Source organism: Phodopus roborovskii, unplaced genomic scaffold, assembly GCF_943737965.1.
Source record: "Phodopus roborovskii unplaced genomic scaffold, PHOROB, whole genome shotgun sequence".
In the NCBI taxonomy this organism is placed as follows: domain Eukaryota; kingdom Metazoa; phylum Chordata; class Mammalia; order Rodentia; family Cricetidae; genus Phodopus; species Phodopus roborovskii.
In genome coordinates, this window is record NW_026126480.1 from 16,333,150 (window position 1) to 16,618,363 (window position 285,214).

Here is a 285,214-nt window from a genome sequence, read left to right on the forward strand (position 1 = left end):
CTTTATCATGCCCTGGCTTGTTCAAAGCAAGTACTCCAAGGTTGTCTTTGAATATACTCTCAATTTATTTGTAGTATATGTAAATGCTTTAACTTTTTGTTATGGACATTTTCACATATGTGCAAAAATAGAGCAGAATAATGAAACTTCCTATGCCCATTATTCAAAAGTCCATTGTAATCTGACACGTACCTATAACATACAAACCATGTTGGTTCCCAAGCAAAAGGATCCCAAAATGAAATCTGGTTTAGCTGTACCCCAGCTGGAAGAGGTGGCACCTCACCCGAGTTCTTGAGAAATGAGCAAGGGTTATGCTCAAGATATGCTCAAGATGTGGTATCTTCATACATTCAATCACTCTCAACAAATAATTATAATGTATGGGACACTGTCCTTGGTGCTAAGGACACCCAAAGGAACACAGTAAGAGTTCTTGGTTTCATACAGCTTCAGAGTTAACAAAAAGACACCAAGCAAGTAGTTGAAAACATGATGTCTTCAAGAAAATGCACAGGGCACTTTGTGTAGGACTAGTCTGGACTGGGAGATTTGGAAGACTCACACAGGAAGTAGAATTTAAGAGCAAGAACAGGATGAAGGAAGTAGAGATTAGGCAGAAGAGAAAATTTTCAAAGTCACAGGAGTACAGGAAGAGTGTGGGTGCTGCTGTAGTTAAAGATCTCCATCCAAACTCACGTTGAGTCAAGAGGACTATAAGTTCAAAGCCATCTTGAGTTATATATAGTAAAGTCCTACCTCAACCCATCCTATACATCCTGCCCCCACAAGTCATGAGGATTCTGCTTTCATAGATGAATTTATCCATTCATGGGCTAATGCAGTAAAGGGTTGTGTGGAGAATAAGTCTGGTATAAAATCCATCTTCTCTCTCTCTCTCTCTCTCTCTCTCTCTCTCTCTGTGTGTGTGTGTGTGTGTGTGTGTGTGTGTCTGTCTGTCTGTCTCTTTGTGTGTGTCTGTCTGCGTGTCTATCTGCCTCTCTCTCTTCTCTTCTCTTCCTCTTTCTTTTTCTCCAAGATGGGGTTTCCCTGTGTAGTCTTGGCTGCCCTGAAACTCACTCTGTAGACCAGGATGGCTTTGAACTCAGACATCCTCCTGGCTCTGCTATGATTAAAGATGATGCTACCACAGCCCAGCTGGGCTGTATCTCTTTTATGCATTCCCCTCTCCTTACCATACGATGCCCTGTGCCATCTTGGAACCCTGAAAGTCCTAACATCAAGTTGAACATCACCGAATGTTCACCTTGATCTTGGACATCCAAGACGCTAGGACTATAAACTGAACAAATCTTTATCATCTGTGCATTACCCATCTGTGGCATTTAGTTAGAACTACAGACAACAGACTAAGGCAAGTGTTGTGGTACAGAAGAATGGCAAAAGAAATGGAACAATGCCAAACCAAGTTAGGTCTTGTGTGGGTAGTTGGGGATTCCATGCTTTTTTAAGGGCAGCAGAAAGTCATCAGAGCTAAAAATGAGAGAATTGCAGATGTGATCATCTGGATGTTGAGGAAAAATAGACAGAAGGTCAACTTGGAAGGGTGGAGGCCAAATAGGAAGCAATTAAGGGTGGCCTAGGAGGGAGGTGATGACTAAGGACCATACCAATGGGATTGTGGATGGAGAAAATTGCATAGGTTTTATAAATTCAGGAGGTAAAATTTACAGAAATCAATGATCAATTAATTTGTTAGGCATAGAATTGGGGGAGTGGCTTTTAGATTTTTGCTTTGACCAATGAAAAACATCAGAAATACCACTCACCTGAAATGGCTCACCAAAAAATTTCTCTCCAAGTCTCACTGAACAGGAAGCTGAGATATTCATGGAAATATGCACAGATAATCACAGAGACATGGACAGCCTGATGAGAATGAGGAGTATACATTACTTACTTGTCTGTTGCTATGATAAAACACCATGACCAAGGCAACTTGATTTATTTGGGGCTTATTTAGGGCTTGTAGTTCCAGATGGATAGAAGCCCATCACCATCACAGCAGGGAGCATGGCAGCAGGTGAGCAAGGCATGGTGCTGGCACAGTAGCTAAGAACTTACACCTTACCCAAGGCAGAGAACTAACAGGGATGTGGCAAGTCTTTTAAGATCTCAAAGCCTGTCCCTAATGACTCACCTCCTCCAATAAAGCCGCATTCCCTAATCTTTCCTAAGCAGTTCCATGAACTAGAGACCAAGTTAGTGTTCAACCTTATGACCTAGTGGGCCATTCTCATTCAAACCTCCATAGTCTAATTAGCTAGAGTACAAGAGAGGGAAAAAAAGAAGAAGAAGAAAAGATGTGTCCTCTATGCAGGCAGCGTTCCTGAATTCCATACATTCTCCTGGGTTTATAAAATGTCTTGACCATCACAGAATCAGTATATGTCCTGCACTCTTCCTTTCTCTGATTTTTCTGTCCTTTTATGATCTCTATGCCATAAGATCAATCCTTGCCCTATGAAATACTGTGGATGCTGTATGGTCCTGACCAATGTGTAGAAATCTATTGTAGTTATTACAATGGAACTACAATGAAAGTTTGATTGCAAGCAAATCTATTTAGAGTCACTTTATCTGCAGCCCAGACTGGCCTAGAACTCGGTATGTAGCTAGGCTGGTCTTAGCCTATTAAGCCTAGTGGGTTCCTCTTGAAATGCTGATATGATAGATACATGCTATTATACTCAATGAATAATGGAGTTATGCTATTAAATTGGATAGATCAGCCAATTAGCATTGCTTGGCAATTTTTATCCATATTACACTTTCAGGGAGAAAAACAATCCTTAACTACACATGAGTATTGAGGGTTTTACCGCACTTTTACTCATTTTGTGTGCATGTATATATGAGTGCTCATGCATGCTGTAGTGCACATGTGTAATTCAGAAGACAATGTGCAGGAGGAGTTGGTTCTCTCCTTCTACTGTATGGGTTTCAGGAATGGGGCTTGAGTCACCAGGTTTACACCAAGCCTTTACCAGCTGACCATCTCACCAGCCCAAATATCATTTTGCACTATATATTTTCTTGTACTTAAAGTAATAAACCCCAATACTTCTGGGTGGTGGCTTTTATTTAGAAAATCTATAGAAAGCTGGGCAGGGTTGGTTCATGTCTTTAATCCCAGCACTTGGGAGGCAGCAGCAGGCAGATCTCTGAGTTGGAGGCTAGTCTGGTCTACAGAGTAAGTTCCAGGACAGCCAAAGGCTACACACACACACACACAGAGAGAGAGAAAGAGAGAGAGAGAGAGAGAGAAACATGTCTAGAACTCCCACCCCCCAAAAATAAAGAAAACAAAATCTATAGAATAACATATTCTCCTGTATGACATGAGGTAGAATTCAGAAATCAGAGTCCAGGCCTGGCAAGCACTTCTTCAAGACACTTCAGTAACAATATCCTAACCATCAACAGCACTAAGGGTCACTAAGATCTCAAATGCCCGAGATCTGAACCCTAGAAATGTCAGAGCTTTGGGAGCCAGCAAAGAAAAAGGCAAGCCAGAAAGGAAACTGAGAAGAAACTTGAGAGTAAGAGAGGAACTGACAGAAATTAACATCATGGAAAAGATCCAAGGGAAGGAGTTCAAGGACTATTAAATGGTAATAGCATCAACTGCTGCAAAGATTTCCAATAAGGTCAAAGCAAAATCAGCATTCTTTGAATTCAGCATGGTGAAGGACGTGAACCCCCATGATCCATCTCAGCAGAAAACTGAGGTGCCCAGTGTGATGAACTGAACAAACAGGAAGTAGATAAGTAAGTGAAGGACCTCCATGTGAGAAGCTTGGAAGAAACATGAGGTAGGAGCTGGAAGATGATTTGAGTTTAGAGTTTAGTTTGGGGCCAGGTATGGTGGCACACACATTTAATCCCAGTACTCTGAAGGAAGAAGCAAGCAGATCTCTGTGGGTTCGAGGCCAGTTTGGTCTACAAAGAGTTCCAGAGCAACTAGGGCTACATAGAGAATCCTACCTCAAAAGGAAGAGTCTGATTTGGGACACTGAAGATGACTCAGTTAGTAAGTGTGCTGGCTGCTCATGGAGAGAACCCAGCACACCCACATCATAGCTCACAGCCGTCTGTAACTCCAGTTCCTCTCCTCATCTCTGAGGGCACTGCACACACATGGTACAGGCACACATTTGGCCATAACACTTCTAAAATAAATCTTTTTTCAATTAAAAGATTCTAGTTTTGTGTCATGGAGAATCCTCAAAAAACAAAAGCAGAGCTCTTGGAAGACAGACACAGGAGGATCTTAAGTTTGAGGCCATGCAGACTGGGCTCCATACCCAAATCCTGTTTCAATTATTTTTTATTTTAAAATTTCATTTTACATTCCAACCACAGTTCTCCCTCCCACACTTTCTCCTGCCTGCCCCTTACCTCCTACCACCCCCAACCTCTGTCACCTTTACCCCAGTCCATTCCTCCTCACAGGTAAGGGCTCCCAGGAGGAGTCAACATAGTCTGGCACAATAGGTTGGGGCAGGGGCAGGCCCCATTCATCATGCATTAAGACTGAGCATGGCATCTCACCATGAGGAGTGGGCTCCAACATACTAGCTCATGTACCAGGTTTGTATTGTGGTTCTACTGCCTAGGGCCTCTCAACTAGTCCAAACTTCACAACTATCTCTTAAGTACAGAGGACCTAGTTTGGTCACCTGGAATCTCTCCACAGCTGTCAGTCTAGAGTTCGTGAGTTTCCATGAGCTTGGTTCAGGTGTCTGTAGATTTCTCTATCATGGTGTTGACCTCCCTTGCTTATATATTCCCTCTTCCCTCTCTTTGACTGGACTCCTGGAGCTTGGTCTGGTTCTTGGTTGTGGATCTTTATGTTTGGTTCCATCAATTACTGGATGAGGGCTCTATGATGATAGTTGGGGTAGTCACCAGTCTGATTACAGGGGTAGGCCAGTTCAGGTATCCTCTCCACTATTGCTAGGAGTCTTAGCTGAGGTTCTCCCTGTGGATTCTTGGGAGTTACCCTAGCACCAGGTTTCTCCTGAAGCCCACAGTGGCTCTCTCTATTAAGATATCTTTCGTATCTTTTGTTGCTCTTCAACTGCATCCCTATCCCACTTGACCATCTCATTCCCTCATGTTCCCATTCCCCCTCCTCTCTCCTTTATATGGCTCAGTAGTTAAGAGCACTTGTTGCTTTTGCAGAAGACCGGACTTTGGGTCCCAGAATCTATATCAGGCAGCTCATGAGCACCTGTAATTCTAGCTCCAGGGGATCCTACTCACCTGGCCTCTGTGCATAACCACACATACATGCATGTACACAGACACATATACTTTGTTTGTGACAGTTTTTTTATGTAGCCCTGGCTGTCCTGGAACTTGTAGACCAGGCTAGCCTTGAACTTAGAAGTCCACCTTGCCTCTACCTCCCGAGTGTAAGGATTAAAGGTATGTATCACTCCATCTTGCTCACATTCTAAAAAAAAGATTTATTTACTTTTATTTATGTGTATATGGGGAAGAGTAAGGCCAGAAGGGAGCTTTGTGTGTATGTCCTGGAGCTGGAGTTACAAGTGGCTGTGAGCAGCCCGGCATGAGCTCTGGGTTTGGAACTGGGGTCCTCTGGGAAAGCATTGCATGCTCCTAACTCCTGACCCACATGGATATAAAACACTAAACTAAAACTAGAAATTGCATGTAACCCATAAATCCCACTCCTGAGTGTGTGTGTGTGTGTGTGTGTGTGTGTGTGTGTGTGTGTGTGTGTGTTCTACTATTGGTACATTTTCTACCACCTCTAACCTCAGTTATGCAACCCTATCTCAGAAAGTTATAAAAAGTTATGCTTTAGAAACTTACCCTTCCCGCTCTTTACTTATATAGAGTCTTAGTCCTATAACCTGCTTCATGGTGGACTCCAAACTCAGAACTACACTTGCATAGTGTATGTAGGGTAAAAAGTCTGAGCTCACATCAGGTTAAAAAACCCAATCCCCTAGGCTCAAAATCCCACCAATCCCTGGGTTGCCTCCAGCTCAGGACTAGAAATCCCACCAATCCCCACCCTGGAAAACTCTTCTCCCCGCCCCTCAAGAATCCCTACATAAAGCCTTCCTGCTGCCTAGTTCTTTGCTGCTTCTCACTCCAGCAGAGTGTCTTTCCCACTAAATCTGTGTGGGGTTTGTCATGTGGTGTGACTATGGTATTCCTTGGCTCCCAACTGCCAGGATACCTTTTGCCTCAGAAATGCAACACTTATAGTGATCAATTCAGAGATGGGCACATGACTATAGAAGAACATGGAAATCAGATCCAGGAATTTTCCTGGAACTATTAAACACAGTGTAAGCTTGACAGGCATCTTGTGGCATCTTCCTAATCTGGGGGGGGGGGGGAAAGCAGGGTTCAGGACAGAAAGATCTAATAACATCAACATAACATCTGTATTGACCTTGGCTTGAAGTCAAAGTGTGCTTGCCTAATTTTTGGCCACATAAATCAACATATTTTTTTCTTTGCTGCTATGACTACAAGTTTTTCTGTTTGTTTATTTGCTTGGTTTGTTTTTTTTTTTTTTTTTTTTTTTTTTTTTTTTTTTTTACAATTTAAGAGTTGTGATGATATAATTACGGCAGATTTCACCTGTTGGTTCTCATCCACCCCCACTTCTCTGTAATATCCCCTTTACCACCTAAGCCCAGGATCTGAAAACTACCACTCTCGAAGTTCTTTGTTGGCTTGGTCCCTGTTAAGTCTGAAGGTTGAAGAAAGCGAAAACTCTCCCTCTTTTTCTGTACACATCTCAGCTGTGGTCCCTAAATATCAGGAATAAGGATGGATCGAAAAGCATCAGCAACACAAGCCAGTCCAAATGTGTCTGCCCCACTTTCTGTATCTTTAGACAATACCTCTTCTCTGTTTTGCTCCTCTAAAGCACTATTGGCAGATAATATCCAAGTGTTTGGATAATGTTGTTACCCCACAGAGGCATCTCCAAACCTCAACTTTATAACAACTTTTTTGCTTTCATTTTTTTGTTTACTTGGAATGTCCAGAGTGGTTTCTGTAGAAGCATTGAACAATGATTGATACAACACACACTCCTAGTTTGCACATGCATGCAGGGCTTACGTACACACATAGCTCAGAGAGTGTCAGTGTGGTGGTACATTGCTATAATCCCAGCACTTGGGAGGCAAAAGCAGGAGAAAAGGGAGTTCAAAGTTACCCTCAGCTGCAAAGAGAGTTTAAGGCCAGCCTGGACTATATAAGAGCCTATCTCCAAAAGCTAAACAAACACAAAACACTCAGAGAGGCTAAGTTCCTCAAAGAGAGTTAAGAAGCTTAGCTGGAGTTTGAAGTCAAGCATGTCAAACTCCAAAATTCTCTTTCTCTGGCCTCTAGCTAGATTTTGTTACTTCCGTCTCTTTTCATAGATAACAATGACAGTAAAGCAGAGAAGTATTGTTATGAAAGTAGTTCAAAGATCAATCTTGGTGTTCACTCTTGGAAGAAAAACATGGCTTTCAGGGAAGAGAAAACAGTGAAAAAGTAAAAAAGCAGACACATGGGTGGGAATCTGGTGTGTGGAAGCAGGGTAAACATAGGATATTCTCATGCATGATGTGATGGGTTGAATAGATGTGGCCCCCATAGACTGTGTTTGAATGCTTGGCCCATAGGGAGCAGTACTATTAGGAGGTAGGTATGGCCTTGTTGGAGGAAGTATCTTACTTGGAGGCAGGCTTTGAGGTCTTATATGCTCAAGCTATGCCCAGTGTGGTACAGTCTCCATCTGCTGCCTATGGCTCAAGATGAAGAACTCTCAGCTCCTCTGTGTCTGTCTGCCCACAGCCATGCTTCCCACCATGACAATGAACTAAATTCTGAAACTGTGAGCCAGTCCTAATTATTTTCTTTTAGAGGAGGAGGAAAGATTGTGAGAGCCAAAAGGGCCAAGGACACCACAAAGAACACACACACACACACACAGAGACAGAGAGAGAGAGAGAGAGAGAGAGAGAGAGAGAGAGAGAGAACATGTACCTTAATAATATCAGAAAAGGACACTGAGGACATTCAGAGAATCTTCAGGTCATGTTTTGAAACCCTATACTCTACAAAATTCAAAAATTTAGGGGAAACCCTATACTCTAGATCAAAACTAACCAAAATGCAAAGAGAGAGAGAGAGAGAGAGAGAGCTAACCTGGGCTCATAGGGCCTCACAAAGACTAAACCACCAACACCAAATGGTGAACTTGCATGGGACTGACCTAGGCACTCTGCACATATGTTACAATTGTGTAGCTTAGCCCTCTTGTAGTACTCCTAACAGTGAGAGCAGGGGCTGTCTCTGACTCTGTTACCTGCTTTTGGGACCTTTTCCTCCTACTGGGTTACCTCATCCAGCATCAATAGAAGAGGAGGTGACTAGTTTTACTGCAACTTGGTATGCCATGGCTGGCTGATATCCATGGGAGGCCTGCCCTTTTCTGAAGAGAAAGGAAGAGGAGTGGATTGGGGGAGGAGGAAGAGGGGAAGTTGGGGAGAGGGACTGGGAGGAGAGGAGGGAGGGGAAACTGTGATAGTGCTGGAAACACTGATTCATTAATAAAAATTTAAAAATGTTTTTCTTTATAATGGTTGCTGTGGCCTTGGTGTCTCTTCGCAGCAATAAAACCCTAAGATACCTGGGATACTGGAATTGAAGGAATTTCTTCACAGGTGAAACAGTTGTGAGTAATGAAGAACAGTTTGACCACAGGGCAGCTGAAGTAGGGGAAACATTTGTGAGCAAAACTTTTTGCAACTTAGAGGACACAGTCAGGAGGGATGGCCATAAAAATGGTGGCGAGAGCCTGGAGAGATGACACAGGGTTTAAAGCGCTTGCTCCACAAACATGAAAACCTGAGTTGTCGTCACCAGATGCCCATGCAAATGCTGGCTGGGCAGCCTCCTGTCATTCTAGCCCCAAGAGAGCAAGGCTAACTGTTAACAGTGAACACTGGGTTTGACTAAGAGAGCCTGCCTCACTTGGGAGCAGGAAGAGTGGTCCAGAAGGAATCGTGCACATGCACCTATACACACGTCCACACATACACGCTAGGCAAGCATTTTGCCACCGAGTGTGTGGTAGTTTGAATGTAATTGGTCCCCAATTGGGAGCCGCACTATTAGGAGGTGTGGCTTGTTGAAGTAGGTGCAGCCTTGTTGGAGGAAGTGTGTCACTGTGGGAGTGGACTTTGAGGTCTCTTTTTGTTCAAACTTCCTTCAATGTGACTGTCAGTTGACTCCCTGTTGCCTCAGCTACAGCTACAGCTACAGCATTCTGTCTGGCTACATGTCACCATACTCTCTTCCATGACAATAATGGATTGAACCTCTGAAACTATAAGCAAGCCACCCCAATTAAATGTTTTCTTTATAAAAGTCGTCATGGCCATGGTGTCTCTTCACAGCAATAAAAACCCTAAGACAGAGTTATATCACAAACTCTCTTTTTATATTTTATTTTGAAAAAGGTCTTGGTATGTTGCCCAGACTGGCCTTAAACTCATTCTTAAACTGGCAGAATCATTGACTCGGTGACGCTTCTGCTACCCAATCTCTCCAGTAACTGGGATCACAGGCCTGTGCCACCAGGAACAACACTATATCCATTTGGAAGAAGTCATACAGAATATGATATAGAAAATTAGTTTGGGGCTAGAGGGATGGCTCAGCAATTAGGTGATGGGGGATGTCCTTCTGTATATATGCATCTCTTATTGGTTGGTGAATAAAACACTGTTTGGCCAGTGAGGCAGGACTAGAAGATGAGGAGAATTCTGGGAAAGGTAGGTAGAAAGAGTCGCCAGGTAAGGACCAGGAAGAAAGAACACACCAGCACACCAGGTGTTCTCCGGTAAGATAAGACCACATGGAAATACATAGATTAATAGAAATGAGTTAATAATTAAGACAGAGTCAGACAATAAGAAGCCCAACTTGTCGGTCAACAGATATATATATATATATATACATATATATATATATATATATATCTGTGTGTGTGTGTGTGTGTGTGTGTGTGTGTGTGTGTAGTTTTTTTCTTTACATATCAATCCCAGTTCCTTCTCCCTTCTTCCCTCCCTCCCATGACCAACCCTCCTCCCATCCCATCCTCCCCCACTCCACCGGGAGAGTGATGCCTTCCAGGAGGGATCATCAAAATCTGTCAAGTCATTTGGAGTAGGGACTAGGCCCTCCCTCCTGCCTCTAGACTAAGGGAGTATCCCTCCATGGGGAATGTGCTCCCAAAGTCCTTTTGTGCACCAGGGATACATACTGGTTTCACTGTCAGAGGTCCCTTAGACTGCACAAGCCTTCTAACTGAGACCCACGTTCAGGGGGTCTGAGGCAGTAAATTGTTGGTTTCCCAGCTATCAGTCTGGGGGTCCATGAGCTCCCTCTTGTTCAGGTCAGCTGTCCCTGTGGGTTTCTGTAGCCTGGTCTTGATCCCTTTGCTCATCACTCCTCCCTCTTTGTAACTGGAGTCCAGGAGTTTGGCTCAGTATTTAGCTGTGGGTGTCTGTTTCTGTTTCCATCAGCTAATAGATGAAGGCTCTCTGGTGGCATATAAGGTAGTCATCAATCTCATTATAAGGGAAAGGCATTTAAGGTAGCCTTTCCACTGTTACTCAGATTGTTAGTTGGGGGTCATCATTGTAGGTCTCTGGACATTTCTCTAGTTTTCTAATTAATGTAAGACTTTTTATGTTTATTTGGAACTAAAGGGCAGCAGGACCTGGTAGGGCAAGAAAACCTTCAGTAACAATTAGGAGTACTAGTTTTTCTTCCAGAGGACTCAGGTTCAATTCTCAGTATCCCCATGGCAGATCATAACTGTCTAGTAACCTTAGTTACTAGAATTAGATGCCCACTCTGCACTCTACCAGCACTATGCATGCACACAGTACACAGGCATACACACAGGGAAAACACTCAAAGGCATAAAAAAAAATACCGCCACCCACACAGAGCTTAAGGCTATTCTTTGAGCCTAAATTTTAGGCCCTAAAACAAACCAATCTCCAATCTCAGCTGACTTTAGAAGGAAAAGGGAATCTCAGCTGTTAAAACTCTATAAATGGGTAAATGTAATGAGTTCTAAAACTTTGGTTTGCATAAATACAGCCACTCTGAACCTCTTAGAAGAGAAAATGGGAGGTACCCTTGAACAATTGGTACAGGAGACCGCTTTCTGAACATAACACCAGTAGCACAGACACTGAGATTAACAATTAATAAATGGGACCTCCTCAAACTTAGAAGCTTCTGTAAGGCAAAGAACACAGTCAACAAGACAAAATGGCAGCCCACAGAATGGGAAAAGATTTTTACCAATCCCACATCTGATAGAGGGCTGAATATACAAAGAACTCAAGAAGCTAGTTACCAAAACACCAAATAATCCAATTAAAAAGTGGGGTACAGAACTAAATACAGAATTCTCAATAGAGGAATCTAGAATGGCTAAAAGACACTTAAGAAAGTGCTCAACATCCTTAGCCATCAGGGAAATGCAACTCAAAACAACTCTGAGATACCATCTTACTCCTGTCAGAATGGCTAAAATCAAAAACACCAATGACAGTTTATGCTGGAGAGGATGTAGAGAAAGGGGAACACTCCTCCACTGCTGTTGGGAGTACAAACTTGTACAGCCACTTTGGAAATCAGTATGGCAGTTCCTCAAGAAATTGGGAATCAGTCTACCTCAAGACACAGCGATTCCACTCTTACGCATATACCCAAAGGATGCACATTCATACAACAAGGACATCTGTCCAACTGAGTTCATAGCTGCATTATTTGTAATAGCCAGAACCTGGAAGCAACCTAGATGTCCCTCAACTGAATAATGGATAAAGAAAATGTGGTACATTTATACAATGAAGTATTATTCAGTGGAAAAAAACAATGAAATCTTGAAATTCACAGGCAAATGAATAGAACTAGAAGAAACCATCCTGAGTGAGGTAATCCAGTCATGAAATGAAAACATGGTATGTACTCACTCATATATGGATATTAGACATAGAGCAAAGGATTACCAGCCTATAATCCACACCTCCAGTGAAGCTAGGAAACAAAGAGGACCCTAAGAGAGCCATACATGGTCCCTGAGAAAGGGAAAGGGACAAGATCTCCTGAGCAAATTTGGAACACAGAAAAAGGGGAGAGGGAGTTAGGAGAAAGAGAAGGGGAGAAGGGGGGGAAGAAAACATAGGGGACCAGGAAGATTGAGTTGGGGGAAGAACAGAGGCCCCGCCCCAAATGATGTGACAGACTTTGATGACCTCCCATAGACAGCCTCACCCTTTCTATGGAGCAGAAGAGGGATGGGAATTGTTGTCGTGGGGGGGGGATGGAGAATGGGAGGGAGAGGGAACTGAGACTGATACATACATAAGATTGTTTCTAATGTTAAAAAAAGTTCAAGGACACACACACACCAAACAAAAAAAATCCTTTGGTTTCCTTCTGAGCAGAAAACAACCAAGCATTGTAACTTCTATATAGGAGGCATCTGCTGGTCTCTAGGGAGCAAACACCATGGAGGGTAAAAAGGAAGCCAGACCACCCCCTACCAGCAGACTGTACAAGGCTCCAGGCCCCAGAAAAATCCCCCAGAGACTGGTTCTATTATGCATGCCACTGTTCCAGCTTTCAGAGCCATTCCTTCTGTCTCCAACCTGCCACTGCCACACACCTAGTGCTCTTGTTTCCCATTTTGCCTTCATTCCACTTGTGCTTAACTCAAGGCAATAAAATCTTCACTGCTGATTTCTACCAGAACCATTCAGAAGAATTTATAGTTTGAGCCACCCACCCACCCACAAAAGACATTCCACAGCAACTCTAGCCAATCCACTTTGAATAGCATAGTTGCCCCAAGACCTATGGCTCCTTATGTAGAGCCAGTTGTACTCAATTTTCAGGTTAGGTCATAATCTTAGCTCTCTTACATGCTGTGCACATTCAACAGTTTCTCTTCCTATACTGGTCTTTTTTTTTTTTTTTTCTCAGTATGTGTAGACAGACTGGAATAAATCATGTTCTGGGTTGGGAATGTGTCTCAGTTGGTAGAGTGCTTGTCTAGCAGTCACAAAGTACTAGGTTTGATCTCCAGCATGGCATAAACTTGGCATGGTAGTGCATGCCTATTGCGGTTTAATAAGGATCAGGAACAAATAGGTCAAATAGATGTTTATTCAGGGAGAAATAACTTACAACCTAGACAGATGAACACCAGCAAGTTCCACCCGATGCTCTCCTCTCCATATCCCACCATCAAGCCAGCAAGAGAGTGTTCCCCAGCTCCTCCCCAGACCTAGTTCCACAGGTCACTTCCGCCCCTGGCTCCACCCCCTATGGGTGTGGTCAGTGTCACAGAAGGAGACAAAGTGAATATCCCACTATAATTCCCCTTTTAGTCTAAAGAAAAGATTTAGGCTTGATACAAAACTATATACAAAACAGTGAATAACAAGTGTGCTCTAAGAAAAGGAAAATCGAAAACAAAACGACCTACATACTTAGTCCTAGGGTAAAGGCATAACGGAGTTCACAATAGAGTTGTCCTAAGCTGGAAAACTTAAGTCTAGTACCTAATATATCTAACTAGGAAGAGAGAATAATAGTTGTGATAGCTTAATCTTCAACTTCATCAAGACCTGAGAAGGAAAATAACGATACTAGGGTAGATAGGAAGTGCGGATGGGCAACTTCCAAAAGGTGCAGCGAGGACAGAAACAGCAAGCTACCTGGACAGTCACCCAAGGTCCCACAGCAACATTGGTACACCCAGTTTTGGCTAAGGCCAAGAGTACTTGACAGACCACAACAACAGCAGAGAGGTAGAAAGGCTGTCTTACCCTGACTTGGCAAGGTTCAGCAGTTTTCTATATTTGTCTCCTACAAGCACATAGGACTGCATCTCCAAATCAGTGGTCAAGGTGGGGGCAGTTCTTTGCCCAAGAGGCCATTAGCTGAGGCGAGAATGGACTCCAGCAGGAGCAACAACAGTGTCCAACATATTTTTGGGAAAGTGCACGGTGCTGTCAGGAGCAACAGTGTCTCATGTCAATGGAGTAAAAAAGAGACCAGATGCTGGCCCCACTCCCAGGTAAGATGAGACCATGTGGAAATACTTAGATTAATAGAAATGGGTTAATACTTAAGACAGAGCTAGCCGATATGAAACAAGTACCTGGCCAACAGCATTATATCAAATACAGAGTCTCGGTGTGTTAATTGGGGCTGCCACCGCAGTGGGTCGCAGTGGGTCCAGGCTGGCGGGGAAAACCTTACTCCTTACACATGCCTGTAACCCCAGTACCAGAAAGGTCAAGACAGTAGGATTAGAGAAGTTCAAGGACATCCTCAGCGAAATGGGGAGTTTGAAGCCAGCCTAAGCCACATGAGACCAAAGAAGAAGATAAGAAGAAGGATGGGAGGGGAGGAGGATCAGAGGAATCAGAAGAAATAAAAGGAAAAGCAAACAAAAAAAGGCCCGTGGTTTGGATTAGAAGTCATCTATGTGGAAGCAGATGCAGAAATCCACATCTAACCAATGGGCCAAGCTCCTGGAGTGCAATCAAAGTGACAGAGGAGGAACAATATGAACAAAGGAGTCAAGACCATGATGGGGAAACCCACAGACTCAGCTGACCCGAGCTGGTGAGAGATCACTGACTCACATCTGACAAATGGGGAACCTGCATAAGACCCAACTAGACTCCCTTAATATGGGTGATAATGGTGTGACTGGGACAATATATGAGGCCACTGACAGCAGGTCCAAGACCTAACACTAATGCACAAACTGACTCAATGGAGACCATTCTATATGGAGAGATGCCTTGCCCAGCTTAGACACTGGGGTGTGAGGGTGGAGAGGTGCCTTGGTCCTGCCTCAACTAGATGATGGGACAGACTTAGTAGACTTCCTAGGGGAGGCCTCACCCTCTCTGAGGAGCATATGGGAGGAGGGTGGAGTGGAGAGAGTGGGTGGAAAGGAGGGAGGGGGAACTGGGATTGGAATGTAAGAAATTAAAAAAAAAAAAAGGAAGAAAGTGCATCTATGTATTGCCCTTGCTTCTCACAGCCTTGTTTGAACTTTTGAGTCTCAAAAGAGTAGTTGCTTGCATGAGAGACATGGCTCAGTTTTTAAGAGCTCATAGTGCTCTTAACTAGAATCCATGTTTGATTCCCCAGCACCCATGTTGGGTATCTCATAGCTGCCTATAACTCCAGCTCCAGGGGCTCCAATCCCTCTCACCTCTGTGGGCACTTGCACTCACATGCACATACCAATATGCTTTCAAAAAGACTGTATCACAATCAACATCCCACGATTCATGTGAAGAAGCCATCTGGTTTTATTAGGATGAAAATGGAGAAGTGGCTGGGCTGGGCTGGGCTGAGCTCGGCTAATTCCCATCAGCTTCTTACTGACTGCAGCCAAGGAGACTGTTTACTTTCTGGGGCTGAGAGACCATCTTGGCAGCATTCAGTTTGCCTATACTGCTGTAGCAATACAAATTGGGTCCATGGATAAGGTACAAGCTGGGACCACTGGAAGAACATGAGTTGGGACCAAGGGACTTTTCCAAACACACAGCCCCATCAATTTTTTCATGAGGCCAAGAAAGCTCTGTCCATGTCGCCTGAGCACCTGACTTCAGGTCCAGCCACCATAGCCGCCGTCCTGGAAAGAAGACAACAAACTGAACATAGCTTCTAAAACATGAGAATCTCAACTTTTCTCATCCCCTCCTGGTCATCTATGTTTCGAATAGTTAGCAGAACCAGACACCCCTTAGTACCCATAGTTCCTCACCTACTGTGACATAGAGCTTGGAGGAACCAGGGCAGGTAAAGGCTGAATCCACAGTCTCAAGGCTGATCCCAGGAGGGCTCCCAATTTCCTTCTCCAGCCGCTTTGGATAACCACTTACTAGGGTATTGCCTCCCTTTGTCAGGAAGACATATACTTGAGTGCCCTAGGGGACAAAGGAGAGTAATCAATATAGACCTGTACAGTCTTGTCCCAATTTCCATCTTAAGCCTTTCTCCCAAAACATACCTGGATGAGATAGACTTTGTCATCCCAGGAAAAGGCAGCATCTACTGTTGAAGGCCCCTGGGGCCAATGATGAGCAATGGGCCAGCTATGCCACCCATCACGGCTGGAGTCCAGACGCCAGTAGTGGGAGCCTGTGGGATATTAGAGGTAGTGCTAGTGCTGGTGGTAAAAGGTAACAAGCAATGAATACAGGTTTGAGTCATGAGAGGAAGTGTATGCAGAGGCCAAGAAGGAACAGGGAGAGTGAGAGGACAGCCATGTTGGGGACTGTGGCTCCATTGGGGCTGGAACTCCATAGAGAGACAATCCTGGAGAACAGCAAACCAGACTTCAGCAAATGTGTGTGGTATTTGTGAGTAAGGCATATGCACATGTGAACAGAAGGGGATACGTGCACTCAACATCATCCTGTCCAAAGGTCACAGGAGGACCTGCTCTGTCAGTCATTCTCCACCTTCTCCTCTTGTAAACAAGATCTCTCACTTACTCTAGAGGTAGGCTGGCAGCCAGAAAATCCCAATGGTCCTTCTGTGGCTGCTCCCCAACAGTATAGGTACAAGTGCACACCCTCATTTACATGGCCTTTTACATGGATACTGGGGAATCCAAACTCACTTGAGCAGCTAGCAAGCTAACTCACTGATCCATCTCTCCAACCTCTTTCATTATGTACACAGCATTGTCTTCATGGATCCCTGTAGGCCAGAAGAAGGTACCAGATCTCATTACAGATGGTTGTGAGCCATCATGTGATTTCTGGGAATTGAACTCAGGACCTGTGGAAGATCAGCTAGTGTTCTTAACCACTTAGCCACCTCTCCAAAATCTTTTATTTCATAGTAACTTACTAAAAGAATTGACTCCCACTTACTTCCCTTTCCCTCATTGCTCTCTAATGATGTTTGTGTTTCTATCCTCCATTGAAATTTTTCCTATCAAGGTCAGTCAGCACTGTCCTCCAAATCTAATGGTTAATTCCTATCTCCCGGCTTTCAGCAGCAATTGACTGCTCACCACTCCCTTTTCTTTACAGACAGGGTCTCGGTTCTTATGTAGGCTCTGGATCTGTGAGTGGCATTCATGAATTTCTGATCCTCTGCTTCCACCTGCCATGCCCAGTTTACATGGCACTAGGGATCCAGTCCAGAGCTTTGCGCATGTGAAGCAAACACTACCAACTGAGCTACACTCCTAACCATTCCTCCCTCATTAAGCCTTCCAAAAAAGAAAATCTTGGCTCCTATAGTTCCAGACTCATCCATCATGCTGCTTATCTTTTTGACTATCCTTTTTGGCCTTCTATCTAAGAAATTAGAGTTCCTATTTTGTCCTCTTTTCTTCTCTAAATGCCTTTACCCCCCTTCATGGTCTCACAAATACCATCTGTGTGCTAGGACACCCATAAATTCTATTCCATTCAGACTGACATCTCCTTTGAACTTTAGGCTCAAATTTAATTGTCCACCTGATACATTCGTTTGGTCCTGTTTGGTACCCCAAACCTAGGCTGTTCCAATCAATCTCTGCTCCCAACACACACACACACACACACACACACACACACACACACACACACACACACTTAGTCTGTGGTTGCCCCCAATGATCCCACACACTGACCATAGATGCATACTTTCCTGACACTTCTTCCTATGACGTGTTCTCAGCTCAACTCTGTATTGTCACAACATGTATGTCTCATTGAAGTTATATGTTTTCATTAAGGTGTGCATTCATGCTGAGAGGCTACACTTTCCATGTAGTTATATATTTCTCAATAGAACATGTAATCACAACAGATTGTATTTGCTCAGAAGTTAGGAATTAAAAAGATATTTACTTTTCTGTGCCCTTGCCATTTATGCCATTTTTGCTACATATATCTCAGGTTGAACGTAATGTGGTTGTTCCCTCCCCATTTTGGAGATGTCTGCAGTGTAGAGAGTGCCCCATCACTACCTACCTAAGGAGTTGTATGCCCCAAAATATCATGAGGTGGCTTTTATCAACTGATGACACGGGGTCAAGGGAGGAGTCTCTTCATCGGACATTTAAAGCAAAAAAAAAAAAAAAAAAAAAAAATCTTGAAGCTACATTCTAAGAGTCTTGAGTATGAAAGGGTCCATCCCTAAGTGATACTGAGTCCAGAGGCTGGGAAGTAAGAACTAAACACCTTAGAAGGATGGGGTTCCTGAAATAAATTAAGGGGAAGGCAGAGTACTGAGAAAGCCATGTGTGAGAACAAATGGCACAAGGAGGCACAGAGACACAGGGAGATCCAGAGAGCAAGTAAGAGCCAGGAGTCTCAGAGAGACATGCAAGAGCAAGGGACACAAGCAGGTGTGAACACACAGAGAGGTTCAGAGAGCAAGTGCCAATCAGAGAACTCAGCAGGGCAAGGGGAACACGAGAGATTACTGGGGATATAGGGTCCCCCAGAATACGTAGACAGGGGAGTAGATGACACTGAGAATCAGACAGGTAGAACATGTAGAAGGAAGGCCTGGACGATGAAAGATAGGGTTGAAAATATGCATCTGAGGAGATGGGAGTGCTAACGGGAGGTGAGGTGCAAAGGGACAAAATACGGGACATGGTGATGAAGACACCAGAGAAGACACAAGAGTCAGGAGGGTAGAGATGGGGAGTTTGGGGTAGTCTCTCACCACTGAAGGCATAGGTGGCTCCACGGTGGTCAGACATCAAAGCAGTCAAGCCGGGATCTGGGCTACAGCGTGAATGCATAGGATGGGTGCTATTCCTGTGGCCAGTTGCATTTCTGTGTCTTCCATGGCCTGGAAGATAAATAGGTGGTGGGAACAGAGATGGAGGGAGTCTGGGTTTAGAGTAGGTTCTGCTGATGAAAAGATAGCCATGGTTAGTAGGAACATGGGTTTCTCCTGTTTGAGGGCAATGGAAGGAGCTACGCCTAAGATGTTAGAGTACAGAGTCAAGGTGGGAAGTGGCTCAGCGAGCTCAGCCAGCATGGATAAATTCTAGTAGGTCCCAAAGGCTGGGGCTTTCTCACCTCTGCCAGGGCAGGACATGAAGTAGTCACGGGCATCCAAGGGGTATCTGGGAGGCACCTCTCCTGTGACTGGGTTGAAGCGCAGGAACTGGTTGCCCTGGAAGCAGTAGTATCGTTCAAGCCACCTCAAGGCTGCAGTGCAATTCCCAACAGCTGGCCAAGAACGCTCCTTTTTGGTTTTTGTAGCAAAGTCCCAGAACCACTTGCGGTTACCTATGACCAAGGAATCAAACGACATTGAGGCTGGGTTTTGCGCACCTTGAGCTTGTACTGGGGCCCAGAATTGGTGGGATACAGAGGGTGGCTCCATGGAGCAAACGAGCACAGCAGGGAGGCAGCTGAATAGAGTGATCATACATCAAAAGCCAGCAGCAAGGTGTACATGATCAATCCAGTAACAGGAAGAGTTGGGGGAAGTCAGAGAGAAGAAACAAACTGAAATCTGAGGCAGGACTTAGAAAGTTGACAAGGAAGGAAGCTGAAGGCAAATTTGGTATTCAGGGAATAGTGTGGAGTTTCTGGAGACAAGGCCAGGGAATGGCAGAAGTCAAAGTGAGAAGGTCAATAGGGGTTTGTCATGGTGAGATGTGTACATAAGGCCAAGGAGCATAGGTCTGTCCCAGTGTCATTAGGAATGAAGGAGAAATGTAAGCCCATTTACCTTCATCAGAATGACTTCTACCTTACTCCACTTGACCTCTAGCCTGCAACTGGCTTTCCCAATCTCTTTCCTTATAGAGACAATAGTGGCTCTTCCGCCAGCACCATGAACACCCTGAGAACCATGAATCCAGCTGTGTTCTCAGATCCCCATGAGGACACACCTTGGAAGAAGAGTATGCCTTCACTCTGGCATTCTCCATGGTGACATTCCACAGCTGCATCCAGTGGGTATGGGATTCCAGGAAATTCTTCTTGGAGCAACTTTGGATATCCGTTTTCCTTCTTTGCAGGAGGGTATACCCAGACTTTGTCTCCCTGCATTTAAAAGCACTCTCTTAGGAACTGTTCACCTGCAGATACATTGCATGTACATGCACTTTTGCTTTGTTGCACTTACTCAGCGTCTCCTTACAGCTTCCTGCACTTTCAGTCCATTAATGGAGTACACCATGTTGCTCCTTGTACTCTCAGCCAACACAGTCACCACACTACAATGCATTCACATCTGGTTATGTATAACCAGACACTCCTGTGGCACACTTAATTACAGTACTCTTAGTTTGGCAAGCACATCTACACATAAGTATCTTCTAATCACTTGTTATTCATATATCATTTGCTCATTTATTTATAGATTCATTCAAAAAACATACACTGAATAACTACTACAGAATGAGCCATCATGAGAAGCACTGAGCATCCAGGGATAACAAGATCCCTTGAAAGCAATTGCTACATCCCAGCCATTCAGCCACCAAGGTGAAAAGCATGCAAAAAGCATATGGATAAAATAGGGGGAAAGGTTGCTTTGTAAGGAAGATGTTAAATGTATTTGAGAGGATGCTGAGTTTGGTTTATCTGAGAAATAGCTAAGTCAAAGATTTTTCAATAGGAAAGTGAAAAGAGATTTCCAAAGCTCAGGAGAGTGATACAGATCTGATATCGAGAGCACCAAGCACTCAGAGCCATGGAAGTTGTTGAAATCACACGGAGAGTACTTGGAAAGGCTAAGAGTGGATCCCCAAGCAACAAACATTTTGGGACTGGCTGTGCTGACTAATTTTATGTTACCTTCACACAAGCTAGAGTTATCTCAAAGGACTGCTTCAATAAGATCTGGCTGTAGGACATTTTCTTAATTGTACATATTGGCAAGGTCCTGCCATAGTTTGAATGTGACCTTTAAGGTTATATGTTCATTCCCATACAATAGTGCTGGAATGTTAGTTCCTCAGAGCCTAGCCTCACAAATGGCTTAATGTCATTATTGGCTCAATATGACAATGGGAGCAGGTTAGTTATCCTAAGATATAATCTGCTATAAAAAGCAGATTTAGACCCTCTGGCTCTCTCATGCCTTCTTTCTTTTACCTTGGTGCCATTTTTTTATAGGCTGTGATGCTGTATGAATCTCCTTGCTAGATACCAGCACTATGCCCTTGGGCTTCCCAAACTCCAGATCCATAAGCCAAGTAAAATACTATTCATTGAAATTATCTAGCATCTGATATTCTATTGCAGCAGCAGAAAATGGACCAAGTCAGGATCCATGCCAAGGACACTTGAGGGAGGAGGGACTCTAATGTTGGTTCTAGCCCTTTCCAGGCCAGCTCTTCCCCTGACCAAGCAGTACCTTGATGAGGAAGACATTGTCAGACCCATGGCGGAATGCAGCATCCACTGAGCTGGTGGAATTCTTCCATCTCTCTGAGATTGTTTCTCGGATCCCTTGGTGACCCTTCCACACAAACTCCCCTGAAAAGCCAACATTTCTGAGGTTATCCAGAACAAACATTTAGTTGACTGAGATAGCTATTTATACCCTCAGAAAATCCCTGAGCCCTCTTCACAGTTAAAGACTTTCTGAAGGGTCCGTGCCTGGAGGCCCAAATATTCCAACCTTTGTCTCTTTCATTAGTTTGGTTTTTAGACAGAGTCATCTATGTAGTCTGGGCTGGTCTTGAACTTATTATTTTCCTGCCTTGGATTTCTTAGTGCTGGGAAATACATATATATTACTAGCATGTACCAATATGCATAGCTTTCTCCTACCTTTAAAGAACAGCATGGTCCCCTTGTGATCCAGGGTGGCAGCATCAAAGCTCCAGTCATCTGAGCATCGCTCTGGGTTGAAAAAAAAAATATCAGTAAGATGATAAAATGCAGAGACAGAGAAGACAAAGACTCAGGGAATTGGGGCCTCACCGATTACATCGGAGTCTGGTTTGGTCCCACTTTCACCTTCAGCAACATTCCCATGAGCACTAGAGAAAACACAAATAGATATCTGGGTCCACTGGGTCCTCTTCCTCTTCCTTAGCTCATGACCTAGGTCTGGAAACTGGCCCCATCACACTCAAGCCCAGATCACAATCCTCTATTCCTAAGTCCAGCTTTACTCACGAAGGAAGCGGGTTGGCAACAGCCAGGGACCAGCACAGGCCCAGCAACACCAGGGTTACTGGTGCTACCACCATCCTAGCCATGCTGAGCTGGAAAGGCAACAGGACAGCACTCAGCATGAGGCTGAACTTATACAGAATTGGTAACAGCACCACCCCCATTTCCAACCCTATTGAGAAATATTGATGTCATATTTGCAGATGGCATCACAGCAAATAAGGTCAAAGTCTAAAAAGAAACCCAAATCCAAGACTCTCTCTTCCCGGCAGTAGCCCCCACCCCCTTCAACAAATTTCCAGCTATGACTAGCCCATATCCACTGGGATGCTCTGGAATACTGACAGGTGTAGGTGCTCATAAATCAGAATAGGGTGGGAAGTTACCTTTCTGAGGCTGAGTTTATCTCTACAATGGGAGAGGAGAGAAGATGGAGGAAATGAACCTTTTCTGCGTACTGAGTCCAACTTAACCAAAGCCTATGTTCAACCACTGCTTATTACCCTGCACATACAAATGAGCTTCCTAAGAAATACTCAAAAGAACCTTTTTCAAGCATCAGTCATGGGGGCCTCTTCTAGGGACACCCCAAACCCCAACTGGTTTGGAGATATTATCTCACTACTGCCAAATATTGTCTCATTATTTCCAAACCCTGTCCCAAACCCAACCCCTAGCAAGAAAAAAAAAAAAAAGTTTCTTCTGAGAGAAGGTCTGACGGTATCAGGGCCCAAAGGGTGTATATTTCCCTGTAGCCTCTCTTGATAATTCCAACTTTGGGGGGGGGGAGAAATACTTATTTACCTATCACAGAACCTACTGAACTGTAACTAGGATTGCACAATCGTTACAACTGATTTTGACTTAAATGTAACCTTCTCCATACATGCTTTCTTGACTAACTTTCCTGATCTCTCAGCTTCTGATTTCCTTTATGTCACCTAGCAAAACTTTAATTATTTTCCAGCTACCTATTGATTGCTTTTTGTTGGTTTTGGTTCTTAAGCAATCCTGGGTTTTCCCATACACCAGGCAAGCATTTTGCCATTCCCAGCCCTGTTCTTGTTCTGTATTCACTTTGCTGACCTTCTTTTCCTCTTACCATTATATTTCCAAAAATTTTCCCTCTTCTGAAGCAAGTGGACATTATTAATGGGGGTATCTGCATTATGGGTACACACAGAATTCTAGGGGTCACATTTGCTTGTCACTGCCCTTTCTCTCCCTGATGTTTTGGTCCCACATCCTTCTCCTTCCTGAGATATCATCTGCCATTCCCAGTACATCCTATTCTCACCACTCCCTGGGACCTTCAAAGCCTGCCTCAGCTACACCCAAGACTTGCTTCCAGCTCAGTAATGAATTGTAGGTAGCAACAGCTATGCTTTAGCCTGAGTCTCCCAGACCTCTGTTCCTTAGTGATCCTTCTTGGGTGGTCTTATGGTGCTTACATCCCTCTATCAAACCTTGGCAGAAGCCTGAGCTAACTGTCTCCTTTATTTAGTGCTGAGATGAGACTGCAGGCCATGCTCATGCTGAGCACGTGCCCTGCTACTGAGCTGCTCCTATTGCCCCAGGATCTCTTTTCTATTCTGCAAAACTTCCTCCAACCAGAACATCAGAGCTCTGGGAACTCAGGGACATGAGACCCCTGCCATCACATACACTGTCTTCTCCTGACTAACAATGAACATGTGCTATTAGTGTCACTCCTTCCTCATGGGTCAGTGGGCAAAGCTAGATTCCCAAAGGAAAAAAGACACAGCTCCTACAACTGAGGCCTGACACCCACCTTCTCCCATCTCAAGGCATCTCTGGCTGGATCTGCACTGGTAGCTGACTCTCTTCCTCACAGCCTCTGATACTTTATATAGCCTTTACTAACTTGTAGGCCAGTCTGTCTGCTTAGCAGAGTCCTCTAAACAGAAACAGCACAAATACTAGGTGCCCATTTTACAGCGTTGCCTCTTCCCAAACAGTTCTGGGGCCCATTACACCGTCCCTGGATCCATCACCTGCTTCAGAAAAATGCTTATGGTCCTTTAATATTGTTGTCTCCTAACTCATCTACCATTCATCTGGTGGCTTAAATGCCAGAACCTCCAGGGACTGACTAGACACCACCCACAGTGTTTCACAAGCAGACAGCACAGATGAAGTCCAACTTCCAGATAAAAACTGTGAGGTAGAGGATTACATCCACTTGCCAACTCTGGGCTGCGGATTTGCTGGTGGCGGTCACAGGTCATAAGATACAAGCTAACTCTCCTCAAGCACTCAACACTGCACAGACATTGTTTTTATTCCTCTCATCAGACGAGGCCACCTCTGCTTGTCCTCAGTCCATCCAGCCCTCTTTCTGCCTGGACCAAGAAGTTTGCTTGTAGTTATGCACAGGCGCCCCCTGGAGACCACGGACACCAGTACACTCATATCTTCAAGCACAGGTCAGAGGCTGGGAAGATTTCCCTCCTGCTCACTGGCTTTCCAGACTTGCCCTATCACTCCTCCTAACCCCTTGTTGTGTGGGCTTAGGGGCATGCACATTCTCTTCTCTGCCCCTTTCCTGTCCTCTGTAACCCTCCAGTATTCAGAGGGGGCGTAGAGACCTCAGTCTCCAGTTTGATTTCCGGGGAATTTCAAGTTCTGAAAAATACAATCATTTCCCTTTTGGTGAGTTGTCTTTTCAATTTTCCCAACCAACAGCTTTTTTACTTCCTCCAGGAAAGACTGAACATAGGCCAGCTAATGCTTTAGTAGCTAGGACATCCTCTGGCATTCGTTGTAAGGCTCTATATTTAAGCTGAACATTGACCTCATTATTCCTTGGGATAGCTTCATCCAACCTGCCTTGAAACTAATCTGACTTCAGTCATTCCTCCTGGGATGACTGAGTACTGGGTGTGCCAGGCCTGATGCTTTCACAATGCACCCCAGAGCAGAGACTAGATTCTCCCACTCCTGGGATTAGAAAGTTTAGGAATAAATCTTAAGGCACCCAAAAAGAGCTCACTCTCCCAAATGACCTCTCCAACAAAAACACTTTCTTTTGCTTTATAATGGATCTTCTGGATAGTCAGTCCATTCCTTTTTGTTTTTTATTTACATGTGTTTGCCTACCTGTCTTGTATTTGTACTGTGTGCAGGTGTCTGAGGAGGTCAGAGACAGTGTTGGAACCCTGGAACTGTAGTTACAGACAGTTATTATCCTCTGGATATAGGTGCTGGGAACCACACTCTGGTCTTCTGAGACATCTTTTCTACCCCTAAACAGCCTATTCTTATTTCCCTATGAGTAGAAAAGAATTCATTCATATCTACTAGGTACCTATATCTGCTGTTATATAAGCACTTATTGAAATTTCACTTAATTAAATGTTTTATTTTGTTCCTGTGGTTTGCATGTATTTATCCTCTTCAAATCCATGCACTGAAAGTTTACTCCTCAATGAGGCAGAGATGGGAGGTGGCACACATGCGGAAGGTTTTAGGATAAGGAACTCATAAAAACAGCACATAAAAAGGTTCTCTCTCTCTCTCTCTCTCTCTCTCTCTCTCTCTCTCTCTCTCTCTCTCTCTCTCTCTCTCTCTACGAGGCACCAAATCTACCAGCACCTTAATCTTGAACTTTCTGGCTTCAGACCTGTGAGAAATACATTTCTTTTAAATTAAATCCTCCTCCTCAGGTGTTTTGTGTTAGCTGTACAAATGGTTGAGGCAGAACTGTTTGTCTTGTTTTATGATTGAGGAAACCAACATTAGGTATCTTAGCCAAATCACATTGTTAGCAGCTGATGGAGCATGATTTAAACTATGGCTTCCTGATTCCAAGGTATGCTCCTAAGTTTATGGAGGGTCATGGCAGTAAATATTTAGCAGTTATTCTCTAGGGGGAGAAAGCCTTGATTTGTAACATTTGCTGGCTTCTGTGGTATAAATCCTATCACGGTCGATCAAGCTACCAAATGTTTGAAATATGGAATCGGGAGAGACATGTCATAATGGAATTCTATGTGGTCTCCTACCCCACAGATGTAAAGAAATCCAGGCCACAAGTAACAATACAGTGGTACAATGAGCAGCAAGTAATGCTTTTGAGTATTCTTCAGTGTTTACTTTTACAAAGATTTAATTTTAAAGTCATAGGTCAACTTTATTTTTCTTTAAAGGGACAGTATATAGCCCATGCTGGCCTTACACCCACGATCCTCTCACTACAGCTTCGTGAGTACTGAGCTCAAAGGGTTGTTTTGTTTTAATGGTTTTTCAAGACAGGTTCTCTCCGTATAGCCCTGGCTGGCCTGCCTTCCAAGGGCTGGGACTGAAGGTGTGTGCCACCACAACCAGCAGCTTGCAGGTTTATGATGACAGATCCTGGAGAAACTTACCTGTCCAACAGCACAGAAACAATACATAAACTTTTGCTAATACACATTTTTTAAAACCCTATATGCACACTTTAAACAAACCAGATGCCTTGAGAAATAGCTGGGCATGGTGGTGCATGATGTTAATTCCAGCACGAAAGAGGTAGAGGCAAGAGGATCTTTGTGGGTTCAAGGCCAGCCTGGTCTATGTAGGGAGCCATGATGCTGGCTACAGTTTAATAATTGCTGGCTTTTAGCAACCAGGCCTCAAATTTCCTGATAGTTTTTGTGAGGCAGGCACAAAGGAGCTACAGAATCCACTAGCCACCATACAATTTAATTGTGCCAAGAACATAATTATTCTTTTGTATTGGAGAATCCAATATGGAGTCTGGCACACATTAGGCAAGCATTCTACAACTGAGCTATGCAACACCAACCCCAAGACACAGCATTATCTGCCTTTTCCCCTACTGCTGAATCTTCAGCACATGGAACAATGCCTAAAATACTGTATTACATAAATATTAAATCCTGTGAATTTTGCTTTCTAATTATACATAAAATCTGTATATTTCTGCCCCCTTACTAGTACAAGCACTGTTTTTCCATCTGCCCACTGACAGCTTCTTCACTTCTGTTCCTCTGTACTCAGTCTGCTCCTCTATACTGGGTTTCATTTATCAAGGTGCTGTCCAGGATACCTGAGGTTACCTGTTCTTGCTTAAAAGACTTACTATATATTCCAGCTTTGACATACCTCACCCAACCCCACCCATCCCACACCTTTTTTTTTTTTTTTTTTTTTTTTTTTTAAGGTAGGCTGGCCTGGAATTTGCTATGTGGACTAGACAGACTCTCAACTGCTTCTGCCTCCCAAGTGCAAGGATTAAAGGCATGTGCCACCATGCCTGTCTCTTTTCCCATTCTTGAATCCTTAAAAATAAGGAACCTTTTCTTTTACAGCACACCTCACACATCAGAATTTTTGTTGCTGTTTTAAAACAGATCTGGCTATAAGGGCTGGTATCACTGCATAGCCCAGGCTAGCCTCAAATTTAAAGCTATCTGCCTACCTTAACCTCCTACATGCTGAGAACTCAGGCTTGTAAAGACAAGACTATACCTTGTTTTTGTCTTTTGGGACAGAGTCTATGTCCTGGAACTCCCTATGTAGACCAGGCTGGCCTGGAACTTATGAAGATCCTCCTGCCTCTTTGCCTCTTGAGTGCTGAAATTAAATGTATAGACCACATGCCCAGCTATTTCTCCAGTTTTTTTATTTTTTAAAGGTGCAAACAGGGTACTTAAAAACACATACCAGCAAAAGTTTATGTGCTTATTTCATGCTGATGGACAGGTAGGTTATCTGGAATCTGTTTTCTACTTTAAAAGCTGGTCTAAACATTTGGTACACATACTTTTTGTGTTTGTCCAATTTTCCCCTAGGCTACTACATCCCTGGAATTGGAAGGCAACAGGAGCAGTTTAGAGATGTTAATCACTTTCTTTTCCACTGATATGCCTCTTCCCACTTGACTCTCCACTCACCAATTCATTGGCCATCTCACCCATCCCTATTGTTTTGCTGAACCCAAATTTGGCCTTCATTAAGTGATCCAGCTCAGGTCTAACTTTCAAATGGATTCTTTTCCTCTCTCCTTTCCTCTGCTTCCTTTACTTAGCATGGCTAATCCTTGTGCATTCTTTGCTTCTTCAGCAGGCTACTGATTAAAAGAGGCTTTCCCAGTTTTTCCTGTTTAACACTATTTCTGTCCTTGTACTTTATTTTTTCTTTTCACACTTGAACTCAAGTTGTCATTACACATTTAGTTCTTTTGTCACAACATGTCTCCTTTCCCACTAAAGTGTTAACTGCGCTAAGGGCAGGGACCATTTCTGTCTTGTCTTCCCAGGGTCCACTGCTCTTTCTGACCAAATGTCTGGAGTAGTAAGTGTCCAGTAAATCTTTAATGGATGAGTGAGCCGGTGGTGCACACCTGGCCATAGAGCAATGGTTCCCAACTTGTGGGTCACAATCCCTTTGGGGTTGCATATCAGATATTTATATTACAATTCATAACAGCAGGAAAATTAGTTATGAAGTAACAACAAATAATTTCATGGCTGGGGGGGGGGTCACCAAAAATGAGGAACTGTATTAAAGCCTCTCAACTTTAGGAAGGTTGAGAGCCACTGCCATCGAGGATCACTGAACAAGCAGGACTTGAGTTCATGCAGGACAAAATAACTTTCTGGTTTGTTCTGACAGTGTTGGTAGTGATGCCCCATGTATGTAAAGATTATTTGAGTCACACCAATTGAATCATGGCATGACTTCCACCTACCTGAACTTCAGACAAGAACTAAATAGGAAATACCCAATGTGGACGGACCTAGGAGGAAATAAGTGGCTTCATTTTGAGATATCTCTTGAATAGCTTAGGAAGACTGCCTAATCTAGAAACGAGCTTTGAGAGAGCTGTTCTCTGACTGGAGGAAGAACTATTTAGCACTTCTCATCCAGGGAAGGTCACCCTTATTGTCATTTTGTTTCCCTCTTTTGCATTTAGGCATTCCAAAGAGAGATTGAAAATAGGAACTTAGAGCTTCCATTCTGCATCACAGCTGTGCTTTGCTCGGAATGGAGGGAAGAAGTAGGTTCCACAGATACTAAGCCTACTGCCTCTCTTGGTCAGTGCATGGACTGAGGCAGCTCTGCTCATAGTCAAAGCCAGATGTGTAGTTGGTGAGAACACTGTACTACAGCTTTCAGGAAATCTGTGTCCCTCCACCTGCCTACCAGGTATCAACCAACAGTGACAGAAAGGACCAAAGAGGTAAGTATAACCAAAGCTTCTATGTAATCCAAGTAGTACATCCTTGACCTCTGCAAAGATTTCATGATGTTCACAGTGCCTCCCATCAGAGGCCTAGGAATTATGCTACACTGGACAAATCTCTCTCTCATAACCTTTTCTGACCAACATTCCCAGGTTCACTAGTCCTCAAATCTGGTGTACCTTCTCTGCCTGTCATCATGCTAAGGGCAAGGAGCACAGGATAAAGAAGACAGTATCATTCACTGTTTAAGAGAATGACAGCTACAGATACAACTCTACTCTTCAGTCAACAATGTGACCTATTTCTCTGAGCTTCAATCTCTACTATAGAATGAGAAATTGTAGTCCCTACCTCCCAGGTCACGAAAAACTGTTTTAATTATCTCTGTGATTAGCAGTCCTACCATGAGAGACTAGAGCTCTGGAATGCAACGTGAAAACCTCAATTCCATTGTGGAGAGAGGGCAGCAGCCTTGAAATGCAGAGCTAGAAAGGGTTAGGGGCTTTGCCTTCACATGACTAAAACTGTTCTCCTCGAAGCCTTGCCTGTATGCTGAATAAGAGTCATCCTTTCTTATTTTGTAGCCCCAGAAAGGGGGAAAAGCAACTATATTTACAGGCATGCAGGGTTACAGGGCTTAGGGATGAGGAACTGGCAAGTGGCTCAGAGTCCCAGGAATGATTCACTCTTGCTCTCCTCTCCTGCAGTGTAAAATAAAATAAAATAAAATAAAATAAAATAAAAAAGCGAACCTGGATGGAACTAGACTCAATGGGTTCTAAAAAAGAAGGGAACGCGAAGACCAAAGGACATGTTGAGGGACTCCACATGATCAAGATACATTGTATATATGTGTGAGATTGTCAAAGAATAAGTAAAAAATATTCTTTAGGGCCTGGAGAGATGACTTGGCAGTCAAGAGTCCCCTTCATTCTTGCAGAGGACCTAGGTTCAGTTCCTAGCACCTACATGATAGCTGATAACCATCTCTAATTCCAGATCTAGGGGGATCTAACACTCTCTTCTGGCTTCCACAGACACAGCATTCATATAGTACACAGACATATAAACCCAATGTCCATATAAATAAAATTAAATATTTAAAACAAAACAATTAAAAATATTAAAACATCCACCATTTGTTGTAGAGATTGAGTCCTTTGCCTGTCTGCTTGACCACTTTTTAATCCAAAGTAGATACCAGCACCCCAACCCTTCAGAGACCTACCCCACAAGAACCTAGCAAAAACACCTTGGCGAACACATTTATTTAATATGGAGTGGGGTATTGCTGTCTCTGTCAGTGTGTATGGGGTGGTAGGGAGACAACCAGAGGGACTTCTGTTTTGAAGTAAGAGGCTATTCTGGCCCCAGACTAGGGGGCACAGAGCAGACTGAGGGTGTAAGGGGGGGGCGGTGTGTAAAGGGGATAGGGTGAAGCTCTGCAGACATCCTTGGGACCAGTTCAGGCCCACCCAGTCACCAAAGCAAGAACCGAATAAATAAAGTGCAACCGTGGGGTTGGGGAGGAAGGGAAGGGCACTGGGCACACCCACGCCCACAGCCCACATTCAGTGCTGCTGGGTCTGGCCCACCTCTTAGCCAGACCCTCTTGTCCAATCACCCCTATGTCCGTCCCTCCATGAGCCAAGTAGGGCCCTTGTGCAGCTACTGGAGGTAGCGATAGGCCTTAAAGCAGTGGTTGCCAGCATCAGCTACTACCACGTGGCCATCCGAGGTCAATGCCAAGCCCTGTGGGCCATACAGTGGCTCTGCAGATGTGTTGATATAGGACAGGAAGGAGCCAGAGCTGTCGAATACCTGGGAAAGAAGTGGAGAATGGAAGCAGAAGTACAGTCAGGCAGAGAAGAGGCTCAGCAGGAAGTCTCACTCAAGTCATCCCTAGGCCCTACTCACCTGGATTCGGCTGTTGCCCCAGTCGGCCACAATGATGTTCCCATTGGAATCCACAGCTACTCCCGTGGGGGCATTGAACTGTCCATTGCCCTCGCCATGCGATCCAAATTTGAAGAGGAACTCTCCATCAGCACTGTACACCTGGTGGGGGAAGGGGCTAGGGACTGGGGACCTGACCTCAGGCAGAGGGCAAGGCCTTGGATGGTGGGGTCAAGCTCCAAGGGGAATTCCCAGATATGCAGTTTAGCTCAGAAATTCTTTTCAGGGATCATACATAGTATCCCACTGCCCGTCAGATATTACAGCACGGATGCTTCGCTGGGAGGGTGGTACTTCCCATTTCTCTATCTCAATACTGCTGCTACCCTGCTGCTAGGGATCATTCTTGACTTCATCTTCTCAGCTTGATAGCAAACAAATGAGCACATCCCTGATACTGTCTGTATATTGCTGTACCTGTGTCAGGGTCCAGGCTCTCATCATTTCTCATCTAGATCACTGCCTCTAGCATTTCCCTAGTCATTGTGACCTTCCCCTAACCTGCATTTCCTCAAGCACTCCTCACAGCTCTTAAAAAGAGAGACAGCCACTTCACTGAGTACACAGGTCTCATCCTCACCTTGCACCAGCATACCTAGTCTGAACTACCCATAGTTTCCATAAATGGTGCTGACTCCTATGGTCTTTTTTCTGTGTCTTTGTTTGTTTGTTTTTTAACTAGTATATCATGTATCCCAGGTGGTCTTTGAATTCACCATGTAGACAAGGATGACCCTGAACTCCTGATCTTTTTGTCTTCACCTCCAAGTGCTGGGATTACAAATGTGTATCCCCTCCTTCTCTATTTTGTGGTTAAGCCCCCTGGTGCTGCAGGTCTTCCTCTGTCCCTCCCACAGTTCCCTGAACCTACCCTAGAATCTATCACTTCAGATTGTAAAGTCCTGACTGTCTCTTCTTCCCTGACAGACCCTAACCAAGAAGACAGGGAATGTGTTTGCTTTACTCAGCACTGAATCCCCAGCTTCTAGCATAGTATCTGGGACAAGGTAGCCATGCCATAAATGTTTATTGGTTCAATGAAGGATTTCAAGGGGACTTGGGATAAGGAGTAAAGGGAGAAGGAGTTTTTTGAAGAGGGTCACAGTGATCATGGAGGGAGAAAGGAGGGAGGGATGGAGGGATGGAGGGAGGGCACTGACCTTCACTGAATGGTTATGGAAATCCGTTACTACAATCTCATTCTTGTTGTTCACAGCCACAAAGTGGGGCCCTGAAAATACAAAGTTGGTCTAAAGTATTACACTGAGGCACTCAGTCAGGAGAAGGGTAGAATCTCTGGGTGGAGTGAGGCACCCTGCCTCCGGGAAGAAGGAACTAGATATTAGGAAAGGGGACTGAGTCAAGATATACAAGGGTCTTTACAACAGGAGACCCTGGGAAATACTATGGAACTAGAGTGCTGCAGCCTGGGTCTTGGGGTTGTTCTCTCATACCTGCAAAGTGGCGGTCAGTGGCCCCACGACCTCCAAAACGCCCAACCAGCTTGCCATTGGGCTGGAAGGTGAAGACACAGCAAGATTTGTTGTCTACAACAATGATATGTCCATTCCGGTCCACAGCCACTCCTTTGGGTCCCATAAGGCGGCCAGCTCCAATCTTGGTCTGTAGGAAGGGCATACCACAAGGAATTTGATCCTGACTGTATAGTAGAGAGTAATGCCCTGTTCTGGTATCAAAGACTGGTGAGTGGAGCAGCTCATCAGGGGTTCAGAGTACAGCAACAGCAAGCTTCTTACCTTGAACTTGCCCTCAGGGGAGAAGATGCTGACCCAACGGTTGTCATAGTCTGCCACAATAATGTCTCCATTGGTGTCCACTGCCACACCCGTGGGACGCTGTAGTTGCCCAGGTGAGCGCCCACGGACCCCAAATCGGAACTTGAACTGGCCCTCATTGGAGAAAACCTGGAGTAGAGGAGCAAGGGAGGGAGCAGGGAGGAGGGAAAACACTGTGGGTACAGAGGAAGAGGGAGCTGGGTCCTAGCAAGATCCCACTTATTCAGGCATTCAACAGCCAGTTGCTGACACCATGCCACATGTACACAGGAATCACCTGATAGATACCTTAGAGGACTTGCAGTAGGGATGTGAAGGAGAGTGTGAAAACACAAAAGGGACCAAGGGTATGGTGGGAAAAGGCACCAAGAGAAGGAGATATGTGAGCTAACAGCCAATAAAGATGTCAATTAAGAACTAGCAAGAACAATTTTTGAACGGTACGGAGCTAGCAGGAACCCTGTTTGAGGACCTCACCAGTGTGGCTGGAGTAGTCAATAGTAATTATGTTTTACCCTGGCTATAATGAGGAGCCACTGAAAATTTATGGCCAGCGAAGTGACAGATGTGTTTTTACAAAAGTATTCTAACAGGACAGAGTCAGGACTGGAAGCTAGCCAACCAGGTAGAAGCTGTAGCAGGCAGGAATCCAGATGAGAAACAACGATGGTCTGGAACTAAAAAAAAAACCAATCCAGAAGGAAGCAGATGGATTCAAGAGAGATACAGTAGGAAAACCCAACAGAATTTCACAGCCAAGTAGAAAGGGGTAGATGAGAAGGGGAAATTTGATAGGATCATTCCCTTTGGTTTATGGGCTGATAGCAACCTTTCTTCTGGACAGATGATTTTTTTTTAAAGGTTCTTATTTTATGTGTATGGGTGCTTTGCCTTCACACATCTCTGTCTACCAGTGCCTGGAGTTCATGGAAGCCAAAAGAGGGCATTAGATCACCTGAAATTGGAGAAACTGACAGTTGTGAACTGTCCTGTAGATGCTGGGAATCGAACCCTGGTCCTCTGGAAGAGCAGGCCCTGCTCTTAACAGCTGTCATTTGTCTAGTGCTCTTAACCACTAAGCTCACTCTCCAGTGCCCCAGAATGAGTCTTTCGAACTCCCCTTCTCCTAGTCCTCCACCTTAGCCTCTTAAGGTGCTAAGATCTCTCCATCCTAAAGCGTCTCTTTTAATCTTCTTTTCCTCTTAAATCATACCTTCTAACTTAACAGCTCCATTACTCGTTGCATAATTCTCATATACTCCATTTTGTTACAGTCTCTGGGGACACAGAATGGATCAGAGCCAAGAAGCTACCACAGAAAGCTCAAGTTCTGTGCCTTGGGCTTGATACTCAGGGCCACCCAGGGATAGGTCTCCCAGACCTACCACAGCTCATCACCTTCTTTTGAAATGGCCTAGCAAGCCCTCACCTGGTCAGTCAGCATAGCACGTGTCATTGTGCACTGGTCCTATGCAATACCAAAACTGTCAGCAGGAGAAAAGAAGTATCACAGGATAAGAAATGGAAGTGAGGGGGGCTGGAAGGAACAGCTACATCAGCCATCTCCCATTGTGGTAGCTTCAATTCAGACTCAACAACGGGGAGGTTTTGGAAAGCCTCATTCTTCCCATCCTTTCTCACACCCCCTATCAGAAGTGACCAACTCCTATTTATCTTTAGAGTTCCAAAATTTCCAGGTTACTTCTTCAGAGTCTCCCCTTTCTTCAAATCAGTACACACATGTAAAGCTAGGGCTTTATGAGATATATTTTATAGATTTCTTTATAACTGTCACTTTGTGGCTGAACATCTGAGGCTGATCCACGCTTTCTGAGGATGCAAGGAAGGCCTGTTTGGAGTTGGTGCTGCATTAGTTTTGTCTGCCGCTGCGTTTTCAGTTGTGTAGAGCTTCTGGTATCTAGGATGCACTCAACCAACAAAAGAATCCCCCAGTTCAATCTCAGGCCTAAACTCAATGGAAAGATCCATTTGGATACCACACAGCAAACTCAAAACTCAATAGGGATAAAAGTGAACTCATCAGCCAGGCAGTGGTGGCACACACCTTTAATTCCAACACTCAGGAGGCAGAGACAGGTGGATTTCTATGAGTTCAATGGTATACAGAACACGTTCCAGGATAGGCTCCAAATCGAACCGGACCTGCTTCTTAATGAGACCATCATTGACCCAGTCCACTGAGTCCCTCCATTCTCCACCCCATCATGCCTTTCTTCCATGACATCTGGTACTCAGTAAAAGCTGCTACGTTGTTTCCTTCACAGTACTAGAGTTTGCTGAACTCTCATTTTGGCCACTATATTATCTCTCTCCTATACCATGGTACATTAAGTAGATCTCTGACTTCAAGGATCTCAACAGAAAATAACAACAAAAAAGATAAAACATCAAATAAAAACTACAAACCAACCCAGAAAAGGAAGAATATGAAGACTGCCACAACAAAGAGCTGAGGGAATACAGAGAAAAAGGTGATCAGCACACTGCCAGAAGGGAGAATGTGTCCAGAAAGAGCTAACAAATTTTTGGACTGAGGCAATGACACAGTGTAGACACTTACAACTTAAATTGTTCATTCAAAAACACAAAGCATTTTCTTGTTGCTGGGCATGTGTGCTCTGTCCATAAAGTTCCACCCTGCACTACAGGACAAGCTCACAAGGATCTCCAAGCTTCATGAGCAAAATAGGGGAGTCACACCTTACAGATGTGAGCTCATCCCGCATCAGTCCTGAGGCATCCAGAGTAAGAGCAAGTAAAGCACTCATCTTTGGAATCCAAGAACAGGCTTCCCGCAGCTGTGACATGAAGTAGAGAGAAGCAAGGACTGTCACAGAGTAGCAGGTGTTTGGAAGAGGGGACTATGCCAGGCCTCTCTCACAACCCCTCACTGGAGGGTCAAGCAGCACCAGGTGTTCCTAAATCTCAACCTTTGTGCTAGAAAGCATTTCTGGCCTAAAGGAAAGAAAGGAGAAGGTAGTGGAAGGTGATGTTGAGCAGAAATCCAGCTAAGTACCCCTCATCATTTAGGCTGGTCCCACATCCCTTCCTGGGCTTCTCCGTTCCTCTACCTTAAGAAAAGAGTGAGCTAGCAGGCCTGAGAATCCAGCTGCAAGGGTTCCTGCAAGGTGGAGTGGGGTCAGGGAGTTGCTGAGAGTAACAAGAAAGGCAGAACTGGATTCATGACAAAGCTATTCAGGCAGGGCCAAGAAATTTAAAGGTACAGGTGTTTTAAAGTAAGGATCTTCAGGTAAAGGTATAGCTGCACAGCAATACATTTCTAAGAACTAAGGTGCACAGTAGCTAATCTCACAGGGTAAAATCAAATTTCCATGGATTCATTTCAAAACCATTTACAATCTGACCTCGGCCACCCCAAGTTCCTAACAGCGAGCTTCTTGCAGCCAGGATGGGATGCAAACCACCCGCTCCATCTTTCCCATCTCCTTGCCTTTGTTTACAGTCTATACCTGAACAATGGTATTTTTAACAACAGCTGAGTGTTAGGTATCGTACATTACATCATTTAATACTCCCAACAATCCTGAGAAATGCTTTTCCTAATTTTACACATGACTTAACTACAGTGCCAAGGGGTCACATGACTTGCTAATACAGGCAGAGGCAGGATTCAAGCCAAGGTGTCTGGTTTCAGAGCCCAAGCATTCAATCACTACACTATCTACCACACTCACACCTACTGTGCTAGGATCCTTGCTTTCTGCAAGGAATATGGAGAAGGGAAGCCATGTTTCAGTTGCCATATATCAGAGACTAAGAACATTGAGTATGACTGATGCCTGAATTAGCTGTGTGAGGTACAAGTTGGAAAGCAGGTAAAGAACCACTTGAGGTTGTGTGCCACCCTGTAGCTGGTGAAAGGCACTCCTTTTTAATTCTCTAGCCAACTAGATGGCTGCATTCTTCAGGCAGATAATGTACCCTGGAGCCAGGTTGGAATGCTAGAAGATAGCAGGGAAGGGCAGACCTGCAACCTGACTGCTAAAATAAAGTAGACCAGCCAGCAGATGGCTCAAGAAAAAGAAGAAGGAGCCAATCTAGGAGCTCAGACGGCCTTAGCAAGGCCTGGGAAGGAAAGACAATAAGCACAACCACCCTGGCTCTGACTGAAGGTTCTGGGTGGGCGAGAGGAGCTCGGATTCACTGCTCTTTAAAGATGGCTGTAAATGTGGGTTTCATCTTTAAGAGGTGACCTGAAGGCTGTGGTGTGTGGATCTTTTCTGGTACCAAAGGAGCTAGGTAAAGAGGCTTACCTGAATACACTGGTTGTTGCTGTCTGCTACCACTATGCGGCCACTACTTGCGGCAGACACGCCTTGCAAGTTGGTGAATTCACCCTTCTCCCTTCCACGGCTGCCTGTGGGTAAGAGATGAGAAGAAAAACACAAATTGACTGAGATCAGTCTGAACTCCCTCTCACCACTCCTCACTGAGCCTCTTGCCTGAGACAGCTCCCACCACCTTTCCCTAGACCCCCATCAGGCACTCCCCTCAACCTTCGTCCAACCCTGCCCCTAGCCTTCATTTGGCTCTGTGCTAAGCCTTCCTACCAACACGAAAGACGAGTTCATCCTCAATTGGGTTGTCCTTCCGTTTTCCACCAGTGCTGTACATGGAACTGGGCCTACGCACTGCTTTCTGGCGCACATGGCTGCCAGGACCACCGGGAGACTTGACCCGGCGCTTCACATCATCTGGGGAAGGTGGCAGGTCCCCGGGTCGCAGGGCACGCACGCGGAAGGGGCTGCCACGAACCGGCTGTCCATAGAGTAGCACTGAGAGGAGCAGGTCGCCTTCTGAGCGTGCAGTGTACACCAGCTCATATGTGCCGTTCTTGTGGTCCACCACTGGCACTGCAAGGCGTGCGCCGTCAGGGCCAGTGATCTCTGCACACAGCTCTGCACTGCCTGTGCGCACCAGTCGCCCATCTTTGTCTTTGGTGGTGACAGTGAGTGAGGCAGGCTGGCCTACTAGTGCCTGGCGCAGGCCCTCGCCTGTGGCCACTGTCTCATGGGCAGTGGCACTGGTGGTGAGCAACGCACCCAGGTTGAGCACCGATCTCCGCAAGCCATCTACTTCCAGGACCAGTTCCAGCTGTGCATTCTCATGCGGCCTCTCTGGGAAGGCCTGGGCCGCCAGTGCCGCCAGCCTCTCTCGCATGTGCTTTCTCACTAGCAGTACCTCAGGGGCAGAGCCCAGCCTCAGTGCCTGCTCCGCGAAGCTGCAGCTACTGCCAATGTGCTCCTGACCCTGGCGCAGCGTGTCTAACTGTGTCTGCAACACCTGTTGAAAAAGAGGAGATGGAGTGGGTAGGCAGATTGGCAGAAATGGAGCTGCTGTGGTTGCTGATGAGCTTGTAGTATCACGGCAGGAAAGAAATACACAGAGATGCATGTGGACAGGGAGGCAGATGACCACAGCGTGACAGACCATGCTGCCAGGCAGAACAGAGGCCAGGGGAAAGGAAGCCATATATGGACAATGGAGACAGTAAGAGTGTCTCATCACAGACCACGGGTGGCAAGGGTGGCCTGACGCACCTTTTGCTTGGCCCCGCAAATGCTCTCCAAGTCGCTGACCAGAGCCTGCTTGCGCTGCTGCAGGGCTTGCTCCAGGTCCTCAAAGGCTGCACTTATCTGGGCCAGGGCCTCTGCCTTGCGCTCTTGCAGCTGCTGGCTGATGCCGCCAACTAAGGCAATGGCTGCAGAGAGCTGTGGCAATCTGAGGAAGTGAAACATCTCATACCAGGATTGCTGGAGAGTGTCCTTGCCAAATCAGTCCTTCTCAAAGACAGTCTCACTCCTGCCCTCTGGGAGATGCCTCTTTTGACCTTCTAGAGCCTTCTATCGTTGCCCTTCCCAGGTCCTTTCTTTCCCCTCCCCAGCGCCTCTGCCCTGCCCCTTGCTGAGGTAGCAGTCCCCATCCCCTGAAGACGCCTACCGGCCACGCACAGCCTCGAGCTGGCGCTGCAGGGCTGCCTTGTGCTGCTCCACCACATCGCGCAGCAGCACTGTGCCATGTTCTCGGTGCTCCCCTGCACGGCACTCACCACACATGGCAGTCTCACAGGCCTCACAGTAAAACTCCATCGTCTGGCGGTACAAGGGCTCCTATGAGGCAACAGCCAGACACTACACTTCTTTGTCCCCTCCCCTTTGGCTCTCTTTACCCCTGTAGAACACCTCACCCTCGGCCACCCTACCCTCAACAACTCTCCTTCTCCTCCCACCCCAAGTCCTGGCCTCAATGGGCCTCGCTTGGGCCCACCTTGCCTTCATGGTTGGGGCAGGAGAGAGGGCGGCCAGCCACTGCACTGAGGGGGTGGGGGTCTTCGGGGTCATGGGCCCCATCAGGCGCCTGCTGCATGGCCTCCATGAGGCTGCTGATGAAGAAGTTGTTTTGTAGGGCCGACACACCCTGTTCTGGGAGGATGGATGTCTGCCGGCACACTGGACAGGACAGTGTCAGGCTCTGAGCAGGGATGTAGTTCTGGAGGCATCTGGCCAAGGAGAAGGGAGAGTCAAAGCGGGGGAGGGGGGGACGGACGGGACAAGCACCCCATAGGTGCCTAACCCCCTTTCCACAGTTGTGCCATTAATATTTCATTTAGAAACTTCTTTGTGTGCAGTGCACATACACACAGGCCTCATCGACCAGCAGATGTAAAAAGGCCTCTGAGGACTGAACAGAAATACATCCCTGGTCTGTCTAAGAACAGACAAGTCTACATTCCTCCGCTTGAACAAACACAGGCTCACCTTTCACAGGTGTTTACCAAACCTCCTCAAGAAAATATGTAACAAGCCCTCATCCTGCTACTCTTTAACTCATTAAATATTTACTGACTGCTTACTCTTGCCAAATTTATGCCGAGCTCTGGGGATAAAAAAATGAAACACAGTGCCAGCCTTTAAAATAGTTCTAGTCTTCAGAGGGGAAAACAAAGACACAGAATTAGAATGTAAATATTAAGGACACTTGTCCTTGAGTTAGTGTGCCTTGGTTCAACTCCCTCCACTGTATGACGCAGATGAGTGACTTTCACAAGCTAAGGTCTCTTCCCTTATAAGATGGAGACAGTACAGAGTTCAGCTACATGAGGACTAAGCGTAAAAGGCCCTTACAGGTAAGGAGGATTAAATGTAAAGCATCTGGCTCACTAAAGCGTGAAGCACAAAGAGCATAGTAGATGTGGTCGTGAGGAAATGCATGTGGCTCAGGTGGGTGGAGAGGAGGTCAGGAGGAGCTATGGAGGTGATGGAAAGGAAATCTGTGTGGAGAAGCAGTTGCTGGGCCAAGCAGAGAAAGGTGGAGGGAGAGGAAGAAGGGCATAGAAAGCACTTTAGCATGATGGGGACAGCAAGAAATGACAAGAGAAAGGAGGAGCCTAGCAGAAGATCACAGCAGCAGCACCAGCAGCAGCTACATGACAGTAGAAGTACATGTGCTGGATGCCATGCTTTATACTTTATATGAAGAGGTGCATAAAGGGTTAAGTGGTCAGAGTAACAGAGCCAGTGAGCATTGGAGCCTGGTTTAAATGCAAAGCAAGCCTGTGCTCAACCAACATACTCACACTATTCCAGGGAGGAGGTGAGACAGTCCTGGATTCATGGTAAGGGTGGGAACAAATTTATACTGGAGAAACACGGCCAGGTGTGCCTGCACATGCCTATCATTCCAGCACTATGGAGATTGAGTAAGAGGACTGCCTCAATTTCAGGGCCAGCCTGGGCTTTGCAATGAGGCCCACCAGAGGGTGGTGGTAGATTAGATTTAGGGAGTAAGAGGGGGAGGGGGGAGGAGAGAGAGAAGCTGAAGATGGTGAGTAGGTATGGGGAATGAGGGTGATCATTCTTAACTGGCTCCTGGCCTCCTAGCTTAGGCATCTGAAAGAATGATGGTGACATATAGCACAGTGAAAAATACAGGGAACAGCACTGGGGAGATGGGGGTTAAGAGACAGACATGAGGGAACATCAACATTCAGACAGCCTTGGCAGCCGAGGGTGAGATCAGAGAAGATGTGGACAGTGCTGAGAGAGGGGGGCAGAGAATTCAGCAAAGATGAACAAGAGGAGCAGAGGCAATGGACAAAGAGGCTGGAAGAGTAACAGTGTCTGGAGGGAATGAGTCACTAGGGTGGGAAGTGGCTGAGAAGTGCAAAGTGCCCACTACATTTGGCACATGAGGAGACTTTTCTCTGTGGCGGTGACCATGATGGCAAGAGCAGCGGGAGAAGTCTGACTGATACTACTTGAAGAGGGGCAGGGAGGCTGGGTAGTTGACTGAGAGAGGGTCGAAGGACTCTGGTGCTGCAGGGAGACAAGAAAATAGTTTCTCTGTGCTAATAAGGGGTACTTTAATTTTGCCATCTACCCAAAGTACGACTGAGCCACATCCCCAGCCTACTATTATGGGAATTTTGAGCTTATTTCCAAGCTGAAAACTTAGCAGTAGAGATGGAGGGTTGGGAGACACAAAGAAGTCACTAAGACAAAGTCTTAAGGAAGGAGAGGCTTGGTTGGCCTAAAGGGGAGGCATGGGCCCCATTCTTTGGTGGAGGGAAGGACACAAAAAGGTGGCTTTAGAGGAGAACAGGGACAAAGTCAGAATAAGGGTTCCTGACTTGCCTGAGGCAGGCTCAACCACAGAGCGAAGAAGGGAGGAGTGAGGGATGATGGTGGCCGGGATTAGTCACCAGAGGGAGGGAGAGAAGGACGATTGCTAGAAACAGACACCAGATTGAAGGCAGCTGTGCTTAGAGATCATCAATCTGTGGAAGAAAGGTACCCACATAGAAACTGTCCTGTATCCCAGGCTCCTCTTTTGCTCTTGTCTATACCTTTTGTTCTTAATTAAGATGTAACAAACATTGTACGTCAGGTATGCTCTTAAGTGCTTTGCAAATATTAACTGGTTTCTCTGTGACCTACTTCTCCCTGAAGTCCCTCCCAGTAGAGTGGTTTTTGTTTCATGCTCCACATTCCTTAGGGCCAGAAGGTGGGGTTGGGTCCTCCCTTTTCCCAACTGGAACACTCCATGTGTGTCTGCAGCTACTTTGAAGCTCTTCCCTTCTGCATTGTCTTGCTACTGTCTGCACTGACCTAAGAGCTGTTTCTCCATTTATAGAAGCCCTTTTCCTGATTCGACCCTTTATCACCCTCTCACCCCTCACGATCTGCCACTCTCGGTGGCTCTGACATCTACCAGACGACCCACCTCATGGTTTCCTCATCCTTATTTCCTTACCACTAAAGAACCTTTCCTTCACTTCACCTCATCTGTCCATTCCCATGCTCCCACAACCCACCCACATCTCATCAACTGTCACTTCTTTGACTCTGAGATCTGTCCCAATCTGTCCCTGATGACTCTCATCCCACTATTCTAGCTCTATCCCCACAATGCACCTTGTTAAGTGATAGACAACTCCTTCCTGTTTGTTAATAATTTCCACATGGTCGTCTCTTCTCTTGCTCCTTTAAAATCTGCTCTATGGAATTTCAAAGCTCACAACTAGTGAGCTTTGAAAAAATCTAATTGGTGTGTGTATGTGTGTGTGTGTGTATGCAGAGGACCTATATGTTACAATTAGATTGTTTTAAGCTCACTAGCTGTAGAAGAGGAGATACCTAGTCTCACTGCAACTTGATATATATATATATATATATATATACCAGGGCTGGCTGACAGCCATGGGAGTGGAGGCTTGCCTGGCTCTGAAGAGAAGCAGAGAGGAGGAGTGGGGGAGATAGAGGGAAGAACTGGGAAGAGAGGAGGGGAAACTTTCCTTGGGATGTAAAAACAAAAAACAAAAAACAAAAACAAAGAAAAACAATCAGTCAAACAAACGAATAAATCTAATTAATTAAGCCAGACGTGATGTCACATACCTGAAATCACAATACTTGGGAGGCTGAGGAAAGAGGGTCACCCACACAATGCCAGCCTGGGATCCACAGAGACTCTGATTTGACCTTCTCCTAGCTCCTGCCTCACTCACCAGCACACACTGGATTCTTCTCCAGGTTTTTTACTACTTATTTCTTTTTTTTATTATTATTTTGTATTTTTTTTCCTCTTTGAGACAGAGTCTCACTACAAAGCCCCAATAGCCTCCAACATGATGAGAATTAAAGGTGTATTTCATCACACCCAGATCACAGAAGCTGCTGGCTAACCAACCTAACCAAACAATGAGCTTCCAGTTCAATGAAAGACCCTGTTTCAATACAATAAGGCAGACAACAGTAAAGGAAGACACCTGGAATCTTCCTCCAGTGTCTACATGAATGTACATGGATTTATACACCCGAAAAAATGCACCAACTCACACAACACACACACCAATCAAAGAAAAAAATATATCTTAAGTAAATCAATACATGTAAATCAAGTAGAAAGTTCATGGCCACTGAACTGACTTCCCCCAAGAATGCTCAGGGACCTGAGCCTACAGCAGAGTGCAGAGGCATTCAGTTACAGCTCTGACCCAACACTGAAATTCTATGTCATGGGCCTATCAAAACACAAGGGTGTGAGCCAAGTGGGCCAGGGACAGTTAGATGATCAGCTGTAGGGCCGAGGATGGATAGAAAAGAAAGTCAAAAGTGGCAGAGCAGTAGCATGGTGACAGGGGCTAGAAGAAGAAAGCTGGAGGTTATAGTCATGGAAGCACTATTGTCCAGGTGACGGATAACAAGGCTAAAATGATGGTTAGGAGAGTGTTAGTCAGACAAAGTAGCTGATGCCCAGGGGCAACATTAGGAACTAAGACATAAATGGACAGTGAGGTCCACAGGCTAATGAAGAATTTGAATGGGCAGGAAGGCTAAGACCTTTGCTCACTGATAAAGAGAGAAGATAATAATGCTGGAATCTCAAAGAGCAGGGCTGTCAGGGAAACAGGATCAAATTTAGTGGAAATGGGATAGATGGAAGGTTTGGAGAGACTATGGTGAGAAGATCTGGGGACTAGGACATCGAAGATGCAGCCATGAGAAATGAAGCCAGAGAGAAAATGCTGCCAAAATACAATGTGATCATGAAGAAACCACACAAAAGCTCTGAGTGCTTGTCAGGTAAGACGAATTTCCTAATGGGCATACCGAGGCCACCTCCCTATCCAGTTTCATCCCAGACAACTTCTAATCACTAACTCTGCTCCAGCTACACAGGGCCTCTCATAGACCCCCTCATCCAACACATTCTCCAGGCCACATGGCCTTGTTGAGCTTTCCATTCTGCCTAGCCTGCTCTTGAATTTCCTACCAACCTTCTGTTCATCCCCGGGATGCACAGGATTCTCCAAACTAATGGGTCACCAAGATCACGCGGTTTAATACTGTATATGCAGAACCTACTATGAGTGTTATTCATGGGTCTAACAATCCAGCTCTATGATTACTTGGTTGCTGCCTTCCTCACTTTACTACAAACCCTTTAATCATAAAGATCATGTCTGTAGAAATGGGTATGGTGGCCCATGCCTTCAATCTCAGCACTTGAGAGGTTAGATGGATGTCTGTGAGTCCTGCTCCACATAGTGAAGTCCAGGCTATCAAGAGCTATACAATGTGAACTTGTCTCAATAAGTAACTAAGATAAAATCCTGTCTGGTGTTTTTTTTTTCTTCTTCTCAGTGAATATTCAATGATTTGTGTCGGATCTGGCACAGCAGTTATCCAGTAGGAAATATTAGCAGAATGAAGGCACAATAAATAGAAAACAAGAAGCTGAGAAGGGTTGCCTTTCACTTAGTGCCTCAAAACAGGCAGGGAAGAACAAACCTAACTTCAAATGTCCATCCTTCCATCAGCCACAAACTATACTGGTTCCAGTTCTCGCTAAGAGTCTCAGTACTTTCTGATTTCTCCCCTGGCTGCTTTGTGATCTGAGAAGACCTGACAAAGCCTGATTCTACACAACAGTCTGGCCTAGTATTCAGAGATCCTGGTTCTCTCATAGCTTATTACAACCAAGCCCTTATCTCCTGCAGGATGGGATTCACTTGGCCTTCCCTCCCATGCATGCACATTCCTTTTATTTGTAACATGCATTTCTCTTGGGGGGCAAGGGGTGCTGCAGGATTGTTGTCCCTCTCTGGTAGCTTCCCTCACCTTTCACAGAAGGTATGTAGGCAAGGCAGAACTTTGGGGCACCGGTACCGATCCAGGCAGATACTGCATACCAGAAACTGCTTGTCCATTGGCTGCACCTCCGGGCCAGGACTGTCCTCCCTCTTTGCCATGGTGACCACGGATGGTTCCAGCAACTTACACCAGCCTGTGTACAGAGAAATAGTCAGCAGCAGAGAGGCCAGCAGCCCCTCTCCCCACCCGATCTCCTGTAGAGAAATGTGCCCCTTTCTTCCTTGCCAGGGACAAGACAAGGTGGTGGCTGGAAGAGCAGGGTGAAGCACGTAGGCGAGTGACTCCTCAGCATGGCACTATTTCAGAGCATAGTCTTAGGGTTATACCAGATTTTAAAGTCCCTCTTTTACCATCTTACCTGGATTGTTCTTCATTTGTAAAAATGCAAATACAAAATCCCGTCTCAAATGCTTGTTTTAAAGTCTAAGAGGGTACAAGTCAAGTGCACAGTACAGGGACAGCTTTTCACCAACACCCCAACTCTTTTCTGCTTAACGCCTTCAATCAGCCTCCAAGAGTGATTCTAGGTAGCTTCTCTGCCCACACTCTGACCCACCACTTGGCACAACTGCCTGGGGTTGCATTCTTTGCCACACCAATCAGTATTAAGGTTAGGATGACTCCTAGGCACTCCTTTTTCTCATACCCCAAGCGTTTGCTCCCATCTTAGGCTGTCTTGGGCTCTCTACTGGAATGCAGTGACTGGTGTTCTACTTGCCTAGCCAGTGCCTTCCCATCCATCACTGTTTCTAACCAGAGTGAGTTTTCTGAATACAGACTTGACCCTACCATTCATTACTCCTTTGGAATTCCTTCAATGGCTCTGCACCGTCCACAGAATAAAGTCTTTAAACTGGCCCCAAAGGCTTAGCAACATCTTGTCCATACCTCCCCTCAACCTCTCCCTCACAATTTATGATCTGTCATAATGGTTTCAATTCCTAGAAAACTACAAGTTCTCGTTGTTTCTGTAGTGACACATTCAGTTCACTTCTGCCTGAGAAAACTCTTACTCCCTTGTCTAGTTTTCATGTAAATGTCACTTCCTTTGGGAAGAATCCACTGGGATTTCCCAAAGTCTGGGCTGGGTGCTACCTGTGTCTGTCCCTCAATTCCTTGTATTTCCTCCATCCTAGACCTTACCCTGTAATTTTGTTACTTCTCTGCTTCTTTCATATGTAGTATTCTTAAAAGCAGGCAACTATCTTACTTCCCATTTCTAGGACTTAGCAAAGACTCTGACATTAAGAAGGAGCTCTCTTTACTGAGTTTGATGATTAATTTGAAGTATTTATTTACTAAGTGCCTAATATGCACAGACATTGGAAGTGTTTGAGCAAAGGTTGGGAAGTGACAGCGGATAGTTAAAAAGTATTATAAGTAGCTGGGTTGGTGGCACACACCTTTAATCTTAGCACTTGTGGAGGCAAAGGCAGGTAGGTCTCTGTGAGTTTAAGGCCACAGTGAGTTCCAGGATAGCCAGAACAATGTAGAGACACCATGTCTTTAAAACAAATAAGAAGAAAGTATTAAAGTACAAGTAAATTCATCACTGCCTATAGGTGGCACAGAGTACTATGAAGAAAAAGAATGTGAAGATAAACTAAACTTTTTACTGAGTGATCACAAAAGGCTCTGCAAGTAGCAAAGTAGGGGGACTGGTAGGAACAATGGGAAACCTGGGGAGGGACCTCAAGCAAAAGTAAATGCACATTCTTGGGAGAAGGCTCATACTTAAATGGGCCATGTACTTAAAGCAAAGTGAATAACAGCAAGAATATTAGGAATATAAAAATAAGAGGCAGTTTACAAATAAATGAAAACAAACTGGAACACTTCTACACTTCTAGTATGATGACAACTGCAGAGAAACAGAAGCTGGAGTGGAGTGAGGAGGACTAGTTGGGAAGCTACCCCAGTTCTTCAGGTAAGTGTATAGAATGGAGGCAGAAAGACTGACTATGTGAGTAAGGTGTATGAGGTTGAATTAGGAGTGTCATGGACTGGATACCAGGGAAAAAATGGGGCATTGATAACAATTCCCCAGCTTCTCAACCAAGCAAAAAGAAGACCATGAACAGACAGAAAAGGTAATATGAGGGTGTCTGGGGCATGCCATTCTAGGCACACTAAGTTTGACCTATATGCATGATGTCCAGGTGGAGCTGTTAAGTGAGAAACAGAATATAGGAGCTCAAGAGAGAAGTCTGGGCTTGCTATTGATTTGGAATCATCAGCATATGAATGACCCTTAAAGCGATAAGAATGGATGACAGAGTACCTTGGGATAGGAAGTGGAGAACAAGTGGGATAGGGGAGTGGAGTAAAATAGGTTAAAAACTAGACATGTTCACTAGGTTTGGCTGTAGTGGAGTGCTCAGGGCAGAAGCCAGGCCACAGTGATAAGCGAATGAGTGAAGTTAACAAAGCAGATGCAGACAATCCATGACAGAAATTTACCCATGAAGAAGCTGAAAAACAGGGAGTGAGACCAGATCACCACTGCTGGGTCCAGCTAGGTGCACCATGGGCATCTTAAAAACAATGAATGAATGACAGCCCAGAGGCCTCTTCAGGTTTGGGGAGGGATAGGAGAAGGGTTAGAGTGCATTTGTCCTGAGTGCATGTGCTGGTGGGTATAGGAAGGGAAAGGAAGGACTCTCTCCTGATATGGGCCCTGGCATGTTGGGGGACTTAATACTAGGGCATCATAAGAGGAAGGGAGAGCAGCTATGCAGCTGACAGGAGAGGGAGGATAAAGGCAAACTGAAGCTTCAAACTGTAAATAGGAAGGCTGGGAGGCAGAGTACTAGTGGCGGGCTGAGCCTGGCTGGGGCAGCTGGACATTAGGCTCCACCCCTCTCTAAACCCAGGGGATCTCCCAGCCTGCCACACAGAGGCGGGAACTGAGCTACATCCAAGGACCAACAGCCCCTCCCTCCCTTCCTCTTCCTGTTTCAGTTTCCCACCCAGATTCACCGGGCATCACATCTGTTGTGGCCATTCCCCAGCCTCAAACTAGGGTTGGATAGATTGATTTCCTGGGGCCTTCCTGCTCCTGGGTGACCTCTCTGTTCTAGACATAGACCTCCAACAGGCCCAGGCTCAAGTGGGCTATTTATCACTTGGAGGATAGCTAGATTGCACCCTCCTTTCTTGGGCATCTTTGTCCCATATCCCACCCATATCCTTTATGGCTCGGTCCTAAAGGCACTTCATCCCTCATTCAGCATTCACTGGACACCTCTGCAAGGAAGGATACAAAGACAGATGGACACAGCTGAGCTTTCATGGAACCCACAATCAAATAAAAAGATTACTGCAATGCAATGTGGTGACGAACATGAATAGGGAAGCACAATTGTCCTAGGAGCACAAAGTAAGTTCCTTGGACCTGTGGCAGGGATGGGTCCAGAGGAACAGAAATTGAGGATGGGTAAGTTATTGAGCACCCTAGATGCTGCATCACTCACTGTGACAGGAGAGGCCTGACAAATGAGATGCAGAGCTAAGCAGGGACTACACCATACAATGCTTTGTTGCCCGTATTAAGGACTTTGGACTTTACCCCCTTCCCTGCTAGGGGATTAAGGCTTTATCCAAAGTGCAAAGGAAAAGTTTGGTGGTGCTTGCAGGGAGGCAGAGATTAAGCCCAGAATGACAAAGTAGTTTTTTGGGTTTTTTTTTTTTTTTTTTTTTTTTTTTTTTTTTTTTTTTTGGTAACTGGCTGGCATTATATGAAGAGACAGGGTAGAAGAAAGGATCAGGAATGGTCGCTAGTTTTCTAGCTTGGAAACTAGAAGAGTTTGGATAGCAGGGTGATAAGTCAAGTGGTTTAACACAATGACTCCAAGGTGCCCATGGGACACACAGTTCAAGTGCAACAATACAGCTGTCAGTTGGAAAGGCAACTTGAAAGGGAAGACACGGATTTAGATTTCTTTGGTATAGGGATATTCCTGAAGCCACAATGAAGTAGACGACACCTGGGTAGAGTGAGCCACTAGGAATGGCAACATTTAAGATAAAGGCTCAGAATATAAAGTCTGCAAAGAAGAATGGTAAGGTATAAGAGACAGGAATGGCAGAAAGGAAGCAAGCTGTCTGAAGGTCAAAGGAGAAGAGAGCCTTTCCACCAAGGCAGCAGCGATCCCCACTGAAATGCCAGAGGCCCCATCTTGTAACCCCCCCAAAGAAGCTGCTCTAGCTTCAAGTGGTGTACTCTCTGGGAGCTGGAGAAGAGCTAAGAAGCTAATTTTGAACAAAGACAGCTAGTGCTGAATAAATGGGACCCTTGACATAGAGGGGGGAAATGTGTTTCAAAGCTTTTCAGGAGTTCCAGATTCTCAAACAATATCCAGCTTTCCTCATGACATTTTTCTCCAATCACACCAGATTCCCGATGTACAGGGCTTATACAGCTGTGAACCGGAAGTGACCACAGGCATTGTTGAGGTGTGTATGGGTGGAGGGAGTTGGCTGGGCTCACTTGCTAAAATGACTCACTCCTGCTCATTAGCCTCCAGGTATATTTGATCATTTGAGGCTCAGAAAAATAACAAATGTCTGTAGGCTGTAGCCTTTGGGCTTTCTCCAAAATAAAAGTGACAATGGATAAGGGAAAGCCCTTAAACCTAGGCAACCCCTTCTCTTCCCAGGGAAGGAAAGTGATGAAATTTAAATTACAATTACCTCTGACAGAGTAGGTACACGGATCATTCAATCAAATGTCCCTGAGCACACTCTAGGCACCCTTCACCTAGGAACTGGAGACACAGAGTTGGATCAAGTGGCTCCTAACCTTTTCCCTGTGGGAAACTGACATGCACACATATAATGACAATGTGATAAGAACCATAATACTGACAAGTTCAAACTGCTAGGGTGGGAAGTAACTAACTTGGTGGAGAATGAAATAGGCTTCCAGAGGAAGGGATGTTTGAGCTGGATCTTGAGAGACAAACATGAGTTTGATAGGTGCCTTGGGAAAACTGAATAAAAGAAAGGAATATGAGGATGGTGGGGGGATCGGGAGGACTGGAAAAAGAGGGGATGGGGATTTGTATGTAAAATAAGATTGCTTTAATTTAAATAAAGATTAATTTTGTTTTATGACCCAGTGATCTAAGTACCCCACTCACTGCACTGGCTGCCCCTACCACCCATTCCTTAAAGGTTTAGGTCTGTGAGTTTTGTTTTGGGGGTCTCTTCTCTGTTTATGTAATCTGTCTGGGTAATCTCATTATTTCCTACAGTCTTAATTCTCATGCATTTCTAACCCCCAAAGCCTCGTGTGGAAAGACTCCCTTGAATCCCAGACCTGTATATCTAATTGCAATTTTGGACATCTATGCTTGAATGATGAACAGAGTAGTGCCAAACTGAATTCATTTCCTCTTGACTTTTCTTCCTGTTGTGTTTCTCCTCTCCATAAAAGGTACCACCATTCACCAGGCCTTATCAGTCAGAACCCTAGAAATCTTAACCCTGACTTTTCTCTATACTTGTGCTTACATTTACACACACGTTAACAATAATAACTAAAGAAAAGGAAGCTATCAATTTGAGAGGATGGCATGGGAGGATTTAGAAGGGTAACTCGGAGGGGTTGAAGGGAGGAAAAGGATGGGGCAAAGTGATGTAATTCTACTTTAATTTAATTTGTTTTTTTTTTTTTTTTTTTTTTTTTTTATTTTCAAGACAGGGTTTCTCAGTGTAGCCCAGGATGTCTTGGATTGGATTAGACCAGGTTGGCCTTGAACTCAGAAATTCACCTGCCTCTTTCAACTGAGTACTGGGATTAAAGGCGTGTGTGCCACCACAATTTCTAAAGCCATGAAATTTAGGATCTAGTCCTGTCACTAACTATATTACACAAGATAAGTCTAAGCAACTTCTTACCCCATACCCATATTTGTAAAATGGGAAGGAGAGGGTTTTCTTGTTCTCAAAATCTGAGATTCCAAAGGCTTCCTTTCACATTAAAGACGCCTACAGACTGCAATGTGCCCCACAATTAAATCTCATCTCAAACTAGCTTGATGATTTGATTGCTAATTTCCATCACAAAGCTAAGCATGATAGAGGGTGCTCACAGGCTGGCCCTCCCCTTGCTTTCCTGAGTTTAAGTTATCCATGGCATTCACTCTCAGCACTCTACTGTACAGCAGTCAGGTTTTCTGAACATAGGTGCTACTATCCCAACCATGATCCTTTTCTCTCAAGTTCTATTAGCAGAAATGCTACTGTCCCCTAAGTAGCTGAGTTGGTAACTACCATATAGAAAGTCCTCAATAGATGCTGATGACAGGATAGTTATGTTTAAACTCTGTAGGTCCCTTTTAGCAAAAGAAGCAAAACCAAAAGCAGTAACAAGACAAAGGAACAAAGTTCCAAGGAGAAAGACTCCATTTAGCACAAGGTGGCTTTCCCACAGCATAGGATAGTAAAGTGCTCTCTCACTGGCGGCATCCAAGCCAAGAGAGACAGGGCACCTGTCAGGCCTGCAGCTTTCATTCCCATTCTGCAGCAAACCAGATCCCTGCTTAGGAGATAGGCACAGTGTGGCTGGAGAGACCTGTAAAGATATCTGCACCCACCCTGAAACCTCAGATATATTTTCCCTCTGGGGCAAGTCCTGGTTTTTTGCGGTCCACATTGGACTCCCACACCAGAAACATGCACAGGGCCTGCTTTTAGTCATATTGACCTCCCTGGGGTGCAACCTGCCCTTCCAACCTGCAACCATCTGTCCCTGCAGGTTTGTGGCCCAGGTTCTGAAACCAAGTCCAGGAGGAAGGTGGTGGGAACTAGGGAGGGGCCTGGAGTCCTCCAGGAGGGGCCCAGGCTGAGGAAGAACTAGAGGGGTCCTTTCCTACAAGAAACAGCCTCTGCAGGAAGCTTCCTGTCCAGCAAGCAGTGCCCGCTGCGGAGGAAGGATGTCCTCCATCCTGGCTAGTGGGTTTCTTGGTGCCCAAGGAGGAAGGAGAAGGGAGAAGGGGTGGGCGTCTGCACTAGGGAGAAAGGAAACCTTCCGACAAGCCGGGCCACAAGATCCCAGAGTGTCAATCAGCAACCCCACCCACCCCCCACCACCATCGGCCGCAGCATTCGGTACCCTCCGCCAACACGCACAGGCTCCCAAAAACCGCGCTCCAAAAGGAACCATCACCCATTCACCCGCGCCTCCCCCCACCGCACCGCCCGCAAACATGGACCTCACGTGAGCAGCCACAGCCCAAAGAATCCCCCCGCTGCTCTCGCAGACACCGACACGCCTCACGTGGACAGAGACTGGAACAGCTTTTGAAAAGCATCCGCGCCCCCACCCACAGACGCTCGGACCGACACACCGCCGCTAGCACCCGGACTCGGACCCCAACATACAGGGGAACCAAACGCACCCTGGGGGCCCGCTCGGCGCACTCACGGCGTGGGAGCAGGATGGAAGGGCAAGACCCGGACTGCAGCCACTCGGAGCAGCCCACGGCGCTGCCCCCGCTGCCAGCGCCCGTCCGCCCGGCCCTGCCCGCGGCGCCGCCCCACGTCCCGCGCCTCCGCCTGTCCCCGCGCCGGCGCCGCCGCCGGACCCGTCGCACAGGCCGGAGGGAGGGGCCGGGGCGGGGCTGCGGACCGGTCGGGGGAGGGGGCGACTCGGAGCTGAATGCCCGCCCCAACCACGCCCCCGTCTCACAGGTCACGCCCACCATCCCCTCCACCCCTGTGGCTCTGGGCGCTGCCACGGCGGTGCGGATAGGAGCTGATGAGCTGATCCCGGATCTAAAATCCGAGATCCTCGCCCGCTGCCTCCAGCTCCCAAGGCCTCAGGGCGAGGGCAATAGCTGTGAGGTACTGGCACTTGGTCCCTTCAATAAAAAGCAGCTAGAATCAAGTGAATTCAGTACTCCGAGACCCCATCCCAGCTGCTTCTAGTCGCACCTTTTCTGGCTTTCCTGGGTGCTCCTGTTAAATCTGCTGGTTAGGTCTCCGCTGGGCAAGAGGGAGCGGGACCACCTGTACCTCGGCTCAGAACTCAGAGAAGGGGTTTGTGTGCTAACTGGCAGACTTAATTCGGTTCTAGGTGCCTCAGGAGCCCCCTCATGAGGAATTTGGTTTAGACCATCCAGCGACTCCGTCCTCACACCAAAGACCCAGAGCAATTCTCAGAATCATGGCAATATAGAAAAACGGCCTTGGTAGACTATAAGAAAAATTGTACAGTAACAGGGACTGAGTGTTTATTACGTGCCAGACAGAGCTAATCACTTTACATACATTATCTCATTTAATACGCATAACCGTAATAGGAAGCTGCTTTTATTAGCTGCTTTACAACGGCAAGAGTGGAGCATTCGTTCCCCAGGCATTACTCTTAATCAGCTAGAAAATGGTGGAACCAGGTTTGGGCTCTGCTTTCAGGTTCTGTCTCCAACCATTTGGTGATTCAGTGCCCTTATAACTCCCCAGTGACCCACGAAGTATGGGCTAATATGAGGACCAGCACCTCTAATACTCAAGGCAGACAGCTGACTACATATATGTTAACCAAAACCCAGGAATCCTGGCTGAGGATTGCAGTATTAATGACCCAAGAGCCAAGCCAGATTGGATTACAACCTGTGCCAGGAGAACCTGCTGACTGGGTTGGCCTCTTCCTCCACCCTCCAGAAGTGAGAAAATGCTGAAAAGATCTGCAGTTGTCTTTGGGTTGACAAATAGCACTTGGGCCCTGACTAAAGTGTTGCTGGGAGTTTCTCGTGACTTCTCACAGAAAGTTCAGGTTTGACTTCAACAGGAGCAGTGTGGGTTACAGCAGGAGTAGTGAAACTGCCTTTATCTCTGCAAGTGGTTACTCTGCTTGTGAAGGAGCTCAGGCAGCGTTCGTGCTTAGAGAGCCAAGCTAGGGCCACTAGGCTACCCAATAGTCCAGAAAGACTATTTTTCTCAACCCTAGGTTTTTCCCCGGTTGTCAAGTCTCTGACTGTGAGGTTTCTTAGTTCCCTTTCTCCAAAGATTAAAAGTCCTACCTCTTGCCACACCCACTTAATTTTTCATTCCAGACTGAATTCTTACTCAGACTTCATGTACATTGGCCTTTCTGCCTAGTTTATTAGCTACTTTTTAGATCTCAATTTTAAAACTGGCATCACCATCCCTAACCCAGTCTAAGCTAGATGCCCCTTATCAGGTGCTCTCATTGCATACTGTATCCCAGCATTTCTCATTGTATTGTAGTTGCCTGGTTACTGGTCTCTATCCCCCACTTGGCCTTAAGCACTGTGAGCAGGGACCAGGTTTTATTCACTGATGTTTCCCCAGGGCCCAACACGGTGGCTGGCAAATAAAAGCACCCAGTAAACATCAGCTTTCTGATTGAATGCATGAAGGTTAGCCAGCCCAACCCCCTCTGGACCCTATGCTCTTCAAACACATAGCTATCTTGGTGCTAACTGGGAGGAGAAAATAGAGCTTTGGCTCTAACTAGGATTGAAGGGGATCAGACCTTCAGCAGCTTCTTAAACTTTGTCACAGCTCTTGAATTCACAGGAATTGAATGCATTACTGGGTATTTCTTACCAATCCACCCTCCTCTAGTCCCCCACAAATTGACCTCACTGGGCCTGCTTTTATGAAAGGTTTATTCCTAGTGCTAGAACCCAGTCTTCCTGGGCTCTAAGCACAATTCAACTGGGTGGGTGGACGAGGGGAGGGCCCATTCAGATGCAGGGCCATAAATGGGGCTCCCCATTTTCCCCACCCCTTTGGTCCCAGTCCCCTTCTCTGCAATGGACACACATCGAGGAGGGACAAAGGGTATTGGAGGCAACACTATTGGCCCAGGGGAGTCCAGGAAGAGCTGCCATTGGCTGACAGAACCTTTGGGGGTCCTGTCTTTGGTCAGGGACACATCCCAAGAGCTGGGGATAGGCCTGAGGAGTGATGCCATTGGCCAGGGAGTGTTTTGTCATAGCCTTTGGCTGTGGAGTGAAAGGAAACTATCTGGGAATGAAGCCCAGTGGCCAGGAAGATAAAGGACAGGGCAGCAGCTTCTGGGCCTACAGGCCCTTTTCAGACCACAGCAGTATGGGCAAAACTGGTGTCAGACCCCAGCCAGGAAAGGGGAGCCCAAGCCCGAAAGTAAGTGGCAAAGGACATCACATGTCCAATCTCATCCACCCTGGGGCTGCCCTGCCCAGTGTCCTTCTTGTAAGCCAAGTTGGGCTGGGAGGCGCTCATTGCTCCTCTAGCCAGGAAGGTTTCTCAGCTCCTGGAGGCCGCAGCTTGATGTTGAACTGCTGCAGGGTCTGCTCCAGCTGTTTCTGGTTCCCAGCAAAGTAGGCGGACACCGCGTTGTGGAAGAGCAGCAGCTGTTTGTGCATCACCTTGATCTGGGGGCCCAGCAGGGTCAGCTAAGGCTGGCCTCAGGCACCCTCCCTTCTTGAGGGGCTGAGCCTAAGCCCAGGCATTGACCAGGGCATATGGACTCTGTTCTGATAGTGCTTTGGGGGGTGGGGACTTTCCAAGAAGTCAAACAAGAAGGGGCACCATGAAGAGACCTGACTTGTTTGCAGTGTCTAAGGTTCTGACACCCCAGCTAAGGGGGCAATTTTTTTCTGTTATGTTCCTGGGACTAGTGGCCAGGTCCTTAACAACAACAACAACACAACAACAACAACAAAAAAGGGCCAGTCAGTGATCAGGAAGGTGACCTGAAAGTGCTCAGGTACCAAGGGGCTATGGGAACCCAGTCCCTAGCCTGGCTGCATCTCCCCACCCAACAATCAGGAGGGTCTGAAGGGAAGGGCACCGTCAGATGGGAAGGTGATTTAGGACCAAGGGAGTAGGGTAGCACCTTGTTTTCTTCCAGGAACTTGAGCTTGATGGCCACATCTCCCCGAAGCTTCTCATATTTGTCCCGATGGGTCTGGAAAGTGGCCTGGGCACTCTCAAGTCGACCACGTGTCCCTGCATCCCGGGGGCCTAGGCTCAGCTCCTCTAAGTCTGTCCGATAGGCATCATACTCCAGCCTGGGGAGGGGGTGATAAAGGCTGGTGTCCACCTCTTCATCCACACATGTAACTCTTTTGCTTCCTGAACTTGTATGCCCCTAAATGTTCAAATTTTCACCCATGCCAGCCAACTTCCCAAACCTTGAGCCCTTTCAGTGCCCACACCTGGCAGCCTCATACTGTTTGACAGTCATGAGTGTGTCTTCCATGGTCTTGGTGACCAGTGTGTTGATGCTAGAGACAAAGAAGTTCACAGCCCCTAGTAGCGTCTCCCCATTCTTGCACAGCAGCTTCTGCGTCTCTGCATTATAGCCAAATTCCTCCTAAGGGCAGAAGGGAGGCACAGGCCTTGAGTAACAGTCCTTACCTGAATGGAGCCACAGAGCCCTTCATTTCCCTCTGTCCCAAAGAAGAAACAGCCATCAAAACTAAAACAACCAGACCGCCTCTAGCAAGGCTCTTTTAGTCACATAGTTAGTAGGGTCGCCTTGGGGATGCCTAGGGTAGGAATGTGGGAGTAGAGTCTCAGGTAAGTTTACAAGACAGGAACAGGGAAAGCTAGTGCAGCAGGCAGGGGAGGGACTCTGATTAGGCCAAGCACCAAAGGCATTCTTGATGATATGGAGAAGGGTTACTTGTGAGGCACCAGTGCGCCCTCTCCCACAACCCCTCCAACTTTTGGACCTCTGTACAAACCCTTAGGCTGCCTCCATAGGTGAGTGATGCTGGGGGCAGGGCTGGGCACACCCCAGAGGGGTTCTCCCTGGGGGCTGCAGGAGGGAGGGAGGGAGGCTGAGGAATGCCTGCCTGAAAGGGCCAGGGCCCAGTACCCCCACCCTCTGTGTTTTGGCTGAGGCACCTGAAGCTCTGGGGACTTCTGGCTGAGGTCAGCAAAGGCATCCCCTAGTGCATGCTGGGTCTGCAACAGGCTGTAGAGGTGGGCTGTCAGTGCCCGGCCCAGCTGCAGGACACTTTCATACTTGCGCTTCGTCTCACGCAGCAACTCAATCTGCAGCTCTAGCTCCAGATCCACAGTCCGGGAGCCTCGGCCAAATCTCTCTGATAACAGCTGCTTTGTGCACTAATTGGGAAGTGGGTGGGAGGTCAGAAATCTAAACTCCACCCCAACTCCAACAAGTAACTACTCCACACCCCCATTCTCTTAGCCATAGCAAAAGACTATGTATTAAGACCTGGGAAAAAGGAAAAGGTACCCATGAAGAGTTTCTGGGAAGCGGCACTTGAATCTTACCTTATACGTGTTGATGCCCCATTTCTTGACGATGTCAAACTTCTCTCCAGCGATGCCCCGGGCCACCTCATCACCAGGGCCAGAAGGTGAGGTGCTGTGAGATGGATGGCGGCCAGACCCTAAAGAACCAAGTTCTCTGACACCAGTTTCTCTCAAATACAATCAGATACTTCTGTGACGTCACTTACTTCCCTCCCAGCACATGAAATGACTGCACTCTTCTGTTCATTAGGGCTAACAAGGACTTAGGTCCCGAAAACTAAAGCAAATCAATGTGCACATTTAGTATTCCTGGGGTCAGTTAGGAGTGTTGTTGGTAGACAGGGAAAGAAGAAACAGAAGCAAACATGATGAGTGGGACTGGCAGGGTCAAAGTTGGTGGGCATAGAAAATAGGGAAGTTGGTTTGTATTTCCAAGTAGAATTCCAGTCAGTATAAGATTCTAAAAACTCTGAGAAGCTTCACAAAGTTGTATATCGGCCTTAAGCTCCAGAGTTCTTGTGATTTAAAGGTCTTAACTTAGCTCAGGTGGTGGCACCAGGAAAGAAAAGATAAATGAGATAGCTAGACACTAAATGGCAAGTGGGAAGCAGATGATCAACTCTGAGAGCTGACCTGGGATTGGATAGTCTATGGATTTCACACTAGAAGTTCTAAAGTTCTCCAAACCACAATTCAAGCTTTCCTGTGTCCTATGTGCCTCCAAACTGTCCTAGTCTCCCTCCCACTCAAGCCTCCTGTCTCTTATCATTCATACCTGTGGGGATGAGTCCATCACCAGAGCCCCCATAGCCACCAGACACAATGCTAGTTTCATTGAGGTTGGGTCCAGATACCATCACCTGCTGGAGGTCCTATAGGTCAGAGAAGAGGGGGCACTTCAGGAACATGGGGATGGCTAAAATATTTTGGGGATGGAGACAGTACATAGTAAAATCTGTATAGAATCATAATGAAGATTTGAAAAGTATAAAGCGGGCTAACTAAATGAAGGCTATTGGGATAGGGAAAGAGAAACATTTAAGAGTCAGGATTGCTAATTTGAAACAATTAGAAGAATCAAACAGAAGCACCTGCTCCAGCCCATCGTCTTCAGGAAGCTGCCCAGCTTCACCATTTCCATGGATTGGGATCTCCATTGTGGCTGCCTTCCCTAGGATCCCGTCCGTCATGGCTAGGGAAGGGACTTGAGTCAAGGTCTCCACCCCAGCGCGCTGTAAAGCCCAACACAGACAATTCTGGACACTGGCCAGCAGTCCAGAACAAGGAGGCCTTCCCTGTGTTCTCAGAGGTTTCAGAGGTTGTCTGTTAAGACTAGGGTGTCCCTGAGATGAGCACTTACTTCTTTCCTTTAGATGTATTCTTCCAAGTACATTATTTCTACAGATGCATGCATAGCAAAGCCTTGGGTGTCTTTTCACGACCCTCAACCTCACCTTTAGTAACCTTTCATACATTCAGTCACTCAACAAACATTTAGTGAGTGCCTATATGTGTGAGATACTGAGGCTATGGGATTACAGTAGTGAGGGCCAGAGGGAATGTCTGTGCTCTCTGAGAACTTGACCCTGCATAGGGATGTTTACCTGAAGGCAAAACCTTTCCTAGACTCAGATCCTCATTGCTACTCAAGCATGCTCTTCGATCACTGGTCTTTCACATCCTTTGATGTTCCTTCCCCTCTTCCTTCAAATGGTCTCTCCTTTCTCCATCTCATGCACCTGCCTCCCTCAGGCCCTCCCCACCAGGCCTTAGTTGAAGCAGTTGGTGGGTTCCTGGTGTGAGGTAAAAGTCTCTCTTCCCCAGAACACAGGTAGTCCCTTCCAAAGTCAGTTTATGCCTTCCAGATGTGAGAGGTCCCCTCCACCACCCCCCCACACACCTGGGCATCAGGTGTGTCCTCTTCCTTGCCAAGGGCTCAGGGCATCTTGCCCTTAGCACAGGTTAGTGCATTCAACTTCCTTTCGTACAAGTATGTGCTTCTCACCTGGGCCGGGCCACTCTTCCCCTCAGGGCGCGAGGCCCGGACCGCGCGGGGACCTCGGATTCCAGTTCCCGTCGCGATCTTAGCAGCAGGTCAGAGATTCGGCGGAAGTGACGTGCTCTCCGGGCAGACGAAGCCGGCCACGTCGCAGAGAAAAAGGGCGGAGGTGACGTTGGCAGACATGGGTAGGGCGATACTGGAACCACGCCTTCAAGCTCTTAGTGACTAGCGAGAATTTACTTCCGGGGCGACTCCGTGTCCTCGGGGCGGAAGTGACGTGAGCCACGGGCCCCGGGAGTGATGGAGCAGCAGCAGCAGCAACTAAGAAACGTGAGTAAGAGCTAAGTTGTTCTCGGGGCTAAACCTGCGGTTTGTTTCCTGGGGTGCATGCAAGAGCCCCCAGTGGGGAAGGCAGGCTGCGCTGCACGCCGGGAAGCCTCGGCGGTGGTGAAGTCTTGATTCGCTTTTCTCTTAGTTGCGAGATTTCTTGTTGGTCTATAATCGGATGACAGAACTGTGCTTCCAGCGCTGTGTGCCCAGCCTGCACCACCGAGCTCTGGACTCTGAGGAGGTGGGAACTGTGGGGGCCCCAGAGTTGACAATAACGTGACATGACACCCCTCCTCCCCGTTTGCACCTCGATCTTCCATGACCTCACCTCTAGGCCGGGGACCCGAAGAGAGGGAGGGCTTGACAAGGACCCCTTTTGGTCTCTGCTTACCTCCGACTTCCTTCCAGGAGGCCTGTCTACACAGCTGTGCTGGGAAGCTCATCCATTCTAACCACCGCCTCATGGCTGCTTACGTGCACCTCATGCCCGCCCTTGTCCAGCGCCGCATCGCAGACTATGAAGCTGCCTCGGCCGTGCCTAGTGTACCTGCAGAGCAGCCCAAAGACTCGCCATCAGGCAGCTAGCCATCGCCTGCCCCAGGAGAGAAGGTGCTTGGATGAGTTCCTCTATGAACCTTCTTGGGCTTGTCGAAATTTTTACAGGAAGATTGAGCCTGAAAGCTGGACACCATTGCTCCTTTTTGTTGGAGCCAATAAACCGGGTTTTTACCTGGCTGATTTTCTGGGCAGGAACTTATGTCCATTTATTGAAACCAACCTTTATTCTGCCATTTAGTGCCCATCTTCTACCCTCAGCCCTGACAGTTGAGAAATTGCCTTCTGTTCGTAGTAGGGCAAACTCAGCATTCCCAGATCCCAGCAAAAACCTAGGTAGTTTTAAGGTTGGTAATAGCAACGGGAAATTGGTTCCAAAAGGAGAGCTCTCAGTGGCTGCCCTTGAGTCTAACTTAAGTGCCTGGATATATATTGGATCATAGCTAGTTTTCTTCTGAGCTGTAATACAGGAAGAATTGTGCTAGATCTAGGGGAAGAATGCAATATCAAACAACAAAAGGAGGAAGAACAGTACCACAATTGGCTTTAGCCACCAATTCTTAGGAGATCAATGACAGTAAAACAAAGACAAGCCTGTAAGAATACAGGGATTGTCTAGGATTTCAGTCATTTCCCCAGTTTACCATCTTAATATTTCCTGTCTTTGTGAAATCAGCAATAAATATTTTAAGCAGAGAAGGGTTTTCTTATCTTCAGGGCAAGGCAGGAGGACTATGTTAGTCAAATCTAAAGAAGAGAAATCTAAGGGAGGGGTAGATGGTGGTAAGGAGTGATTAAATATAATCTGTGTGACCCTTGATGCTTCCTTAGTGTTTCACTGCATGTCAGAATCTTCTAATTCCAGCTCTCTACCTTCCATCCACTGTTACAGTTCTCACTGTGTAACTGTAACTGATGCCAGCTTCTCTGTTCTTGTTTCATTACTGCCCCTGCATTTTCCATGATGCCATCTCCAGTATGGGGACAGGGAAGGAAGGAGGATATGGGATGTGCCACCATGTGGGGCTTCAAGGATAATGACAAGATGCAGGGCAAGCAACAGCATGGTGTCTGCATTTGTTATTGTTAAACTCAAAAGCTTGTGCATGCCAGGTAGAAACTCTTTAACAACGTAAACTACCCAGTGCCTCTTTGCTGCTTTCCTTAATCTCATCCCATTCCTTAAGTTCGGCAACGGGTGGCTAGCTTTTATTTTTTACAGAGGAATTAAAGTTTAAGTTCCCAGCCAAAATCAACCATTCACCAAGCAGGTTTTTCCCCCACCTACAGGTCAGAAATATGCATTTCATTTTTGAGATGGAGGAGTCTCAAAACTGACATGGAAATCATTATAACTAAAGATGACCTTGAACTCCTGAACTTCCTGCCTCTACTGTCCAAGTGCTGGCCAGCCAAAAAAATTGAAATAGTCAATTGAGAATTGAGTTTGAAGGCAATCTGTGCTATATATATCAAGACCCTGTTAATAAAATGCAGCTAGGACAGTAAGCCCCATATTCTTTTTACTACAGCAGGCTGCTTCTCAAAATCATGTCTATTGAGTATGTTGTGTAAACTTATTTATTCATTTTATTGCAAACTTAGGAGGTATTATTTCCATTTAACAGCTAAAGAAGAACATGGAATGTACTCGAGTCTGTCTTATACACAGTTCTTTGAAAAAAGATTCTAGTGTGTCACTGCTTTTCTCTTTTTGTTTTTTTTCATTTTAGGTGATTTTGCCATGGGTTCCATTGGCCTTAAATTTATGATCCTCCTGTCTTAGCCTCCCAGGTACTGGGATTGCAGACATGGGCTACAACTGGTTGCTAGCTAATTCTTTAGGAAGATAAAAATTGCTGACGAGGAGCTTCCCTATAGAGTGACCTCATGTCTGCTGACAAAATTCACTCTTTGATGAGTATAAATGTAAGGAAAGCAGCATGTGTACTTCTTCATTCCCAGAGACAGGAAGGTGGAGACCCTGGATATTGTGTTGCTGATGGGAGAGTTCTTCTGCATCAGTGTATGTATCCTTTCAATAAACACGTACTGTGAATTGTCTTGTGTTTCCTTTCTTCCCGTGTCACATGGTTAGTAATTGGCAGGAAAAGACTAGGAAACAGATCTGTCTGAAGCCCACTCTCTTTTAACTACCTGACTTTTCTTTAAGATGGTCTCACTATGCAGTCTCACACCTTGAATTCAAATCCTTCTGGCCTTTACTTCCTAAGTGCTAGGATCACATGTGTGCTCCTGACACTCAATCTATATAAACTATCATCTTTGAATAGTCTGCCTTCAGAGCAAAACAAATGTGCATCAATCTGACCTGTCAGTCCTTTTCTCCCTTTAGTCTCCTCTCCAGTTTCTTTCCTTCAGAAGAAAACTCATTCCTACTGTCCCACATTCTATAGTTGGCTGGTCTTTTCCAGGTCTTACCATAAAGTGATAGCCATTGGCATAGTGGGAGCAGGGCAGTATTCTGAGGCACAACATATAAGAATAGTTTGGGGCTTCTTTTTTCCCCGGGGGAGAGGGTCAGGGGTTTGTAGGAGGTCAAATTCAGGGTTTTCTACATGCTAACAAAGGGCTTTACTGTTGACCTATATGTGCAGCCCAGAGGCTTTTGACATAATCTTACCACATCACAAACATTGGAGGCAGAGGTGGTGGTCCTGTCATTGTGACTAGAATTTCACTGTCTGTCCCTTGGTCCAACCGAATGGCTTTAAAGCTGTTCATCCATGTAGTCGTCTACCTGCTTTACTATTCTCATCAGCTCTTCCTTCCCTCTAAATAGCTCCTGTACTCCCTATCACCAGTTAATGCTTTGATTTTTACACAGTCCATCAGTAGTTTAGATCAGTTAATTTCTTGATCCAATATCTAATGGCTTCATTCTGTCTTGGCTATCTATCCATTTAGCTGGGTTTTGATATTGTCATCATTCTAAACCACTCAATCTTGAGAATGCTATTACTAAATCAAGTGGCAAAACACAATTTCTTGAGTTCACTGACCATATTCCTGCTTGGTTTAGTAAGTCACTGTCCCTAGTCTCATTAGATTTTATTGTAGCTTTAATATTTTTTTCCCTCACTAACACTTGCAATTGTAGCCTTTTGCCAATAATTTAGAGTTTGAGAATTTTTGTTGTTGCTTATTTTGGGGGTTTGTTGTCATTGTTAGGAAATGCTGTCAACTATATTGCCTAGGCTTGTCTTGGACTCCAGACATGTAAATTCACTCAAGATAGAAAACTGACCACAGACCCAACCTAAGGCTACCACCATAGTCCAACTTGTTGAACTAAAGATTTATTGGGATTACTTATAGGAGTAGGCATAAGGGGTTACTTGCAGGACCAGAAATGACTCCAGACAGCACATCACTGGAAGCCCAGCCCAGTATGGCTGACAGCTCACAAAAGCTAGAACCTGGGGCAAACTGCATGCTTTACAGGCAGGTCACCAGATTGAGAGTGTGTGTTCCAGGCAGCTTATCTTGTCTGAGTGTTTCTCAGCAGTCCTTTGCTGTGTATGTATGCTTGGAGAGGGAGGGGCCTAGTGCATCTGGTTAAGCTCAGGAACCTTTAAAGCTTTTGAGTTGTTTACTTACTGAATTTGAAAGACATTCCCTGCAGGATGGAATATTCCACCTCTCTTCTTAAGAAACTTTTCTTCAAGATGTAGTATTTGGCCTGGGAAGAAATTACTTCACAACATCATATATTGCATGGGAAATAAGATTCCAGGACACAATATGGGCCGATGGTGTTTATTTGGGGAGAAATTACTTACACCAGAAACAGATGACCACAGCAGGTTCCTGCTCCAAGGATGCCCCTGGTTGCTCTCTGTCCCCAGCCAGGAATTAAAAGAGCCAACTGGGGTCTGGGACCACAGACCTAGCACCCACTGGTCACGTCCACACCTGTCCCCAAGCCCCAACGGGCAGGGTGATATCTCACTGTAATCATGCTAGCTTCTGGAATGCTAGGATTACAGGCTCAAGCTGCCATGGCCATCTGAACATGTTTTTTTCATCCCAAACTCACTAAATGGCATCTTGTAACACTGTGTGATCAGTCATCACCCGAAAGCCCATCTACAGCAGTTTACTCTTTCGGTTTCTGGGTCTTCTAATTCTATGTATACATTTCCTAAACACTTCACCCCCTTTTATCAGCAGCTTAATTTAACTTTCATCAGTACATGATCCAGATGACCAGTGCTGTCTCCTAACAGCCTTTTGCTGGAGTCCAGATCCCTTTTGATTAATTGGAACCCCTCTCAGTTAATGATAGCAAAGAGACAATAACAGCAGCTTCCCAAGTTTTTATTTCTTAAAAAAAAAAAAAAACCTAGGTAAAAGCTGGTATGGTGGCTTCACAATCGTCTGAGACCTGGGCTGCTTCACATTTTTCTGATGGTTGTGTCTGGGATATCCCCCTCATTCTTGTGACCTAAGGTGGAGCTTTCTTCAACACATAAACCTTTTAAGGAACAGAATGGATCAGAGTTTGTTAGTAAAGGGTATGCCTTCTTCCCTGGAAGTTGATGTGAAAAGTTTCTCATGTGGCCAGATCTTATTATAAGGGAGGTTGGAACTGTAATCTTTATTACCAGTCATTTGCCCAACTAAAGATTAGGGGTTCTGTTTCTAAGGAAGAAGGACTTGGCTTTAGAAAGACTTAGCAAGTCATTTCCCAAACTAGTCAGCTATGATACAAAATATAAATAACTATACTCATTTGCTTATTGGCTTTTGTGACACCATACTCAGCATCACAACTGGGGCTTTGTCTGAACAGGTTCATGACCTCTCTGGACTCATCTTTAAGCGTTTTTCTTTGGTTTGGTTTAGTTTTGTTTTTTGCTTGCCATAAAAAGGACATTTTATTGGTGGTTCTTGAACACATTTTTTCTGATTCTCAACTCTGTCTTTGCATTTTTGGGTAGACTTCACACTCACTGTGTATTCACATAAGACTATGATGTTATCTGAAGATAAAAAATGAGAGAGAGAGGTACAGTAGTTGTTCCAATATCTAATGGCTTCTATTCTGTCTTAGCTATCTATCCATTTAGCTGTGTTTTGATATTGTCATCATTCTAAACCACTCAATCTTGAGAATGCTATTACTAAATCAAGTGGCAAAACACAATTTCTTGAGTTCACTGACCATATTCCTGCTTGGTTTAGTAAGTCACTGTCCCTTGGAATTTAACTTGTAAAGGTCAGTGTAGGAAAAATGGGCACAACCATGGTGTGTGTTGACATGGAAAATAACACAAGTACAAATTTACCTGTTTGTGGAATCAAGTTCTCAAAGTGATTTTTTTTTTTTTTTTTTTTTTTTTTTTTTGCATTTATCTTTATTTTTATGATGGACTAGATGCCAGGTAGTCTGAGCTTAGCTGTAAACAAGCCTTATTTGGAAGTGCTTGATGGATCTGGTGTGCTTCCTCCTTCTGTGACCTATCTGGGATCGCCAGGTGGCATGAGCTGATTGGGCAGTGAGCGCACATTTAAGGGCTTGCTGGGGCTGGGAGAGGCAAAAGCTGATGTACAAGGTTCCTTGTACTGCTTGAAGAAGAGTCGTGGTCGTGTTTCCTTGCTGGTTGAGGTAGACGCGACATTGGGAGTCAGATCTCCTGGAGCTGGAAGTTATAGGCAGTTGTGAGCTACCTGATATGGGTGCTGGGAACTGAACTCTGGTCCTCTGAAAGAGCAGCAAGCGCTCTTCACCATGAAGCCATCTCGCCAGCTTCCTGAAGAAGTGATTTAAAAAAATTTAAATTATGTTTACATTTATTTCATGTGAATGCATATATGTGAACACATGAGCCATGACATGTTATGTAGAGGTCAAAATTCCCCTTAAAACGCAGCATTAATCTCTGTCTCAGCTTGCTTCATGGTGGGCTGTCCTTACACCCATATGTATGAACCAAATTCAATTTCCATTATCCCCCCCCCCACACACACACACACTGGAGAGCCCTCTAAAAAACAAACAAACAAACAAACAAAAACCAGGATGTGAGTTCTAGGTCAGCCTGGTCTATAGAGTGAGTTCCAGGATAGCCAGGGTTGTTATACAGAAAAATCGGGGGGTAGTAAAGTTATTTGAGTATAAAACAAAACTGTGATGAGTGAGTATAGGGGTTTGAAATATTCTTATGCAGAAAAGGGGATTAACTGATTTGACAAACATAATTAGACTTACAGACAATATTGAGGGCTCAGCAGTGTCAGTTGTTTTTCACTCTGCCCTTTGGAGGCTCATCACACAGCTCCCAAGGACAGGGAGGCGTATTCTTTCTTATATAAAAAAAGCCTGGCTTTCGCTTGGCTCATTTCAAGACAGGTTTTCTTAAATTATCCCATCGCCTTTTGCCTCTGGGCTCTTACCTTTTACTATTCCTGTATATCTTTTCTTTCCTTTTTATTCTACATCTGGCTGTCTGGGTGGCTGACCCCTGGCATCCTCCTCTCCTCCTCTTCTCATTCCTCCCTAGCTATTGGTCATTCAACTCTTTATTAGACCAATCAAGTGTTTAGGCAATTGAAGTAACACAGCTTCAGAGTTAAAGAAATGCAACAAAAGAATGCAACATATCTTTGAATCATTAAGCAAATATTCCACAGCTTAAACAAATGTAGCACATCTTAAATTAATATTCCACAACATAGCAGGAATTACTGAACAGAATTCTCATTTTCTGCCTGTCTGGAAAACTTATTTTAAAGCCTAAACTTCCTGACCTTCTGCAACTTGGGGATTCCTCACAAGAAGAGTTGATTGTTTATGGTTGTAGGTTTTGTTTTGTTTTGTTTTAACTCTTTGCTTTTTGGGGGCTTAACACCCATCTCCCAAATAAAACACAAAGACTTATTCTTACTTATGAATGCCCAGCCTTAGTTTGGCTTGTTTCTATTCAGCTTTTATTAAATTATCCCATCTATCTTTTGCTCTGGGCTTTTACCTTTCTTTGTTCTAGATGTCTTTCTTCCTTCTCTGTCTGGCTATCTTGCTGGGTGGCTGGCTCTGGCACCCTCCTCTTCTTTTGTTGCTCTTCCCTCTTTATTTTTTTAATTTATCCTCTCTGCCTGTCAGCCCCACCTATTTCTATCTCTTGCCTACCTGTTGGGCATTCAGCTCTTCATTAGGCCAATCAGGTATTTGAGGCAGGAAAAGTAACACAGCTTCACAGAATTAAACAAATGCAACATAAAGACTACAGCATATCTTTGCATCAATAAACAAATATTCCAAAGCATAAACAAATGTAACATAGCTTTAATATTTTACAACATATGCCCATATTCTCTCACTAAACCCTATTATGTCTCATTTGTGTCAATTATACCAAGTATTTATTTTCTATGAGACTCTATATATTTTACATACATAACATCATTTAATCTCAAAAGAAGTATACACTATTTTCTTCATTTAAAAAAAAATGAAACCAAGTGGTAAAATCAGTGTTTCAATTTAGGCAGTCTGATCCCAGAACCATTCTTAGTCATTGATTAATATTGTTATATATTGATGCATTTTCCCATAAATATTTTATAACCATCTACTCATGTTACCTACCACTGAGGACTGGGGATAAGCTAAGGGGCAATAGAACAATTAGAATCTTTGCCACTATAGAGCTTATATGGGTAAATAGATAATAAGTAAATGAGTATATGACATAGCAATCAACATATGGAGAAAGATAATTCAGGGTAAAGAGGATAAGGACATGGTAGAGTGCTGACCTCTATTGGGAAGTTAAAGAACTCTTTACAAGAGGATATTTGAGCAGAGACTTGAAATAAAGTCTAAAGAAGACGTGAAACATGTTCACTCTTCTGTACTTACACTAGTGAGATGAGCCAACAAGGCCACAGCTTCTAATCCTTTCCAAACAACTCCATCAAGGGACCAAACGTCCAGATATATGACCTGTGGGGGCCATTCTCATTCAAATCACCACAAACACTGACAACAAAGATTAGATTGCTTTTATCCAGGTTTGGCTGATTGAATGAGTGACATGTGCAACTACCAGGTTATTAAAAAGAGGCGTGCTTTTTTTCTCTTCATCACACTAGTAGGAATGGGCTTTGGCAGATGTGGTGATGAAATCTCTTGGACATGGAAGGCTAACACTATTTCCATAGCCTTTGGGAAGAGAGAACACTCAGGTCATTGCCCTAGAAATACTTGTGCTTGAATATAATGTGAGAGCAAACGCTAAACTTTTAGCTGAATGTGATACATAAGCATAATCCTTTCCCCTTAGGCTGAGGCAGAGGAATCATGAGTTCAAAGCCAGCTTCCCTTTCAGGACTCTGGACACTGAACCCAGGGCTTTGACCATGTGGGGCAAGTGCTGTACCACTGAGCTAAGCCTCCTGCCCATGGATAGCCAGTAAGTATCTCAGACTTAAAACTTGAAATGTCCAAGATCATGTCTCTCTCTCTCTCACACACACACACACACACACACATGCCCCAAAGCCTACTTCCTTTTTAACCATCACCGCCATCACAGTTCTGGCATATCAAATTTCCATGGGTTAGAGCAAAATCTCTATCATAGAGAGGTAGAACAAAGTTCTTTTTGTTTTGTTTTGTTTTTAAGATTTATTTCTTTTATGTAAGTGCTCGGTCTGCATGTACAACATTATGCCAGAAGAGGGCATCAGAAGCTACTATGAATGAGCCACCACGTATTTCCTGGGAATTGAACTCAGGACCTCTGGAAAAGCAGCCAGTGTTCTTAACCATTGAACCATCTCTCCAGCCCCAGAGGTTCTGCTTTTTTTTTTTTTTTTTAAATAATTAAACCACTCCCGGATTCTTGGTCCCAACTAGATGTGTAGCCTGTTGAGAGGGAGTAAAGATTTTTGCCTTATGCGCGCTTTCTTTGTGGACAGAAGGATAATGCTGTCCAGGGAGGAAAGGGGGAAAGCCAGTGAGCGGATAAGTGGTTACATGGATTACACCTGCTCCAGATACCCTATATGCTGTTAGTGCCCCAAATCAATCTTATTCATTCTCTCACCCAGATTCTTTTTGGGTTGGGTTAGAAGGCATCTTGCAGGTGTGGCCTGGGCTCGGGGCCCGCCCAGGCCCCTCCCACATTGCATGCTGGTCCCTCCTTCTGGCTCCCGACTGAGGCTTGGGCCCCCAGAATTCTGAAACCGTTCTAACTGCTGGGAGTAGGTGGTGTGGTTGAGTCCTCAGCTCAGGATCCCGATCTACTGCCCTGATTATTCAGATCTCCCCTCTCCTCGCAAGGTCCCTCCCACTGGCTAGCCCGGGGCCGCTCCATTTTACTCCTTTCCTCTAGGTGTCCTCAACTGCAACCCCACTCAGCAGCGGGCTTTTGGCTCAGTATCTTAGTCTGTGGTGAAGACTTTGGGTGACTGGAGTTTTACTGCCTCTGGGTGACGACCCCTTTGTGTCTCCTTTTCAAGGCAATTGCCAGCCTCCACTCTGAAGGTGCCCTGCTGTGAATGCAGTTTTCCAAAGATTTTGCTAGCGTGTGTCGTTCTCCGTGTTAAGTGACTGGGACTGAGTCTGAGTTCTTTCACTACAGCGGGAGCTCTGCAATGAAACCTCATCCTCAGACCTGTCCCTCTTCCCTTCCCATGACTTCAACATCCCGCAGGCTAGGTGAGACAGGGCATTGGAGGGTGGGAAGGAGCTCCGGAGGGGCTCTCTCCTCGGATCAGGGCTAGTCCTTGACAGTGAGGGGCTCAGGAAAGGCCTTCTACTGGTCTGCCTGTGCCCTGCAGCTCTATGCCTCTTGCTGTCCTAGCCCAGAGCCTGAACCTACTCCCCTACCCCAACCCTGCCCCAATCGGGTTGTGTCACACAGGTGAGACTCAGCAGCCAAAAGCCTGGAACTGGCATTTGAACCCTGAGCTGTGGGCAAGATCAGTTCGACAGCAGTTGAATACCTGCCTCCGTTTTATTATGGAAGAGACGAAGCCATCATTTAATACCATTGAGTCTGGGCTCACTGGATGTAGCTGCAGCAGCCAAGGACACTCCTGGGACTGCGTGAAGAAACAGGAACTCCTTAGGGCAGTGGTTGAATCCGAGCAGCGGACATCGCTGGAGCTGCTGCTGTCTGAGCTGAGGTCTTTGTTATCAGCTGTGCTGCAGGATGGCAGCCGTGAAGCTTGGCGCTATCTGTATGCAGTCCTGGGCCTGTTGCCTCCATATCGTGAGATGCTAGCTGGTCAACTCGATCTGCTGCCTTTACTGGAGCAGCTGTACTGCTGGGCACCCACCGTCCAATCCCAACTCCAGCTGGACCTGCTAGATGCCATAGACAAGGCCTTTCCCCCAGACCGCTCTTTATTACATAGTTCCTCCCATGTTGACTGCCATCACTTGATGAAGAGGTCTCATCGAGCATCCCCATGGCCAACATGCCCTTTTGTGAAGGCCCTGTGGAGTGGGCAACAAAAAAGGGAACTGGCCACGTGGCTACGGCCATTGACACTGCCTGAGCTACAGCATTGCCTGGGCATTGTTGGTGCTGAGGTGGCCCTAGAAGAGACCCAGTGGATGGATAGCCTTAGTCTCCTGCCCTTGGCACTGGCGACAGAAATCCCTGTACAATATGAAAGCAGCAATGCTGATTACCAAGAAGGGAAGCCTGCTGGGAGAAAGTGAGTGGCCTGGTTCTGGCTTTGAGTAGAGGAGAAAGAAGTTAGTTTTGGGTGCCTATAGGGCCACCTGAGTCCCCTCCTTATGGCTCTTTGGGATTAGCCCAACTCTAAACAAGACTGGACCAGGCTCTTTTCACTTGCAAGACAAAGCCGGTGTCTCTATGCTAATCCATGGTGAAATACTAAAATCTAGAATCAACCAATATGTTTTGGCTAAAACATAACCTTGCGGTTCCTAGTCTTCAGGGCCTTGGGTGGTGCCAGAAGCTTCCTTGGGATTCATTTTCTCTATATTTTATGATCACTGAACCATACTTTGGGGCTTCTGTTATGGTGGTCCTGGGTGGATAGGGTCCTAGATATGGATAGGGTCCATAGGTTACTCCTAGGGAGTGCTTTGTCTGAGTGGTCTTCTCCTACAGGTCTGTCTGAAGTATTTCAGGTCTAAGGCAGAGCACTGACTGTGGTCATCTTCCTGCTCTGACAGGATGGGCTGGTTCCTTGTGTAATGATCCATTCCTTCCAGTTCCCCAGTCTGGCTTTCAAAATTCTAGGACTTCGGAATGCCTAAAAGACCCTTTCTGGGAGTTCTTTGACTTAAGTCTAGGAACTTCTACTAGCTCTGATCTGATTTTCTTGATATTTTGTAACTTGTCTATGATATATTCACTGTCTAGAAATAAAGGCTGGTTTTGCCTTTAATCAAGTATGACTTCCTCAGATTTTGCTCTTGAATTTATGGCTGAATCAATGTGTGACTTTTCGTGAAGTCTCAGATCCCTAATGGTGAATAAGTGGGCATGTTCCTGGAGCTGTGAAGAAAGGTGGCAAATGTCAACAATTTATGTCTTCAATCATCCCAGCTTTTCTTTTTCAGAGTGGCCCCAAGTCTAACTTTTGTCTCTCGGGAGACCTTAACAGAAATGGTCATGGGCTAATATATCAAGGAATCAAGTTCTCATATCTTTCTGAACCTGGCAGTCAATCTTTGAGGTCTAGCTGATATAGTTTACTTTGCTGTTCTCCAGAGTTGTCTTCCTAGGCCCTGATTCATTTCATTGCTATTATTAGATACTTGGATGTATCTAGATGCTGGGGATGGAAGAAATGAATCAGACAGACTCGGATTTTTTCCTTTGGAGTCTTAACAATTTGGTGAGGGAGATGTTAGAACAAGAAAGATATAATAAACAAATTGTAATAAGTAGTATAAAACAAAAGGTTGCTGGCTATTGTCTGTGTACTCTCTTGGTGGAATAGGGTTGGGAAAGACACACTGATACAGAAGGAGTAGAGGATTTGAGTAAAGATTAGATTAGTAAAGTGGGTTAGGAGGTGAAAAGGTGTCAGTGAGGCAGTAGCTGGTATGTGAAAAACTGCCAGGGTTTTGTGAGGAGGAAGATGGGTTGTGGTGCATTTGAGAATGAATGGGAGACAAGCGGGAATGCCATTTTTCTGTACATCAAGGCTGGCTTGAGAGAGAGAGAGAGAGAGAGAGAGAGAGAGAGAGAGAGAGAGAGAGAGAGAGAGAGAGAGAGAGACTGGGACCAGAACTTGAAGTAATTCTGGTATCTGGATGGGAGTTGTTTGAGTAGAGGGATACTGACAGCCCTTAAGACAGTACCTGAGAAGTAGGTATTCCATCAGTATTTGTAGACTAAAGGACTCAACAGATTATGGTAAGAAGAGGAAATCTGATGGAGAATAGTAAGGGATCTAGCAAACACCTAGTAACATTGCAGAAAATAAAAGGCACACTGACCTTCAAACTGGGGAGGCAGAATGGGAGAAGACAAATGAAGTCAAGGGATGCTCAGATTGTGCAGGTAAAGAAGGAAGAATTTGACTAGACTGAGGCTCAGCAGGGTTGAGCATACAGTTAGGTACAACAGATTGAGGTGGTGGGCACAGTAGTTGTTTGTATATGACCTCAAAATTGAATGAGCCCAGAATTCAGACTGGACACTATGAATCTGTTCAAGAGCCAGTATGTCTGGTCTTGTGATTATATAACCTCACTACTTAGAAAATAATGTTTTTTGTTTTTTGTTTTTATTTGTTTGTTTATTTATTTATTTTGTCATGCTAGGTAGGGATCAATCTTGGGTCTTTATGTATATTTGGCAACTGCTGTACCACTGAGCCAAATTTTAGTCCTATTTGTACTTTTTATTTTGAGATAGTGTTTCACTAAGTTGCCTATGCTGGCTTTGAGCTCAGTATAGCCAGGCAGACCTTAAACTTGATACCCTCTTTTGATCACAGATATAGCAGTTAAGATAATTTGGTCCAATATTAAAGTTTATTGTTGATAAGAATTTTAGGATAGAGGGCTTACAGGATAATAAGCTGGGAACCTTCCTAGTACTGTATACAATGTTAATAACACTGACTGCAGTAATCACAGGCAGTCTAGTAGAATCATTTATCAGAAGAGTTTTTCATGCCCTGACCAGTTGACTATAGCTGACCAACATGCATGATGGACTGCATTTGCTCAGTAAGTGACATCTTGAGTATAGATTATACAGGCGCTGACAGTGCCACCTGTGTGCCCTCAGACACTTGATCTAGCTCCTGCTGCTTTCCATGGCCATCGGAGGCAAAGCACACCTTTAGACACGCCCTTTTTTGCTCTGCCTTTTCTCCCTGGTTTATTTTGTCATGCAGATCTCAGCTTGCCTCTGAATCTCATGAGGAAAAGGGCGTAAAGAAGAAAAGTTCTAAGACTTCCTTGCTGAGAAGTCAGGTGAAATCTCTTCTGAAGATAGACTGGTACCAGAAGAAGATCCACTTCCTCTATCTCAATGTGGCTCCTGATCGGTATTTTAAGTGAGAGCCCACTCTTCCCCATCCATGTTACCTACTGTTCTTTCTCTCCTTGTTCATCCCTCTCTTCTGCCTCACAGTTTGCAGCCTTCTTCGCCCCTCAGTCTCCCCCTCAGCACTCTTCAGCTCCTCTGGGCCCCACATTGCTTTCATACCCTCTTGTCTGAATTGCTCCTTTCTTACTTTGCTCTTTGTTCTTTTTTTGAAACGAGGCAAGCATTTATTTATAGCCTCAGAAGCACATTTAATGCTGATCTTACCTAACTACAGTGAAAGAAACACATGTTGCAACCTCAATGTTAGGGAAACATTGATCTTCCAAAAGCATCCCGTTTTTAGACTGAACCAAAATCTTTCCCTGGACGGGACTTCTATCTCTTCACCTTTTTAATATTTTATTTAAATCCAAGAGACTCTAAAAACAAGCCTCCTGATTCCATACCAGTTGCATTTATTCACTTTCCCCTTTTAGATCATTTTTTACCCTTCTGTTCTTAAATGGAGCTCAGGAATTCACAAATGCTATGTGAGTGCTCTACCTCTGAGCCACGCCCTAAGTTCCTCTCTCCATCCTTCCCTCACTCACATCCTTCACAGGCTCTGATAGCCACTGTTAAAACACCCCCACCATGGACACACTTCAATGTCTCCAAAATGTTAGTGTATCTTAAAATTTGAAGATGTAAAATTGGGAATCAATCTACTTCAAGACCCAGAAATATCCAAAGGAGGCATACTCACACAAGGACACTTGCTCAACTATGTTCATAGCAGCATTATTCATAATAGCCAGAACCTAGAAACAACCTAGATGCCCCCACAACCAAAGAATGGATAAGGAGAATGGGGTACATTTACACAATGGAGAGTACTACTCATCGGTAAAAACAAGGAAACAAACAAACAAACAAAATATGACATCTTGAAATTTGCAATCAAATGGTCAGATATAGAATAAGCCCTACTGAGTGAGGTAACCCAGACCCAGAAAGACAAATATAATGTGTACTCACTCCTAAGTAGATAATAGACATAAAGCAAAGGACAACCAGCCTACAGGCCCCAACCCCAGAGAACCTAGGTAACAAAGAGGACCCTGGAGAGAGACATACATAGATCTGCCTAGGAAGGTGAAAAAGACAAGATCTCCTGAGTAAATTGGGAGTGTGTGTGTGTGTGTGTTGGGGGGGTATGGTAGTAGGGGAAAGGGGAGGAGGTAAGGGGAATGGGAAAAATGTGTAACTCAAAAAAAAATTAAACCAAAAACATTGAAGATGTATCATAATGGAAGGATTTTTAATCTTAGCTTTTCATAAAATAATACTGTGGCTTACAAATGGTGATGTACTAAATTTTATGAGATGTTCTGTATCTGAAGATAAGAACTTGGAATAGGCTAACAGGCTAAATGCCTTTTTCTTCTCATCTATCTTTGGTTTACATTTCTTGTTAATATTTGTTCAATAATTCTAGTTTGAATACTATCCTGCCATCTTCCCCCTTTTCTACTTTTCTCTGTCTCCCTTTCTATTTCCTTTTTCTCTCCCCTAACCTTCTCTGGACTCCTCAGGATATGTGCAGGTTTTTCTGTTCAAAGGTGGTTTTTGTTGTTGTTTAATTAAAATTGTTAATTAAAAACAGGCCTTACAACCTGATAGTGGTGCCACCAAACAAGGTGAATCCCGAACACTACATCTTCTCTCCCTTTGGGATCCTGCATGTACATCCTGTGGAGGGCAGCGAAACAATGACACTGGGTACTTGGCATCGTAACTCTGCTGTCTGGCACGAACTCCAGAATATTCCATTCTTTAAGAATTGCCTTTTACGAAAGGCTTTGACCTGGTAAGTAATGACAGGAGTGGGCTTGGGTGGAGATGTGGATGAGAGAAATTTGAGAGCATATTGTCATTCACTTCTCGCCTGTAGCTGGAAGAAGAATGTGAGGTTGTACGGGCTGCATCGGATCCATACTTTCCTGAAAAGTCATTTGCTCTTGGCTGTGCCTCACTTTGGAGCTGGGATGCTCCATATTAGCAGGTGAAGTATTACAAACACAGCTGCCATGGATTTTTAAATTTTACATACTGGGAATGGTGGTGTGTGCTGTTTGTAGTCCCTCCTCTCAGAGGCTGAGTCAGGAAGACCAAGAGTTTGAAGTTGACCTGTGCTGCATAGCAGAACCTATTGGTTTTCAGTTATTTTGGGGTTTGGTTTTTGTTTTTGGTGTTATGTGTGTATGTTGCAATGCTAGGGGTTGAATCTAGTGCCTTCTACATACTAGGCAAGTGCTCTACCACTGAGCTGCATCTCCAACCTTCAGCATTTTGTGTCAATAACCACAAAATTTATTTGGACAAAAGGCAATACCATGTCCATTTATAAAATTTTAAGATACAAAAAAAGCACAAAGAAAAAACCCTCTAATTTTATAATTTATAAATAACCACTAAGAATATTATATTTTATTTCTCTAGTCCTTCCTCCTATCATATACAAAATATAATCATATGTTACACATTGTTACATAACCAGTTATATATATATATATATATATATATATATATATATCCATGTAATTATATGTTCTTCTATAACAACTATCATAAGTACAACACAATTTAAGTACCTAGCCTATGGGTCAAACTTGGACATTAGAACCCAAAATTTCTTTAATCCCTCGCATTTTTCTCTAAAATCCACCTACACTTTTTTGAAAGTTGATTTTTGTTACTTTAATCACTTCATTGCCTTTCCTTCATAATGCTTCAGACATATTTATTCTGTGATAGAAGTTGCAAACTCAAATGCTCAGGGAGCCTAAATTGAGGATACTGAAAAAATACAGTAGGGATCATGGCACTGCATTCTGAAGATTACATCTAATAAAGACAGTCACTTCTCAGTTCCATCTAACTGAAATTTTGGAATTTTGGAGTATAGATCCACTGTGATCAGCTTACCTTGTTTTTTTTTTTTAGAATTTCTGGAAATCTACATTTCATGGTAAAATTTAAATTTGAAAAATTAAATGTAGTTTTAGTTATTTGTGTGTATGTGTGCATATGTGGTCTTTTTGTATATGTGGAGGTCAGAGAACAACTTGGGGGCGTCAGTTCTTTTCTTCCACCATATGGTATCTGGAGTTGAAGTTAGGTCATCAGATTTTTTGTAGCCAATGCCTTTACTTGGGCTCAGATTTTAATTAAAAGACTGTGAGGGTTAACTCTTAGCAGTGCAAAGTGAAAACTTTAGTGCAAATTTGATACATTAGTTACCAGTTTGCAACCTCTACTTTAGGCTGTTACCATCCTTCAGACTTGCCTAGTCATCATAATATCTTTTTTTTTTTAAATAGATGTTTTGTTTTTCTGGTTGTTTTATGAGACAGAGTCTCCTATACACCAGGTTGGCTTCAAACTTGTTACATAGGCCAAGGCTAGCTTTGAACTTCTGACCTTTTTGCCCCAACCTCCCAATAGGTAGGATTACAGGTGTGTGTCCCATGCCTGGTGATGGTGTAAATTTTAAGGGTTTGGAGGATTGATAGGTCTGAATCTAGATCTTGAAAACTAGCAAGGAATCTACTCTTTGACCCTCAAGTCAATGGTCTTCAAACTCCTGTAAAGATTTCAGCTACACAGTGCAAATAATGCAAATTAAATGAGATTGAGTATGGATATATCCAGTGCCCTTTAGCAGGCACAGAATAGTTACCATATATTCATCATCTTAAACGTGCTTATTGAGGGTTGTTCATATTCTTCAAGGAATCTCAAGAGCTATGGATGGAGTTCTGGGGAAACAGGGAGGGCTGAGAACAGGAGCAGCTTCCTCAGTGGCAGTCAACTCTAGAGAAGTTGTGGTTTAATCACCTAAAACATTCCTATGAACCTTGACTCTTTAGGACCTTCGTTTTTTCTTATTCCCAGGATGAAGTCTTATCGTTTCACATCTTAAGATTTATCTGAGCCTCTCTTGGAAGACAGGTCACTAGGTATAAGCATTTGTGCATTCTATGAGGCTTTTCCAAATAATTTACCACGTGGCAACTGGTCACTAGGAATATTACAGTCTTTGTAAACATTGGCGCAATCTAGGTTGAACTGGGTTGGGAATAGTTCAAAGGTATTGAAAGAGAAATGGCTGGGATACCAGCTCCAAGTAGCTTATTTCTTGATTCTAGGCTTCTTCAGGAGTTTCGTTCTGTGTCCTGGTTACCCAAGGAGCTAGATAAGTGCTATGAACTTCTGGACCTGCAGAAAACAATAGCCAAAGAGAACCACAAGGCTCTGCGAGTGTTCTGTCGCTTTCTGAATCTCTGTACATCCATTCTTCAACTGGTAAGAGGCTTTACTTTGTTGTGAGCCCTTTCTCCAGGCTGAGCTCTCCTCCTGGTTATTTCTGGGACAACCACTGCCCAGTGACTTGGACCCTGCTGTTTGATTTGACACATTTTTCTGCTCAGCAACAATAGTTCCTGTTCTGGGACAGATGCATCAATAACAATGGAACAAAGACTGGAACTCCAATGTTCCCAAAAAGTTTGTTCCTGACCTAGGAGAAGGGAGGAAAAGGAAAGTAACAGTGTCTGATTTTTTTTTTCAGATGTTTGTGCTAACAGGAAGGAATTAGGGCATTAAGGAAATTAAGAACTAGAATTCTAACCTTTCATATGTCTGGGATTATCTTTGAACCTGTGGCAGGCCTTCATGGCTAGTAGAAGCATACAATGATTGAATCTTTCCTAATTACGACTACTTTGTATCTGAGGTCCACAACCCCATCTGAACTGTGAAATGTCCATCAGGTTCTTGCCTCTTGTCTGTCATCTGTTACTATGTTTTTGTTTGGTGTTTAAACCAGGTGCCATTGTGGCAACAATAGAAGATGGACCTTTGGAAGGTGATAGGACCATGGGGGGGGGAGGGTCTTCTTTGCCCCTTTACCTTCCCTCTTAACAGTTTTCCTCTCATCTGGAGGATGTGGAAAGAAGCCTCTTCACAGCCTCCACAATTGTGAGAAAATAAATTTCTGTTCTTAATAAATTTCAAGTAACCTGTTAAAGCATCACAATTGGACTGAGACAACCCATTGTGATTGTCATCTGAAGTGGAAGATGGTCTTGTGGACTGTGCCTTTCATCAAAGGGACCCAAGGCTGTTTCCAGATAGTGTCAGGGTTACGTGTGCGATACACACTTGGAGATTGCTGAAGAAGTGTTTGGTGCATGTGAGAAAACTTCTACATGTCTAGATTCAGAAGGACTGTGTTCACTGATGTGTGTGAGAATAAGGCTTCCCTACTCTCACTGGTTTGTTATACATTGTGAATGTAATTCTGTGTCAATTGTACGACAAGTTTGGAGCTTAACTTTTTACTGTTTTAATTGTGTCTTTTGGTAAATGACTTTAATTTTTTTAAATGACTTGTATGGGAGTTTTTTTTTTTTTATGTGTGCCTGTGTACAATATGTGTGCCTGGTACCCACAGAGGCCAGACATGGGCATAGGATTCCCTGGAACTGGAGTTACAGTTGGTTATGAGCCATCATCTAGGTGCTGATAATTGAACCCTGGTTCTCTGGAAGAACAGCCATCTCTGGAATGCTGAACCTTCTCTCCAGCCCCTGATTTTAATTTTCTCAGTGCTATCAAGTGCTTTTTCTTTTGGGTCCCCAGCCAGCTCCCAAATCATGACACAGAGATTTCTTATTAGTTAAGAATGCTGGACCTTAGCTTAGGCTCATTTCTTGCTAAATCTTATAAATTAACCTATTTCTCTTCATTTACATTTTGTCTCAGGGCTTTTATCTTTCTTTTTTTTTATTTTATTTATTTGTTTTTATTTTTATTTTACTTATCAATCCCAGTTCCCTCTCCCACTCTCCCTCTTTCCCTCTCTCCTACCTTCTCATGTCCCCCAACCACCCTCCCCTCCCGTTGCCCCCCACTCCACATGTAAGGTGATGCCCTCCAGGAGGGGTCATCTAAATCTGTCAAGTCATTTGAAGTAGGGACTAGGACATCTGTCTTGTCTCTAGGTTAAGGCAGTATCCCTCCATGGGGGATGTGCCCACAAGGTCCTTTTGTGTACCAGGAATACATCCTGGTTCCACTGTCTGAGGGCCCTTAGCTGAGGGCCCTTAGTCCTTCTAGCTGAGACACATGTTCAGGGGGTCTGAGTCAGTCCCATGCTGGATTCCCAGCTATCAGTCTGGGGGCCCGTTAGCTACTCCTTGTTCAGGTCAGCTGTCTCTATGTGTTTCTGCAGCATGGTCTTGTCTTCCCTCTCTGCATCAGGATTCTAGTTTGGCTCAGTGTTTAGTTGTGGGTGTTTGCTTCTATTTCCAAGAGGTACTAGAGAAGGACTCCATGATGGTGGGTAAGTTACTCCTTGATCTCATTATCAGGGAAGGGCATTTATGGTAGCATTTCCACGGTTGCTCAAATTGTTAGTTGGAGTCAGTCTTGTAGGTCTCTGGACATTTCTTTAGGTTCAGTTTTCTCTTCAATCCTATAATGGCTCCCTCTTTTATGTCCTCTCTCTCTCTATCCCTTTCTCTTTTCTGTCTTCTATTCTTCCCCTGTCTCAATCTTCCTAGTCCCACATGCTTTCCTCTCCTCCCCTTCTCTTTCTCCTGGTTCCCTCTTCACTCACTGCCCCCCACTTCCCATGTGCTCTGGAGAACTTGCCCTTCCCCCTTCTGTGAGGGACCTTATATGAATCTCTTAGAATACACCTTGTATCCTAGTTCATCTGTCGGTGTGAATTATAAGCTGGTGATCCTCCTTTGCTCTAGGTATAAAATCCTTTTATGAGTGAGTACATACCATGTTCCTCTTTTTGTGACTGGGTTGCCTCATTCATGATGGTTTCTTCAAGTTCCATCCACTTGCCTGCAAATTTCAAGATTCCATTGATTTTGTTTGTTTGTTTGTTTGTTTGTTTTTTCTGCAGAGTAGTATTCCATTGTGTGAATGTGACACATCTTCTTTATCCATTTTTCAGTTGAGGGGCATCTAGGTTGCTTCCAGGTTCTTGCTATTACAAATAATGCTGCTATGAATATAGTTGAGCACGGATGTGGATCATTTGGGTATATGCCTAAGAGGGGGATTTCTGGGTCCTGTGGTAGACTGATTCCCATTTTCCTGGGGAACCCCCATACTGATCTCCAAAATGGCTGGACGAGTTTGCATTCCCACCAGCAGTGGAGGAGTATTCCCCTTTCTCCACATAAGTTGTCATTGGTGTTTCTAATTTTAGTCATTCTGGCAGGAGTAAGATGGTATCTCAAAGTTGTTTTGATTTGCATTTCCGTGATAGCTAAGGATGTTGAGCACATTCTTAAGTGTCTGTCAGCCTTTTTGATTTCCTCTATTGAGAGTTCTCTATTCAGTTCTGTACCCCATTTTTTAATAGGGTTATTTGGTGTTTTGTTGACTAGTTTCTTAAGTTCTTTGTATATTTTGGAGATCAGTCCTTTGTCAGATGTAGGATTGGTGAAGATCTTTTCCCAGTCTGTGGGCTGCCATTTGGTCTTGTCAACTATGTCTTTTGTCTTACAGAAGAGTCTAAGTTTGAGGAGGTCCCATTTATTATTTGTCAATCTCAATGTCTGTGCTACTGGGGTTATGTTCAGGAAGCGGCCTCCTGTACCAATTTGTTCTAAGGTACCTCCCACTTTCTCTTCTAAGAGCTTCAATGTGGCTGGATTGATGTTGAGGTCTTTGATCAATTTGTACTTGAGTTTTGTGCATGGTGATAGACATGGGTCTATCTTCAGTCTTCTACACACCATCATCCAGTTGTGCCAGCACCATTTGTTGGAGATGCTTTCCTCCCCGCACTGTATACTTTTAGCTGTTTTGTCAAAAATCAGGTGTTGGTAGGTGATTGGGTTAATATGATTTTTTATTTGATTCCATTGGTCTACCTGTCTATTTTCTTGCCAATACCAAGCTTTTTTCAGGACTATAGCTCTGTAGTAGAGCTTAAGTCAGGGATGGTGATGCCTCCTGAAGTTCTTTTATTGTACAGAATTGTTTTGGCTATGTTGGTCTTTTGTTTTTCATATAAAGTTGATTATTATCCTTTCAAGGTCAGTGAAGAATTGTGTTGGGATTTTAATGGGGATTGCATTGAATCTGTAGATTGCTTTTGGCAAGATTGCCATTTTTACTATGTTTATCCTACCTATCCAAGAGCATGGGAGATCTTTCCATTTTCTGGTATCTTCTTTAATTTCTTTCTTTAAAGACACAAAATTCTTATTATATAGGTTTTTCACTTGCTTGGTAAGCATTTCCCCAAGATACTTTATGTTGTTTATGGCTATTGTAAAGCATGATGTTTCTCTGATTTCTTTCTCAGCCCCTTTGTCGTCTGAATAAAGTAGGGCTACTGATTTATTTTTTTTTTTTTTAGTTTATCTTGTATCCTGCTACTTTGCTGAAGGTTTTTATTAGCTGTAGGAGTTCCCTGGTAGAGTTTTTTGGGTCGCTTATGTAAACTATCATATCATCTGCAAATGGTAAAAGTTTGACTTCTTCCTTTCCTATTTGGATCCCCTTGATCTCAGTCTGTTGTCTTATAGCTTGAGCTAGAACTTCAAGTACAATATTGAAGAGATATGGAGAGAGAGGGCAGCCTTGTCTTATTCCTGATTTTAGAGGGCTCGCCTTAAGCTTCTCATCATTCAGTTTGATGTTGGCTGTTGGTTTACTGTATATTGCTCTTACTGTGTTTAGGTATGTTCCTGTTATCCCTGATCTCTCCAAGACCTTTATCATGAAAGGGTGTTGAAATTTGTCGAAGGCTTTTTCAGCATCTAGGGAGATGATCATGTGGTTTTTTTTTTTTTTTTTTTTTTTTCGTTTCCACTTTGTTTATATGGTGATCACTTTCTGTGTATTTTACTTTCCTGCTGTCTCCATGGTTGGCTAACAGCTGCCAGGCTTCTGGCTCCAGGCACGTTCCTCTCTTTCCCCCTTGTTCTCTTCATTCCTTCTTCTCTTTTTGATCTTGAGCCTAGATTCCTTTTCCTATTACTCTTTCTGCCTGTCAGCCCCCCACCTATCCATCTCTTGTCTTGCTATTGGCCTTTCAGGTTTTTGGTTTTTTGTTTTTTTGTTTTTTTTTTTCTTTAGACCAATCAGGTGCTTTAGACAGGCAAGGTGAAACAAATGCAACACATCTTTACATAATTAAACAAATGCAGCAAGAACAAATATAACCTATCTTTGCCTAGATTTGCTGACCAGTGAGTTCCAGGGATTCACCTGTCCCCAGTCCCTGCACTAGAGTTATGTCCCAACTTCTTTTTATTTTTTTTTTATTTTTATTTTCTTTGAGACAGGGTTTCTCTGGCTGTCCTGGAACTAGCTCTTATAGATTATGCTGGCCTAGTGCTGGGATTAAAAGGCATACACCACCACCTCCCAACTTACATTCCAACTTCTTAACTTGGGTGCTGCGATCTGAACCCAACTCCTCATGCTTGTAAGGCTTTACTGCCTGAGACATGTCCCTAGCCCTTGATGCTGTTCGTTTAAATAATACCATTTTATCTATGAGAGTCTGTCACTAAAGTCTGTATCATTCAAATTTTTCAAGGCCACACTGACTTCATTATTACAACTTTCTGATGAGGCTTTATATCTGGTGTTGCACATCCTACACCTTTTGTGTTCTTAACGACCACCCTGACTATTTTGCTTATCAAGTTTTTTTTTTTCTTAAAGACAGAGTTTCTGTATGTAGCCCTGGCCATCCAGGTTTACTATGTAGACCAGGCTGGCCCCAAACACCCAAAGATCTGCCTGTCTCTGCCTCCCAGTGCTGGAAAGGTGTGCGCCACCATGCCCAGCCTTGCACTTTCATTAACACCATCTTAACAGTTTCCTAATCCTGAACATGGATGGGGCTCTTCATGTTTTGCATTTGTTACTTCCTCTTACCCAAGATTCTGAGGGTTAGAGGTCTTGAACACATTTTATTAGATTTTTAACTAGGCCACTGTTTTTTAATTATTGCTCCAATGCCATTCACTGTGGGTAAAAGATATCAGTGTGAAAGAAGGAGGAATCTTTTAAGGATATGAGGCAATATTTTTATTGTTTTGTGATAGGCAAGGGTTTCTTTTCCTTTCTTCCTGGTTCCTAGGATTGAACCCTGAGACTTACATATGCTAAAAGGCAAGTGTTCTAAAGAAACTAAACATCATTTAAGAATAAAAAAAAAAAAAAAAAAAAAAAAGGACAAGCATTAAACACATAGAATAGAGCCATTTTCTATGCCGCTGGCTGGCAGTCACCTTCAAGAGACAGGGGTAGGAGATGTGAACTCAGTAATCCTAACACCTGGTCACTGAGCCGTTCAAACCAAACTTTTTTTTTTTAAGATTTATTTATTTATTTACGTACTTACTTATTATATATACAGCGTTCTGTTTGCATGTATCCCTTCAGGCCAGAAGAGGGCACCAGATCTTATTTGAGATGGCTGTGAACTACCATGTGGTTGCTGGGAATTGAACTCAGGACTTCTGGAAGACCAACTAGTGTTCTTAACCATTGAGTCATCTCTCCAGCCCCAAACCAAACTTTTAATTGTTACTGAGTAAATGAACTCCATTTATAAATGCATTAAAATACAGAATCATGAAAAGCTAACATAGTTTTGAAATATTAAAGAAAAATGTGTTTTGTGGCTCTCCTTATTCATTTTTTAAGGGTTTTTATTATGTTTAACAGGTTTAAATGAATTATAGCTTACAAGTTATTGTGCCTAGTGCTAGTATTTTATTTTAAAACTGTATACTGATTATGTTTTTTGATTATAATAATTATTGTCTTTTATTTTTATTTATTTATTTATTTTGGTATTTCAAGACAGGGTTTCTCTGTGTAACAGTGCTAGCTGTCCTGGAACTTGCCTTGTAGACCAGACTTGCCTCAATGTCACTGAGTTTTGCCTACCTTCTGCTCCTAAGTGTTGGGATTAAAGGCATGCACCACCATACCTGGCTATTACTCTCATTTGTATAGTCCAAGGGGACCCTTCAATGGAATACATCATATTCTTTCTCTAAATATTTACAATGAAATTGCTCTATAGAGCATTAGATAGCCTGCATATTACATTACGATTTATAACAGTAACAAAATTACAGTTATGAAGTAGCAATGAAAATAATTTTATGGTTGGAGGTCACCACAACATGAAAAACTGTGTTAAAAAGTCACAGCATAAGGAAAGTTGAGTACCATTGTAATAGACTGAGCTCTAATTACAAACTCAGTGGAGCATGGCAAGGAATGGGGGGAGCATCAGGGACTGTCATTGGGTCCATCTAGCCAAGCATAGATTTCCTATATCTCTCAGATTCCTCTGCTGGACAAATGCAGAGACTTGACAACTCTTACCTTTGTCAATTTATAATCTTCCCAGATCCAAGAAGAACCCATAAAGAGACACCACACACCAACTTCTCCTCAATTGGAAGTCTATGTCAGTGCCTATAAATACCTTGTAATTGAATGGTTGTTTCTCAGAAGGATCTACCATCCCAGGCCTAATGGTTATAGTCCAAATCCTGCAGTCATTGCTGGCTTTAATCATGCAGTCTTTTTCTGCTCTTTGCCTTGTAACACTCCCGTGTCCCTATACTCAACTTTTTCTAGTTGAATTCCATTTTGGAGTTTGTTTATTTGTTTTGCGGCATGGTCTCATTATAACTCAGGCTGATGTTTAGCTCCCAATATTCTTGCCTATTTCAAATGTTGGGATTACAGGTATGTGCTGCCAAGGTCAACTGCCCTTTCCTGTAGCCTTTCCATAGGTGTGCCTGACCTACCACATTAGCACATGAGCCCTCTGAATATTAGTCCTCTGTTTTTGTGTCTTCTCAAGTCATTTAAAAGTATATGGAGCCAGTCTCTACTAAAAAGTAGCCTTCCACATGCAAATCTAAGTTCTAGGTTTCAGACATCAAGACCTCATTGCTTGCAGGGACTGGTGAGTAGCTTCTTTACTTCCTATCCATCTGTCTCCAATGAGTTTCACCTTTCTACCCTGAAAGGTTCATGAAGACACGTACCAAATGCAGCAGGGCCTGCAAGAGAGAGTGCAAAACTGGAACAGGATCAGGAAAGGCCAAGGCTCCATATACCTTCAGAGGGTGCTGTGCAGGCATCTGGAGAAGAAGCTCAAGCAGGCAGAAACATGGTTGATGAAGATGGGAAAGTTTGCCCGCCTGATTGACTACATGATTTGTCAGAACCTTGTTTCCATCTTAGAAGAGGAAATAACTTCCTTTGTAGCCAACACTCTGCAAGTAAGGTGGTGGGTAGGATGGGAAGTCAATTAAGGACCAGACTACATGGCCAGGGGTGGGGTGTATGTGTGCTTTCATCTACCCCTGTAACCTCTCCTGGTCCTTCTTTTACAGGCTCCAAGACAAAACCCCTTTCTCTTATCACAGCTGGTCTTTGATGACAATGGCAAATTGTCTCCCATGCCTTGTGTTGAAACTATAATCCAGAGTCTTACTAAGGGTCTGCAGTCTATCAAGACCTCTGCCCTAAAGGTTTCTGAATTGTACAGGGGGTGGGCTCTGGGAATTCTTAATCCTATCTTCTGTGGAATCCAAACTTCTCAGCTGCTTAGAACCTCATTGTTTTTCTATTTCCTTCTCTGTCTCCTAACATAAAGGTAGTGCAGTCTACAGAACTGAGGACCTCCAGAGATTCCCCATATTCAGAAGGTATTTAAAGGGGCAGAGACAGGGGATAGGAAGTCTGAATGGAGGGGAGGGGCACATATAGAATGTAAATGGCATGGAAATGTATTAGAGGCTCAGCACAGGTCAGGTCTTGGATGTAATGGGGCAGCTATAAGCTGAGTACTGTACATTGTCTGTTGGGAGGTAGCAGAGTCTAGAGAAAGCTGTGCCCATTAATTCTTGTGCTTATGTACATGTGCTTGCTAATTCATGTGCTTATGTATATATGCTTGCTAAGTCATGTGGTTATGTAATTGCGTGTGGTGGTGATGGTGGTGGTGGTGGTGGTGGTGGTGTGTGTGTGTGTGTGTGTGTGTACATTGCCTCCAGTTCACCCCACATTCTAGGTTTCTCTAATGTCACACTTGCATTTTATTCACTGTTGAATTTGATTGTTAAAATAATGTGAGCTTGTCTGACAAGTTCTGCTTGCTCAACACCTGCTTTAGTTCATGTGGCTGTGTTATTTTTTATAGGACAATTCATTAAGACATTGAGATTAAACTTTTTAAATTATTTATTCTTATCTTATGTGCATTGGTGTTTTGCCTGCATGTATGAGGGTTTCAACTCTTCTGGAGCAAGAGTTACACAGTTGTGAGATGCCATGTGGATGCTGGGAATTAAACCTTGGTCCTCTGGAAGAGAAGCAAGTGCTCTTAACCACTAAGCCATCTCTCTAGCTCTAATCCTCAACTTAGTTAACCATCGGAAAGAAAATACATTTTGACATTCTCTTTCATCAGAGTACTAATTTTGTCATTAAAAAAATCATTAAAAGGATTAGATGCCTTATACTTTCTCTACCCAACTGGTATGTCTTCAGGATGATGAATGAGAGATGAGGTTAGTTTTAGGGGATCATTTGTAAGAAGCAAAGTGTTCTGGAAAAGGAGCCTGTATTTTATATAGATAAATACATATAAATCACACTTGTTGGGCACATTTTCAAAAATAAGTTTAGATTAAGTGACAAAAAGTATTGGTGTTTTACATGCTCATAAATGCTGTTATCTTGAGGCCATGAGTGGCTTTCCCATACACTGGTACTTTGGGACTTGTACCTTTCCCCTAGTTGTTAAAATATTATGCATAGGTGAGTTTCTAATTGCTTTGTTATTTTCCTGTGAGGATTTGGGGTGATTTCAAAAATGGTTTTTACAACCTTCATCTCAGAATCCCTTCTGGTATTAACATTGTTATTGTTTCTATATGGAATGGGCTAAAAGGTATAGTATAGGCAAGGCCAAAGCAGGGAAAGACTAGAATCCCAAGGATTGCTGTCTGGACCAGGAGTTTCCAGTTCTTAATATCTTATTGAAAGTATTGAAAGAGCACATGTAAATAGCAAAGCAGGAAGGAGTTTTACTTAAAGAGATAGTACAGGAAATACTGCAAGGTAGCAGCGGGCCACTTGGAATACAGTGCCAATTGAGTATGGCTTCCTTTTATGGGGTCTGAGAAGACTTATTGCTAACTGGTATAGTGTGGTTGATTCTTTGTTTTAATCAGCAGTCTTGGGTTATGCAAGCCTAACTTTGCTGTGTGTATTTTTCCCATGATGCCCTCTGACTTTAATCATATGTATGCCTAAATATGAATAGGCATAAATGGTAAATAGGGGACTTACACTAAAAGGTCACTGAGAACACATTATTGTGCCTGAATCCAAAACTGGTGCATGCTGGATTGGCCCCCTGCCTCTGGTTCCTAGATATATTCTGCAACATGTTTGAATGGAAACTAATCACAAAAGGGGAGTTGCCAAGAGGTTGCTAAGGGGAATAACTTATTGTTTAAAATGAACACTACACTTCAACTGCAACTTAGTGCAGCATGAGAATCCAGGTTGTTAGCAATGGAGTATGTGTGTGTAGTTTAAGACAAGCAGAGTTCAGACTTCTATGCTATCCCTATGCTTGCTTGCTTGCCTCTGTAATGGCAGTAAAACAAAACAAAACAAACAAACAAACAAACAAAAAACAATGGTGACTTGACTGTGGTGGGGTTGGTCAAATGATGGTAGATGTGGGGAGAATTAGTTGGATTTTGGATATAGTTTGAATGTAGACTTAATGTGTCAGTGTGTTGGTTTGACTAAGAATGACTCCTATAGGCTCACATGCTTAAATACTTGCTCCTCTGTTGGTAGAACTATTTGGGAAGGAGTGGCGAGGTATGGCTTTGTTGAAGGATGTCAAGGGGCCAGGCATTAAGGCTTCAAAAATCTTCCACACTTCCCAGTATGCTCTCTGCCTCCTGTTTGTAGTTCTGAGATGTGAATTTTCAGCTGTTCTGCTGGCATGACTTTTTACTAAGAATATTAGCACTGACAATTAACCAGTTCCTAAAATGCAATGGGGAGAAGCCATGCCCAAGGATAATTTCTTAAGTTGGATACTGGGAACTGGGATATTCAATAATGCATCTGTTCCTCCTCTTCCCCCTCTTCCACTATTCTGTAGAAGCTAGGATGATCCTAAGTGTACTTCCCAGTCCTCTTGCAGTTAGACAGCATAGGTGATGTAGATGCTACAAATGAACTATCTGAGCTTTTAATTTAGAATTAAGTTGGAGAAAAGGCATGTAATATATTTCCACTCTGCAGATGTTGGTACTGTGGTAACAATACCCTAAACAGTCAGTCAGACTCTAGATATTCAGCCTACAGTATTTTTGCTTTTCAGATCTCCTAATTACTCTGAAATCCACTTGATAAGTTGTAATAATTTCCCTTCCTGCTTATAGGAAAATTCTGTTCTCAGCATGTAGTTCTGGCTGATCCACTCCTCTTATGGATTTGCTGTACTGTGTTAATTAATGTTGATGATGTATGTATAGACTTACTCATAAGCAGGGTATAGGAGTGTGGTGTATGATGAGTGTGTTTATTTAGGGTAGAGAGAAGGTTTATGTGGGGCTCTAGAGAGCACTCATGAACTATTGTGTCATGTGCTTCACTAGATGATAAAGACCAGGACGTAAATGCAGAATTCCAGATGCCCAAGTTTCATGGAAAGCCCAGCGATGCTGTTCGCCTCTTCTGTGGTCCGAATGTAGGATTTGTGTGGCCCTGGAAGTCTCATGCAATTACTGATGTCCTTGAGGTCCGTGGGCACCGGCTTCGGGGTCAGTATCTGCACCCCAATTATAATCACCTACAGGAGGACTTGGACAACAATGCTGGAATCCAACAGGCATTGGCTATACAACAGGCACTCCTGGAGGTGAGAGCAGAGGTTTAAGGAATGGTCTGCTGGCTGTCAGCCCCATCATAGCCATTGCCTCTGCCTTACATACTTTATCTGCCCTTAGGACATGCTTCAGGAGGTTCGGGAATTCTGCAATAAACAACAGTGGGTAGAAACCATCTATGAGTTCCTGAAAGCCTGGGGTCCTCAGAAGTTAGAGGACCTAAGAGGCTCTCCCATCAAGGACTATGTAGTACTGGTAAACCAGCTGGAAGAGTGGCAAGAACGTGTCTCCAATATGCCTGTCCAGTTGCTGACAAAAGGCAAGCTGCTGCTCCTGAGTGGCCATGATGTTCAAGCAGAGTTGGGTAAGTGCTTCTTGTCTTCCCTACATCTTCCTTCCTTACATCTATGCATGCAGGTCGCCTTGGAACTAGGATATCCTCCAGGGACCTTTGGAGCCTTCCAAAGCTCTAGCTCCCAGCCCCTTCTCTTTGCTATCACAGAGGTCAGCCTCTGTTTGGCTTCATTCATTCCCTGTATTCATTAGGAATCATATGCCAGTTGATGAAAACTTTTCTATTCTTGTTAGAAAACAAACAAACAAAAAAAACAAAATAAACAAATATTATTAAGCTAGCCTGCACCTGGTTTTCTTCATAGAGATTCTTGGGAAACTAGGGTGCACCTTTCTTGAATGTTGTGGTGCCAAAATTTATGCCACCATCTGCATGAGTGAAAAGTTACTCTTCGTTCTTGTCTCACTCTTCAGTCTTAACCTCTGTGGACAATGGCAAAAGAACTCACTCTTCCCAGTTAATGAGGGCTCTTCTCATCTAAAGAAGGCACTCTGGTCCATTTTTATCTATTTTGAACATTTGGTTAGTTCAGAATTCTTGGCACCATTGATTTTTATTCTCAAGTATTCCCTGCTCCATTTTGCTTCCACAGCACACTGGCAGTGGGGAAGCCCACTGGGTTGTACAGTGTCTGGAGAGAATGTAACATTTCCTTGCCTGGTCCTAGCCCTCTTGACATTGATGATCCTTGTGCTGCTGTGTCCCAGGCTGGTGTTTGTGTGTGTGTGGTGGGGTGTTCTGTGCCCATTTTTCCTTTTTCTGTTTAAATGTATTTTAACAATGTGTGTGTTGGGGGGTGGTGCAGGTGCCAGTGGAGGCCAGAGGGCACTGGATCACCTGGAGCTGGAGTCATACCCAACATGGATGCTGGGAACAAACTTCCATTCTTTATAAGAACAAGTTCCCTCAACCTTTGAGCCATCTCTCCAGCTCTCACCTTTTCTGAGTCAGAAATACCATGGCTCTTATTCCTGTAGCAGAATTTTGGTGTTTAATAATTTTCTTTTCTTGTTACTCAGGCTTACCACTTGTTTTAGGCTGACCACTTCCATGTTATTTACCTTAGGATCCCTTACTTCCAAAACAGAAATTGCATCCAGGCCCAGTGGGGTTGAGAGGAAGATTGATTTGCTTGAAAGCACCCTACCTGCCTAGCCCCTTGGCTTTTGCTCCTCACTGAGTTTCTTACAATTCTTGGGCAGGGATTTGTTCTGACAAGGCAGGAACAAGATGATGCAATTAGTTCACTTTCTTTCTGGCCTTGTTTTAGGCAGGCTTTTCCCAGCTCTACCCCAGGAGCCTGTTGTCTTCCTAGCCTATGAAATTCATGATCCTTAGTCCAGGATACACTGGCCTCTTGAGTTCACAGTTAGTGTCCTAGCTCTGTTTCCCACTTGCTTTGTGATGTAAGACCACACAGTTTCAGTTTCTTTGTAAACAAGCTGTGCTAAATTGTGTCACTCAAGGTTATAGGAAGGAAAACAAAGTAATTTTTGTTTTGGTTTTTAATTATTTCTAGAAATGGCTAACATAGGCAGTGATTTTTTTCATTTCCTCTTATTCTCTCTGCTTCAGGTTTCTTGTTGATCATATTTTATCACCGTATCTGCTAACTCTGCTCCTTTGAATAGAGAAGTACACCCCACCCAACTCATCATCAAGTCTTTTCCCTTCCTCTCCCTTGTACTATGTCTTGAATCAGTTTCTTAGTCCATCTCCATCCAGCTGGTGGACAAAGGAACCCTAATGTTTTATTATGTCACTGCTCTTTCATGCCATGTGGTGTCACTGTTGCACTCCTGCCTAGTCCTCCTGGTCCCAAAGCAGCATCATTCAGTGACTTAGCCACCTTCACCACCAAGAGAAATGCTCTGTTCGGCATAGGTGCCCTTCAAAAGCTCCTTCTTGGTAGGTTTTATCAGTTTCATCTCTTGGTACCTAATTCTCTTTCCAAGAGAATACTCTTTCCAAGTCTCTGAAAGTGCCATACACTGTGGATCTCAGTTATTTGCCTCCAAACTCACTATTCTACCACCCAGTTGCATAGATGCTAATTGGAGGTAAGTGTATTTACTTTTACATAACATTATATAGTTTATAAAATAAAATTATAATAGTGTATGTAAGATATATGTGTATACCACAGGCTACATGTATACATGTCTAATTCTATATTGTTTGTAACCTAAGCTATACTGGAATAAAACAAAGCTCTCTAAGTACGAATCATTATTCTATCATTGTATTATGTACAGTTAACCTCTTTGTGCTTCTGCTTATTTATAAAGTAAGTACAAATAATAGTACTTACTGAAAGGGAATCTATGAGGATAAAATGAGTTAATACATGTGAAGTATTTTGAAATAATGTCTGGCATACAATAAGTACTTAGTACTGGATTTTGAGGTATTCCATATTTTTATATTGCATTTTGATATCCTATGCCTATTTTAGCATATCTAAACTTAAGAAATGTCTTAAAGCATTGCAGTATTTCATAGGTTTTTTTTCCATTTTCAGTAGTATGTAAAATAATGATGTCCTTTTTATAACCAGTAAGATCTTAAGTCAGTGAATTATGTCATATGAATATTGTTTTAGCCTTATTTTTAAAAATTACACTTGGGGCTAGAGATATGTCTCAGTGGTTAAGAGTGTGTTATCTGAGTTTGGCTCCCAGCATTCCTCCCAGGATTAGCTCCAAGAAATGGAATATATCTGGCTTCCTCTGACACCCACTGTCATGCACATACCTGCTATATACAACATGCACAATTAAAAGTAATAAAAATAAAAGTTACATTTATATATTTATCGTATGTGTGTGTGTGTGTGTGTGTGTGTTCCCATGTCATGGTGAATGTATGTGCAAGTATGATTGTGTGGGTGTGTAAGTCAGAAGACATTAAAAAAAAGTCAGTTCTCTCTTTCTACCAAATTCATGTTGTCAGGCTTGTTGACAAGTACCTTTACCCATCTTAGATAGCTCTACAACCCCATTATTCCTGCTTCCCCAGACAATGAAGCCTTTTCATATTACCAAGAGCAGATTATCTTCTAAGCCTTTATCTACCTTAATTGTATTTCTTTAATCTTCAAAAAGAAGCTGGGCTTGGTGGCATATGCAAAAACCCAAACAAGCAAAAAAGATAAAACAAACAAACAAAAAACAGAAAAAGGCAGCTTTAAAACTCTTCTTGGTATCCCTTCTGCAAGAAGAAAGACTCCAAAACACAGACAAGGACATCCTATTCATGAACATGTATTTCCATGTTCATTCTTGGAGCGTTAAACTACTCATACAATCATTTCAATATCCTCCACAGCAGAGACCTCCTCAAGCCTTCTCAGGGTCCCCTTCCCTTCACTATGGTGGGCTGAGGGCTCCAGGAAACTCAGTGATTTATCACACTGTGAGAACCCCTTGTGATTATCCCTTTAAGCTCACGTGTTTACCTCTTGTCATATTATGAGGAAACTTCCTGTTTGCCCATTTGCTCTTGTATACTAATTCTTATATACTTATTTTCCACACATCCTCTAACACAATATTCTCTTGTTTCCAGAATCCAAGTTAAACAGCATGAGGAAGAACATTCTTGCACAGGTGCAAAGTGAATGCTGGAGCCGTAATCAGCGGCTGATGACAGAGTTGACAGATTTCTTACGGGTCTTCCAAACCATCAACTCAGACATCCATGCCATTGCACAGTGCTCCCAGAAGGTACAGTCTCCTCATCCTTTCTTCCTCATATATCTGGGGCCCCTGCCTGCTCAAGGGCTCAGCACACTCTTTTTAGATTTCTGTTGAGCTTTACAGGCTTTGATGAGCTTGAACTATGCTTACATATGTCATCTGTCCTTGCTGAGTCTTGCCCTCTTTGTGCAGTGCTCTGCTTCTACATGTCAGGAGCAGATCCTGAAGAGACAAGAGAGTCTTTCTATAAGATAGTATTCTCAACCTGTGGGGCGAGGCCCCTTTGGGCATCCAACAGCCCAAACTGGTTGCCTAAGATCATTAGAAAACACAAATATTTACACTGGGATTCATAACTGTAGCAAAATTACAGTTAGAAGTAGCAATGAAATAGTTTTATGGTTGGAGATCAGCACAATTTGAGGAAGTGTAGTAAAGGGGCACAGCATTAGGAAGGCTGAGAACCACTGCTTTAAGAGGTATGGTTCTTTTCCTTGGGTCAGTAGGTAATTTAGAGATGTGTTGCCTTGTCATCAAGTCTAGAAGATAAAAAACTAAACTGCCTTTAGGACCTAAGTCAAAAGGGACTCTGATCCTACATAACTCTCCTATCTTGAATGGTTTAAATGCTGAAGCTGGGCCTGGAGCCTCCAGATGCCCACTCTGGAAAATGGGATTGCCTTTTGAGGGTGAGTCTAAAGAAGTGGTCAGGGTTGTTGGGGTGCTGGTCTCATGCTGTAATCTCTGCAGTTGAATGAAGCTAATGAGCAATACAGCCAGCTGGAGGAGCGAGTGGAATATGTCCGATCACTCCATGACCTCATCCGCAACCACTGTGGCCTTTTTATTGCTGAGAATGAGACTCTAGATATTTCGGTGAGAGAACAATTCAAGTTATCATTCATTCCTACTGGCCTCACCACTCTACAACCATATCTCACTGTCCTCTGCTTGCCCCACAGCTTCTGGACCTATGGGAGGCATTTCAGTTTGAGAGAAGCCAGGCTTCAGAGTTCCTGCTTAGTAAGCAACATTCCATTGTGCCCAAGCTGCAACAGCTGATGGCAGCAGCATTGGCAGAGCTGGAAGGCCTGCTGGCAAAGGCTCTGTCTGGTCCCTTCATGGATCCTTCACAGGAACAGAGGAGTACCGAGCACCAGCTTACTGCCTTGGAGCATCAGTTCTTGAATATACTAAAAAATTTCAATGACCTACGTTATGCTTACAACACCTTTACTGGTACTGATCTTCACCTTCTTTCTCCTCTTTCACCCTATGATGGACCCTCCAACTAAGATAAGGGTTGGAACTCCAGGTATTGTGTCTTCTGTGGTCCTAAGCAAGCCTTTGGAATCAGTACCTCCACTAGTCTCTTTTATGAACAAACTGCAGGACAAAAAAAAAAAAAAAAAAAAAAAGGCTTATTTTTTGTCTCAGGTGTTATGCTAGTGGATACATGAAGTTCACTGTCTGGTAGGGAAAACAAATAGCTGAATGTTTCATTAGATTAAACCCCTGGGTTCAGTGCTGATTAGGGAGAACGTGTACACTCATTGGAAAACTTAGCATTGGTCAGTGTTGTCCAATTCCAAGCAGCAGGTCATAGAAAAGAACAGTCAAGATCTTGATATGGTAACCACTGTCTCCAGCCAACAAACGTATGTATCTAGAAACAAAACTGGTGAGGGTCTTACTGTCCCACAGGAGCCAACTGGAACAAAGCCATTGGTCTGAGACCAGGACACTACAGGAGGGTAGCTGTGCTGGTTCCCTTCTGCATGTAACTGCATGGGCTGTTTTCTCATATACAGTCACTTATTTCTTGGGAGGGTGCATTGTGAGCTGCTCCTTGGTCAGCTATCAACTGGGCCTTATGGCCAGGTAAAATGGGAGATGCTTTAGAGCCATCCTTCATCAGGAATTTTTCTCTTTTAGTTATGGGAAGCCTTCAGCCCATATCCTAACTGATATCAACTATAGACTTGACCCTTCCCATTAGGAGTTTAAATTATTGATAAACAAACAAACAAACACAGGGTAGAGGAGTCAGGCCAAGTGGTATTAGGTTCAGAGAACTGTATAGCAGTGTGTTCACTTCCTTCTTCTGTCCCCAGCTTCTCACCTAATCCCAGCTTTTGTAAAAATAATCTAGTCCTTTAGATCCTCTTGTTTTAATAAGCATCTTCATTCGCTTACTCATGCATTCAACATTTTGGTTAGTGCCTGCCATGTATTGAACTCAAAGTACATCAGTGACCAAATGACAAAACATCTTCTATAATGGACCCAATATTGCCGCTGAAGAAGAAAGATGATAGATAATAATTATAAAATATAACTAAATTATGCAGCACATTAGAAAGCGATAGGTAACCTAGAAAAAATAAACATAGAAGAGTGTCTGAAAATGCCAAATGAGTGGAGAACAATGTTTTATGGGATAGGTATTATTCAAACAAGAATTTGAAGTTAGAGGTGGTGAAGGTGTGAATGGTGGTTCTCTGTGGCAAGAGTTTTCTATGAAGAATGAACTGCCAGTCAAAGGCCCTGGCAGAAGGTAGTGTGACTGGTATATCTGAGCTGTAGTCAAGTTCACTGCAATTGGAATTGAGTGGATGAGCTAGTGACTAATAGAAGAGAAGCTCTATTTTAGCACTGTGTGGTTTGCCCAGGAATCCTTTCTTTGAAACAATTGCTCTTTAGATGGCCCCATTTCCTATTGTTGAACTGAAAGATTTACATAGGTACCACACCATCTTTTTTTTTTTAACTTTTGTTCATTAAGGGCTTTTCACTAACCCATTCTTCCAATAACCCAAGCCTCAGCCAGTCTTATTTCACAGGGAATGAGTGTCCTATGTCCCCACCCGTTTCTGGGAGCCGACCTATTGTACTGCAGCAGCGCATCTGGAGGCTCTACCGAATCATCTCTGAAAACTTCAGTGAGTGGAAGTGCATGGCTTTTACCAAGGTACTTCTGGGAGCTCTCACCTAGAGTAGAAGCCGGCCAGGCAGAGTGGGTGGGGGTCAGTCTGACAGTGAATTCTTCTCTGTGCAGTTCAGTCTTTCTATGGCCCGAGAGAAGACAGATGCCTGGTTGACAGAGGCTGCACGGCTCAGCACCACCCTGGGGCTGCACAGTCCAGTGCTACAACGCTGTATGCGCATGCTAGAGGAGTTTCGAAGCTACCTGCCCTTGCTCACCAAGCTGGGCGGCCTCCAGCTTCAGAATTTTAACTCCCAATCCCTCTTGAGAGGTGTGTTTGGCTAGAGACAGGATAGAGGGATGGGAAAGGCACAGTGTTTAGAGCAATCCCCCTTCTGCTCCTGCTGGAAACCCTGTGTCCTCTTTCCCACATATGCTAAACTCATTTCATCCAGGAGGAACGCATTTCTTTGCTACCTCATTACAACACAAGGTCTCTCAACTGATGGGATTGGACATGGGTTGGAGTTTCAGATTTGTGCTTGACCCTTGGGTTTTGGGTTCTTGGCCTTGTGTTGTACTCCTGATCTTGCACTGCAGTCCAAGCTGGTCCTGGCTCAGGGTAGAAATGAGCTCTGGGATATGAGCTCCATTGAACCATGTGCTAGATGTTGTTCTGACTTGCCTATTCTATTCCAGTGTTAGGGCTGGGCGGTCTCCAAAGCTTTGACCTTCTCCCATTGGGCCAGCTGCTCAACTGTCCACTGCTGGAATTCTCAGACCGAATCAATCAGGTGGAGCCCACAAGGAGGAGGGGGCTGGTTGGAACCATATTTTGTAATAAAGCCAGTCAAGGCCTACTAGTTCCTTGGGCTATGGGGAAAGTGATTGGCATGTAGGTGAGAGGGAAGTTGGGACATCACTGAAGCCTGATGGGTCCACTCCTCCTTCGTCTAGACCCCCACACTCCAGGCCCTTGAGTTCTGCCTCAGATCCAATCCTCAAGTCCCAGTTCCAACACTGTCTTTCCTGGCCACCTGCTAGTTCTGCTTTCTGTGACATACCTTTTCCAGGTGTGGCAGCATGATAAGGAACGAATTCATGCCCAAGATAGCTTACAGCAGATGCAGCAGTACTGGGAGGGCCGCCAACTGCGCCTGCTCAACTTCATCCTGCATGTGCCCTACAAGCCCCCAGCCTCAGAGCGTTCCAAAAGGCAGGCATTCCGAAGCCCCCGGTGGGAGTCAGTGGGCAAGGACAGTGGCACCTTCCTCCTCTCAGGTGAGTCTCAGCCTTTGTGATCCAGTGAATGCCTCCAGCTAAAGGCTTTGCTCATTTACCAAATATGGCTCCTGTAGTCAGGCCCCAATCCTTAATCACAGCTTGAGGCATCCATGTGTTGAGACAGTATCTCCCAAGCTCTCTTAATGTCTTAATCTTTGCAGGAACTCTTCTTTTTAATTAATTATTTTTTCCATCCCTATCACAGTTTCCCCTCCTTCCCTCCTCTCCTCTCAATCCTTCCCCTACCCCATCCCCATTCACTCCTCCTTTCTCTTCAGAAAAAGTCAGGGCTCTCATGTATATCAGCCATCCATGGCATATCAAGTTGTGGTAAGTCTAGACACCTCCTCCTATTGAGGCTGGACAAGGCAACCCAGTAGGAAGAAAGTGTCCCCAAAGCATGTAACAGAGTCAGAAAAAAAACTGCTCCCACTGTTAGGAGTCCCACAAGAAGACCACATTACATGACTAACATGACAGAGGGCCTAGGTCAGTCACATGCAGGTTGGCAGTTCAGTCTCTGGGAGCCTTTATGAGCCCAGATTTGTTGATTCTATGGATTTTCTTGTGGTGTCCTTAGCCCCTCTGGCTCCCATAATTCTTCCTTCCCTTCTTCTGCAGGATTTCCCAAGCTTCACCAAATGTTTCACTTTGGGTCCCTGTATCTGGTTCCATCAGTTGCTGGGTGAAGCCTTTCTGACAACAACTGGGCAAGGCAATGATCTATAAGAATAGCAGAATATCATTAGGAATCATTTCAGTGATTATTTATTTATTGCCAGTCATGTTAGATTCTATCCTTGGTCTCTGGGCTGTCCAGCTTCTGGATCCAGATCCTCCAGGCATTGTCAGGGAAGGGCTTCTGCTCATGGTATGGGTCTCAAACTGGACCAGTCATTGGTTGTTCATTCCCATAATTTCTGTGCTATTTTTACCCCAGCACATCTTGTAGGCAGGGCAAAGGTTATGTGGCTGTGTTGGGGGAGGAGGGTTCCCAATTCCTCCATTGGAGGAACTGCCTGGTTACAGGAGATAGCTGGTTCAGACTCTGTATTCCCCACTACTAGGAGTCTTAGCTAGGGTCACTCTCATAGACTCCTGGGAATCCCCATTGCACTAGGTTCTTAGCTCATCCCAGAGATGCCCCTGACTACAGCTGTCTCTCCCAGTGCTCTTCCCCTCCACCCTCCCCTCACCTGATCCCTCCTATTCCCACACCCCATCCATATCCCTCCCCCATCCACCTGTGATGTCTGTTCTATTTCTCCTTCACAGTGACATTCATGTGTCCCCCTTGAACCCTCCTTGCTACTTAGTTTCTTTTGGGTTTGTAGATTGTAGAATAGTTATCCTTTAGTGCTAATACCCACTTATAAATGAGTATATGCCATGATTGTCTTTTGGGGTTACTTCACTGAGAATCAACTATTCTGGTTATGTCCATTTGCCTGCACATTTCATGATATCATTGTTTTTTTAACAGCTGAGTAATACTCCATTATATAAATGTACCACATTTTCTTTATCAGTTGAGAGATATCTAGGTTGTTTTAAGTTTCTGCCTATTATGAATAGAGCATCAGTGAACATGGATAGAGTTGAATGTATAAAGCTGCTATGAACATAATTGAGCAAGTGTCCTTGTGACAGGTAGACATCCTTTGGGTATATGCTTAGGAGTGCTATAGCTGGGTCTTGAAGTAGATTCATTCCAAATTTTCTGATAAACTGCCATATTGATTTCCAATGTGGCTGTACAAGTTTGCACTCACACCAGCAGTGGAGGAGTGTTCCTCTTGCTCCACACCCTCACCAGAATGAGCTGTCATTTGTATTTTTTATCTTAACCATTCTGACGGGTGTAAGATGGAATATCAGAATAATTTTGATTTGCAACCCTCTGATGGATAAGGATGTTGAACATTTCTTTAGGTATTTCTCATCCATTTGCAATTCCTCTGTTGAGAATTCTCTGTTTAGATCTTTACCTCATTTTTAATTGAATTATTTGGTTTGTTGGTGTCTAGGTTCTTGAGTTTTATATTTTTACAGTCAGCCCTCTGTTGGATGTGGGGTTGGTGGAGATCTTTTCCCATCCTATACCCTGCATTTTGTCCTTTTGACAATGTCCTTTGCCTACAGAAGCTTTTCAGTTTCATGAGGTCCCATTTATTTATTGATGATCTTAGTACCTGTGCTATTGGTATTCTGTTCAAGTAGTTATCTCCTGTGGCAATGAGTTCAAGGCTATTCTCTACTTTTCTCTTCTATCAGATTCAGTGTATCTGGTTTATGTTGAAATGTTTGATCCACTTAAACTTTTTTTTTTTGTGCAGGGTGGTAGATATGGATTTATTTGCAATCTTCTACATCCTGACATCCAGTTAGACCAGCACCATTTGTTGAAGATGCTTTCTTTTTTCTATTGTGTATTTCTGTCTTCTTTATCAAAAATCAGATGTCCACATTAAGTGAATTTACATCTGGGTCTTCAGTTCTATTCCATGGATAAACCTGTTTTTATGCCAATACCCATGTGGTTTTTATTATTACATCTCTGTAGTACAGCTAGAAATCAAGGATGGTGTTACTTTTAGAAGTTCTTTTATTGTACAGGATTGTTTTAGCTATCACAGATTTTTTGTTTTCCTATAAGAAGTTGAATATTGTCTTTTCAAGGTCTGTAAAGACTTGTGTTTGAATTTTGAAGGGGATTGCATTGAATCTGCAGATTGCCTTTAGTAAGATAGCCATTATTACAATTTTAATCCTACTAATCCATGAGTATGGGAGATCTTTCCATACTCTGAATTCTTCTCCAATTTCTTTCTTCAAAGACTTGAAGTTCTTGCCACACAGGTTTTTTACTTGCTTGGTTAGAGTTATACCAAACTATTTTATATTATTTGTGGGTATTATGAAAGGTCTTGTTTCTCTAGTTTCTTTCTCAGTCCATTTGTCATTTGTATATAGGAGAACTACTGTTTTGTTTTGTTTTTTTTTTCAGTTTATTTTGTATCCAGCATTTCACTGAAAATGTTTATCAGCTGTAGAAGTTCCCTGGAGGAATTTTAAGGGTTACTGATGTATACTATCATATCATCAGCAAATAGTAGTAGTTTGATGTCCTTTCCAATTTGTATCCCCTGGATCTCCTTTTGTTGTCTTATTTTTCTAGCTAGAATTTTGGGTAGTTTATTGAATAGATATGAAGAGAGTGGACTTGTCTTGTTCCTGATTTTAGTGTTTCTCTCCATTTAGTTTGATATTGGCTGTCAGCTTGCTGCATATTGCATTTATTATGTTTAGGTATGTCCCTTGTATTCCTGATCTCACCAAGACTTTTATCATGAAGGGGTATTGGATTTTACTAAAGACTTTTCATCATCTAATGAGATGATTGTGTGTTTTTTCTTTCAGTTTGTTTATATGTTGGATTACACTGACAGATTTTTGTATGTTGAACCTTTCCTGCATCTCTGTGTTGAAGTTTACTTGACCATGGTAAATAATCTTTTAATGTGTTGTTGGATTCTGTTTTGGGGTATTTTTGCAACTAAGTTCATGTGGGAAATTGATCTGTAATTTTCTTTCTTTGTTGAGTCTTTGTGTGGTTTAGGTTTCAGGGTAACTGTGGCCTCATAAAATGAATTTGGTAATGGTCTTTCTGTTTCTATTTTGTGGAATTATTTGGGGAGTATTTTTTTAAAAAAAGAGGGGCGGTGATGGCAAATGCTTTTAATCCCAGCATAATCAGGCAGATCTTTGTGAGTTTGAAGCCAGCCTGGTCTGCAGAGTAAGTTTCAGGACATCCAGGACTACACAGAGAAACCCTGTCTTGGAAAAAATAAAGGGAAAAAGTCTTTGTGGTTATTTCTCTCCACTTGTCAATGCTTTGTCCTCTGTATTTTACCCTGCTGAGTTTATGCTTTACCCACCCATCCATTCATTCCTTTTCTCCCAGTTGATAGAAGAGGACTCTGTTGAGTCCCTGAGCCTTGGACCAAGCAAGATCTCAGCTTTATTTACCTTTCTTCTTGGGGCTGGAATGGCTACACTTTTTGTGGCGGTTAACTACACAAGTATGCAGATACGCATAACACTTGTGGCAGATTGTGGCAGTTGTACTTCTGGGTGAGCTCATCAAGGATACCTCAGTGATGCCATCGTGCAAAGCACAGTATCAGGTGCAGGATGTACTCTTTCTCGATGCTGTAGTCAGGCAGTGTGGGGCCATCCTTCAGCTACTTGTTAGCAACATCAACCACTACTGGTCGGGTGGGATGCCTTCCTTGTCTTCCATCTTGGCCATGCCATTCTCCATGGTCTCAATGAACTCAACTTTTAGGGTGATGGTCTTGCCCATCAGGGTCTTCATGAAGATATGCAGGTCTGTTGATTGGCCACCTTGTTGGAAGACAAAGCTATTTTTTTATTTATACCCTCATTAAATTCATGGACCTCCTTTGTGTCAAATAACAGGCATTCCAAGATTAACAAACGCTGCTCTATATCCCTCAAACTAATAGCACTATACATTTGTTTGTTTGTTTATTTATTTATTTCAAGACAGAGTTTCTTTATGTAGCCTTAGTTGTCCTAGAACTAGCTCTGTAGACCAGAATGGTCTTGAACCAGAGATCTGCTGGTGTCTGCCTCCCGAGTTGCGGGATTAAAGATGTGCATGTGGGATTAAAGATGTGCACCACCACTGCCCAGCCAACACCATACATTTAAATGCATGATAGACTACCATATTGAGGGCAGTAGATAAGAGAAGACCAGTTCAAAGACATAGGGTTATTTTTTTTCTTGCTGAATTAGACTTTATTTTGCAATCAACATGATGGGGTCAAGTTATGGAGATTCACAGTGCTAGATTTTGTTCTGTGAACAATAGAAAGTCATAGCCCATTTTAACAGATTACTATCATTTTTATATGTATTTCTTTATTTTTATTTTACATATTGATCCCAGTTTCCTCTCCCACCCTCCCTCTTTCCCTCTCTCCCACCCTCTCATGTCCCCCGACCACCCTCCCCTCCCATTCCCCCCCCACTCCACATGTAGGGCGATGCCCTCCAGGAGGGGCCATCTAAATCTGTCAAGTCATTTGAAGTAGGGACTAGGTCTTCTCTCCTGTCTCTAGGTTAAGGGAGTATCCCTCCATGGGGGATGTGCCCCCAAAGACCTTTTGTGCACCAGGAATACATCCTGGTTCCACTGTCTGAGGTCCCTTAGATTGTGCAGGCCTTCTAGGTGAGACCCATGTTCAGGGGGCTGAGTCAGTCCCATGCTGGATTCACATTTCCTGGATGTTTTATGTTAAGGATTTGTTGAATTTACAGTTTTCTTTGGTCGATGAATCTATTTCCTCTAATTTATCTTCAGCGCCTGAGATTCTGTCTTCCATCTCTTGTATTCTTCTGGTTATGCTTATGTCCCAATCATTTGCTCAGTTTTTCTATTTCCAGCATTCCTTCAATTTGTGTTTTCTTTATTGTCTCTATTTCAGTTTTCAAGTCTTGAACCATTTCCTTCACCTGTTTTATTGTTTTTTTCTTGGCTTTCTGTACTTTCTTTAAGAGATTTATTCATTTCTTCCAACTTTTTGTTTTTTCTTTAAGGGATTTTCTCACATCGTCTTTGAGGGCCTCTATCATTTTTACAAAGATATTTTTTAAGTCATTCTCTCCTGTTTCCTCTGCTTTGGGGTGTTCAGGTCTAGTTGGTATAGAGTCCCTAGATTGTATTCTGGTGGTGTCATGCTTATCTTTCTATTGTTAGGTGTTTTCTTGTATTGCCATCTTCCCATCGCTTCTTCCGGTAGGTGCAGGCGGGGTCTCTCTCTCTCTATGGTACTCCCCCAGTGGGCTTAGGTGGGTCAGAGGTTCGATGTCTGTAGCTCTGGGTGGTTCAAGCACTTTAGGAGGTCTCTCCTCAGGCAGGGGCCCAGCAGTGGGGGTCAAAGATCCAGCAGGCAGGGACTCATGATGGTCCTGCAGGGATAGGTGGATCTCTGGGAGAGACCCTGAACTCCAGCAGAGGACAAGTGGTGGGAGTCAGAGACCAGGCAGGTGGGGATTCCAGGTGGTCCCACGTGGATAGGCAGGAATAGTGTGTGCAGAACAGCTCCAGGAAGTTCCCCGAAGGTGGCAGGATTGTTGGCTCCACCCTCTGTCCCAGTGCTCAACCAGAGAGGTGGGACAGTGGGCAGGGTAGGGTACAGGAGAAGGAGAGGGCAGGCTCTTGGGGGGGGGGGGAAGGGGTATATCAGAGCACCAGGAGCACTGTCGCTGGGGACAGGACACAGCGAGACAGGACAGGAAGCGAGATTAGGGGCCAATCCAGGGAGTTTCCAGGGAAGGGTATGTGGGGATTCAACCCTAATTGGTCCCAGACTCACCTCTAGCAGAGGCCCAGCAATGGGGTCAAAGATCCATCAGGCAGGGACTCAGGATGTTCCCACACAGATAGGTGAATCTAGCTGGGGCCTGGCACTCTCCAGTTGAGGCCTCTAGCAGAGAGAGGCCCAGGGATGGGGGTCCATAACCAGGGTTATTAAGAAAAATACTTCTTTAGGCAGTGGCCCCAGCCTAATGTTTGAAGAAGTTTGTCAGACTTGTAAGGTGATAAAAACATTCCACACAGGAAACAGAACTTTTACAACTTAGGAAAAGAAAGGGTTTATTTGGCTTATAGGTAACAGGCCATCATTGTGGGAAGCCAAGGCTGGAATTCAAGGCAGATATCTGGAGACAGGAACTGAAACAAAGATCACAGAGGAATTATTGTTACTGGCTTGTTGGCTTACTCAGTTACTTCTCTTATATAGCTGAGGCCCACCTGCCTAGGTATGGGTCTGCTTACAATGGGCTGGGCCCTCCTACATAAATTAGTTGTCAAGAAAATATCCACAAATATGCCCACAGATGAAGGTAATTCCTGAACTGAAGTTCCTTCTTCCCAGATGTGTCTAGTTGAGATCTGAAGCTAACTATGACAAAAAGCATCTGAGAAAATGTGTTGGACATTGCTGGTAGGAGAAATTCTCTTATTCAACATAACTGGTATCAGTGAATCCAAGAAATTAGTTAAATATGTAATCATGATAGGTAAGTAGGTAGGTAGCTAGGACTTGAGATTTTTATTTTAGCTAAAATATTTGCTAACATTTTATTCTAAGAACAAGAACTTTTTATTAGCTCACCTTTATCTTCCATGGTTTCCATAAAAGCAGCAACTCTTTTATCACACATATTCCAGTAGTTACAACTCTGTTAGATTACATTATATAATTAATATTGTGACATAACAAAAATCATATTCATTTAACTTGTATTTAATCAGGCATATAATTCAACCTAGAGCAAAAATGCTAGAATATTCTAGAATATTCTAAATAATAGCTTGAGATTTATGCGGTTCTGTTGAATTTTTGTATTTGACAGATGAATCCATTGTGCCATGGCATTGTTGGGTGGGAGAAATAGAAGATGAGGTCTAATTGGAGGAAACAGTTCACTGGGGATGTATCCTTGAGAGCCATATTTTGCTTTGGCTTTTCCCATTTTCCCTTTTCTTTGCTTCCTGGTCACCATGATGTAAACTGTTGTGTTTACTCTCCTCGCCACGATTGGTAAAACCTCTGAGATTATGAACTCAAATAAATCTCTCCCTCCTTAGCAACAAATTTCCAATTAATTCAGCCAGTATATCTATGATAGAATGGGGGAGCATCCACTAGAGGATCTTCCAACTCACAGAACAGGAAACAGGCATGTGCAGTTAGAGAGGTCAGACAATGCAAAATAATTTATTCAGTAATATTTAAATCGTGGAGAATGTTTTATTGTAGGGAAGTGATAAGATCAGATTTTAGTTCAATTGGGAGGCAAAGAATAGAGACTGGAAGGTCAGTTAAAAGACAACAGGTGTAACTCAAGTGGAAAACAATAATGACCTACACTAGAATGGTAGCAATGGAGAATGAGAAAGTGCATGCATTTGGGCTACTTATGAGTCTGTCTGGGCAAAATGTATAGCTATTGCAAATTTGTTGTAGAAGAGGGGGATATGCCTTTTTGTTATAACAGGAATCTTTTTCCTTATCACACATCCATGTGCAGTATTTGCTCTGGAATATCTTACCTATCTGTTTTTACATACAATTCTTGTTCACATCTCTCTTATTTAGGACATTTTCAGTATTGCCTGAAACATATTAAGACCAGATATCTATAGTTAATACACCATAATTCAAAGGACATTGTCTTCCCACTTTTGACATGAGTACATTTTATGCTGATCTTTTTGCCCATGTTTGACCCTGGTTCCACACTTTGTCAATTTGCTTCTTTGTTCTAGCCTACTTTCCTGTATCACCCTTAGATTCCTCTGCTACTAAAGTAATTTTAAAAACTAGTGGAGTATAAACTATGGATTTGTTTGTGAAGTTTAGTTCTTGCACTACTTCTAAGTATAACTTCAGGTACTAAGTAGACTTCTCCAATCTTCACTTGAGTTCACAGTCCTTGGCCTACTTTCTATCCAGCTTTTCCTCTGCCTCTAATTCACACAGAATATTATATGCTTGACATTTTCTCCCTACAGGTTTTCTCCTTTATGTGTATTAGGCTTCTGCCTCAGCTTTGGGTATATTAACCAAGGACATATTTTATGGTGGCCATACACTGTGAAACTAGTGACTTCACTTGCCTGAATGAGCCCAAAATGGTGAATACTTATGTATTTAACTCTTACCCCAGGAAGACATGTTCTTGTAGGGTTAGTGACACTACTAATCATTTACTCTCCCTTTTATATTCTTAACAAAATTAAGAAGGACATATATGAAAAGGATAGTTCAACATTCAAAATATCCCATATGAAAATTTTTTAAAATATAAATATGTTGGCAGACATAACTAGATTAAGACTTTACTCAACCTCTTTTAGCCTCTAGAATCTGAGGTCTGTGTGGGTATATAAAGGAAAAGTGGCATCCAAGCTCTTGGGTAAGTAACTATAGGGATTTGTAGTCTGCTCCACATTCCTTAGATAAGCAAAACAGATGGGTCTTTATGCCTCCCTACTGTTCAGGGGTCATTTAAACAGGGGATAAAACAGAGGACCCAAACTTTTCCAATATCATTTTCTCTTGAGACACTCTGAAATGAAGATACTATGTATTTTCTTTCAAACATGGACAGAGTCCTACACCTATCCAAACCAATCTCTCTCAATTCTGTTGTTAATTCTAGTGTCTATGCTGTACCCAGGCCTGGTCTCACACAAAATTATGGGATAACTCTTTAAGTGGCCCCAAGGAACTAAGATCATGAGAGGAAATTTTGTTCTCAACTTTTCTACCAGGATCCTAGTCATCCCAGAATGGGTATTCTTGCTGCATACATACTATGTAGGGACTTGGAGCCATGAGGCCTCTTTCTAGGATGAAGCTCTGATGCCTTAAAGAATGTCCACAGAACTAGATAAGCATGACAGTATCTGGTGGGAGAAATCAGCTGGCTTAGAGTCTACCCACAGTGCCTGCTTTAAGATCTTAGTTCTCTACCATATTAACTCTATGGGCTGATGCAATTTCTGAAGATAGGCTTTTGGAGCCTATTCCCTATGGAGGGAAACCTTGCTCAGCCTAGATACAGTGGGGAAGAGTCTCCATCCTGCCCCATATGATGTGACAGACTTTGGTGATCCCCCATGGGAAGCCTCACCCTCTCTGAGGAGTGGATGGGGAGAGGGTGAGGGCACTGGAAGGAGAGGGAACTGGGATTGGTATGTAAAATAAAATTGTTTTTAATTTAAATAAAAAAGAAAGGGTATTAAGGCAATTGCCTCCCCTAGGAGATCAAGATATGCTCTTTCCTACCCCAGTCCCTCTCCTTGACTCACATAGAACTGTACCAGCTTAACTGAATTTGACAGTGCATCTTTTTCTTCCAAAGACTACAGCAGCCTGCAAGATGCCATTCAGAACAGTCTCCAGGCACTGTTCAAGATCTTAGCGATCCAAAAGTCAGGAGAGTTGCATAAAACAGCTTTAGAGTGGGTGACCATCATGTATGGCCTAGGTGAGTACAGGGCTCTAGTTGGGTGGATGGATGGAACCTGATGTAGACTGGCCCAGAGGTATGGGGGTGGATATTAGATAGAAGATGTGGACAGAGTAAGGACTTTCCAGGCTCCTTGGTTTGATATGACCAAATTTTTATTTCTAGTAAATGTTTTACTTCCTCTAATCCAATCCCTGAGTTCTGCTGAACAGTATGTTTCTGTTGGGCTAGTGAGTCACTGGAGAGGTCAGATGTATGCTGGACCCCTTGAAGGTGTTAGAACCTTAGAATCTCCCTCAAGTATTTTTCCAACTGCTTACATAGGTGCCCTACTGGAGGTGTGGGTGGCTTTCCAGCAGAAGTGGATTTTTCTAAATAAAGTTCTACATGAGATGAAGATCCCGTTTCCTGGTGCTGAGCTGGTAGGGAAGGGTGTTAAAGAAAGTGGGCAAGAGCTCCTGGGTATCAGGGGTCTGGATGGAAGAGTGGAGCTATCATATTACCCCTCACTTACATCCTTTCTTACCACAGAATGCCCGTTTCAAGGTCATGGATGATCAATATCGGACTCTAATGCGAATCTCTGTAGCAGACCCAATGGTTCTGTCACTTATAGTGCCCAATGCCAAGCGGAGCCCTTACTTCCAAGGTCAGCATCTACAACAACTACTGAAAGCAGGATCTGTGGAGCTGGAGGCCATCATCATGGCTCTGGAGGATGTCCTTTATGGGGTATGTGCCCACTTCCCCCGCCTTTTCTTCCTCAGTGACAGTGAACTGGTGGCCCTGCTTGCTGCCCCTCTAGAGACCTGTGAGGCCCAGCCATGGGCACAGCGCTGTTTTCCTCACATTAAAGCTGTGAACTTCAGGTCCTACCCAAATGATGAGAAAAGTAAGAATGGCCAGGAGTCAAGCTCAAGCATACAGATCCCAGTGGAGACGATTGCTGTGCTAGGGGCATTTGGGGAGAAAGTGGAGCTTCAGAGTCCTCTTTCTCTACATCCAGATCTTCCTAAGTGGCTAGCCTCTCTGGAGAAGTGTCTGCGTTTTGTAATAGTGAACTTGCTGCAGAGCTGTGTGGCCACCCGCCTTACTAAAGGCCCATCCCTAGTTAAGGCATTGAAGGCACTGCCTCAACAAAGACAGGTACCCATGCAATTATATGTCCAGCACTGGCTAGATGCAGTCCAGGTTTTTCCATGGCAGTGTATACTGGTGGCAGAGGAGGTAGTGTGGCGCGCTGAGATGGAGGAAGTTCTGTTTGAGCGGGGAACCATGAGCACATTTTCCATACATGTACACAAGCTGGAGGTGCTGGTACAATTTCTGCGAGATCAGAGGCACTCCCAGGGTGAGCAACCTCTGCCTTCTGTTCGCCAGACTAGCCTATTCAGTGCCCTGCTGGTCATGACAGTAACTCATCGGGATGTAGCACAGCTCCTGGAGAAACACCTTGTCAGTGATCTGAAAGATTTCCACTGGGTCCGCCAACTTAAGTATCACCTGGGCTCATCTCATTTGAACTGCAAAAGCCCACTGCAGTGTCTTAAGACTATTGCATCTACTGAGCCCTCTCTGTCACCAGCTGCATGCTGGGTAGATGTGCTCGGCCGGTCCTTCATATATAATTATGAGTACCTGGGGCCCAAACTGGGGCCTCTACCCAGCCTGGTGCATGAGCGGCAAGTGTTGGTTCTCTTACTGGCCCTGGAGGAGGTGGCCTGTGGGACCCTACTGGGCCGAGATGGTTTGGGAAAGACAGAAATGGTGAATAGCTTGTCATGGACCCTGGGCCGCCAGCTGGTAATGATGCCCTGCTTGCCCCAGATAGAGTTCCGATGTCTTAGCAATTACCTGAATGGTGCTCTCCAGAGTGGGGCCTGGCTACTGTTGGAGAACGTTCACCAACTACCTCCTAGCTTGCTCTCAGCACTGGGCCAGCGTCTGGATGAACTACACCATCTTTATGCCCCACTGTACCAGAAAGCTTCCAAAAACATCAGTACCATAAACCCTGCTAAGGCCCCATTCCTTGGTGCTGGTTTCTTTGAGAAGCATCGTGTGTCCATGCGCTTTGGCTATGGCTGTTTCCTGACATTTCCTGCCCTGAGCCCTGATGTGCCTGCCAATCTGCATCTGCTGCTTCGTCCTGTGGCATTTGCACTGCCTGACTTGCAACGAGTGGCAGAACTTAACCTGCTGAGTGCAGGGGTGCGGGATGCCTCTCGACTGGCTATCCGCCTATCCAAACTATTCTCCCTAGAGCGTGAGCTAGTGTCTGGGACCTTGCCCTGTCGCTTGTCACTGCTCAAGCAGGTACTGGAAGACACAAAACAGACACTAAATGCAACTGAGGAGGGAGACAATTCCCAGCAGCCCCACAACCTAGCTGCCCCTGAGGAGGTTGCCCTATTGCATGCCCTATTGCACTCACCACTGTTCAGCATCCTTGATGGGCTCCGCCTGCAGAAGCTCAGAGAGCTACTATGTGGGATTTTCCCTAATGCTAGCCACGTGCTGGCAGAGCCTGTGACCCACAGACTGATGAGGTCAGTCGTGGTGGAAGAACTCCAGCAGCTAGGCCTGCTTCCCACCCCTCACACACTGACGTCTCTGGAGCAGCTCAGTCAGGCCCTGAGCAGGGCCTCTGGTGTTCTGCTCCTGGGCCCTGCAGGCAGTGGCAAGAGTACTTGTTGGAAGAGCTTACTAAAGATTCAGAATCGGCTGGCAGCCATGGAACAGACCTCAACCCGGGGTTTCCAGTCTGTGGAAATTGCCCACCTATATCCTAGTGTGCTCAGCACCCAAGAATTCCTAGGGTGGTCAGAGGGTCCCTCCTGGCATTATGGCATCTTCCCCAAACTTCTTCATGCTGCCCCTCCGTGTAAGAGTGTGGGCTCAGAAGAGCAGTTAGAGGAATTCACGGGGATTCAGCAATGGATAGTATGTGATGGGGCCCCTAATTCTACATGGATAGACTCCATCACTTGCCTCTTAAGTGACCCTCCCCAGCTCAGTCTCCCTAATGGTCAACAGATAGCACGGCCCCTCAGTACCTTTTTCTTGATGGAGGTGGCAGAAGCAAGTGGCATGTCTCCTACAGTGGTAGGCCGGTGTGCTCTAGTCTGGTGTTGTGGGGAGCAGACTTGGCAGTGCATGCTTAATGTCTTGATGGCATCCTTACCCCATGAATACCATCTGCAGCAAGAGACAATCATTGAGCTCAACCACCTAGCTGAAGTCCTGGTGCCTTCTGTGCAACGATTCCTTACCCGCATAGGTGCCAGCTCTCTGCTACAGGTACATGGACATCAGACTGTGTGCCCAGGTGTGGCAGAAGTCACCAGTCTGACCCGCATCCTGCGTGCTCTATTTGACCCCCACCTACGCTTATATGAAGAGGAGAAGCCACGTGTCCAAGGTAGGGAGGTTGAAAGCTTGGCTCTTGAGGGAGCTGGGATCTTAGGGGTAACTGGGTTACACCTGAGCCAGAAACATGGGTTCCTTGGTGAAGCTGGTCCAGGGAACTAAATGTGATGAGAAGTTATGTAGCCAACCTCTGTTTTCCCTTCTATCGTCTTTTTCTATGGATTCCTATTCTGACCATGGTGACCACTGCAGAAGATTTTAGTGGCAGCGATCTTGCAACCCAAAGCTTCAAATCTTCAAAGAGCAAGGCCCAGTCTGACAGTGACAGTGTGAATAAAAAGCAGAGGAGACATTTGCTGGCTATCAGCAGCTTCCTTTTTGCCACAATCTGGGGCTTTGGAGCACACCTTCCCTCCAGGTACCACAGGAATGGGAAGTACATTATAGAAAAGAACTGTGGTAGACTGGTCTGCGGTAATTAGAATCCATGGGACATTACAGTGGGGATATGATAAAGTATATGAATGTCATAGATGGAGCTTTTATGACTATCTGACTCTTGCCTGTGTGTCCTCTGAGCAGGTATTGGCCTCTCTTTGATAACTTCATGAGGAATTCTATTAGTTCCCTGTCCAACTACCCTGAGCCACCTCCTTCAGCCTTGGTGTTTGATCTACATGTACATCTTGAAGATGGGACACTGGTCCCCTTTGCTGGCCATTACCTCAGCAGCTGTGTCAAAGGAAGTCTGAGCACTTTCCAGCCCACTTCCCAGGTATGAAGACAGTGAGGAAATAGCTTGGGTTGAGGCGAAAGGAGCTATGCTAGTGGGTAGCCCATATTTGAGGGCCTCCTGAGGCCCACCTGTTCACATACTCTGTTTGGTGTTTCCACAATTACAAGAATACATAACCTGTTCATAGCTTTAAGACAATTTCCCTGGAACTAATTTGTGGCTTGATTGCTATCCTATCTGGAACTGCCACAGTAAGCCCTGCTCCTGCTCTGCAGACTGAACGACTTTTGTATGTGGTGGACCTGCTTCTATCAAATGGACAGCCGGTGCTGCTTGCTGGAGAGATAGCCACAGGGAAGTCAGCCTTTGTGGAGGTGCTAGTGGAGCCAAATCACCCTTCCATTCACAGCCCCATTCACCCTGCTTTAAGTTCTACCCACCTTCGCCACCTGCTGGGCAGAGGGGTCCATGGCCAAACACAAGTCGGCTCATACCTTGGGTATCACCAGGACTCCAAAGGCTCACTCCTTTTCTTGATGGAAGATCTGCACCTGGCCGCTTCTGGTGAGGAGCTGGGAGGAGGAAATGAAGGGAAAGTAATGTTCACTGATTCAAATATCTGCCTACAGATCAAACCTCAGTATATTTTTTTAGTGTTGTTGTCTGATTGTACATGTTTTCTGAGCAATCATGTCCTCTCTCAAAGCTTCCATCATCTCTTTGCTTTGATAATTTTTATCTCCAAATCAGACATCACTCTTAAACATAGACCTATTTATCCAACTATCTACTATACATCTCTACTTTAATACCTCAAATCTAGCCCTAATCTCATCATGCCCTTCCAAATTGCTCCTGTGTCTCTGAGTAACAGATACCACCAGCCAACCAGCTGCTGAAGCTATAACTCTTAATTTTTTTTTAACAATTAGCATGTGTGTAAATGCATGAAGCAGAGCATGCCATTGTCACATGTGTGAAGATCAGAAGAGAAACTTGAGTCCTCTCCTACCATGTGGGGTCCAGGAATCAGATTCAGATCTCCAGGCTTGGTCGCAAGTGCCATTATCTGCTAAGCCTTCTCACTGGCCCACAGGACAGGATTCTTGTTGAAGTCTCTTCATCCTTGACTAATGTCTAGTCCAGTGTTTATCAACTGTGTCTCCTAAATACCATGGGAATCTTTGCACACACTTCTTAGAGGTAGACAATGATTACCTGGAACATTGACAGATCTACTGTGAAGCCCTTTGTGATCAGATATTCTCTGACTTCTACACTCTACTCTCATTGGATGCAACAAATAGCTCCTGGGAATGCTGTGCTCTGCTCCCTTTCCTTGGCTTATTTTGCAAAATCCTATTTATCTCCAAGAAGCCTGAGCCCCCAGGCTGGGTTAGGTATCCATCCTAAGCTGTATACAGGTTAACAATCTAATTGTATGACTGCATACATATTTGTCTTTTTGTCACATTCAGAGCTACATGAGGACATGACTCTGTCTCATTCATTTTAGTAAACAAAATAGGAGCTAAGTGCTTAATAAGCATTTTTAAAAGAAGAGATAATGGAAAAAGGAGACTGACTAAAAGTTAAGGATATTGAAATAAAATTTCAAAGTATGCTATCTCCAGATGGCAGGTTCTACGTGTGGCATGAGAATAAGCATAACTAAAATTTAAATGGAAGTTGTTGGGAGTCAAGGAAGTCAGTGGGCTAAAGTACTTGGTGGCTTTTCGAAGCAGGTATTAAGGTCTATTATGGTATGTAGAAAACTTGAGCCCGGTGTATTAACACTTTTAAAAACTAAGAGGTAAAATTTATTGAATACTATGTCTTAAATGCTTAATATTTTTTTGTTTTGTTTGTTTGCTTTTTGTTTTTTGCTTTGTATTTTTGAAACAGGGTTTCTCTCTGTAACAGGCTATATTGTCCTGGAACTAGCTCTGTAGACCAGGCTAGCCTTGAACTCACAGAGATCTGTCTGCCTCTGCTTCCCGAGTGCTGGGATTAAAGGTGTGGGCCACCACTGGCCAACTTTATGTTATCTTAAAATTTATAAAGTATAGAAAGATGGAGATTTTTGTATTTATGTTTCTGTGTGTGACTGTCTGCATGTGTATATGTACTAAGTGCATGCCTGGTGTCCATAAGTGCTAGAAAGGGGCATCAGATCCCCTAGAACTAGAGTTACAGACTATTGTAAGCTACCATGTGAATGTTGGAAATAGAACCTTGGTCCTCTAGACCAGCAGCCAGTACTCTTAACCACTGAGTCATCTCTCTAGCCACAGATAGGGATTTTTGTAAAATGATGATTTTTAAAAAGGAATAAGTTCAGAGTGGGGAGAATGTTAGGGAGCTGGAGAGGTAGCTCACAGGTTAAGAGCTCTTGCTGCTCTTCCAGAGGACGTGAGTTCAGTCTCAGCAACTCACTGGGCAGCTTACAACCACTGATAGCTACAACTCTAGGAGAGCTGATTCTCTCTTTTGGCCTCTTGGGGTGACCATACTCACACACAGACCCACAGAGACAAAGACAGACAGACAGATAGAGATAGAGAGAGACAGAGGCAGACAGGCACGCACGCGTGCACACACACACACACACACACACACACACACACACACACACACACACACAGTAAACTTCCAAAAAGGAAACTGACAAATTTTATAGCTTGTTTGAAATACCTTAGCTATTAAATATTAATAGCTAAGTATTAATCCTGGTGGATTAATACTAAAATCCAATTCTGTTTTGCTCGAAACCTGTCATTCTTTTCAACTATGTTTTGTCCATTATGATGAATTTAAATAGTAATTAAGGTGTCAGTACATAATAAAAAGAATAAAGATGGGTCTAATAAGATAGATGGATACATAAATAATACATTTCAGCTAAGAAAATAAAAATAGGAGGACCAAAAAACATTGCAAACAGTACAGAAAGTAAAGAATGTTAGAGCTGCTAGTGTTAAAAGCTTTCTTTGGGTGACAGCCACCAAAACATTTCCTACAAAATTTAAAGAATGGCACACATTAAAGAAAAAAAAGAAGAAAATATGACCCACTATCAAAAAGAAGCAATGAGCTGGGTATGTTGGCACATGCCTGTATTGCAGCTTTCAGGAAGCTCAGGCAGGAAGAGTGGAAGGAAGATCAGGAGGTCATTCTGAGCTACACAGTGAGGATCTGCCAGAAGGAAGAGGGAGAAGGTGGAAGGGAAGAGGTGTTAAATAGAAACTGACCCTGGCATGACAGATGTGTTAGAGTTACCAGGCAAATACTTTAAAGCAACCATTACAGTATTCAAGGGGCTGAAGAGTTCAGCAGTTAAGATCACTTGTTGCTTTTCCAGAGGACTCAAGTTTGATTCCTAACACCCATATGGCATCTGACAACTGTCTTTAACTCCCACTGCAGAGGGTCTGATGCCCTCTTCTCACCTCCGTGAGTACCAGGCTTGTATGTGGTGCACATATACACGCAAGCAAAACATTCATACATGTAAAATAAATAAATGTAAAAAAGTAGTCAAGGGTGCTTGAGAGATGACTCTGTGGTTAAGAGTATTAGTAGCTCTTTCAGAGGACCTGGGTTAATTCCCAGCACCTACATGGCAGCTCACAACCACTTGTAACTCCAGCTCCGGGGGAATCTGATGCCTTTTTCTGGCCTCTGCTAGAATCTGCACATACATGGCATATGTTCACACAAATACACACAAAGACAGAAATAGATAAAGTAAATAAAATCTTAAAAAGAAAAGTCAAATGCATTTGTTCAACAGTGTGGCAGTGGTAACTTATGGAAACCAGATGTGCAGTCACGAGTTAAAAGCATCAAAAATAATGACTGCATATAAACAACTGTCATTTTCTTTCTGAACTTTCCTTAAAAGATAGCTGGTAGTCAAGACAAATACAATGATGTTGTTAATAGGGTTGAATGTAAGTAGAAGTGGGGAGAAATAAATTGTATTACAGTAGCGTTTTCTTGTACTTGCCTGAGGCAAAATCAAACATGTCCCTAAATAAAGTACATGGATAAACATTGGAAAAGCCAAAGCCTGGAACTAACCTCCATGTGTTGATGGATCTACAAATCAAATTGTGGTATTGTCATAATGCTACATTGTATATTGTATAACAATATATCAAATTACTGATGTATAAAAGCATATGAATGTCAAATGAAGGCAAAGGGAAAGAAAACAGATATGATCAAGTAGCTGCTACACGATTCTATTTAAACAAACTTCTAGCGAGGCATGGTTGACAGCAAGAGCAACCAGTTCAGAAAGCTATATCTGCATGGTGGTAAGGGGGTGGCTGTAGGCTGTAGAGAAGCATGAAGGAGCTCTTGGGGCTGATGAAATCTAAATAGCACTGAAGTGGTGGTTTACAGAGGTGTCCATATTTTCAGAACTCTGCTATACAGTTAAGCATATACTTTGTTTTGTGTAAATCACTTTTTCTCTTTATGTTTTCAGATTAGGATATAAATCAATGGGTTTCGTTATGGTATTTTCATACATATGTATCTTTATACTTTGTTCTCAACTCTTCCTACTTCCCTCCTCATTCTCCTTGCATCTCTAAGAAATCACATCTTAAAGTCATTTAAAATTTTATTCCTGTGTGTGTGTGTGTGTGTGTGTGTGTGTGTGTGTGTGTGTGTGTGTGTACATGTACAGGTGCACCTTGTACCACAGCATGTATGTAGAGGTCATACTCAGGAACTGGGCCTCTCACTTTCTCTAGCAGCAGGATCTCTCTTCTCCAGTGCTATGTTATATATTCCAGGCTACTCACAGCTTCCCTGCAACTCTCCTACCTCCCATCTCTCAATAGGTGTGCTGGGATTACAAATAACACCTGGTTGTTTTATATGGGTTCCAGGGATTGAATTTTAGTTGTCAGGCTTGCTTGGCTAGGCACTCATATTCACTGAGTCATCTGGCTGGCATTTTTTGGGGGAGGCAGATTCTCATGTAGGTCAATCAGGTTGACCCTAAAGCCACTATGTAGCCAAAGGTGGCCTTGAACTCTTGATCCACCTGTCTTTATCTCCCAAGTGCTGGGATGATAGGTATGTACCGCCATGACTGGATCAAAGCATAGGTGTGATATAACTGTGCATTCTCTAGTGGAGATGATTTGCACTTTCTAATTGGGATCTGACTCAGTTTCCAAATATTACAAATATTACAATATCCATTTCCTTCAGGCAATGAATAGGTAGGATCTCATGGAGGAGAGAAAAGACATCACTTTGTTTAGGAATGTTGTGGAGAGAGAGCAACTTGCTCAGAGGTTACCAAGTGCCAGAACATCAGATACACAGAATTCCTTTAGAACTCTGTGTGCTGGAAAAAGAGGAGGCAGGGATGGGAAGCATACTGGGATACTTTCATGTGGGCTTGCACATGTCCTCAGTGCTGGTCTTAATATTTTTGCAGACCCAGAGAAGAGCTGCCAGCCAGTGCTAGAGACTCTGCGCCAGGCAATGGAAGGCACAATCTATGCCCGAAACTCTTTGGAATTACAAACGCTGCAGCCTACAGTCAACTTCCTTGCCACTGCTACAGTGCCAGGTTACTCTGAGCGTCCACTCTGTCCACGTCTCTTCCGGCTCTTCACAGTGCTGGCCCTGGACAACATGACCCAGGACACCCTTTTGAGCAGGCATGTGCCTAGTATCCAAGCCTGGCTTGAGCGCTTCCCCTCTGTGGAGCGTGAGAACACTCTGGCAAGAGCTCTCGTCAGAGCTTCAGTGAAGGCCTGGAAGGCTGTGTGTAACTGCTTCATGCCTTCACCTCTCCGCCCACACTACCGCTTTTCCCTGCATTCTGTGAGCCATATTCTGGGAAGCCTGCAGCTGTTGCCTAGCAGAACAGGCTCACGAGGTTCTGTAGATACTTTCCATCACCAGGAGCACCTTCGCCGGGTGTCTGGCTTGCGTGGAACTCGCCTGACTATCATGATGTCTATGCGCATCATGGCTCGTCTTTGGTTACATGAGGCACAAAGAACATTTTGTGACCGGCTAGACAGCGACAGGGAACGTTCACATTGTGCTAACCTGCTTCTGGAAGTAGCTCAGAATGTCTTCTGTTGTGATCCAGAGTCTCACCCCTTGGTCAAGGACTATGAGGAGGAAGTGGAGGAGGAAAAAGTGCCTGAAGTAGAATCTGAGGGAGAAATAGCCCAGTGGGAGGACTTAAGCAACAGTGACAGTGAGTCAGAAGAAGAGGAGGATCCATACGGCATTCAGACCAACACAGTCTCATTCCTCAGTGATAGCGGTCTAGCACCATTCCCCATAAAGTCAGTAAACAAGGAGAACAGAGAAAGTGTAAATCAGATGGCTGAGCAGGAGGAAGATATAAGGGCTTCTGGTGATAAGCTCCAGTCAGAGATACCCAAGAATGAGTGGCAGATGGCATCCCAGATGGACTTAACTTTACCCTTGTTGCTGCCCGTGCTGTTGCTCTATCCCCAGGAAAAGCCCTCAGACCTGGTGTTCAGTCTGGAACTCACACTGGGATCTAACACTGAGAATCCCAACATGTACTTAGAACGACAGTGGGGAAACCTGGAAAAGCAGTTGGCTGCCTCAGCTGTTCGGCTGAAACTGAACCCCAACCTTATTCGGTGCCATATGATGACCCAGCACGTGGCCCGCCTGGTCCGAGTTCTGGCTAGGCCCAGGCAGCATGGCCTACTGCTCTCCATGACTCGTGGTACTGGGCGCCATACAGCCATCAGCCTGGCTTCAAGCATTTGTCAGGCTCACCTCTTTCATTTGCCATCTGAGTCAGAGGAGGCTACTTTCCAGTGTCTCCGGGATGCCAGCTGGTGTGCTGGAGTATTAAACCAGCCAGTGGCCCTTCTGGTGCCTGATAATGTGAACATTGCTATCTTTCAACGACTGGTGGCCCTAGCAACCTCGGGTAGCTTCCCTGACCAGTACACAGAGGCAGACCTGGATAACATTGAAGAACATCTCCCCAAGGACAACCCCGTGATTAAACTTATCATGAAGAAGGACACAATATTGCACAGGTGAGGCCCAGAACCCATCCGTGTCAGCTCTGTTTTACTCTTCCCTGGCCAAAACGGCAAGAGAAAAATCTTTAGGTTGTTACAAGAACTCTGAAGATGTGGGCTAAAGGGTCCATGTGGAACAGGGGTCTGGACATGTAAATAGGTCTACAGGAAGATGACAGCTGAGTCTCTGACTTACAGGTTCTACCAGCAAGTATGTAGCAACTTGCACATGCTCTTCTTGATGGGAGATGACCAAATCCAAAAGCAGCTGCCCTCCACCCTTCTCCTGAGGCTCCTTCAACTGGCCACTGCCAGTGTTGACCGCTATGAACCCTGGGATCAGGCTTCCCTGGTCAGGATTGCCCAGTACCACCTAGAGAATGTTCAGAGTCTACCTCTTGATGATGGTGAGCCACTTCTCATTTGTTCCTAGCACTTGTCCCAACCAGCTAGTGAGATTACTGCCCAGGTGGGTTCTCTCGTCCTCTTGATCAGATATATCTCACTCTTCTTCTCCCTTTCCTTGCTTTCTGGCTGATGTCTCCTACTTTCCTTCCGTTCTCATTACCTTCCAATCCTACAAATCCAGACCAAAACTATATCAATTGCAGGCTCTTTGAAGTGCCCAGACATCAAAGCCTTAATTCCAAATGTGGCCAAAATCATGGCTCTCATCCATCTTTCATCTGCCTACTACCATCAGCACTTATGCCCTGCATTGCCACTTGTCACCCCCAAGACGTTCCTGGACTTCTTGGACATGTTCCTGCAGCAGCAGCAGCAGATGATCCTGAAGATGAGAATGAGGGCCTGGCGGTAAGCATCCCCATTCCTATGGTTCACTTCTTTCTGCTCTCTTGAGTCCACTCACTTGTATACTGTGTTTCCAGAATCCACTCTGCCCTGAAGACTCTGAGGCTGCTGGTTGAGAGGCACAGCACCCAAACTAACCTCCTAACTGACCTGGAACAGCAGCTAAAAGGCTCCTACAAGGTAAAGAGGGAGAAGACTGTGAGATTTACACAGTTGTGTCAAAGCAAGAGAAAAAAGGGACCAGAGCAGAACCAACCTAGGTGAATCTTGGTTCTTGTTTCTTTTAGAGTAGTCTTTTCCCTGGAGGGTCTCTCTAATCCCTGCTCTATCTTCCGTTAGACCCCAGGGCCCACAGTTTCCCATGATATAGCTCAGATTAGATTGACTTTTCTAACACAGAAGTCTCAAATGTCTGCCCCTGGGTAACTTTAGTGCCTTGACTCAATACAGGCAGTTGGTGTGCCCCTGAGATCTCTGGATTCCTTATCCTTTTCAGTGGGATTCATGACAGCCATCTGCTTTCCCCCTCCGTTACTTTGTTTTGTAGCTTTCTTTAAAAAAAAAAAAAAAAAAAAAACCTATGTATAAGGCTATGGTGAACAATGAGAAGATGTGGATGACTAATGAAAATGGGGAATATACAATACACTACAGCAAGGACACAAAATCATATTTAAATGGCATACTAGACATTGGTGTCCTAGATTTACATAGTGAGCCTCTGCTGCTGGGTATTTCCCAGAACCATCTCCTTTCTTCCCTCTACTTCTTCTAACACTTGCTCCACTTGCTCATCAACCTTCCTCTTTCCACCTGAATGTTACCCCAAATGCAGTTCCTTTCTAGTCCAAACCCTAATCTTTTTGCTTTTATTTGCAGAGCCAATGATTTTTAAATAAATAAACCTCTCATATTTTGCTAAAACTAGTGGGGTGGGAATTGTTACTCCTTCCACAGCCAAATGCTCCATTTGAGGTATTTTTACAAATTAGTGAGAAGTTTTGCTTTTAATAACAATGGCTTTTGAAATAGCACTTTGTTTTAGTTTCTATCACATAAGTCTTTGAAAAAGATTCAGTACTGGTTGCTGAGAAGTGAACTAGTGTCCCATTCTCAATGAGGTAATCTGCTCAATTTGCTAGTAAGCTTTTGGGCCTTGCAACTTCTCACACCTAAACAGACTCTTTATGCCAGGGTGAGCAGGGCTTTTCCCCACGTTACATAATCTCCATAGTATTCTGTGTAAATTGTGGCCCTGGAGTTCTCATAGTGCTGGTGCCCTCTTCCTATCCTGGTCCTCCTATGATGACCAGGTTCGACCTCAAGACTCAGATGAATTAAAAAAAAAAGGGGAGTGAGGGTGGTAGAAAGTTCAAAGTAAATAGGGTCTCCTTTCTTACATTTCCTAAATTCTAGTATCTTGCCTTGGGTCCTACATTTTTCTCAAGATAATTAATACCATGAATTATTGATTTGATTGAGGAGTCCTGCTATTCCTTGATTTCTTATATGACACTATAATATAGGAAGCTCCAAATACAGATAGGAGATATTCATAATCTCAGGGGTCATTTGGTTAGATCCTTTGATCATTCACTTAATGTTCCTAATAATGCATCCTTCCAGTGTTTTCCACCCCCAAAAATGATACTACAATTCCCTTAATCATCTAAGTCAAATCCCCAGAATCATTCTTGTCTCCTCCATTTTTTTTCCTTTCTCATACTTAATCAGTTCATTTATTAATTGGTATTGCCCAGGACCTCAGTATGTAGCACAACATATAGAATGAGGTGAATGTTCAAAACATTCCTCTAAAATACAAAGAACAATGAAGAACCACAAAGCTGTTCCTTAAGGTAACATCTGGACAGGTATAAAGGGATGTGGAGAGGAAGAACACCTGGGTTGAAGCATCACCATGAATGAAGACACATAGACTGGAGAACACTGACCACACTAGGGGAACTCAAAGTCAGGAAATGTCTGGAGAGTATGGTGCTCAGGGAACAAAAAGAATGAGCCTAGAAAGATGAGAGTTAAGAACGTGAGTGTTAAGACACAAAAACAATGAAATTCAGTTAAAGAAAACTAATTAGTGTGCAGTGTGATGAGTGGTGGGAGGAAGAGAATAAGCAGAAATGAAGGCACCAGCTAGAAAAGTAGTGTGCAGCTCAGAAGAGATTCTGAGTGTTAATGGACGTTGGGAATGGAGATAAGAAACATTTAGGGGGTATAATGGGAAGATCTATAAAAATGAGTTAGGTTTGAGGAAATAGAAGAGATGGAGCCAAGAGCAGAAAGATTTTTCTCTGTGAGTAATCTGAGAATATTCTGTCAAAGTTCTTTGGAAAAAAAGGACACAGAAAGAGGAGTAATATTGCAAGACAGCTAAGGAGTAATGAATGCATTTTGCGAACATTTAGAGTTGGAGGGGCCTATGAGAGGCTTAAGTAGATGGATGCATGGTGTAAGGCTGGGGAAGAAATGTGGCTTTAGAGAGATCTGGGTTTTTAGACTAATGATATGGTATAGTAAAACACTACTCCACACAGTACAATCTATCAAGACCATGATATTAGAGGAAGAGAAGAAAATGGGGGCTTGGAAACTTGTATTAAGGAAGTATTTAGGGATAGCAAAAGAAGAGGGCCAGGGGAGGAGAAAGCTTCCAGAGGAAGGGACAGTGTTCTCTGACAACTGTTGCTAGGGAGTTGGGAAGAGAGATGTAGCACAATAGTTACACATGAGCTTTGGAGTTAATTGTATGGCAACAGGATGGCAGGAAAAGCACCCCTTCCACCGCCAACTTAAGGCTCTACTACTAGATGTATAAGTCACACACCCAGAGCAGAATCTACGACCTACTGGGAATATGACTGGGTCACCCTATTCATGCTCATGATATCTGTGTGTGAGGGGGTGGGTGGTCTCATACAGCCTAGGGAATGAAGCTGCAAGGTCTGGACCTCTGTTCACAGAATGTCGGTATGTATCAAAGCCAGCTTGAACAAAGTAAGCTCCTATACAAGCAGAAGATGGCAGAATGTCAACATCAGGAGAGCCTCATTGAGAATCTGGTCAGGCAGCAAGATGCACTACAGACCCAACAGGAGGCTTTCCTGGAGCAGGTAGGCTCTTCCTGCTACCTTCTCTGCTAGGGAGAGGACAACCACTCACAGGATGCTCAGAAGACAGAATGGGGTGACTAGTAGAGCTCCTGGCAGGGAGGCCAAAGTTACAGGGTGGCTTGGGAATGGATCCTCAGGAGGAACCTTAAGAGAGATTATTTCTCTTGGACACATCCTTAAGAATGAGCAGAACATGGCAGGATCTCTGCAGCGTGCATCTGTCTTCATTTTTAGATGGGCAAGGCATTTCTAGGTCCTTTGAGCCAGCTACAGGTGGCTGACTTTGAGGAGATAAGAAGCTATCGAGCCCCACCAGATGCTGTAGTCCAGGTGACGGATGCATTGTGTGACCTGTTCCACCATGAGACAGGCTGGGCTAGTGCCAAGCAGCTGCTGTGTACTGAAGATTTTTATCAGGTAGGGAAGATGAGGTACCATAAAAAGGAGAGGAATCATGTAAAGGATGAATTGGGCAGGATTAGCCTATTGAGCCAAGGTCAAGAGCACCCTTGTCTTCCCTTCTCCCCTTAACAATGTCCCAGGAGCTGGTATTCTTCCCCAAGGAGAAGCTGACTGACTCAGAGCTGATAAAGTTAAATCAAGCGCTGAAAGCTCCAGGTATGAGTGATACAGCCTTGAGGTCAGTAAGCATCCCTGCAGCAAGTCTGGCAGTCTGGTTACGGGCTGTTCTGAGGTATGGGCTGGCACAGCGCCGGGGATTACCCACTGGCCTGCTGCTACGGCAGGTGGAGGCAACACTGGCTAGGGAGCAGGCCCGCCTAGGCCAATTCCAGTTCCAGGCCCATGATCTGCTAGAGCAAATTTTGTCTCTGACTAAGAAGCTAGAAGAAGCCCAAGCCTCTCATAACCTCGTCATGGAGAGCCTCAATCAGGCGCAATGTGGACAGTATCACAAATGGCCCATGAAGACTGCATTGCTCACACCCATGCACATGTGGACCATACAGCTCCAGGTGAGAAGCCCTTCCCAGATGACTCTCTCCCATTTCATTTTGCATCCCACCATATGCCTTGTTTCCTCTTGGTTTCCCACACCTTCCTTTCCATACTTTCCTCTTCATATCACCTTGTTCCCCTCGGGTAACCTTCTGTCTGCCCCTCCACATACCTCATGCTTTGGTTACCTCTCCCCACCAGAAGTTGAAGGATCATTGCAAGACTGTGTTTGGAGATGCCCTCTTGTGCTCAGCTGCCATTGTCTATCTGGGTCCCTTCCCACCACGGCGGCGCCAAGAACTGTTGGAGAAGTGGCTGTCTCTGTGTCAGGGCTTTGAGGAACCACTGGCGCCAGATGATGTAGCCCAGGCACTGAAGCAGAAATCTGTTGGAGTGCCACCAAAGAACCCTCTGGTGCCCACATGTAGTCCCTTCAGGATTCTGACCTTGCTGAGCTGTGGATCTGAACAGCAGCAGTGGGATCGAGACCTGAAGCCCCAAGCGAAGTCAGCCCGCTTGTTAGGCCTGATGCTGCGAAGCCATATCCACTTCAGCAGTTGCCGTTGGCCTCTACTGCTTGACCCCAGCAACCAGGCCCTCATCTGGTTGAATCCACTACCCCTTAAACAGGACAAGTTGTTGGAGCCACCTTCCAAAGAGAACAGAGGTAGGCATGGATGATGATGGCCTTATGCTTCTGGGGTGTCTGAGTTCCCTAACACTCCCAGCTTCCTATGGTCTGCCCTTTCATGGTGGAGATACTGAGTTTCTGTGGCTAACACATATATTTTACCAGCCTGAACTATACTAATACATTTGTTCTCATTTACTGTTTATGTCTTATTGGCTTTAGCTCATGTTACAGTGGCCCTAAATCTGCATAGCTAGCCAAGCCATGACCTTCCACTTCTCCGCTCTACTCAACACCATGGAAAATCTTGCTTACAACTAAAGCTTATAATTTTGGGGAATATTTATTACCAAAACTCATGCAACATTCAAAAATTCTTGGAAAATATTCTTACTGGCTGTTTGAATCAGGGACCCATCTGAATAGAGTGTTGGCAGATTTCCTAGGAGAAGGAAATAAAGGGATCCACTTGTGAAAGAAGTCTGGGGAGTTGAATAGATGAGAGGACAATTCTCATCGTACATGAACAGAGGGTCTTTATAGAAATAATGCACTTCAGGACCTTGAAATGAGATCATTCTGCTCCTTAAGTGGGTGAGGCCTAGGTCCTATGACAGTCATCTTTTAAGAGAAGAGGACAGAGATGCACAGTAGGGGAGACCATACAAAGGAGGCAAGGTTATGGAGCCACAGCTGAGGAATTCCTAAATTCCACTCACCAGTGGATGGAGGGGCAAAGGCAGACTTCCCTTTAGAGTTTTTGTTGGGGATGAAGCTTTGCTGGAACTTTGGTTTCAGACATCTGGCCTCCACAACTGACAGAATATTAGTTTAAGCCACTAAGTTTGTGGAAACTTGCTATGGTCATTCCAGAAACTACTCCATATGCATCATAGTCGCAAGATATTTACCACTCAGGCATCATGTCAGCGTTACTGCTGGCAATCTATGTCTCTTATGTCAGGAAAGCAGACATTTTCAGAAGTGTTGGGCAAAATTTTGGTCCCCATGGTTTCCTTTTTTCAAGCACTTGGGATTATTATGTGCTAGGAAAGCATTGTACTACCAAGCTATACCTGCAGCTCTGACCTCTGCCTTCTGGTATGAACTTCAGAAGGTTACTAATGCACCAAGGTTACTAATCAATGTGCCTTAAGGAGAGCTATCATTCTGAATTATCTTGGTGAAGCTTAATCTAATCATGAGCCCTTCAGAGCAGAAAGGAGGAAAGAAAACACAGAGAGATTAGAAGGTCAGGGACAGTCAAAAGACTTGCTGGCTTGGAAATGGATGGGACTTAAAAGTCAACTGTAGGAAGGAAATTGTGAAAACCCAGTAAGAGCCAGGCTCAGTGGTACATACCTTTGGGCTCAGGTCCCCAAGAAGTCACAGCATGAGGATGGCTTGAGCCCAACCATTTGGGGACAGTTTGGGAAACATAGTAAAATCCTATCTTAACAAACAAAGAAACAAACAACAAACAAACAGCCAAACAACAACTATCCACTAAATCTGAAGGAGGGCCTTCAGCCCTAGATGAGACCTTTACCTAAGCCCAGTGTGTGGCTGATCAGAGAATCTAGCCATGCTGCGCTGGACCACTAGCCCTCAGTACTTAGGGATAATAAATGGTGGCTTGAAGTGCTAAATTTGCTATCAAGAGAAAATGAATGCAACTAACAGTAGACCCGAGCAGCCTCCACTTATAAGAGAATCTAGAAAGAAAACAAGTGTTTATCTCTTCTGGCAGGATAAATGGCTTGGGAATGGTTGTTTCCACACCATCTTCTGTGGTTTCCAGCACCCCAGCCATGACTTTTCTAGTATGATAGTTTATAGGCTTTTACCTACAAGCCACTGCTTCAGGCACCAATATCCCTATCTGGGAGGACATTCTGGTAGTTGGTATTACCAGAATAGCTGATGTTTAAAAAAAGGTGGGGGTGGGTATTGACTCTTCCAATCATCTGATAGAAAGGGCAGAAATGGAGCCAACTTCAGAGATGACTAACCCCTTTCTTGGAATTTTACAGTAATAATGACAACCAGCATTTATTGTTTGCCATGTGCTGGTCCATACTATGTATCATCACAATTACTCTACAGAGCAACCCTATGAGGTTACCACTAATATCAACTCCAATTTTCAGATGTAAAAACTGAGTTATGACCTTAAGCAGCTTTCCTAAACTGCCTTCCTCTAGACCTCCACTTGTGAACCCTTCCCTGGGTAACCAGAACTCCTCAGAAAACAAGCTACTGTCTATGAAACACCCTTTTGTATCTTTCCATCCCAGCAAAGTGTGGTGTGACAAACCAAGACAGTGAGGATGAAACGGAAGATGAAGGTGATAATGACAATGATGAAGAAGATAGAAATGAGGCCAATAACCAAACAAAAGAGCAGAAAATAGATGAAAACAAGAGCGAAGAGATGAAAGAGCAGGAGGAGAAAGAAACAGAGAAAGAAAAGAATGAGTCAGAGAGTTCGAGCTCAAGTACATCGTCTGAGACTCTGTCTCCACCTCTTTGCCTCACTGTGCTCTCAGGCGCTGACCTAGAGTTGGGTCCTCAGCTCCTGGAGGCAGCTGCCAATGGTGAGAACCACGACCCCCATTTCCTTCCCAAATTCTGTGGCCCCTCAATGTTTTCATACCCCAATCTGACCTCAGCTTTGACCCCACATTTCACCATGTTGAAGAATCTTGATTGAGCCCTCTTATCAGCCAAGAGAGAGGTGATCAGAAGCAGATCTTGTGCAGGGACTGGGTGGCATGGATGCTGGCATTGTGGATAATTGTTCTTACTTCCCCTCACAGGCCTGCCTGTGCTCTTGACTAATATGGAGCTGAGCCTAGGGTGCCAAGAACTTCGTCGGCTGCTGTCGAGGGAGAATCTGAGTCCACCCCATGTTCAACCTGGCTTCTGTCTCTATCTGAGCACTGCCCTTCCCATCCATGCTTTGGAACGAGGTGAGTGCTGTAATTTAAAAAGCGGCATGAGAGAGAAAGATGCCATGTGACAGAGCTCTCATGGAGGGGTTTTTATTAGGGGAAAAGGAATGGGGAAAAGGGGAGGGAAGAGGGGAGGCTGGGGACAAGAGCAGCAGAAAAGGGAAGTGGGGGGAGGGAGACAGAAAGACAGGCAGGAGAGCAGAGAGAGAGAAAGAGAGAGAGAGAGAGGGGGGGGGGGGGAAGGAAGGAAGGAAGGAAGGAGGAACAGAGTGGGGGGGAGGGAACAGAAAGGGAACACAGTGGATGTGCACAGGTGGTGTTCTTTGCATCTGTAGCTATGGACATATCCTACAAGGACAGGCCAGTACAGGTGCCTGAATTCTAACAGTGAGGCCAGAAGATTACTTGCATAGCTTTGTAGACATTTTGGGGGGCCCCCAGAATCATCCCTAAGAGGGCTTCATTCAGTTACGCTCAGAGCTGGCTCCAAACTGTGAAAGAGAGCCAAATTCCCTGTCTACTATACATTTGACTCTGACATGGGTGAGTTAGCACTTTCCATGTGACCCCAAGTACTAGGTTCTGAATTGCTGAAAGGGTTGAATATTCTGGATCTGGGTCTGAATATGGAGATACTAGAAGAACAGATGCTGCACGAAATCCTGTGCAGAGAACGTCCAGAGCTTGAGACCCGCTGGCAGGACCTGAAAATCAGAGCAGTGGATACCTCCGAAGCTGTGGCAGCTGCTGAGGTGCCTGGGGGCCCAATCGGGGTGGAGTGGGATAAACATGGGAAGGGGTCAAGTATACAGCTGGAGATGATGTTTGGGGACCATCACAAAGGTCCAGATCCACCCAACAAATTACCACATGTAGGAACGGTTGCTGGTGATATTGCTACTTCAGAACCAAAAGCGCCAGAAACCGTCCAAGTTTCTGAGAGCGATGGTGAGGACTCAGGCAAAGATATGTCAACTGAATGCTCAGAAGGAGGAGATAGAAGAGCAGAAGCTGGAGGAGATGGTATTGTGGGCACCGTACAGGCAGATAGCTTGTCATGGAATGGCTATAGTAGAGGCCTTAAGCCCACTACAGAACCTGCTGCCATTTTTCTGTATGAATTTAGAGAACTGGTTGGCAACTACCAGGCGGGCTCTAGACAGCATAAAACCACATGACAGTTATCATGGAGAGGACTTGACCAGCCATTTGCTGCAGCTGAAAATACACCTGACCCGCCAGCTACTGACCAGCACTGTTGCTGCCCTAGGCTTGACCCAAGCACCCTTGGTAGGTGCCTTGGGGGCTTTGGCCCTACTGCAAGTGGCAAAGAAGACACCAAAGATAGAGAGTTTGGCACTCTGGCCTGGACTGTCAGCCTCTCCCAGCACAGGCCATAACACACAGGTCCCTGGTGTGGTTAGGCCAGCCTGGCTAGGCTTAAAAGCCTGGCAAGAATGTGGGGTGCTGGAGCTGCTGTCCCCATTTGCTGGGCTGCGTGCATCCCTGGCAGGCCACTCCAGTGTGTGGCAGGATTATCTGTCATTATCATCCACTGTGCTGGGTCCTGCCCCTGGTCCTAATTCTGCGCCACTTAGCCTCCTCCAGAAGCTGATACTGTGGCGTGTACTGCGACCAGATTGCCTGGCAGGTGCCCTAGCAGACCTCACCACCAGCTTACTAGGTCGGCCCCTAGATGAAGACCTGGGTGCTCCTACCATGATCTTTGAACATAATCAGGCTACCCAGCCCATACTGATCTTGCTGCCACCACCTGGCCACCCTACATCTACCCTGCATCCTGTGACTGTCATCCGGAAACTAGCTGCCAACCATGAAAAGGTTTGAATCTAGTCATTTGACGAAGAGTGAGTAGGCTTCTATGGGCTGGGATGGAGTATGGGGACCCTGTCCCAGCATCCTTATAGGTCTTTTTAAATAACACAGGTACTTTAGGATTATTCTGACATCTCTCTCAGTCTATCAAGTCATCCCAAGATCACTCTGAGTTACTCTGTCACCTCTCTAATGGTTCCTAGACACAGAAGCATCTGCATGTGATAGCACTAGGCTCTGAAGACTGGGATCCTGTCTCAACTATAGTCAACACTCTATGCCAGGCTATGCTCCAGGGGCACTGGCTGGTGCTGGATAACTGTCATTTGATGCCCCATTGGCCAAGAGAACTGCTACAGCCCTTGTTGGGACTGCTGGATGGAGCCAGGGGTAAGTGTACTACTTTGGGATGGCTTTGAGGATCCTGCCCTACACTTGGTCCTGAGCTTGAATTCTAAGGCTTCATGGCTGATCTCCAAGTGTGAAGCCTATCCCTTTGCTCTTCTGTCTGATTCCTGAACTTGTGGGTCAGCCTATTCACTACCTGAGGATTTATTTCAGCCCCCTATCTAAACTTAGTGGTCTCAGACTCTGAACTGTCACCAGAACCAGAAAGCAGGAATGTGGCCACTGTCCACAGAGATTTCCGTCTTTGGCTGATTGTATCTACTGAGGCCAGTGCTTCCTTGCCAGGTGAGGAGCATCGCTGTATGAGCTATCAAGTCCTAAGGAGGGGAGAGTGACTATACTGTGCTGACTCAGCACTCTGCTTCCTCCACAGGGGTACTGACACAGCACTCCAAGCCTGTTTTCTGGGACCAGTCCTTAGAACTGGGCCGGATCCTGATTGACAGTGTGAGTTCCCAGCAAGGACTCTGCATGCAACCCCTCACCCAGACACTGCCTTTGTTCCTGCTGCATGGTCTCCTACTACACCGACAGCTCTATGGGATAAAGCTGCAAGCACACAGAGGGCGCTGGTGAGGGATCCACCAGTCCTATTAGGTCATCTAGCAAACACCAAGCACCTTCCAGATGCTTGAAAGCTCCAAAGAGGGAAGGCAAGGGGACAGCAAGGAAGTCTTCTGCAAGAACTTTGCACAACTTCTGCAAGGACTTTGAACTGAGCCTTAAAAGCAGAAGCCAGTCGGATAGAAACAGGGCTTTTCTAAGCAGAGAGAATGATTTCAGTGGGGCTGAGGTGAACATGTTGGGGATTGAACAGAGGAAGGGCTTTCAGGGTCATGACAAGGGGCCTCTAGTTATCCTGCAGACATCAGGAAGTCACTGGGGGGTTTAAGTAGGAGAGACTTGATCCTATTCCGTCGAAAGCATCACTCAGGCTTCAATGTGAAGAATAGACAGAGGGGGTGGGCCTGGAGAAAAGAACAGCTTTTAAGGAGGCTCTCAGGAAGCCATCATGATATGGGTGGTAGGCACTAGGGTGGTAGTCAGAGTAGAGGTCAGGAATAAATATACAGTAAAGAATAAGGATGCCCCTAGACTTCCTAAACAAGTGGGTGGCTGTGATACCTCTTACTAGGCTAAGAGGTAGAATAGGTTTTATAGGGGAAAATGGTTATTGCAGTAGAAAGCAAGTTGTATTGGGGTACAAAGTAATAATGTCTAGTGAGCCCTCATAAGTCTAGAGCTCAGGAGAGAGGTTTGCACTGAAGAACAGATGCAGGAGTCCTTAGCATATTGTTATTAAAACTGTACTCTCTTTATCCTTATCCAGGAGTCAAGTAACTTTAACCAAGATACTTCAGATCCAAGAGCATCTGTGGGCCAGTCTCAGTAACCCCAGGGCTGCCTTGCTGGAGCTGGCTGGTGAGGTCCTCCTCCTGTCCTGCATATGGTGATCAGCCCCCAGAAGACCCAGGAAAGGGTGGGGTGGAAGTTTGAAGGCCAGGACACAGGTGATGGATAAACACACAATTTTGTTTTGAGAGGTGTTGGAAACTGGAAGGACTGAAGTTCTGATTTAATCTGCAGCTTCAGTTTTCTATGGAGGTTCTTTGGGGGACCCAGAGGACAGAGAGGCCCTGATTAGCCTGACACGAGCCTGCCTGAATCCCAGGAACATGAGCTGGGCCCAGCCACACACACCTCAGTATCTGCTGGCCACTCTAATGCCTAGCCCAGGTAAGCTGCAGGCAAATGTCCACCCTGGGGTGGGGAATTAGTGCATTGCACTGCAGTCCCCGTAGGAATGTGGACAATATCTGCACCAATAAAGGTATGAGAGGGCAATGTTGGTAATTCTGGGGTTGGAAGAAGGCCTACTTTTCCTTGGGTCTAGTAGGGAGAATCTATTCTTGTTCCTCATTTCCAATCCTAAGAGCTAGGGGAGCTAGATGCCATGACAGAGTGCAAGGCCCAGATGCAACTACTGCCCACACCAGCAGAACCTCGTACCTGCGGATTGAATGAAGGGCCCAAGTCCTGGCTATTGAGACGCCAGAGTCGTGCTTTCCTGAACGTGCTACAGCAGTGTTCACCCACATGGGTTCCTTCAGCCTCTGGAGGAAACGCCCAGCGTAAAGAACGGCGCCTTCGGCAACGCCTAGTGCAAGCCAAGAAGAGGCTAGTGGCACTTCAGGCTTTGCTAACCAACCGTTCTCGCTCAGGCCAGTATGTCACCCCCTGGGCGGTACTAGGGCCCAATGCCCACCGGCCTCTGGAGGGCTTTTTAGAGACAGAGGTACTGGAACTGAGGCAGCTGGTAGGCATACTGCAGCGCGACCTTGACTGCTTATTGCAGCAGCTGAAGGGGGAAACCCCATGCAACTCCAGCCGCTGTGCAGAAGTGGCCCATGCTCTTTGGGCTGGACGCCTACCTCGGCCTTGGAGATCTCATGCGGCTGCTGGGCCTCAGCTGCCCTGGCAATGGCTGCGACAGCTCTCCCGCCGTGGGCATCTGTTGATTCGCTACCTGGACAGTGGCACGAGCGAAAATGCCAAAGAACCAGAGCGCATATTTCACCTGTCAGCTTTTCGCCACCCTCGTCGTCTGCTGCTGGCACTGCGTTGGGAGGCTATCTTGGGGTCCTCAGTGCCCAGCCCTAATCTTACTGGTAACCAAGGCTCTGGCTCCAGCAGTGTCCCACCTAAACGTCAGGAGCTGAACAACCATCCTCTGCATATCCGGGTATCTTGACATCACCCTTTCTGCTCCCCATTTCACCTCCTCAAAAGTATCTGATTCCACCCTCCTGTCGACCCTGCTGACTCTCATCTTCATAGCTTTGCCTGTTTTCTGGTGCCCCCAGGTGGAGAATGGCCCAAATCCCAAGGTTCCTGAGATGGGACTGCTACTGATTGGGTTACAGCTCCAGCATGCGGAATGGGACCAGATGGATGGGGCCTTGCAGGACAGTTTTTCCAGCCAACCCAGCCCTCTACCTCCTGTCAGCATAAGCACACAAACCCGTAGCGCCCGTGATGCACCAGTCCCAGCTGGCCTGGACGTGTACTCCTGTCCCGTATACATGACCGGGCCCCTTGGCACCACCAAGCTGCACAGCAAGAACATCCTGATGCACCTGCCACTACCCACGAAGCTCAGCCCTGACACCTGTATCCAACGAAGGGTCCATGTGTGCAGCACAATCTTATCCTGAGCGCCCCCACCCCAATAAAGCTGTAGTGGTGTCAGGAATGACTTCCAGGATTTGAAAGAAGATTGGAGTATGAACAGAGTATAAAATGTGGAAAAGATGCTATTGATAGAGGAAGAAGGGTGACATGTGCAAAGCAAGTGGGGCAAAGTCTCTGGGTACTTTGGGTACAGGGGCCTGCTGTTAGTCATGTTTACAAGGGATAGGGAAACCTAGCAATGGCTGACACAGAATTCTGACTCCTTGCTCTACTGTGGTCTCAGCAATTACATTAAATATCCAGTGGGTGGTTTTGAATGGAGAACATTATTTGAAAGTTGCTTAAAGTATTTAGCATTATTGGAATGTCCCACTTCTGCCTTCTCTGAATGAGTCATACACCCAAAACAAAGGCCAAATGAGATTCACGACCCCTCGCTCATTCAACAATAACCAGCTGAGCAAGCATGCCTCCATATGAAGTGTTCTCTTTAGGACACCAATGAGGCCGTTCAGAGCAAAACTACTCCTTTCCATGGAAATCTATTTCCTGTCCCAGGGAAGTTCCAGAGACACATACCCTTTGAAAGTACCTTCTCCAGAGGCCTCCTCCTAGGCCATATCTTTTAAGTGGCCCATTCATCCATTATTGAAATTAGCACCCTCATTATCCAGTTAGCCGCTAATAGTGCCACAATGAGGGGACCAAGCCTCCTGTGCATACAATCTTTTGGGGCACATATCCAAACTTCACTACTCCACAACGGGACCTCAAAGGGCCATGTTAAATGCATATTCCCCCACACCCTCTCTGTTTTGAGACAGTGTCTTGCTATGTTCCAGGCTGGCCTCAAACTTGGGATGCACCTGACTCAGCTCCCCAAATGCTGAAAGTAGAGGCTCAAACCACCTTATCCAACTCAAATGCATTTCTCAAAAGTCCATGTTCAATATCCTCAGACCTAAACTCTTAGCTATAAACCCCCATAAAACTCAAGACATATTCTAAAATATGACACACAGTAAACATTTCCATTCCAAGAAGGTGAAATAGACAGACACCAAAGAAAGGTTGGGCCAGAATAAGAGCAAAACAAGCAGGACATTATGTCCTATAGCTCATTCCCCAAAGTACCCTGGGTATGTGGTGAAGTGATATGAGCTCAAAGGGGCATGGGACCATCCCCACCACTAAGGCCTTGCCATTTGCAGTCCACATGGCTTCTTTATAGCAGATGCTCTATGTCCATGGCCTCTCTAACTTTCTGGAGTCTCCTCCAAGGTTTTACTCTCTCTCACAACTTCACACGTTGTCAGAAACTTCTTGTGGGGATTCTGGTCCTGCCATACATATACTGGCCTTTTAGACTTTCCTCTGAAATACAGAGGGAAACCTGTAGTCCCACAACTCTTACATTCTACATGCTTGAAACTCCAGCATCATATGGGCAATGCCAAGTTCTATTGCTAGCTCAGGCAGTAGCTAGCTCCTTTTCAATGGCTTAAGTAGGTGAACATGGGGGAACACTTTCCTAGGAGGCCCTAAGTGAACAGCTTTCTAAGCAAAGTCTTTTGAATTAATTAAAACCTTTATGCCCAAGTGACTAACATGGGTGGCAGTTAACAAATTCCTAAGGAACCCTCAAGTACTTTTCTGTTGTTTTGATGCCAAATATTTGGCTGTTTGCAGGGGTGGGAGGGATGGAGGGTGGGGTGGTGGGGGGGGTGGTACATGAGTGTTCTGCCTGCATGTATATATGCATACATGCACTATGTGCATGCCTAGTCCTGTGAAGGTCAGAGAAGGCATTGGATTCTCTGGAACTAGTGCTATGGAAAGTTGTGAACTACCATGTGGACTCTGAAAATCAAACCTCGGGTCATCTGCAATAGCAACAAGTGCTCTTAACCACTGAGTTGCTGCTTCAACTCCTTTTTACCTTTTGAGACAGGGTTTCATATAGTCGGTTTAAACTTCAACTTGCTAGTAGCTGAGGTTTACCTTGAATTCTTGATCCTCCTGTATCCTATTACCAAGTGCTGGCTAGCATTGGTAGACAGGCACAACCACACACAGTGTACTTAGTTTCTTGTTGTTGTTGTTACTTTGTTTATATTTCATGCAGGGTTTCTCTGTGTAGCCCTGGCTGTCCTAGAACTCACTTTTGTAGACCAGGCTGCCCTTGAGCTCACAGAAGCACCCCTGCCTCTGCCTCCTGAGTGCTGGGATTAAAGGCATGAGCCACAACCACCCACGCTTACTTAGTTTCTTTTGAATGATCCTAATCTCTTCAATAGCCACATTCTTCTTGGCTTCAACTTTAATTTTTTTTTTTTTTTTTTTTTTTTCGCTCAAAGTGAAAAATTTTCAAATTAAACACGTTGCTTTTGGTAACAATTCTTGCTGTAAGTTTGACTAAAAGCAGCTAGCAATAACAATCTCATTTTAATTCAGGGTCCCTTGAAATGTTCTCTACTGCACTAACTAGTCTGGACATTTAAATTCAGCCTCATGCAAAGACTCAGCATACTACTAAAATATAAATAAGTTCTTTGCTGGAATTAAAATGGTCTGTAATCCAATTCCCCAAGAAAGACCTTATTCTCATCCATATTGTCTACACTTCTATCACCAATCTGACCTTCTAAGTTCTCACCAGAACTTCCCATTATGCATCTCTAACATCATTCTGGGACCTCTCCAGTGTAACTCTGCACTTTTCCAAATTCTCCCAAACCAAATGCAAAAAAAACCACAAAATCGGGTTTAATCACAATAACAACCTCACTGCTAATGTGACTAACACCTGAAAGGAACAACTTAAGGAAGGTGCTATCAGCCCATGGTTGCAGGAATCTCAATTCCTAGTTGATGATTCATTGTTGTGAGCCTGCAAAGAGACTGAGGAAGTAAGCATGAACTGGAGCTAAGTTGCTCACCTCATGATGGTCAGGAAGTAGAGAAGAACAGAGGAAAGAGCTAAAGACACGATATGTATTGCCAAGCTCTATCACCAGTGACCAGTTATGCCGTAAAACCTTAAGTGCATACCATTTCTCAAAATAACACCCAAACAGGGTGTTATTTTGAGAAACACATTGAAACCATAGTACATGGAGTAAATGAACTAACCTTGGTTTAAAAAAAATTAAAAATTTAATTTTGGAAATGAAAATATGACTCAGTTGATTGGTCATTTTTGCCCTGGCTTTAATCTCAAGCACCTCATAAAAACCTAGCATGGTGGTATATTCCTATAACCAATTCCAGCACTTGAGAGGCAGAAATCAGAAATTCTAAGTCATTCTCAGCTATATACTGAGTTCAAGTCCAGAATGGGCTACAGGAGACTATGTTTCCAAATAAAATTTGTAAATAGAATTATCTACAAATATGAGAGTACATTTTCATGTATATAAACATATTATATCCTTGTTTATAATATGTTTATATCCTGGTAAGAATACATACATACAAAGAAGAAACATTAAGACTTTTTTTTCACAAATGTAACTATTTGTATGAATGACAAATAGGAAATAATTTGGGTTACTAGACAGTGCATAAATACTGTTTCCCTCCTCTTTGAGAATGATTAGAGGTTTTTGGGGGGTCTTTTTGGTTTTTGTTTCGATCTATAAAGCTGTATCCCACACTGATAATTGTTTTGGTCAATTACACAGGAGCAAAAAGGATCCCTTTCTGTCTTGGTAATGAGATGATCGTCTTTCCTTGCCTCAGTGACTACAAGAGCATATATTGAGATACTGTCTCTGTTTGTTGGGTCTCTGAGTATGATTCTGAATCCCCCTCAATCTATGTTGATAGGGGGAACAAATCATACTGGAGGTGAGATGGCTTAGTACTCTAAGACTGACAACCAGGGTTGAATCCCTGGGAACCACACGATAGAACAGATTCCAACAAATGTCTCTGACTTCCACACAGACACATCATGGTATGCATGTAACACTGCTCTCTCCGAATGAAATAAATAAATAAATAAAAATCGAAAAAAAAAAAAGAAATATCTTAAAATTACCACATTACAAGATGGCCCAGTCACTCCTTGTAAGTACACTAACATAATCAATAAATTATGGTTTATTCACAATAAAACAGTTTAAGTAATCAATAAATTGTGGTTTATTCACAATAAAAAAGAATATAGTTGCACTTGGTATGGATGAATGGTAATGGATGAATGGTAAGTACAAAAAGCTAGACACATGGAAAGCCTATTTAGGTATGGAAGCTTAAGTGGTAAGACCATGTAGAAGACCAGTGAAATAAAGACCAGAGTAAAGATGGTGGAAGTTTTGTGGGAGCAAGGAAAGAAAGTTGCCAGTTAGCCTCTCTGGGTCTGTAGATTGTGGAATGATTGTCCTTTGCTTAACAGCTAATGTCCAAGTGAGTACCCATCATTTTGTCTTTCTGAGGCTTGGTTATCTCACTCAGGATGGTCCCATCCATTTGCCTGAAAATTTCATGATTTTTTAAATATAATTTATTCTTTTAAATTTCATTTTACATCCCAACCATTGTTCTTCCTGCCTCTTCCTTCCCACCTTTCCTTCCCCCTACTAAGTTATCTCTTTCACTGCATCCCTCCCCTCCTCAACCATCTTGTTCCCTCTTCTCCCCCTTAACATCTCCCTCCCCCTCCCCCCAGTTTATCCTGTAGATCTCATCTAATTTCCCTTCCCAGGGTGATCAATGTGTCCCTCTTAGGGTCCTCCTTGTGGATTGTAGTCTGGTTATCCTTTGCTTTACATCTAAGATCCACTTATGGGTGAGTACATACTGTCTTTCTTAGACTGGGTTACCTCACTCAGGATTTTTTTTTTTTTTTCTTTCCCTAGTTCCATCCATGTGCCTGAAAATTTCTTGAGGTCATCTTTTTTTTTTTTTTTTTACAGCTGAGTAGTACTCCGTTGTGTAAATGCTCTACATTTTCCTTATCCATTCTTCAGTTGAGAGGCATCTAGGCTGTTCCCAGGTTATGGCTATTACGTGCTCAACATCTTTAATCATCAGTGAAATACAAATCAAAATTACTCTGAGACACCATCTTATACCTGCTAAGAATGGCTAAGATCAAAAATACTGAGGACATCTTATGTTGGAGAGGATATGAAGTTAAGGGAACACTCCTACACTGCTGGTAGGAGTACAAAATTGTACAGGCACTTTTGAAATCAGCATGGTGGTTTCTAAGAAAATTGGTAATTAATCTACCTCCAGACCCAGCAACACTTTTGGACACTTGCTCAAAGAAGTCATTGTTCTTTTTCTTTTTAATGCAAAGTCATTGTTTTCAACAGGTGAGTAGTACTCCTTTGTGTAAATCTACCACATTTTCTTACCCAATCTTTAGTTGCGAGACATCTAGGTTGTTTCCAGTCTCTGGTATTATGAATAAAGCTGCAATGAACATGGTTGAGCAAGTGTCATTGTAATAGGATGGAGCATCCTTTGGGTATATATACCTAAGAATGGTATAGCTGGATTTTAAGGTAGATCCAGTCCCAATTTTCTGAGAAGCTTCCATATTGATTTCTTTAGTGGCTTTACTAGTTTGCACTCCTATCAGCAATGGAGAAGTATTCCCCTTGCTCCACATCCTTACCAGCATGAGCTATCAGTTATTTTTTTTTTTTTTTTTTTTTTGTTTATCTTAGCTATCCTGATAGAGTTGTTTTGACTTGCATTTCTCTGATGGCTAAGTTTGTTGAACATTTCCTTACACGTTTCTCAGTCACTTGAGATTGCTCTATTGAGAAATCTGTTTAGATCTCCATCCCGTTTTTAAAATTGGATTGTTTGGTTCTTTGTATTTTTGGATATTTGCCCTCTATTAGATGTGGGGTTGCTGTTCATTGACAGTGTCCTTTGCCTTACAGAAGCTTTTCAGTTTCATGAGGTCCCATTTATTGTTGATCTTATTGCCTGCTTGATTGGTGTTTTGTTCAGGAAATTGTCTCCTGTGGCAAGGCATTCAAGGCTATCCTCTACTTTCTCTTTTACCAGGTTCTGTGTAGGTTGACAGATATGGATCTATTTGCAATCTTTCTACATGTTGATATCCAGTTGGACCAGCACCATTTACTGAAGATGCTTTCTTTTTCCCCATTATGTATTTCTGGCTTCTTAATTAAAAAAAAAAAATTAGAAGTCCATAGCCTTCTACTTGATTCCATGGATCAACTTAGTGCAGTGGAAACTCCCTGGAATCTGAGACTCAACTGAAGCCTCCCAGTAATGGGGGATACAGTCAGACAGGGACATCAACCCAAACACAAAACCTTCAACTTACCACGTGTCCCTCCTGCAAGACATGATGGGGAAATGGTGACACAGAACTGGCCAAATATTAGGCAGAGTCAGGGGAACCCTGAAGAAGGGAAGGCAAAATTGTAGGAGTCAGAGGGTTTAAGAACACCAGGGAAACATGGCCCACAGAACCAACTAAGCTGGGCTTGTATCAGCTCACAGAGATTTTATGTGTCTGAGCTAGGTCCTCTGCATATATTTATGGTTGTGTAGATTGACTTCCAACAATGCCTGCACTTGGAACCCCTTTCCTCCTACTGGGTTGCCTTGTCCAGCCTTGATATGAAGCTTTGTGCCTAGTCTTCTTGGATCTTGTTAGGCCACGTTCAGTGGATATCCCTGCGAAGCCTGCTTTTTTTTTTTTTTTTTTAAGGGAAACAGAGGTGAAGTTGATCTGGGGAGCAGAAAAGGTTGGGGGATGGACTTGGAGGAATCGAGGGAGGGGAAACTATGGTCAGGATGTAATGTATGAGAGAAAGTTTTAACATTCTAACCACACAAAAAAAGTTGCTTGTGTTTGGAAAGTGGCTTTAAATGGTAATAGCCTTCTGCTGCCTAATCTGGGCGATTATCAGCGGCTTTGTGATAAATCAGTTGTTGTTTTGTATACTTTTCTTTATAAGTGCTTTGTCCCTTTCAATTAAAAGGGCTTTTAAGAGATTACTAGAGCCTCAGAAAAACAGCAATGTATTTCTCACTGAAGTGAAGCCTAAACCAGGTGCTCCTACTGTAGTAGACTCTGGATTTGATGATGCTCAGGGATCTAGGCACCTCTGTTCCAGTGCATCAAGTTGGACAATGTAGAAATAACATGGGGAACTGCTTGGTAAAAGATCCAAGTCTGCCAGGTGGTGGTGGTGCATGCCTTTAGTCCCAGCACTCAGGAGGTAGAGGCAGGATCTCTGTGAGTTCAAAGCCAGCCTGGTCTACATTGAGTTCCAGGATAGTCTTCAAGGTTACACAGAGAAACCCTGTCTCAAAAATCCAAGGGGGGTAGGGGAGAAAAGGAGTCAAGCCTGAAACCAACCATCTCAACTCAACCTGCTCACACAAAACACTATGGGAAGATGGAGAATACAGTATAGTTGACTTCCCAGGAGGAAAGTAAGTGTGAAGAGCACTGGTAATTCTCTACTATAACACACATATACCTAAACCACCATTTTTGTGTCAAAGATATTTGAGTCTAGGGACATAAGAGGGGGACAGGAGGAAATGGTTTGGAGCCATATGGACACAGTGACTGGTACTTTTCATCAGCATTAGGAAAAACTGTCACCTGATGCCTGGCCTACTTTCCACTGTTTGGCAGAATAAATGTGCATGGGTTTCCTGTGGGCTCCTTGAAAGGTAATCAACCAGTCTTGAGTTATGTAGGGACCTTCTCTGGGAAGGTTTCTTGTAAGGTGAGGCTCCTTAGCACTAGGTGGCAGTAGATGCCCTGTGTCCTAGTTTGCTGCCTGTTGCTGTGGTAAAACACAGAAAACCCAATTTGGAAAGGAAAAGGTTTATTACATCCTATATGTTAGATAGAGTAGGTCATCAAGGGAAGCCAGGAGCTTGAGGCAGGAACCTGGAGGCAGAAACTGAAGTAGAGGCCATAATGCAGCTTAACTAGTTCGCTTCTCTTGCTTAGTTCAATCATCTTTCTTACAAGCCTGGACCCACCTGCCTATGAATGGCAATGCCCAGACCCTCCACATAATCAACAGGAAAATGCCTCACAGGCCAGTCTCATGGAGGCTTCTTAGATGAGATTTTCTTCTCCTAAGTGACTCTAGTTTAGGTCTATTTGACAAAAACTAACCAGCATACACTGTCAGAGTTAAGAGCTATGGACTTGAGGGGCACTTAGATTTTATATCATAAGGAATCAACCAAAGTCAGTTAATGCACATTCCCTATGGGGAAGATCTGGGGACTTCAGCGTTACATACAAGAGTTAATATTTAAATGTTTGTCTTGGTAAAATGTATCAATGATGTATTAATTAAATCTTATTTTCTCTGATATACTTTCCTCCATTCCAATCCCCGAACAAACAGAAAAGGTAAAGAATGAGTAAAAGAGGGGGCTGGAGAGATGGCTCAGTGGCTAAGAGCACTGACTGCTCTTCCAGAGGACCTGGGTTCAATTCCCAGCACTCACATGGCAGCTCACAGCTGTCTGTGACTTCAGTTCCAGGGGACCAAACCATTACAAAACACCAATGCACATTAAAACGAATGAATAAGACATGATATTCCTTGGGGCGGTGGTGGAGAAAGCCTTTAATCCCACTACTCGGAAAGCAGAGGCAGGCAGATCTATGAGTTCAAAGCCAGCCTAGTCTACAAAGCTAGTTCCAAGTCAGCTAGGACTGTTACACGGAGAAACCCTGTCTTGACATGGCTAAAAAGAGATCATATTCCCCTAATCCACTGAACTGAAGCGAACAGTTTGACCCCCTCAGAGCTACTGATAAGTTACTGAAATGTGGGAAGTGGCAGAGAAGGAAAACGTATTTAAAGGGTTATTTTTTTTTTTAAGGCTGAATTCAGTCATGATGAAGAATATAACATATTTATACCAGAGTACTAATGAGTGAACAGATCTGTGAAGTGAAAGCCAAAAGGGGGGGGGGGGGGGAGAATGCTGTGGCAATTGGAGAGATGTCCAAGAAGTCTATTACGGTGTCTCTACCTAATTAAGAATGCATCTGTGACTACAAGAATCAGGACACCAAGAGAAGCACAAAGCCCTTACTCCAAACACTTTTGAGCTCCTGAACGAAAGCCAAGTTCTTTCAGGTTCCTTGTTACTTTAGGAAGAAAAATTTAAATATTTAAAATATTTGCTGGGATTTTTAAAGCCACATATAATTGATAAATATTTCTGTTTTCTGATGTGAACACTATTTTTCTTCATTTAAAAGTAGGATAAGGGGTTGGAAAGATAGCTCAGGAGTGGATACTTCTCTTGCAGAGGACCCAAGTTCAAATTTCCACACCCTCATCAGGCAGCTCACAACTGCCTATAACTCCAGCTCCAACAAATTCTATTTCTCTGGCCTTAGCCACTGCACTCACACATACACAACCCCCATATATGTAATTTAAAAATAAAACAAATTTTTAAAGTAGGGCAGTTACAAAGTACAGACTGGCATGTAGAAGCCCCCAACAGGAAACAGGATTTTGTGGTAAGGTGGGCAGGGCAACATATCCAGGATGACAATTGCTGTAACATGCTTACATTCATTAGCTTAAGGGGTTTAGTTGTTTCAGAATCCAGTTTTCTCCTAAAATAGCCAAACTTCTTGTATACTACGACTCCATCATTTTCAGAACCTGTCCTTCCTAGGTAGGGGAGGGCGGAGAAAACAGAAAAGGCTCACCTGCCTTTCACATTCTTTTTGTGGTATGAAAACACCACTCTGCTATCCCTGACTTACCTAATGTACAGTGCTGGAAAACATAGTTTAATTTTAGTGTGCCTAGAAAGAGGGCACTGAGGGAATTTCTTCGGCAGGAAAGAAAAAGCATGTCACTGGTAAGGAGAGCCAGAAGAAAATGAGTTAACTAAGGGAAAGGATATTTTAGGAAGACAAAGGAAACATGTACAGATGTAGAGGGCTTGACAAGCTCCTGCTGTAGTACTGAGGAGAGGATGAGTGAGTTAAGATGCAGTTAGCCTGCAGAACAATGACTGGGTAAGATTACACTGGACCTGGGAAGGAAGGAGTCTGTCTTTTGTTCTCAAGCTATGAGAATCCATTGAAGGATTTTATGCAGAAAGGTCACATAATCTGATTTACATTTTTCATACAGATCGCTTGGCAGTATGGAAAATGGATTGCTTTGGGAAGCAAAGGCAATTAGAGCCCCGTAGCAATCACTGCAGTAGTCAAAAGTCCTACAACCAGGTGGCTAGTTAGAGAACTCACCTGGGAAGGATGACCTAGTAATCAAAGGCTCTAATTACTAGTCTCTGAAAAGCTGCAGAGGGCTTTGTGTGATTACGTAACTGGTAAGTGCTTGGAGCTGAGCTATCTCTGCCAAGATCGCACTGTTTCTTTTGGAACTGTGTTCTCTCTTAGGACTGTTTTACGGGAACAAAATCAGGAGCACACGAATAATTACGAACACCACTGCTTGGAGAGCTCTGAAAGGGACATTGAACATGACCTAGGTCTAGACTGATATCCATACCCAACTTCTTTCTTGGCTCCCACAGCCAAGTAGAGTTAACTCTTTATCTGCTGTGGAAAAAGGCTGCAGCAAGCCTATAATCTCATTCATTCATTCACTCACTCATTTACTTATTTTACTTTACTTTGTTTTATAAGTGTTTTGCCTGTATGTATGTCTGTAGACCACATGTAAGCCTGGTGTGCCCAGAAGCCATGTGGGCACTAGATCTCCAAGGACTAGAGTTAGATGATTACAAGCCAACTTGTGGGTGGTGGGAATTGAACCTGTGTTCTTTCCGAGAGCAGTCAGTGCTCTCAACCACAGAAACATCTGTTCAGCCCTACTGTCATAGTCTTACTTAACTGACCGTCTATGATCAGCTCAAGGAGTAAACGAAATTAGAATTTCTAATTCTATGTAACAATAAATAACTGGCCTCTGTGCTGACAAATATCTTTCCCCCTCCCAGCTTTGCCTCACCTAAGTCAAGGAGGCTGATTTAGGGAATGGAGGAGAGCTCCCCACTCTCCATCTTTCCTACCTCCTTGCTGACTATTCCAGGAACAAGTACTGAGGAGAGACAAGGAAATGCAAGTCTGGTTTGACTCAATGGTCCTTTGGCCAACAGGTCTGGTGGACATTCAAAGGGGAAAATCTGTTAGTCCCTGGATACTGCATTATTCTGGATGGCTTTCTGAAACCATTCCATCAGCCCAAATGGCTGACTCCTTGCTGCTTGTTATCAAGTCTCTTCTTCGAAGTGGTCCTATGGGACAGGACCCAAGCCTATCTTACACTTAGCACAAGATGCCCAGAAGATATGCATGTGCTATTGCCAGGGCACATTCTGGGAATGCAAGTCACTGCCACTCCACCCAAACAGCCTCTGAGTTTTTCCTTGCCCTGTATTTTTTTCAGGGTAGGAGTTAAGACTCTAGGCATATCATTCCTTAAAAGTAGAAATACATATCTTTATTGGTCCCAGTAGACCTTAGGTAGAATTGTGGTTGGTGGGCAGAAACCTGACCCTTTTTGCTTTCTTGCAAATGGGGGCTGGGTTCTGACAGACCAGTAGGTAGTAAAGGAAAAGTAACAAGCTCCCAACACATTATACCATGCTTCACCCTCTTATGCTGCAACTTCATGTGTTAGTAACACTGCCGATACTTCTACTCTATTTCCTTAGGTCAGGATCTCACTATGTATTCCCAGGCGGGCCTGGAACTATAAACACTGGGCTGGCCTCAAACTCAGAAGTCCTCCTGCTTCTGCCTCCCAGGTGCTGGGATTCTTCATTCTCTTCTTTTCTCCTCAAAATCCCAATCCTCTCCCTACTTCTACTTTCAATAAATTTTGCTTCCTCCTTCAAGGAGAAAACCTAAAAGCCATCAGAAAAGAATTTCTAGGACCCTACTCAGATCTACAGAACCAGAAACTACAGTAGAAGGCCTGGAAGACAGCATTAAAATAATGAACCTTGCAGATAACTCTAGTCACCCTAAAGTTTGAAAGCCACTACCTTTCACTGTTAACCCCTCCCACTACCACTAACCTCCTACTACTCTTCTCCCTCCCTCAATCTGCTCTGGCCATACAAGCCTCCTGTTCTTTTAAGCTGGGTATGCTGTGTGCAAGAGTGAATAGTGTTGTGTGTGCACATGCAGGGGTGGGAACCAGAGGAGGACATCAAGTTTCCTGCTCTATCATTCTCTACCTTATTACTTTGAGACAGGGTCTTACTGGATCTGGGGATCACCACTGTTCAGGCAAGTTAGCTGGCCTACAAGCCCCAGTTTTGTCTCCACTATCCCAACCCTCCTCAGCTTCAGAGCTCTAGGATTCACTCTTACGTGGTGCTAAGGTCTTCCTGCTTGCACAGCAGTGCTCTTAGCCACTGAGTTATCTCCCCACACCGCAATTTCAACATTCTGAATGACCACACCAGCCTGTCCAGTTTCTTTGCTCTCAGCTCTATCTTGAGGTTCTCCTGCTGGCACACCTTTCTCATCACTAGTTCACAGCACCTAAGGGTAACCCACATTTGGCTTTGGCAACACTCCCATTTCTGTTGTCATCAAGTTCAGTTAACTGGACTGTTATTCCTTAATGAGCTTGCGCCCCCCCATAAGTAAACAAACTCAAAAACAAAGATAAATATGGTTTGAGAAGGCTGCAGTATAAATCATCTATAACACAGTACTTGCACACTAAGGAAACATTTTACATACAGTATGTTGAGAATACAGGTACTTCTGGGGAAGGGACTTTAAGAAACTGCTAAGCTATTTGTGAAGATGAGTAAACTTTGATAGTGAGATGCGCGCTCAGCAACAACATTACACACAAATATTGTACGGTGTCTGCTAAGGTTGGCCTCATAGCCCAGCCTCCAAACATGCCTTCTGGACTGTGTGTTTTTCAGAATCTTTATTCCTTTAGGCCTGGGGGCATCTAATGTTCCAAATCCTGAGACCTAGAGGGAACTGTGAGGTCTTGTTTTTGTGACTGGATAGAAGAGGCTGCATCTTTATACCTGGATCCAAGGCAGATACCTTCTGGATGAGCTCAGCATGTTGTCCTAAATTATCTTCCCTAGCACTTTAGTTCTTACCTGTAGCTTTCCTGACATGCAAGGTAGGTCCCATGTCCAGATCCTGCCAATGAACAGCCCACTCAGTTGGTGATTATGAACAGAGATCAGGCTTCTTCATTACCGGCTTCCAAGGTAAGCTTCAAATGCAGTAAGCCTCTAAATAGCAAATGCTTATCACATGCCTATACCAAACTTTCCCAGTCTTTCTCAGTCACAACAAAATTATTTACTCAACCCCCAAGCCAGCTTAGGGGTGATCTTTAAAGAATGGTAAGATCGACGACAAACAATAGCCATAGCTGATTTATTCAGCGCCTCTTATGTTCCTAACTCTTGCTGCAGCTTTCCTCGGTTAACCCATACAACATGCTATAACACAAGAATTTTACATTTTTCAAATGAGAAATGGAATATTCAGAAATGAAGAGATTGACCTGGGTACAGTGGCTCATGCCTGTAGTCCCAATAATCAGGAGAATTGCCATTTAAGGTCAGCCTGGACTACTGTGAGATGATGACATCTCAAAGCAACAACAGAAGGAAAGAAAGAATTAAATGATTCTCAGCTCCAAGAAAGAACTCCAGCCCCAACTGGCAAACTAGCATTGGGACTTGCCATGAGGCAAAAGCTGTGTGTCTATAGTCCTGAAGCTGAAGGAGCAGAAACTATGGATGGGCAGATGTTAGACAATACAGTCAGAAGATGGCACAGTGGAGTGCCCTTGTGCCTTCTGAAAGATGAAGAAAACCAAACCCAGAGAACCATCAATTCCAAGTCAACTAGTTTACATGATACCTGAAGTGACCCACAATTCCCAGACACACCAATGCCCTCACAGTAAACTCCTCATTTTTGAGCATGCTTTTTGTAGCCAAGAAGGCTCCATTAGAGAGCTGAGCAGAAGGCTTTACCAGTGTTCTTGGTACAGGAGGGTGGTACCACATCCTGGCTCATAGCTTGGGTAGGCACAGTCTTCAGAGTTTTGAGCTTGGAGTCTGAGCCCTCCCCTTTTAACAGGTGTCCTTTGGTCACCTGCGCTTGTAGAGACAGGGCTGAAGTTTTAGGCCTGAGAGTTGGGCTTTGGGTCCTACTCGAGGAGGCCCAGTCTTTTCAAAGTCAAACAAGAAGAAGTGGCTGTTGGTCAGGTCCTAGGAGTAGAAAACACCAATGAGCTAAAAATCCTGACCTCAGTCATGCCTCTTTATGAGTTTCCCCAGCTCAGAGAGCTTCCTATAGCTCCTCCCAGAGTTTTTCCTTGAAAGAGCAAAATGTCTATCTCTTTGGCTACAGTCTCCTTCCTGAACACCATTACCCAGAAAAGGACAAAAACAAAAAAGGCAGACTTCTTGGAATCCTCACCTTGTAGATGACCTTAAAGCCAAGTTTGGTCACAGCCCCCAAAAAGGTCCTAATGTCCTCAAAGCGGCTGCTGACTTCAGCTACTTTGAGCAGACCCCTGGGAAAAGGAGGAATTCATGAGTACAGATGGAAACACATACATGCACACAAAAATTCATCCATGTCCTAGAGACTCACCCCGGCTTTAGCACTCGATTTGCCTCCTCAAGGAAGTCCCTAATGTTAGTTCCCATTAGTGAAAGGCAAAACACAGCCACATCCACAGATTCATCCTCCAGAGGTACCTGACAATGAAGGGTATTAGATGGAGCACATGACATTGTAAAGGGACATTCAGCACCAAGCGCTGAAAGGGCTAGGAAACCACAGGCCAGATACACAGAGGTGCTTACCTGGGCCATGTCACATACAGTGACCCTGGGATCCAGAGAGGCCAAGTCAAAACAGTGCACAGGGTTCCGAATACTTGAAGCCAGACGGCAATCTCCGCAGCCAAAGTCAGCTACCACCAAGGATGCAGGCCTGCAAGCGGAGGGGAAGGAAGGGGTCATATACTGGTCTGATCTAAGTCCTTGACCACCCACTTCACCCTCACATGCTCCATAGCCCCTGTCCACCTCCCATTACTTCTGTCGCAGATCTTTGGCAATACGATCCACCGGGTGCAGTGGCCACTTCTTCACTTGTTTCTGAAAGCCTCGGTGATAGAGGAGAAAAGCCTCGGGGTCTTCCTGGAAGAGCCGTTGGGCAGCACTGCTGGGCCCTGAGTACAACTGTTCATTAAGGTATCGAAATCGGGCCCCATCCAGCCGCTGTGTCATGCGTGCTCGCAGAGCCCCGGCTCTAGTCTGTTGACTGTCTGACTGTGGGGCAGGAGGCACCTCAGGCTCCTCTGTGGAAGCCATGGGAGGAACCTGGTCTGGTGTCTGAAGTGGCCGAAACTTGTTCTTGTGCTTCCGCTTATTCTTCTGCCGGTTCCGCCACTGTCTGCGGCTCAGGGTATGTGAGGAGTTACAGGATGTGGACTCAGAGCTTGGCTTGGGTGGGTCAACTGTAGCAGTACTTGTCATAGCATTGTGAACTGCTGAGAGGAAGATGAGAAGGCATTTGAGGCTTGAAAGGCACAGCAAACCATCTTGTCTATTCCCTTGTCTGTAAGGCAAAGTCTGTGGCCTGGATAGAAGTGCTTTTTACCATCCAGCCTGTATGTGTGTGAGTGTCTGTCTCTGAGTGTGTGTGTGTGGGGGGGGTGTATATATAAATATATATATACATATATATATATAGAGAGAGAGAGAGACAGAGACAGAGATAAAGAGAGACCTTTGTCATCTATGCAGTCAGCTCACAGGCCCCCTCCCACCCTTCCACCCTCGTCCCCAGTAGGTACCTGTATGGTCAACACTGTTCAGGTGCTGGGTTGGGTGTGAATGAGAATATTTCTGGCACTTCCTCTTTCCTTTTTCTTCAGCAGATACCCCACCAAGAAGAGTTTGTCTCTGGCACTTCCTTTCTATTTCCTTGTTCTCAGAGTCACTGACAGATGGTACCTGTTTTTGACATTTCCTTTTTCTTTCCTTCAAGGCGTGGGCAAGTGAGGGCTTTTGGAGGTACTTCTTCTTCCTTCCTACCTCCTCCTCCTCCTCAGAATCACTGCCAGGTGGGCTGGGGGATTTCTGGGAAAGAGATGCTGCTTCCAGAGCCCGTAATGTGGCCAAGAGATGGCGGCGCTTGCGGCCCTGGAGGTAAACAAGGGATGCAAGTAGGTGTGAGAATGGATGAGGTCTCTCTCCAGGCCCATGAGAATGGATGAGGTCTGGAGAATAAGAAAGGAGAGATACTGGTGATTCTTCTCAGCCAGTTTAATGTGTTTGTTATAAAGTCTGCCAAGCCTAGAACTTTCAAGCTGCAATCCCAAGCTCTGGGAAACTGGAGAGTGTCAACATGCTTCTACCCTGCTTTTTAAAATGTGTAAAGGATTGTCAGGTGATGCTCCTTAGAGGAATGTGCTAAGGTCACAAACACCAAGACCACAGCTGATAGCATTCCAGGAGCACCCGAGAGGTTTCTTGAAACAGGAAAAACAACATCACACATGTCTATTAAAGATGTTCCTCACTGCTGTAGAGGTAATAGCCTGATAGGATGAGGCTACACATAGGCAGGCCAGCTGCCTGCATTAGAATGATGGGCTACAGAGATGAAAACAACATCCTGGGCTGACTTAAAGGTCAGAAACACCCTAAGGAGGTACAGAAGTTCTCACATCGGATGAGGCTCAAAGGAAAAGACCTGTTTTCTGGGAAGCTGACTTATTGTTCAAGTCCTGCAGCTGATCCTCGGACAGGCATTCACCTCGGAAGTTCTGGGTTCCCCGTACCTTTTAAAAATAGTGATTCTGATAACCCGCCCTGCCACCTGCTTTGACTGTGTCCAATATACTTTCTACAGTGTAAATAATAACCTTTTCAGGCTGGGGATGCAGCTGAGTGGTGAATGCTTGTTTATCATGCTGAAGTCCTGGAACTGATCTCCAGTATAAAGTGATGCCTGATGACAGAAAATGCAATGAAACCACTCCATTGCTAAAACAACTCCATTAACTTCTACCCTGAGTGTATGAAACTTTACTTTTCAAGCCTTCATTTATTCTTGTGCTCCACCCTCCGGACCCCGCATTCCTATGTTGTGTGTTGCTGTCCCCCGGATTTCTCCACGTTTTTCTACGTTCTTCCACGTTCTTCTCCGCACCAACTTCTCGCCAACTGTATTTTAAAGGTCAGTTTTTTTTTTGGGGGGGGGAGGAGTTTCCGAACTCCCTCCATCCCGATCCACGACAGCACTGCAATCTCTCCTTCTCCCCAGCACGGACAGGGGCGGCTGGGGGCGCGGGGGTGAGGGGTGGGGGTGAGGGTGGGGGGGTGGAGTCGGTTTCGCCCTCAAACAGCCCAGTCCCCGGCCGCTCACCTTGACTGGCGGGGCAGTCGCTGGCCGAGTCTCTATTGTTGCGGGACTGAGGCCCACGGCTGCTGGGGCCGCCTCGGCCCATTCCGGCTCCTCGAACATGCCAGTGGACTGCAGGATCGCCGAGCACACGCCGCAGCCACGTGCAAAGCCCGTCAGGGAATCCTAGTGTTGAAACCTGACCAAATCCAGCCGGAAGCCACCGAGTGAAAGCCTGTGGTGGCTAGAGCGGCCAGCGCGGAGCAGAGCACCATCGAGTGCAGCTGCTGGAGAGCTAGAGAGGCAGTAGGAGGTCGGAAGGGAGGGACGGTGACCCGCTCTGGCCGGAGAGGGCCGGGGCGGGGCGGGGCCGGGCGGCGGGCGCGGCCGGACGGGAGTTCCCCGGAGAAGGCGCCTGCGGCCGGAGTCCCGGTGAGTGCGGGTGTCTCTGCGCCCTGCCCCACGTTGGTCCTGCAAACCTGTCTCTGCGATCTCTGCAGCAGTTAGGAACTGGGAGCCGGGGCCGCCCGCGAAGGACCTCTGTCCCCAACTCCGGGTGCTTGCAGCTTGTCCCCCCCCTCCCCTCCCCCCAGCCGTGCTCGCGGGTCGGGACTCGGTGCCTACAGACACCGACTCAGGAGGTTAGCAAAGTCCCTCCTACACTGCCACACCCCGACCACTTCGCGCCCAGTGGTCGTCCCGCTGCTCAAAGTCCTTCACAGACAACCACTGTCACTCTCGCAACGCCTAGCCCCCCATCCCAGCGCAGACACCTCTGTTCTGCAGAAAACAGAGCAGAACTCATCCTCTTGTCTCTGCTTTCCTGCAGTCCCCCAAGGCTTCTCCAGTCCCGGGTCTCAGTGCTGGGACGCTGCTATGGACGACATTTTTACTCAGTGCCGGGAGGGCAACGCGGTGGCGGTGCGCTTGTGGCTGGACAACACAGAGAACGACCTCAATCAGGGGTGAGCTGAAGCGCTGGAGAGTGAGAGAAAGGCTATCAGTCCCTTCTCTGCTACGTGGGGTGTTAATGTCGGGCGGGGGCAGCTGACTTTGTTAGCCAGTGTGAGGAGTAGTAAGCAGAGACTGTTGGAGGGGGGATCTACATAGAGGAAGCTGTGTCTGAACTGAATTTTTAAACTAAGCTTCACAATCGGGGGTTCCGGGTTGCTTTGCAGCCTCTGTGTCAAACGCAGACCAGAGTGCCAGGAAATTGCCTGGAATGACATATGGTTGGAGAATAGGTTTCTGTGCCCTAGAGCGTTGGATAGAAGTGGAAAAGGACAGATGCCTGTAAGCAAAGTTCTGAAGCTGTGTATCGATGAGACTGCCCATTTGTCTAATATCATCCTGGAAGTTGCCTCGAAGTGATGTTTTGGACTAGAATTGGGACAGTTGAAAAACTAGGAGTGATGAAATTCTCCCAGAGTTATAAGGATGAACTGGTTGACTTGGCATGAAAACTGAAGGTAATAAAGATGACCTGGGGTTTGTGAGGTTTGGGCATTTGGATACTTGGAAGTTGCTGATGTTCCATCTGGACTGATAAAGTTATGGTGACACTACAACAACTGGGAAATGTTGGGCAGGTTGTTGGTTATGTAGATTTGAAGTTCAGGAGAGGTCTGACTGGGAGACCAAGACACTGCAAATTATCATTTAAATGTGGTATCTGAAGATTCTGTAGTGTGAAAAAAATAGTACCTCAGAAGAGTAAAAAATTAAGGCAGAGGATTAGAAGCCTGTCTGACAGGGATCAACCATCTGAAGGAGAAATAGGAAAATGAATTAAGATTAGAGAATGTTTAATTAAAGAAGACTGGTCACTTGTAGCATGAGCTTCTGAGAAGTTAAAAACATGAATGAGTATCTTAAGTTATTACGTTTAGGTTATATTTGATCTTGTAAATGAAATTGCAGAGAACAGGAAACTGCATTATACTGGGTTCCTTTAAATAAGGAACACCACCAGTGGTGGTTGCTAGAGTTTTTATATCAAACATAATCAGTGCCCTCGAGATGGCAGGCTTCTGGAAGGGAGAAAAGTGAACTAGAAGTGAGGAAACAGAGAAAATATGAACACTTTCTAAAACGCTGGCTGATACAGGAAAGCAAGAAAAGCATTGTTGGAAAAGTTTAGTAGGTAGTTTTCACTTGCTTTTGGAGACAGGGTGTCTTGTAGTTCAGAGTGGCCTTCAACTCTCCATCCTACTGCCTCAGGCTCCTGAGTGCTAGGTTTTCAGTTTGCTATCACCATGTGTGACTAGAAGAGTGTACTTTTTTTGGTTGTCCTAGGCCAGGTTTCACCAACTCCCTTTAGGCTGTGTTATTTCTCTGTAATATTCAGTTTTTTCATTTTTCACATGACTTGTATGCTCTGGTACACACTGAGCCATGTTTTGTTGGTAAGGAAATAGTTTAGGCTGTTGTCCAGTGGGAGTGGCATTTTGGAAGATTCCTTGCTGTCAAAAGGTGAAAGGCTATTGTTAGGGAAACCAGAAAGATTTGGTGACTTGAGGGGATAGGGTGTGTTGGTGGTGGTGGTTAATTCCCTACAGGTTTTCTTGAGATAGTAATCTAGGCCCTGGGGTGACAGTAGGCAAAATTCAGTGCATTTATTTTTGTTCTCAAACTTGGGTTTACTCTGAGGCCAAGACTGCTGGAGGCTGTTAGGTCAGAACATATGAAAAGTCTGGGAGACAAGACTGATAGCAAGGGATATACTCACATCCTGGGGAAAGGTTTTTTTTTTTTTTTTTTTTCTGATTGTGTTAACAGATGAGGGCAAACTGGAGGAACAATTTTTTTTTTTTAAAGCTACATACCTCCTTCAGCTGTTGGGGGATTCTGGGTGACCAAGTCTGGATCAGCTCAAGGCCCCTCCTCCAGCCCCCCTCACAGGAAGTGACCACAGCACTAAGGCATCCAGAGGCTGCAGGCCTAAACCACAGACCGCCCCCTGTTCCACCCCTTAGATCTGCATCTCTGGACTGGAGGGAATCTCCTTTTATGGCTCCAGGCTGTCAGTTTGACCCAGCCCACCTAAATGTTTTGTTTGTACACTTTTCCTTATAAAATACATGTTCTTAGGGAACGGAAATACAAATCAGATAGTTTTATTTTAAAGCTTCCATTTATGTTTTCTTTTGTGTGTAAGTAGGAAAATCCTGTTTTGTGTTATCTGCCTCAGCAGTAATCAAAAGCATGTTTCCTTGTCACTATATCCCTCCAAAACATTTTAATTCCATTCCATTTTTAGATGTTAGTTACAATACCAAAGCCAAATAGTAAGTTTTTTCCCGCTCCTAAGTTATGGCCTGCCTTCTCCAAATGCCCCTCTCCCATTAACCTACATAGAAAGAATATCAGCTGTCAGGCTGTCCTCAAGCATATGATCTAACAGGCAAGACAGTCCAGTGTAAATCTACAGTAAGAAGAGACACAAGAAGCAGTGGAAACAAAGGATTACAGGTGTTGCTAAGGATCTGTGAGCTGAAGATACAGCATAGTGGTACAGCATGCGCCAAGTATGTACAAGGCCCTGGGTTTGACTCCTAATACTGTCAAACAAGGAGGCAGCAGAAGCCAAAGAACACAGGAAGAGTGCTATCACCTAATGAAGAAGTGCTAGGAAGAGGTTCTAGGAGATGGTCATTAAAGTAATAAACCTTACAGTTGTTGGGACATCTAAGTGACTGGGTGTGAAGCTCAAGGGGGAGTCTGAATTGAACTTTGTGAATTGCTGACATAAGAGCTAAGTACTAGAGAGACAAGCCTTTTCAGTGAGTATAGAACTCTACCATCAAAGCTTTTGTCCCTCCCAACTTTCAACTTCAGCAGTGTCTATGCCTTTCTCAAAGGGATGATCACGGCTTCTCCCCCTTGCACTGGGCCTGCCGAGAAGGCCGCTCAGCAGTGGTTGAAATGCTGATCATGCGGGGAGCACGGATCAATGTGATGAATCGTGGGGATGATACCCCCCTGCACCTGGCAGCCAGTCATGGACACCGTGACATCGTACAGAAGGTACACCCACACAAAGTGAGGTCAAGAACAGGCACTGTCATATGGAGAATGTATACTATTCTCCCTTTCCTCATGCCTAGAAACAAATACCTCATTTGGGACTGTTCTTTTCTTTTCTTGGCCATGGGGCACAGCTGTTGCAATACAAAGCTGACATCAATGCAGTGAATGAGCACGGGAATGTGCCCCTTCACTATGCCTGCTTCTGGGGTCAAGACCAGGTGGCAGAGGTAAGTACTCAGATCTCAAGTCCTAGGATGAGTGGGAAACAAATTGAGCATGGAACCATCAACCCATCTTGTCAGTCCTACCGTGTGACACAGGATGGTACACTGCATCTCTGTTCATGCTTGCTTGTAACTGACAGTTAACAGAGGCCCCCTAAATAAAACCATTTCTTTTCAGGACCTGGTGGCTAACGGGGCTCTTGTAAGCATCTGTAACAAGTACGGAGAGATGCCTGTTGACAAAGCCAAGGCACCCCTTAGAGAGCTTCTCCGAGGTTCATTCCCTACCCCTGGCTCCTGTCCTCTTGTCTTCCATCTCTTCCCTGTATACCACAATTAAGGCTAAGACTGTTTTTCCTCCCCAGAACGGGCAGAGAAGATGGGCCAGAATCTCAACCGAATTCCATACAAGGACACATTCTGGAAGGGGACCACTCGCACTCGGCCCCGTGAGTCATTACTGTGGGGGGAAGGGCTGTAATACAGGATTCTGGGCGAGGTGGGTTAGGGTGAAGCTGGGTACCTGACCTGCCCATATTCTTAGGAAATGGGACCCTGAACAAACACTCCGGTATTGACTTCAAACAGCTCAACTTTCTGGCAAAGCTCAACGAAAATCATTCTGGAGAGGTGATCCCTGCCCTTCTTGCCCCTCCCTCTCTAACACTCACAAACTGCTACTCTGTGTCTCTAAAGTTTTCTTCCAGTTAATGGAAAGAAAATAGTATAGCCTGAGCTAATGCCTCCTAACCTCCACCTGTCCTTCAGCTATGGAAAGGCCGCTGGCAGGGTAACGACATTGTAGTGAAGGTGCTGAAGGTTCGAGACTGGAGTACAAGGAAAAGCAGAGACTTCAATGAAGAGTGTCCCCGGCTCAGGTGGGACAGCAAAAGTGGAAGCTGTTGTTTCTAAGGAACCCCAGATAGTACTGAAAAGGGAAATTCTGTTGGGTCTTACCACTCTCTCCCTCTCCCAGGATTTTCTCACATCCAAACGTGCTTCCAGTGCTAGGTGCTTGCCAGGCTCCACCAGCTCCCCACCCAACCCTCATCACACACTGGATGCCATATGGATCTCTCTACAATGTACTACACGAAGGCACCAGTAAGGATGCTGGCCTTGTTGGGGAGGGCTAAAATAGGGGTGGTAAACTCTACAGTATTCTTACTTCCTGTTAGATTTCGTTGTGGACCAGAGCCAGGCTGTAAAGTTTGCTTTGGACATGGCAAGAGGTATGGCTTTTCTCCACACACTAGAGCCTCTCATACCTCGACATGCACTAAACAGCCGTAGTGTAATGGTGAGTCCACAAGTTCATTACTGGTTCCCGAAACCCTCTGCATGCCTACAATAGGGCCCACCTTTTTGAACTTTTCTTCCTCAGATCGATGAAGATATGACTGCTCGAATCAGCATGGCTGATGTCAAGTTTTCCTTCCAGTGCCCTGGGCGCATGTATGCACCTGCCTGGGTGGCCCCTGAAGGTAGGTGAAGGCATCATGTTGGGAAATTGAGAAGAACCAGCGAAGTAACAGTAGAAGAGGCAGACAGGACAGGCTAGGCAGCTGGAACAGTAAGCCCTATTCCTTCCAGCCCTGCAGAAGAAACCTGAAGACACAAACAGACGCTCAGCAGACATGTGGAGCTTTGCAGTGCTTCTGTGGGAACTGGTGACACGAGAGGTACCCTTTGCTGACCTCTCAAATATGGAGATCGGAATGAAGGTGAGCACAGACCTGCACACACTTGTATAGGGGTAGTGGTGCTGACAATCACTGTGGTAAGCTCTTCTCACAATTTGTACGGATATATAGTAACCCCATTGAAGGGTCAAAAGTTTTTTTTATCATATGATCAATTCCAATTCTGAAGTTCACCTTGTTCCTTGTACTTTCCAGGTGGCACTGGAAGGCCTTCGGCCTACCATTCCACCAGGTATTTCCCCACATGTGTGTAAGCTCATGAAGATTTGCATGAATGAAGACCCTGCAAAGCGACCCAAATTTGACATGATTGTGCCTATCTTGGAGAAGATGCAAGACAAGTAGGACTGGATGGTCCCTGCCCAGACTCCAGAGGTGTCAAAACACGGTTGGGGGAGTGTACTTCCCCAAAGCTGAAGGCCTCTGGTTGTCTCCCATCTCCAATCATGGTACTACCCCAATTATGGGGCTCATCCCTGCTCCCATTCCTACCACTGTAGCCCCAAAAGGGGCTTGGCTCAGAGCTTTGTCACTTGCCACATGATGTCTCCCAACATGGGAGGGATAAGCCCTGCCTGTCACAATAAAGTTTATTATGAAAACAGGCTGGTGTGGGGACAGAGGGAAAGACAAATACATCTGGGTTAGGTGGCTCAGGTGAAGTAGTGCGGCTTCTTCACATTGATACCATATTCGCTGAGGGCAGGGGTCAAGTCCTCCATGGTTAGGGTGTACTTGCGATCCTATGGAAAGAGGGAAGACCACCAGCTGAGCACAGTAATCCCAGATTCTATCCCCTTGTGGGAAACCCTGAGTAGGCCCAATACCTCCCCTAGGATGCTGCTTCCCCAAACGGGTTTCAGGATAGGTTAAGCCTATACTGCTGTGGAAGATGAGCCTCCTTTCACACCTTGCTCTTGCTCCGGGAGCTGCCAGAGGCTGTACCCTTCATTTTGCAGTGCTGTAGAGCGTCGTTGGCAATATCTGAGATGAATTTCTGGGCAGCAAGTGAGATGAGCCGAATTCTAGACAAAAGTTGGGGGGGGGGGGGGAGACGTAATGGGACATATAACAAACTGCACCCAGCACTCAACAGTCTAACCTGCCCTGAGTTTACTACTCACATGCGTGGGTCTGAAGCTTCAAAGCCAGCACGGTTCAGGTAATAACCAGTCACTGCATCTGGAATCTGAGAAATCAAATTGAACAGCGGTCAGTATTAGCCCTGACCCGATGCAGCGCGGGTGGGAAGGAGGAATAAAAAGAGCTAGCAGTGTAGAAAAGAGGACTCTTGAAAGACACGACTGCGAGCCAGATGGCCTTATTCAGGAGGGAAGCCCACCGTAGGCGTGTAATCCTCCAGCTGCATCAAGAAATCCACCAGAGGCGTGCTGGACACTACAGGCTTCACTTCTCCGTTGGCCGCGCTCGGCAGGGCGTAAACCCCGTTAGACATCGCCCCTTCAGGGGGAGCCGCGCCGCCCGCTGCCACCGAAGCTGAGAGAGAACAACCGGGGGTGAGAAGAGCAGGGGTCCCCGCGCCGCGGGGCCCAGTCCGCGACTGCCCCCCTCCCTCCCTCGGCCCGGCGCTCACCCGGGCCGCGCCGCTCCGCCGGCTCCCCGGCTCGCGCCGCCACGGGGCCCGTCCCCGTAGCGGCGGCCCCAGTCCCGGGCCCCCCTGCTGTCCCCGCGGGACTGGCTTTGTTCTCCGCGGCTGTGCTGGTGGGCAGCGCGGCGGGAGCCGACACCGGGGGCGCCGGACCCGCGACCGAGGCGGCACAGGCCGGCGCCGCCTCGGGGTCCGCGCCGGAGCCGCTGCAGCTCATGGGGCTGGTGGGAGAGGCGGCGAACAGAGCCGCTTCCGCTTCCGCTCGCCCAGGCGCACGCCGCGTGACGTCACAGTTCCCGCCCACCACTCTAGGCAGGCCTGCGGCTGGCAGGCTCTGAAGCCGCCGCCGCAGCAGGCGACCTCTGGTTGGCTGTGGGTAGATTAGGTGTAACCTACAAGGCTGAGGCGAACTGTGAGAGATTATGGCTTTAAACCCGCGGCTCAACCCCCGCCCGAGTGGGGCCGGAGAGCATCCGAGACTGCACACTTCACATGTGTGCACAGACTTTGCTTGGGGACTCAACGATTAGAGACATTTCTTCACTACCAGTCTCCTGACAGGCTTTATTCTTTGTAGTTCCCTTACTCAGCCATTTAAGGGTTGTAGTGGATTTGGTGACTATCCCACCAACCCACCCACCCTGAAGAAATGACATGCTAAAGTCACAGTGAGTGAAGCACAACGGCAGTTCAACAGTCATTTATTTAATTCATATTTGCCAACTACTGGCCTAGACCTAGGGATACAACGTTAAGTAGGATAAGATTCTGATTCACTAGCAACAGTCTAGGAAAGGAAAGCAAACAAACTGGCAATTTCAATTCTATATGGAAGTTTCCCAGCTACATGTAGGAACAGTGCAAGGAAGAAAGGGAGCTAACATCAGCTGCCTAATTCCAAGTGTCAGTATCAACGTTTATTCCCTGATTTTTAAGGCATGTTTCAATGCCCCTGACTTTTACTCAGTAATTTTTGAAGAGTTTGTACAAGTAAATACACTGCTTTATCTTGCCCATGGGTAGAAAGTCAAGAATGTTGAGGGGCTTTGGGAGTGGCTCCCCACCCCAAGTGCTTCCTGCAGTTTAGTGGAAAACAACATGGGCTCAAAGCTAATGCAGTAGCAATGGAGACGAAGAGGTGAGGGTGTGTGTGGTGAGGGTGTGTGTGGTGTGTGTGTGTGTGTGTGTGTGTGTGTGTGTGCGCGCTATTTTTGAGGCTGGTTCTCACTATGTAGCCCTGGCTTGCCTGGAACTCTCTATGTAGACCAGGATGGCCTAGAACTCACAGAGACTTGCCTGCCTCTGCCCCGTGAGGGCTGGGATTAAAGGTGAGCACCACCACACCAGCTGAAGATGTATTTGAAAGGTAAAGTCAGTAAAACTTGTTGGTTGAAGTTAATGGGGTGAAAAAGAAAATGAGAGCTAAGGGTTGTAGGTTTTGAAAGAGGCATTGTATCATATACCAAGAAATGAAATAGCTGAGGTTTAGGTAGGAGGAAGATGAAGTATTGAGGTATCTCACATTTGAGGTATCAATCACTGTGGGTATAGATGTCAGTGATGTGTTTGAATGACGATGAATGAAATGAGAGCAAAAAATTAAGGCTGGAGCAATGAAGAACACCCGAATCCCAGGAGGTAGCAGAAAAGGAGGCTAGCCGGTGTGGTTAGAGTGGGTATGCACTGGTAGCTAAGGAGAAAGGGTGAACAGGGAACTGATGAAAAGAGCGAAAACCCAGGCTCACAGAAGCTAGATGTTTGCAAATATCTACCAGCTGAAATAAAAACCAAATGTTGCTTTACTGTAGCCAAAAAGGGGGAAATTAAATGTAAATTAAAAAAAAATTACTGCCAGGCATTGGTGGCAAATGCCTTTAATCCCAGCACCTGGGCAGCAGAGGCAGGCGGATTTCTGTGAGTTTGAGGCCAGCCTGGTCTACAGAGCTAGTTCCAGGACAGGCTCCAAAACAATATAGAGAAACCCTGCTTTGAAAAAAAAATTTTTTTTTGTTGTTGAAGCAAAATTTAAAGGTGACATTCATTTTTAATGGCCTGTTTATTTTGTTGAGAAATTTTACCAATGAGAACATATTTAAAACACTTTGAGTTTACAAATGTTTTACTTTCTTTAGAATATGAGATTGTTGGCAATCTGTTCTTGAAAAACAAACAAACAAAACAAAACAAAACAAAAAACAAAGATTAAAGAAGTGCATACTGGATAAAATATCAGGGAGACCATTGCACCTCAGTGCCAGGAGAAGAAGGACTAAACAATTAGTGCAAAGGTCTTATTCCAGTGAATTGAGAAGGAAACTTGAAGAGAAATAGAGCATACAGTCAGTGCAGAGGTGGTAAGTTCCGGACGGACCTGCTAGTATCAGTAATGCGAGACAACCTCCTCATCTTCCTTTCACATCTCAAGTTGGAAAGAGGAAGAAGAAATGGGGAAGAGTCAAAAAAAAAAATAAGCTGGTTATAGCATCTTGTTGAGTTAGGAGACCTGAGTTTGATGCAGCACAGTAGGGTTGGGAGTCAAGTCCTGCTCACAGCATTTGAGGGTTAGGGAAAGATGTCTGCAGGAGGCAAGAGTTGAGAGTTTAGCAGGGCTTCCATTGAGGCAGAATAAGGGACTAATCCTTCTCTTGTAGAACAGGGGACAATTCTACTTTCCCAGCAGGAAAGGGTCAAGGGTTGAGTAGAGTCTTCAGTAGAGCTGGGAAGTTGGGTGTTCCCCAACCTGTCACAGGATCCCAGCCAGGACCAGAGCAGAAACCCTGACCCTCCACTTCTTCATTCAGACAGGACTCGTGGCAGCCATGGGTTACCTGGGAGGAGGTGGTGGACATCAGATCTGGGCCTGCTGGTACCCATATTCTTAGACAACACCTTATTTATACTCATATCATAGAGGCAATCCCATATAGCAAAAGTGTCCCAAGTTCTTATCATCCTTCCCCATATTCTCTGACAACATCCAGCTTCTGTCCTCTAACACTTACATCAAAGAGTCCTGCTCCATGCTGCTGATAGAGCCTTGGATTAAGAAAGCCAAGAGGGGGGCGGCCATTGAGGATTCTGTGTTCATTTATCAAGGATAAAATTCCCCCAAACACTGGAGTAGAGGCCTGCAAGATGGAGATGCAAGAATAGGTCAGGGTTTCAGAGTGATTAGACTTTTGAGGAATGATGCTTGCAAAGGTCAGAAGTCTAAGGAGTCAGGGGTGCAAGACTTTATACGTAAATGAGTGAGGGTAGTTCCTGAAGAGAAGTTTCAGAGCCAAGCTGATTCTCACCGAGGTTCCAGATACCCATGGAATGGGGACCTTGTTGCTGACTACCCAGTAGCCATCAGAAAGTGCAGCAACATCTGGGTAGGCACGGCCACTAGCATTGAAGTAACTAGATGGTGGTAGGTGAGAGCTGGACTTCAAGAATTTGGCCACTGCTTCCTCCTGAAGGACATTTCTGAGTGTGAGTATTGGTCAGCAGCCTGTTCAGCTGACTGCTGGACTGAGGATCCCCACCCCCATCCTCCATATATCCACTTGAACACGCACAAACCTGGTATGAAGGCTGTGGGAAAACATTGCTGAAGCCTCCACCACTGATATAGTCAACTACTTCATTTGTGATTTGGAATGGATTCCTGAAGGAGGTGCCACCCACGGTAGTGACATAGGGGCTAAAGAGAAGACAGTATTCACAGATAGTGGGTGACTCCAAGATGTGTGGAGGGTGGGTGTGGTCTGGGTCTTACTGCAAAAGGGAGTAAGACTATAAAAACCTGCATACAGTGTTTACTGAGAGACAGGTAAAGCTGAAGGCTGAGCCATAGCAGCACCTGGTGGGGTCAAAGCCATAAGTGAAAGATTTGAGGGGTACTTACCTAGAGGCAGGGAAGCTAGGACGGAACTTGTGTTTTCCAGAGACAGACCAACACCCAGCTCCAGTGTCACCTGGGAGAGACAGATTAAATACTCAGATTAGTTGGCGAGAGCTTGGGGAGTAGGCTAATATGGCAGAGAAGAAATGTAGGTGTCACCTCTTATTGCAGGTCAGAGTTTACAGGTCATGTCAGTCCCTGTTAAGGTTCTGAATTTCTATTATGAGGCAGAAACCAGGCTGAAGTGTCAGTTGGGGCAACATGTCCATTGGATAGGTGGGAAGCCTAAGTTTAGGGTAGAAGGTTACCTGAGGCAAAAAGTAGGGTGAGACCCCGAGCAGCAGCCTTCATGAACTCAGTGTTGACTCTCTGGATGTAAGTGCTGCTGAGGGAGTCTTCATCATCTCCGTAACTCACAGTATGTACATGTGGCAAGGTTGACTCATTGCTGAGAAGCAGGAGCCACTGCAAGAAGGGCTCCTGTGCCTCATGCCGGCCTGGATTGTTTTAAAAGAAGGAATATGGGTGGTCACTGAAGAATTGCCAGACTCTACCTGCATCCCCTCAATAAAATGAAGCAGAGATCAACAGCCTGCACAAGCCCATTCCCTACCCCACCCCCCAACTAATTCTCTTAGCAATACCAGGGCTACTGTAGACCCAAGTGGAGATGTTGGCACCAGCACTCATCAGGTATTCCACATCTAGACTGGCCTCGATCCCAGCTCGGCCTCGTCCCTGTTTTCCGACCACTCTGGCCACTGATGCCTGGTGTGCAAAACTGCCACCGAACAGGCGCATGAACTCAGTCAAATCTGAGTCATGGAAATATTGTTCCAGGAACTGTGGAACAGTCAAATCAGGGATCATGGATCAGAGAGTGGGGCCCAGGATAGTAAGGCCCTAACGATATCTTGAGGTTGGGAGGACCCCAGGGCTTTGCGTGACTCACCTGGGCACAGGCCTGGCTATTGTTGGTGGTGCCAGAGCCCACATCTTGTGCTGTCAGGTTGTATCGCTGACGGAGCACAGATGGAGTCACTCCCAGGTGCAAGCCAACAGTTTTGACTCCCTGTGGCTCAGGGCGTTGTCTCAGAGATGATGTAGGGGGAAAACGGTGCAGTCCCCCTACTGTGTAAAGGAGTCAGGTTTAAGGAAGGCTTACAGACACTCCCACTTACTTTACTACTGGCAACACCCTATGCCTCTTAGGCATTTAAACTCTAGCCTCTAGATCTGCCTTCCCCAACCTCCACCAATCCCATTGGGTTTACCAAAGTCCACATGAGGGGCCAAGGCCTGGGGGAGCTGGTAGGGATGTGGGGACCTTACAACATGGGTCTCTGCAGGTCCCCCCACATAGCGATGAAACTCAGCCCCAGGGAGCAGCAGCTCAGCCTGCCTGGAAGTCAGAAAACAGGAATCATGGAGGGGAGCAGAAGTGGCCTGAGCTCCACTAAGCAGCCAGTCATCATCCCCTCGTGCATTAGTTATACCCACAGGCTCTCAGCAAGCTTTCAACTTCCTCCTTTGGGGGTATTTTGTCTCTTTGGTGGGACAATTAACTCCATGGGGCAATCATTATTTCTCACCAAACACTCAACCAGCAAGTCAGAAAGTCCTGTGTGGTCACTGAATGGCAGTTCCGGGCTCCAGCTGCCAAGAGCCATTTTTGGACTGTGCTCAGGGTCAGTGGTGATGGTTGGACCAGCTCAGCTACATCTTCTAGGGTTAGGTACTTTCCTGCAGGGATTCAAAAGAGGACCTTATCTTGATTAGTGGCTCTCCTGGGTTGCTTGTTTGGACCTCAGTCAGTAGACATCAAGACTTCCCAAGGAGGATTGTGTAGATGATAGTTATATTGGAAGTATAAGGAGAGAGAAGGCTGGAGAGACTTGGAATGTCATGGCCAGTACACAGCATGTACTACCACAGTCACAGAAATTCAAGGAGGCTAATAAACTTTAAATGCCCCACTTTAAGCTTATCTTCAAAACTTTTTTTCCAAACTTTTGGAGCCAATAACACAGAACTATCTAATTTAGCTCAGATCTTCATACTTGTTTCTTTTAAACAACATAATGTGAGTCATTCTTTCCTGCATGCAAGGAGAAGCTTCTTGGGTGATCTGAGGATGCCCCTCCCCACCTCCATTCTTCCATTCTACACACACACACTCACAAAATACACACAGACTCACAAAATACACACACACACACACACACACACACACACACACACACACACTTGCCTCACCATGCAGGACTTTAAGCAGGGGAAGGATCCAATCGAGCACGACCATCAAAGAGAACGCTCTGGAATAGTGTGGGGAGTACTCTGGGGAATAGGGCAAAGGAAAGGAAACTGCAAACCAGTCAGGGTGCTGGGCAGGAGTCCAAGAGAGAGGATAAACAACTGTGTTGGTGGTAAGAGGGATGGCCAGGATGGATTAATCCAAAGACAATTTAGGAGTTCAACTAGCAACTTCAGTATTGGAACAGAGAAAGTAGGAGTAGATACAACATCGGGGGAAGGATCATGATCTGATAATCACTTATACATACTAAGTGCTATTTCTCCATTTGGTAGCTAGTAAGTAGAAGTCAAAATTTTAATCTAGATCTGATTATAAAACATGTTCTTAAACACATCTACTACACCCCTACACTCATCTTACTGGAAACTGAATCTAGGGTTTTTTACACATGCTAGGTGAGTACCCTACCATTGAGCTAACTAAGCCCTCACCCCACCCCGCCAAAACAAACAAACAAACAAAAACACTTAAAAATTCTTGACAGTCTTGCTACACAGGCAGGCAGGCCTTGGATTCAAAAATCTTCCTGTTTTAGCTTGAGAAGCTAGGATTACTAGGCCTAGATTTGTTAATTACTTTTTAAGACTGAAGAACTCGGGTGGAAGATTTGGGGTGTGTTACTGCCATTTGTGTCATACCAGAAACATGACCCTACATGATCTGCATCAGCCAATGCCTGCCTGTCCCTGCCTCCCGCTTCCTGCCCCCACTTCTGATAGGCACCATATTGAGGAGAGCTGGGATCCGACACAGCCTGCACCAGCTCCGAGAGTCTTTCCAGGTTCTGCTGTTTCAGGGCAAAAGTGAGACTCAGCTCTTCTTCAGGGTCCACGCGGCCCAGAGACACCCAGCCTGGGGGAAGCCTGCAGGGTCAGGGATATATATGACTTGGTTAGGTCATAGATGGGAATTCCATCCAGATCATGGAGGGTTTGGGATTAAAAACTGAGACTTTGGGTGGGATCCCAGATGCAGGTAAGTTTCAGAGGAGGTTAAGGCAGAGTGGCTGGTAAGGCTAGAGAGCACTGTAACAGTATAAGGGTGAGGAAGGCTAGGACCAAGTCAGTGGCCACAGAGAAGGGTATGGGGAAGGCACAGACAGTACTAAATCAACTCACATCCACCGCTGGTCCGGCTCAGGGCTATAAGTGCATTGGCCAGTGATGACGAGAGCAAGGAGCCCTAGGAGGCTGCAGGAACAGCATGTGGGTTTTATCAGGAGCGGATCACCACTGTATCCCCTCTACATGTAACCCCTCTAATGTAATCCCCTTTAGCTACCCTCCCCACTTCAATTTCTCACCAGGTTTGGCGTCCCATTTTAGATTTCGGCTGATCTGAAGTCATGTGACAAGTCACATGAGCACTGTCTGTCACCTCCTCCATCTTCCTGCCTGGTAACTAGTGACGTTGCTGACTCCTCCCTCCCAAGTGAGCTGTTTTGAGCTCACCTCCTGGACTGTACTGAGTGAGCCTAGGGCTCTTCACCTGCTACCCAAGTCTGTCTCTCCAGGAATCACAAAGGAGTGAGCTGTGATGGTCCATAGGTGTGGGCTACACCTGGCTGTGCAGTATTAGAAAACTAAGTTCTCAGAGCTTAGTTTTTTTTTTTTTTTTTTTTAATTTAAAAGCAACCTACCTCATACGTGGGAGTGAAAGCAAGCAAATCATGTAGCTGAGACTGACCTGACAAAGACTCTCAACAAAGTGAGATCTTATTAATGTGGACATTTTACATTTTATAGTTCTTGGAGATATATATATATAATATATATATATTATATATATATATGGACAGGGTTGAGGACCTCTTCACTTGTCCACTCTTGTAACCACCCCTATGTTTTCTGGACCCTCAGGCTTAGAACCCTTGAGTTCTCTCTATTCAGCCAGTGTTTCCAGGAAACTACTACATCTGAGTTCTTGCCCAAGTTGGGGGGGGGGGGAGTTCGGAGAGACCAAGGCTAGGCTCCTGAGCTCCCAGTGTCAGCCTTCTCCAGATGTCCAGATACATTCCATCCCTCTGTATGTAACCCAGGCATCCACAGTACTATTCCAGGTGACTTGTGGTTACCCTGACAGAACAGAGCCGGAGGCTGGATACAAACTGCAGTTTATTAAGGCTCCAGAGTGAGAATTGGCACTTGTTCTGGGCAGGGGCAGGGGTGTCAGAGGAACCCAAAGAAGTTGGGACCTAACAGGTTGGAGGGACCTCCCCCATCCTCCTACACCCCAATAAATAAAGTCTCAGCTCCATTTGCAGGGTGCTGGTGCAGGACAGGAAGTATTGGCTGAAGAGAAACCAAGGCTGTTGCCTCATTCTTATTTCTCCCCACACTGGATATATGTCCCCACAGGTCAGTGACCAACAGACCCTCCGTGGTCCTAGTGCTCAGAAGACTGGGGTGAAATGTGGGACCTGTCCCAACTGCAAGAGTTTGGGATGGAGAGATGGGGACTGGTGGTAGCCTCCCCATGGCCAGTCATGGTCTGAGGCGGCCCAGGGCAGGCTGAGAATGGGGCCTGCTTTGGGGACACTGTACGTATCCCAGGTCGGGGCCCAGTTAGGGCCACAGCTAGATGCGCAGCTCTGTGTCATCAGGCGGCTCCAGGCCAGACTCTGTGCTGAGTGCTGAAGCTGAGGGGCCCTGGGCTACCCCGAATGGTGAGACAACAGGGGAACGAGCAGCCAAAGGAGACAGTGAGGGTGAGAAGCTGGGAGACATGGCCGCGGAGGACAAGGAACCTTCATGGCTGATGGGAGAGCGGTGAGAAGCTGGTGGGAAGATGGCCCGGGCTGCAGCTGTGCTTGCAGGTTTTGGGGGTACAGACTTGGCTCCTGGGTGGGCCACAGCTGTGATGAGGGGTGGCGGGTCAATACGGGGAGCAGGAGGACATGGCCGCGCTTCATCCTTGAGCCGAGCTATCTCTGTGAAGACACTGGCCAAAGGCTGGAATTGAGGGCACCAGCTCAACAGGTAGTCCCAGTTATAGCTGCCACGGAGCTCTTCCTCACCAGCTACGATGGCTGTCAGAGCACCAGCTACACATGGCTTTCCATCTGCTGGGAAGCCATAGTCCCCAGTGGGTGCAGGGCTCAGGCCACAGCCCCCCAGGAAAGCTGTAGCAGTAGATGGAGGTCCCTCCTCGCGGTACAGAGTGGCTCCTGCACCTGGCAGCAGCAACCCTGCCTTTCGGCCCTTATACCAGGTGTCAGGGGCAGGAGGCTCACAGGATGTGTCACTCAGTCCATCTGCATCCTGCTGGATGCCTGAATCAGGGCCTCGAGCAGCCAGGGAGGAGGCAACACTGGCCACCCGGGGAAACTCATTGATCATGCGGATCTCGTCATCTTCTGCAGCCTCTGCTGAGCCGCGGCCACTTGAATGTGAAGGGTCCAGGGAGCCACCACGAGGATAGGGTCCTCCAGCTCCTGGCCCACCATAGCTGGGGAGAGTCTGATGATACAAGTGTTCAGAGGGTGGTGGACTCGGGGGATCCCGGCCCAGCTTCTGTAATGAGCTACTGGCTATGGGTGCTGCTTGTGACATCGGGCCAGGGGCTGCCTCAGCCTTGCGGTTCCGTGCCCGAACAAGGCCCAGGACCAGAGCTGCCAGAGCAAGTACCACCACAACTCCCAAAGAGGCTGCCACAGCTCCCACCAATAGCAAGTTGAGGTCAGGTGCCAAACCCAGAGCAGTGTGGGTGATATCCACAGTCACAGGCACCGTGGCACTCCGGGACCCAGGCAGAGGCCCTCTTGCTACCACCTCCAGCCTTAACTCCCGAGGTGCTTCGCGTCGAGTTCGGCCCCCGCCCCCAGAGGTGGTTGTTCCACTTCCTGGTGCCCGACTGTCCACTCGCAGGTACAAAGCACCTGTCGTCTGGTTGATACCAAAATAGGGGGAAGAGGTAGCCAGCGAATAGAGCACCAGGCCATCAGCACCCCCATCCTCATCTGTGGCCTGCACATGACCCAGGCTGTGGCCACGCTGGGCACCTTCTGGCACTTGGAAATGGAAAGTTGGAGCCAGGAATACAGGGTCATATTCATCTTCTCCAGTAACCAGCACTGACACAGTGACAGAGGCTGAGAGATTCCCAGCATCAGCAGCACCCACCAGCAGACGGAAGCTTCCTGTGTGCTCATAGTCAAAGGGCACCCGTGCCCGCAGTTCCCCTGTTGAGCTGTTCAGTGAAAATGCCTCACGACCTTCAGACCCTGGCACTGTTTCCAACAGGCTGTATTGAAGTCTACCAAAAGTCCCAGCATCCCCATCTATTGCATGTAGTGTGGTCACAAGAGTGCCTGGAGGCTGGTTCTCAGCAAGGCTAGTGCTGAGCAGGTTCAAGGGGAAGGCTGGACCATGGTCATTCACATCCTGAACCTCAACTGTTACTGGTACCAAAGCAAAGTGTGTTCCGGCAGGATCAGCTGCCTGCACCACAAGCTGGTGCCGAGCCTGGGTTTCACAGTCCAGAGGATGGGCCAGACGCAAAGTGCCAGAATTCTCATCCAGCTCAAAGAGCCCCAAAGGGTCACCCGAGCTGAGGGTAAAACGCACAAGGCCATGAGGTCCAGGGTCAGCATCAGAAGCCTCCACATGCAATAGCTCAGCTCCAACAGGCATGTCCTCAGGTACTGTCACACGGTAGGATGCTCGGGAAAAGACAGGTGGGTTATCATTGACATCCAGTACAGTGACCGTCACTGGCACGGCTGAACTGCGGGGTGGCTGTCCCCGATCAGTTGCAGCCACAGTTAGATTGTACTGTGTCAGGCTTTCAAAGTCTAGAGGCTCAAGCAACACGAGGCAGCCCAATGCCTGAGGACCTGGTCCAACACCCTCCCCAGCCTCAGCCAGCCGGGGTTCCAGCTGGAAGACTCGGCCCCGATTGCCACTGATGATGCTGTAGTCCACAGTGGCATGGGTGCGGCTTCCATCAGCATCTGTGGCCTCCAGGGTGAGCAGGGTGGAACCAGGGGGCAAATCTTCAGACACAGCAACACGGTAGTGTGGTAGCGTGAAGCTCGGGGCATAGTCATTCTGGTCCTGAAGCTGCACATGCACTGTGGCCCGTGCAACTCGGCCTGGAGTCCCATGGTCTCGCGCTTCCAGCACCACATCCACCATTCCTGGCCCCTCATGGTCCAAGGCTACTGCTCCTGCTGTTGTGAATAGAGTTCCTGAGACAAGAAGGGCAGGGAAGGAAATAAGCATTCAATAATGTCAATGAGGCAACAAGAACAGTTCTCCAGAGTCTAGGCATGGCTTGGAGAGTCAGACTCCTAGGAGCACTGGAACAGTAAGCCATGTCCTCAGGTACTCAGAGCTCAGGAAACAGCTTCTAGACATACAGTCAGGAGGGACCTTTCCTAAAGATAGGGGGCAGCGGATGTCCTCCCTGGGTCAGAGATGCAGGAGTTGAGATATGATGAAGTAGCAAATGTTAGGACTGATTGCCAAATCTAACTCAATAGCCAGTGACAAAGGGAAGACATACCATTGTTGGGGTCAACACTGAAGCCCTCAGCAGGGGAAGCCAGATGGTAGGAAATGTGACCATTGGCGCCAGAGTCTCTGTCAGTGGCAGAGACGGAGAGAATGGCACTGCCTGGTGGGGTGTGTTCCAACATCATCACCTGAAGAGTAACAGAAAGTATTGGAGGCCGAGCTTCCCAGCTGAGCTGCTGCCCCCTTAGCCTATGAGCTGGAAGTTGGCTCCATTAACTATACTTGGTGTTCAGCGTAGAACTATACTCCCTAGCATTGGAATAGGAACTCCCCACCTTCTCCCTTCTCACAGGAATGCAGTTCACAGGACTCGGAAAGCTGGCCTAAAATAGAACGCTCCCCATCCATTTCCACATTAACCTCAACTCTAGCCACTTCTGCCTCTGTTATATTGCTTCAACAGGAACAGTCCCAGGCCCAGGTATGGGGACATCCAGAGAGAGAGCTGGTACCTGGTAGAGGCTCTGTGAGAAGGTAGGTGCATTGTCATTGACATCCTCCACAAACACTGTGAGGTTGGCATGGCCCTCATGAGGTCCATCATGTGCCAGCAGCTGTAGGTGGTAGCGGTCACATTGCTCAAAGTCCAGGGGGCCCGTCAGGGAGACACGTCCTCCATAGCGGCCAATACTGAAGGGATCCTGAGGCCCAGATGGGCTCAGCACATACCATAGCACTGGTCCAGAATCCACATCATTCCCAGTTACCTGTGCGATCTCTGAGCCCAACAGTGCATCTGCCAAACACGAAGGAAAGGTGATTGCAGTGTTCTTCTCAAGACAGGTGCCCTTTACACCTCTTGTTTTACCCAGCCCTCACCTTCTGACACTTGGAGCTCCCAAGGCTGGGGGATGGTGGGGCGATTGTCATTGGTATCGATGACCATCACTGTCAGGGTAGCTGAGCCCACCAGGGCTGGGCTTCCTCTGTCTGTGGCCATCAGTACCAGCCTAGATATAAAGCATAGTCAGGGAGCAAGGCCAAGAGATAGGAATGAACCCTGGGAAGGGCAAGGAGGATTCAGGACAAAGCCCAGCTTTGGAGGAATTCGAGGTGTGGCCTATGGAGTGAGAGAAATTCAAGAAAGGGCTTGAATCTATACAGATTCAAGATGGGGTCTTGGACCCACAGGTGCCAGGTCTCACCGTGTTTCAGCCCAGATTTCCCGGTCCAGGATAGCTGTGGTAGTGATAGTGCCTGTAGCTGGGTCTACATGGAATAAACCCCGTGCTGGCTGGGACGCAGCCAGACTGTAGGAAATCTGTCCTCCAGAGCCTTGATCCAGGTCATCCGCTTCCACCTAGTAAGTGTAGAAGATTGCTGGCACTGGTGTGGCCACAAACAAGTCTAACCAGCCCTGTCCCTTATCTTCCCACCACACCCCACACCTGCAGCAGGGGCCCCTCCAAAGGTCGGGACTCTGGAAGGAAAGCCACATAGTGAGGCCGCAGGAAACGGGGAGCGTTGTCATTGGTGTCTTGAAGGGTCAGGGTCAGCACTGAGAAAGCAAAGGCTCCTCCACTCTCTGCTTGGAGCACCAGTCGTAGCCTTGGGCTTGTCTCAAAGTCAAGCCCCTCTGCTGAGCGAACTGTGATGGCTCCTATGGGAGACAGGCTGCATCAGTGACATCTTCTTTCCTTGCTCTGGAGCCTCCTCTGAGGGCAACTCCTCCTCCCCTCAAACTCCTCTGGCCCAGAGAACCTACTCCTCCAGGAGCCTTTCTCCTTTCAGGACTTACCCGTGCTAGGCTGGATGGAGAATATCCCTTTCTCATTCCCACTGAGAATGCTATAGGTGATTGGTCCATTTGAGCCCCCTGAATGGACAGCCTTTGGGGAGATGACTGGAGTTCCTGGAGGGAAGACAAGAAAGGAAACATGGTATTGGCTGGACTGTGGTCACTACATTGTCAGTGACTAACCCCAATCCCTCCAGGAGTTCAAATATGGGACATGTAACTGGTGACCCACCTGGGGGTGCATTTTCACGGAGTACAGCCTCATTACTAGCTCGGGGAAAGCGGGGTCCACGCTCAGACTCTCCCTGTATTCCAACAATGACCACACCAGTGGCAGAGCGAGCCGGTCGGCCGAGGTCAGTAGCCACAACGAAGAGGACACGATCTCGAGGTCCCAGAGCTACAGGAGAGCGAGCCACACGGATTTCACCAGTGTAAGAGTCCACAGTAGTGCCAGGGGGTGGTGTGCCTGCCAGCCGGTATAGAATGGAGGCATTGGCACCAGCATCACGATCTTCAGCTCTAAGTGTGGCCAGGGCCAGGGATGGCCTACTGAGGCTAGGAACTGAGCGGGGTAGGCGGAGGCGCAGAGGACTGGTGGGGAAAGTAGGTGCATGATCATTGACGTCACGCACTGTGATGGTGATTGGTACTGTGGTGCTCAGAGGCCCAGCAGCTGCACCATCCACTGCACTCACAGAAAAGGCATAGCTGGCACAGTGTTCTCTGTCCAAGGCAGTAGCTGTACGCAGCTCTCCAGAGGTAGGCTCCAGTAGGAAGGCTCCTGCTGTACCTGCACCCAGGTAGTACATCACATGGCCATTGTCCCCATCGTCTGGGTCATGAGCCTGTAGTTGCAGTAGTAGGGTCCCTGCAGGTGCGTCTTCAGATACCTCCACAGAATAAGCAGGCACAGGAAAGGCTGGGGCATGGTCATTGGCATCCAGCACAGTCACTGTCACAAGTAAGGTGGCACTGAGGGCTGGCTGGCCTCCATCCCTGGCCTCTATCTGCAGCTGGAATGCTGGCTCCACCTCCCTGTCTAGTGGCCTCATGGTGCCAAACTCCCCAGAAGTAAGATCTAGGGTGAAGGCTCCTGAAGGGTCGCCATCTGCAGAGAATATACACACACAACCATGTACATGTTAGCCCATGAGTAGGGAGGGGTAACTTCTAGCTAACAACAAGAATACAAGCAGTAAAAAAGAACTGGGAGAATGGCAAAGAAACACAAAGGCAAAGAGAAAAGAGAAACGCCACGGGCAAAGAAGAATATTATGGAGCACATAGAGTGTGGTCTTGGGACTCCTGAGTCCCTCAAGACCCTTTTCATATATTGAAAGTATTTTCCTAAAACACAAGTCTTCTCATTCTCATTATTTCACAAATGTAAAGTGGGGTTTGTGGATGCTGTATGACATTACTATTTGGTTAACAGAACATGTGTTTGTGTTCTGTGTTTTCCAGAATATGCTAGGTAAGGGGGGTGGGGGTAGGTGTATTTTTCAGAGATTCAATTTATCCTGGTGACCTTTAGTTACATTTAAATCATTGAAATCTCAATACCGCTCAACAATTTGTTAGAAACCCTAACATTTCCTTATGCCTATGCAGAAATAGCAAGCAACGTCCTTAATTGTTTGTTCCCCTATGATATTTAATTTTTTGTAAGTTTTAGTATGAAACACAGCAAATACTGGTTTTTAACATGTTACCTACAAACTTTTTGGGGTTCTCAAAACTTAGGAGCTATAATCCCAGCTACTCTGGAGCCTGAAACTGGACAATCATGAGTTCAAGATAGCCTGGACAGCATAGTTGATACCCTATCACATAGAACCAAATTTTAAGAGTCCCTAAGACCAAAAGGTTTGAGAACAGCTAACTCTGTGGAGAGACAAGAAAAGAAATAGGATAAAGAAAGTAGGTGTAGAGACAGATAAAGAACTGGAGATGCTAGAAGAAGTAACTTAAATATACTGATCGTCAGGAAAGAAATAGAAGACTCAAGAAAGGAAAAGCTACACAAAAACATTGGCATAATCTGACAAGAAGTAGTGAGAACCGAGCAAGTAGGTGCTGGCCTGTGGCTCTGAACACCTCTCACCCAGAATGCGGTACTGTAGCTGTCCGTTGAGCCCCTTGTCTGGATCAGAGGCCCGTAGGGTGGTAAGCGTTTGGGGGTCCTGGCCTTCAGGCACTTCCAGGGAGAGGTGGGTATTCCCAAAGGTTGGAGTATGGTCATTCTCATCTTCCACAGTCACTCGAACTACAGCATGAGTTAACAGGGGTGGCGAGCCTCTGTCCCGGGCATATACTGTGGAGAAAGACAATCAACAAACAAGATCTACCCTACCTCATGCCATGGATAAATCCATACACATGTCCACCAGGTACACATACAAAGCAGAAAATGTCTATCTCACAACACAAGGGCATACATAACACATTTGTCAGAAAACTCTCTTCTATGTCCCATGCTGACTATATGCGACTAGCTTCAGTTAGTGGTGATGTGAAAGAAACAACAATAAATTAGGTATCAAAGACCAAAATGAACTCTCTCTCAGTCCTGCCACTTCCAAATTGTTAGCTTGAGCAGGTCACTTAATCTCTCTGCTGATATCAATATGCTCCTCTGCTTAGTGGCTACAGTATAATCGAAGGAGGTGTAAAAGGTGGTGACAGTATGTACTGGAAAATTAGTGATGACAGGCTAGATGTTAGTTCATCTTACACTACCTTGAAGCTCCCAAAATGTAACAGGAGCTATGCTGTATCCACCATCTCTAGCTTTTTGAGGTCCTGTCAGTGTACCTGTCAAGTTGATCTCCTCCTGTTCCTCCCGATCCAGGGCCCTCAGAGTCGTGAGAACTCCAGTGTTTGGGTCCAGAGAGAAGCTCTCACCAGAGATACCCCCATAAGTCACTTGCCCATTGACCCCTAAGGAGAGGTAGCATGGAGGATAATCAGATGAAAGTATATTTTTTATTGCCTTGCTCCATCCCTCTAACAATTCACTCCCAACTCCATCCCTCCCACAATCCATTCGTACAAATCTTACCAAGATCAGGGTCAGTTGCCTTCAGAGTCAGCAGAGAAGTGCCAGGCGGACTGTTCTCACGAAGGAGGACACTATACTCCTGGTGAGGAAAAGTGGGTGCCTCGTCGTTGATGTCAACAACACTGACAGTCAGGAGTTGAGTGGATGAACGTGGCGGGGAGCCATGGTCCAAGGCCACCACTGTCAGTACATGCTCAGCTCGCTGTTCACGGTCCAGAGGCCGCACCAAGGACAGCGCTCCTAGGCAGCAGTAAGGTGGTTGGTAGCCAACTTCAGTATTCCTTGTATTTCAGTACCCTCCACCCCTCCCATCCAGAGCCCAATTCTCACCAGTGGTAGCGTGTAGCCGGAAGTGGCCGTCCCCTCCAGCAGCAAGGCGATAGGACACGCGGGCTGCCTCCCCCAGGTCTGGATCCCGGGCTACCACGTGCAGCGCCGCGGGCCCGGGAGGCTGATCCTCTGGAAGGCGCACCCGTGATGGGGAGGCAAAGACTGGTGCGTTGTCGTTTTCATCCGTGACAAAGACGCGCGCCGAAACGCGAGCTGCCCGGCGGCGGCTGGCATTAGCTGGCCGATCAGTAGCTTCCACGAGCAGCAGCAACGCGGGTGTTGTCTCCCGATCCAGGCCGCGAGGAGCGCTGAGCGCCCCTGTGCGCGCGTCCAAGCGCAGGGCAGGCACTGGGGGCTCCTGCCGCAACAGGCGGTATCGTACATCGCTGTTGGGACCTGGGCCATCCGCGTCCGATGCGCGGAAAGTGTACAGCGTGGCTCCGGGCTCGGGGTTCTCGGGTAGCGCAAGTGCCAGGGGGTCGCGAGAGAAAGAGGGAGCATGCTCGTTCTCGTCCTGCACGCGCACCTGCACTCTTAACAGCCGTGCGCCTGCGCCTCCGGGCCCCTCGGCGCGCACCGTGAGCGCGCGCCAGGCCGGCCCGGCCTCGAAGTCCAAGGGACGAGCCAGGTATAAGCGACCTGAGACTGAGTCCAGGGCAAAAGTACCCTCGGGGTCGGCGCCACCCACCAGAGTGTAGGTGAGTGCGCCTACACTGGCTGTCTCCTGTGGGGCCACCGAACCCAACAGGGATCCAGGTCGAAGTCCTTCAGCTGCTGTCACCGTCAGGACTATAGGCACTGTTGCTGCTGAGTCAGGTTCTGTGAGATCCGGTGACTCCACCGTGCGGGTGGAGGGAAGCACCTATGCGCACCAGAGCGGGAAAACTGAATCAGGAGGATCTGTGTAAAAGAGGGTCTGTGCTGGCTTCTTGGGTAGTAGGGAAGGTTAGTCAGAGTGGACTGACAAACAGTCCAAGGATCTCAAGAAGCTGATCTACAGGAGGGGACCTAGAGGGCCAGACCAGGGGGCTTTAGGAAAGGCAGTCATACCTGCACCAGCAGTTGGAGGCTGGCACTTCGAGGGGGGCTGCCTTGGTCGTGAGCGCTCAGAGTTAGCACATAGTGGGGCCGCTCTGCTCTAACCAGGGATGCTGCAGTGTGCAGCTCCCCCGTGTGAGGATGCAGAGAGAAGAGCTCAGAGCCAGGACCTGGGGACAAGCAGAGGAAGGATGAAGTTTTGGCAACCAGAGCAAGACAGGCCATGAGAGCCCTGATCACTCCCTAGGCTCCCTCCTCCCTGCCCTCATACCAGTTAGGGTGTACAGGATGGTTCCGTTCTCCCCCTCATCTGGATCTTTGGCCTGCAGAGTAGTCACCAGTGTCCCTGGAGGCACACGGTCTGGTACCTGTGGGGACACAACTCACCTACAGTTGTCTCCTTCCAATGCTTTAAATAACCCAGAATTGGTTTCCATTCACCTACGTCTTCCTTTTGTCTTACACCTGTTCTAGGAGGTAGTCTCTCTTACCTGTACTCACAGCTCTATCGGGAGACCCTCCCCATCTCTCTTATCCTTCTTCAGAATGTGTTCCTGACACTTTACTCACCTGTACAGGGAGGCCCCCACCAGCAGCCCCTGAAGCCTGCAGGAAGGTAGGACTGTTGTCATTGAGGTCGAGCACTGCAACATGCACAGTGCCTGTGGTGCTTCGAGGCGGACTCCCTCCATCCTGCACATGCACCAGGAGCTGGAAGCTGCTCTGCTGTTCCCGGTCTAGGCTTTGGAGTGTAGTTACTTCTCCTGAAAGTGGAGAAGGAGTTTTGTGATGTGATGCTTAAGGATTCAGAGCCTGGGAACTACAGATAAGCTGTGGCTGGGAAATGTGGGCAAGTGCCAGGGCCAAACTCCAGGCTGAATCCTGATGCTTATAGCCAAGATCCGGGTTGGGGATCTTGTCTGGGTATTTGTCAGTCTAGAGATGAGGCTATGAGGTTTAGTGCTTACCAGTCTGGGGGTGGATGCGAAAGGCCTTGCTGTCTTCTGACAGCTGTCGAAGGCTGTAGGTCAGACGCCCATTGGATCCTGAATCTCTGTCAGTGGCAAAGACTCTGCCTACACTGGTCCCTGGGGGTTGATTCTCTGCTACAGCCAGGAAGGTGGGCTCTTCAGACAAGCGGGGACTGTGGTCATTTTGGTTGAGGATGCTGACCCTCACAGTGGCTGTGCCTGTCTGTTGCCCCAATTCAGCCTTGGAACCAGATACAGCCATCACCTTCAATGTGTATAACTCCTGGGACTCACGGTCCAGGGCTGCCCGTACCCATAGCCACCCACTCTGTGGCTCCAAGCCAAAGGGGTTACTGGCCCCATCTGCTGCAAGATGATAAGTAACAGGGCTCCCATCTGGTGCCTGGGCCCGAACTTGCAAGATCTGAGTTCCAGTGGTAGTGCCTGAGGGCAAGTCTACACGGTAGGTAGGACTGTCAAACCGTGGAGCCAGCCCATGGATTCCCAAGTCCTGTATTACCACACGAAGTCGAAAGTGGTTGGTGCGTGGTGGGGAGCCTCCATCCCGGGCCTCCACCTCCAACTCATGGGCTGGTCCCCCTGGAGGTCCCAGAGGTCCCATAAGCCGGACATGGCCTGTGATAGGGTCCACAGTGAACACTCCATCACCTCCCGCAAGTAGACTAAAGGTGACTCGACTGTTAGCACCTGAGTCAGGGTCTAGAGCACGCAGTGTATAGATGGGAGTCCCTGGAGCGGTGTTTTGCGGCAGTAATACAGTGTCTTCAGGGGCAGGGAAGGCAGGAGAGTTGTCATTTACATCATCCAGCAGCACACGGACCCGAGCCACAGCAAAAGCTGGGGGGATTCCACTTCCTGCTCGAATTTCTAGCTCTAGGACAGGTCCCAGAAGCTCCCGGTCCAGAGGGCGAAGTGTTTTTAATAGCCCTGAAGGTGAATCGAGGGAGAAGAGTCCTTGGGGGTCCCCACCTGATAGGGCGAGGGTCACGGGCCCTAAGCGACCTAGGGAGAAAGAGAGAATCATCAGGAAAGAGGTGGGGTCATCTCTTAATCCTAAGGAAGACAGTCCCCATGTTTGTATTTTACAGAGTATTAGGAGAGGGGCAGGTGTTGGCAGGGAAATTGGTTGGTATTAGAATGGTATTCGTGTGCCACATCGTTCTGTATTAGCGCTCCCAGTGTTGTGCTGCTCTGAGATGGGACTGGGAGACTGTACTGGAGTATCTGATACCTGGTGGGTTGTGTGCCTGGACTATGCCCACACTGGTGCCTGGTGCCACATCCTCTGGCACTGAAAAAACATACTGTAGTTGTTCAAATATAGGTGGTGTGGGGGTGCCAGGCACAATGCTGATGTTGACTCTGGCAATGGGTTCTGCTTGCAGGCCACCTCCATCCTGAGCCCCAATCTCCAGCTGCACCACAGAATTAGCCCGCCTGGCCAAGGGCCAGGCTACTGTCAACAGCCCTGGAGAAGGAAGAGAAGCAAAAGTAGATGAGGGAAAGAATCGAGAAAGGTCCTGGAAAGAGGAGACAATATATCATTTAGGCAGGTGAGGAGATGGGGCTGATAGCAGGCCCTGGTGATGAGAGAGTCCTCACCTGAGTGTGCATCCAATGCAAAGAGTGGGGGACTATTGCCAGTCAGAATGTGGTAGGAGAGTCTCCCATGGGGCCCTTGGTCAGGGTCATGGGCATGCACCCTCAGCACAGCTGTGCCTGGTGTACTCTGAGCACTCAGACTGGCAGCATACTCTCGAGGATAGAACTGAGGTGGGTTGTCATTCTCATCAGCCACAAACACCTTCACATATACTATGGACTTGAGGCTTCCCTGTTGAAACATGTAAACATCAGTCAGTAGGCCTTGTCTAGCCTTGGTGAGAACTTTATCCCAATATCCCGGGCCAAGGCCCATTTACTTACCCCATCGACAGCTGTCACTGTGAAGTCAAAGCTTGATGGCCCCTGGTCACGGTCCAGGGTCCGGGTGGTGCATACATCACCACTGTGGGCATCAATGCGGAATGGGGGAGATCCAGAAGCTCCAATCCCAGCACCCAAGGAATAGGAGAGGAGGCCAAATGGACCACTGTCAGCATCTGTGGCTGTCACCTGGGGAGAAACTGGGGTAAGTGATGCCCTGTCTTGCTGGTCAGAAGAGTCAGAGCTAGATGAAGTTTAGAAAGCACTGCTGGTGCCCAAAGACCCTGGATGGTGCACACACACAAGACTAGAACATGGACGAAAACCCAACCCTAGGCAGATCCCACCATTTAGGTTCCCAGGAGACTCTGGTTACAATTGTTGTTTGTTAAATGTCAAATAAGACCCTGCCAAGGCTGAACCTTGGAAACAGCTCTTTACTGTGGCTGTGGGCCCAGATATCCCAGGAGACAGACTTTCTCCTGCATGAATCCCTGTGGGCAGCAGCACAGCTGCAGACATCAATATGTAACCTTGTTTGATGTGTGCTTGAAGGCACTTTAATATATAGTGTCCATTCAGTAACATTGACTTCACAGACACAACACCATAAAGATTCAGCCATGGGATACTTAGATACTACGACTCCTGTCTGACCAAACTTATCTAATGTATGTGATTACTGTTGTTGTTGTTGTTATTATATATATATTTTTCGAGACAGGGTTTCTCTGTGTAGCTCTGGAGTCTGTCCTGAAACTTACTCTGTATACCAGGCTGATCTCAAACTCACAGAGATCTGTTTGCCTTGCCTCCCAAGTGCTGGGATTAAAGACACGTGCCACCACTGCCCTGTACATGTATTTTATTATAAAAGGCATATTGCAGCCTTCTACTGCACTTGGCAGAGCTGTACTGTTCTCCTTGGGGATTGTTTTAAACAGCAAAATCACTAATAGGAAGCACAAAATCAACAAAATGTGTCACCAAAATAGAGCTCAGAAAGGACGAGTGGTCACAGAACAACTAAGACAACAAGCAAAATGTCACTTGTTTCAACCTCAAGCTGGGGAACCTACATATTAGGCAACTCATCTCTGCACATGTCTGAGGTTACAAATAAATTTTACAGAGAGATGAAATCTGCATATACTAAGGACCAACTACAAAGTAGAGTACTCAGGGCAGCAACCTCAAATTTCAGAGGACTCCAGGAAGCTACTATCCTCACCAAGTCTCCTAATCACCTCAAGCAGAGAATTGGTTACTGAATAGTTATTAGATATCTTAAGTCTAACCTTGTATGCAGGGAGCCTTGTTTTGTTTTGAGAAGGGAATCTCACTATGCAGCTTAGACTGGCCTTAAATTCATGATCCTCCTGCCTCACCCTCCTAAGTGCTAGGATTGCAAGTGTGCCACTAATCCCAGTTTATCTGTCTAATCTTTACTGTAATGTTCATTACACAGTCGAATCTGATCGCTATAGGGTCTGCTCTGTGGTTTCTGGATGTGACTCATGTACATTAGCCTAGGACAGGGCCAGGTCCGCAGTACATGCTCTGTGCATACTTGTACACTGAGTGAAAAGGCATCTGATCACCCTGCTTTGTAACAAAACTTTCTTTCACTCTCAGTTTTACATACTGGGTGCACACTAGGCCCTCCATAGTGGGTTAGCTGGTGGCTGACTGCTGCAGGCTGTGACAAAGTGCTCTTTGTGGGTAGAGAGACCTCGGGGTCATGATATGCTGCAAGAGGAAGCTGCAGAGTTCCCCTTCTCAGCCAGAAAATGTGCTCAGAAAGAAAGCTGGCCAAGGATTTCTGATTGTTGCCCAGGCTCTTGACAGAAATGATCTGTGCCATTGTTTATCCTCCTGAGAGACATTAAGACCCTGCCATGGCCAAACCCTGGAAACAGCTCCTGCTCCAGCTCTTTACGGTGGCTGTGGGCCCGGATATCCCAGGAGACGGACTTCCCCTGTGCATCTATCCCCACAGACAGCAGCACAGCTGCAGCTGCCTTCAGGAGCTGTTAAACACCTCTGCCCTCTGACTCTGTTGCAGGAAGAAAGCAATAAACAGTGGTAAGGGGAAGTTGTCAGGAAGTGACCCCCCAAAAGGCATAGGGGCCTTTGACTGGAAATGACCAGGGCAGAAGTGAATTTCCTGACACCCCCCCCCCCTGCTCAGAGGTTTCTCTGCACACACAGACTGTTTTCAGCAGGTTCTCAGCTCTTTCTCCCGTGCTGCTTCAATGCTGTAAGAAGCCTCAAGCATCACATACACCATTTCAAGGACAAAAGAAAGACCCCTTTATGACTTCTAACATTCCTGCCAGACTCTGAACTTACTGTATCTTTCCATCCTGACACCCTTCCTGTGTGCAGCCCCTGCTCTGAGTTCTCACTACTATCATAATCAGCTTTTCCTTCTATTGATTCAGCCTCACCACCCGCCCTTCTCCACTTACTGTGCTCCGGCTGCTTTTATTCACCCTGTTCCCTGGACTCTTTCCTTGGCCTCTTTTCACCCTACAGGCCTCGTTCACTTTCCCAGCCTCAGGAACCATCTCCAGTAAGCTTTAAGCTTAAGGGACCATTCCCCTAGGCTGAAAACTTGTACATCCAGATGCCTGTTCAACATCTCCATCTGGATGTCCCACAGTGATCTTAAATCTAAACTGTCCAATACTAAACCCATGATCCTTTCAAACTTGCTGACTCTTCCATCCACTCACTCAAGCCAGAAGTTAATTCTACCCTTTCTCTTGCCTGGTATATCAATCAGTCAGGGATTCAATAAGTCTTCATGTTGCCCTTATAGTGAGCCATTTTCCCTTGAACTATTCTAACTCCTTTCTTATGGGTGTCTGACCCTCCAACCTCCAATTCTAAATTAAGGGTTCTCAACCTTGATACTTATGACAATTTAGGTCAGATTCTTTTTTAAGTCTGGAAGCTATTGTATGCTTTATATCATGGTTAACAGCATCCTGGGCCTCTACCCCACTGGATACTGGGAGCATCTCATCGCTTATAACAATTCAAAATCTCTAATTATTGCTGAATGTCTCCTCTGGAAGGTAAAACTGCCTCCAGCTGTAAACCACTAGCCTAGACTGACGACAGTTGAGAGACAAATTTGATCATTTTACTCCTGTACTTTTTAAAAAAAGCTTCACTATTTCACATAGGAAAAACAAGTTCCTTGGCTTGATGTGTGCTCTTCACTAGGTCACCTTTCCACATAGTCTTATCTTCTCTTCCCACATCTCAAGCTCCAGCAATACTGAACGACTAGGAGCCCCTCAAATAAGTCAGGTTCTATCAATCCTCACAGGTGTCACCTATCTTTGAGCCTTTCACCTGTCTGATCACCCCTTAAAGTCCCTTTTATTCTTTAGGTTTTAACTCAAATGTTCCCATGCTTTGGGAAACCATCCGTAGTGCCTATTACCCCATCATGGAAGTTTTCTTATTACAATAACCCGTCTCTTTGCAAATTAAGACTTATTCAATTTGGATTTATTCATTACTATATTCTGTATCCCTATTACAGTGACTGGCATATGTGGTGGATATTTAATAAATGTACATAGAATAAATCAAGTGTTAAGACTTTGTAACAGTTATGAACTCCCAGTGGGCATTTTAATCTTTCCTTCATTGTCTCTAAGAGCAAAAACTTCAGGAAACCACCTGGACAGTTGATCTTGTGCTTCAGGAACTTGCAGGGAGAGGAAAAGTTTGGAAGCAATAATCCACTGGTCCTGGCCAAAAGAGTATACACATGTGAGAGTGGGCGGTGGGAGCCAGACAGCAGCAGGCAGGCAAACATCCAGGATCTGGCCAGAAGGCAAGAGATCATCCAGACCTAGGCACTAGCCTAGAAGTCTGGGCCAGCAGACAGCCCCTGAGAAGATACTTGAGTTGGCCATACATCAAGCATTGGTCTCTTAAGAGACCTCCCTGACCCCAGTCTTCTCACTTGCAGCTATACTTCATGGTGTCCCAAAGCCATCTTTCCAAAAGACAAGCTGGCCTTCCTGTGGTTTTTAAGAAAAAGTCAAAGCCTGCAATCTAGCCTGTTAACTAATTTGTCTTTTTCCCCCCCAACAAGTCCTTTTCATCTGTATAACTGAGGCCAGCCTGGACAGTATAGTCTAAACATCCTGGTGGTTATTAAATAGCTTTCTATAGGCTGGATGTCTGTGTCCACACCTCACACAGTATTCATTTAGCAAAGTATCGTTAGGTCTCCTGGGTCCCTCCTCTGGACTTAAAGCACTTCCTTATTGATGTGTCTCCTTATCTAGACTAGGTCCTGCCTGAGAACAGGAATCTCTTTTCCTTGTTCTCTACTCTGAGCACATTGCTGGGCTTACAGTGGCCAAAGATTTCTGCAACATGGCCTCGGACCTACATCATTAAGCTCATGCCCCCCCCCCCCATCTCTCTCCTCTTCCTCTGAAAGGCCTTCTTTCTCTGCACATGAGGATCTTACTAAATCGTTATTATTTCTCATCTTTGACCTTGAGTCTGTGTATCTCATCAAGACTTCCATGCAAGGGAAGGGATGGAGATTTCTTCCAGCAGAGCCTAACATTGAACTAAGCCAACCTATCCCTTGAGAAATAGGAGCCATATGGGAGTACAAAAACTCCGTCTCTGTAGCTTTGCAACTTTGCAGAGCATCTCCTAAAACAACATGATACCTTTTTTCCATATCCCATCTTAATTTCCTCAGCTGCCAGTATTACTTACTGGTTTCAGCTCTAGCATCCTACCCTCATCTCATTACACCATCTGCACAGACTTAGAGCTCAGAGAACAGGACTAAATCCCTGGCTTAAGTCACTGTCAATAGTTGCAAAGCTAAGTTCCTGCTCTGAGGTCCTCTCTGGTCCTCAGACAAACTCTTGCCCATATTCTGTGGGCAGGGCCTACCCACCTGCAGGAAACAGGTTCCAGGCTGGGTTCCTTCAGGCAGTGAGGCATTGTAGAAAGTCCTCTGGAACTGGGGCTCATTGTCATTCACATCTTGTAAGGCCACACTAACTGTGGCAGAGGAGACTAAAGGGGGCAGGCCTCCATCTGTGGCCAGTACAATGAGCTGTGGCTGAGGTTCTAGTTCATAGTCCAGTGTGGCAGCTGTGGTGATGATGCCTGAGGTGGGATCAATGGAGAACCAGTGAGTGTGAGTGCCAGGAGCCAGACTATAGGTGACCTGACCATTGGTTCCTTGGTCAGGGTCCCGGGCAGTTACCCGTACAACGAAGCTGCCAGGCAATGCAACTTCAGGCAGAGGTTCAGGTCGGTAGAGCTGATGGTCAAAAACAGGTGCATTATCATTAACATCAGTTACATGTAGCACAAAGGCAGCTTCTGCCCTCAGTGGTGGTGAGCCCGAGTCCGTGGCTGTGACTCGTAAGTTATAAACATCTCTCTCCTCCCGATCCAGTCTCCGAGCCACACACACCAGGTAGATGACACTGTCTTGGGTACTCAGGGCAAAGTGTCCCTCTCCACCCTCCAGGGACACATTGACGTGAGCAAAGTCACCATCATCTGGATCTGACACAGAGATTCGAGCAACAAGCTGTCCAGGGGGGGCAGCCTCAGACACTCGCGGGGAGCCATCAGCACTTAGGAAGATGACAGTCATGGAGGGCTGATTGTCATTGGCATCTCGCACATGCACTGTCACAAACGCTGAACCCAGCTCTGGGTGAGCCCCACCATCCCGTGCCTGTACCACCAGTTCATGGACTCGCCTTTGTTCAAAGTCCAATGGGCGCTCCAGTCTCAGAAGCCCTGTGTGTGAATCAATGGAGAAGGGTCCATCACCTTCACTCTGTCTCCTGTTGATCTCATAAGTCACGGCTCCATTGGCACCAGCATCAGCATCAGATGCAAACACTTGCAAGACAGGACTGCCAGGGGCCAGACTCTCAGATACCACAGCATGGTATCGGCTTTGATTGAAAGCTGGGGCATGGTCATTGATATCCAGCAGAGTCACATCCAGCAGGGCCTGGGCTCTCCGAGGAGGCGAGCCACCATCGTAGGCCTCTAACTGCAACATGTAGTGTGAACGGTTCTCTCGGTCAAGGTCTCCAGCAACTATCAACTCAGGCACTGGAGCTCCATTAGGACCAGGTCGCATCTCCAGCCTGAAGGTCTCTCCAGCCCCATCACCAGATAGTGCATAGCCTTGGGTCCCTAGGCGGCCAGCATCTGCATCGCGAGCTGGCTCCAGTGGGTAGCGTGTACCAAGAGCTGTATGTTCAGGTATCTGCAGGACAGCCCGAGACTGAGGGAAAGCTGGTGCATGGTCATTGATATCAGCCACACGCACTGTAACTTCTACGGTGGCACCATCAGGAGTGACGGCAGTGAAGCGATAACGGTCTCTTCGCTCACGGTCCAGGACACGAGCTGTACGGACCACCCCACTGTGCTCATCAATAGCGAGATCTGTGCCTACACCACTGCCTTCCTGGGCAGAGATGAAGTACATGGGAGGAGGTGCTGTGCCTGGTGGAAGCCCTGCGCTGATGTCTCCAATCAGTGTGCCTGCTGGTTGCTCCTCATCTATCTGTAGGTCCAGGCTCCCAGCTTGACCCCAGGTTCCTGGCACTCTAGCCCCCAACAGTGCCAACAGTGGCAGCAGGAGGAGAGTCCTGAAGCTCTTCATGCCAGGGCAGGAGAGTTCAACACCCAGCACCTTCTGCATGGCAGGGGCAGTCCAGCTGGAGCTCTAGCTCCAGACCAGACTCCTAGCCCAGTCTGATTTCAGGATTTGGATCAGATCCAACTTGGGCTCTAGCTGCAGTTCAGGCTCCCTGACCTAAGAGAAAAGCAGAGGGAAAGGGTCACTACAGGGGAAGGATTAAGAAGTCAGAGAGACCAGGAATCAGGCAAGTCTCAGATGCGCTCAGTAACAGCAGGGCCTGGAGCTCATCCACTTCTAGTCCCCCTGGGGAATCTGTACTTTGGGATTCCCCTGAGTCTCCTCCAGTCTGCCCCCTGGCAAGTGCCTAAACCTCTTCTTTAAGCAGAGTATTCTATCTCCTATTTTTCAGGTCCGAATGCCTGCAAACTTTCTTCTTCTATTTCTAAACTTAAAACAACTGATTTTTCTTACTTTTTTTTTTTCACCCAGGACTAATACCCCTTTTCTATCCTCAATAGCCAGATATGTGGTAACCATGCTTAAATTGTCCTTTCCTCTCTGCTCGACTTGTACCAGTATTTAAACATCTAGTGTCCTTCAGCCCTTCTACACTCTCTAATCTACAAGATACGAGTTCCAACTACAGTGGAAAAAGAAAACAGGTCCTGGTTTCATGGAGCTTATAACTAGGATTTGAACAGTTAGTCACAAATACAAAAGAGTTATGAAGAATGCTTGGAAGCAGAAGAGGATGTGAGGGGTTCAACAGAGGCACAGGGAGCTATTCTGAGGAAGTAACATTCCGGTCAAGAGCCAAATGATTAGTAGGTGTTAGGTACACAATGGTGGGCAGAGGTGAGAGACAGGAGTAAACAGAATTTAGAAGGGATTAGAGTCCACACTAGCAGAAGGGTGGAGAATGTCGGGGAATAGTTGGGATACATTGTCTGTGAGGTGTAATGTTGGTGCAGAGAGTATATAAAGGGCAGGGGCTCACACACAGCATACTGAAGATTTTGACTTTATCCTAAGGGCAAAAGGAAGTCATTGAAGCATTTCAACAAGTGCCACAATGACTTACACACAAAACAAGGACATGCAGGCAGGGCAGGGAAGAGGATTAGGGGTGGCAGTTTCCATGCTGATTTGGATGCATGTCAGCAATAAAAATGAGGAGTAATGGGTAAGTGAGTGGGGAAGGGACTGGGGTAGAATGGGCAGGGCTTGATGACTGCTTGAAGGCAGGGGATGAGGGAATAGAGATATCAAGGATGATGGGCAAATTTCTGGTGGAAATGACCACTTGTACAAAGTGTCCTTAGGTGTCAGACTCTGAGAAATAAAGGCAAAGAGGGGAGGTGTTATGGGAACCATAAGGAACGAGGGTTTCAGACGTAGCTAAAGTTCAAGAAGGGAGTCTTTTGGTGACTAGCATGAGTAGAATCAGGGGTGAGGTGGAGCAGAAGCTGACGGGAGGCAGCTGCAGGAGGGAAGGAGGACAGTCACATTACCCCTCCCTGTGAAGTTGCTTCCTTCATTGGCCCTCTGTGTTGCTGTCCACCTCCCTTGCTCCTAGAGGCTTCCTTCCCTGAAACATCTCTCCTGCTGTACCATCCTGCTCACTGACCACTAATTTCCTTAAGTCCACTCCGCCCTGGCTTTACCACTGTTTCGGTCCACACTTTCCCCTGTCCACTTCTCAGGTTCCTTCAAAAGCTCTTCTTCTCTGTCCATCCCTTCAAAGTCAGTGTCTTTCAGAACTCCATCCTAGGCTATCTTTTGCCATCCTCATAGTCTGCCTGGGCACCTTTCCCCACTCTTACGCTTTTGATTCAACTGTACCAATCATTTTCATGTCTAATCTATTTGTCAGTAGTTTCCTAATATCCAGCTCTGGAGATATTGTACTTACCATACCCCTAGCCATCACGTCAGACTGATTTTTCACCTCTATTTTCTTTCCCGTGAACAGCACCACCATCCATCCATGCCTCAAAGCCAGAAATCTAGAATTTCTCTTTGTTTTTTTTTGGGGGGGGGTTGTTTGTTTGATTGGTTGGTTGATTTGTTGGTTTTTGTTTTTTGCCTATCTTCAGTCTTAATTTCTACTTTGTTGTTATTAATGCATGGTCACTTCACCCAGGGATGTATCAGCTTCTACACAGTTGCTATCCCAAGCTTAAGTATTGTCATCTCTCCTTTCCATTCCTGCAACAGCTCCTTACTGATCGCCCTGCTCCTTGGAGGGAGACTTAGACCCTCTTCTGATCCATCCCTACCTTATCAGAGATCCACACACTTACCTCACCAGGTCTGTAAAGGGTCCTCACTGATCCTTCCTTCCTGGCAGCAGAACAATGCTGCCCGTCTACCTCAAAACACGTGGGGCCGCACATATGCACAGGCTTGTAGCTGAGGTGTCAAAGGGCCCTTGCTGCAGGTACAGAATCTCTGACCCACATCATAAAGTCCACTTTTCATTAGTGCCTCTGCTGTCTGAGCCCTGCTGATCTCACTTACGTCCCCTACCTGTAGTTTCCCCCAACCATACTCCTTCATCCCCTAAGTTTATGTTAAAATGCTCCTTAATTCTTTCTTGCTTTGTAAGTGGTATTTTCTCTTCCTAAGATGCCTCCTAAAAATCTTGTCCATGATTTAATACTAGATCATTAAAATTCCAAGATCTAGGGACTGAAAAGATGGCTCAGTGGTTAAGAGCACAGACTGCTCTTCTAGAGGACCTAGGTTCAATTCCCAGTACCCACATAGCAGCTCACAACTGTCTGTAACTCCAATTCCAGGAGCATGGGTATCCAATTCCAGGATACTCATGGCAAAACACAAATGCACACAAAATGAAAATAAATTAATAAAAAAGAGATTTATTTTTAAAAGCCAATATTCGGTTTAAACTTCTTATCTTCTGTGGACTCTTTTTTTTTTTTTTTTTTTTGACACAATCACCCTTGCCCCATGTAATATTGTACTCTATTGGGCATCTACCACAAATAAAATAAGTCACTCAATAGTTTTGAGATTCATGTGTCTGCTTCTGCACTGAATTGGAGGCTCCTGGAGGGTGAGGTATGTCGTCTTTGTTTGTCTCAGAATTTAGTAGAGGTATAGCATGAGCAGGCAATTGGTGCCCCCACCAAACACACACACACACACACACACACACACACTCAGAGAAATGCCTATAGATGTGTGACCTCAGATGACACACATGACTATGGGAACCCATGCCCCTGGGATTCCATGGTCAGTCCTGTGGCTAAAGAAGTTTGTTCTCAGGTCTTTATGGATTTGCTCCTCTCTTAGGACTTCCTAATCCTAATCCCTGAAGATAGGTTTGTTTGTGGCCTTAACTTACATTGCTGCCGGAAGAGTGATAGAGCATACAAAGAAAGGCACATGTGCCTGAACACACATGTGCACATACACCAAACATACATACACACAGTTTAAAAAAAAAAAAAGAGCAACACTTTGAATCCAATCTAAATGTTAATTTGCCTAACGTGTGAAATGGCTGGATCTACGTGTAGAGACTGGTGAAAGGTTAAGGGGTAGTTCTATTCATTGCATCAGTCACTAGAGAGAGAGCAGTAAGTAGATCTTGGTGAGAGGAGGTGATGTACAATGAGGTCCATGTTCTTATCACACTTTGCACTGTAATTGTCTTTCTACCCAATTTGTACAAGAGAGTAAAGATTTTATTACTCATATTTATATGGAACATGACCAAAATACATGATCAACAAATTTTCTGAATGAATCAATCAATAGTAGGAGATAAAAGTTCAGATAAAATAGCCTTGCAGGGGAAGGACCCAGGACCAGATGGATTCCCTGTGTAAAAGCAGCCCATTCTTCCAAAGTACAGACTTCTATAACCTCTTCTTATCTAACATTGACCTCTGGCCTCTGCAAACCACCCTGGGACACTCTCACACTGAACCCACACAGGCTCACACAGAGCACAGGCCTCCACACACCCTAGCACACTTAGAACAATGATCTTTTCACAGTCAGTCTGCTTACATGTAGACAAGCACATTCAGCATGCACTTGTACACAGACTTACTTAACACACAACCAGGTTACATACAGACACCCCTCAAAACATGTATTCAGAAACCCATTTCCACATGTATTGGTATATTAATGCAGGTATATATAACTCACATACAGAGAAAGCCACTTTTCTCACACAGAGAGACACATGTACATCCTCAATATACAGACAGGCATACTCACACACCTAGCCTTCCCTGCCCAGGCAAGCCCACTCTACTTCACGCAGACTGACAAGGCAGGCACGCGCACACACACTTGCAGACCCACCCACACACAGGCATGCTCTCACACATGCTGCCGGGGCACTCGTGGTCAACTCTGCGGCTGCAGCTGTGACCTCCAGGTCCCTGGGGCCTCTGTCTGGACTATGCCTCATCACTTCCTGCTCCACAGCTTCCAGTTCCAAACTCGAACTCCAGACTCTCTCCCGAGACCGTCTCATCCTTTCTCCACACCATGCCTCCCATCTGTCCAATGTTTCCCACTCCCTCTTTCCTAACACATGCTCCTCCTCCTGATTCTTGTTTCTCTCCTTCCCAGGTCCGTCCCATCCATCTTGCCTCTCTCCCCAATCTGCCCTGCCTCCTGTTGAGCTCCATCACACACCTCTTCTTCCACCCAGTGCTGCCTTACCACAGGCCCTCACTTTGTCCTCAACCCTGTTACTTGGTCCCGACTCCATCCCACTCTCCCCCTCTATCCCCACATCTGGGCCTCTGGAACCACAGCTGGTTCTCATTAAGAGGGGGAGGGGCAAGACTGTTCATTGGGGCCTGAAACGTGATGTCAATTCCACCCCCTAGCTAACAGAGCCCCCCCCTTCCTGTCCCCAGCTTGTATGTCTACAGGGCTAGGTTCGACCAGAAACATGGGAGAGGAAAGAATGGTGGGCTATGGGGAGGACCAGAGGGACCACAAGGGAAGGAAGAATCTCTCCAGGAGGAAGTATAGGAGTGGCCCAGAGGTACAAAAGGGGAAGCATGCTAGGGGAGCTGGCACCGCCTGAGCCTCCTCCCTCAACTTCCTGTCCCAGGGCCAGCAAGGGGCAGGACCAGAAAGACAACAGTGGTGAGGAGGGGGGCTACAAAACAGCAGCTGGGCTAGAAGTGGAAGAATAGGAGAGTAGCGTCCGTCCGTCTGTGAGCAAGGGAGATGTGGGCCCAGGGCAGAGAGGTGAGAGCTCTGCTGGGAGGACGGAAGGAGCAAGCCCGGTGGAGAGCAAGTGCTTTAGCACAGGAAGAAGTTACTGGAGGCAGGGACAGCCAGACCAGGGGCCGTTAGGGAAGGAGCAGGGGCCAAAGCTGGAGAAAGGGGAGGGGGCAGATGTGGGGGAGGAGGAGAAGGCTATTGGACCAGCTTTCTGGATGTCCATAAGACACCCCACCCCCCTCTCCCACCCCCGGCAGTGGCCAGGGCACTGCCAAGGCCTGGCTCTGTCCTAAGAGCCTGTGTTCCCAGGGGGGCACTCCAGGGAGAGGCTGAAGAAAGGAGAGAAAAGCAGAAGAGGCTCCGCTCTGAGCTTTCGCTGTGTGCTGGGCCCCGTGCCAGGCAGTTCACAGACAGTATCTCATTTAATCATCATAACAACCCTGAGAGGAAGGAATCCTGGCTTCCAGTTTCCAGCGAGGAAATGGAGGCTCAGAGTAAAACAATTTTCCTGAGTTAATGTCCCCCTAATCTGATCTCAAGACTATTCATACTCCATGTTGCCTGCAATTTAAAAGAGGCAAAACAGGAAGAAATGGCCGGGAAGCCGAGCGGAGCACCCTAGCAGGGTGGTGAAGGCAGAGACCAGGCATGAGGAGGCTGCAATAGTGCAGGTTCGTGGTCAGGGCGCTGAAGAGACCCGGGTGTGGAAGATGGGAGGAGGTGAAGTGGACAGGACTTGGCTGAGGACTCTGCAGGAAGGAAGGGTGAAGGAATGGAGAAGCTCCACACTCTCCTGGGGTTCCAACCAGGATATCACAGTGTTCCTTACTAAGATAATGAAGACGAGAAGCCACTTGGGGAGCAGTTGTTGGGTCACAACATGGAGATGTCCCAAGCATAAATGGATCTGAAGGCCTGGCTTATAGGAGGGGCTTGGCTTAGAGACATGGATGTGGACAAATTGCAGACTAACTGAAAACTGTGGGTGTGGAGATGCCAGTCTGATAGGGTGTAGAGAGTGGGAAGAATCTAGTCCCAAGCTCTGTAAAGTCACAAAAAAAAAAAAAAAAAAAAAAAAAAAGGAAGCCGAGACCTTCTTTCTTCCTGGACGCAGCATCTCAGAAGTGAAGTAGGAAACTTCAAAAGGAAGGAAAGGTCAACCATGCCCAATGCTGTCAAGAGTTGGAGCAAGGCTGTTAGACCAAGAAGTAGCTGTTGAATATAGTGGTAAGGAGGCCACCGATGGTAGTGGAAAGGATAGCATCAGGGGTATGGTAAAGGGCAAGGCTCCTGTAGAGGGAAACCAGAAAGAATGCATGGACTCATAACTAGGCACAAACCAAATTAGACTTAGCAAAGATGAGCCCATTAATGCATGCTTATACATTCCTACAGCAGTCACATTCCTACAGTATGTCACAGGTGTCAGGGCAGGGGAGTGGCACAGACTCCAGCAACACAAAGGGAAAGATACTTATTAACCTTCTTTTTTCCAGACAGGGTCTTCTATGGCCTGGGCTGACCCTGAACTCACTATACAGCCCAGGTTGACCCTGTACTCCTGACCATCCTACCTCAGCCTCCTGAGTGCTGAGATGATAAGGTTAAGTCATTTTGCCTGGATAACCCCTATAAGCCTTCATTTCCTCCTCTGTAGTATGCATCAAAGTACCTACCTCAACTGGCTGATGTGAGAGTTAAATGCGGTAATTCAAAACTCATAGCACTGAGGCTCAACTACTACTGCCTACTGGTACCGTAGTGTGATGCACACATCAAACTCTGAGATAAGTGTTCTTCCACAAATGAGGAATCTGGGCCTGGGAGATGGGAGCACAGAGACATCTAGAAAGAAGTTTTGGTGGACGTCAAACTCTTTGCTAGCCCAATTGCCTCTCTGTGGAGGGCTTGGAAAGCCAAGATAAAAGCTTATATAGCTGGTCAGACACACAGCTGGGAAAGAGAATAGTCAAAGTTCAAGAGAATAAAACTGGCCTGTGCTCAGAGTATAGAAAGAGGAAGAGATCAGTAATAAGGTAAGCAGCACTCCAGGTACAGAGGCACATGGGTGTGGGCTCACACGGCCAGGGCAGCAGAAGGAACCTGGCTCCCTAAAGTCCTCTAGGAATGAAAACAGGGTTGGGGAGGGAAGGAGAGGATGCAGGGCATGCATGTGATGTGATTCACGGATAGATGTAGTCAGCAAACATGTAAGGCCTACCATGTGCCAAACTCACTAAGCTCCAGAGACAGAGCAGTGGCTCAGACAGATCAAGTCTGTGTATCCATGGAGTTCAAAGTGGGGAGACCTGTGAATTGACCCCCCTGAGCTGGACTCCAACAATCACAGTCTAGGCTGTAGAGGAGACTAATGAAGTTGGAGGTGGCAGACAAGGTGGAGACAAAAACTGAGAGGATAGGTTCAGGGCAGGAAAGCACAGTGTGTGAACCTAGATGTTAGATGCAAAATTAATTTACAATGTCCTGTTGTGGTCAAGACCCAGCACTGAAAAAAAGAAATAACAATCAGCTAAGTTAGTAGCTGAGAAATGTAGCAATTTTCTTCCTGAACCATCCAAACAACTTTAAATGGATGTCATCAGTCTCATTTCATCTAAAAAAATGAAGTTCCAAAAAGCTTAGTCACCTATTAGAAAACCTGAGGTATAGCTGTTTTTCTTTATCTTCCTTTGTCCCTCCTCCTCTTCTTCCTCCCTGACCAGTCACAGGAAAGCCAAGTTCTAGGCTCTGAGATAACAAGTTCCTTCTACTGAGTTGAGAGCAGGAGAGACAGGTCTTTTCTTTTCCTTTCTTTCTTTCTTCCTTCCTTCCTTTCTTTCTTTCTTTCTTTTTTCTTTTTTTTTTTCTTTCTTTTTTTTAACCAGGGAACACAGGGGACTGGAAGCCCCTCCCCAAGTGGCAGTGGTTGAAAACACCCTGGTCTCAGAGAGTGACACAAGCAACTGTAGACACTGGGACACTGGGACAGAAAGGGGCAGGCAGTAGAGCGCTGGTGAGACACTGGACTCTAGCATCCGAACTTCTAGGACAGGCTTCTATTAAGAGGTACAGCACCACAGAGGGGTAGAGTCCAAATCGGTTTCTGTTGCCACTGACAGGCAAGAACTGGGCAAGGAGGAAAGTACAGTAATCAGGGAACCCGGGACAGGAAGGAGCAGGGACTGGAATGCCAGGAGTTGAGCTCAGGATGGGTGGGCACTCAGGAAGGGAACAGCCTAAGGCATCCCCTAAGGAAGGGGTCTGGCAGAGTGAAGGAGATGAGGCCTGTGGTGCATGGTGGTCTGAGGATAGGTGTGGTGATTAATCTTCATTGCCAACTTGACTGGATTAGGAATCATTTACAAAGCAAACCTCTGAGTCTATCTTCAAGGACATTTTCAAAGAGATGAAACTGAGGTGGGAGCAGCACCCCAGGGTGGGAGCCATCGTTCCATAGGTTTGGGCACCACAGGTTTGGGCACCTCTCTCTCTCCTTCCCTCCATTCATCCCCTCTCCTTCCTGACTATGGGTGCAATGTGACTAGCCACCTCATGTCCCTGCTGTCATGCCTTCTGCATAATGATGGACCATGCCCTCATAAGCCGAAACAAGTTGCTTCTGTCATGGTACTCTGTCATAGCAATGAGAAAATCAACTGATGGGGCAAAGCTTACAGACAAGGGTCTCCATGGACATGGGTTTGCTAACTCCCAATGCTTCCTAAATAACTGCTGAGTAAATGAAAGAAGTACAGTAGAGGAAGAGGATCCTGGAAAAGAGAAGTCTGGGGTAAAGATGGGGCAGGAGCAGGACAGATCCTGGGGAAAGAAAGTTGCTGTGGGGAGGCAGGAAAAGTGTCTCCAGCAAGGCAAGAGAACTGTGTGAAAATGCCTCCGTTGTGTGGGCATCTGAAAAGAGGTGTCTTCTCAACAGCCAGAGAGTAAGGATGTGCTCACGTATTCATTTGTCTGTTCACTGACAAGCCTGTGTAGGGAACCAAGGGTCACAATGGTGCATTAAGATGTAACCATGACAGTAAGCAGTCCCAGCTTTGTTGGAAAAGCAGAATGAAGGTAAGGCAGTGACAATGGAGAAATAAAAGGAGCTCCTGGTAGAGTCAGACAGGTGTACATGGTCATATCTGAGAGTGAGAAGGGACTACCAGGAGGTAAGAATGAAGGGCCTTTGAGGAAAGCAGGGTGTGCAAAGGTCCAGGGGCATGGAAGCATGTACTGTCTATTGGGAGCTACAAGAAACTCAACATAACTGAAGCTCAAAATATGCACACTAGAGAAATAGGGCAGGCAGTGAGCTAAGGGGGTTGTGGGGAGAGCAGCTTGTGATTCATAAACCTTATTTAAACTTTGGGATTTCATGCAAAGAAAACAGAAACACTAAAGCACAGTAAAATGGCTGGATTTGCATTTTTATTCAAGTCTTTCTTGCTACAATGAGGCACAGACTGGAAGAGAGAAGGGAAGTATAGCCCCACTAGGAGGTGCCCAAGAAAGATCAGATGATAAGGGTATGAGGCAAGGGCAAGCACAGAGGTGATGGAGGAAATGGGATGAGCTGTCAGGCACAGCTAGAAAGGAGGCAGAATCAACGGGTTCCTAGTCTTACAGTTTATGGAGAAAGAAGTGGTCCTAGCTAATGTCTGGGTGTAAAGATAGTGACTTGGGGAAGGAATGCTGAGTTCAGGTTTGTATATGGTAAAGGGTCTGCGAGCTATACATTGAGATCAAGTATGTCTCATGTAAATAAAGGTCACAGCTCAGGTATTTGGAACTCATCGGTCTATATATGACAGCTAAAGCCATGGGCCATCAGAGACTCATGTTGCAGATAATCAGATGCAAGCCAGAACCTTAAGGAACACCAGTATTTAGGGGCCATACAAAGGATTGCAAAGGAGACCCAGGACAGCCAGGAGGAGCTCTGTGAAAGGTGCACAGATCTCACCACACTGAAGTTATTTGCTTTTTGCCTGTCTCATTGCACTAAAGTATCACCCCACTGAGGGTAGGAACAGTGATTCTACCATTGTATTCTCACCACCTAGCAGCCTGGCTAGCATATTGGTTCTTGTTTCAAGTTAAGAGAATAAAGCAGTGACTCAGAAGCCAAAATCAAAAACAGCTTGGAGAGGAAAGAAAGTTCAACTATGTCAGCTCCTGCCAAGAGGTCAAGCAGCTGAAGACTTCTGAAAAAAAAAAAAAAAAATCCCCTTGATTTGGCAGGAGAGAGGTCACTTTCTCTTAGAAATAAGAGTGACATTGCTGGAGTGGGAGTAAATGAAGTGAATGCAGCTTGGATGCAGAGGAGTCTCACAAAACGTGACAGTGAAGCGAACTGAGGAAGCCTTTTACCTGGAGGGGCATTGCACCGTTAAAGACGGATACAGACAGAAGAATCTGAGTTGTCCCCTGGAGGAGTGGGAGCAAGGATGAGATTAGAGACATGGGAAAGACAAGAAATGATCAGTCAAGTTAAATCCCCATGGAGGAGTGAAGAATGGCATCGTAAGTGCAGGTGGGTGGGGGGGTGACTTACGTAGAAGAGAATCCTATTCATTATTAGGGGAGGAAGGATAAAGGATTCAACAGGATGCCAGGGAGATGTGAGGAGGTACAAAGTTGAGGGAATGAATTCAAACCAGGTGCCCTTAGTTTCTTCAGTAAGTGAGCAGACCAGGATTTCTGCTCTCCAGTCCTCCCTCTCTTCCAACACCCACATCGAGCTTGCTGACCCCACTGTTTAAAGAGCAGCCCATCTCCTGCTACTCCTCCAGTGCAAGGCAGCATGACCCCTTTCCTGGGTTTCTGCAATGGCTATTCTCAGGCACCTCCCCCAGTTACCACAGACCTGCTGGAGGAGTGTTTTTAACACAAAGTTGGCTACACCACTCCAGGGCTTCAAATGACTTGATGGCTTTCCATTATTCTGGGGTCAAATGAGCTTCCTGTGGCCATGGAGACCCTGAATGATCTCAGCTTCCTCCTGACACTCCCATTTCTCTCCTCACTTCTCGCTGTAAGTATCACACTCACTGGCTTGCTCTATCCCTCAGACACAAGATACATGAACTTCTAAATGCTGTTTTCTTGGCCTGGAAGACTCTCCACCCATTCTGCTTCATTTCCACTTCTTTCCTTGACTGACACATGACTAATTCACCTTTCCTAAGGCTTCTTTCAGAAAGCCTTTTCTAAACCTTCTATGCTGGCTTATGCTTTCTCTGTGAGCCCTGCTGTGTTATGACACTCACCTGCCCCCCACCCTGAGTGTGTGAGCTCCAGAGGGTAAGGAGCAGGTCCATTTTGTTTACTTTTGAAAAAAACCCACTCCACTACAATGCCTGGCAGAGTACATATTTTATATGTGTTTGCTGAAATGAGCCAGTAGTCTACTGAAAACAATGGGGTGAGAGATTTGGGTATGTGAAAACAAAAATTCTTTATAGAAACTCCTATGTGGGGATTTACAGAAACCAGAATTTCTAAATGTGCCACTTAGTGTAGCTGAGAAACCATTCTAGATAGGGTAGATAATTTACATGTGAAAAGGCTCAAAGACAATGGGGCAGAGTGTCAAGGAGTGTTTGGAGGGATGATTCTTCACCAATGAGCTGGAAGGAGAGCCAAAGCCAAGCAGGATCAGAGTAGGAAATAAGAGTTCAAGGGCAAGAGGTCAAGGGGAAAAGGTCTTGTCTGGTTAAAGCTGCAGTTTTCAACATGTGGGTTTCACAGGGGTCACACAAGACCATGGAAAAACACTGATTTACATTACTATTCATAACTGTCAATATTACAGTTATGAAGTAGCAACAAAAATAATCTAATGGTTGGGAGTCCCCACAACATGAGGAGCTGAATTTAAAGGGTTGCAGCATTAGGAAGGATGAGAATCATAGGATTAAATAGTAAAACCAGAGAAAAGGCATCTGAAGGCTGCAGAGATGGGAGTTATATGCAGAGTGGATACAGGACTTTAGCCCTGGGATCAAACAGTTCAAATAGAGTGGTTCTGGGGGAAGAGAAGGTATCAGGAGCTAAAGAGGTGAACAAACTGTCAAGCTGGTGTTTGGGGAAGACACCTAGGACCATGGTAGGATGTAGGGACAGGGGAAAACCAGTCTAGCTCTCAGTGCCCAGGGAGCAGAAGTTCTGAAGGTCTGAGGATGAGCCTTAGAAATTAAAGGGCTTCTTTGGAGTAGCAAAACTACACCTTTCCTTGTAATATGGATGCATGGTCCACTACTGTCTCCTAGACGTTGTACAAGACACTGTGTGGTAAGGGCAGTTACAATACATTTTCTGTTAGTTCCAGGTCTCTGAGACACCTGTAACTCATGAGCAGGCTGAGGATATATATCCCTACGATGTGTTGCCTGATAGTATGTTCAATGCATGTGTATTGGTTTGAGAGGTGTTGGCAGGACCATTGTCACCTGTGATATGAGTTGGCCGTGACAATGGCTTTCCAGGTATCCAGGCAGTGACATTTCTGTTGTATGCACACTGTACTGAGAAATTCTTCTACAGGTACATTCAGGCTTGACAGACACCTATAGTGGGGCCAAGTTGGTTCTGACAGGGCATCTTAGGGATGTCCAGTGGCTGTGAGTGTATCTCTTGAGAATATATGTTGCCTGGGACTGAGTCCCTTTGGGGTTGAGTAGGGATATGATTGTGTCCCCTGTGGGTATTTGAAAAGTTGACATAAGCGACAATATTTTTCTGGCCTATGACCTGTGGCTGTGGGCCCAGCCCATGCACACTGAGTTCATTGTGCCTTTGAGTTCTCTCTCCCCACCCCCTCCACGTGGGACCTAGGCTTGCAGTGACCTCTCTCTGTCCCCTGACCAGGACTCTGATTTAAGCATCCTGGACACAAACTCCCAGGCTCTGGCACCAGAATGCATTCAAAACTCCAGTTTAGGTGACCCACCGCCACACCAGGCTTCCTCCCGTCTCCTCTGCTTCTCTACTTCTGCCTCTTCAGTTTCTTTGTCTCTATAGCTCTGTCACACACCCATCCCTACATTCTGACATAAGGCTCCAACAGAGCCAGGTAAAGCGCACACAGGCACACACCCTCACAAGGACGGGCTAGACCTGACACACACTCTTTCTGACCCACACCCCCTCCAAGTGACACGCACATACACACACAACCGCGCGGGGACACTCACTGACTCACACTCGCTGCACATACACAGCCCAGTCCTCACCCCCCTTACCCCCCCCGCACACACTCAAGCACTGCCACACACCCCCACTCGATGACACCCGCACACAAAGACCCCCCGGCCCTGCCCCCATGCTCACGTTCACGCTCGCCCTCTCCCGCAGGCCCCGGCCCCCCTCCCCCATTGTCTCCGCTCAGAACAAAGCCCCCGGCTCCGCCGCCGCCGCCGCCGCCGTGGGGGAGGCCGACCGTCCCCGCGGGTGCGGCCGGACGGGCCGGACACTGACCTCGGCACGGTGCGGGCTCCCTTGCTCGGTGCTGGGGCACCGTCTGGCCGCGGTCAGCCCCCGGGGCAGCGCCCGCCTGCGCGGGACCTTGGGCCGCGCATCGTCCGCCCTGGTTGGCTCGGGCTCACAGTTCCCTTGGTGCCGCCCGCCGTCTGTCTGCGCTCGCTCGGCCGTCGGTCGGTCCGTTTGTCTGTCCGCCACCACCACAGGGGCGCCGCCTCCTGCACAGCCACCCCGCGGAGGATGCAAGATGCGCCGCCGCGGCCCGAGCCCCCTCCCCTCCCTACGCGCGGTAACCCGAGCCCCCGCCCTCCGCCGAGCCCCCGCCCCCGCCCCCACCCGCGCTGCTGCGGTCCCCGCGCCTCCCGCCCGCCCTCCGCCCCTCCACTTCCCGGCCCCAGGCCCCGGCGCCGGATCCCACCCCAGAGCCGCGCCGTCTCTTCTCCCCGCCAGATCCTCTTGTCCCGTCCAGTCCCCTCCATCCTCTCCTCTTTCCTTTCTCCATTCTGTACTGTTCTTCACATTTCCCATCTCTACTCAGCCATGGTCTGCTTCTGCCCCACTGCCCTGTTCTGTCTCACTCCTTCACACCTCTTCCTTACCCTCTTCTCCCTTCCCTCTGCTCAGTGCTCTTTCTGTCTTCAGCCTCCCTCCATCAGATACTCCCCATCTTAAGTCCGCTGGTCTTCTCGCCACCCTTTCTCCCCACCCTTTTTCCTAAGTCTTTCTTTTGTCCATCACTGCTCTTGCCTCAGACCTTTCCCTTCCCTTCCTCACCCTGTCCTTTCCTCTTCCCTTCCATCCGTCTTAATGCCCTCATTCTTTTCTGCTACTCACTCACTATCTTGTGCTAGTTATCCCTTTCCCTATATCAGCTCTGACTTACTATTCTCTTATTTCCTGATCTGTCCCAAATTTGAATTTAGAGATGTTGAACCATAGAGTTTCCTGGCTGATGGTGGTCTGAGAGTATATTCCCCAGAAAAATAAAATGAGGCACTGGGTAGGAAAGTGACAAGCATCCAAAAATCTATAGGGACTAACGTGTGTGTGTGTGTGTGTGTGTGTGTGTGTGTGTGTGTGTGTGTGTGTGTGTGTTTTAAGTCTGTCAAGTGAGTGACAGTAAGCAGCCTGGAAGCTCGGGTCCCTCCTTAGGATTGTGAGGGGAGAAAGGCGTTCTGGCAGATATGAGTGGCACAGAAAAACCAGGAACTTCTCCAACTTATCGGGAGAGAAGACAAAGGGCCGCTCAGGCAGATGGAGGGAGCATGGTGGTGGAAGAGTGGGAGGAGATGCTAAGATCCTCGATGGCATCTGTGCTTCAGGCTTGGGCAGCCTGGTGGGTGGTGGTGAGCAGGAGTTCGTGGAAGGGATTGGTCTGGAAAGATGATGACTTGGGATTTGGGGCTGCTGACTTTGAAGTGCATGTTGGGTAGGTAGATCTGCAGTTTGGAGGAGCGGTCTGGGCTGGGCATAAATATTTGGGAGTCATCTGCAAATACCGTATAAGTTTGAATATAGGGTGAGGTTTTTGCTTTTTTGTTTTTCCAAAATCATCTGTCAGGAAAGAGGGAGTAACCTTCTATTTGAGTCCTTGCAAAGTCTCTCATATTACAGGGTTTGCTCTCATTTACTTTATTTTGAACAACAAACCACTGGATAGGGCAGTATGGTATGGTGACTAAGCTTGTGGACTCTGGAGCCAGACTGCCTGGCTCTGGGTCCAGACTGCCGTTTTCAAGCTGTGTGCCTTTGGGAGAGTTGGTTAACCTGCTTCTGCCTTGGTGTTCTCATCTATGAACTGGGTGTAAGGATTAATTATTTGATATAGTTAAAGCTCTATGTACCTGGTACTTAGAAAGTGCCCAATAAATGTACACTTGCTATCAGCACAAGACCTATTAATAATCTGAAATGTCCTCAACAACCTTTTTAAAATTATTATTATTATTATTGTAGAGGTCATTTGTCACAGAATCCCTAGCTAAAGAAATTTAATACAGTATGATAACTATTCCTGGTGGAATGACCTCACAACTGCATGTGTTAGATGACTCTAAATATACTTTTAAATGATTGCTTTAAAAAGCCATAATGTTGTACTTGGGAGTGGCTCAAAATGTTCTGTTTATTGACCTGAGTGACATTCCATGAATGTTTCAATACAAGACAATGCACTGAGCTTAATGCTTGACTTTTGCCCTTTCTGCATGAATGTTATACTTTAATTAAAAGGTTAACAATTTAAAGTATGACTCCAGCACTCTGGAGGAAGAGGCAGGTGGAGCACTGTGAGTTCAGGGCCAGTCTGGTCTACAAAGTGAGTTCCAGGACAGCCTGTGCTGTTACACAGAGAAACCCTGCCTCGAACACTGCCCCTCTCTACCCGACCCACCAAAAATACAGTACATTAGTGACTCTATGCATCTACTCTTGCAAGATGCATGCCAAAAACTGACTGCCTAAGTGTGATGCAAATGGGACTTATGACTTGGGATAAAGTTTCCAATGACCGCATAATTTGTGGATTCAAACTGTGCTGTGTTCTTCCCCAAACTCTTCACTTAGACTGAAGAGAAGGACTTCTATTCTGGGGAAATGTGAAAGACAACTAAAAACGTGACCTTAACAATGAGGAAGTTACTGCTTTTGAGGAATATGTTAAGTGTATTAAAGTTGCTAATACCTTAAGAGGACAAAGAGAGGCAGCACTTACAAATCAATGTTATTTTATTTTTTATACAAATTTAAAAGTATGTACATTTAAATCTGTTAGGTAATAGATATAGAATTTTCCTTCATCTTTATCTTTACAGAAATTAAGTTTGTTCTTTGAAAACGATTTTTACTTTATTATTTTTAATTATATGTGTGTTTGAAGGTGTGTCTGTGCTTGAGTGCAGGGCCTGAGAAGTACAGAGGCACTGGATGCCCCTAGAGCTGAAGTCATAGGTGGTTGGGAGCCACTTGAAGTGAGTGCTGGGAATTGATCTCTACAAGGGCATTATGTGATCTTAACTGCTGAGCCAGCTCTCCAGCCTCTGAAGTGTGTGTGTGTGTGCGCGCGCGCGTGTATGTCTCTGTGTGTGTGTGTGTGTGCGCGTGCGTGTATGTCTGTCTCTGTGTGTGTGTGTGTGTGTGTGTGTGTGTGTGTGTGTGTATGTGTGTGTCTGGGCTTGGCTACAGGAAAGGAGGAAGACCTACAGGGCAGGGGAGGTGGGTGACAAGAATTTTAGGAAGCAAGATTAGTTTTCCAAATTGGAAAATCTACATCTATCTGCTTTCTTGCTTTCATTTGTGATGACACCCATCAATAATCCCAGTCCTGGGAAGCTACCACTAGTTCAAGGTCAGTCTGGACTGACTACACAGTGAAATCTTATTGGGGGTCAGGGAGGGGAGAAGAAGAAAAAAAAAAAAAAAAAGGAAGGAAGAAATTTTCAGGTTGGCCACAAATTTTTCTCGTGGGAAAATGTAGGTTTAGTCTTTGGTTTTGGTTTCCTCATATGGCAAATGTGGCAGAAGATGAGTGAAGCCAAGGGACCCATTAAGGTTGATCAAGGGGAGTATGAAATGACCTTGTACAGATCCTAAGAATCTCTAACTCTTAAAGTCTGAGAAGAAGGGCTGGGGAGGTTGCTTAGTGGCGAAGAGCACTTGCTACTCTTCCAGAGGACCTGAATCCAGTTTCCAGCACCCACATTGGGTGGCTCACAGGAGCTATAGTTACAGCTTCAGCAGATCTGACTTCTTCTCCTGGCCTCTGCAAACATCTGCATATATTTATTGCATGCAAGTGATCCCCTTTCTTGATTACACACACACACACACACACACACACACACCTACACACACACACAGAGGGGGGGTTAGGGGAAGAAGCTGAGGAAAGAAAGAAGCAGGTTTGTAGAAAGCTAAGATGATATGTTTTGCTATGGTGAGATGGTGAGCTTAAGATGCATGTGAATCAATTAATGGAAAAGGTCTAAAAGATGCTTGTGTGTAATCTTTATATTCCAGAAAGGAACTGAGCTGAGGGCACATAATCTAGAGCCACTAGGATATAGGTAGTAAGTGGAGCAATGAGCGCTAAAGCGCTCACTTAGCAAGAGTGGCTAGTGGTTAGAGTGTCTGTTCATCTTTAAGGGGTGTATTGCAAAAGAAGAGTTATGGAGGAGATTGAGAAGAATGACAAAGCAGAACTAATCAAGAGAGCAGTGTCTAATGCATTTTACTAGAAGCCAAGGAAAGAAACATCTACTAGGATGAGCATTGTCAACAGAATAAAAATACCACAGTAAGATGCATCCAAAAGAACCTCCCATAGAGGAATCTGGGATAGCTGATGACCTTAGTGATTATAGGAGAGGACATGAAGTTAACAGTTACTCTAATTTAAGGATGGAGTCGAGATAAAACAGTAGTGACTGTACAGGACAGTGTAAAGTTAGTTGTGTATGGGATGCATATGTTTCTAATCCTAGAACTCAGGAAGGAGATTGAGGCAGGAGGATCATTAGTTTGAGGTCAGCCTAGGCTGAGGATCTATTGCAAAGACTAAGGTTTGGGATGCAGCATGTAGCTCAGTGGTAGAGTGCTTGACTTGTATGTCCTTGTATTTGATCTTCAACAATATCCTCCCCACACTCTCTCGCTCTTGTAAATAGTTATTGCATGTTCAAGAAGCTCAATTTGCAATAGCTTATGAAATAAGGTAACTAAACCTAGATTCCAGAGCTCAAAAAATGAAATGTTACTGAGACTTTGTGTCTAGTTCATGTTTTTCATTTCATTTCTTTTTTTTTTTTTTTTTTTTTTTTTTTTTTTTTTGTCAGCTTCATTTTTCTCCTACTGATTTTTTATACAAACTTTTTATTCTGGAATAATTTTAGACTTACTGAAAAGTTGCTAACATAGTACCAGGAGTTTCTGTATACTCTTCTCGCAACTTCCTCTAATTAACATTGGCTAACACTGGTACATTGTCATTACTCGAACGCCAGACTTTGTTCTGATTTCACCAGTTTTTCCACTAATGACTTTTTTCTATCCCAGGATTCAATTTAGAATACCACATTGCATATAGTCATCATACTCAGTTTCCTCTGGTCTATGACATTTTCTACATCTCTCTTTTTTTAAGTGTCCTTGACAGTTCCAAAGAGTACTGCTCTGATATTTTTGTAGAATTTTCCTCAACTTAAAGGTTTTTCTTAGGATTAGACTATGGGGAGAGAATACCATAGACATGAAGATCTCTTCTTACTACATCCTACCAGAGGGTATGTGATATAAACACACTTTCTCTGCTGATTTCCTTGGTCACTGGATTAAAGTAGTATTTTCCAGATCCCAGGAAAGGAGAGTGACAGAAGAATTATGGTCAAAGATCACCCAGGACAACACGGAGGGTTTGGTTTTTTACTGAAAAGGGACATTCTTGACTCTAAAGTCAAAGGAGATGATGGGGGATGGTGTAGATGTGTGCACAAGTGAGGGTATATGGCACAATGGGTGTGAGGGGAGACAGTAGATGAGACAGAAATTTGTGGCCTTTGAACTTAAATCTGTATCACTGGGAAGAGAGTCGATTTTGTGGGAAATGGGGCATAAAGCAAGCAATATGCTATAAATCTTGAGGAGAGTTTTGAAGGACAAAACATTAGTTTTTTTTTTTTTGTGTTTTGGGTTTTTTTGTTTTTTGAGATAGGGTTTCTCTATGTAACAGCATTGGCTGACCTAGCTGTCCTGGAAGTCGCTCAGTCGACTAGGCTGGCCTGGAACTCACAGAGATCCACCTGCCTCTGTTTCCCTAGTGCTGGGATTAAAGGTGTGTGGCACCACCACCCAGCCTAAAACTTCATTTTTTCAAAAGAAGGATGACTCATGACCTAACAGACCTAAAGAACCAGGGAGTTGATGCTGGTGAGAGAAGAAAGACCACATGTTCACTCCCTTGAAGTCTCCGATAATGAAGATGGAGGGTCATTTCATGATCTCACCGGGATGGGAGAAGCATGTGTAATAAGATGGCAGATTCACAAAGGGTGAGTTATGAGGATAGAGAACTAGTTGCCTGGAGAACAATCGTCCTTCCTTCTTATCCCAAGAGGTGGGGAGGAAGGTATGGATATGTGGTACTTGAGCAAAGTCAGGACTTTTACCTGAAGTGGAGGCTGGGGCATATAAAAATGGGCCGTTAAGATTTTGCCACCATGAGATGGAGGTTTCAGAACAGGCCATGTTGTGGGTGAGTCCATGATGGAAGGGGCTGTCAGGAAAGTAATTGAGGGGAAAGGGGGAAATCAGAGTGGAAATGATCAAATGGGAGAGGAAAGATGACAAGAAGGCCTGCCTTGTGCTCAAGCATCCAGAATGACAGGGCTGCAGGCCTCCCTTACTCATTCATTCTTTCTTAGGGAGAAGGAGGTACTAGTTTGGAATCTATGCCTTCATTCCCATTCAAAGCATTTCAGAAGGAGTCGCAAGTCATCAGTCTTAGTGAGCCCAGGCCTGGAGGAAATAAGCAGTATTGGAAAATGCCCAAGCCCAGCACTGCTGAAGTTGAAGTCTTTCAAGAATAAGAATATTTCCAGGCTTTGAAGGCGTTCAGCTCCCTACAGAAACTCTAGGGACAAACAAAGGAAGCTCCTGATTCTCTCCCACAGATCCAAAGCCAGAGAAAGCAGGACATGGGATCTAGAACACAGGTGGAGAGCTTAATTGTGGAGACTAGGGAGACCTCCTGTCCTTTGGGATGGAAAGTAAGGATAGCCAATTCTGTGAATTTTAGTTCACAGAGTGGCCAATTTGTTAGAAATCACCAATTTTGTCAATTTACCAAAATTTTTTTTCTCTCAATTATGTGTAAAATTTACAACAGTTTGCATGTTTATGTTCATTTAAGCAAATTTTGAAGATTTCCACTCAATATCAATGTCATTTAAAGTTTGGTTTAATTTAATTTAGTTTTAGTTTTAAATTTATTTGCAGCTGTTTTGCAAGTCACTTTGCCATGGCTGGCCAAGTTTCAGTGTATTCTAAGTTTTTCCTTACTTTGAAATTATAACTTTTGGGAATGTGTGTTTTACTCCACAATTGTTATGCAATGACTCAAGTATACAGCATTTTATAAACAACTAGAGTGAGGGTTCTTTTAAGATATTTTCAATATAGTTGTTTTTGTTTTTTCTTAGATAGATAGATAGATAGATAGATAGATAGATAGATAGGCAGGCAGACAAACAGACAGATAGAAGGTCTTGCTTGTTATGTAGCCTAGGTTGGGCTTAAATGTGTGATTTTCCTGCCTCAGTCTGACAAGTGCTGGAATTGCAGACATGGGCCACCATGCTGGATGCATGTACACTTTTAATGAAATAATTCAGACACTGCAAGCATGAGGACCTGAGTTCCATCTCCAGAACACACACACACACACACACACACACACACACACACACACACACACAAACTTTTCTTTCTTTCTTTGTTTCTTTCTTTGTTTCTTTCTTTGTTTCTTTCTTTCTTTCTTTCTTTCTTTCTTTCTTTCTTTCTTCTTCTTCTTCTTCTTCTTTCTTTCTTTCTTTCTTTCTTTTTTTTTTTCTTTTTTCTTTTTTTTTTGCAAAAGCTCAGTCTGGTGGCTTCTTTATATCCCAATGCTAGAGTGGCAGAGGGATTCCTAGGGCTCGTTGGCCAGCTGGCTTCCCTAGACTATTTGGTTAGCTCTAGGCTAGCAAAAAAAAAAAAAAAAAAAAAAAAAAAAAACCAAAACAACAACAAACAAAAAAAACACTATCTTAAAAAAAAACATAAAAATGTATAGAGAGAGAGGGAGGAAGAGGGAGGGAGAGAGAGACTTAGGCTGGAGAGATAGCTTAACAATTAAGAATACTTGCTGCTCTTCCAGAGGACCAGGGTTCAATTCCTAGCACCCATATGGTGTATAGCTTCAGTTCCGGGGGATCTGACTCCCTCTTCTGTCCTCTGTGCATACTATCTGCACATAGTGTAGAGACAATCATGCAGGCAAAACACCAATACATATATAAAAATAAATATATCTTTCACACAATGAGGGAAAGTAGATGGCATCTGAGGAACAACACCTAAGATTGTCTGCTGGCCTTCATACACAGATGCACACAAGTGCATTGACATGTACATGGACATGTGGACACACAATTACACACATTTTAGTAGATGTGTAGATGTGACCTGAAAAACGTAACTTGTTATATTTTTGTGGGCTTGTTTGTAAAAAGTATAATTAATATTTACTAGAGAAAGAGATGAAATTAGTGATATAAATTCTGTTATAGACTGTGGGCAGAAGTTTCTGCCTGCCTGGTCCCACAGCTGTTTAGTCCCAAATAAATACATAGAGGCTTATATTAACTAAAAACTGTTCGGCCGATGGCTCAGGCTTCTTACTGGCTAGCTCTTCCCAGCATCCTCCTAGTCTGGGAGCCCTGCCTATACTTCCTGCCTGACTACATCCGGCCTGTCCATTGGCTGAAACAATTTTATTGATTAACCAATAAGAGAAACATATATTCACAGTGTACAGAAGGGCATCCCCCATCAATAGACCCATTAGTTCAAAACAACCATTCTAAGATATCATAATGGCCACTGATAAATGGATTTTCTGCTGTATCTGTCTTTCATATGGGTATTGGAGACTCTAACTCATGCCTTCATGTTTGTTCATCAACCATTTTACCAATGGAATCATCTTCCCAGACCAGATTTTACTTTTTTTTCTGCTTACATCATCTATCTTTCTTCCATGCTGTTTACTTACTTGTTCCTTTAGCACATAACCATAGTCATTTAAAACTCCCAATATGATAATTTTAAAAATCTGCATCATATTTATGCTTGGTTCTGTATTGTTTTCCTAGACTATTAAAAAAACAAAAAACAAAAAACAAAAAAAAAACCTTTTGCCATGCCTTATAATGTTTTGTTAAAAACCATGGTGTATTGATAGAAGAAATTAAGATAACCTTTGTGTGCGTGCGTGCATGCGTGTGTGTGTGTGAAGTTTTTAATGTATATCTGGGGAGTACTTAGGTGAGTTTACTATTATCCCCCTTGTTCTTTGTCTTTTCTGTTGTCGGAGTTTTCCTAGAGACGCCTTCTTAAATAGGGTCAAAGGTTTGCTGTTCTTTTAATCCTAAATTGCTGCTATTAAACAGAAGCCCTGTTAATAAATATGAAGACGGTATGTGAGGGGCAAGAAAGTATCCTGAAGTCTGATAATGTGTCAGTCTTTTAGAGAGCCTGCGTTCCTGAGCTGTGACAGGTACCATTGTATATTTGCTACATCCATATCCCTCACAGCTTAAAAAGACAGAAAAGCTAAATACAGCTAAAAGTGGATATTTCTCTTCCTCCATATTGGGTGGGATTCACTGCAACTTAAGTGGATCAGCTGCTAATGTAGTATCCCATGAGGTCAGGGCTTTTGTGAAAACAGAGGTCTGGGTGGATTTCAGATTCATTGCTTTTCTTATCCCCCTACTGGAAGCAGGAGGGATTTTTTTCCCCTCTAGTTAATGGTGAGAGCCTGTGGTGACCCCAGGTTCTTACCAAATCAGCAGTTAGTTTGTTAGGACACACATCTAATTAAATTCTTTCCCCATTTTTAAATTGGGTTGTCTTTTTATTGTTGAGTTATATAGATTATTTATATTCTTTGTTGTTGAGACAGACACCTTCAATGTAGGGTTCTCCCACCACTATCCCCCAAGTGCTACATATTACTTATGTATATACCCAGATTATGCACTGCTGGGGACTAAACTCAGGACTTCCTGCATGCTAGCACACTACCAACTGGGCTAAACTCCAAGCCCAAGAATTGTTTTTAATAGTCTCCATATAAATTTCCCATCAGATGTGATCTGCTACTATTTCATTTTAGTGTATTACCTTTTTATTTATTGATGATGAGGATGTACACACAAGTACAAAATATTTAATTTGATAAAGTTTAATTTATCTAGTTTTTGCTTTGTTTCTTGAGCCTTTGAGGCCATATCTAAGATGCTGTTGTCTAATACAAGATTTACTTTTGTGATCCCCCCCCCCAAAAGTTTTAATAACTTTAAAAAAAATCTTGTAGCTGTCTATTTGTTTTGTTTTTATTCTTTGACAGTGTCATACCTCTATATAATGACCTTTAGTCATTACCTTCTTTCATCTTTCCTCTTTTTCAATTCTTCCTTCCTATTTGCATGTCACCTTTCCGGTATGATCAACTGAGTTTAATTAGAGTTGCTTACATGAGTATGGGTGGGGGGTTATTTACTGGCACATGGAGAAATTTATTCAATGTAATCACTGACTAAAATAACACCTTCTCTATTAGCAACCATTAACTACCATTAGACTCTCAGGGAGGGCTGGGACCTCATGGGACCCTTCGCTATCCATATTCAATGCTGATGGGCCTAAATTTTGTACACATCAGGTCTCCACCACTGCGTTATGTTTACCTTACATCAAAAAAGACAATTTTCTCCCCATCCCCTGGCTCTTATGTTGCTTCTGCTCCTTCTTCTTTGATATGCCCTGAGCGAGGCAGAAAGTTATATAGATGGTACATTTAACTGGTAACTTCAGCTTCTACATTTAGATCAGTGGTCTACTTGAGCTAATGTTTATATGTGGCAAGGACACACATAATTGCCCAAAGATACACATGTGAAGGCTTGGTTCCTATGATAGTGGTATTGGGAGATATTAAGGATCATTGAGATGTCAGGGCCTGCTGAGATGTCTTTAACTCGATGAGGGAATACTTTCAGAGGGAATTGTGGAAGCCTGCTGTGCCAGTTAGGGCTTTGTCATCTTGATACAAGCTAGTATCCTGCGAGAAGAGGGGACCTCAACTGAGCAAAGGTCTCCTTAAGATTGTCCTGCAGACAAGACTATGAGGCATTTTCTTGGTTATTTGGTGGATGTGGGAGGGCGATGCCATCCCTGAGTAGGTGGTTGTGGACTGTTTAAGAAAGTAGGCATAGTGAGTCGTGTACAGAAAGCCAGTAAGCAGCACTCCTCCATGGCTTCTGCTTCAATTCCTGCCTCCAGGTTCCTTCCCTGACTTCCATTCTTGACTGTGAACTGAAAGCTGAAATAAACCCTTTACTTACAAAGTTGCGTTTGGTCATGGTCCCTATCACAGCAATACAAAGAAAACTAACACAACTGTTCATCCCTTCTCTCTCTGTTCTGCTTGGAGAAACATTTTTCTCCAACTGGTGCCCCCTACTATTGCCCTCCATGCCATGAATTGATACAATCAGGGATAATTTTTCACCAAACCTGTACTATGCAGTTTGAACATTAAATCTACCAAACTGGGAGCTAAAGAAAAAGTGCATCTTTATAAAATTTGTCTCAGATATTTTCACTGCAGTAATGTGAAACTACAACACGATCTAGCTTTATTCTATTGTGCATGGATATCTAGGCCTCTGTCTTAGTTTGGGTTTCTATTACTTCAAGAAAACACCATGACCAAAGAACAAGATGGGGAGGAAATGGTTTATTAGGCTTACACTTCAGCATTGCTGTTCATCACTGAAGGAAGTCAGGACAGGAACTTAAAATAGGGCAGGATCTCAGAAGTAAGAGCTGATGCAGAACCCATGGGGGGATGCTGCTTACTGGCTTGCTTCCCCTGGCTTGCTCAGTCTGACTTTTTACAGAACCCAGGACCAGCAGCCCAGGGATGTCACTACCCACCATGGGCTGGGCCCTCCCTCATTGATCACTAATTGAGAAAATGCCTTACAGTTGAATCTCACTGAGGCATTTCCTCAAGTGAGGCTTCTTCCTCTGCTGATTCTAACTTGTGTCAATTTGACAGACAAAACTAGCCAGTACAGGTTCCCAAGTCCATTTGTTGACAAAGCTACTCTTTTAAATTTTCTTGTATATGTGTCAAAAATTAATGGGTGGACTGGGTGTGATGGCACATGCCTTTACTCTGGGTTCTATTCCATAGAAATGCATGTTTCTTTATGCTAGCATTACAGTCTTTTTACTCTGTAGAAATTTTCAAACTGGGAAGTATGAGTCTTCCAACTTCATTCTTCTTTTAAAGGAATATTTTGGTTCTTTCAAGTCCCTTGACTTTCCATTTGAATTGCAAATAGTTTGGCATTTTGTGTGTGCATGCATGCAGCTATGATTTTGATAGGAAGACGATGACATCTGTAAGCCAGTTTGAGGGGTACTGAAATCTTAATAATGCTAAGTCTGTTAATCCACAGCATGTGATGCCTTTCCATTTACTTAGTCCTCTTAAAATTTCTCTCAAAAATGCTTTGTAGTTTTTGCTGTGTAAGTTTTGTCTTTTTTGATTAAATTTCTTTATTAGTTTATTAATCATTTTATTGCAAGTAGAATTGTTTAATTTCCTTTTTGAATTATTCCTATATAGAAATATAACAGATTTTTATATACAGACAAGTTTTAAGTACCAATATGGTATGCTGTAACCTTGATTTTTGTGGGGTGTGTATGTACTTAGGATTTTTAAAATATACATGATCATGTCAAATGTATCTAAAGATAATTTATCTCTTCATTAAAATAGTTACTATTTTATTTGTTTGAGTGTTTTGCCTATATGCATGTATGTTTACTACATGTGTGCCTGGTGCCAGCAAAGGTCAGAAGAGGGCATTGGTTCCCCTGAGACTGGAGTCACAGTCGTGAGCCACTATATAGGTTCTGAGAATTGAATGCTGGTCTTCTGCGAGTTCAGAAGATAGCTTTCATTTATTTTTTATTTTTCTGGCCTAACTGCCCTAATGGAACCTCTAGTCGAGTACAATATTAAATAGCTACATGAATGGTTGAAACTTCCCTAAGTAGTTAGCAAGGTCAATGATTTTAGCAATATAACTATGTACATATATATACATGTAAATCTCTAAAACAGAGGTAGAACTGAAATGTCTTGACCAGAGGTAGAACTATATAGTGTAGCATGATAAAAAAATATTCTAAATTGTATTGATATACAAAGTGTCATGAACATATGTAAAGGTATACATACATAGAATATGATAAAGATATTGTGCATAAAACATCATAAACTGAAAGATCTTACACGAAATGACAAAATATAGTATACAAATTATCTGAGAAAGGAATACAAACTTAATTTTACGTAAGTTACAACATATAAGAATCTATTACAGGGAGCTGGAGAGATGGCTCAGTGGTTAAGAGCACTGACTGCTCTTCCAGAGGACCTGGGTTCAATTCCCAGCACCCACAGGGCAGCTAACAACTGTCTGTAACTGCAAGTCTGACACCCTCACACAGACATACATGCCCAATGAACAGCAATGCAAATAAAATGAAAAAATAAGGCCAGGCGTTGGTGGTGCACACCTTTAATCCCAGCACTCAGGAGGCAGAGGCAGGCAAATCTCTGTGAGTTCAAGGCCAGCCTGGTCTACAGAGCTAGTTCCAGGACAGGCTCCAAAACAATACAGATAAACCCTCTCTTGAAAAACAAACAAACAAAACAAAACAAAACAAAAAAAACCTCACAAGAAGATAAGTTAATCTACCTATCTACCTATATCCCATTTAAACCATACCCTTTCCAGCCATACCCTACACTTATCTAAAAGAGATACCCGAGTCTGAGCATCACCTTCCATACCCAACCCTAAACTAAAACCAACCCTATGCAGATGAATATTATCCCTAACCTCTGCTTTAAATACTTTTTGACATTTATTTGCTAGCATGGACATAATGTCTACTACCTTATTACGTGAGATCAATAATATACAATTTGCTTAAGACTTTGTCTAAACTGCTGGTATATAAAATTTTAAGACAAACCATTTAAAATTATATGTTAAAATTAAATGCTAAAGAAACAAACTGGCCAAGTTCCATTTATTTCTTGATGCAACATCTATACAGCTCACACATGCAGCAGGACACACACCGTGGCTGCACAACAGCACCAGGCATCATATACTCCTTGGGGTGGGGGCTATATACTGACGAATGGTTGACCTACCAGGGGCCACACCCTTAAAGAACCATCGACTGTCCATAGCTCTCCAGAGATGAGGCTTCACGAGCCCTTTCCCCTCCACACTAGAATGTCTACTGGCTTGATCCTGTACAGACAACACAGTTGCCGTGACTTCATGAGTGCTGTGGTCCTGTCATGTCCATATGACAGTTTTGCTTTGGTCTTCCCTGACCTCTGGTTCTTAACAATCTTTCCACCTCCTTTTCATGATGGTCCCTGGGCCATGGGCAGGGGTGTGACATAGACAGATACACTTCTTGTTTGTTTTTCAAGACAGGGTTTCTCTGTGTAGCCCTGGCTGTCCTGGAAATCACTATGTAGACCAGGTTGGCCTTGTACTCACAGAAATTCACCTTCCTCAGCTTCCCAAGTGCTAGGATAAAAGGCATGTGTCCCCATGCCAAGCACTAAACATGCCTCTTAATAGGTTAGAAAATTGGTGTTTGTTCCCAGTTTCCAAAAGTATCAGATTTTGTGAATTTTATTTTTTTGTCTTATGGTGTGGTTTTAGCCTAACCTTTTTTGGATATGGTAAACAATGTATTAGTTGATTTTAAGATAACAAATCTGCCTTGCATTCCTAGCAAAAGCCCCATTTGATATAGTGTATAAATAATTCTTTCTATAACTGTAGGATTTGCTACAATTTTGTTGAATAGTTTTTTTATATTATTAAGAATTTTTGTTATCTTGAGATATCTTCATGTGGTTTTAGTGTAAATAAGCAATATATGCCTCATTGAAAAAGTTGGCTCACTTTAACTATTTTCAATTCACAGATGTATTTATAAACTCAACTAATGGGTATTTCTATTTATTTCAGGCATCTGAATCCCAAGTGTCTGAACTATATAACACATACATTTGACTTAAATCTATAAACCCTAATATAGAGTCTTTGATCAAATTAAAGCTAAATTAAGTTGAATTAAAACTATTTTCAAAAGCTCAAAAAAAAAAACAATCAAAAAACTTTTAAACTGTTTTATACCAGTCAATTGTTTTGAACTTTATATATTTCTGACAGAAGTAATTTTTGGGTAAAATGATAGTTTTAGCAAATTGAAAGTTGGTTTCAAAAGCAATGTTTTTTTTTTTTTTTTTTGGTTTTTCGAGACAGGGTTTCTCTGTATTGTTTCGGAGCCTGTCCTGGAACTAGCTCTGTAGATCAGGCTGGCCTCGAACTCACAGAGATTCGCCTGCCTCTGCCTCCTGAGTGCTGGGATTAAAGGTGTGTGCCACCAATGCCCAACTTCAAAAGCAAAAATTTAAAAGTTTGTAATTTTGCAAAATTTGGTGAATTTGCCTGTAGGTACCTTGATCATTGGATGAACTGTGTTTAACAAATACATTTCTAAACTAACTGATGAATTCTGAGGAGCATATTATGGTCAAAAGAGTAGAAATTAAGAAGCCTTTGTCTGCTGGATATAGTGGCACATGGCTATAACCCAGCACTCAGGAGGCTAGAGCAGGAAAATGATTAATTCCAGGCTAGATTGGGCTATATAATGTGTCTGAAGCTAGTCTGTGCAACATGGTGAGATCCTGTCTTAGACACACCTATACACACACCCCTCTCCTAAAGTCTCCATTATTCAACAGCAAATGTTCAAATTTCTAAGACCAGTGACTACAGATATTCATTAAACCTGTGCTCTAAATTCTGGCCAACTTTAATTCTGAGAAAATAAAAATGAACTAGTGTCTTCACCTAAAGCTCATGATGTATTGGATGACACACAGCTGACACTTTTATACCCTCTTCCAGATTCTGAGACCCCAGCACACAAGCTGCAGTCCCTCTTTTGAGGGACTTTTGAGGAGCATCTTAACAGGACTCCTCTTTCCTTCTGTCTAGCATTGTTATTTCAGATCTGTCCTAGGTCCCGGCTTCCTTTTTCTTGACATTTTCAGTCTGCAAAATCTCATCTAGTTGAGTTCCATTCAGTTTCCATTTCATGTGCATGGCTCTCTTGTATACCTCTGATCTCCAGGAAAGCAATCAGTGAGTGCATCTCTCTACAGGAATATACCTACAATATATCACATCACAATAATCTCAAATCTGCTTCTGCTATAGTAGGCATTGCTTATGACTAGAAGCTTCTAGTCAACTGCATAAGCAGAAACTCAGTGTCATGGGTGGGTCCTCTCTCTGCCCCCTGTAGTCACATCTTGCCTTGCCAATGAACTTGTGGTGTGGCCACACTCTTTGGGCATGGTTTCAGGTGCAGATGTGACCTGTTAAAGGGTAGAGGAGGGACTGGCTCTTGTTCTCTTGGGATGCATTGGAAGGACAGAGACTACATCTTCTGGAGCAGGAAGACCAAGGTGGTTACTTTTATCTGTGTAAGTACTTCCCTAATAAATTCCTACTTATCGTTTATCTTGGGTCTGGTGGACTCATTTAAACCATGCCTTCAGCCCCCCCTCTCTTTCTGTCTATTTCTCTCTTTTCTCACCAGGAAATTCTGTACTCTCTTTCTCTCCTGCCCCACCCCCCAATAAAACTCTCTACATGGTTGAGAAGGAACTTGGAAAAGTAGGGGGAGGGGAGACTATGATAAGAATATATTATATGAAAAAATATTTTCAATAAAAATATAAAAAATAACCAGAAAAAAAAAACCCCAAAACAACAAAGTTTTTCATCAACTTCACGTAATCACATACAACATCAGCTTTTCCCTTGGTTGTCTGGTCCCTCATCTTCTCCATTTCCCTTCTGTCTCTGGGCTAGCCTAGATCCAACAACTTCTTGTGCATTTTTTAACTAGCCTCCTATTTGATAGTTTTGCTTCTTGTCTTGCCCATTTAACACACCTTCCACTCTGATACAAGAATAATCTTTCTGAAATGTAAACCTGATCCTTTTTCTCTCCACTTAAAAATCTTTTAGTGACTTCCTTTAGTTTTCAGGCTACTATCCAAGCACTTTATCATATCCTACAGGATCCTTTGTAACAAGATCTTGCCTGGCTTTCTGGCCTAATTTCCTGCACTTTTTCCTGAAGTATAAAATCCCAGCTGTACAAAATTACTTATTTGGAATTTCCAAACCATTCTATGCTGTTTCATAATTCAGTGTCTTTACACCTGCAGATCTTGTTGCCTGGAATTTTGCTTTCCCCATTCTGGTTTTGTTTGTTTTTGTTTTTAGACAGAATCTTACTATATACCTGGAACTTGCATAGACCAGGCTGCCTGGAATACATAAGAGATCTGCCTGCTTCTGCCTCCCCAAGTGCTGGGATTAAAGGTGTGTGCCACAGTGCCTGCCTCTTCCCATTATTAATGAATACCTACTCACTGAGATCCAGCAGGTGAATTATTTCTTCTGATTTCAACTTTGACCTCCTTCTTTCTTGATCCTTTAGTGTGACTCATGTGCCAACACTTTGATACAGCTATGTGACTATGTTGTCCTTTTCTGTTTGTGAGGTGTCTTTTCAGTGAGCCAGCCATTGGTCCTCTGAAGATTATTCTCTGTATGCTCTATTGTAGCAGTGGTTTGAAGGAATATGTTTGATAAATTTATTTGGTAATTTTTTAAATGTCTCCTGTGTTAAGTACGTGGGGAATCTGGAAGGTTCCTTTTTGTGTCTTAATTTCTCAGTCTCCATAGGTTCTGTATCCCGTCTGTCCTCCCAATGTCTGACCTCAGCCTCTTTTCCTTCTGCATGTGTACTCTGAGTCACTCCATCCATTTCCTTAGCTTTAATTGCTGACAACTCCCAAATCTGTACTTCCAGCAAAGACCTCATTCTCAAGCTCCAGATGGTCCCAGGCATCTCAAAGTCAGCACGTAAAAAAATGGAACTCTCTTTTCCTTCTTTCATTCTTTATGGGATAAAAGGAGAAGAAAACTGTAGAAAAGTTTTGGAAAGCATTGTAAAGAAAAATTGTAAGAATTTAAGCCAGGACAATGTCATTAAGCTTTCAGTACCATCATGAAGGACTGGTTTTGTATTTTCAGCTTGAAATGAATAGTAGTAAAAACCCTTTAATGGTGTGTTTTCATTCTGGGTAAATAGTGGATTACCAAGATATATGTGGAGCTACAGCATAAACAAAACTTATTTGACAAAGGGGTTTTGTGTGTGTGTGTGTGTGTGTGTCTGTGTGTGTGTGTGTGTGTGTGTGTGTGTGTAATAGACAACATACAACTCCTAAGAACTAAAATGTTATTTTTATATTGAACAGACACATGGTGGAGAAGAATGCAAAATCTCAGAAAAGTTTAAACTCCTTTCCTCAAAATGTAAGCACATAGACCACTTCTAAGATTAAAGCATCTTGGACTTAACTACTGAGTTTATGCTGAAGAGTCAGAGGACAGCTGCATTAAGCCGGTGCATCTAAAAGCATACAAAAGTGAGCCTTCAGGGTACAGACATTATTCAGGGTGAACAATGGGGAATCAGCTTTGCAGGAAGTTCTTTTTTTTTTTTTTTTTTTTTTTTTTTTTTTCCTGATGAAGTAGGAGGAAACTGGGGAAGGGAGGAGTTCATATGTAAAAACTCTCAGATCCAGGCTGAAGAAGTCTGTGAAACACATTGATTCATTCAATAGACATTTGATGCCAATTTTGTCTCATATTCTTTACTGGGTGGTAGGAGAAAAGAATTAGATGCATTTTCTGCCCTTGAGGAACTCACTATTTATTGATGGATTCTAAATAGAAGAATTATTCAATCACTATGATAAAAGATGTACAGTGTGAAATTGGACCACTGGAAAAGAAAGTAAAAAAAAAAAAAAAAGATGATTCTATTTGTCGTCATATCAGGGCTGGAGATGTAGTTCAGTACTAGAATATTTGCCTGGTATGCACAAGTGCCTGGGTACAATCCCCAACCTCAAATACACAGGAATTCATATAATTAAGGATGTAAAAGGTCTGTACCTAAAACTATAGCACTCATAAAGACATTGAAAATAATACAGATAAGTGGAATAGTACCTTGTGGTCATGGACTGAAAGAATTAAAATTATTGATCTATAGAGCCCATGCAATCCATGTCAAAATACAAATGGCTGGGTTTTTTTGTTTGTCTGCTTACAAAAATAGAAAAACAAAGACAAAGTTTATAGCCAAAAAGATGCCATATAGTCAAAATAATGTCATAAAGAAAAAGCTAGCTTCATCTTCCCAGATTGAAGGCTGTATTACAAAGTTATAGTAATTAAACACTGTTGTGTTGGCATAATAACAAGACACATAGATCAATGGCACAGCATAGAGAACCCAGAAATAAATGCACGCATGTATAGTATTTTTTTTTTTTGTCAAATTTGCCAGAAGTGTACAATGGGGAAAGTCTTTTCAATAAATGTTGTTGGAAAACTATACACCCTCAAGGCAAAGAAAAAAAAATAACCTATGTTTTATACCAGACACAAAATTAACTAACTTGATTTTGTAATCCCCTTTCTGTTTCTAGAGATTAAAATTGGGGACTCATACTTTTTAGGCACGTGCTCACCCCTGTGCTAAATTCTGAACCCTATGTAAAATTAGCAGAAAATATATTAAAGATAAATGAGAGTCTCAGAAGGATGAGGGCCTTAGTCCTGAGAAGACCACTAAAACACCTAAAAGAAAACACAAGGCTAAACTTCTCCACATTGACCATGGAAAGTGGCAGATACAAGATTAACTCAAAAAAGCCAGTAGCCCTACTATATATAGACAATAAAGGGGCTGAGAAAGAAATCAGAGAAACATCACCCTTTACAATAGCCACAAACAACATAAAGTATCTGGGGGTAACTCTAACCAAACAGGTGAAAGACCTATATGACAAAAACTTTGAGTCATTAAAGAAAGATATTAAAGAAGATACCAGAAAATGGAAAGATCTCCCGGGCTCTTGGATAGATAGGATCAACATAGTAAAAATGGCAATCTTGCCCAAAACAATCTACAGATTCAATGCAATCATCATCAAAATACCGGCACAATTTTTCACAGACCTTGAAAGAACAACACTCAACTTTATATGGAAAAACAAAAAAAAAACCCAGGAGAGCCAAAACAATCCTGTACAATCTGGAGGCATCACCATTCCTGACTTCAAGCTCTACTATAGAGCTATAGTAATGAAAGCAGCTTGGTATTGCCACAAAAAGACAGGTAGACCAATAGAATCGAACTGAAAACCTTGATATTAACCCACACAACTTTGAACACCTGATTTGGATGTGGACATGTAGAAAAGACTGCAGATATATCCATATTTATCACCATGCACAAAACTCAAGTCCAAATGGATCAAACACCTCAACATAAATTCAGCCACACTGAACCTCTTAGAAGAGAAAGTGGGAAGTACTCTTGAAAGAAATGGCACAGGAGACCACTTCCTGAACAACGCCAGTAACACAGACACTGAGATCAACAATTAATAAACGGGACCTCCTGAAACTGAGAAGCTTCTGTAGGGCAAAAGACAGTAAGACAAAAGGGCAGCTCACTTGAATGGAAAAAGATCTTCACCAACCCCACATCTGACAAAGGGCTGATATCCAAAATATACAAAGAACTCAAGAAGCTAGTCACCAAAACACCAAATAATCCAATTAAAATGTGGGGTACAGAACTAAACAGAGAATTTTCAATAGAGGAGTCTTAAATGGCTCAGAGACACTTAAGGAATTGCTCAATATCCTTAGCCATAAGGGAAATGCAAATCAAAACAACTCTGAGATACCAAAATGGCTAAATGGCTGTCAAAATGGCTAAAATGAAAAACATCAATGACAGTTTATGCTGGAGAGAATGTGGAGAAAGGGGAATGCTCCTCCATTGCTGGTGAGAGTGCAAACTTGTACAGCCACTTTGGAAATCAGTACAGTTGTTTCTCAGGAAAATGGGAACCAGTCTACCTCAAGATCCAGCAATTCCACTCTTGGGCATATCCCAAAGGATATACATTCATACAACAAGGACACCTGTTCAACTATGTTCATAGCAGCATTATGGTAATAGCCAGAACCTGGAAGCAACCTAGATGCCCTTCAACCAAAGAATGAATACAGAAAGTGTGGTTCATTTACACAATGTAGTACTACTCAGCGGAAAAAAAACAATGTAATCTTGAAAATCACAGGCAAATGAATGGTACTAGAAGAAACCATTCTAAACGAGATAACCCAATCACAGAAAGACAAACATGGTATGTACTCACACATTTATGGATGTTAGACAAAGAGTAAAGGTTTACCAGATTACAATCCATACTTCCAGAGAAGCTAGGAAACAAGGAAAACTCTAAGAGAGACATGCAAGCTTCACCCAGTGAAGTAGAAAGGGACAAGAGGCCCTGAACAAATTGGGAATGGGGGTGGGGAGGAGAAAGGTAGGAGAAAGAGGAGGGGAGGAGAACCATGAGGGATCAGGGAAAAGTGAGTCAGGAGATGAATAGAGGAGATCAAGAAAAGAGATACATCAATAGAGGGAGCCAATATAGGTTTAAAGAGAAATCTGGCACTATGGAATTGTACAGAGATCCACAAGGATGACCCCAACTAGCAATCTAAACAATAGTGGAGAGGCTACCTTAAATGCCTTTCCCTTATAATGAGAATGATGACTACCTTTAATGTTATCCTAGAGCCTTCATCCAGTAGGTGATGAAAACAGAAGCAGAGATCCATAGCTAAGCACTAAGCCAAACTGCTGGAAGCCAGTTTCAGAGAGAGAGAGGGAGAGGGAGAGGGAGAGAGGGAGAGAGGGAGAGAGGGAGAGAGAGAGAGAGAGAGAGAGAGAGAGAGAGAGAGAGAGAGAGAGAGAGAGAGAGGAGTGATGAACAACGGGGTTAAGACCACTCTGGGAAAACCCACAGAAACAGCTGACCTGAGCAAGCAGGAACTAATGAATCCCAGTCTGACAGCTGGGAAACCAACAAAGGACCAAACCAGACCCCATGAATGTGGGTGTCAGCAAGGAGGACTGGGCAGTCTATGGGGCCTCTGGCAGTGGAACCAGGATGTATCCCTAGTGCATGAACAGGCTTAAAGAGGGGTACTCTTTCAGCCTAGATTCACAGGGGACGGCCTAGGCCCTACCCCAAATAATTTGACAGATTTTGATGATCCCTCACTCTTCCTGGGGAGTGGATGGGGGATGGGATGGGGGGATTGGTGTGGGAGCATGGGAGGGAGAAGGGACTGGGACTGATATGTAAAATAAGATGATTTATAATAAAATATTTAAAAAAGAGAAAAAACACCAAAGAATAGGAAAAAGTAAGGCAATTGGATGATATTGAACCAAAAGATTTCTAAATATAAAAAAGCAATCACAACATGAAAAGATAGCCTGCTGAAGACAGAGTATATTTGCCATTCATGTATCGGATAAGAGACTAAATTTTAAAATTAAAGGACCTTACCCCTCATGTCCCACATGATGCAGTTCCAAGCTGGTGTTCTGGAACTACAGGACCTCAGGTAACAAACAAATGAACAAAAAATACCTTAACTTGAACAAGGGCCATCGATATTTCAAGGACAAGCAAATATCCAAGAAGCATGCAAAAAAGTGTTAAACATCATTAATCTAGCTGGGTGTGGTGAAGCACACATATAATCTCAGCTCTCTGGAGGCTATCCTGGGCTACACAGAGAGATCTTGTCTCAACAACAGTATCATCATTGATCACCACCTTGGCAACTTGAGTTTGATTCCCCAAACCCACATAAAGATGGAAGGAAAGAATCAACTCCACAAAGTTGTCTCTGACTGCCACATGTGTGCCATGACACATACATGCACCTCTCTCTCATACACTAATGAAATTAAAAACAAAAATGATGACCTTATGTGAGCCCCCTTACCTCTCTGTACCCCAATGTCCTTCTTTTAGTTAGTACTTCTGAAAATGTCGGAAGGGGAACAGTGTAAAAAAATGTGGAAACTTCTGGAAAGTCTTTGCTCTCATGGAAGGAACCATTGTGTAACATTCTTGCTAATTTTAAACTGTAGTTTAGAGTTCAGACATTTGGGGGGTGTATTATATTAAAAATTATCCTAATTAAAACAAAAACTCAAAACAAGATTAAAACAATAGACTGTGGCTCTCAGTGCCTAAGGGGTAGAGGAAATGGGTGACCTTGGTCTTAACCTTTTCTTCCTTTGTTGCTCCTTTCTTTCTTTTTTGGTTCTGGGAATTGAACTCAGGACTTGCTAAATGCTAAGTACATATTACCACAGAGCTCCAGCCTAGTCCTGGAGCCAAATTTTGAGTTGTAGGATGAATAAATTCCAGATCTAATATACAATATGAGTGGTGGTCTTTGTGGTTAAAAGATCTAATGAAGGGTTTGGATCACTGCAATAATGTTGAGCTTTGCTTGAGGAATTCAGACACTATACCATAAAAGAGGCATCATTTCCATTTTTGCTAGTGTAGAAATGTATAGGTGTTTTCTGTTTGTGGCTTGGTTAGTAATATTCCAGGAAATTGGAACAAGAAATGTGTGGAAAATTGACTAGATGTATGTTTACATTCTTGACAATCACTATCAGCATTTAAGTTCTTGGAGAGGAACTTTTTTTTTTTTTTTGTTTTTTGTTTTGTCTTGGATTCTCAACAGTGTAGTTTAGCGTCTTTACACAAAGAACAGTTGTTTTATAAAGCTCAGCCAGAGTGGAATATGGCAGGGTTGAGATGTGGCTGCATCAGGCTGTAGCAGGATTGTCAAAGTACTGTCTGGATTTTACCTAGCAAAGGTTGACTGAGTCCTGTAAAAGCAGGTTGTAATTCATTACTAGGTTGTTAAAGTGAATTGGGATCAGCATTGTGTATATGTGTATGTATATGTTCCCGTGGATGTGTGCACATGCATGTGGAGCCTAGAGGTAAACCTCACGTTTTGAGAAAGGATTTCTTCCTTAGCCTAGAATTTATGTTTTGCTAGGCTGGCAGCCAGTGAGACTGTATGATCTGCATGTCTGTGGCTAGTACCTCCAGCACTGGAATAGCAGGATATACCATCACACTTGGCTTAACTTTTTAATTTTTATCACTTATACGTGTGCCTCAGCCTGGTCAGTATTGTGGGAGTCAGTCTTCTATTATGTAGGTTCTAGGGATCAAATGGAAGTTATCAGGCTTGACAGCAAGCAATTACCCAATGAGCCATCTTCCTGACTTTTTGTGGTTTGTGATCTAAACTAAGGGCCTCATGGTTGATATAGCTGGCACTCTACCAGCTGAGTCATCTCCCCAACTCTGGAAGCAGTATTGTTAAACGGTGATACATATGTGTACAGGATGTCTTTTGAGGGTATGTAATTACTTAATTTCTTTTTAGAACAGAACTCTTTCAAAAATTCTTATTTTGTGGGTATTGGTGTTTTGCCTTCATTTATGTCTGTGTGAACTGAAGTTAGTTTTAAGCTGCCATATGGGGTACTGGTAATAGAACTTGGGTCCTCTGGAAGAGGAGCCAGTGCTCTTAACTGCTGAGTCATCTCTCCAGCCCCTATTTAATTTATATACATATTTGATCACTGTGTTCTGATGCAAAATGCTTTCTCATCTGGGTCCTAGTAAAACATATTTTTAAGGGGGTGAAAAAAACCACTATTTTAGCAGTACAAAGCTTGACTGCATTTGGTAGCAATTAAAAGAAATTTCAGTCTTGAATGGCAATAACCACACAAAAAATTAATTATAACTAGGATTGCAGTTTGGGAGCACTTCAACTTGTTAGCCTTTAATCTGCCATTCTCATTGCTGTCTTCAGCCCAATGCCTTACATCACGGGGAACTGTAATGAAATGTGGTTGTTTCAATGTACTGCTTAACACTGTAGATTTATCTTCTTTGAAAAAAAAAGTTAGGAATGGGGTGGTTAGATTGTGTAGATTATGGAAGTAAAAGTGGAGTCTGAGTGATAGGGATCAAAGTCTGCTCTATGAATCTGAATCATGAAATCTAGAGGCACCATGTATGTTAAACAGCAAACAGACACCTGGTCAGTAGGTGGTGTAAGGAACCTGGATTCTGTACCACAGAAAATGTGCTAACAGAGACCCAAAAGGCAACTATGACGATGAGATTTCTATCACTACAGCCTTATGCCTAGGGCTTCCCACTAGGGAGAATTGCGTTATTTGTGAATAGAGATAAAGTAGGACATGACTCCACTAAAGATAGAAGGGCCTAAAAAGGAAAAAAAAAAAAAAAAAAAAAAAAAGACAGGTATTGGGTTCATAGTGCTAATGTTTTAGTAAATGAGTGGTTTTTTTTTTATTTATTTATTGTTGGGTTGGGCGAGGCACATTACTTTGTCAACCTTATTGTAAAGAACTGAAACTCAACATGCAGAATGTTTCTTTCGAAATGATGGGGGGGGGCTCTCTTTGGTTTAGAATTTAAGCAATGTCTACTTAAGGCATATTTTACCTTCTGAGATAAGGTATTTACTAACATAGGAACTGGTTATTTAGTTCATATCCTAGGATTTTTCAACTTTTTGGGGTCAGATTTATTGCAAACATTCTCAAAGCATGCTATCTAAAGTATGTAAGGTGATGCTGAGGACTGGAAAATGCATAATAAATACATATGGATGGGTAGAGAGATGGCTCAGCAGGTAAAAACCATTGCCATTAAGTCTGCTGACTTGACTTTGGTACCTAGAACTGACTTGGGAAAGCTTTCCTCTGGTTTCCATCTGCTCAGTGAGACACAGGCATTCCCAACTCCCCAGCAAAAAAGTGTAAAGTTTAGGGAAAAAGTAAAGCTCCAGATGGAAATATTTCTGGGAGTTTAAAGAAAAATCTTTGGGAATCTTTTCACAATCCACCCGTTGCTAAGTCGTCAAGATTTGGTTTTAAGGGCTTTTCTTAGGACAGACACATCTACCTGGGACGAAATATTTACAAAAAAGTGTGTCGAATTTTAAGCAAAGAGGGAGAGCTCTGCTGGGATTAGGTGAGTCAGTCTAGGCAGCTGCAGGGAAAACAGCACCAGAACAACTATGTGACTGAAGCTGTCTCTCTGCTTCAACAGTGACCCTCTACCTTCTTCCTACCTCAAGCCTTGTATCAAGTCCTCAGGGCAGGAGTGAGAACTTCACACAGCTTCTCATGACTGCCCAGTCAAGCCTAATGTACAGAACGGCAGCCAGGATGTGTTATATCTATAGCACCCAGAGGATATAAACAAGGTCTTTGCTTCTCCCATGACCCAGCTATTCTGAAACCGGATTTCCTCTTTCCGGGTTCCCACAGAGGTCCACTTTTGACAACAAAAGCATCCAGGAAATTCCCAACAGGCATAACTTTCTAATGCTTCATTCTCCATTAGCCTTCCTCTTCACACCCTCCATCAAGAGGAAGGAACTTATTTGGAAGCGCAACATCCTGTCAGATGCCTACACCCCTATCCATGTGCAGGGTGGTGGTGCATTTATTTGAATCCACATTCAAGACCCATTCAGAGGTTGAGGGAAAGACATAAATAGAATGTGTGACGTTGCCTAAACACAATGCTTGCAGTATCCCTGTTCACTTTCAGGGGTACCAGGGTATTTAAAGCTTCCCTTACAGAGGTTCTCATTGCTACTTATCAGGAAGCAATCTCTTTGGATTGAACATTTCTCTCATACTAGCTGTCAAAATACTGTCAAGGAGGGGGATGAGGTTCAGTTGTCTCCCACCCCTCCTGTGTACAGATTGCTAAGGGAGGGAAATTTTCTTCAGCAGAATAGACATTGGTAAGATACCCATGCTCCTGTAAGCAGGTCTAATGAAACTTACTGAATCACTCACCCATCCACCCATGAAAGTGGAAGGGGGACTAGGTAGATGTGTTGTGTGATGGTGAAAATGACCAAAACACATAATATACATCACAAAAAACAAACAAAAGGGCCTGGGCTGGATAGATGGCTCATTGAGTTAGGGGCACTGACTGCTCTTCCGAGTGGCTCACAACCATCTACAATGGGATTTGATGCCTTCTTCTGGCATGCAAGCATAAATACAGATAGAGCACTCATACCAAAACAAAACAAAAAGATATCCCAAGGGGTGGGTTTCTAAGCTGGATATCAACCATAGTCACCACAGGAAGCTAGTTTGGAATCAGGAGATACAGGGCCCTCTTAAAGTAAGTGTTAAGATAAGCAAACTGAGCCAGGTGTGGTGGCACACACCTTTTAATCCCAGCATTCAGGAGGCCAGGGTCACAGAGGAAACACTGTCTCCGGAAAAAATTAAAAAGATAGGCGACTGGCCCTAAATGGTGGTGAACACTAGGAGGCCAAGCACTGGGGAAGCAGGACAGGAGGACTGCGGAACGCTGGATGCAGCTCGGATTACAATAGTAGGACTTCCCTCTCCCACCAAAAAGCAAAGCAAAACTGGATCTAAGACTCAGAAGCAAAAGCTGTGAATTTACTATTGTAGGTGGCTGAGCATCTGGATGCCTCTCACTTTCCAGAAATCCTAAGGGAAGGAAAGAAAATTAATTTCATATATTCACATCAAAAATTTATCTACTGTGCAAAAAGTCTGCAGGAAGGTTTCCACGGTCCACTTTACAATGCTACTTCCAGTTCTCACACATTACAAGAGCTCCAGGGTTTGTGAACACACCTATGAGAGCCATGCACTTTCCAACTCTAGTTAAGTCTTTGGTGTTTGAGCTGTGAGGGAGCTGTGGAGGCTTGCTTCCTGGTTATGGCGCAGGTCCTGCTGCAGTCCCAATAGCAGCTGGTTTAGGAGAGTAAGGTTGCTGTCTCTGCGAGGCACAGGCAGGGGAGGGAGGCAGTTCCCTTTATATTCAATCACTGCCATCTTGGCCCGATCTTGCTCCTTACTATTCGGGATCTGCAGCATTCTTGTGTAGCTTCCATTCTGACCTTGGAACCGAGGTGCTAGTACTTTAAACAGCTTTGGGATTAAGTCCTTCTCCTATATGGGGAGAATTAATCAGACAAAAACAGTCACAACTGCAAAAGCATCTAACTTTCAATTATTCCCAGAGGCGGGGTTCAAACAGTCAGTCTTCACAGGCTTTCCCCACCACCTACCCAATCAGGTACCAAGTTACACAGAACCATTTATAGGGAGTTGTGCAGGTGCACATTCTTTTCCGGTTCAAATAAGCGAAACATTCCACTAAGGTAGTTCCTAACAGTTCCACTAAGGTAGTTCCTAACAGTAACGCTCAATCAAACACCCTGCTTCACACCCGCTTGGTACCCAGTCCTTCCCCACGAGCAAGGCAGGGAGCACTCACAGTGAGCCAGAAGTCAGCCATGCGCATGGCTCGCTCGTTGGTGTCTCCTAGCTTTCCATAGTCGATGAGCTGTGAGTACAAAACATCACAAAACAATGCAACACGAGCAAGGATCGAGGCATCCACCTTAGTCTTCTATTGCCTTAGCTTCTCCATTCAATCATCCCACAAACTAAGCTAATTCAGGGCGCTCCTAACTCCGCAGCCCCAGCCAGCCTGCCATTTGCAGCGCGGGAGTAACGTGCTCAGCTGAGTGACGGGATTCACTTCCGTGGAGAGGTTTCCCAGCGTGGCCCTGACCCCTGCACACTGCCAGCGTGGTCCCGGCTCTCACCTTCTCCGCGTAGCCCCTCATCTCGTCCACGCGTGCCCATGACGCCTCGATGCGTTCGTGGCGCACGAGGCCGGTGAGCAAGTTCCGCAGCAGGTGGATGCGAGACTCGGGGCCCAGGCCCAGGCGGCGATAGACGCGGCCGTGGGAGATAGCGGCTGCGAAGGACAGCCTCATGTTTCCACTTTAGTCCCACCTCTTGGGGGGGCCCGGAAAGGGAAACTACGGCGGAGAAGGGGCGGGATTGTCTCTCAGCGCACGCATGCGCAGCAGCTCGGCGCGTGGCAGACGTGTGTGCGCGTGCGCATCAGAGTCTGCCTAGCTGGCAGTCTGAGGGAGGGCGGAGCAGACGTGGTGACGTTTCTGGGGCGGCGAGGTGGGCGAGCCGGGGAACTCAGCGCCCCCTGGAGGGTTTCTCTTGTGCTGCGTCAGCAGGCTAGGGCGTTCTTGGCGATGGCGCCTGCCGGACGGAGCATGCCGGGAAAGTGAGTTTCTGAGGAGAAGTGCGTCTGAGGGGTGGGGCCTGGCTGGGATGTGGCCCTCTTGCCTCAGGAAGTTGTTGGTGAGAACTTTAGTTTAAAACCCAGTTTTCATTAGTGATAGTGAGCTGAATAATGTCCAGGAAAGTCGCAGGCATTTCACACTTCATTGATGTAAATGCAAATTTAAGTTAGATATTTAGTGCTAAAAGCTAAAGTAATGGGTAAATATTTTAAATTTTTAAAAATTTATTCTTCTGATACAATACATCCAGACCACAACTTCCCCTCCCTCCACTCCTCCCAAACCCCCAAAATCCCTCTTCCCCAGAACCCCCCCCCCCAAAAAAAAAGAGTGAGTCTCTTAGGGGCATCATATACTTTACAAGAAGCTCCAATGGAAGCCTCCAACCTGGAATTTGTGTCTGCCTAATGTTTAGCTGTGGGTCTCTGTTTCTACATCTGTTCCCATCAGTTGCCAGAGGCAGCCTCTCTGATGATGGCTAGATTAGTCACTGATCTATGAATATGGCAAAATATCATTAGCAATCATTTCTTTGGTTTCTTTTTCAATCATGTTGAGTTCTACTGTAGGTCTCTGAGCAAATAAAAACTTTTACATAAAAAATATTTTCTCACTGTATGTATTCTCTCCCATATGTCATGCTAGCTCAACATTGGTACTGCTCTCTGAAAACAATTTTATGGGAGGAATTGGCTGAAAACACAGTCTACCTCTAATGCCTAACAAAATGATGATCTTATTAGGGATTATTTAAAATGAATGTGTTGCAGTTGGAGTTACTAGAAAATTGAGGACAGTAACAAAAACATGTTTCGAATGGAGAGAAGTAAATTTTAAGATAGTATGATTTTAGAAAAATAGCTTTCTGATCATAAACAATATGATGTTGAGGTTGCCCAGGCCTAAAGAGGGACTCAGAATTTGATGGGATCAACATAACCCTTCACATGGTGTTTCACTCTAGAAATAGTGACAAGCTGTTTCTAATTTGGCTTACATTCTTCGTGGTGTTCTGTTCCCTCCCTGTTTCATTTCCGGGTATTATTAGTGAGGTGAACTGCCTGTTGCTGAAATTATAAGGTCCTTCAAGGTCAGAGAGGAACTAATTCATGCATTTGGTTTTATTTTTCTTATGCATTTGGTTTTCGTTTTTTCCCCCTGCATCATCAATCTAGTACTCTGCTTTCTGTTTCTCTTAAGCCTTACAGTTTTTTTAAAATACTTTATTAAAAAAAAACTGGGTGTCCTTTGATAATTTCACCTTTACTTAGGAGAATTATCTTTTCATCTTTCACTTGAAAGAAAATATTTTATTTAGCTAGGTTTATTGTTACCTAGCTTTCATCATACCTCAATATCAAATATTTCATTTGTTGTGTTTCTATGTGGTGCATAACCTTTCACTTCTGGGTCTAAATTATTAAATTATTAACCAGGCCTCTTAAGTTCATTTCCTCTTCCCATGAGTCTGAATTCAGAAATGTCATAGATTGCACTGTTTGTAAACTGATTTGCTTTCGTTACTTTCTCTCACCCTAACTGATGTATTTCTTTGGAAGTTCCATTTTCCTTTATTCCCTAGTGACCTATTTTAGAAATCCTTGAGTCAGATAACCTTTTAAAATTAAGTGTGTGTGTGTGTGTGTGTGTGTGTGTGTGTTATTTTGAACACAGGTTCTCATGTGCCATGGGATGCAGGAGAACAGATTTTGAGAGTTCTTCCACCATGGGATCTGGAGTTGTCGGACTTACATGGCAAGCACTTTTATCTTCTGAGCTATCTCATTGCCTCCAAAACTGGACAATAGACATATCAGAAAAGATAATACATTTTTTTTTGGTTTCTTTTGAGACAGGGTCCTGCTACTCTGTAGCCCAGGCTGCCCCTGGATTCCCAATGGAATCCAGATTTATCTCAAGTTCAAGTCTTTGAACTGGCAGTGCTCCTACTCAGCCTATAGAGTAGTGGGATTGCAGGCAGAACTACTTTTCCTGAGGAGCTAATTATCTAGTCCAAGGATCTTTAAAAACTTTGTGTGCCCTTTGATGAATATAAATTCAGTTCTCTGGGGAATAATATTTTTAGATACATGAACTAAAGTAAAATACAAGGTATTAGGAAGGAAACAAATTACACTGTGGTCAAGATATTTTTCAAAGCTATTCAAATTGGTGACTGTGATAATATATGCTGTTTTAATAATATATGAAATAAAAAGACCTTGTAGTAGGCCTTTCTTTTGGGCCACAAACTCACAAATAGTGACATAGAGTATTCTTATTAATTATGAAAGCTTGGCCTTAGTTTAGGCTCATTCCCAATGAGCTCTTAAAACTTAAATTAACCTGCTTCTATTAGTCTACACTCTGCCGTGTGGCTTTTTAACCTTTCCTCTATTCTGTATGTCCACCTTACTTCATGTCTCTCAGGCATATAAAGAGTAAGGTTTTTCCCTCACCACTGGTCTTGTCCTGCCACCGCGCCAGCCCCAAATAATGCACAGAGACACTATATTTGATATAATGCTGTTGGCCAGTTACTTGTTTCTTATCAGCTAGCTCTGTCTTAAGTATTAACCCATTTCTATTAATCTAAGTATTTCCACGTGGTCTCATCTTACCAGAGAGAGGCCGTCGGCGTTCTGCTCTCTCCATCTTTCATCTTGACTTCTCCCTAGTACTTCCTTGATCCTCCTTGTCTCCTAGTCCCGCCTATCTTGTTTTCCTATTGGCCAACAGTTCTTTATTCATTAACCAGTATGAGAAACATAATTACACAATGACATCTCCCATCACAGGCATCTCTCCAAACACCTAGATTCATCTTCTGAGTTCCTCTCTTTCCTGGAAATTCCACCTATCTTCTCTTGCCTAGCATTGGCCATTCATTAAATGGCTCTTTATTAAACCAATCACAGTGATGCATCTTCACACAGTATAAACAAATATCCTGTAACATTTCCCCCTTTTGTCAAATGAAAAATAAAGGTTTTAATTCTTAACACTGTAAAAACTATATACAATAAGAACAACTATCAGGTAAGAATTACATTCACAATGTCTAGTCCATTTGTATTTGGCAAATTCTGAGAAAGTATTCTATTATCTATCTTATCTTGATGAGTTCAAAGTTTATACCTAAACCATTTTCTATCATACTTGTATTACCAACCTAGAAATATCTTTTTTTAGATCTTAAAACATATTTTTATACAAACAACTTAAGCTTCTATGTTTCTCAATCTTATAAACTTTGCATCTATTTTGTAAGTTTCTTTTCTGAATTTCATAACAAGGAAAACTCTAAGACTATAACTATATATTCTTCAACACCATCAGAGACCTGGGGAATATATAAATATTGCCTGAGTGAACAAGGAGAGCAGAGCAAACAACTTTCAAAACTATAGAAATGACAAAGACAGCTGGCTGCCTGGACAGTCACCCAAGGTTTCTCTGCAATGTTGGGTTATCCATCACTGGCCTACAGGTTAGAGTATCTGACAGACTTCTGTGAATGGGAAGTTTCTAAGGTCTGTCCTACCTTGTCTTGGCAAAGTTTAACAGTCATCTTTTGTGTTCTGTTTCTCTAATTTGGACAACCTACTGTCAGAAGTTGAGGCAAGGGAATTTTGCCTGGTGGCTAGCTTCGTCAGGAACAAATGTATCTCACTGTCATGAAAAGCCTTATGTTATTAAAACACTTTAAATGCCATATTGTGTAGATCTCTGACGTGTTTGAAGACCACCTATCTATCTAAAATATATCTCTTTTTTGACCTTGAAAATATATCTAACATGACTACAAGTTTGATTGTTATAGATGACTAAATACTAACTTACATGTCTTAATTACTCTAAACAATTTATGATAATGGCTTTCAAAGGACAGACTTTACATTACAGTTTTAAATGAGCTGCATAGGTAGTATACCTTAAACAAGAGTAGAAACATAGTATGTTATAACAAAAATAATCTTAAAATTGTATCAATATAAAAATACCTTAAATAAGAGTAGAAACTCATATGTAGTATGTTATAACAAAAATAAGCTTAAGTTTTTATTACTGTACAAAAATCCATACCAATGTAAAATATTTGAGACTAGTAGTTGCTTTGTAGTTTAAAAGTAGATTCAAATTTCTATCCTTTTATCCTATCATTCCTATAACACCTCTTTTCTTTCTTTTTAGAAAGAGATCCCAGAATTTAACATCTTTTGTTTAGTTTTTTTTCCTGACCATGACCAGTAAGAACTTGTAACCAATCCTGCTAAATGATGACAAACATTCATAAAACACCAAACTACCAAACATCACCCACCCCACCTCTTGGGAATGTGGGTGTTATGTTCTCTAGACTACTTCCTGTTGTCTGGAGATGATGACATCCTTGGGGACCCTGAAAAAAAGTGGGATAATGATCAAGTCCTGGGAAAGCTATCTTCCAGTCTATTTTTGTGCCAATACCAAGCTTTTTTTCAGAATGATAGCTCTCTAATAGAGCTTGAAGTCACAGATAGTGATGCTTCTGGAAGTTCCTTTATTGTACAGGGTTGTTTTGGCTATCCTGGGTCTTTTGTTTTTTTTCCATATAAAGTTGAGGATTGTTCTTTCAAGGTCTGTGAAGAATTGTGCAGGGATTTTTATGGGGATTGCATTGAATCTGTACATTGCTTTTGGCAAGATTGCCACTTTTATTATGTTGACCCTACCTATCCAAAAGCATGGGAGATCTTACCATTTTCTGGTATCTTCTTTAATTTATTTTTTTAAAGATGCAAAGTTCTTTGTATATAGGTTTGGTCTACACAAAGAGTTCTTGACCAACCAGGACTACACAGTGAGACCATTTCTCAAAAATATAATAAACAAATTATTAAATAAACACAAAATGACATGAGTGATTTATTAAATTAATATCTATATAATCAGTAAAGCATGAACACAGTCAACTCTATTATTAATAAGATAAATGTGTATCAAAACTGTACTGAACTAATACTTTATACTCCAGAATGGCTAAAATTAAAAAGAATGATAAGGCCAAATGCTGGTAATATAAGAAAAAACAAGAATTTTTTATCCATTACTGGAAGGAAGAGAAATTGTTACAGATACTTTTAAATTAATAATGCTTCTGTAAGTATTTTACACATATCTTGTGGTACACACACACACACACACACACACACACACACACACACTTCCATTAGGTATAAGTTAGGAGTAGATTTCCTGGAATTCCCTATTTTTATTTACTTTTAAAATTTTATTTTACATTCCAACCAAAGTTCTCTTTCTCACCCCTCCTCCCACCCCTCACCTCACCCTTGGACTAACCCCCATTCACTCCTCCCAGCAGGTAAGGGCCCCCATGGGGAGTTGACACAGTTTGGGGCAGGACCAAGCCCCTCCCCCCGCATTGTCTGAGCATGGCATCCCCTCATAGAGAATGGGCTTCAACAAGCTAGCTCACATACCAGGGATAGATCCTGATCCTACTGCTAGAGACTACTTAGCCCAAGACTGTATGTCTTCTTCATACAGAGGGCTTAGTTTAGTCCAATCGAGGTTTCATAGCTGTCAGTCTAGAGTTCATGAGTTTCCAGGAGCTTGGTTTCGCTGTCCCTGTGGATTTCTCCATCATGATCTTGCTCATGTATTCACTCCTCCATTTCTTTCACTGCTTTCCTGGAGTTTGACTTGGTGCTTGGTTGTGGATGTCTGCATCTGATTCCACCAATTACTGGATGAAGGCTCTATGATGATAGTTGGGATATTCACCAATCTGATTACAGAGGAAGGTCAGTTCGGGCACCCTCTCCACTATTCCTAGGAGTCTTAGCTGGGGTCATCCTTTTGAATTCTTGGAAATTTCCTTGGTACCAGGTTTCTCCCTAACCCCATACTGGCTCTCTATATCAAGGTATTTCTTTCCTTTCTTTCCCTCTCCATCTGTCCCCCCTTCAACCATCCCATTTCCTCATGTCATATTACCCCATTCCCTCCCCTTTACCAACTCCCAGGTCCCCAGTTTACCCGAGAGATCTCATCTAATTTCCCCTTCCAGATTGATCCATATGTCCCTCTTAGTATTCTACTTGTTACCAAGTTTCTCTGGAGTTGTGGATTGTAGTCTGGTTATCCTTTGCTTTATATCTAATATCTACTTATGATTGAGCACATACCATATTTGTCTTTCTGGATCTGGGTTACCTCAATCAGGATGTTTTTCTTTTCTAGTTCTATTCATTTGCCTGCAAATTTCATGATGTCATTGTTTTTTACAGCTGAGTAATAATCCATTGAATAAATGTACCACATTTTCTTTATCCATTCTTCAGTTGAGGGGCATCTAGGTTGCTTCCAGATTTTGGTTATTATGAATAATGCTGTTATGAATATTGTTGAGCAAATGTCCTTGTGGTATGATCGAGCATAATTTGGGTAAATGCCCAAGAGTGGTATTGATGGGTCTTGAGGTAAATTTGTTCCCAATTTTATTAGAAAGCATCATACTGATTTCCAAAGTGGCTGTACAAGTTTGCACTCCCACCAGCAATGAAGGAGTGTTCTTCTGACTCCACATCCTCTCCAACGTAAGTTGTCCTCATTATTTTTGATCTTAGCTATTCTGACAGGTATAAGATGGTGTCTTTGAGAGAGGGTAAAAGGGAGGGAAGGAGGGAGGGAGGGTTGGGGAGGAGGGAGGAAGGGAGAGGGAACTGGGATCGACATGTAAAACAATAAATTAAATTAAAAAAATGCTTTGACTCCAAAATTTAAGTTGAAGGACAAGTTACTGGGGAAAAGGATTTCTATTTTTGTTTCCACAGAAAATGAAAAGATGTGGATTCCTTCCAGACTAATGAGGTTTGATCACGCCAGACCGCCTGAAACAGAGTACAAGCTAATCCTACATTCAAAACAGCTGGACAAAACAGCTCTACAGACTACAGCCCGGATATCTGAATCTTCTTCAAATCCCCCCAAGACAACGCCCCTTACCAGCAGGAAGTAGCTTGGAAAGAACGACGCCCAAATTCCCAAATATTGTGTATAAATGTTTGTTTTCATTTAATTGGACTTTGTTATATAAAATTAAATAAAATAAAAAAAATAAATATAAAAAAAAGAAAAAAAAGATGGTGTCTTTGAGTTATTTTGATTTGCATTTCCCTGATGATTAAAGATGTTGAGAATTTCCTTTAATGTCTTTCAACCATTTGAGCTTCTTCTGTTGAGAATTATCTATTTAGCTCGGTACCCGATTATTTTGTATTTTGATGTCTAGTTTCCTGAGTTCTTTATATATTTCGGAGATCAGTCCTCTGCCAGCTGTGGGATTGGTGAAGATCTTTTCCCATTCTGAGGCTGTCATTTTGTCTTATTTACTGTGCCCTTTGCCTTATAGAAGCTTTTCTGTTTCAGGAGGTCCCATTTACTGATTGTTGCTTTCAGTGTCTGTGCTACTGGTGTTCTATTTAGGAAGTGTTCTGTGTCAATGAGTTCAGGGCTACTTCTCACTTTCTCTTCTGTCAGGTTCAATGTAACTGTATTTATGTTGAGGTCCTTGATCCACTTGGACTTGAGTTTTATGCACTGCAATATGTTATATGGGTCTATTTGCAGTCTTCTACATGTTTTTTCTATTGGATCTTTTTGGCTTCTTTTGTCAAAAATCAGGTGTTCATTCATAGGTGCATGGATTAATGTCAGGCTCTTTGATTCGATTCAATTGGTCCACCTGTCTGTTTTTATGCCAATATCAAACTTTTTTTTTCTAAATTACTATAGCTCTAAAGTAGAGCTTGAAGTCAGGGATGGTGATGCCTCTGGTAGTTCCTTTATTGTACAAGATTGTTTTAGATAATCTGTTTTTTTTCCCCATATGAAGTTACTTAACTCCATTTGATGTTAAGTAATGTTTTTTCAAGGTCTGTGAAGAATTGTGCTGGGATTTTGATGGGGATTGCATTGAATCTGTTTGGTAAGATTGTCATTTTTACTATGTTGATCCTACCTATCCAAGAGCATGGGAGATCTTTTCATTTTCCGATCTTTTATTCAGTTTCGTTCTTTAGAGACTTAAAGTTCTTGTTGTACAGGTCTTTCACTTGTTTGCAAATATCTATTTGCAGCTATTGTAAAGGGTGATATTTATATGATTTCTTTCTCTCCCGTTTGTCACTTGTATATAAGGGGGCTATTGATTTTTTTGTGTTAATCTTTTATTCCACTCCATTACTGAAAGTGTTTATCAGCTATTCCAGATAGAGTTTTTGGGCTCACTTATGTATACTGTCATATCATCTTCCAATAGCGATAGTTTAACTTCTTCCTTTCTGATTTGTATTTCCTTAATCTCCTTTTGTTGTCTTATTGCTCTAGCTAGAACTTCAAGTATAATACTGAATAGATATGGAAGAGTGGATAGACTTGTCTTATTCCTGATTTCAGTGGACTTGCTTTGAGTTTTTCTCCATTTAATTTGATGTTGACTGTCAGCTTGCTGTAAATTGCTTTTATTATGTTTAAACATGTTCCTTGTATTCCTTATCTCTCCAAGACTTTTCTTATGAAGGGGTGTTGGATTTTATCAAAGGCTTTTTCAGCATCTAATGGGATGATCATGTGGATGTTTTCTTTAAGTTTGTTTATATAATGGATTACATTGGCAGATTTTCGTATGTTGAACCAACCCTGCATCTCTGGGATGAAGCCTACTTGACATGGTAAGTGATTTTTTTTTTTATGGGTTCTTGGATTCTGTTTGCCAGTATTTTATTGAATATTTTCGTATCAATGTTCACGAGGGATGTTGGTCTGTAGTTCTATTTCTTTGTTGCATCTTTTTTTGTGGTATCAGGGTAACTGTAGCCTCATAGAAGGAGTTTGGCAATGTTCCTTTTGTTTCAATTGTGTGGAACAATTTGAAGAGTATTGGCATTAATTCTTCTTTGAAATTCTGGTAGAATTCTATGATGAAGCTATTTGATCCTGAGCTTTTTTTGGTCGGGAGACTTTTAATGACAGCTTCTATTTCCTTAGGGGTTGTAGGTCTATTTAAATTTGTTTATCATGTCTTGACTTAATTTTGGTATGTGGAACCTATCTAGAAAATTGTTCATTTCTTTAAAATTTTCCAAATTTGTGAAATGCAAGTTTTTGAACTATGTCCTGAAGATTTCCTGGATTTCCTCAGTGTCTGTTATGTCTCCACTTTTGTTTCTGATTTTGTTAATTTGCATCTCTCTCTCTTTGTCTTTTGGTTAGTCTGGATAAGGGTTGTCTATCTTGTTGATTTTCTCAAAGAATTAGCTCTTCGTTTCATTGATTCTTCGTATTGCTGTCTTTGTTTCTGTTTTATTGATTTCAGACCTCAATTTGATTATTTCCTGATGTCTACTCCTCCTGGGAGAATTTGTTTCTTTTTGTTTTAGAGCTGTTAGGTTTTCTGTTAATTCACTAGTATGGGAAATTTTCCAATTCCTTTATGTAGGCATTTAGTGCTATGAACTTTCCTGCTATTACTGCTTTCATAATGTCCCATATTTTTGGGTATGTTGTAAATTCATTTTCATTGAATTCTGGGAAGTCTTTAATTTCTTTCTTTTTTTCTTCCTTGACCTAGAGGTGACTCAGCTGGACATTATTCAGTTTCCATGAGTTTGTAGGCTTTCTGGAATTTGTGTTGTTGAATTCTAACTTTAAGCCATGGTGATCTGATAAAATACAGGGGGTTATTCCATTTTTTTTTTTTTTGGTATCAGTTGAGGTTTGCATTGTGACTGAGTATGTGTTTAATTTTAGAGAAGGTTCCATGAGGTGATGAGAAGAAGGTATATTCTTTTGTGTTTGGGTGGAATGTCCTATAGATGTCTGTTTAACCCTATTGAATCATAGCTCTGTTAGTTCCTTTGTTTCTCTGTTAAGTTTCTGTCTGGCAGACTTGTCCTGTGGTGAGAGTGGGGAGTTAAATTCAGCCTGTTACTATTAGTGTGTGGGACTTGATGTGTGATTTAAGCTTTAGTAATGTTTCTTTTACAAATGTGGGTGCCCTTGTATTTGGGACATAGATGTTCAGAACTGAGACTTCATCTTGATGAATTTTTCTTGTGACGAATATGAAATGCCCTTCTTCATTTCTTTTGATTAATTTTAGTTTGAAGTCTATTTTGTTAGATAGTATGATAACTATACCACCTTGTTTCTTAGGTCTATTTGGTTGGAAAATCTTTTCTGAACTCTTTACTCTGAGGTCTGTCTTTGAAGCTGATTTTGTCATTGAATGTCTTGTTTTTTTTCAATCTATGGTGATTGAAAGCTTTGCTGGGTATAGTAGTCTGGACTGACATCCATGGTTTCTTAGTGTCTGCATAATGACTGTCTAGGAACTAGGAACTTCTGGCTGTTGTAGATCCACTGGTTTCTGGTGGTGTTGTATTGCTCTTTATGTTGTTGAGTGTATTCTTGCACTGTTGTCTACCCATCTCTTCCTCTAATTGGAGCAGTTGGGGCCTATGCCTCCTTCAGGTGCAGGCACGGTAGAGTGTTCAGTGATGGCTCCTCCAGGTACAGTCAGGCCCAAGGCTCTGGTGGTCTTTCCTTCTGGTGCAGATGGAGCTAGGCTTCAGTGGTCACTGATACAGAAGAGTATGTCGTACAGAGAATGACACTGGATGCTGGCTGGAGCATGGGTACTGTTTCCCCAAGGATCTTCTTAAGATAGTTTCTGGAAGCCACTAAATACTGCTTTCCCTGGTTTTATGCCACTCCCCCCAAGTTGCTTGCCTCTGATGCTCCCTGGGGCAGGGCCAGGACGCTCATTATGCTCTGATGTTCCCCCAAATTCCTAGAATTTGCAGGCATAATTTATACATATGTCTAACTTTATTGAAGGATAGTAGTTTCTAAAGTATCTGTGATACTTCTAGGTTGGAAACAACCCAAATGCTAATCATTGGTTAAATCAATACAAGCATCAACATATGATCATATAATGGAAAATTATGTAAGAATGCAAATAAACTAGTACAGATCTCTTGTAGCAACAGTTAAACATAAACATAATATCAAATAAAGGAAGTCAAGTGCAAAGGACAGCACTGTATTATTCAATTGCCTGTTTAAAACCAGATCTCATCTGTGGTGTTAAATTCCCTTTTGGAATAAAAAAAAAAAGGACAAGTGATTAGAAGAGAGCAGGGTATAAGAGCTTGGGGGTGTAGGTAATGCTCTATAACTTGACCTGGATGGTCCTGGAGTGTGTTTGTCCTGTCACAAATTCACTGAATGGCACATATGTAATTTGCATATTACTTTTAGTATGACCCTTATATTTTAGTTAAAAATATAAAAGAAAATATCTATACCCTTTAAAGTCTCTGACACATGAAGGTTATTCTCTGAGTATGGTGTTAATAAAGATATTTAAAGATGTCCACATCCTAGTCCCCAGAACCTGTGAATGAATATATTACATAGAAAAATGACTTTGCATATGTAATGTGCTATCATTGGCCTGTCATAACAGGGCTGACTCAACTATATGGTGGTGTCTTAGGGTTACTGTTTCTGTAGTGAAACACCATGATTAAAGCAACTTGTGTAGGAAAGGGTTTAGTTTAGTTCAGCCTACATTTCCAGGTAACAGTCTATCACTGAGGGAAATCGGGTCAGGATCCTGGAGGTAGGAGCTGATACAGAGGCCATGGAGGGGTGCTGCTTACTGGCTTGCTTCTCATGGCTTGCTCAACCTGCTTACTTATAGAACCCAGGATCACTAGCCCATTAATGGCACCACCACATGGGCTGGGCCCTTCCCTGTCAATCACTAATAAAGAAAATGCCTTGCAGCAGGATCTTATGGAGGCATTTTCTCAATTAAAGTTCCCTTTTTTCAGGTAACTCTAAATTGTGTCAAGTTGACATAAAACTAGCCAGCACAGGTAGTATAGGTAGATGAACAAATCTGAAGGATGGGTGATGTAGAAATAAACTTGGGGTTCTGCAGTCAACATTTTTTCTGCAGTGACAGAACTGCCATGATAACTAGCTAATTCAGCAGGGGTATTCTGTAGGATACTTAGATGGCAAAAGAGCTGTGGTCTAGTGACCAGCAGATGGTGTTATTATAATGTAAAATGACTGCAGAGGATTTGAGTCTTTTTGTTGCCAGGAGATTGCATATACCACTTTCTTTCCAGCAAGCCCCAGGGAGAGGAGTAGGGAAAGGGTGAGTCTGAGTGGACAAGCATTATTATTATTATTATTATTATTATTATTATTATTATTATTATTATTCCTCTTGTTATTCAGTGCATGGGGGCTTGAACAGAATATCAGATCATAGAATAAAGAGAGAAAATGTTCTTGTATATGATTTCAGCTGTAGTCTGAGATTGCCCTTCTTCAAGGCTGATGAAATTTCTCTCTCTCTCTCTCTCTCTGTCTCTCTCTCTCTCTCTCCTTTCTCTTTCTCTCTCTCCAGGTTTTTAGAAGATGAGAGAAAGGATTGGCAAGTACAAGACAATTGACCTTTCCCTTTTCCTCTCTCCTTTTATTTTTGTTTCCTAATTTGTCTTTAAGTTTTGGAAAGTCAGAGAGATTTAAATTTGTATCAATAGTTTTTTTTTATGTTCATGTGATTATCCCTTCTTCATTGTAGAAAATGATCTCTAGGTTAGAGGGCCTCTAATAAGACCCTCATTAAGTGTGATGTGTACTAAAGGTCCATTAAGCACAAGGTTCTGTAATAGATACAGGGGATATGAAGAAGAAAAATCCAGCCACATGCTGCACACTGAGAGTAGGAGAAATAGGGACAGACTGTTATGGCTATTATCACAGAAAATGTTGCTGGGACTACCTTTAATACTACTTTTGTACCTAGACTCATATTCCATGACATCTCTGACCCATAAGCTATTATTTCTTTATCTTTTGCCAACATTTTGATCTTGCATTGAAATGACATAACCACGTTTTAATCTGTTTTCTGTGTTCTTGCTATCATTTGTATAATCTCTTGGAAGACATCCATGTTTAATTCACTTTATAAAGCTCCGAGTCATGGCAAAATTATGCATTTATAAGCAGTGTTTGGTGTGAAACAGTATAGGTCTTGAGATGTGCAAAGTTATATGTTCATACATGTTAACTACAGTTCTACTTAAAGTAAATTCAGGAACTTCAGGTGCCTCCAGAATGGGTCTGGTAACCATATATACAGGAATATGATAGAGCTATTTAATTATTAAATTAAATCAATATCTGTTAGTCTAGAAAGATGTTCATAATAGATTTTGAGGGGAAAAAGAGATTGATAGGTAAGTGTGTATAAAATTGCCGTGTATACAAAATTATGTTTTTGCCCAGTCAGATCCACCTATTGGTGCAGAAAGATCCCGCGTATCAACACAGCCTTTGTCCTCTACCACCAGGCCTTGGCTAGAGGTGAGTCTGGGATCAATTGGAGTGGCCTCTCCCCTACACCCTTAAAAATGGAAGAAAAAACAAACAAAAAAGTGGAAGAAATGAACAAATTTCTTAAGGAAAGTAAAGAAAGTACAGAAAGCCAAGAAAAAACAATTAAGCAGGTGAAAGAAATGGTTCAAGACTTGAAAACTGAAATAGAGAAAATAAAGGCAACACAAACCGAAGGAATGCTGGAAATAAACTGGGCAAAAATATGGGAACTACAGACACAAGCATAACCAACAGAATTCAAGAGATGGAAGAGAGAATCTCAGGCGTGGAAGATAACCTAGAGGAAATAGATTCGTTGACCAAAGAAAACCGTAAATCCAACAAATCCTTAACACAAAACATCCAGGAAATGTGGGACACTGTGAAAAGGCCAAACCTAAGAATAATAGGCATAGAAGAAGGTGAGGAAGCCCAGCTTAAAGGTGCCAAAAACATATTCAACAAAATCATCAAGGAAAACTTTCCCAATCTGAAGAAGGACCTGCCCATGAAAGTACAAGAAGCATACCAAACCCCAAATAGGCTGGGCCAAAGAAAAAAGACCCCCTCGGCATATAATAATCAAAACATCTAGCATACAGAATAAAGAAAGAATATTAAGAGCAGCGAAGGAAAAAGGACAGGTAACATATAAAGGCAGACCTATCAAAATTATACCTGACTTCTCCATGGAAACCCTCAAGGCCAGAAGGTCCTGGATAGATGTTCTACAAGTACTAAGAGACCACAGACACCAGCCCAGGCTACTATACCCAGCAAAACTCTCAGTCACTATAGATGGAAAAAACAAGATATTTAATGACAAAACCAGATTTTCCCAATACCTATCTACAAACCCAGCACTACAGAAAGTATTGGAATAAAAACTCCAACCCAAGGAAGGTAATTACGACCACAAAGATGTAGGCAAGAGATACTCTAACTACACCAGAAACCAAGGGCAAAGCAAGAAAAATATATTCACAATACCACTGCCAACAACAAAATTAAAACAAACAAGCATCAACAATCAATGGTCCTTACCCTCAACATTAATGGTCTTAACTCATCTATAATAAGACACAGGCTAACAGAGTGGATACGAAGACAGAATCCATCCTTCTGCTGCATACAAGAAACACATCTAAGCTTCAAAGATAGACATTACCTCAGGGTAAAGGGTTGGGAAAAGATCTTCCAATCAAATGGAACCAGCAAGCAGGCATGGCTATTCTAATATCTAACAAGTTAGACTTCAAACAAAAATTAATCAAAAGAGATGAAGATGGTCATTTCATATTCATCACAGGAGAAATCCATCAACACAAAGTCTCAGTTCTGAACATCTATGCCCCAAATACAAAGGCACCCACATTCGTAAAAGAAATGCTACTAAAATTCAAAGCTCACATAAAACCTCACACACTTATAGTGGGAGACTTCAACACATCACTCTCAACACCAGACAGGACCACCAATCAGAAACTCAATAAAGAAACAAAAGAACTAACAGAAGTTATGTCTCAACTGGGGTTAACAGACATCTATAGAACATTCCATCCAAAAACAAAAGAATAAACCTTCTTCTCTGCTCCACATGGAACCTTCTCTAAAATCGACCACATACTAGGTGGCATAACAAACCTCAACAGATACAAGAGAATTGGACTAGTCCCTGTATCTTATCAGACGACCATGCTTTAAAATTGGAATTCAACAACAACACAAATCGTAGAAAACCTGCAAACTCATGGAAACTGAACAATGTGCAATTGCACCATACCTGAGTCAAAGAAGAAATAAAGAAAGAAATTAAGGACGTTCTAATATTCAACGAGAATGAGGACACAACATACCCGAACTTATGGGACACCTTGAAAGCAGTGCTACGAGGGAAGTTCATTGTACTAAATGCCCATATGAAGGAAACAGAGGATAGTCACATAAGATAATTAATAGCACAACTGAAAGCCTTAGAACAAAAAAGAAGCAAACTCACCCCGGAGGAAGACACCAGGAAATATTCAACTTGAGGGTTGAAATCAACAAAATAGAAACCAGGAAAAAAAGGAAAAAAAAAAAAAATCAATGCAACGAAGAGTTGGTTTTTGAGAAAATCAACAAGATAGACAAACCTTTATCCAAACTAACCAAAAAGCAGAGAGAGAGAACATGCAAATTAACAAAATCAGAAACAAACAGAGGGACATAACAATGGACACAGAGGAAATCCAGACAATTTTCAGGTCATACTTTGAAAAACTGTATTCCACAAAATTTTAAAATTCAAAAAAATGGACAAATTTCTGGATAAGTATGACTTACCAAAATTAAATCATGAACAGACAAACAATTTAAATAGACCTATAACCCCTAACTAAATAGAAGCAGTCATCGAAAGCCTTCCAACCAAAAAAAGCCCAGGGCCAGAAGGCTTCAGTGCAGAATTCTACCAGAAATTCAAGGAAGAGCTAATACCAATACTCCTCAAATTGTTCCACACAATAGAAACAGAAGGTTCATTGTCAAACTCTTTGTGAGGCCACAATCACCTTGGTACCCAAGCCACAGAAAGACACAACTTAGAAAGAAAACTACAGGCCAATATATCTGATGAACATCAATGCAAAAATACTCAATAAAATACTGGCAAACCGAACCCAAGAATACATCAGAGAAATCATCCACCATGACCAAGTAGGCTTCATCCCTGGGTTACAGGGATGGTTTAACATACAAAAATCTATCAACGTGATTCACGATATAAACAAACTGTAAAAGAAAAACCATATGATCATCTCTCTAGATGCTGAAAAAGCCTTCGACAAAATTCAACACCCTTTCATGATAAAGGTCTTGGAGAGATCAGGGATAACAGGAAAATACCTAAGCATAATAAGAGCAATATACAGCAAACCAACAGCCAACATCAAACTGAATGGATCGAAGCTTAAGGCGATTCCTCTAAAATCAGGAACAAGACAAGGCTGCCCTCTCTCCATATCTCTTCAATATCGTACTTGAATTTCTAGCTAAAGCTATCAGACAACAAAAGGAGATCAAGAAGATCCAAATTGGAAAGGAAGAAGTCAAACTGTCTCTATTTGCAGATGATATGATAGTTTACATAAGTGAACCAATAAACTCTAACAGGGAACTCCTACAGCTGATAAACACCTTCAGCAAACTAGCAGGCTACAAGATAAACTCAAAAAAAAAAAAATCAATAGACCTACTTTTTTCAGATGACAAAGAGGCTGAGAAAGAAATCAGAGAAGCATCACCCTTTACAATAGCCACAAACAACATAAAGTATCTTGGGGTAATGCTTACCAAACAAGTGAAAGGCCTATATAATAAGAACTTTGTGGCTCTAAAAAAGAAATTAAAGGAGATACCAGAAAATGGAAAGATCTCCCATGCTCTTGGATAGGTAGGATAAACATAGTAAAAATGGCATTCTTGCCAAAAACAATCTACAGATTCAATGCAATCCCCATTAAAATCCCAGCACAATTCTTCACTGACCTTGAAAGGATAATAATCAACTTTATATGGAAAAATAAAAGACCCAGGATAGCCAAAACAACCCTGTGCAATAAAAGAACTTCAGGAAGCATCACCATCCCTGACTTTAAGATCTACTACAGAGCTATAGTTCTGAAAACTGCCTGGTATTGGAACAAAAATAGACAGGTAGGCCAATGGAATCGGATTGAAAATCCTGATATGAACCCACACACCTATGAACACCTGATTTTCAACAAAACAGCTAAAAGAATAGAATGGGGCAAGGACAGCATCTTCAACAAATGGTACTGGCACAATTGGGTGATGGTGTGTAGAAGACTGAAGATAGACCCATGTCTGTCGCCATGCACAAAATTCAAATTCAAATGGATCGAAGACCTCAACATCAACTCAGCCACACTGAACGTCTTAGAAGAGAAAGTAGGAGGTACCCTTGTTCAAATTGGTATAGGAGACCACTTCCTGAATATAACTCCAGGAGCACAGACACTGAGATCAACAATTAATAAATGGGACCTCCTCAAACTTAGAAGCTTCTGTAAGGGAAAGGACACAGTGGATAAGACCAAACCACAGCCCACAGACTGCTAAAAGATTTTTACCAGTCCTATATTTGACAAAGGGCTGATCTCCAAAATATACAAAGAACTCAAGAAACTAGTCAACAAAACACCAAATAACCCTATTAAAAAATGGGGTACAGAACTGAAGAGAGAATTCTCAATAGAAGAAATCAAATAGGCTGAAAGACATTTAAGAAAGTGCTACACATCCTTAGCTATCATGGAAATGCAAATCAAAACAACTTTGAGATACCATCTTACTCCTGCCAGAATGGCTAAAATTAGAAACACCAATGACAAGTCATGGTGGAGAGGATGTGGAGAAAGGGGAACACTCCTCCACTGCTGGTGGGAGTGAAAACTCATACAGCCATTTTGGAGATCAGTATGGGTGTTCCTCAGGAAAATGGGAATTAGTTTACCACAGGACCCGGCAATCCCCCTCTTAGGCATATACCCAAATGATCCACATCCATGCAACAAAGGCATCTATTCAACTATGTTCATAGCAGCATTATTTGTAATAGCAAGCACCTGGAAGCAACCTAGATGCCCCTCAAGTGAAGAATGGATAAAGAAGATGTGGCACATCTGCACAATGGAATACTACTCTGCAGAAAAAAATAATGGTATCTTGAAATTCACAGGCAAGTGGATGGCACTTGAAGAAACCATCCTGAATGAGGTAACCCAGTCACAAAAAGTGGAACATAGTATGTACTCACTCATATACGGATTTTAGACCTAGAGCAAAAGATCACCAGCCTATAATTCACACCAGCAGAGGAACTAGGATACAAGGTGTATTCTAAGAGATTCATATAAAGTCCCTCACAGAACGGGGAAGGGACAAGTCACCCAGAGCACATGGGAAGTGTGTGTGTGGGGGTAGTGAACAGAGAGAGAAGTAGGAGAAAGTGAGGGGGAGGAGAGGAATTCATGTTCGTGCGAGTAGAAAGATTGAGTCCGGGTAGGAATAGAAGGTGTGTGTGTGTGTGTGTGTGTGTGTGTGTGTGTGAGAGAGAGAGAGAGAGAGAGAGAGAGAGAGAGAGAGAGAGAGAGAGAGAGAGAGAGAGAGAACATAAGACGGAACCACTATTGGTTTGAAGAGAAAACTGAACCTAAAGAAAGGTCTAGAGACCTATAAGACTGCCGCCAACTAACAATTTGAGCAACCATGGAAAGGCTACCATAAATGCCCTTCCTGGATAGTGAGATCAACAGCTAACTTATCCATGGAACCCTCATCTAATACCTGTGGGAAACAGAAGGAAACACCCATACCTAAACACTGAGTTGAACTAGAATCCAGATGCATAGAGAGAGGACAAGACCATGTTGCGGAAATACATAGAGACATCTGACCTGAAAAAGTAGCTGACGCCCCCCCCCCCAGACTGATAGCTGGGAATCCAGTATGGGACTTACTCAGGCCCCCCTGAATATGGGTCTCAGCCAGAAGTACTGAGCAGTCTAAGGGACCTCAGACTGTGGAACCAGGATGTGTTTCTGGTGCACAAAAGGACCTTGTGGACACATCCCCTATGGAGGGATACTGCCTTAACCTAGAGACAGGAGAGAAGTCCTAGTCCCTACTTCAAATGACCTGACAGATCTACATGACCTCACCTGGATGGCATTGCCCTACTTGTGGAATTGGGGTGGGGGGATGGGAGGGGAGGGTGGTCAGGGTGCATGTGAATGAGCAGAGAGAGTTAAAGGGAGGGAGGGAGAGGGAACTGGGATCGACATGTAAAATAATAAATTAAATAAAAATTAAATTAAAAAATTATGTTTTTAACTTGGAAGGAGAATGAGCCCTCAAAAAGTGCATAGAAGGAGTGATTTTACATTTTTTAATGTTTCTCCACAGTTTTGAAATTTTCAAGTGAATGCATTATTCTATTAGAAAAAATAACACATCCAAAAATTTGCAGGCAAATGTACAGAACTAGAAAAACTATCCTGAGGAGGTAACTCAGAACCAGAAAGACAAATATAGTACACACTCACTCATAAGTGAATACCAGACATAAAGCAAAAGATAACCATCCTACAATCCACAGACGTAGATGTGCTAGAACCCTCTTCCTGAAACAGATGGAAGCATATGCATAAATCCATAACTAACAATTGGGCCAAGCTCCTGGAGTACCCTCGAAGTGAGGGAGGAGTGATAATATGAACAAAGGAGTCAAACAGAATCAGCTGACCCAAGCTAGTGAGAGATCACTGACTACTGTCTGACAAATGGGGAACTTGCATAAGCCCAAACTGAACTCCCTTAATATAGGTGACAGTTGTGTGACTGGGACAATGTATGAGGCCACTGGCAGTAGATCTGAGATCTAACCTTAATGCACAAACTGACTTAGTGGGCCCATTCTATATTGAGAGATGCCTTGCCCAGCCTAGACTCAGGGTTGTGGGTGGGTGGGGAGGTGCCTTGGTCCTGCCTTAATGAGATGATGGGACAGACTTAGTAGACTTCCTAGGGGAGGCCTTAATCTCTCAGAGGAGCAGAATGGAAGTGGGGAGGCACGGAAGGGGGAGTGGGAGAAAAGAGGGAGGGGGAACTGGGATTGGAATGTAAGAAATAAATAAAAAAGAACAGATTTTCACATATTCCAGAAGCATTTGATTTTATTTTCTTATTCAAAATTCTTTTGGGTTTCATTGTATATTTTACCCCTCCACTGCAACTTTACCTTGTACTTTTGGAAAAAGGTTTTCATCTTGTAGCCTAGGCTGGGTTTCATCTTGAAGCCTAGACTGCCTTCAAATTCTCAATTATTTTACCTCAGCCTCCTGAGTGCTGGGACTATAGGCTTCTGTTAACACACCTGGCTGCATAGTGACTTTTAAACTGCAATGCAAATATTTCAAAACTATGTGGCAATTTCTGGGAAGCTTTTTTTTTTGTCCTGGCTGTTGGGAATTCTATCAGCATGCAATACATAGAATCTAGAGCTGTTAGTATCCTGTAATGCATAGGGTAGTCCACTACAACAAAGAATATTTTGCTTTAATTGTTCTTAGTGCTGAAGTTGAAGTATCTTGGGATTCTTTATATGATAAAATCTATTACCACCATCTGGTGGTGATAGAAGGGTCTGCAACTTTCATGTTGTTTGAACTGGACTCTGGATGAACTAAGATCTCAGAAGTAAATTTGGAGGCTGTAAGAATAATAGCTATAGTCCTGAAAACAGTTTGGTATTGGCACAAAAATAGACAGGTAGACCAATGGAATCAAATTGAAAATACTGACATTAACCTACACACCTATGAACACCTGATTTTTGACAAAATAGCTAAAATTATACAATAAAAAGAGGAAAGCATCTTCAACAAAAGGTGCTGGCACAACTGGATGCTAGTGTGTGGAGGACTGCAGATAGATCCATGTCCATCACCAGGCACAAAACTCAAGTCCAAATGGATCAAAGACCTCAACATAAATCCAGCCACACTGAACCTCTTAGAAGAGAAAGTGGGAGGGACCCTTGAATGAATTGATACAGGAAACTGCTTCCTGAACATAACTCCAGTAGCACAGACACTGAGATTGACAATTAATAAACAGGACCTCCTACACTGAGAAGCTTCTGTAAGGCAAAGGACACAGTCAACAAGACAAAATGGCAGTGCACAGAATGGGAAAAGATATTCACCAACCCCACATCTGACAGAGGGCTGATCTCCAAAATATACAAAGAACTCAAGAAGCTAGTCACCAAAACACCAAATAATGTAATTAAAAAGTGGGGTACAGAACTGAATAGAGAATTCTCTTTCTTTTTAAAAATACATATTTATTATTTTTTCTTATTTTACAAATCGATCCCAGTTCCCTCTTCCTACTTCCCTCCCATGCCTGCCAACCTGTTCCCATCCCACCCCTCCCCACTCCACAGGGAGGGTGATGCCTTGACAGATTTTGATGATCCCTCCCATAAGGCCTCACCCTCTCTGGGGAGTGTATGGGGAATGGGAGGGGGAGCCGGGGGGGCATGGAAGGATGGGAGGGAGAGGGAACTAAGATTGATATGTAAAATAGGAAAAAATTAAAATTAAAAAATTCAAAAAATTAGGAAAAAAGAATAATAGTAATAGCTGGGTTATGAGATACATTAGTGGCAGGGAAAACAATAGTTGTAAGGGTGTTTAAAACTTTCATTAAGATGTTTAATTTCTCCCACAGTTGTTTGTAATTTTCAAATTTACATCACGGTTTCCATTTTCTCTTCCCTTTGGGATTGCAGAGACCCAAAAACTGGATGCTAAATTAAGAGTCTTTGCAGAGAAGTGAACACATGTTCCAATCTCTAACCCAGAAGCTATCTTTAATTGAAAGCCGCTGGCAAATGAAAAATTAGTTTTTTCCAAGGGGGTCTCACTGGGGAATAAACCACTCTTAAGGTTAGGCCCATGCTTGTCATAAAAATAAAGCCTGTGGGAGGAGGGAGAGAATTTCTACGTGCATTTGTTGGTGTCTTCCATACATATCATTATGAAGCTTTAGTATTAATAGGAGTAATTCCAGCATGAAACACAAGGGAGCAAGGTCAGGCTCCTATTTAGGCTCAATTTAACTATTACTCCACTTCACTCCTCCTAAGGAATACCTTTGCAAGGCCTTAACTTTTCACCTTGATGCCCATTCAAAGGCAAATGGAAAAGATCTGCTCCTTCTCTAGTCATCCGTTTGACTTCTCTTTTTTATTGTCTAGCTTTCTGCTTTCTAATTATCACTTACTGATGAATTTCATTCCCAGAAGCTATGTCTCATGCTCCTTTCCAATACTTTCAAAGAGGGCAGACAGCTTATTTTGGTTGTCTTGGCCACCATTTGGTAGCTCTTTTGAGGGGTTGTTAGGTCATGAAGGTACCAACCTCATAAATGGGTCACTCCATTGATAAATTTGTAGCTGAATGACATATGAAGAGGTGGGGGCTATTTGGAGGAAATAGGTCACTAGGGTCAATGTCCAACTCTACTTTCTGGCAAATGTTAAATGAACAGCTTTGATCTGTAATATCCTCCTAGCCATGGTATTCAGTCTTACCACATGCTCAAAACAATGGAGCCAAAATAACTGTGGACTGAAATCCCTGAAACTGAGCCAAAAAGACATCATCTTTCCTCATTTACAGCTGTTTTTTTCAGGTGTTTGTCACATCAATGAAAAACTAGCATAGGCCTATCACTCACTCTCCTGCCTGGTGGTAACTTGTGGAAGGCCTGGAAAGGATAGGTTCTCTTCCTGCTTTTTGGGAAGAGAATGTTAGGTTGTCCTTATTTTCTTTTTATGGTATATATTTATGACCCACAACAATTGTTGAAATTTATCTGTATTTAGCAGTCTTTATTAGGGCCTTCAGGATGTCACAGATTGGTTTATACAGCGGGAGGTGCTGAAACAGTTGTGAACAAAGAGGGGCAGAAGGAAGTTTTGGTAAAGGAAAAACTGAATGGTGATGCAGGCTTCATAAACTTTCTTAACTAGGTAGAAGCTCTACCATGTTAGATTTGCATGGTTAGGTCTTTGTGTCTTGCTTAGTGTGTACTGAGAACTTCAGGAAGGGCATGACCTCCAGTGAGGAGGCTTTGTGTGTTTGAGGCAGATTTGAGCAACTTAACAGCTGAAGAGTGGATGATACTATATTCTCCTCAGTTGGTCAGCAAGTTCTTCCTTGAGGTGAAAGATTGGAGGAAACATTTCTTTTGAGAACTTGATAAGAACCACAGCCTGATCTGTTAGATAAACATAATTATTCTGAAGGAAGATACCAAAGACAAACTATTAAGGAGGCTGTTCACAGAAGGACATGCTCTGGCTCACACCTTTTCCAATTTAGGACACATGCAAATCATTTGGATTGTATTAAAAGTATTGATAACATTAGAGGTTATTTGATAGCTTCTGTCAAAGAAATTTAGTAATGCATTTTCTGCCTTTCTTCATTCTTCATACCCATTTTGAACTTGAAAGTTTTAATTCTTTTTTTTTTTTTTAAAGAAATCATGTATAGTGAGGAAAAAAAAAACAGAGAAAATAATAGTTCTGTTCCTTGGTTCCACAATTGTTCACTATATGAACATAAACACATTAAAGCATAATAGCAACAATAATTATAATGTTAAAAACCTATATAATCATGCTAATGCGACTTTTGCTGGTACCAGTTACTACTAACATTAAAACACATACCATATGCCAGGCATGTGTATTTTATTAAGTCATTCTCATACCTGGAGTGGTATCATTTTGTAGATGAAGAAAATAAAGCAGAGATGGGTCTAGGGTAACATGACTAATGAGAGTATGTACATAGCTAAGCAGTCTAATTTTGGAGTTTAGTGCTCTTTTTTATTTAAAAAGAATTCATTTTTCATTTTACACACCACCCCCAGTTTTCCGTCCCTCTCTTTCTTCCTCTCCCCTGACTCCCCAGCCTTCCTACCCACTCTCCATCCACTCCTCAGAGATGGGGTAATATCGCGGTAAATAAGGATCAGGATAAACAAATAGGCCGAATAGATGTTTATTCAGGGAGAAATAACTTACAACCTAGACAGATGAACACCAGGAAATTCAACCTGATCCTCTCCTGTCCGAGTCACGCCAGAAAAAGAGAGCGCCTTTCCTCGCCCCCTCCAACCTCCTACCACAGGTCACTCAGCTTGTTCCTGGTCGGAGGAAGCTACTAATAAGTTTAAAAAACTGAAACATCAGATAGAAAGACTAGATGACAGAATCTCTTCCATGTCTGAGGATAATGGCAAGCTAGCAGATAGAACATTGTTTCTGGAAGACAGTTTACACGCCATTCAGATAATATCTAAGGATAATAAGATTAAAAACATGGAATCATTTGTAGTTGGAGAAAGTAAAAAACTGACTGATACAATGAAGTCATTTATGAGTAACTGACATCTTATGAGAGTCAATGATGTAGAGTGCTAGCTTCATATGTACAGGCCATGTGGTTCTTTTCCTGCCCTTCCTGGTATCTCTGCTTTAACGGACAGGAATGTTCCTAAATTTATATACTATAAAATATTCATAGCCATGATTTGAAGTATGACTTAGGTCTTTTAAATGGATTTTACTTTTATTTTTTATTTTATTTTATCATTTTTTCTTATTTTACATATCGATCCCAGTTCCCTCTCCCTCTCTCCCTCCCATGTCCCCGACCCCCTTCTCATCCCATCCCCCCCCAACTCCACAGGGTGGGTGATGCCTTCCAGGAGGTATCAACAAAATCTGTCAAGTCATTAAATGGACTTTATTTAATCATATATTGGTATTTGATTTTTTTTGTTTTTTGTTTTTTTTTTCTAGTTTTTTGAGACAGGGTTTCTCTGCATTGCTTTGGAACCTGTCCTGGAACTCTCTCTATAGACCAGGGTGGCCTTGAACTCACAGAGATTCACCTGCCTCTGCCTCTCGAGTGCTGGGATTAAAGGCATGTGCCACCAACAGCTGGCTGTATTTGATTTTTTAATTTTTTGCTTACCTGCATCTATATATGTATATCACGTGTAAGGCCAGAAAAGGGCATCAGATTTCCTGGAACTGGAGTTACAGGTGTTTGTGAGATGCCAAGTGGATACTAAGAACTGAACCCAGGTTCTCTACAGGAACTGCACCTGCTCCTAACTTCTGAGCCATCTTCCTAGCTATGATAATTTGATTTTAAACCAGAAGAAATTGAGACAAAGAGATTAAAGACATTTTTACAGGGAAAGCTTCAAGCTTTTACCCATTTCATCCTATAAATGGAAATACTGGAGACTCTTGTTAGAAGGAGGAGTTTTAGAATTATTTAGGTGTGCTGTGACTCTTTCTGATATTGGGTTATTCATTGACTATTATTGTTCTTTCAAGTCATTGAGCACATCCTCCTTTGTGATTTTGGCCCATGCCTCTGGGATTTCACCTGTGTCTATAAATTTCTTCTGGTATTTTTCCTCTAGTTTTGATCTGAAGTGTGAGACAAACCATTTCCAGTATGACTGGGTGGATGAGTCTGGAGTGATGCTCCATGTGGCATAATCCCCTCCTGCCTGCCGGTAATTCTTATACGGGATTTCTCTGTTATTTCCAAAAAGCATGAATCGGTCACTTGCTACTGAACTAGTACAGCAGTCAATGACAAAGTGGTCTGTTTTATGCTTATGCCATCCATTGACAGCCTGAGGACGGTGGAATGGCACACTGTGGTCTCCTTCATGTTGGGGAATTGTGTTTGTACAAATTGCATTACACAAAGGACACTGTTTCCAGCAGCCACAGAGATGTTCAGAGAGAATTTTCTCAATGTCAGGAATAATTTCATCTAGGGGCTTGCTTGAAAAGTCCTCCTCTACTTTTCTCATTTCAGGATCCAAAGCTGCACTCATGGTTTCTTTGAGAAACTCGGTATCCTTAATCTCCTGGTGCTCGATGCTTATTAGGTCTCTTCTTGGAAAGATCAGATTGCTCCCTAGGTGATCACAGAACAAATCCAACCAGCCAGAAGCAGTGCTACCTTTATCTTTAGCAACTGCTGTGGACTCATGAATGGCAGAGAGGATGGCATTCTTGATGTCACCTAAGCTTATTTTTAAAAAAGTCTTTACATTTTTACTTCCTTCATCTGAACAGTATTTTTTAATATGACTTTCAATATAGCTGCTAAAAAATGATTTTGTATAATGAAGGTACTCCCAGTAATTATCAAAGTTTTCTTCTTCTGCCAGAGAAATGAGAATATGTTTCTCCAGGTTAGCTCTGTTTCCATTGAAAGCAGGGCAGGTGGCTCTCATTGCTCCAGCAATTTTAATAACCATTTTCCCCCTTATGGTGGCAGAGATAGCAGGGGTGAGTTTGTGCCAAAGAAAATCAACAAATGTTTTGATGGAGGTAGCACCTTGGCAGGAGATCTTAAAACTCATGAAGAAATCATCTTTCTTCCTCTCCAGATAGTTCACAGGATCATTTGCTCTCTTGAATGCTTTGTGCATTTCCTTAAAACTCTTAGATGCTCTTTGGAATAAGCATAATGACAACTCAATCATATATTTGCTTGTAAATGTGTATCTTTCCTCAGTAGGTGCAGATTTTACTTCTTCTTCTATTATCCTCAGGATTTCATGGAAATAACTTGTATTGTAATCACATTGTTGCTTATGAATATTGTTGATAGTTTCATTAAATTTTGAAATAATATGGTCAGTAGTCATATTAATGGATTCCCTATCACAGACCTTTAATGTTCTAGTCATGAAGTTATACTTTTTGTTCATTTTTACATGTTCATCATAATTTATTTGAAATTTATCACCAGAATTTCTCATTAGTATGTCTACCATGTTTATCTCTTTTTGGAAATACTCCCAAAGAATGTTTTCAGAATCTGTGTCAATGTCAGGCTCTATGACTGGAGGAAGGTCTGAGGATACATCGCAGACCCATTTTTTCCAAAGTTGATTGAATTTTTCATGTAATTCTTCTTCACTTAATTCTTTACCTTTTACAGTTAAAGCCAACTTTCTGCTCCTTTCCAATAATTCATTTGCATAACTTGACTTTTTCTTATCCAGCCTTTCTTGATTTTTTTTAAAATGAATAAGTTCATTGGCTTTCCTTCTGGTGTCTGAAATAAGTGTCTCTTTTAAGATTATTAGCTTATTTTCAAAATTTGATTTCCATTGAACCAGTATTTCATTGTCTGGATCTTCATTAAAATATTTTTCAAGTTCTTGTTTAATTGCTGTATACTTTTCTGTGACTGGTGCCTCAAATGTGCTTGCTTTGAGTTCCTGAACTTTCCCATTCTGAATCTGATTTATCAGCTGGTTCTGAAAGTCCAGCATGTGACTCCTCAGCTCCCAGGTCCAACGGTTATACATAGTTTCTAGTTTGCTCATGGCCATGATCTCTCTGGTGTTTCTGAAGCTGAAAATAAAGTTCTCATTTACTAGGGCTTTCCACAAATCTTGAACTCTAAATTTGACATCCGAGATCTTCATGATGCTACCTCTGGATTCCTGTTTGGCAGTCAAAATAATTATATTCTTTAGTTCCTGGACATTGTGACTATAACGAGGATTAGGAGGGGCCATTGGGGGATTGCCATCCCAGAGATGGGCAAAGTAGTAGACATGATTATTGACATCAAATTTAATGACATCGCTGAAGTGGGATACATTTGAACACTCTTCTTGTTCTGCGGCTGTTACTGCCATTTCATCCAGTCTCTGCTCTAAGCACCTTCGCCCTTCCACATTTTGGTCTTTAGCTGTAACTTCACCTACATTTTGATGGACAAAGAGGCAACTGGGGGAGATTTTCACTTGTTTCATCCTTAGAAAGGCTTGGACAGCTATCTGTAAGATGTCTTGCATCTCAGAGGGATTCTCCCCAAAAATGTTGATCAGAGTCAAGTTTCCAAGGCCAATGACAAAGGTTGCTAACTCATTGTCCCAATTCTGGGATTTGTTGTTGAGTTCTGGAGCTCGAAGTCCTTCCGTGTCTACAACAAGCACAAAATCAAAGCCAAGTTCTTCTGTGAATGTTTCTTCCACCTTCAGGAGCTGCATATAGGCCCCCTTGGTACACCTGCCTGCACTGGCTGTGAACTGCAACCCAAACAGTGCATTCAGTAGTGTGGACTTTCCTGAGCTCTGCAGACCAAGGATAGAGAGAACAAACAGTCTTTTGTCTCCAACTTTCTCTGAGATCTTGTCAAAAACAGCTGTCACCCACTTTAGAGGCACATATGAAGCATCTCCATCCATGAGCTCAATGGGAACACCAGCTACCATCAAGTCTGCAGCAATTTGGGGGAGGCAGAGAAAAAGGCTATCTCTAGAGGAGGAAGTTTCTTCTAGAGCTTCATAGATCTGGCCAACTTCTCGGAGAATGTGCTCAATTCCTAAAGTGCAGTTAAGAATCTCAGTAGAGATGGCTTCTATTTGCTTCTGCCAGAGTGTCAGGGTGCTGCTTTTCTGTGCCTTTTGCTTTTCTCTTTGTGCCATTAACCACAAAGATCTTTGCTTTTCATGCAACTTTTCTAAGTGTTCTGTAGTCAGGTTGTCAAAAAACAGACTTAGCCACTGCAAAAAGTAGAGTTTGTTATGAGTTTCTGAACATTCTTGGAGAACTTCAAGAACAGAGCGCATTAAATCATTGAGAGGAAAGGCTTTTTCCAATTGCCGACATCGAATTATTCTTTTATCTGTCTCAATCTCACTCTTGTGTTGTTCAATGCTCCGATTCCCCTTTTCTCTCAGATGATAGAATTCCTTGTCTTTCTTACACCAAAGGTGCCAAAGTTGTCCCTGAAGGGGTAATAAATTTTCTTTTGTCTGTGATAACTTGGATTCCTCCAGGAGGGCCATTATAGTCTGTGCCTTTTCTTTAGCTTCCTTGCAGTCTCTCTGGTCCTCATCAATAAGGAATCCTTGTTTTTGAGCCATCTGTGAACAGTCCTCTAAGCTGAAAGCAGTATTAGAGAGTTCTAGAAAATGTTTGATGGCATTTGTGAGCTCCTCTGTTAATTCTGCCTCATTTCTATTCCTGATGCCAATTCTCATTCTTTTACCAGAATTATTGGCAATAGGCTTTTCTTTGTCATCAATCAAGCATATTAGAGGTGTTGATGACTGACAGAGGTGTCTGACAAGTTTTTTATTTTCTTTATTGTCATCAGAAGCTGACATGAGGATCACAATGAGAGAAGAAACATCCTGTAGGAAGCTGAGTTGTTGCCTATGTTCTTTGGCATCTCCATGAAGATTGGTGAAGGTCACACACTTGTCAAATCTGTCTTCTCCTTGGCCCCCAGGACAGAACCAGCAGATCTCCACCACTCCTTCCATCAAGAGACAGTCTTTGCTGCTTCCTCTGCAGTGTCTGTGAAAAAACACATCATGTTTATGTTTACTGAGGAGAGAGTTCATGATCTGAGATTTGGAAGCAGAGAGGCCATTTCCAACTCTAATGAAGGACACAATGGGGGTGAAAACACGACACATCTGCCGATTCTTGTGACTATAGCTCTTGTTCTGTAGTGATTTACTTTCATTTTGCCAACTTCTCCTAATTTGTCTGAGAGACCAGAGAGAAAATTCAATCTGAGAAGTGTTGGGGTTTGGTACCACAAGAGGGAGTGCAAATTGACAAATGGAAAGTTTAGACAAAATATATTGCCTGGCAAGATCATCTGCACAATGAAAAATGGCCATCTGGATGTCCATTGGGTGAATGTGGGGCTGGCACTCTGTGGCTGAAGGATAGATCAGACTGTCGTTTTCTTTAATGATATCTTCATATGGATCAAAATCTTCATTTTCGTGATCACAAGAAACTACAGATATCTGGTTTTCTGTGTTTTTGTCATCTTTGAAGACAAGATGTCTGAACCCGCAATCTAGCATCAGTAGCTTTTGTAGGAAATAGAAGGGAAGTTCTTGTTCTGATCTTGGCTGTGTATTGTACACAGAAGTCTTATAGATCAGATGGAAGTCAGCTCTGCTCATCCTTTTCGGGTAGTGATGTTCTAGGCCTAGACGCTGGAGTAAGTCTAGGAAAGGTCCTTTCTCTATCATATCCTTTTTGTTGTTTTCATTATTTTGCTGTTTAGAAGTTTCTTTCTTTTCAGGGCAGAGACTTTGCAATTGTTTTTTTACCTCATCCATTTTCAAAGAAGGAATGGTGGCTTTATAGTCCCCATCAATGAGTAATCTCAAATCATTCTCCAGATTTTCCCAGTCATGATGTGCTTCATGTTTTGTGAGAACATGTGCAACTTCTTCAGACAACAATTGTCCTATATGTTGTCTTATTAATGTCAAACGTTGTTCTTTCTCTTCTGTAGAAATATCTGTGATTTCGACTGTGGCTCTGAGAGCTGTGAACACCAGGAATGCCTGGCCTCTGTAGCTGCAAATATTTTTAAGTTCTTGATATTTGTGTTGGATAGTTTGCATTTGGTCCAAGAGGAAGTTTAACTCATTACACCCTAGAAGATGCTGAAAAATATTGTTTTCCAACTGATAGCTTGCACCAGCTGCAATGGAGAGTAGCATTAGCTGCATGTCCGACTGCTCTTTTTCTCTGAGGTACTTCAAGAAGGAGCCAAGAGCTGTGGTCACCTCATAAGTAGCCATTCTTTTTGCTTCTTCCACTGTTTCTGGGGACTCATTTTTTATATTCACTTCCATTAGGTTTTTGTAGATTTTCTTTAAGGTCTTAATGAATTCAGAAAATGAGGGGATTTTGACTTGTTCTTCCTCTGACTCTGACTGATTGATCCATTGTAGAATGGTTTCTGCCTGAGGAAAGTTTGTTACTTTGTAGACATGAGGCTCTAGAAGGCTGCGGAACTGAGATTTAATAAACTGAGTTTTATAAGTGGGCGAATTTTTGCAAAAGTTGACAGTGTTTATTAGAAAATTCTGCAGATCCCAATCTGCGAGGCATGTATTAATCCAAATGTTATAACTTTTTATTTTTTGACTCAGTGTTTGCATGAAGTCTATCAACTTACTAAGCTGTTCTTCAGGATTAGAAACCTCCCAGCATTTCACATCCTCTAGGAAAAGCCTAGCTTCTTTTCCAGCAGTAAGAAATTCCTCTCCTTCCTGAATCTGGGCAACAAGTCCAGTCAGAGCAGTGTAGTTGTCTTTCAGGCAGCTAGCAACTTGAAGGGCATCCTTAAAATCACTTCTGTGGCTAGAAAGGATGATGTCCCAAATAGGTACCAGCTGAAGTCCCCGGTCAATGACAGACCATGTTTGATTGTGAGCAACAAGACCGGCTGTCCACTGAGCAATTCCATCTGCTTCTGCTGGTCCACCTATCTGGGCAACAGCGAGTTTCACCTTTGTTTGAAAGTTTTGATGAGTTGCGCTGTGAGATGCTGTTTTTGCATGGGAGTTTGGCATATTCACATTTGCACCAGCTTTAATTCCAAAGCCACCATAGCTGCCCCTTATATAAATATCCAAGGACTCTGCTGCTTGCTGCTTGACGTCAGCCAATTGCTCTCTTTTGAAACCCTCTGAAGTGGCCTTCCAACAGTAGATTCCCCCCAGGTGCAGTGGGCCTTGGTTAGCATGCGAGCCAAACCTGTTAAAAAAGTTTTCAGCCCTATACCTCAGTAAGGGGAATCTGTCTGAGTGTGTAGTTTGATTCAGGAGTTCTTCAATATTTTTTAGCTCCTGGAGAGCAGCCTTGGAGAGTTGAAGCTGATGGATGTGAAAGTGGCAGGTGGCCAGTGGGATGTAGGTGAACTTAGCTGAGCAGAAATAAGATTGCTTTGAATGTGATTGTTGGGTATTCCTGGATTCTGTATGTTTGCTTTGATCCACACTAGCTTCTAGACTAAGTCCCCAGCCTTCACCTTTAGCTGAGAAGGTTGAACTGAAGCCCAGCTTCTCCATAGTCTGTGTGAACATGGCTTGTTCTTGAAAAGAGGAAAATTCCTTTGTTTCCATCCATGTGCCATGCTCTGGGCCAACAAGTGAAAATTCCACAGGGACACTAAGTAGCTCTTCTTTCTTCTGAATCAGGCTTCTTTGGTGGCTAGTCTTATAAATTCCTTGCAGGGCCAGTCCTCCAGATGCCCATTTTATCAGGTCTCTATCAGAAAGGTTTTCACTATTTGCCAGTGTCTGTTCTATGTGACTGAGCTGTCTCTCCATTGTTTCAGTGATGTCTTCTAGGGGCACCTCAGGCGTTGGCCAGCACTCTTCAGGTATCTCCATTGCTTGTCTCAGCTCTGCTTCTTTCCTCCTCACTGCCTCTTCCTGTCTATGCTTCCCTTGTGACTGCAAGGCCCTCAGTTCCTGCAGTGCCTGTCCTGCCTGCCTCTGCCTGTTCCTTATCATCTCCCCTGGAGCCTCCTGAAACTCTGCAACACTGTTTGGCTGAGAAAGATCAAACAGCTTCTCTAGGGCTCTTTTCTCCCATGTGTGTTGTGTCTGGGACTTCAGCTTCTGGAGGTCTTTTTCTTCTAAGTGTTGTAAGGCCTGGGCACAGGTCACACCCAGGTCTTCCTGAAGCTTAGGCAGCCAGTAGTCAACAGACAACCCCACTTCTGTCAGCACCTCCTGGAGATCTTGCTGTTGTCTAGGCTGAGGCTCATCAGCGATGCAGTTTGTTGTTGCCATGGCTCTGTGAAAAACAGATGTGGTTAGTCTTGTCTGTGTACTGACCTTAGGAAATGTCAGCTGTGTGGCCAGAAGGGTGAATTATGCATGTTAGTCCTTTTCATCTCCTGTAATTATTCCAGTGTATTTTAAAACAACGTGTGTGTGTGTGTGTGTGTGTGTGTGTGTGTCTGTAACCTATCATTGTGGGTGTTCTCAGTATGGCCTCTCTTGTCTTGTTGGAGACTGTGATGAACTGTCACTTTGCCTGATTTTTTTTTTTTTTTTTGAGACAAAGTTTCTCTGTGCAGCCCGGGCTGTTCTGGAACTTACTCTGTCTACCAGGATGGCTTCAAACTCATAGATCAGCCTGCCTCTGAATGCTGAGAGCTGAGATTAAAGCCATGTGCTACTACTACCTGGCACTTTGCCGGATTTTTAAGCTTCCTCTTTCATAGAATAATTTGCTTTGAGGGAATTAACCTGAAGGATGGTGTTTAATAACATACATGTGTTTGCTTGATGTTTTAAAAAACAAGTGATATCAGTTGATTATGTTTTCTTTATTAATTTTTGTGAAACCACTGTTGACTGGTTCCATTTCTATTTCTGTCACTTTCCTTTTCCTCTTCAGACAGGGTCTTACTGTACAGCTCATGCTGGCCTGGAACTTGCTATGTAGGTGGACTCTTAAAATTTTCCTTCCTTGGCTTCCTGACTACCATGATTACTAGTGTGCATCACCATGCTTGGCTCCACCACTTTTTTGTAGGTTGTTTTATAATATTAAATTTATTTCCTGGAATTTAGAAACACTACTAATTTGTTTCATGCTAGTTCCTCTTGTTATTTATCCTTCTTTTGTTAATATCTTTGAATCACATGAAGAACTATTTAATAATATCCACACCCAAATACTCTCCTGTATGCAGCATTTTATCAAATTTATGGAAACCTTTCCCTCATTGCCTCCAAAAGTCAGTGAGGTAAGATTTCACACTTTGAAATTTCCTTTCCTCCTGTCATTATTGCCGTACTGAATTACAGTACCATATGTCCAGGACAACAAGTGCCCTATTTATTTCTTTTTCTCTGAATATAAATTTAGTATACTAATAATTTACTCTCTAAAATCTGCCTTGAATCACATTTCATTTTGTATCTCCTGCTATATCTCCTTTAGATTTTTGCCTTCATTATGTTTTTGTTATGCTGTAATCATAGTTAACACATTTGATATGGTTTGAGTGTTTGTCCTTTCCAAATCTCACATTTAAACATATTTGCCATTGTACAATATTAAGATGGCTGGTCTGGAACTGGTTATATAGATCAATATGGTTTTGAATTCATATACTTGCCTTTCTCTGTATCCTGAGCAGTGGGATTAAAGGCATGTGCCATTATACCTGGTGAAATGTCAGACTTTTGAGCATGAGATTAATGTTGCTATAAACTAGCCAGGTTAGCTTCATTTGCTTCTTTGTATCCTGATGCTGGCACCCTGGTCTTGGACTTTCTAATCTCAGGCTGGATATATATTCTGTTATGGAAACTGTCATGGGATAAAGACAAGATGATATCAGAGAAATGGGGAGCTGGCTGTTCTTATAACAAAAAATGTCAAATTTTCGAGATGGCCTTGGAGTTGGGTAATAGAGACTGGAAGAAATAGGATGTATAGGCTATGAAAGCTTATATTTACCATGAATAAAAATATAGAGGACAATTCTGATGATAGCTCAGAAGAAAAGACTTACAAGTCCAAATTCTTAGATTACTTAAATGTTATGACCAGAATGTGGGAGTTAAAGCAGTTCTCATGAAGTCTCAGACAAGAATGAGAAAATAGTATTGGAAACCAGAGGCAAGATCCTCCTTCTCCTAAAGTGGCAAAGAACTTGATTGAACTGTGTCCATGCCTTGGCCTTACAGCTTTATTAAACCACAATTTAAGAGTGATGAGTTAGAATATCTGGCCAAAGAAATACCTAATCAGCAATACACTCCATATGATACATGACTTGTTTTTAAACAAGTAAAAAGAGAAGTGATTTAAAGATACACTTTAAGGAGAAGCAGAGTTTAAAGAGTTAGAAAACTCTTAACCTATCCGTGTAAAGAATAAGGAAATATATTTAAGAAAGAAATCCAAAGAAATAGTCCAACAACCATTTGATAAAGAAATTAGAGTGAAAGAAGCTATTTTTTTTTTTTTTTTACTTTTTTACTCCTTGTGATGATGTAGCTGGAAGGTCTTCACAAGACACCAGTGCCTTTCTATTGGACTTCCCTGTTTCCAGAATTGGAAACCAATTTATTCATATTCTTACTATATTACTTTTTCTGCCCTGGCTTTTAAACTCATTACTAACTTGGTGTGTGCCAATTCCTCTTACTCTTTATCCTCCCTCTGAATTACATGAAATAGTATTTACTGATAGTCTCCACACTTTATAAATTATGTATTTAAATAACAAGTGGTGCATGTAGTCTCAGGTATTTGATAATACAACATGAAAAGTTGTATTCTTATTTTCATTTGTGCTCTCTGTATTCTATAAGTCCCTAAAAAGTCAACTATAATGGGATACTCAGCATTGAGAGCAACCTTTTAATGAAGATACAAAGAATAACTTGGGAAAATTTAAGATCAGGAGCTCATGAAATGACTTAGTGGTTAAGGACACTTGCTAACATGCTTGACAAACCCAAATTCCATTCCTTTATATGTGTGATATAGCATTGGCAGACCCAGCCATAGCTACATGAGCATATAGATATTAATATATAAATAAATAAAAATGTAAAACAATTAAGATAAGATCTTTAAAGCCTCAAATAGTTTGCTAGATAGTGTGAAGAATGCCTCGTAGAAGATGTGTGTAACATGAATAATGACTAAAACATTGGTATAATCACTCTAGAAAGAGAGGAGGTAATCTAAAGAGACACTTGTGTCTTTTTCTCTAGCCATCAGCCTATTCAACAAACCCCAAAGAATTAAAAATTTCCTGGGAATCCTATTCTGGGAAAAGGAAAAAAATAAAAGGTACATATGTTATAAAGGAATAAATAAAAATGTGTTTGTTCATAGATGGTCTGTGACAACAATCCCAAAGAACAAACCACAAGTAATCAAAAGAAAATATCTCTCAAAATAACAAAAAAGAAGCCAGTCTGGGATGCATAGTGAGTTTTCAGTCTAGCTTAGAAGACAATGTGAGACTTTGTCTCAAAAAAAAAAAAAAAAAAAAAAACCAAAACAAACAAACTAAAACTAAATCAAATCAACCAACCAACCAACAAACAGAAATGAAGAAAATAATGGTTCAAGAAAAAGACAGCTTGCAAATGGTTAGGGTGTTTTGTGGAATTGGTTTACTTCCCTTTGCTCAGCAGAGGTCTTGAAGATAGCCCATGTTTCTGTTGTGGTTCCTTGATCTCTGATTCTCGAGGGAGAAGAACAGAATATCTTTTCTGCCTATCTTAGGTCTATCTCAGGACCAATAAATACATAAAGTAAAATTGCTGTGTAAAGGGTAGTTTCTATTGCTTTTGAGTGGCACAAGAACAACCCACTTCTACACAGAAGGGGGTTATAAAGCAAACCACAGACACACTAGAAACCTTGTAGTGAGATATTTACTTTGTCTCCTTCAGTGGCACTGCCAAGCCCATTGGGGGGTGAAGCCATGGGCGGAAGTGACCTGTAGAAGGAGGTCTGAGGAAGAGCAGGGAAACACTCTCTTGCTGGCTGGATTCGGACAGGAGAGCATCTGGTGGAACTTGCTGGTTGGTGTTCATCTGTCTAGGTTGTAAGTTATTTCTCCCTGAATAAACATCTATTTGGCCTATTTGTTTATCCTGATCCTTATTTAACCACAATAAAACCTAAAATTAAAGACTGGGGAAGGAAAGAGATTTTTTTTTTTTTTTTTTTTTTTTTTTTTTGTGCAGAAGCAGAATATCAAAAGCCTCTAGTCTATAGGAATTTATAAAACTCCATGCATTCTGAGAGTAGGATATATATACCCAGAAATTACCTGAGAAGTGAATTGACAATAAATTAACAGGCTATAAGATACTTGAAAATGATATACCAGAACAACACCTTTAGTATACAGAATACATAAAGAACTAAAAATTCTCAAAGGTGAGAGGAAATAATTTGATTCAAAAGTAGACAATAGGAGGCCTGTGAGATGGCTCAGTGGATAAAAGTCCTTGTCACTATGTCCAAGGAATTTAATCTCTAGGATCTGAACTACCAGAAATGACTTTCAGAGTTGTCCTCTGACCTTTACAAATGTGTTTATCACATGCATTCCTGAACACATATTCTATGTCTCTCTGTCTCTCTCTTTGTCTCTGTGTCTGTCTGTCTGTCTGTCTGTCTGTCTGTCTGTCTGTCTCCAAACAAATGTAAAAATAAATAAGCGGGCAATAGTCCTAAATAGATATCTCTCAATACAATGCATACAAGGACCAACAAGATGGTTTGGCATGTAAACATCTTTATTGTTAACCCTGATGACTTGAACTCAATCTTGGTAATGCCTGCAAGTTGCCCTCTGACTTCCATTCATGTGTCTTGGCACACAGAACATACACAGAAAACCAATTACTATATGAATGTAACTTTAAAAGAGTCCTGGTCAAAATGTGGTCCTGCCTATCATCTACCTGTTGCCTTGGTTTCATTTTGTCCTACAGAGTGATCTAACAGGTTGTCAAAACAGTGTGAGATCTCTTTCTGGGAGGCTGGATTCTTCTTTTATTGGCACTAGAACTCCAGTCTTTCCTTTTCCTCACAATAAGACACCTGAGGAAATTTTAATCCTTGGGAAGGGATGAGTTAATTTTCAGTACTCTGGTAGGCAATGATACAGGCCCAAGTTTCTTTAGAATATCTTCTGTTTTGCTTGGGTAGGTGTAATGAAAGAAATGGAGAGTTATATAATGATAGATATAGATTTCAATAAACACTATGATGTAGTAGAAGATTAATAAGGAAATAAGTGAACTGTAACAACATCATAATCTAGCAAAACTGAATGTATACACCACACTCCTCAATAAACCAAGGTACATATTCTTATATAGGGCACATGAATGTTTTCCACATGCTAAGCATCAGATAATGTCAATATATCTTAAAAGACTTGATCATAATGTATTGAAATTAGAACAGTCACAAATGTGAAAATTCAAGAACATTTATTTTAAAGCTGAATGTAATTATATAACCTGTGATGATTATTCTTGGCTGTCAACTTGATTACATTTGGCATCTAGAAGTAACTAAAGCTCAAGCAACTAGGTATACCTGCCAAGGATTTTTTTTAAAATAATCATTTGAAGTGGGAAGACCCACTTTTTGTTGTTGTTTTTCTTTTTTGAGACAAGATTTCTCTGTGTAACAGCTGTAGATGTTCTGGAACTTACTTTGTAGACCAGGCTGGCCTCAAACTCTCCGAGTTCCACCTGCCTCCCACATGCTGGGATTAAAGTTGTGCACCACCCCTCAGGAAGACACAATTTTAAATGGATCTTTTGAGGTGGGAAGATGCACCATTAATCTGGGTCATACCTTTTGCCATTAGACTATGTAAGGACATGGCATAAGGAAGCTTGCTATTTGCCTGCTCAGTCTTGCTTTAGTTAGCAAGTCCATTCCTTCACTGGCATTAGAACCTACTTCTTTGAGATTCTGGCATATACTGAAGACCAGCTGAGACATCCAGCCTCATAGACTGAACAACTAATGGTTTCTTGGACCTTCTGGTAGACAGTCTGTTGGACTAGCTGGACTACAACCTGTAAGCTATTCTAATAAACCTCATATTTTTTTCTACAAATTCTGTTTACTTCCCAGACTAAACATAACCCAAGACATCTTCTAAACCATTACACTTGTAAGGTCTCAGATTCTGAGTTCAAGAGGGACAATAGGTCAGACTGTCCTTTTGATTAAAATATTTATTAGAAAAGTTATGATATGGGAAAATTTGGGGTCTCTTGAGTCAGGTGAGATTATCTGGAGAGGGAATGTTAGGGTCCTGGAAAACTTGATAGTTATCAAGGTCAACATGAGACAATTACTTTTGGGTTCTTGTCTTATGAATTCAAATACTGACATTCATGAACCACAAAGGTGGAGTTTTAGAGAGAAGTTATAGAGGAGAGGTGGAGCAAACAAGGACCCTTGTTTAGTAGGTTGGGTCATTGGTAAAAGTAGGAGGACCTGAATTCAAATATCCAGCACCCATGTAAAAATCTGGGTATGGGATACAACCTTCTTGTCCAGACATATCCTGCACATTAGCTCCAGGGCTTAGTAGGATGAGTATTTCTGTTCTTCTTCTCCATGCACTCCCCACCCTCAATATAGCCTAGGTTTAATCCTGTGCCTTGGTCTAGTCTGACTAACCCTTCTAGTTCCACAACAATTTCTAGGCTTTTACCAGACCCTGCTCTGCCTGCCCCTGACCCATGGGCCCCTCATACCCCACATCCAACCTCTCCACCCAGCCAGACCTTTCACATCATTCACCAGGGTCTTGTCATGTTAATCTGGTGGTTCTCCCCTCCATACACCCTCTTCAACCCATGGATCTATCCTTAACATCCAGGCTTGAACCAGGATACATATACTATATATGGCTCAGTTTCTTGTGTCCACCTGACTTCATTCCACTGAAGCCATATCCATCCTTCAGGTTCAACCTGACCTGCTCTTCTGTCCTCCACCAACCAGCATTGTCCATATAAAACAAAGAACTAGCAAAAGAAGTCTACATGCCCAATTCTCCTTACAAAAGTACAGATAGTATGAAAGATGCAAGCAGTATTTCTCCCCAACCCATGCCCAAATCCCATCACTCCTATAGAAGATTTTGCCAATGAGAATTAAGTAGATGAACCCCAAGCACAGAATGTAAGAGAATAATTATAAACATCATCAAATAATTCATGGAATTTAAAGAATATATAATTTAAAAAGAAACATTCTGGAGGAGAGGAGAGCATGTAGGACTAGGAAGATTGAGTCAGGGGAGGAATAGATGAGAGCAAGAGAGAGATAAATAGATAGATAAATAGATACCACAAAAGAGGGATCTATTATAGATTTGAAGAGAAAACTGACTCTAGAGAAATGTTCAGAGACTTACAAGGATGACCCCAACTAACAAGCTGAGTAACAGTAGAAAGGCTACCTTAAATGCCCTTCTCTGATAATGAGATTGATGACTAACTTATCCACAATCATAGAGCCCTCATCTAGTAGCTGATGGAAACAGAACACAGCTAAACATTGAGCTGAACTCCTGGAATCCAGATGCAGAGAAGGAGAAGTGATAAGAAAATGGGGGCAAGACCAGGCTACAGAAACCCACTGAGACAGCGAGACAGCTGACCTGAACAAGGGGGAGATAATGGATCCCCAGACTGATAGCTGGGAAACCAACAATTTACTGCCTCAGACCCCCTGAACATGGGTCTCAGTTAGAAGGCCTGGGCAGTCTAAGGGACCTCTGACAGTGAAACCAGGATGTATCCCTGGTGCACAAAAGGACTTTGGGAGCACATTCCCCATGGAGGGACACTCCCTTAACCTAGATGCAGGAGGGAGGCCCTAGTCCCTACTCCAAATGACTTGACAGATTTTGTTGATCCCTCCTGTAAGGCATCACTCTCCCTGTGGAGTGGTGGGGGGATGGAATAGGGGGGGTTGGGGGCATGGGAGGGAGAGGGATCTGGGATTGATATGTAAAATAAGAAAAAATAATAATAAAAAGAACGAGTTCAAAGAGAATAACATAAACACTTGAGTGATATCCAAGAAAACACAAATATAGCCTGATGTAAATTTCAAAGGCAATCCAGAATTTGAAAGCGGAATTCAGTAAAGAGATAGCAACACCAAAGAAGAATGAAGATGGAATTAAAAAACCAGATAACCATAAAACTAAAGTGAAAGCCTTGCAAATAGAATCAATCAATTAGAAGACAGAATATCAAAACTTGAAGATGAAGTAGAGGATCTAGATATAATAAGCAAAGAATATGAAAAATTAAAAGAAAACCCAGGAAAGCAATATACAGAAAATGTAGGACATCATATAAAGATGAAACCTTCAATTTATAGGCATAGATGAAGAAGAATAGGTCAGATCTTCAATAAGATAATAAAATAAAACTTTTAAAAACTAAGGAAATATACACTCGTACAAGGCACAAAGAAACCAAACACATAAAACATGAAAATAAAACTCCCATGACATATCATAGTTAAAACACTTCATACACAGAACAAAAAGAGTGTGTTGAGAGATACAAGAAAAAAAGCACAATGCACATATAAAGGAAAACACATCATAGTAACAGCTTATTTCTCACTGGAAATTTCTTTTTTTAATATATAAATTTTTATTTAAATTACAAACAATCTTATTTTACATATCAATCCCAGTTCCCTCTCCTTTCCATTTCCCTGTGCCCCCCACCAATCCCAAGTCCCCCTCCCATCCCCCCCAAGGAGAGTGAGGCCTTCCATGGGGGGGTCATCAAAGTCTATCACATCATTTAGGGCAGGGCCCCATGTGTCTAGGCTGAGAGAGTATTCCTCCGTGGGGAATGGGCTCCCAAAGTCCATTTGTGCATTAAGTGTCAATACTGGTTCTACTGCCAGAGGCCCCATATACTGCTCAGGTCTCCTAATTGACACCCAGGTTCAGTGTCCTATGCTAGTTCCCCAGCTGTCAGACTGGGGTCTGTGAGTTCCCCTCACTGGAAATTTCAAAAGCCAGAAGAGCTTGGAACAATGTATTTCAAGTCCTAAAAGACCATGGTGGCCAATCTAGACTAATATATTAAGCAAAACTACCTGCCATAGTTAAAGTAGGAATAAAGCTTTCCATAATCAAAGTAACTTAAAAATTTATATTCAATAAAATATAGGAAGTAATATTTCAGACTGAAGAGAGGAATGGATATAGTCAATAGGTTGTAAAAAGAAATATAAAGACATAATTACTAAAACATAAAGTAACGCTGGGACCGTCACACCACTAGAAATGACAACATAATGACTGCAACCAACACACAGGCATTTGAACAATAACTTTCAGTATTCATGATCTTGAGTATCCAATCAAAAGATACAGCCTGGCTGAATGGATCAAGAAAAAAATCATTTATTTGTTGTCTATAAAATTATTTCTTAGTTTTAATAATAGGCATCCCATTAGAGCAAAAGAATGAACAAAAGTACTCCAATCAAATGGGACCACCAAGCAGGCATCACTATCCTAATATCTGAAAAAAATAGACTTCAAATTAAAACTAGTCAGATTAGATAAAGAAGGACACTTAATTCTAATCAATGGAATATAACCCCAAATGACTTTACTATCCTAACCATATGTTCACCAAACTCTGGTACACCAAGGTTCATAAAGAATGTACTACTGGATTTAAAGACACAAATTAATAACTTCCTATTAATAGTTGATGATTTCAATACTCCACTGTCTCCAACAGACAGCTTATCTGGGTAAAAATAAGCAAAAACACCATAAATGAATGACATAATATATTGAAATGAACATCACAGGTATCTACAGGACATTATACCCCAAAACCAAATAATACACATTTAGCAGCATATAGAATCTTGCCTAAAATAAACAACATTCTGGAACACAAAGCAAATCTTCACAAATTCTGAAAGACTGAAATAATTTAATGTATGTTATCTGACCACAAAGACATAAAACTTAAAATTGTCAGGAAACAAATCTCTAATAAATACACAAACTTGTGAAGATTAAACAATTCATTGCTGAATGATGAATATGTCAAAGAATAAATCAAGAAAGAAATAAAAAATTTCCTGGAACTAAATGGAAATGAAAAAAACACAAAAGAAAAAAAACTTCTGGGACATATTGAACCCAATTCTATGAGGGAAATTTATATTTCTAAATGCCTTTGATAAAATAAAAGCCAGAAAGGGTACAAATTAATGATGCAACTTAAAAAAATTTGAAAAACAAGAACAAACTAAATCCAAACCCATTTGACATTAAAAAACAAACAAAAAGATCAATAAAAAATTAGAGCTGAAATCAATGAAATAGAAACAAGGAAATAATATAAAGAATCCATAAATCTGATACCTGAGAAGACAAACAAGATTGACAGATCACTGACCCAATTAACCAAAAGAAAGAGAGGATCCGAATTAACAGAATCAGAAATGAATAGGAAAATATTACAATAGACACCAAAGAAATATGAAATATTATAAGTGAACATTTTAAAATTTGTACTGCATTAATTGGGAAATGACTTTCTATATTCAGCCAACCCATTAAAATTACATCAAGAAGTTGTCAACAACCTAAGCAGACTCATAACACATGAGTAGAATAAAATAGCAATAAAAAGCTTTCAAATTAAAAAATGTTCAGGGCCAGATGGACTCATAGGATAATTTTACCAGATATTCAAAGAAAGTTTACACCCAATCCTTCTAAACTATTAAAAAACCAAACCAAACCAAACCAAACCAAACCAAACCTAACCTAACCAAACCAAACCAAACCAAAAATCAGAAAGCACACTTCCAAACTCCTTCTGTGACACTAGTATCACAATAGAAAGGAAACTGCAGGCCAGTATACCTGACAAACATAGATTAAAAAAGGCTCAATAAAATATTTGTAAACTGAATATAGACATGTTAAAAAGATTATACACCATGTCCCAGTTGGCTTTATTCCCAAGATGCAGAAATGACTCAACATTCACAAGCAAATAAATGTAACAAACCATGTATGTGATGCCATCTTACTCCTGTCAGAATGACTACAATAAAAAACACCAAAGACAGTTTATGGTGGAGAGGATGTGGAGAAAGGGTTACATCCCTTCACTGCTGGTGGGAGTGCAAACTCCTACAGCCACTTTGGAAATCAGTATGGCAGTTCCTGAGGAAAATGGGCATCAGTCTATCTCAAGCGCCAGTAATTCCACTCTTAGGCATATACCCAAAAGATGCACATTCATACAACAAGGACATCTGTTCAACTATGTTCATATCAGCATTATTTGTAATAGTCAGAACCTGAGAGCAACCTAAATGCCCCTCAACTGAAGAATTGATGGAGAAAATGTGGTATATTGACACAATGAGTACTACTAAATGGAAAAAAAAATGGAATATTGACATTTGCAGGCAAATGGATGGAACTAGAAGAAACCATTCTGAGTAAGGTAACCCAGTCACAAAAGGACAAACATGGTATGTACTCACTCATATACGGTTTTCAGAAAAGAGCAAAGGATTACCAGCTTACATTCCACACCGCCAGAAAAGTTAGTAAACAAGGAGGATCCTAAGAGAGACATACATGGTTCCCTGGAGAAGGGGAAAGGGACAAGATCTCTCAAGCAAATTGGGAGCATGGAGGGAGGGGAGAGAGTTAGGAGGAAAAGGAGGGGAGAGGTGGACATGAGGGAGCAGGAAGACTGAGTCAGGGGAAGAATTGAGGAGAGCAAGAAAAGAGATACCATAACAGAGGGAGTCATTATATGTTTTTAGAGAAATGTGGCACTAGGGAAATGTTTAGAGATCTACAAGGATGACCCCAACTAACAATCTAAGCCCTTTCCTGATAATGAGATTGATGATTACCTTATATGCCAACCTAGAGTCTTCATTCAGTAGCTGATGGAAGCAGAAGTAGACACCCACAGCTAAACACCGAACTGAACTCTTGGAATCCAGTTGCAACAGGGAGGAGTGATGAGCAAAGGGGGTCAAGACCAGGATGGAGAAACTCACAGAAACTGCTGACCTGAACAAGGGGGAGCTCATGGACTCCTGCCTGATAACTGGGAAACCAGCACAGGACCGACCCAGATTCCCTGTGGTGTCAGCAAGGAGGCCTGGGCAGTCTATGGGGCCTCTGTTAGTGGAAGAGTATTTGTCCCTAGTATACGCATGAACTTTGGGAGCCCATTCCACATGGGGCCTGGGCCCTGCTCCAAATGATATGACAGACTTTGAAGACTCCCCATGGAAGGCCTCACCCTCCCTGGGGAGCAGAAAGGGGATGGGATGGGAGTTGGTGGGGGGAACAGAGGAGGATAGTAGGGTGAGGGAACTGGGATTGACATGTAAAACAAGATTATTTCAAATTTAAATAAAAAATTATGTTAAAAAACAAACAAACCCTGATATTAATCCACACACCTATGAACACCTGATTTTTGACAAAGAAGTTAAATTATACAATGGACAAAAAGAAAGCATCTTTAACAAATGGTGCTGACATAACTGGATGCTGGTGTGTAGTAGAAGACTTCAGACAGATCCATATCTATTGCCATGCACAAAACTTAAGTCTAAATAGATCAAAGACCTCAACATAAATTCAGCCACACCAACCCTCTTAGAAGAAACAGTGGGAGGTACCCTTGAACAAATTGGTACAGGAGACTACTTCCTGAACATAACTACAGTAACACAGACACTGAGATTGACAATTAATAAACGGGACCTCCTGAAACTGAGAAACTTCTGCAAGGCAAAGGACATAGTCAACAAGACAAAACTGCAGCCCACAGACTGGGAAAAGATATTCACCAACCCCACATCTGACAGAAGGTTGATCTCCAAAATATACAAAGAACTCATGAAGCTAGTCAACAAGATACTAAATAATCCAATTAAAAAGCGGAGTACAGAACTAAATAGAGAATCATAGAGGAATCTAAAATTGTTGAAAAACCTTTAAGAAAGTGCTCAATATCCTGAGTCATCAGGGAAGTGCAAATCAAAACAAATAAAAGGAATTAAAGGCAAAAATCACACTGTCATATCAATAGATGTAGAAGTTTTTGACAAAATCCTTTATGCTTACACAATAAAAGTCTGAGAGAGATTAGGATTAGGGGAAATATCCTTAATATGATAAAAGGTATGGATGTAAAACCCACAGCTGACATCGTCCTAAATGGAAAAAAACTTGAAGAAATTCCACTGAAGTCAGGAATGAAACAGAGCTGTGAATTGTCCTCACTCCTTTCCAGTATTGTGCTTGAAGCATTAGCTAGAGCAATGAGGCAAGAGAAGGAAATTAAAAGAACATAAATAGGAAAAAATCAAATTATTTGCAGTTGACATGATATTATCCATAAGAGAGCCCAAACATTCTATGAGAAAACTTCTAGAGGCAATTTAAAAAGATCACTAGTGTGACAGGATACAGAATCAACTTGCACAATTCAACAGCTTTTCTATACATTAACAATAGACACACAGAGAAAGAGATGTTGGACACATTCCCATTCACAATAACCTAAAAGAAAACACAATATCTAAAAAGCATCCAAAAGAAGGAGGTAAAGGACTTTTACAATGGAAATTTTACAATGGAAATGTGAAGAAAGAGATAAAGACATTAGAAAATGGAAAGACACTGCATGCTCATGGATTGGTAAAATTCATTTTGTGAAAGTGACCACTTTGTTAAAAGCTATTTACAGATTCAATGCAGTCCCAATCAAAATTCTCATTTCATTTTCCTCAGGAATAGAAAATTATCCTAAAATTCATATGGAACCACGAAAGACCCTGGATAACCAAAAGGAAAAAAAAAATGAAAAAGAAATATGGAGCACAAAGAACAACATTGGAAGGGTTACCATTGCATATCTTGAGATATGTTTATTTCTTTGAATTCATAGTAATAGAAACAATGCAGTACTGCCACAAGTATACACATGTAGACCAATAGAACAAAATCAAAGACCCAAAATGAATAATGCAACCACAGCCCTTTAATATTCAATAAAGATGCTACAAACATCTACTGGAGACAAGAAAACATCTTCAACAAATGGTCCTAGGTAAACTGGGTGTCCACATGCAGGAGAATAAAATTAGACCCATATTTATCACTTTGCATAAAAACTAAGTCCAAATAGATCAAAGATATAAAGGTTGAATTTGAAATATTGAAAGTGATAGAAAAAACATAGGTGGTACTCCTACATCATATAGGTGAAGATAGGAAAAATTTTCTTTTTTTTTCTTTTTCTTGTTTTTTCCACTCCCTCTCTCCCTCCCTCCCATGCTCCCGGACCACCCTCCCATCTTATTTCCCTCCCTCCCCATTTCACAGGGAGGGTGATGCCTTACAGGAGGGATCAACAAAATCTGTCAAGTCATTTGGAGTAGGGAATAGGCCCTCCCTCCTGCCTCTAGGTTAAAGGAGTATCCCTCTATGGGAAATGTGCTCCCAAAGTCCTTTTGTGCACCAGGGATACATCCTGGTTTCACTGTCAGAGGTCCCTTAGACTGCCCAGGCCTTCTAACTGAGATCCATGTTCAGGGGATCTGAGTCAGTCTAATACTGATTTCCCAGCTATCAGTCTGGGGGGCCATTATCTCCTCCTTGTTCAGGTCAGCTGTCTCTGGGTTTCTGTAGCCTGATCTTGTCTTCCCTCTCTGTATCTGGATTCCAGTTTGGCTCAGTGTTTAGCTGTGGGTGTCGTCATCAATCTCATTATCAGGGAAGGGCTTTTATGGTAGGTAGCCTTTCCACTATTGCTCAAATTGTTAGTTGGGGTCAGTCTTGTAGGTCTCTGGACATTTCTCTAGATTCAGTTTTCTCTTCAAACCTATAATGGCTCCCTCTTTTATGGTATCTCTCTCTCTCTGTTTTTTCCCCCTCTTCTATTTCTCCCATGACTCAATCTTCCTAGTCCCATGTGCTTTCCTCTCCTCCCCTTCTCTTTCTCCTTGCTCCCTCTCCACTCCTGCTCCCCCCACTCCCAATATGCTCAGGAGATCTTGTTAGGAATTTTTTTTTTTTTAAAATAGGACTTCATTTGTCAAACAATTATGGGACTTTATAAAGCTAAAATGGTTTTGCACAGCTAAAGAAATAATGTTTCAGGTGAAGAGGGAGCCCACATAATGGGAGAGATGTTTGCCCGCTGTATATCTGAGGCAAGAAAACAAATGACCTATCCAAAAAATGGGCCTGGGATCTGAACAGAGAGTCACCAAAGAAGAAATAAAACGACTAAAAAAATAACTAGAAAAATGTTCATCATCTGTGGCAACTGGGGAAACTCAAATCAAAATAACTTTGATTGTTGTGTATATGTATGTAATAACAATGAAAAATGAGACCATGAGTTTGCAAAAGAGCAAGGAAGCAAAAGGAAGGAGGAAATGATTTAATTTTATTATAATCTCAAAGATAAAGAAAGAAAGAAACAACAACAACAATCAATTTTGAGATTTCATCTTATCCCAGTCAGCATGGCAAAGATCAACAAATGCTGGGTAGTGGGGATATGGGGCAAAGAGAATCCTCATTTGCTGTTGGTAGGATTGAAAACTGCTCCAGCTACTTTGGAAATCAGTGTGGAGAATCCTCAAAAAACTAAAAATGAGTCTATATGACCCCCCTATGTCTCTTCTTGTTGCATACTTGAAGGTCTTGACATCTACTTCACTTGCTCAACCATGTTCATTGCTGTAGTGTTCACATTGGCTAGGATATGAAAACAATCTAAATATCCTTCAACCAAACAAATGGATAATAAAAATGTGGTACATATACACCATGGAATACTTTTCAGCCCTAATGAAAAAATGAAATAGTAAAACTTTCAGGTAAATGGATGGAATTAGGAAGGATCACATTGAGTGAGATAAGTCCCATAAAAACAAACAGCACTTGCTCTGTCTCATCTGAGGTTCCTAACACCAAATCTTCAGACTGAGTATAAAACCTGAACTAACTGCTGAAACAATGAAAGTAAAACAGATAGGTGTGTGTGTGTGTGTGTGTGTGTGTGTGTGTGTGTGAGAGAGAGAGAGAGAGAGAGAGAGAGAATAGAGATGGCATAATGAACAAGGCACAGTGACCTGAAGGAAGAAATGGGAAAAAATGTGAAGGGGTCTAATTAAGGAGGTGGGAAGGAGACAAATACAGAAAAAGGAGGGTACACTAACTGTGTGATCTCACTATCCGGGAAGGGCATCCATGGTAGCCTTTCCACGGATGCTCAAATTGTTAGTTGGTGGCAGTCTTGTAGTTCTCTAGACCTTTCTTTGTGTTCAATCTTCAAACCAATATTGGCTCCCTCTTTTATGTTCTCTCTCTCTCTCTCTCTCTCTCTCTCTCTCTCTCTCTCTCTTCTCTCTCTCCTGTCTTCTATTCCTAACTGGGTTCAATCTTCCTAGTCATACGTGTTTTCCTTTCCTCCCCCTCGTTTTCTCCAATCGCTGACCCCCCCCACTTCCCCTGTGCTCTGGGCGACTTGTCCCTTCCCAGTTCTGTGAGGGACTTTATATGAATCTCTTAGAATACACCTTGTATCCTAGTTCCTCTGGAGGTGTAAATTATAGGCTGGTGATCCTTTGCTCTAGGTCTAAAATCCTTATATGAGTGAGTACATACCATGTTCCTCTTTTTGTGACTGGGTTACCTCATTCAGAATGGTTTCTTCAAGTGCCATCCACTTGCCTGAGAATTTCAAGATACCATTATTTTTTTCTGCAGAGTAGTATTCCATTGTGTAGATGTGCCACATCTTCATTATACCAATTGAGGGGCATCTAGGTTGATTCTAGGTTCTTTCTATTACAAATAGTGCTGCTATGAACATAGTTGAACTTATCCATGAAGCCCTCATCTAATACCTGTTGGAAACAGGAGCAAACACCCATACATAAACACTGAGTTGAACTAGAACCCAGATGCAGATGGAGAGGACAAGACCAGGCGGCAGAAACACATAGAGACAGCTTACCTGAACAAGGAGGAGCTAACGGGCCACCAGACTGATAGCTGGGAAGCCAGCATGGGACTGACTCAGGCTCCCCTGAATATGGGTCTCAGCCAGAAGGACTGAGCAGTCTAAGGGACTTCAGACAGTGGAGCCAGGATGTATCCCTGGTGCACAAAAGGACCTTGCTAACACATCCCTCATGGAGGGATAACTGCCTTAACCTAGAGACAGGAGAGAAGCCCTAGTCCCTACTTCACATGACTTGTTAGATCTACATGACCCCAACTGGATGGCATTCCCCTACATATGGAATTGGGGTGGGGGGATGGGAGGGGAGGGTGGTTAGGGTGCATGTGAGAGGGCAGAGAGAGTAAAAGGGACAGAGGGAGGGAGGAAGGAAGGAAGGGAGGGAGAGGGAACTGGGATCAACTTGTAAAATGATAAATTAAATTAAAAAAAATGCTTTGACTCCAAAATTTAAGTTCAAGGGCAAGTTACTGGGGAAAAGGATTTCTATTTTTGTTTCCACAGAAAATGAAAATCTGTGGATTCCTTCTAGACTAATGTGGTTTGATCAAGCCAGGCTGGACAAAGCAGCCTTGCAGACTACAGCCAGGATTTCTGCATGTTCTTAAAATCCCCCATGACATCGTCCCTTACCAGCAGGAAGTAGTTTGGAAAGAACGATGCCCAAATTCCCAAATAGTGTCTATAAATGTTTGTTTTCATTTAAATGGACTTGGTCATATTAAATAAATAAATAAATAAATAAATAAATAAAATAACTGTGTGAATGCTTGAAAAAGTCACAAGGAATCATGCTATTAATTCTTTACCTAAAATTACCTGTAACCAGGAGATCTCATCTATTCCCCCTCCCAGGGAAATCCATGTATCTCTCTTAAGGTCCTCCTTGTTACCCAGTTTTTCTGGAGTTGTGGATTGTAGATTGGTTATTCTTTGCCTTACATCTAATATCTACTTATGACTGAATACATACCATGGTTATCTTTCTGCGTCTGGGTGATTTTTTTTTTCTGCAAATGTCATGATGTCATTGTGTAAATGTACCACATTTTCATTGTTGATTCATCGGTTGATACTTCGGTAGTGTGTTTCCAGGGTCTTGCTATTATGAGAATACCACTGCTATGAACATAGAGGGCAGGAATGGTATCAAGGAAACATGAGGGATCAGGTTGGTCAAGTTGGGGAAGGATGGGAAGAGTAAATGAAAGAGATATCTTGATAGAGGGAGCCATTTTGGGGTTAGGGAGAAACCTGGTACCATGGAAACTCCCAAGAATCCACAAGGATGACTCCAACTAAGACTCCTAGCAATAGTGGAGAGGGTGCCTGAACTTGCCTTCTCCTATAATCAGATTGGTGACTACCTTAATTGTCATTAGAGAGCCTTTATCCAGTAACTGATGGAAACAGATGCAGAGATCCATAGCTAAGCACTTGGCCAAGCTTAAACACTGGGCTGAGCTCCTGGAGTCCAGTTGAAGAGAGGGAGGAGGGATTGTACCAGCCAGGAGGTCAAGATCATGATGGAGAAATAGATAATCTGAGCTAGTGGGAGCTCACAGACTCTGGACCAACAGCTGGGGAGCCTGCATGGGGACTGACCTAGGCCCTCTGCAAGTGAGTGACACTTGTGTAGCTTGGTCTGTTTGTGGGGCCCCTAGCAGTGGAATCAGGACCTGTTCCTGGCACATGAACTGGCTTTTTGGAAACTACACATCTCCCCTCCAGCCCTTGATGTAGGGGGAGGAGCTTGGTCCTGCCTCAACGTGATATGCCAGACTTTGTTGAGGCCTGACTCTTTCTGAACAGAGCAGAAGTCAATGGGGGATTAGAGGGTGATGGGAGGTAGAAGAAGGGAACAGGAAGGGAGGAAGGAGGAAAAACTGTGGTTGGTATGTAAAATAAATGAAAAAAAATAAAGTACCTATAATACATATGTCAATATATAAATATACCTATATAGTTAAAATGAAAATTTCCCATCTGGGCTGACAATGCTTCCCCCAAGCTGTAGACTGTAAAATCCCAACAGAAGGCAGGAGAAGCTGAGACTCTTAGGGTCAGTGTTGTCCAAGGCTGTCAGGTCAGTGTTGACTCCCAAAACACTGTGGGCTATTTCTGTTGCCCTTGGTTGCTTTCCATACCCTTAGAGGTAGAAGATAACTCCCTATTGCTGAAGATACCATGCATTTGAGACATGGGGCCCAGGGGACCTGAGCTGGATCTGACCTGAAGGATTCCTCCCTGAGAACTAGCTTTTGTGTTAGCAGAAGGAACTATGCAAGCTTCCCAAGGATAGAAGCAACCAACAGTCCTACATGACATGAAGGCTGCAGTTGTGTTACAAATACTGTGGCAATAACCAATAGCTCTCTAAAAGAATTTTAGAACTGCTCAACAATCAGACATTATGCCTGGTACTGGAAGAACAAGTTTGCTGTGAGATTGTGTCTACTAGGAATATCAGAAGCTATATCTACAAAATGTCATTAACATGACTATCTAAAAGTGAGCTGAACAAGGACAACAAAAGTCATGGTAATGAGCAGAGAAGGCCTCAACTCTACATAGAACTATAAGCAACTACAGAATATTGAGAACAGAATTAGTCTTACCTAGGGAAAAGCACACTATTTATTTATCTGATACCAAATGGGCAGTTCTAAAGTCCTGAAACCTAATAAGGGTTTCATTATATAGACTGAACAGGTTAAATTTACTTATTTAGCAACATACACACACGCAAAGGAAAAGATGTCATGATTTTGAAAGAGATCAGAAGCTAGGTACATGGGAGGGTTTGGATAGAGGAAAGGGGAAATGATGTAATTATAATCTCAAAGATTAAAAACCTAGAAAAAAAAATCCACATTGAAACCAAAACCAAACAAACAAAAGCTAGGTTTGGTTGCAATTACCTGTATCCTCAGAATAGAGGGGCAGAGACAAGTGGATCCTAGGATCAAGCTATCATGAAAGCCTAATCATAGCATCAAATTTCAGTTTTGTGAATCTACCATACACACATATACTGTATATGTACACACAATGACAAAGCAAGCAAACACGTATGAGGGAATATTGTGAAAACATACAAACCAATAAATTAGATAACCTTAATTAAAGAGAAAAAAAGAGTACTGAACAAAGACTAAAGCAGGGATGCAAAAACCTCAATAGATATAACAAAGAGATAGCCTTAACAATCAAAACCTTCCTAACAAGCCAAATGTTTTCACTGGTGAATCGCACCAATTACTTAACTAATTAAACCAACCATTAGCACATTCTTACAAAAATGGAACAGGAGGAAACATTTTCTAACTCATTCTGTGTGGTCAGCATTACCTTACTTGCAAAGTCAGACAAGGATATTATGGAAAAGAAAACTATAGGTAAATGAATATTCTTCATGAATGCTGATGTGAAAAAGTACCAGCAACTGGAATCCAGAAATATAAAGATTATACACTATGTGACATGTAATGAACGTAATATAATGAATGATAATGAATGTAATATAGCCAAATTATAGAACGAAAGGAGAGCACTCCACACAGTTACTTGGATTCATGCAGTTAAAGCATTTGACAAAATTCAACCCAGTTTCATGACAAAAATAATAAAGTAGGAATTGAGGATATCTTTTCAGCATGATAGAGGTATGAAACACCTTATAGTTCCTGAGCAAGATTAGTATTGAATTTATTATACTGACTGGGGATTCTGCTGTTAGATATATATTTTAAAGAACTGAGAATGGATGTTCAAATATGTACTTAAAAACAAATGTTCATAAGCTGAACAAAACAGCCCTACAGACTACAGCCAGGATATCTGAATCTTCTTTGAATCCCCCATGACAGCGCCCCTTACCAGCAGGAAGTAGTTTGGAAAGAACGATGCCCAAATTCCCAAATATTGTGTATAAATGTTTGTTTTCATTTAATTGGACTTAATTATATAAAATTAAATAAAAAAACCAAAAAAAACAAATGTTCATAGCAGTACTAGTCACAGTATCTAAAAGAGATGGTAATAACTCCAAATGCCCATCAACAGATGGTAAACAAATTGTGGAATAATCATAGGAAAAATGAAGTCATAAAAATGAATAAAATACTGATGTGGTACAATATGGGTGGGTTTTGACAACATTGTTCTAAAGGAAGGAAGGAAGCCACAATGCAAACACTGCATGAAAATCTGCAGTAGTAAATCTTAGGGATGAAAGGCCAGGGAATAGGAGAGGTAGGAATGAGAGCAGACTGTATTTGTGAGTGTGGGGTTTTCTTTCAGGGTAGGAAAAACATTTTGGGATTTGCTAGAGGTGGTTGATACACAACTTTATTCTTATACTAAATGTCACTGAATTGTACAATTTAAAATAATTAATTTTATGGTATATAACTTTCACTTCACTGAAACTAAGTTTCATAGATGTGTAATTTGGTATATGCAAAACAAAGGTAATAAAACTCAAAGCCCATTGCTTCCCAAGGACTTATTATTAGCTGTGCTCTGGAGCTCACTTTAGTCTGCTGTATATGTATAATGCATATGATGTAGAATGTGCATTCCTTCCCAACTTTCCAATGGAGTTAGGAACTTGAAATTGGCAACAAAAGGAGGAGGTCTCTCTCTCTCTTTTTTTTTAATAATGGAAATAGCCAAATGTTACAAGCCTAGAATTTCCTTTTGTTTGAAAGTTGATTGTTAAACATTTACATCATTGACTTGAATCTTTCATAGTTTCTTTCGTTTTTTTCTCTCTGTAATTCTGGCTGTAACCTCTTACTCAGTACGAAATAGCTAAATGCAACAGAACAGACTAAAAACTACAGAGCTAAAATAAAATTAAACTTGTAAGCTATGAACCATACCTTATCAGGGAATAGCCTTCCCTTTGCCAGCTTTTGACAGGCAGTGTAAACAAAGCCCTGCCTACCAGACTTTCCTTCCAGTTGCCTAAACTGTGCAATAAGGCCTACATGGCTCTAAATATCAGGGACAGACACTTGTGACAGTTGTTTCTTCCTTTGTGCAAGCATTGGTGGTTTTAACCTGCAAATTAAGTATTTTAACAGGGCCACAGGAGACCAGGCCTGAAGGAGAATTTCAAAGAGAAAGATAAAGTTAGTTTCTGTTAAGTTTCAAACCCAGGACAAATTGAGGTGCCTATGTAACGTATCAGAGCAGAGCTGGCCTCCAGGTTCCCTCAGCAACCCTCAGTCTCTACCTGTTACAGGGTATGGCTACTACACCCATTCTCTACCCCCAACTCCCAGCCCAGGGGTTTGGCTGCCCTTCCCCCAGAGGCTCTTCCCTATATAGTCCAGATATTTTGTTTACCCACCCTTTTTGTACTTTGGCCTCCTGGCTGCTGAAACTGGTTCCCCTCTGCCCCAACTTCCCCACATGGCTCAGCTCAGTCTGGTCATGCCCACTTTGAACTCTCCCAGATGTCCCTACCTCTACCCATGCTCTCCCACATATCTATAATAAACTTTCTCCTCCACCATACCTAGGAACTATCATGTCTTTTCCTTTCTTTTTTTCCCCATCCACTTTCTGCCCTATATATCCTTCAAAGAATGTATCAAAAACAATGAACTTCTCTAAGCTCAAGGATCTTCCACCTATCAACCCACCAACTCCCTGTTCTGTGCAGACACTAATGGAAATGCATTTCTTTGAGACAAATAGTTTGTCTCATTTTCCAAACCCAGACTTGCAAAACACCACCATATTCTGTCCCCTGGTTGTTTTTCATAAATGCTTCAGGTAAAGTAGAGGCAGTTGGTAATTAGACTTGGTAAAGGGTTGCCATTTACTTAGTGGCTCTATGTATCTATTTGACTGACTGTATTTAAATTATATGTCTAATCTTATCTTTAGAGCTCCATAAGGATATGCAGTATGGTGTGCTGTCTAACTTTATCTTTACAACTCTATAAGGAAATAAAGATAAGGAGATGCAATATGCTCAGAGATCTTCCAGATGCCCATGGAGGAAAATTAACCACCTGTGCACTGGGGCCATATCACATAGGAAGAATGGCAACATTAGCACAGTGTCTACTACTGCAAGGTGAATTTTGAAAAAGGAGCATCCCAGATTTTTAAGGGGGGAACTCAGAATAATGTGTACCACAGATTTTGTCTGAACTCTTCATCTTTTAAGTAAGTAAAAGGACAGCATATGGGGATTTCGTTCTTGCCAGTGGTCAGAAATGCTAGAAATATTTAGGTGTATTGGCTCACACTTTTTTTTGTTTGTTAGCCAGGGCCATGCTGTTCTATAAAATTGCTTCCATTTTGGTTGAACTGTAATAATTCACATCACTTCAGTAATTTTGTTTCTAAGACTAAGATAAACTAAAGTTTCCCTAGATTCTTGTCTTCCCTACTCCATGGATGCCAAATCATGACCATAGATGTTTATGGACCACCTAACATTCTTACTAACTATTTACTTATTACCCCTAGCAATGGCCAAACTGGGTGCCCTAAGGGGAAACTTTTAACCTTTTTCCTGCCCCACGTCTATCCTTTAACTCTCCTAGCTGTATGTAGATGGCAGGCCTTAATTCTTACTGAAACCCAGTGTGCAGTGTTTTTCTTCAAACAAAGGCTAGCATTGTAGCAAATCACTTGTTCTCTTGTCTGTCTTTCCTTTTCATTGAATTTTCATTATTTTCTTTTCCTTTTATATAGTAACATTAGTGAGCATAATGGCTATGCATTAAAGTAGGACCAAAATTTTAGTTCAAGGACACCACATGGGTGGGCTAACTGCACTGACCAGCTTCACTCCGTGCTTCTACTTAGTTTCTGCTATTAAGTTCTATAGAAA

The 285,214-nt window shown here is 43.8% G+C and overlaps 12 protein-coding genes across 23 annotated transcripts; 3 read left to right on the forward strand and 9 right to left on the reverse strand.

The window, feature by feature from the left end:
- Positions 1-15,410: 15,410 nt before the first annotated feature.
- Hpx (hemopexin) lies at positions 15,411-22,380 on the reverse strand. The gene is made up of 10 exons (XM_051192542.1): positions 22,236-22,380; positions 22,038-22,096; positions 21,885-21,956; positions 21,466-21,587; positions 19,994-20,147; positions 19,170-19,382; positions 18,808-18,936; positions 16,142-16,272; positions 15,896-16,058; positions 15,411-15,763 (listed from the first exon to the last, which is right to left on the reverse strand). The coding sequence occupies exons 1-10, from the start codon at positions 22,352-22,354 to the stop codon at positions 15,504-15,506; spliced, it is 1,422 nt and encodes a 473-aa protein (XP_051048499.1). The 5' UTR covers positions 22,355-22,380; the 3' UTR covers positions 15,411-15,503.
- An 8,314-nt stretch (positions 22,381-30,694) lies between these two features.
- Positions 30,695-52,960, reverse strand: Trim3 (tripartite motif containing 3). Of its 4 annotated transcripts, none has more exons than XM_051192545.1 (12): positions 52,822-52,960; positions 45,360-45,525; positions 39,505-39,736; positions 39,178-39,347; positions 38,778-38,958; positions 37,788-38,520; positions 37,491-37,594; positions 33,157-33,324; positions 32,854-33,022; positions 32,560-32,630; positions 31,361-31,501; positions 30,695-31,264 (listed from the first exon to the last, which is right to left on the reverse strand). In XM_051192545.1, exons 2-12 carry the CDS (start codon positions 45,488-45,490, stop codon positions 31,112-31,114), a joined length of 2,253 nt encoding a protein of 750 aa, XP_051048502.1. In that variant the 5' UTR covers positions 45,491-45,525; positions 52,822-52,960; the 3' UTR covers positions 30,695-31,111. The 4 variants fall into 4 exon arrangements, with proteins under 4 accessions (XP_051048502.1, XP_051048503.1, XP_051048501.1 ...); XM_051192546.1 differs by having other exon boundaries at positions 39,178-39,329; positions 52,796-52,945; XM_051192544.1 differs by having other exon boundaries at positions 52,796-52,945.
- Positions 52,961-55,013: 2,053 nt separating this feature from the next.
- On the reverse strand, positions 55,014-59,803 carry Arfip2 (ADP ribosylation factor interacting protein 2). 6 transcript variants are annotated; one of them, XM_051192548.1, is made up of 8 exons: positions 59,641-59,803; positions 58,727-58,867; positions 58,411-58,507; positions 57,654-57,772; positions 57,261-57,482; positions 56,567-56,724; positions 56,245-56,419; positions 55,014-55,780 (listed from the first exon to the last, which is right to left on the reverse strand). In XM_051192548.1, exons 2-8 carry the CDS (start codon positions 58,823-58,825, stop codon positions 55,625-55,627), a joined length of 1,026 nt encoding a protein of 341 aa, XP_051048505.1. In that variant the 5' UTR covers positions 58,826-58,867; positions 59,641-59,803; the 3' UTR covers positions 55,014-55,624. The 6 variants fall into 6 exon arrangements, with proteins under 6 accessions (XP_051048505.1, XP_051048507.1, XP_051048508.1 ...); XM_051192550.1 differs by having other exon boundaries at positions 58,727-58,827; positions 59,641-59,782; XM_051192551.1 differs by having other exon boundaries at positions 58,727-58,827; positions 59,536-59,750.
- A 121-nt stretch (positions 59,804-59,924) lies between these two features.
- Timm10b (translocase of inner mitochondrial membrane 10B) lies at positions 59,925-62,581 on the forward strand. 2 transcript variants are annotated; one of them, XM_051192555.1, is made up of 4 exons: positions 59,925-59,967; positions 60,113-60,208; positions 60,376-60,576; positions 62,256-62,581. In XM_051192555.1, exons 1-3 carry the CDS (start codon positions 59,938-59,940, stop codon positions 60,550-60,552), a joined length of 303 nt encoding a protein of 100 aa, XP_051048512.1. In that variant the 5' UTR covers positions 59,925-59,937; the 3' UTR covers positions 60,553-60,576; positions 62,256-62,581. The 2 variants fall into 2 exon arrangements, with proteins under 2 accessions (XP_051048512.1, XP_051048513.1); XM_051192556.1 differs by having other exon boundaries at positions 59,937-59,967; positions 62,488-62,581.
- A 7,501-nt stretch (positions 62,582-70,082) lies between these two features.
- Positions 70,083-133,514, forward strand: Dnhd1 (dynein heavy chain domain 1). The gene is made up of 43 exons (XM_051192563.1): positions 70,083-70,210; positions 70,416-71,217; positions 73,888-74,049; positions 75,688-75,891; positions 75,976-76,086; positions 78,233-78,389; positions 86,132-86,386; positions 86,501-86,638; positions 86,764-86,815; positions 89,798-90,060; positions 90,149-90,392; positions 93,951-94,108; positions 94,832-94,957; positions 95,044-95,320; positions 96,925-97,052; positions 97,140-97,338; positions 97,707-97,801; positions 98,081-98,288; positions 108,261-108,386; positions 108,693-108,790; positions 108,900-111,789; positions 111,990-112,155; positions 112,320-112,512; positions 112,749-113,037; positions 117,938-119,543; positions 119,727-119,935; positions 120,140-120,344; positions 120,419-120,521; positions 123,323-123,472; positions 123,707-123,889; positions 124,015-124,446; positions 124,631-125,096; positions 127,358-127,657; positions 127,880-128,032; positions 128,588-128,766; positions 128,891-129,856; positions 130,054-130,240; positions 130,430-130,543; positions 130,632-130,830; positions 131,589-131,680; positions 131,846-131,995; positions 132,193-133,001; positions 133,123-133,514. Exons 1-43 carry the CDS (start codon positions 70,147-70,149, stop codon positions 133,471-133,473), a joined length of 14,259 nt encoding a protein of 4,752 aa, XP_051048520.1. The 5' UTR covers positions 70,083-70,146; the 3' UTR covers positions 133,474-133,514.
- On the reverse strand, positions 104,963-151,059 carry Rrp8 (ribosomal RNA processing 8). Of its 3 annotated transcripts, XR_007835015.1 has the most exons (9): positions 150,876-151,059; positions 149,299-149,647; positions 148,536-148,992; positions 148,301-148,430; positions 148,086-148,192; positions 147,909-148,005; positions 147,461-147,697; positions 112,914-113,045; positions 104,963-105,057 (listed from the first exon to the last, which is right to left on the reverse strand). XR_007835015.1 is itself a non-coding variant. In XM_051192560.1 (7 exons), exons 1-7 carry the CDS (start codon positions 150,972-150,974, stop codon positions 147,578-147,580), a joined length of 1,356 nt encoding a protein of 451 aa, XP_051048517.1. In that variant the 5' UTR covers positions 150,975-151,059; the 3' UTR covers positions 146,111-147,577. The 3 variants fall into 3 exon arrangements, 2 of the variants coding, with proteins under 2 accessions (XP_051048517.1, XP_051048516.1); XM_051192560.1 differs by lacking the exons at positions 104,963-105,057; positions 112,914-113,045 and having other exon boundaries at positions 146,111-147,697; positions 148,536-148,989; XM_051192559.1 differs by lacking the exons at positions 104,963-105,057; positions 112,914-113,045 and having other exon boundaries at positions 146,111-147,697.
- An 80-nt stretch (positions 151,060-151,139) lies between these two features.
- Ilk (integrin linked kinase) lies at positions 151,140-157,411 on the forward strand. Its single transcript, XM_051192558.1, has 13 exons — positions 151,140-151,283; positions 151,681-151,816; positions 154,712-154,877; positions 155,012-155,107; positions 155,283-155,379; positions 155,470-155,553; positions 155,649-155,734; positions 155,873-155,982; positions 156,081-156,208; positions 156,283-156,404; positions 156,489-156,588; positions 156,698-156,828; positions 157,003-157,411. Exons 2-13 carry the CDS (start codon positions 151,728-151,730, stop codon positions 157,150-157,152), a joined length of 1,359 nt encoding a protein of 452 aa, XP_051048515.1. The 5' UTR covers positions 151,140-151,283; positions 151,681-151,727; the 3' UTR covers positions 157,153-157,411.
- On the reverse strand, positions 157,380-158,670 carry Taf10 (TATA-box binding protein associated factor 10). Its single transcript, XM_051192562.1, has 5 exons — positions 158,402-158,670; positions 158,150-158,304; positions 157,932-157,996; positions 157,718-157,832; positions 157,380-157,550 (listed from the first exon to the last, which is right to left on the reverse strand). The coding sequence occupies exons 1-5, from the start codon at positions 158,631-158,633 to the stop codon at positions 157,461-157,463; spliced, it is 657 nt and encodes a 218-aa protein (XP_051048519.1). The 5' UTR covers positions 158,634-158,670; the 3' UTR covers positions 157,380-157,460.
- Positions 158,671-160,455: 1,785 nt separating this feature from the next.
- Positions 160,456-166,027, reverse strand: Tpp1 (tripeptidyl peptidase 1). The gene is made up of 13 exons (XM_051192557.1): positions 165,923-166,027; positions 165,738-165,809; positions 165,343-165,482; positions 163,895-164,045; positions 163,577-163,704; positions 163,255-163,433; positions 162,947-163,145; positions 162,611-162,799; positions 162,306-162,375; positions 161,981-162,101; positions 161,713-161,871; positions 161,419-161,544; positions 160,456-161,244 (listed from the first exon to the last, which is right to left on the reverse strand). Exons 1-13 carry the CDS (start codon positions 166,003-166,005, stop codon positions 161,104-161,106), a joined length of 1,758 nt encoding a protein of 585 aa, XP_051048514.1. The 5' UTR covers positions 166,006-166,027; the 3' UTR covers positions 160,456-161,103.
- Positions 166,028-166,716: 689 nt separating this feature from the next.
- On the reverse strand, positions 166,717-199,879 carry Dchs1 (dachsous cadherin-related 1). Its single transcript, XM_051192564.1, has 21 exons — positions 199,607-199,879; positions 184,175-186,073; positions 179,224-179,412; positions 178,900-179,131; positions 178,529-178,765; positions 177,274-178,299; positions 176,876-177,069; positions 176,577-176,673; positions 176,318-176,475; positions 175,268-176,129; positions 174,938-175,177; positions 174,691-174,816; positions 173,981-174,190; positions 172,106-172,984; positions 171,874-171,987; positions 171,524-171,735; positions 171,281-171,435; positions 170,955-171,085; positions 170,588-170,871; positions 170,125-170,263; positions 166,717-169,807 (listed from the first exon to the last, which is right to left on the reverse strand). The coding sequence occupies exons 2-21, from the start codon at positions 185,957-185,959 to the stop codon at positions 167,196-167,198; spliced, it is 9,882 nt and encodes a 3,293-aa protein (XP_051048521.1). The 5' UTR covers positions 185,960-186,073; positions 199,607-199,879; the 3' UTR covers positions 166,717-167,195.
- A 27,207-nt stretch (positions 199,880-227,086) lies between these two features.
- Positions 227,087-228,477, reverse strand: Mrpl17 (mitochondrial ribosomal protein L17). Its single transcript, XM_051192566.1, has 3 exons — positions 228,289-228,477; positions 227,955-228,023; positions 227,087-227,626 (listed from the first exon to the last, which is right to left on the reverse strand). The coding sequence occupies exons 1-3, from the start codon at positions 228,460-228,462 to the stop codon at positions 227,339-227,341; spliced, it is 531 nt and encodes a 176-aa protein (XP_051048523.1). The 5' UTR covers positions 228,463-228,477; the 3' UTR covers positions 227,087-227,338.
- Positions 228,478-254,238: 25,761 nt separating this feature from the next.
- On the reverse strand, positions 254,239-261,525 carry LOC127228110 (interferon-induced very large GTPase 1). Its single transcript, XM_051192567.1, has one exon. It carries the CDS (start codon positions 261,523-261,525, stop codon positions 254,239-254,241), a length of 7,287 nt encoding a protein of 2,428 aa, XP_051048524.1.
- Between the last annotated feature and the right edge of the window lie 23,689 nt (positions 261,526-285,214).

Coding starts and splice junctions, on each gene's coding strand:
- Arfip2 (XM_051192548.1), bottom strand. CDS start 58,825: ATGACGGACGGGATCCTAGGGAAGGCAGCCACAATGGAGATCCCAATC. Junction 58,508..58,726: donor AAGACGATGGGCTGGAGCAG/GTGCTTCTGTTT, acceptor TCTGACCTATAG/GACCTCCAGCAGGTGATGGT. Junction 56,420..56,566: donor AAACAGTATGAGGCTGCCAG/GTGTGGGCACTG, acceptor CCCCCTCCCCAG/GCTGGAGTATGATGCCTATC.
- Tpp1 (XM_051192557.1), bottom strand. CDS start 166,005: ATGGAGGAGGTGACAGACAGTGCTCATGTGACTTGTCACATGACTTCA. Junction 163,434..163,576: donor GGCCCCTCATGTGGACTTTG/GTAAACCCAATG, acceptor TCCTTTACACAG/TAGGGGGACTGCACCGTTTT. Junction 161,545..161,712: donor CATGGGTATCTGGAACCTCG/GTGAGAATCAGC, acceptor TCCATCTTGCAG/GCCTCTACTCCAGTGTTTGG.
- Dchs1 (XM_051192564.1), bottom strand. CDS start 185,959: ATGCAGAAGGTGCTGGGTGTTGAACTCTCCTGCCCTGGCATGAAGAGC. Junction 170,264..170,587: donor TCTCACAGAGCCTCTACCAG/GTACCAGCTCTC, acceptor GTTACTCTTCAG/GTGATGATGTTGGAACACAC. Junction 169,808..170,124: donor CAGTGTTGACCCCAACAATG/GTATGTCTTCCC, acceptor TTCTTGTCTCAG/GAACTCTATTCACAACAGCA.
- Dnhd1 (XM_051192563.1), top strand. CDS start 70,147: ATGAAACCTCATCCTCAGACCTGTCCCTCTTCCCTTCCCATGACTTCA. Junction 86,639..86,763: donor TCAAGACCTCTGCCCTAAAG/GTTTCTGAATTG, acceptor CCTAACATAAAG/GTAGTGCAGTCTACAGAACT. Junction 97,053..97,139: donor AGTGCATGGCTTTTACCAAG/GTACTTCTGGGA, acceptor TTCTCTGTGCAG/TTCAGTCTTTCTATGGCCCG.
- Trim3 (XM_051192545.1), bottom strand. CDS start 45,490: ATGGCAAAGAGGGAGGACAGTCCTGGCCCGGAGGTGCAGCCAATGGAC. Junction 38,521..38,777: donor TTTGCGGGGCCAAGCAAAAG/GTGCGTCAGGCC, acceptor CTTTTTCAACAG/GTGTTGCAGACACAGTTAGA. Junction 31,265..31,360: donor GGGGCAACAGCCGAATCCAG/GTGAGTAGGGCC, acceptor CTTCTTTCCCAG/GTATTCGACAGCTCTGGCTC.
- Rrp8 (XM_051192559.1), bottom strand. CDS start 150,974: ATGTTCGAGGAGCCGGAATGGGCCGAGGCGGCCCCAGCAGCCGTGGGC. Junction 148,993..149,298: donor GAACAGTGTTGACCATACAG/GTACCTACTGGG, acceptor TCTTCCTCTCAG/CAGTTCACAATGCTATGACA. Junction 147,698..147,908: donor GCTTTAAGGTCATCTACAAG/GTGAGGATTCCA, acceptor TTCTACTCCTAG/GACCTGACCAACAGCCACTT.
- Hpx (XM_051192542.1), bottom strand. CDS start 22,354: ATGCTGAGTGCTGTCCTGTTGCCTTTCCAGCTCAGCATGGCTAGGATG. Junction 18,937..19,169: donor CATGTCCTGCCCTGGCAGAG/GTGAGAAAGCCC, acceptor TTTATCTTCCAG/GCCATGGAAGACACAGAAAT. Junction 16,059..16,141: donor ACAAAGTCTATCTCATCCAG/GTATGTTTTGGG, acceptor TTTGTCCCCTAG/GGCACTCAAGTATATGTCTT.
- Mrpl17 (XM_051192566.1), bottom strand. CDS start 228,462: ATGAGGCTGTCCTTCGCAGCCGCTATCTCCCACGGCCGCGTCTATCGC. Junction 228,024..228,288: donor TGAGGGGCTACGCGGAGAAG/GTGAGAGCCGGG, acceptor TTGTACTCACAG/CTCATCGACTATGGAAAGCT. Junction 227,627..227,954: donor TGGCTGACTTCTGGCTCACT/GTGAGTGCTCCC, acceptor CTCCCCATATAG/GAGAAGGACTTAATCCCAAA.
- Taf10 (XM_051192562.1), bottom strand. CDS start 158,633: ATGAGCTGCAGCGGCTCCGGCGCGGACCCCGAGGCGGCGCCGGCCTGT. Junction 158,305..158,401: donor GGCGGAGCGGCGCGGCCCGG/GTGAGCGCCGGG, acceptor GTTCTCTCTCAG/CTTCGGTGGCAGCGGGCGGC. Junction 157,551..157,717: donor GCTCCCGGAGCAAGAGCAAG/GTGTGAAAGGAG, acceptor CTCTTTCCATAG/GATCGCAAGTACACCCTAAC.
- LOC127228110 (XM_051192567.1), bottom strand. CDS start 261,525: ATGGCAACAACAAACTGCATCGCTGATGAGCCTCAGCCTAGACAACAG.
- Ilk (XM_051192558.1), top strand. CDS start 151,728: ATGGACGACATTTTTACTCAGTGCCGGGAGGGCAACGCGGTGGCGGTG. Junction 154,878..155,011: donor ACCGTGACATCGTACAGAAG/GTACACCCACAC, acceptor CATGGGGCACAG/CTGTTGCAATACAAAGCTGA. Junction 156,589..156,697: donor TGCCTGGGTGGCCCCTGAAG/GTAGGTGAAGGC, acceptor TATTCCTTCCAG/CCCTGCAGAAGAAACCTGAA.
- Timm10b (XM_051192555.1), top strand. CDS start 59,938: ATGGAGCAGCAGCAGCAGCAACTAAGAAAC. Junction 59,968..60,112: donor AGCAGCAGCAACTAAGAAAC/GTGAGTAAGAGC, acceptor CTTTTCTCTTAG/TTGCGAGATTTCTTGTTGGT. Junction 60,209..60,375: donor GAGCTCTGGACTCTGAGGAG/GTGGGAACTGTG, acceptor ACTTCCTTCCAG/GAGGCCTGTCTACACAGCTG.